We start from the raw sequence: 288358 nt of genomic DNA, 5'->3' as shown, positions 1-288358 counted from the left end.
CATGGCTCCTATGTTCTTATCAAGAGAGGACTGGATAAATATATGGAGCAGAGGTCCATCAGTTGCTATTAGCCACAGCACATTGATGGAACTCTGTCTGAAGGAGTGATGCTCTGTATTCTTGGTGCTGGGGGGGGGGAGTGGGAGGGATTATAGTGCCCTGGCCCCACTGATAGCACCTGGGGTTTTTTTGCCACTGTGTGACACAGAGTGTTGAACTGGATGGGCCATTGGCCTGATCCAACATGGCTTATATTATGAGTTATGTTTACTACCACCACCCCATTTGTTGCTTGAATTGAGCAAACTAGCACACACATTTCATGAATTGAGGTTTCTTTGGATTCATGGAACAAGACTTGTAAGAGGACTAGAACACACTCCCATGGAAAGAAAGAGGGAGGTGTTCCTCAATTAAGAAAATCTAATCCCTGCTCACTGGAAGGTCTACCCCTTCTCATCTTCAAACACAGCTTTACGATCATTAAGGTTTGCTTCATGAGCACAAAGGCTAGAAACCTTTCTTTTCTCACAAGGAAGCGAAAGAACTACACAGATTTGTTGTCCAACTGATGGCATTCAAAGCTCTTGACCACGTGCTGTGTGTGCATGCATGATATACTCTATCTGTATATTCTATTTTCCAAACAAAACACACCCTACTGTTAAAAATGGAACATTAAAGCAATTTCTACTAGTTTTTGTGGACACTTCACAAGACTGTGAGCTCGAATTATAAAAATGGTGTAGTGGTAAGAATTTGTTGTTGAGTTGCTTGGAATGCCCTCAGGTTCATATTTCCAAGACATCCAGGGGCACTGTTTTACACATATACTGTGGAAAGGTGCAGGTTGGGACAGAATGCATGTTGCCTTTTGCCTAGTGTGCACAGCCTCCTTGGCTGTTACTGTTTTAGTACAGCACCCATACAAATCATGTGGGTTCTGCACTCTGGAAGTATTCACTGCGCTCTTGCTACTCTTCTCTATGTAGGCAACCCATAATACTACTCAAGCTGTAGGACAGAAGTCTTATCACCAGTTCCCATCTCAATACAGAGTTTTTATGTTGTCTACAGTTTGTGATATACAAAGTAAAGTCAAGTACAATATAGTCTACAACACATAAATACAGTATATCTCAATTCCTCATTGGGATATGGCAAAGTCATCATGAGGTAATTTTTGAACATGGCCTGATACCAGAGACTTCTGTTTTTCACATTATGCACTTGGATTGACAGTAGTCCAATAACAACTAATAGTTCTCACCATGAAAAGATGCATGAATATATTCAACCTGAATTACCTTCACCATATTAGTGTATAAAAATACAAAACAAAAGCAGGTATGAATAGCAATGTTTTTTCAAGTGCATTAATAGGCTTCAAGGAAGTTATGTTGTTGACAAGTGCATAGTTTTATTATATATAAAATCATTTTTTCCAAGTTTCAGGGAGTTTAATGCAATACAGTGCCACTAGACTGCATACACTGGAGCCACATGGGATATAAAAATGGATGTGTATACTGTGGGAACTATCCCGATTACATTACCTAGTGTTTCGAACAGAATATATACATTCTTTTTGTCACATAGTCAGAGAAAGGTGACATTGAAACAACTTTTAAACTGTTGTTTAATCAGAAATTTACAACTAGCAAAGGCACATTAGAGAACACATTTTAAGCAAAGTTGTAAAGAGCAAGCCTAAATATGTCATTGGAACAAATCCATTTGTCATTAATGTTCTTGAGAACAAACATCTGGTGGAATCCCATCACTGGATCATCATCCACCTACAATGAGAGGAGGGGAAAAGTAAACTTAGTCCATGAATTAACATGTTCAAAACAAACCCCCTATACATGTTCAGTTACACTAGAAGCATTACTTTCAGAAGGATAGTGTAAGGTTCTGCCAGTTCTCATAATAAAAAGGTTTATTGGAATCATATACAGACCATAGCCTTGTGCTATAGACAGCCAAAGTCAGGAATAACTAAAGCAATATGGTTACACAAAAGTATGCACAAAAATCTTCCATCCTACCCAACACTTGTTCCCACAAAAGTTGGTACCTCGAGTTATTCAGAGCATCAAGGTCAATGACCGAGTCCTCCTACTCCATTGCCAGAGCAACAGCGATAGCTAGCTAGTGATGTCTAAAATGCCATCAACTACAACACATGGTTTCTTCCTCTCCCTCCTGCACGTCTTAGCAGTTAAATAGATGTGTCTTCGAGCAGTTATAGGAAACGAAAGTTACAGAGTTCAAAATAAGCAATGTTATCAGTGCACCCTCTGAGTTAGCGTGAACTAGCTCACAGATTTTTATTTTCCAGCTCACATTTTGTCTTAGCTCAAGAAGGATGACCCCAGAGCACACTAATTTATGCAGTAGCTCACAATTTTAATGCTAGTAGCTCACAAAGTAGAATTGTATGCTCCTTCCATACAACATTGGATTAATGCAGTCTCAAGTGCAATAACAATAATTTGCATCTGGATTTCCCGGTCTGAAACAGGAAAGTCCATTTGCAAATTATCACTCTAGGGCGTTGAGAGTCCATTATTCAATGATGTTTGAAATCAGCCTCAGTTTATTGTAGCAAATGAGAAATCAAATGGTACCTTTAAGATCAACCAAGTCATGGTTGGTCTTAAAGGTGCCACTTGATTTCAACTTTACCCATTGTCTGAAGTGCAGGGAAACAGTTCAGATCCAGCTGCCTGGGGTTCAGATTAAAAACTAATTAGGAGCTTGACTGAGAAGATGAGACTTGGTTCATGAGGCATAACAAGAAAATAAAGCAGCAATGGTAGTAGTCAAGAAAGTCTTAAAAAGAGGCTATGATGCAGTCACCTGAATTCTTTAAATGTGTTACCTGAGACAGTTATGAGTGCCAAGGAGGAGTTATGCTATTTATATGTCTTTAGTAGGGCAGTAAAAAAATTTATGCCTGCTATTTATCAAAGAGACTTGTTTTCATTAAGCATCTTTCATGACTGTATGAGTAAATGCATGTATAAGTAAATAGAAGAAATCGACTACTTTTTAAATTAATTGTGCTATGTTGTCTACTGTGGTATTATTAACTTTTAAACAAGGGAACCATGATAGGAGGAATCTCATTTCTCTGCCTAATCCTGGCAGTGCCTGCAACCTCTTCCCTTTCCTTCTATCCCTCCCACCTTTCTTTTCCTGTTCACCTCCCCTTTCTTCAGGTTTCCCTTTTTACTCCTCTCCCTTCTTTCCAGGGCTTTTTTCATAGCAGGAACTCCTTTGCATATTAGCCCCCCCCTCCCAATGTAGTAAATTCTCCTGGCACTTACTGTAGGTCCTGAACTAAGAGCCCTGTAAGCTCTTGGAGGACAGGCTACATCAGGGGTGTGTGGCCTAATATGCAAAGGAGTTCCTGCTACAAAAAAAGCCCTGCTTCTTTCTATATTTGACCTTTTTAGCCCCCCCCCCCCAGGAACTCCATGGCACAGAGTGGTAAGCTGCAGTACTGCAGTCCAAGCTCTGCTTACGAGTCACGACCTGAGTTCGATCCTGGCGGAAGTTGGATTCAGTTAGCCGGCTCAAGGTAGACTCAGCGTTCCATCCTTCCGAGGTCAGTAAAATGCGTACCTGGTTTGCTGGGGGTAAAGTGTAGATGACCGGGGAAGGCAATGGCAAACCACCCCATAACAAAAAGTCTGCCAAGAAAACGTCATGATGTGACTCGGTACTTGCATAGGGGACCACCTTTTCCTTCAGCCCCTCCATTCCCTGCACTGATACTACTTGAGGCTTGGAATCCTCAGCAATGTTTTTGAAGGTTCCTTAGCAACTTTCAAAAGTCTCACAATATAGTACTGTAAGATCTCACTGGCCATCCAGCTCTTAAAGCTACAGACACTGCTTCTGTTATTTGGGGGAGGTTTGACCTTCCAATATTACTTTTCAGATTTTTCTTGCAAATTTGAGGCTTTCCTCAGATTTGCAGGAACTCCCCTTCCCTTCTGTTCTCTGGCCCCACCGTGTGAATGTTTTGATCAGATAATGATGATCTGCAAAAGACTCAGGTACTATATAAACAAAGAATCCGCAAAACAGAACCTGTGATGTCAAGGCATTAAGAGTCTGCTAGTATTTAAGAGCCACAAGAATACTTTTGTTATTTCCAGGACAAAAAGGCTTTGTGTATTATACTAACCAAAGATACAATTCTCTGTTCTTACCTTCAACTGACCGACAACCATACTAAGGATACAATTATCAGGAGTTGGCTGATGATCCTGGGAGGTTATATTGTGCTGAATTTTTTGGAAAGGAAGCCTCTGTTTAAAGAAGAAAAACTGTGTTAAGCTTCTTCAGCAGATAACACAGTTTCCTGGCATTCTGTACAAAAGGGAGAGAAGATAGCATAGTGGCTACAGAGTCAGACTAGGATCCTGGAGAACCAGGTCTGAATCTCCACTCTGTCACAGAAGCTTGTTTGGGTACCTTGGGTCCATCACTCTCTCAACCTAACCCTACCTCACATGGTTGCTGCAGTGAGGGTAATGTGGAGGAGGGGGAAATGATGTAATAAGTTGCTTTGGGTCACCACAAGGGTGGAAAGTGGGGTATGAACTTTTTAAAATGAAAAAGTCCACCCAATAGAGTTTTCTATCACTTTCCCAGAGATTATGTTTCTAATTTAAAAAAAAAAAACACATTAAAAACAGACCGCAAGGAGAACTAGGTAATGTATTGAAAACTAACAATATAACAGCAAATTCTAAATGGTCAAATACCATCAGTTTTTCCATAATGGCTGTTTTTCCTTGGAATTGCTGGCCTTCCCATGATAAGCAAGAAGCATCTGTCTTTAAAGAGAGAAAGAAAAATGTCAGTAATATATTTTTAAAAGACTGTAGTAAAATGCAAATGAATAAGCCCAAGCTCAATACCTAGGCAGGATACCTTCACAGTGAACCCTTCCCATATGACCTCTACTTAGCATCTCATTACTTCTTGTATCCCAGCAGCAAGGAAAGATGCAGTCTATAGAGCCAGTGTAGTGTAGCTAGTAGTTAGTGTGTGTTGTGACTAGGATCAGTGACACTCAGGTTTGAATTCCCACTTTGCCATGGAATCTTGCAAGGTGACCTTGGACCAGTCACACATTCTCATTCTAACCTACCTCAAAGGGTTGTTGTGAAGATAAAACGGAAAAAGAAAAGGAGAATGATGCAAGCAGTTTTGAATACCCATTGGGGAGAAAGGCAGGACATAAAAGTAGTAAATGAATAAACAACATGGCATGAAAGTAAGGGGGGAAGGGCATCATAAAAACACATGTTATTTATACCTGAATGTTCAGGAAAAGCAATTTCAGATAATTCTCAGAGCAGTCACCAACCCAAACAATTAAAAAAAAAGAATTTGAACTTGCAAAGGAAAACAATAGCTTAATGAGGTTGGAGTAGCACAGCTGCCTGAAATATATCCTAACTTTTGAAACTTTGGCAAAAATAAATGTGTCAAGTCAACAGCTGATTTACTACAGCAATAAGGAAATTGCAGTTTAAAACAAAGATATACTGATACTTACATAAAAGGCACCTAGTTGTTCCCTGCTGGTATCAAACTGCTGATAATACAACTGTATAAAACTTGTTCCAATTTGCTCCCAAATAGGTCTTTCAGCCATTTTATACACCTGCAAAGAAAACAAAACTTCATGGAGTTTTTGCTACACAAAAATGTGAATACAGTGGCAAAACCAGACAATTACTACATCACCCATACTGAAGCAAAATCTACTCAGCTTATGTTAGTACAGCCCCACTAAAACAGGAGAACATATATAGGACTTTTAAAAAAATGATTATTTTACACAAGAAAAATAATTGGTTCAACAAAACAAAACAAACCATCTGATAACCTCATATCAAATATAAAAATAATGTCATTATATAAATATCCCAACCAAAAGAGACACACAAACACAGAAAGTGTATAAACCTAACAAGGGACAAAAATTAGTTAAAGGGGGGGGGGAGAAGGGAGTGAGGGGGAAGTGCTTCCATTTAGTTGGCTATATTTTTACATAATTTTAAACTTATCCCATTTCTGGAAAAATAGTATCCTCTGATATAACTATTCAATGCCTAAGTCAAATTTTCATTTAAGGGCCTCTCTCCATCCAATTAGAAGCAATTTTCAATTCAGCTATATTCTGGAAATTATTCTAAATTATCTTTAAATCATCTTTCTTTTGTCTCCGCTTTCATTTGTTAATTTTTCAAGTGACACTATATTCTTTAATTTAACTCGTCACCTATCCAAGGAAATCCCTTAACATTATCCCAACATTGGGCAATAAAGTATCTCCGCTGAAACTAAAAGAAAATTGACAAGTGTTTCTTGTTTACATTGAGAATTTTCATTGATAAATAAGTTAAGTCAGGGGTGTCCAACTCATTTGTTTTGGGGGCCAGATCTGACATAAATGAGACCTTGTCGGGCTGGGCCATGAGTGTCATAAAATGTAATGCCAGGTAGCAGAGATATAAACTTGAGAAAAGACATAAACACAATTAAAAATTAAAAAAACAACAACCCTAAAATAAAACATGCTTTCAGTATATAGGATTTGACATGAATGAGCATGAACTCAGTAACTTAACTGTGGTGTAGCAGTTGAAGAGTCAGGCTAAGATATAGATGTCCCAGAACTGATCCCTGCTCTGCCATGGAAGCTTTCTCAATGACCTTGGACCAGTCACACATTCCCAGCCTAAATTACCTCATATGGTTGTTGCAACAAGCCTGTAGCCATGGTGGGGCCATGCCCCCGACTTTCCTTCCACATCCCACAACTTCTCTTTACTGAAAATTATATTTTTACACCAATTTTTAAAGCCCTTTAAAATTTTAAATCCGTTTTAATTGCGGCGTGCCAGCTGGCGCCCTGCCCTGCCAGCTGCCAAGTGGTATAAACCCAAAACAACTGCGCCAAAAATACCAAAACACTTGATTCAAAATTAGAAAATTATCACATTATATGAAAGTGCATAAACATCCAGAAATTCTTACAAACATTACACAGGGGTGTCAAACATGTGGCTCGGGGTCCAAATCAGGCCCACGAGCAAATCTGCTTCCTTCTCCCTCTCTCTTGCTTCCTTCAGTTATCAGAGACTGTTAAATAAAATATTGCAAGAGTGATAATCTTTTAAGCATGCTTTATCTGAAGCATTTTTTTTTTAAAAAACCCTTTCATTAAAAAAAAACTTTATAAAGTTTATGTCTCCACTACCTGGCATTACATTTTATGACACACATGGCCCGGCCCAACAAGGTCTCATTTATGTCAGATCTGGCCCCCAAAACAAATGAGTTCGATACCCCTGCATTACAAGAATAAAAACAGACAGTCCTATGTTGAGGGTCCCATACAGAATATGTCAATTTCACTGGGCGACTCCGAAGAAATTCACAAATCTTCACGGGTATATTCACTTCGAAATTATATACAAAGCTGAGTCCATCCACAGATATCGGCTTCAAAGGAAAGTTCACCTTCATGAGATCACCGGCTTGACACCACGTTTGGCTGATTCTTCAGAGTCACCCAGTGAAATTGACATGTTCTGTATGGGACTCAACATAGGACTGTCTATTTTTATTCTTGTAATGTTTGTAAGAATTTCTGGATGTTTATGCACTTTCATATAATATGATAATTTTCTAATTTTGAATCAAGTGTTTGGTATTTTTGGCGCAGTTGTTTTGGGTTTATATTCAATACTGTGCCGCCACTGTTTCTATCCATCAGCTGCCAAGTGGTGGCGCTGCTGTACCTTGAGGTCCCTTTAGTTCAGCTAAGCCTCCCAAGCCATCTATGTCGTTCGTTCGAAGCAAGTCTCTCTGTGACCCCCACACACTCAAGGACTTGAGTAGCCATAAGCTGGGGGCCTGGGTCACTAGGTGATGATGCAGGCGGGAGCTAAGAGGAGAGAATTGCTCTCCCCTCCCAGTTTCCAAGCAGCTGTCAAACACCAACTCCTGCAGAGACTCCCGAGGGCTGCCTTCCATCTGGCCTTTCAAAACTTGGTTGGACAATCTGGGACCAAAGAGCAGCTGTGACCTGATAGAGTTGAAAAGGGCGACTCAGCAAGCAGATGGAAACACAATAAATTGCTGGTCCTTGCCTTCAGCCTCCAAGTGAGATAGGTGGTGAAATTTCCTTGTCCCAGTTTTAACTCTTTGCATTCCTTGAAACAAACTACAAATTATGTTAGTCAACAGTTCCTGATATCTATCTGGGATATCCCCTCACCTGTAGTGGCATTAGACCCTGTTGAAGTTGATGGAGAAGAGCACATGCCCTGGCCACAGGGGGTGGGTGGGAGCTGCCTTGGTGCTTCTGCTGCCTCATGCCAGAGGCGGCTGCTGGAGAAAGTCTCCCTCGAGTCTTCTAGACTGAGTGAGCTATTTTATTATTGTATTTTTTAATTTTGTGATGTCATGCCCTCACCAAATTACCTCCTGTCCCATACCTTGGTATTTCCCTGTACCATGCCTCTTCACTTGTAGCCTCTTCCAGGGTTGCAGGAGAGAGCCTGAGAGAACACCTGGGCAAAACTCTTCGGTTGCTATCCAGAAATGATACAACAAAGTTCCATTTGTGCCTCCTCCCCATCTTCTATCACTGCTTGAGGAAGGAGGTCCAACTATGCATGATTGAAAGACCACGAGTGGGGATGGGGGGTGGCAACAATGCACAGTGCTAAGGGAATGCAGCATTCAGTATTCTTTAGAATGAAGACGCATATAAGCCCTGCTGTGCAGGGGAGAGCAGACTATAAATCAAAGATATCAATAAATATGTATGGCTTTTCTTCACTCAATGAATTTGTCCTTCTCACCTACTCAACTGCTGACTTACCAAGGTATGATTTTCCACTGATAAACGCTACAGTCCTTGTTTCACAGAATTCAGTCTAAGCTGTCTCCACCATCCTAACCAAGAGTGCTCCCTAGAATCCTCCCACATGTCACAAAGCACTCCGGGGCTCAGAAACCAGTTCCTGCAAGATGATCTTTCCAGAAACTTTAGTGGAATCTAGAGTGCCCTGTTTACACACACCCACCCCCCCCCCATGTATTTGTCAAATTTGAATCTAATAGCAGAAACATCGAAAGTTAACAACACAAACTGATAATTATGCTTTTAAAATTATTATCTGCTGGGTCCAATTATTATCTGCTGAGATACTCTACTCCTGTCACACGGGCAAAACATAAACGTTCAGTCATGTATTCTAATCAGCCATGGAATAAAAGTCAGAAGGCCCTAAATTAGGCAGTCAGTCTTATCAATATTCGGTCCCCTGCGGAAAAGACATGTGTAAGCCTTGTGCACACTTGCTCCATCCAGTTCAATACGATCTATTTCTGAGTTAATACATTGGATCGCTCTGCACAAGTTACCTCAAGATGAGGCAGAAATCGCTTGAGCAAATTAAGTGGGACATTCCAAGTGGCTCACAAAGCCATGCCTGGTGAGGAAAGCCACTCTCTCTCTCTCTTTTGCATTTATTTGCAAGGTGAATTCCTGACTTGCCTAAAGCACCATAATAAACTTGAGAGCTGAAGGAGCCATAAACTTGGTTCCTGTATACAATACAAACCCAACACGAGCTGATTCTAAAATTGCTCCATTCGATACTCTACTCCTGTCACCCTGGGCAAAACATAAAAATGAGCCCATATGGGGAAGGGCGGAATATAAATCCGCTAAATAAATAAAATTTCAGGCATATTTAAATCGGCGATGGAATAAAAGCGCCGACGGCAACCCACAACTGAAAACATGCCTGCAGCCGGGCCTGACCCAATGCGTTGTTAACTGGAAGCAAGTCCTACTCTGCTCGACGCGACAAGCAAAGCCACGAATGTTTCAGCGCCGAGGTTTCATTTCCAAGCAAGGCTGCGCCTCCTATGCAGGCTCCATTCTGAGTTAAACATGCCGATGTGGCCGGGCTGTTCTATCAGCCAACTACTGTTGTAATGGATTCTGCAAACTTCATCAACCCAGGAGATTAGTACGAGCTCAACGATGGGCTGATCCGAGCTTTTCACAGTCGGGGGCAACGGACTGCTTCGCCACGTGCAAGCAACCAGGAAACGGACTGCTCTCCGCCCCAGGGTCTTGCACGCGCAATTGCTCACTTCTCTTTCCCCTTAGTTCACAAAGCCCGTCTGCAGCGCTCCCAAGACCCCTTTTGCAGGCGCCGATTCCGATACAAACTAGAGGAACGGCCAGGAAACCGCTTCGCAGCAGAAGGAAAAGCAAAAAAGAAAGTGGGAGCCACGCCTGGGAAGATGCAGCCCCCGAGCCACACAGCAGGCCACTTGCTCCTCTTTAGAGGCCGCACCCCCTACTCAATCCCGTCCACCTTCCCCTCATCTCCTCCCACCATCACGAATTTTAGCTCCCAGGTCACACCCACCCGACTCATTAGCACCAGCGCGGATCTCTTCCCAAAATGACTCCCTTCCACTCTCTCGCCTGCAGCCTCCGAAAAAGAAAAGGACAGCTAAGAAAACGCCGTTTCGGATTTCCGGACAGAGGGAAGAAACGAAAAGCAGATGGAAATATAGACTCTACAGAAGCAGACACTTCTGGAAAATAATAATATGCGATTTTAAACGTGCGCGACTACCTCTCTCCGGGTGTTTCCAGTGAGAACCAGTCGACGTTCAGTCGGCGGGGGGGAGGGAAGGATGCCCCTCACGAAAACAATAGCAACTTCTAAATTTGGCGCCACTCGGTGTCCCGAGCGAAACTTTTCCACTCCCCCAGCGGCTAATCCCGCAGACACGCGGGCACTGCGCCGTATGACCGGCAGGTGGCGCCCAGACTACGCAGATACGTCAGACCTTCTCCAGCCAATAGCAACCAGAGCGCAATCTTCTCGTATGGATTTCGGTTCTCGCTGCTGGGAGGTTTGAAGGACGCTTGAAAGCTGGTTCAGCTTGAGGTGACGGGTTGCTTTGCTGCCGGGGCTGGACTCAATTATGCAACGCTGGCTATGCTGAATGTGGCCCATATTTGTCCCGAGGACATTGGATCAATTGGGAACCCTCAACAAACTAGAGATGAGTTCCTCTTAGGGTCGCCAGCAGCAGGTTAATTAATTCCTGGAGATTTGGGGATGGAAAGGTGAGGTTTGGGGAGGGAAGCAGCCTCAGGAAAGTATAATGCTGCAGACTCCACATTCCAAAGTGGCTATTTTCTCTGACATCTTAAGAGCAATTGTAATTTCAGGTGATCTGCAGCCCTCACCTGGAGGCTGGTAATTCCCATGAAGGAAATCTTCCCTTAATATTTTCTAGCCTGAGTTTGCTTTCCTTGATGTACAGCACAGCAGCACCTACATCGTCTATGGATTTATAGCCAGCAATAACAGTATTCCATTGATCTTCCCCATTCCACTAGGATTGGGGGAGGATGACCAGGACCGGTGCGTGGGAGTAGGCAAAGTAGGCAGTCGCCTAGGGTGCCCCCTCCCAGACGCATGACTCTGGCTCCTGACCACTGTCACCTTGTCTTCTCCCATCACCAAGCTACCCTCAACAAAGCCAAGCCACCCCCCTCTCCCCAATGTGCGACTTGGGTCTCCCACCTCATCCTATCCCACCGCCCTCTTTCCTGGTGTGGCCAGCAAGCACTTATTGTCACAGGTTTTTTTATAACATATCACATTTTAAAAAAAAAAAATAAACTAAAAATCAGTAAATTAAAAATGTGAAGTTTCAAGTTTGGCGCTCTTCATTTTCCCTATATTTTATCATAAAGGGGGGGGGGCACTAGTGGGTGATTCGCCTAGGGCACCAGAAAGCCTAGCACCGGCCCTGAGGATGACTTATGCGTTATCCTCTTAATTATAAAATTCTATCAACTTCTGAATCAACTAAGGGCTGGTAGATGTGAGAATCTGCAACGTTAGTTTGGTATGAAGTGACTTTTGCTTTCCTTTGTGTAAGCAGAAGCTGCATGTCAGAAATGGCCCCATGTGCAAGCATGCGTATTCATGCTCTTTTTCCTGATTTTCATTTATTCCACTAAGTCTCAAACTGGGGCTGGAATGGATGCAAGATTCTAGGAGACCAGCATGTTCAAGGGAAGGATAAGACCTCACCGTAGGCAGAGAAGATACTTGCAGCTGCAGCACAGATTTGGTATTGCAGCCATGAAAGCCAGACATACTATTGATGTTATAGCAGGGCAGACTATAAGCCTACTAAATAAATAAATAAATGAAGTTTGTCAGGGTCATCAAATTGTGCTCCAAGAAGCTAACTCTGCAGATAAATTAATTTTATTCACAATGTTGTGAATAACAGAATACCCATCCTTGTGTGTTCTGCAGTTTATGCTCTAGTTCAGTTTTTAAAATTTTCTATTAAGGACAGCTTTAATTCAATTCTTGTTTCACTCTAACTGTGCTTTCTTTTATATGTTTGCTGTTGTTCCATAATAAATTATAAGCACACTTTAAAAAGCAATGAAATGAACTTTAACGCAATTCTGCTGTAATCTGATGAGGTTTCTTTATGCCATTAGCTCATTGTACTTGGCTATCCTCAGCAAGAGCTGCTTCTTACACAAGGCAACAGCAGCAGAACTGTCCGAACAGACCCTGTCACACACACCTTTTTGCTGGAATAATTCTGTATAGCTGAAAAGGGAACAGTCTCTCTCCTACAGCCCTTGGATCTTCATGCTCACAGATTCTGTTTTTCTGTTCTCCTACTCTTTTGTGTAGTATAGCAGATGGGTTTTCCCACAGCAGTGCCCAAAGCAGCTGCTCTCCCAGTTCCCTCTTTCCACCAGTACTGGGGAAGCCTTATACACCATCATATGCTGTCCTACTGGTGTATGACAGGGCACAAAATCATGCCCCCACCTCTGTTAATTCATACAGGTTCAGTGTTTAAATTTTTCTTGCAACACTAGCTGTTTTTCAAAAGCAATTCCTGAATCACTATTTCTATATGTACCATCTATTTCCCTACTACGTATAACAAGAGTCTGCATTCCCAAAATTGAAAAAGGCTTAAATCCTTTAACAGCTTGGGGGACACATGGTATCTGAACTGAGCCACTGTTTTTCCAAAATCACTTAAGTTTTGTGTTTCTACCATCTCCCTCCAGTTCATTTTCTATTTCCTGTAACTGATAATCAAGTTCTTTTTCTTGGCGGAATTCATCTTCACTGTCCCAATAATCTTCATTGTATTTGTCCATTAAATATTTCTCAGGTGTGAGATCATCAGAGGCTTTCTTGGCTTTCTTCCTTCGCAATTTCTTTTGCTTCTGTATCTCAGCCAGTTGCTTCTGCTGCTGCTCTGACAGTCCAATCCCTTCTATTTCCTTGTCCTTTCTCATTTTTTTGTATTCAAGTATCTGCTTATTTAATTCTTCATGATCAATTCCAAACATATTAGAAAGCATAGTAGGATCTGTGGTGTCCAGAGATACATCAGTCTTCACAGATCCTTGTTTGCTGCAAGAAAGATACAAAAGTCTGATAAACTACAGTATAACATGTTTTATACTCTGCAAATAAACAGCAAACTGCATTCAGGCTCTGCTAAACATATCTGCACCTGGAAGAAGTGTTCCCTCTAAGCTGAGTTAGCGTGCACTAACTCACATATTTTTAGCCTCCAGCTCACACATTTTTGTCTTAGCTCAGGAAGGACGACCCCAGAGCATACCAATTTATGCAGTAGCTCACAACTTCAATGCCAGTAGCTCACAACTTTAATGCCCGTAGCTTACAAAGTAGAATTTTTGCTCACAAGACTCTGCAGCTTAGAGGAAACACTGCTGGAAGTCATGGTGACTTCTGGTGATTGACCCCTACTGGGGGTCTGGAAGATATTCAGAGAGGTGGCTGAATAAAGCATGCCCCTGTCTCATGACTTCTGGTATTCCAAGGAGGTCTCCCATCCAAACACTTACGAAAGTCGACCCTGCTTAGCTTCTGAGATCAGGCTTGCCTGGGCTATCCAGGTCAGGGTATCTCTGGACTTTTCTTTATGATATTTGCACTTTGTATAATCTTATGTACTTCCTGAATTTCACGGCCATGCTGTTTACAACTTTTTTCATCACACCCTGCATAAATATGTGGATCTAACAAAAACCCAGTGCATAACTATGACAAAGTGGTCTTCAGTCCATGAAGGTTATACTAGAATAAATACTTATTAATTTTTTGAGATAATAACTCTTTATTTTTGCTTCAACAGACCAAGGCCAGGCCCCTGGAACTGAAACCTATTTGCTCATGGCATCTGAATAGAGGCAGTTCACTGTCCAGACAAACATCCAAAGGCATTAAAAATGTATAGTTACCAAGACACAACCCTCAAAGCTTTTAGTCAAATCACTGTTTTATGATACTCCAGTGCTTTTAATGAGACAAGCTACAACTCATAAAAACATTTTCTGGAATAAATTCAGTTAGCCTTTAAGGAGTTACTGGACTCCTGTTTAATAGTATGAAACAGGGTTTATTAGGCAAGCATATTTTAAAGCAAATGTTTACTAAGACCTCTTTAAAAAATGAAACAGGAGAGGATGCAATTCATAAGTACACTTCCAAATATTTTAAACTTGTTTTTGCCAACAAAGACATTTGTACTGAATCTGAATTTTTAAAAAAATCTACCTAAAATCATTGTGATCCAATTCATTTTCTTCTTCTGCAGGCCCAAAATCTGCAATTGCCAATAACCGCTCAACCTGCAATAAAGTCAACACAAAGTTTAGATGCCCAGAAATATAGCCATTTTGATAAAATCTAGATGGGAACACACATTCCCAGTCCCCCTGGCTTTGGGCACGTTGCCTTCATATGCAAATTACCAATTCCATAAATAGTGGGTCTAAAAACATTTTATGTGCTCAATTGATTTGGAATAGTCTCAATGACACGAGTCAGCTAAGGAATCTTTACTCTCCCTCTGAGATTAAAAAACCTAAAGACACATTTACTTGGAAGTGAACAAACACACCCATGAAATAGCATAAAGGCACCTAAAATTTGCCTTTACTTGGCTGAATGGCCAATACCTTTTAAATCAATAAATCACCTTAGTAAACCACCAATACTTTTTCCAATGGTATTTTCTCCAATGTTTCTAAGGGGCCATTTGGTTAGCAACTGGAGATCCAGATGTGTCTCAGTCTCTTCAGGATTATTAACTATCAACTCTATTCTGTTTCTCAGAAAAGGCAAGACTGGCCAGGATCCAAGGATCCTAGACCTTGCACAAGTGCAGAAAGTCTTTTTTGCGTGTGCCTGGAGAAAGAAGTGCTTACTAAGCAGAAGGTCCCAGGTTCAATCCCCAGCATCTCCAACTAAAAAGGGTCCAGGCAAATAGGAATGAAAAACCTCAGCTTGAGAGCCTGGAGAGCCACTGCCAGTCTGAGTAGACAATACTGACTTTGATGGACCCAGCGTCTGATTCAGTATAAGGCAGCTTCATATGCTCATATGATTGTTCCAATGGCCTGCCTCATGCCTATCATTTCTGAAGGCTGAAGGCTATCCTACTTTGGTGGAGTGCTTTCAGGATGGGAGAGCTAAAGAGACATTCCCTCCTCTCTCCTCCATCTCATCCAGGGTAATCTACCCTGGAGACTTACCAAGCGCTGCATTACAGGAATAATGGTTTTTTTCATGTTGTTATGAACGTATCTCCAGTGCTTTTAACAGTTAATCCATTAGATTCAGTTCTGCTAAGTGAAGAATCTTGTTCTACTGAAAGACTCTTCATTTAAAGAACTTACTGAGTCCAACCCAGTGTTTACATTCTTTCTTCCTTACCTCTTGTACTGCAGCATCCACTTTGTCTCTGACAAATATTATTGGAGGAACATTTCCTATGACCCGATTTGAAATCAACAAGTGTCTGCAAAACAAAAAATAGTGTTCAAAATACGATCTTTAAATCAGCTGAAATGTTAGTTAACAATGACCAAAATGGAAACAAAAAGATGAAGAAAGCTTCCCTTTTTTCAAAAGGAGCAAAACACACTTCAGCTAAGTCATCTGCTGAACTACTGATGTTTCTGAAAGCGCAAGATGGACCCATTCTGATCTTGATCTGTGCCCCGCCCCATTCCATGGGGCCCTATCAGCCAATGGAAGAGGTACAGCACAAGTGGGCTTCTGACACAGGGAACAAGCCACTCTCTTCCTATTCATTCTACACAGCAGCTTTGGTCCTCTTAAGTCTCAATCAAGTAGCAACAAAGAAAAGGGAGAAGGTATGCAAAAGACAAGAGCGATCTTTTTATTGTGTAATAGTCAGCGCTTATAGATCTGAAGGCTTCTGTTAACTGTGGCCAAGCTGCAAGTTCCGACAGGTTAGTTGTAGCCTGTTTGGACTGGCAGTCTTGACCAGCTGATATAGAATGCTCTTATCTGGTCGCTGCAGAGCACCAGAAGGACAGAGGCCTCCGTGACTTCAAGCTGGGGCTGTCAAGGTTTGCTTCAGCAGGGATGGACTTTCTTCCTTGAGCCTCCGGGTGAAGAAGTCAGCTTGTGGGATTATCCCAGAGAAGGAAGCCAGCAAGCAACTAATGTTTTAGAGGCTTAGCCTCTACCCAACTTAAGTATATTGTTATTATTTCTGTGCTATTGTGATGTGAGGGTGATTTCTGCTTTGCATATGCTCTCTGTTACTGGAAGACTAAATAAATGCAAATAAAGGTGTTTTTTCCTGTTGTGTCAGGAGTGTTTGCTGAAGGTCTATTTAAATCCACAAAGCAAACCCAGAAGCTAAAGGGCCTCAATAAAGGACCAGAACACAGTGAGACCATAGGAGCTCCAGGTGGCTGTGGGTTCAGCACCAGAGAATGAGAGTGGGGGGTGGTTCCTAGTCCAGACAGTATGAAAAAATGAATTTCTATGGCACTGTAACAGTGAGCAGACTTGCTTCTGGAAATGTGCATATACTGTCTGCAGGTGTGGGGGAAAGAAGCTGTATATGCAAAAATACACACTATCTTCTATCTGGGTGATCCAGCAAGCAGATATATTCCTTGTTCCAGTTCTCAAGCCTTTAGAAACTTGATATCAATGGCCTCCAGAGAATATATGAAGCTGCCCTATAGAGAACTGGAGCACTAGTCCAATGAGTCATGTACAGTCTCCCTTGACTGGGAGCACCCTTCCAGCACCTAGGGAAGAGAAAGTATTTCCTAATCACCGCTGCCTGCTTAAACTAGAAGGGATTGAACCTGGGACCTTCTGCATGCAAAGCAAGTTCTCTTCCACTGACTCACAGTCTTTCCCTTAACTTTACTGGGTAATAGTATGTTAGTACCTTATATGTGGAGCACACTGCCGGAGAACCTTATCAATATGGTCATCCTGTTCTATATTACCAGTAGTCCTCCAATATATACGACACGTTGAAAAACGAGGTGCAAGGGATCCCTAAAAAATTCAAAATACCTGTTACAAATACATATTTTATGGTAAAGAAATCAGTTTTGAAGGACCAAGAGAACAATCCTATTCTAGGTTATAAACAGGGAAGCGAAGGAGTGAATATCACCACCATTGCCTAGAAAGACAATGTTGGGGGGGGAAGGGCAGGAGTTAAATTTTACTAATACGTGAAACGATTATAAACAAAAAAACCCAACTAGATTAAAAGACAGCTATAATACAACAAAAAGCAGAGGCAGTATTATTTGAGAGGGCATCCATGACACAGGTGCAGTTCACAAAATTTTAGGCCCAGCCTAGTTCCATTGACATCAACAGAATCTAACCTCTTTGCACTTTAATATAATTACCCTCGATTCCAGCAGGAGTTAAGTAAACTAAAAATTGTTTAGGATTAAGTGTCACGGAGGCATTTTTAACTAGAAAAAAATGAAGTCCAGAACACGTTAAAGTTTCTTACATTAAAAATTATTCTCTCATCACAGAGCAATCCACCTAATGATTTTGACACTTCAAACAATAAAAAAAATTAAAATATTCTTAGAGCAAAAGAAAATTGAATCCTTCTATGTAGCTGTAAGTAACCAGATTGAGAACTAAACTAAACATGCAAGAAAAAAATTTCCACTTCAATAATACTAACTCAGCGGCTGTTTGACATACCACCTGTGGCTCTTCTGAGAAGTGTTCCCCAATGTGGCACCTGCCCCATGTTCCAGGAAAAGAGGGTAGGGCTTGTGGTTGGCAAATGGCTGTAGCCACCATTGGAGGGACTGAAGGAGAGGTAAACTGCTAGCCTTCTGGAGCTATGGGCTTTGTGCCTGGCATGGAAATAAAGGGCCCATTCACTTCAGGAACCCTCTACCCTTCTCTGCACTCTCATCCTGGCAGCTGCCAGGACTGCCACAAGCTGGCCAAACGGAAGAGAAAGAGAGTAAAGCTCCTCCACCATGGCAGTCACCTAAGAAAAAGCTGACCACAGTGGGGTGGTGTTGATTTTATTCCCCTTTCTCCAACACCAGTCTGCTCTCCTCCAAGGGCCTTGGCGATCTCAGTCTCTTGTCTGAGCTACTGTGCCTCATGCAGAGAAGGAAGTCCTTTCCTCCCCATGCCACACATACAAGAGCTGGCTAAGGTTCAACAGTGGTGGAGAAAGACAACCCTACACACTCAGAGGTACTCTGGTTATTTTTTAAAAGATTACAGTTATCCAGGGCTTTTTGTAGAAAAGTCCAGCAGGAACTCATTTTCATATTAGGCCACACCCCCTGACATCACCATTGTTTAGCATAGGGCTTTTTAAAGAAAAAGCCCAGCAGAGATCATTTGCATATTAGGCCACACCCCCTGCTGCCAAGCCAGTTGGAACTGCGATCCTGTGCATTCCTGCTCAAAAAAAGCCCTGCAGTTATCTATTTAATATCAATAGTTATATCTTATACATATTTGGTAGGTGGCGCACAGGACAAACAGTGGCCATATGGCTCTTTAGGCTGATGGCAACAGCAATTGTGGCTCTCCATGCACCAATGTTCTAAATAAAACCCAATTCAAGGGGGAAGGAACCATAAGATACATTCAAGACATGTTTCATGGCCAAAAGGATAACTTCTGTCATATGTGCCCATTCCCTTCAGTGGCTCAGACTGCAGAACTGAAGTTCAGGGTTTAAATGAAAGCTCATATAGGTGTGGACATGCATCTAAGTTAACAATTTTCCATGCAGAAACCTTTAAAAGAAGTGTTTGGACTCCTTGAAACATAGGCTCAAGGAAAATCTGCAATCAATCACTTCTAATGATTCTCTGAGTAACCCAAAGGTGGTTGTTTTGTTTTTTAAAAACTTACGTAGGGATATGCATACCAGTAATTTTTTTATTTTGCCACTAGAGAGTTCAAACTGCAGTCTTGAATTTCACATTGTATATATGAAAATCACATGTTTGTGAACTCTTGGGACCCTTTTAAATCCAACTATTTTCCCCCCTACTGGACTGCTTTTCCATTACAACACCCAAAAGGCAAAGCATTTGAGTAACAGGTCTCAGAACTGAAGATAAAATCATGATACTGTGTTTGCTATGCCTCTCATGGGAAATCTACAAGCTGTACAGACACCCCCCACCTCCGGTGAGCTCAGAGCTGCCTGAAGGACTGGGATTTAAGTATTCAAAGCCATCCAAGTGTTAAAACTTATCTAAAATGACTGGAACAATACCTTTTGTACTTACTTTAGACACTTCTACATTGAGATTGTAAAGTTCTTCACCAGCTTCACAAGTATTCAGAATATCTCTCACAGCTCTAAACAACAGAACATCTAGAGTTCTTTTGCGTATGCTGTCTTCTTTTCTATCTTTTGATGCAGGAAGCTTTAAAGCACTGTTCCAATTGGATGGCTTATTTACCTTTAAAAACAAAACAGACTGCAAAGGGGAAGAACACTGCACATAGCCACAGCCAACTTCTAAAGATAGTTCAGGACATATAAAAATGATGGCGCTGTTGCTCAGAAAAGGGCTTATTAAAGTTGTGGTCCTAAGTAAACTCCACCATGATGTAAGTGGCATTCACTTTTATTTCTTATGATGTTTTTTCGTAATGGGACTGTGAAGGATATGCATTAAAGCACTGGTCTTCAACCTTTCCAAATCAGAGCAGTGAGAACATGACATTGAGAGTCATGTGACTGAAGAAGGGAAGCCAGGGTCTGTTGACAACCAAACAGAGCATGCAAGACACAAAATACAAGCCAAGAACTGAGAAGTGTACTGTACTGAGGAAAAAGCAAACTGTCAAAGCCATGGAGATCTCCATCACTGAAGGAGATCTCCATCTTGTTTCCTGCCACTCTTCTCATAACACGAGCAAAAAGAAGTTGAAACCCTAGCACCCTGACTCGCTATTAACCGTACTAGATGTTCCTTCCAGAAGGCAGGAAAAAAACACATGGAAGCTCTAGAGGGGCTATGAACCCAGCAGCTGAGGCTCCATGACCTACTTGAGGGTCCTGCCCCATAAACTGAAGACCACTAATTTAAAGAATAGAGACAGCTTGCAGCCATGACAGGTTGTTTTAAAATTTAAAACTCTTGCCTGTTCTTACCAGATGGGATCCCAGTGCAGGGCTATCATACCAAAACTTAGTCCTGTTGAAGAAAAAAAAAATCTATATTACTACTATGTGTGTATAAATAAAAAAATAAATAAAATAACTGTTAACGTTATGCATTTCAGAGTTGTCACAGCATGCTTGATATAATGCCCTTTCCATTAGTAAATAACAAAGTGTTCATGTTCCAGTGAGGCCACTTCAAAAATGTATCAACAGGCTACAGCTATACTTGAGTGTTAAGTGTAAAAAATAATTGACTAGTTCCACAAATTTGGGTAGAAAACTGAGCCTTAGCCGATCGAAAAACTGTTCTACTTTCCCGATCCATGTTTTATCTTGGAATATTCTGAGGAAGCTATGATAATTTAGTTTAAAAGAATTCTCCCCTGGGGTATAATTTAAACAAATGCATACATGAAATATTTTCATATCTGAGGAAGTGAACTGAGGCTCGCAAAAGCTAATATTGATAATGCAGTAAGATTACTTTGGATTACAAAATAGGGGTTTATTCTAGGTAAAAGAATTCAGAGCCACTCACGTTAGCCCTAAAGCAGAATAAAACAGGAAAAAAGTGGTCAGATGTCTCGACATTATTTAAATCAATTTCCAATATCAACCCAGATTAAAAACAGAATTCCCATTGACTGGCCTTCTAAGGGAACAGATCTTCCACAAAGAGAGGAGCTAGGATTGCCAGCTCCAGATTGGGAAATATCTGGAGATTTTGGGGGTGGAGCCTGGGGAGGGCTGGATTAGGGGAGGGACTTAAATGGGGTAGAATGCCATAGAGTCCACCCCCATTGTGGTCATTTTCTCCAGGTAAACTGATCTGGAGGTTAGTTGTAAACCCAGGAGATCTCCAGCCACCACCTGGAGGCTGACAACACCAATAAGTATTTTAAAGAGCTACCCAGGAAAAAAAAATCTTGGTCACCACAATGCCTGCCACAAACTTGTTAAGCAATTAGAGGAAGACTGCCAGGCAGGCAGCCTGGGATTGCAGCTCTCGGGTGGGTAAAACCAGGAGTCGTTTTGTAGAAAAACAGATGGTGGGGCTCATTGGCATAACTTATTACCATATACCACCACCCCCCCCAGCCAAAAGCAACCCGATGCAAGAAAAGAGAGCCCTGGGCGAGCGAGATCTGTTTGGGCTGCAAAGAGATCAAGGCAGCCCAAGCAAGCTTCGCTCACCTGGGGCTCTCCTTGCCCACCCCCCACCCCCCGTCAAAAGGCCAGCAAGCCGTCTGCTACCCAAAATCATAAGTGAGGAAAGGATGGTGTGGGCTTCTCTAGGGGTTAATAAGGGCTGCTGGAGGCGTGGCAAAGCTCCTGATGACTGGCTAGCTGTCCGCTCTCCTGATCCAGGGATTGTTATGCAGCTGCACCTCCTATTCAATGGACGAGGTAGGTGGGGAGGAAGAGGGGGAACCCTCAGAAAGGTTCAGGAGCTGTGCTCCTGTGAGCTCCTGCTGAATTCAAGACTTGCGGCAGTCTCCAACCCCTTCTCTTTCTCCAAGCCTTCCGGGCCCACTTACTTCTTTTTGTAGAGTAACTTCTTCAGCATGTTCCTGGAGCCGCAGAGAGGAGCGGAGTAGTGCAGAGCCCGGCAGCCCAGGAGAAAAAGGCCTCCATCGTCGCCGCTGGAAGCGGGATTCTGCCGCCGTCGCCACCCTGTAGCAGCCGTTACCATTTCGTGCGTCGCTCGGCCTCTAGCGGCAACGGCCGCGGCTGCTGAACCGCCTCCAACGCGCCACATTGGAGCGAAGAAGCCCGAACACTCCGAGCTGTAGACCGCCGGCCCGACCCTCGTTCCGCCCCGCCAGGCCTCCCTAAGTCGCAAGCGTGGAAAGCAGGAACTGCACAGCGCCCCTAGTGGGCGCCAGATGCACGTCACGCAATTGAGCCTTTGCCTTAGGTTCAAAGCTTCTGGGCTGGATGCAAAAAAGAGACTTTAAGGTCAAGGCCTGGAAATTGAATTATGTCCTTTAAAAAACTTCTGCATGATGAAGAGTGCTGAAGATCTCAAAAGCTTGCACATTCTTTGTGTGCTCCTCGTTGGTCTTAATAAAAGCTATTCTGTGGCTTTCATTTTTCCTTTGAGCGCCACTTGTGAGCTGTTGTCCACCAATCTGCTCATCTTTCTCCAAGTCAATTATCACTATTTTAGAGTTGCCAGGTCTTCCCTAGCCACCAGCAGGAGGTGGGGGTGACTCAGTAGGTTGCCAGCTGTAGCTGAGAAAATCCTGGAGATTTGGGGGGTGGAGTGTGGCAAGGACAGGGACCTCAGTGGGGTACAGTGCTATGGAGTCCACCCTCCAAAACATCTGCTTTCTCCAGGGGAACTGATCTCTGTAGTATAGCGATGATGAGCTATAATTCTGGGAATACACTCTCAGACTATACAGTCATCAGACCACAGCTAGAGCTGCAATGATCTACAGGACAGTAGATGATCTAACTGACAATTGACAGCTGGCAGTCCTCCAGATTGCATCAGCTAGAATGATGTAAGGGGGAAGAGCACTAAGCTGATTGGATAATTAACTGTGCTGAACTGTATAAATGTAATGTATCCCAGTGCTACGTGTGGTGGATGGATGGTGGTTGTATATGTGGAGCACTTTGTTAGTCTGTGTAAATATCTGTAAATAAATATAACATATACGGTAGTTTGCCTAACAGCAGCTGTGTGCAGACTTTATTCCTTCGAGTCTCAAGAGACCACACACTAAACGCCAACATCCACTGGTCCCTCCTATACCCTATCATGTTTATTCAAAAATCTTCCACAGAGTTCAGTGGAGCCAGTTCCCCATAAAAAATATCAACAAGGGCTAAAATCCTACGTACTCAGCTAGGAAATATATATACACCCAGGGCTTTATTTGTAGAAAAAGCCCAGCAGGAACTCATCTGCATATTAGGCCACGCCCCTTGATGTCACTTGTTTCATACAGGGCTTTTTTGTTTAAAAAAAGCCAGCAGAAACTCATTTGCATTTTAGGCCACACCCCCTGATGCCAGTGGGAACTGCGTTCCTGCTCAAAAAAAGCCCTGTATATACCTCACTGAACTCAGTGTGTTTTGTTTTTCAAAAAACATACATAGGACAGTGCTACTACTCTTCAGTTGGCCCACAGAAAACTCATGTTTTGTAGAGTTTATTAGAGACCACCAAAGAGCAATTTCTCCTCTTACTGTGATGGCAAAAGCTGCCCTGTGCCTTCTATGTAACTCTTAAAACCCAAAGAGAGCAGGGCTTTTCTTCTGGGAGAACATGGTGGAATGGAGTTCCGGAACCTCTTGGTGGAATCAAAATCCCCAAAAAATGTTTACAAGTTCATGGGGGCACCTGTGTGTTTCTCCTTCATTTCCCTTTTGAGAGTTCCAGCACCTCTTTTTCCAGAAAAAAAAAGCCCTGAAAGAGAGTATAGGACCCTAAAATCTTGCAGGTATGCTCTCTTTGCACATGCGCATATTTTTAGAGATCCATAATCTCACTCCTGCAGTTAAAAGTTGGGACCCATGAACAGGTCCAAAAAAGCTGGAAAAGTGCGACAATTTCCAGCCACCTGAAATGCAGGGAAAGGAAAAACCAATCCCCATTACCTCCATTAGTCCCCCAAAATCTGTTCCTCAGAGTTGACCAGAATGCTAAATCTAAAGTCTGTTCTTTCCCCAGACTTTGGCATTTTGTCAGTATCCCCAGTGGATGAGATAACCCATGGCAGTGAAGGCAAGCTCTGCCCCTCCTCTCAGGGCTGGCCCTAGACTGTCTGGCACCCTGGGCAAGGCTAACTTCTGGCGCTCCCCTGCACTGATAACATCACTGAGTCACATGGGGGGCACCCAATTCAGTGCCCCTAGAAGGCTGGTGCCCTAGGCGATTGCCTGGTTTGCCTAGCGGCAGAGCCAGCCCTGCCTCCTCCGCATTGTGTTGCCAGGAATCACAACCTTTGGCTCTCATATGTCTCGTCTTTCTAAAAGAATAAAGGGTGTATCTGGCTTTTGGTATTTCAATATTTCTTAAGACAGAACTTGTGTGCACATTTACATGGGAGTATGTTCATTTTATTTATTAAAACATTTGTACCATGCATGCACACACACACCCACAAACATCAACAGGGTAGAGCTCAATGAAACTTCTTATTCAACATGTAAGACTGGACAACAGGCTACTATATTTCTGATTTTTTTTTTTCTCCAGCATCCTCAAACCCTCAATTTCAGCTTTCATTTTAGGAGTACACTTCTGCCTATTGTTGGTGCAGAAAATACAGCTGTGGATGGAGACTGTTAAATTCAAGCCACTAAAATGGGTCCCGTTTGCCAACACCTCTTCTGGCACCCAAGTGTTTATAGGAAGTGAGCGGGGCTAGCTACAGATTTTGACTAGCGAGGCTTCTGATTGGCTGTGCAGATTTTTTAAAAGATGTTGCTTTAGCAGCAGCTGCTACCACAGTACAAGGATCTGCACTGTGTTATTAAAGTTAAGCTGTGGCAAACATTTTGTGGCTGGCTCCACCTCCTGTGGCAGCCATTTTGTTGCTGTGCCCACTGTGCCATGTCAGAATTCCAGATGTGCCTGCAGGCTCAAAGAGGACCTCTGCACTAAAATATTACCATATTTTTGTTTCTTGTACTAGCAAATGCAGTACTGTGCTGTCGAAGTATAACGTTTTGTACCTGAGAAAAATGCATTACTCTCCACAGAGAGTAATCGCATGCCTTACAGTGGTATATACCGTGTGGAACATAATGACACAAATATCTTCATGAGGCTTGCATTGATAACAGTGAATTCTATGAAACCACTAATTGCCATTTTAAAGAATTATGTTCTGTTTTGTAAAGAACTTGCATTTTGAAGGATGCAAAAATAAAGGAAGTATGGTTTATTTTCTTATTTAATACACCAGAGAACTAAAGATCAAAGGTAGCTTTTTTCAATTAAAATTGGGGAGACAAGGCATAGAATGACTACATGAGGTTGGCACCCATCAGAAATATTAACGTGTGGAAAAGGGGGCAATTCTGCCCTCCCGTGGCAGCCCTCCAGCTCTTGGGACTGCTGTGGGAAGGGAAGTCATGCTTCCATGCCCAAAATTCAGATGACATCCTTCCCACAGAACTGCTGTTTTACCAGCAAGAGATGCAACTGTTTTTACCCATGTACTTCATTAGTGATTGGAAGACCATTTACACCATTCAGAATGCTTTCTACCATGCTCATCATCATCAGCTGGCGGGATTTTACAGTTGCACTTCCAATGTGAGGTGTTATTATGACGTTCTTCAACTTTAACAAAGGATGGTCTCTGGAGGGGGAAAATGGCAGATATGTAAGTAACATTTTAGTAGACTAACTCTTAATATTTAAAAATCTTACAAAAATGAAATGAGATTAATATAAGTTTTAATGACTGGTTGTTTCAAAGTTGTATTGTTTGTCTCAAGATACTTTGCATCCCTGCAAAATCTGAGAAGTTTTTTTCCCAGGATTCTTTAGGGATAATTGTGGGAGGACAGGAAGCTGTGCATTCTCCACCTGGAGTCTGCTCTCCTTCACCTGCACCTCCACCTGCTCTCCTTCATTGGCACTACTACAAATAACGCTCTTCTAAAGAATCAGTTTGATCGTGTGTGCAGAATTGGATTGGCTTAGTAAGGACCAACTGCAGTAATTGAGCTCCAGTTGAGGTCACTACCGCAAGTCTGCTGGCAACTGTTTTTAAAATGGCCAATTCAGATGTGGTCTATAGTATTCCCTTCACTTACACATGCATCATGCCTACAGTGAGATCCAAGCCTTAAAATGAGTTTTGAAATACATGTATCTCCGTGTGTGTTGTGAGCCAAGTGTTGGCAAGTCACATATTGCGTTTTTATTTATTTATTCATTTGTATCCTGTTGCCATAGAGTCCATCTTCCCAAGTGGCCATTTTCTCTAGGTGAACTGATTTCTGTCACCGAGAGATCAGTGGTAATAGAAGGAAATCTCCAGCCACCACCTGGAGGCTGGCAACCCTAACAGCACTTACACCAAGGGAATGGCATTTCTTTTGCAGGCGGGGCCATTTCTTGCCTTTCTCCTCCCACTGCAGAGACTGCCTTTCTCCCTCCCCCATGCTCTCTATGAGGATCCCTTCATTCCCAGGAGCAGAATCGGGGTGAGGTGGGGGTCCCACTGGGCTGTACTGGGAGGGGAATGCAGGGAAGTTCCATTCCAGAAGAAAGAAGCATTAGAGAACATTTGAGATAGATAATATCCCAAACAGAGTGATTTATGCCACAAACAAAGTAACTTGAGCCAGAAGTACACATAAAACTATTGATTCTGAATGCTGGTTAAGCATTTCGTGTTTAATTGTTTTTACCTTGGCAATGGCTCGGGATAGGTCACATCCAAAGCTGCAGCCTTAATAACTCCATTTTTGAGTGCCTCCACCAAGGCATCTTGATCAACCACCTGACCTAAATTCAAAGCAGAGTAAGTTTGTTGAACCATAACATTGACTTAATGAGTAACAGCATGCTAGAGAACAAGGATTTTAAAATTCCAGCAGTTGAGGGGTTTTTTCCAGCTGGAACAAGAATTTAATATTTAGTCCACCTAGCTTTGCCACACCTACATGGGATGCATGTAGCTGAGCAACTGTGAACGATTTGCTAAAAGTGGCATATTTTCTTTCCACTAGCATTTTGCAACTCAACCTGTGTGCATTGTGGGTTCCCAACTCCATGTGTGTTCTCCAGGATGAATTGATTCAGGATTAAATGTAAGCAAGATGAGTACCTTCAAATCAGAATCAGTAACAAAGCAACAGAGAGGAGATGCATTGAGATGTTTCTTGGCTCCCTGTGGCAATATTGGCCCAGGCTAGTAACTTGTAACTCAGTCCCTTGTGTGCTGTTTCAAGTGTTGTTGTAAATTCTCTTTGTTCTCCCAGATGGATGTAAATTAACTTTATAGGAGAACTAAATCACTGACTCCCTGATCAGTGTGAGCCAATCAAGAATATGATCCAAAAGATGATTCTCTGCCCTCCCATCTGAGGTGTGTAATTTTGTCAGATCACTTTAATATTCCAAGGTGCAACGTTTTTAGCCTGGGAACAGTGGAAGAGTGATAAGCATTTGACATGAAACTCTCCCCAGTGCTTTTATCATGCTTGAATGGTATAAGAGTTGCCTTGAATTGGTCTTAGGGTTGCCAGGTCTGACTCAGGAAATATCTGGGGACTTTGGGGGTGGAACCAGGAGCAAGGTTGTGTTAAGCTCGACTGAACTCTGAAGGGAGTTCTGGCCATCACATTTAAAGGGACTGTGCTCCTTTTAAATGTCTTCCTTCCATAGAAAATAATGGAGAATGGGGGGGCTCCTTCTTTTGGGGCTTAGAGAATTGGACCCCCTGGTCCAATCTTTTTGAAACTTGGGAGACTTTTTTGAGGAGAGGCACCAGCAGCTATGCCAAAAATTTGGTGCCTTTCACGTTACAAGGGCACCAGCACGACCTTGTTGCTATCTTGGACTGCTGGCTGCATATCAAGAAATATTGGACTGATTTGACATCAGTTATCAAGTTCCAATTCAGTTGGATTTTCCTAATAAGAGTTGGCATTGAGTTGCATGGAAGAAATGGAACTGGTTTCCTGGTGAATATGTTCCTTGTATTTTGTAAGAGACTGATTGAATTCACTGTTCCAAATTGTGTTTATATAACATATTGCATTCATTGTTTGCTAAAAATTTTTGTACTGTTTTGTTCTTATTGAGGCTGGTTTTCACGGAAGCGTTGTGCTTTGGATTCCCCTGTCCCCAGCTGGGGATTGGCAACCCTAATTGGTCTCAGCTAGCCAGAGCTCATCCTGTCTCAGGGTTGGCCCTGATTAGCAGTTTGATGGAGTGACTACCAAGAAAGTCCAGGGTTGTTACCCAGAAACAGGTAATGGGAAACCATCCCTGTTTGTCTCTTGCTTTGAAACGGGGTCACTGTAAGTTGATTGCTTTCTGACCACACTTTCTACCATCATATTACAGCAGAATAGTAGCAAATACTGCAGAGACTCAGAGCACTGTAGACCTTTGCAGGGAGCTTCAGAACACTGTAGACCTTTGCAAAAGATAATTAAACTTTTTTTTCCCTTTGCACAGTTTCTTTGCTAGCCTCAGTCCACTACCAGCAGTGTTCTAAACCTGTCACTTATAGGGAGGACATGGGCATTCATTCCTGCTGTAGGGATGCAGACATGTATTCAAGTACTGGTGAAGGGGAACACACAGCCTTTTAAATACTGGGGAAGGAGAAGAGGAAATGGGGGGGGGGGGAGAAAATATTCTGTCCTTCCTCAAAGCGTTCAGACCTGTTTAGGAATACTGTCCACCAAGGTAGAGTTGTTTCAGTTTTCACATTTCCAAAAACTATTTTGCATAAAAATTCTTTGTTATCACCAGAAATTATTTTTCAAGGCTCATTACAATGAAGAAGCTCCCCTTATGATAAGGAACAAGACATTTTTGCTATACCTCTGCAGATGTTGATGAGTGTAGCAGTGGGTTTCATGAGCTCTAGCTCCTTCTTCCCAATCAAGTTGCGCGTTTGGGGTGTTAGAGCCACAGTCAGCATCACAAAGTCAGACTGCTGGAGCAAGTCTTCCTTCTTTTGACAATAAACAGCACCAACAGCCTGTTCTTCGTCCACCGGTCTACACAAAAACCAAATACAGCTCTAATTAGCTTGTCAGTTAATTAATTGGTATACTGAAAAAATGTCATTTGCTGAAGAGCTTTTCATTCCTTGAGAATCTCTTATCTTTGAAAACACTTTGTGACATGTATGCCTATGACCTGAATATTCAATGTGACTCAGACAAGTTACAAGGAGGAGACCAATATTTCCTTTAAGTTGTGCATCTGAACAGCTGTTGATTAACATAGGAAGCCCTGTTCAACAGCAGTTTGGAGCCACACTGCCCATTTTAAGACTCCAGTCTGGAGTTTTGCACTGCCCATTTTAAGATTACGAAGCAACTGAAAAACCGGTTTTTCAATTGCTTAATGCTAAGACCCCTTTGGTGTGTTGCATTTTAAGATTACAGCAGTTATATTCAGCTCAGGATGTCAACTGCTCTGCACAATAGGGAGGAAAGAAATTAGAGGAAACATGGGAGGTGACCGGATCCAAACCACAGTCATCTGCCAAAACGTTATGCCAACTATAGATTTTAGAAATTGACAACAGACCATCAGTTCATTGTGAGGGTTAGAACAATGCAAAGGAGATGTGGAACAAGAACATTCTATGTGTTATCTTGCTCTCACTGCATTGTTTTCTACTTATACATACCATCTTCTGCCTTGAGTAACATACCATGTCTAATATGTATTTTGTGTTCCAGATTTCTGTAATCTTAGTCCTATTACCTTGCTTATTAGATGTCTCACACCCTACTAATTGCATTGACTTACACTGTGTAATCTGCCTTGAGTCTCAGTGAGAAAGGTGGACTGTAATGCAAATAAACAAATATAGATTTGAAGCCTACATATACAGAAATGAGCAATTATTGAACTTAATGAAGTAATACAAGCTATGAGTATAAATTGGTTACATATTTACAAATCTGATCAAATAAATGTTTACCTCTGGTTCCTATTATGGTAAAGAATTTTCATTTCAAAAGCTCTGGCCCTCTGGGCTATTTTGTACCCAATATGTCCCATTCCAATGATGCCCAGAGTTGCACCATTGATTTCATCACCCAACCAGTCAGCATTAAAATATTTGGTCTCAGGAGAAACTGCAATATAATAACCTAAAAATAAAAATACACAAAAGTGAGAAACAGTTGGTAGTATTTTTGGAGACAGCAGATCTCCAAAGGTCTGGTATGCAATCCACACTTCAAAAAAATCAGTATACAGAATTGCTTTATGTTATATGGAACTGATCTGCATTCTCAAGTAACAAGATCCTAAGGATTACAGTAGCATATTAAGTTAAGGGTACACCAGTTTCTGTGCTATTCTGCTTTTCCACTAGAGGCTATGCTGGGCATCATGGGACCTATATGGACAACAGCTGTGTGGGATGAGAACAGCAGTAAGAAAGGAAATTAGCTGAATGAAAGCTGGCTATATTCAGCTGGCTATCACAGAACCAAGGCTTTTTTTAGCAGGAATGCACAGGAATGCCGTTCCGGCTGGCTTGGCATCAGGGGGTGTGACCTAATATGCAAATAAGTTTCTGCTGGGCTTTTTCTACTAAAAAGCCTTGTGTGAGATAATGGTGATGTCAAGAAGTGTGGCCTGATATGCAAATGAGTTCCTGATGGGCTTTTTCTACAAAAAAAGCCCTGCACAGAACACACCATTGTGTTCCTTATTAGTGCTGGAACTGTCTATCAAGCTTGTGGCCAGAACTTCCAGCACAAATATTTTAAAATCAGGGTATCAATCCCTTTTCATGAAACTTCCAGTTGGAGAAAGTTATCACACTCTTCAGTCAACACTTGCACTTCTTCCTCCTATGGACACTAGGCTGTTGCAATGCAACAGATGACAATCTGTACTGTACTGTAAACACTGTAACTGGAGTAAAACAGGATTACCAAGATGGCTTCCAGTGAAACCCAAGCCAGTTATACAAATATGATCAATAGTATGAGCCACATCTGCCTTTAGGATTTGTATGTATGTGGCATCCAGGCACATGATCGCTTCCTTTTTCTAGGCAAGGTCATGAGGTAGTTACAGAACTTGTGTATGAGAAAGTTACTTCTCCAAACAGACTTCAAAATCCAAGAGACTATAATGGTGCCTTGGGTGCTTTTAAAGACTAGGATATGACAAGGTGACTCCAGAAATTCTGTTTTCTGATCACTGTGTGATTCTTTTTTAAAACCATAGAAATAGATGCACAATAGATTATTACTATGGTTTAACATCTCCACAGGCATTAATTATGATTTTCCTGAAATCAATTTTTTCACCTTCCTCCTTCTGTTTCAGCTCAAAATAACACACACACCCCCAAAAAACCCCACTGTTCCTGGAGGCTAGGGGCCTTCCAGGAACAAAAGGGGTGGGGGACATGGGGCTACAGCGAGGAGGAGGTAAGATGGAATGATTTCACCTAGTGGAAATCATTCCATCTGTGGAAACACTGCATTGGACCCAAGATACGAAACTATGTATTTTGAAAGGAAAGCCATCCAAATGGGACACTCAGTCTTACCTTCCACAATCCTCCTAGCAGACGCCATCAGTAAAGCCATCCCGAGATCAGCTGTAGGACTGGCAACTGCAAATGGGGTGTTTGCCACTTTAACTTTGAAGCTGGAGATCAGTTTCAAGTCCAGGTGATCCACTCCAACACCAGAGTTTGCAATCACCTTTAAGTTGGGCAAACTTTGCAGGAGCTCTCTGGTAGCTTCTGGTTTTTTAAACCACAGATATATCGCTTGGATTTTTTGACTGAGATCTTTCTGATTTTCAAGAAATTCCTGCATGGTGATAAGCTTAAGGTGTTTCTCTAGGAACTCGACATGATCTTCATAGACTCCATCCCTGCCTCCTATTACACTGATTAGTGTATATGGACAGTCTTGCTTTGCCATGGTCTATAAAACACAAAACTATATACAAAATTGTAAACTTTGGTTTGCTAATGTTGAAATATTGTTTGTTTCAAGGCAGAAATATATTTAACCATACAGTCTTGTAAACAGCATTTTGAAAAAAGAAAATAACATTATTAAACAGTATTATGGAACATTTTTATTTTGTTTTTAAAATTTATAGACTACCCTTCCCTGAAGGGCTCAGGGTGGTGCACATCAGGTTAAAATACAATAAATTAATTTACGAGTACAATCAGCAGCAGGCAGAAAATTGTGCTTTATTCCCTCCCTCCCTTCTGGCACATCAGGGGGCCAGTCATGGAGAAGGCAAAGGGAGAGCCACAGTGTGTAGACTGTTGCTGTCCTCAACTGTAGGCCTGGCAGAGAATCTCTTATTTTATACACGCTGTGGAACTGAACTAGGTCCTGCAGGGCACAGAAATCACCAGGTAGAGAGTTCCACCAGGCTGGGGCCTTGTTTGAGGACAGCCGGATGTATTTTGGGTTAGGGACCACCAGTAATTTTTTCTCTTCTGGGCATAAAGCTCTTCGGGGAACACACTGGGAAAGGCAGTCCTGCAAGTACACTGGTCCTAGACTGTTAAAGGCCTTAAAAGTCAGCACCAAAACCTTGAAACAGATCCAGTACTTGACTAGGAGCCAGTGCAACTGGTGAAGCACAAGCTGTATGTACCCACACCACTGCGTTTAGGACAAGCTGAGATTTTTGGATCAGCTTCAGGGGTAGCCCTACACAGAATGAGTTACAGTAATCCAGCCTTGAGGTGACTTGCTTGGATCACTGTGGCGAGGTAGGGGGCTAGCTGCCTGACCTGGCACGGTTGGAAAAATGCCAGCCTGGCAACATTAGCTACATGGGCCTCCACAGTTAAGAATGGATCCAGGAGCACACCCAAATTTGTAACTGTCTATGCTGGTATTAGCGGCACACTGTCAAGAGCTGGGAGTTGGAACCTCAGATCACCCCTCCCCTCACGTCCTAAAGGAGAAGAGCATCTGGGAGCATTGTTGCAGAAAGGGAAGGTTTTTAACCCTTTTCCTTTGGACTGTTTTCTGCTTAAAATGGCCATTGCAAGCTGCTTTTGTTGACTTTCAGCAGGAAAAAAGTTTAACAACTTCCTCTTCTCCTCTGGCAGTTTTCCCACTCATATTATGATTCCAGAGGCTGCAGTTTTGTAAAAAAAATAAAAATAGCAAAGTGTTGATTGAAAGGATCAAGAAACTCTAACATATTGTTTACCTTTACTCATGGTCATTATCAGGATAGTAACTTTCTACAATTTGAAGAGGCCCCATTCCAGACTGCCAAATGCACATCTGTTCAGAGGGTAGTCCTGTTTCCATTATTACGATTCACGACTGACAGCGTGACTTTAAGGCTGGCTGCTGTCCTATTCAAAGTAGTAAATTTCATGGAAATCGATGAAACCCACCAAAATCATCAACGGGTAGGTGTACATCTTATTTCAGCTGGCTGTGAGGCGTTTCCATTTCTCCTAAGGCGACATGCTAAGATTATTGTGTATTCGAACTTTGGAGAAAAGCAAACAAGACCCTCCTACAAAAAAGCTTCTACGGAATGTTAACTGCAGAACAATAGGCCAGCCGAAGCACTCGGCAAACTCCACATATACCTGACCCCGTCTTACTCTGCTAACCAGAATACTTTTTGTATTTGTTGTTGTTCAGTCGCACAGTCGAGTCCGACTCTTTGCGACTCCATGGACAAAGTCACGTCATACTTTTTGTATTTAGGTATGTATTAATATCTTAAATGTATTAATAATTAATACATTCCTACAAGTAGAAAATAATTAATACATTCCTACAAGTAGAAAAACAGTAGAAACAGGAGATCTCCGTTGCTATAAAATATTAAATGCAACACATTTAGCGGTAAAATAAAGCAGATTCCATAGTACAGCAAACTTGAATAACAGCGCCCTCCCTTACTAGTTTAAATCCTATTGGCTGAAATTAGTCGTTCGTCAGTGAGAGAGGAAGGGAATGAGGGTCAATTCTCAACATTTTCTAGAGCGTAAATCCCACTGAATTAAAGCAGTTTAGCGTTGCAGAGTTTCTCTCTGACGATAGTTTTTAGTCAAGGGATCCCTGGGTAGCTAAGCAGTAGCCGAAGAAGATTCAACCCCAAAGACAAATCTAAGCAGTCTTTTGAATGAGAAACTTCGCAGCGGGACGCAACAACACGATACCTCTTCTCTCCCCCCCCCCACCCCGCCCCTAAGAAATAAAACTACCTGATTGAACCGAACCGTTTCGGATGCTGCCAAAAGCAATGAGGAATTTGCTCTGAGACCTTTTCGACTCCTCCGACTTGCTTCCGACGCTCAGACGGGGAAAATGAAATGCAGCGATTAAATCCTACGCTTACTGCGGTTACCGGAAGGCTTTAAGCAGGGAGAACTTTGTGCCTTAGTTGTAAAGCCAAATGGGTCACCTTCCAACTTGCAGGACGTGAGGAAAGGTAGTCTGAAATTTATTCCTGCCTGCAGGCTGCTGAAGTTGGTTCCTCCTGTGTATTTTTAGTTTCTCTTTCCTTATTCTCCAATTCAGCCACAGATACTGATGATGCAAACAGTTCTATATCGCCCCGCACCACCACCACCCCCCCACAGCAAACCTTCAGAATTGCCAAAGGGGGGACTGGGAGTTTATGGAGCTAGGCAGATTATCTGATGCGTTTTCATATGACATCTGAAACAGCTGGAAGGAACCGCAAGGATCATCTAGTCCAGGGGAGGCCAAACTGTAACTCAGAAGCCACATGTGGCTGTTCTCTTTCACACATATTGTGTGGCTCTTGAAGCCCCCGCTGCCCTGTCAGCCAGGCATTTGGAGAAGGCATTTCTCTCTTGAAATCACTTCTCCAAGCCAAGCTAGCCAGTGGCTTGGAGGAGACATTTAAAGTTGCTTTCTTTCCACCTCTTCCACCCATCTATTTGCCTGCCTGCCTCCCTTCCATCCTTCTGGCTTTCAAACATCTTGCATTCATGTCTCAAACATCTGAGGTTTATTCTATATGGCTCTTACATTAAGCATGTTTGGCCACCCCTGATCTAGTCCAACCCCCTGCATGTCCCAGGAAATTCACAACTACCCCATGTACTCCCCCAATGACTCCTGGTCTAGGCCCAGAGGAAGGCAAAAAACTTCCCAGAATCCCTGAGTGAATCTGTCCTGGAGGGAAATTCCTTCCTGACCCCAAAGTGGTGATCAGCATTACCCTGGGCATGTAAGAAAAAGTCATAACAGCCAAGCACTGGCTTATTCCTTCTTGCCCTCCTCAGGGCCGTAGCCAGGATTTCGAATTTGGTGAGGCACACAGACATAATTTTTGTTGGGGGGGGTGTGTGTGCAGGGGGCTGCCAATAAACTCCACAGCAAAAAACAAACCAACAATGTCCCCCTACATACCATAGAAAGGGGCCAATCAAAATGAACACCCTCCTGAGGGAACATCCTACACCACTAATGTTGTATTTACTCCTGGAAAAATGGCTGCTTTCTTGTACAGCTGTTCAGCCTTGGAAAATGAAAGCAATCCTTCTCTTAGATAGGAGTGGAGTGGATAAAAAACAAAAATAAAAGTATTTCATTGTCCTCCCCCCCACTTCAAAAAAGGGAGAAATGAAAAAAAGGAAATGAAATGTTTCTTTGAAATGATTTGCAAGCTAGAGTCTTATTGGAAAAAGGGAACTTGCAACAGAAGTGATGTCTAAACCAAAGCTGAATTTGATTGATTATCCCAACTGAGGGAGGGGGAAGGGTTGCTCCTTGATGTGTTTTTCAGCTACTCTCTAACTTTGCATCAACTGCCAAACAGCCTGACCTAGTGGGAGGAGCAGTGGCCACAATGACTCAAATGCAGGTAGGATGCAGAGCCGCAGCACCGCCACATGTCAGGACAAGTGTGGCAACATCCCACACTTGTTTCCTCTTTCACGCACTGGACTCTCCATCTACCTAGGCCCCCCTGTTCGAGAGGGATCTGCCATGGGCCACAAAGGGCTTTTGTCTCCTTCCCTATACCCTGCCTCTTGGCAATTGGCTGAAACGACAGTCCAGGCCCTGCAGGTGGTGCTGGCCGTGTGAGGCTTGAAGGGAGCAATAGGGGACTGTGCTTGGGGCCAAGAACTTTGCATTGAAGGTGAAATGGTGGGGCCGGGACCAGGGCCAGCCCTGTCACTAAGCAAACTAGGTAATTACCTAGGGTGCTGGCCTTCTGGGGGCACAGAATTGGGACCCCCATGTGACTTGGTGAATCAGTGCGGGGGGGGGGGGGCACCAGAAATTAGCCTTGCCTGGGGTGCCAGACAGTTTAGGGCCAGCCCTGGCCAGGACCCCGGGGCTCCACTCTAGCTACAGGCCTGGCCCTCCTTCTCGTGATGTTTAGCCAAAAACATTAGATTGGCTCTAAGTAGTGTGAAGAAGCCAGAAAGGTGATCTTTGGCAAGAGGTCTGTCATGGCTAACCCTGCTGCAAACTGGGAGCCTGACTCAGGTGACTTAAGCAGCGGTGGAAATTGGCTGTGCAGTTCCGATGCAGAGACTCAACCTGGTATAAATCTGTGTAGGATACCACTGAAAGGCAATGGGTGAAAAATGACAGGGTTTCTCTTGGGAGAGAGAGGTACCAGAATATTTGTTATCTGAAAATCCTAATTCCGTGTAAACCTCCACTGCTTCCGGTAAACACAGTACAAGCCACATAAACAGAGCTAGATCAAGATGGGTAGAAAAGAGCAAGAGTTCAGGACCTTAAAGACTAAAACAATTGTGGCAGGGTATCAGCTTTTGTGAGTTACAACTCACTTCTTCAAGAAGTGAACAATGACTCACAAAAGCTCATTCCCTGCTACAAATTTTGTTAGTCTTTGAGCTGCTACTGGACTCTTACTCTTTTCTGCTTCTTCTAGAAAATGTGGGTTTGCCAGCCATCTGTGATTTTTGTTAATTCTGTTTCAGGAGCTATGTCTTTGATAATCAAGAAAAGGAAGGGAATTTTCTGTGAAGACTTTCATTGTCAACTTAATTTTTGAAATTATGGTGCTAGGAGAGAGAGGCTTCTGGAAGTAGCCAAGAGGAAATACGATTCACCTTACAGTACAGAAAATAAAGTAATTGATTAAGTCATTTGTTTTTCACCACAGACAAAAGATGGAAACTCTGTCTGAATATGTCATGATGAAAAACACCAACAAAACAAACACAGACAATGAGGGTGCCCTTTGTTGATATTTAAGGTCATTGTAGGGCGTAAGGGCAAAAGTGGTTTCTGAGGTAGGTTAGAGACAAACTGCAATAGTCCTAATCCTGTACTAAAAGTGTCCAAAATGCATATCAGCATACATGGATATCTTTGCGTCTCTGTGTCTTCTCCAGTCCTGCTCCTTGAGGCAGGAATATAGCTTTTATTTTATTCTATGAAGACCTACATACATTGATGGCTGTCCAAATACGATCAAATAATAAACAGAAAATCATTAAAGCTACTGAGAGTTTGACCTGACTCGGATAGCCCAGGCAAGCTCGATCTCATCAGAAGCTAAGCAGCGTCAACTCTGGCAAGTACTTGGATGGGGGAAGACCTCCTTGGAATACCAGCAGTCAGGAGGACGGAGGCAGGCTTTATTCAGCCACCTCCCTGAATGTCTTCTAGGCCCCCAACAGGGATCGGTCACAGAGGTTGCCATGACTTCCAGGTGCACACATGCACATATTTAAAAAAAAAAAACCCAAAAAGCTACTGTTTTATAGGTTGAACTTGAAACTATCATCTTGAATGATGCTAAGAAAATAACGGAAAGCCACTGCTGTATATGCTGGAGCTTGTATGATGTCATGTATTGGGTGCAGAGATAGACCACCATGTAGTATGCTAGTTGAAGTATCTGTACAGTTCTCAAGAACAACCCTACATAAAAAAAATGTTACAATATTTATCTAACTATGAGATTACAAAGACCTCAGTTATGGTTGTTGGGACTTCATCAGCAAGAGCCGTGAAGAGGAACAGTGGAACTCAGGAAAGATAAATCTATTACTACAGGCTGGTTTCCCAGGTGCAGCTGTAGCTACAGAAGTATGCCAAAGGATTCAAAGATTACTCAGCATAGCAATTTGTTGGGAAAGAAATAATAACTTTGTTTCAGAACACTCCCTTTTGCGGTATGTTTGGTTTTAAAAAGGCAATTACACATCTTATTCCTGGTACTTTTACACTTCTGTTTCAATTCCATATTTTATTTTTATTTTATTAGATTTATAACCTGTCCTCCCCTTAACAGGCTCAGGGTGGCATAATATGGCATAATAAGATTCAGGCAACAGCGTCTATGTAGTGTGAGGATATTCTCTGGTATTTTATCTACCTTGAATCTTCCCCAAGTGAAAATTGGTATATTTCTTCCACAGGGTGTTACATCCTGGAAATGGTTGATATAACACATACAAAGTTTATTAAATGAACATGAAAAAGTTTGGTTAGATATGTAAAAGCTGATAGTGAATATGTCAACACTAACAGATGACACTGATACCCTTCATCATTTTGATACTATTATGTGAAAATTATGAAACACACAGGTATATTTTCAAGTCCGTAGGTTTAAAATGTATGGAAGTGATCCATTAATTTGAAATCCTTTTTTTTAAAAACATAACTTTGGAATCCTAGTCAAATAAACTTTAATGATGTTCACCCAGCATGAGAAAAAACATGTGTATTGATGTATACCTGACATCAGCTTGGTCACAAATTATGCTAAAGCAGCAACTTAGAAGCAATGCAACTATTCAACCATAAAAAGTTTGTTTATATCTATTTATTTGCTTATTTATACCCTGCCTTTCTCTGCAGGGGGGACTCAAAGCAGGTTTTTTTCTCTCCTCCATTTTATCCTCACAACACTCTTCTGAGGTAGGTTAGGCTGAGAGAGTGAGATTGTCCCAAAGTCACCTTGCAGGCTTTCATAGCAGAGTGGGGATTGGAACCTGAGGCTTCCAGATCCCAGTTTAACATTCTAACCACAAGACCACATTAACTCTCTGGTTTCTGTCTATTCAGCAGCAATTAGATGTTTCAGAATGTTATTTAGTAAGAAGCTGTTATTTGGAAAGTCAGGAGGACAAGTCTGTGTGGCCTTAAGAACATAAGAGAAGCCATGTTGAATCAGGCCAGTGGCCCATCCAGTCCAACACTCTGTGTCACACAGTGGCAAAAAAAAATTATACACACACACACACACACACATATACACACTGTGGCTAATAGCCACTGATGGACCTCTGCTCCATATTTTTATCTAACCCCCTCTTGAAGCTGTCTATGCTTGTAGCCGCCACCACCTCCTGTGGTAGTGAATTCCACACGTTAATCACCCTTGGGGTGAAGGAAGTACTTCCTTTTATCCGTTTTAACCTGACTGCTCAGCAATTTCCTCAAATGCCCACAAGTTCTTGTATTGTGAGAAAGGGAGAAAAGTACTTCTTTCTCTACTTTCTCCATCCCATGCATTATCTTGTAAACCTCTATCATGTCACCCTGCAGTCGACGTTTCTCCAAGCTAAAGAGCCCCAAGCATTTTAACCTTTCTTCATAGGGAAAGTGTTCCAAACCTTTAATCATTCTAGTTGCCCTTTTCTGGACTTTTTCCAATGCTATAATATCCTTTTTGAGGTGCGGTGACCAGAATTGCACACAGTATTCCAAATGAGACCACACCATCGATTTATACAGGGGCATTATGATACTGGCTGATCTGTTTTCAATTCCCTTCCTAATAATTCCCAGCATGGCGTTGGCCTTTTTTATTGCAATCGCGCACTGTCTTGACATTTTCAGTGAGTTATCTATCATGACCCCAAGATCTCTCTCTCGATCAGTCTCTGCCAGTTCACACCCCATCAACTTGTATTTGTAGCTGGGATTCTTGGCCCCAAAGTGCATTACTTTGCACTTGGCCACATTGAACGTCATCTGCCATGTTGACGCCCACTCACCCAGCCTCAACAGATCCCTTTGGAGTGCCTCACAATCCTCTCTGGTTTTCACCACCCTGAACAATTTAGTGGCATCTGCAAACTTGGCTACTTCACTGCTCACTCCCAACTCCAAATCATTTATGAACAAGTTAAAAGAGCATGGGACCCAGTATTGAGCCCTGCGGCACTCCACTGCTTACCATCCTCCACTGCGAAGACTGCCCATTTATACTCACTCTCTGCTTCCTATTAATTAGCCATTTTTTGATCCACAAGAGTACCTGTCCTTTTACTCCATGACTCTCGAGCTTTCTAAGGAGCCTTTGATGAGGAACTTTATCAAAAGCTTTCTGGAAGTCAAGGTAAACAACATCTATTGGGTCTCCTTTGTCCACATGTTTGTTCACCTGCTCAAAGAAATGCAACAGGTTAGTGAGGCAAGATCTTCCCTTACAGAACCCATGCTGAGTCTTCCTCAATAACCCGTGTTCATCAATGTGCCTACTCATTCTGTCCTTGATAATGGTTTCTACCAACTTTCCCGGTATTGAAGTCAGACTGACTGGCCTGTAATTTCCCGGATCTCCTCTGGAACCCTTTTTAAAGATGGGGATGACATTTGCTACCTTCCAGTCCTCAGGAACAGAGAGAGATTTCAATGAAAGATTACATATTTTTGTCAGGAGATCCACAAGTTCAACTTTGAGTTCTTTCAGAACTCTTGGATGTATGCCATCTGGACCTGGTGACTTATTAGTTTTTAATTCGTCTATCAGTTATAGGATTCTTGTCACCTCAATCTGACTCAAGTCTTTCAACACCCCTTCCAAAATTAGTGGTTCTGGAGCGGGCAAACACTTCTCGTCTTCCACAGTGAAGACAGAGGCAAAAAATGCATTCAGCTTCTCAGCCATTTCCCTACCCTCCTTCAGTAATCCTTTTACTCCTTGGTCATCCAAGGGCCCCACTGCCTCCCTGGCTGGTTTCCTGCTTCTAATATATTTGTTGGTCTTTATGTTTTTTGCAATATGCTCCTCATAGTCCCTTTTTGCCTGCCTGATCACAGTCTTGCATTTGATTTGCCACAGCCTGTGTTCCCTTTATTAATCTCACTTGGACTAGCTTTCTACCGCTTAAAGGAGTCCTTCTTACCTTTTACAGCTTCCATTACTTTGTTTGTTAACCATGCAGGCCTTTTCTTATACCTGTTTGTGCCTTTCCTAACTTGTGGTATATATTTTATCTGAGCTTCTAGGATTGTAGTTTTAAATGGCCTCCAAGCTTCCCCAAGGGTTTTGACTGTATTTACCTTTCCTTTCAGTTTCCTCTTCACATGCCTCCTCATCTCAGATAATTTACCCCTTTTAAAGTTAAACGTGGTTGTGCTGGTCTTTTGGGGCAACTCTCTACACAAATGGTGAAATCAATAACATTATGGTCACTGCTCCCAAGTGGTGCGATCACTTTTACATCTCTCACTAAGTCTTGGGCATTACTTAGGACCAAATCCAGGATCGCCCCACCCCTGGTAGGTTCTGAGACCATCTGCTCCATAGCACAGTCACTGAGAGCATCAAGAAACTCAATCTCTTTCTCTCGACCAGAACACATATTGATCCAATCAATCTGCGGGTAGTTAAAATCACGTATTATGACACAGTTTTTATGTTTAGCCGCTATCTTTAATCCTTCCATCATATTAAAATAGTCCTCTATCTTTTGATTTGGTGGGCGATAATAAACTCCCATAGTTAAATTTCCTTTTGAACCCTCTATTTCAACCAAAAGCATTTCTAGAAGGGAATCTAATTCTCTGACCTCAGTCTTACTGGACCATATACCCACACTGACATACAGAGCCACCCCACCTCCAACCCTTCCCTCCCTATCCTTCCGATATAACTTATATCCAGGAATCACCGTGTCCCACTGATTCTCCTCATTCCACCAAGTTTCTGAAATTCCCACAATGTCTATGTTTTCTCCCAACACTAAACATTCCAACTCACCAATTTTACTTCGAACACTTCTTGCATTTGCATACAAACATCTATAATTTTCCAGGCAAGCTAGGCCCTCAACCCTCCTCCTGCCGCCCCGAGACTTTGGCAGACAGTCCATAATGCCCTTTAAATGCACACCTTTCCACCTTGCTATGGGATCCTGTTGATGCAGAGGCAAGTGCTTGTAGTGGTGTTTGGGGAAATATGGAAAAGAGATCAGTCTTTACTGAGTACACCAATGGCTAAAACAAAAACAAACAAACAAAAACAAGAAGGGAAAGTAGATGTCCAAAATGCAATTCAATTAGTTACAGTCCAGGGGTGCAATGCAAAACAATAAAACAATGCTGAGTGAAAGTAATTCATTAGATATGTCCAGTCTAAGTAAGGTGTCCTCAAAAGGGGGGATAAAGGAGAAGGAGCAACAGAGAAGAGGGAACATACTGCCATGAAGACTGAAAAAGGGGTCAGGCTGATCAGATCAACTGGGGAAGGATGGAAGGAGAAAGGGCCAAAGGGCTGCATAATGAAGCTTTGGAAGGAACAGAGGAAGAGAGAGAGAAGCAAGGGAAGAAAGAAACAATCAGAGGCAATATGGGGGAAATGGGCATAGTGTGAGAATGCCAAGGGAGAGGAGAGAAAGTATTAAATACTGGCGCAGTGGTAGTGAATCAGCATCCTTTATTAGTGGTTGAGCAAATACAAGACAAAGCAGCAGGGTAAACTGCCCTGCTTAAATAGCACTCTGCCCCTCCTTCTCCCGACACCATTGGTGCATTCAAATCTAATATCTTCATGCAATAGGTAACCCAACACATAATCCCACTTCTGATTGGTTAGTCTTTGGATCCCAGCTTCTATTGTTCTCCTCGCTTGAAGCTCTGTCAGTCTCCAGAGGAACAGGTCCAGGCATGTAGCAGATGCCTTCAGCTCAATACATAACAGAAAGGTTCTTCTATTGCTTGATCCTGAAATATGAGTGCTGTCAAGAATCATGGTGGTCGAAGGATGGTTGTGACATGAAGCTGAACTTAAACTGAATCTAAAGGTTGAGCTAAAAAGGGGGATTGTTTTATGTCCAACATCCATGTGCTTTTCCACCAGTTGCAGGAATGAGATTATAGTGATACTTGAGCTTCTTCAAGGGAAATCTTCAGGGGGCAAGTGATAAAGGTACTCTGCTGATTGAGAATTTGATTACTTTACTGTTTGGAGGGGGGTGCACAGCTGACTTCTGGTGATCCATGGGGTTTTCAAGGCAGGAGGAGTTCAAAGGTGGCTTGCCATTGCCTGTGACTTCCTTGGTGGTCACCCTTCCAAGTACCGACCAGAGCCAACCCTGATCACGATAGCCTGGTCTGTGTTATCTGGGACACTCCTTGCGGAGGTTATGGTCCCGTAAAGTCATTATTTCGTTTTGGCAATCCCATGGAGGCACAAGACAGGTCTGAAGGGGAGTGAGAGTTTCCCATGGGGACCTGCCTGTTTCATCAGGAGATGTTTTTTACTTATTGTACCTAATGGCTCTTCATTCCCACCTTGATTTCTTGGTGTTATCCACAGTGGAGTCTGCCTACACCTCTGGCTGCATAGGCCTCAGGGAATGTAAGGGTTTTGAGTTTAAACTCCGATTGCAGCAAAGAGTATTTGACAGAAAGGAATGAACAACATGCAGAAGGCTTTGGTCTAGAACTGACAGGGCCTATAATAATAATAATAATAATAATAATAATAATAATAATAATAATAATAATAATAATAATAATAATAATAATAATATTTTATTTATATCCCGCCCTCCCCGCCGAAGCAGGCTGAGGGCGGCTAACAACATCGATCCATACAATAATTATACAACAGGTTTTAAAATCACATTCACTTAAAAGCATTCCAATTAAAATTAACATTCCTAGTGCTACTCTGTTAGGTGTAAATACTATGGCGGAATCACTTAAGGCAAATTATCAGTCGTTCAGTTAGGTAAAGGCCATCCCAAAAAGGAAGGTCTTGCAGGCCTTGCGGAATTATTCGAGGCTCCGCAGGGCCCGCACTTCTTCCGGGAGCTGGTTCCATAGGTGCGGAGCTGCAATGGAGAAGGCTCGTGTACGGGTGTTCTTTAATTTTGCCTCCTTCAGCCCGGGGATAGTCAGCTGGTTCTTCCCAGCTGACCTCAGTGCTTTCTGGGGTTCATATGGGGAGAGACGGTCCTTCAGGTAGGCAGGTCTTCGACCATATAGGGCTTTAAAGGTAATAACCAGCACTTTGTAACGAACCCGGTATATAACTGGCCGCCAGTGCAGTCCGCGCAGCCCTGGCTGTATGTGCTCCCATTTCAGGAGCCCTAATAACAGCCTAGCTGTTCTGCACCAGCTGCAGCTTCCGGGTTCGGGACAGAGGCAGCCCCATGCAGAGGGCATTACAGTAATCCAATCTTGAGGTGACCGTTGCATGGATCACTGTTGATTGCCTAGGGCCAATCAATATTCAAAGTGACTCTACAACTCTGACAACAGCTTAATTCAATGGGAGAGGATGATTACTTATTGTTATATTGAATGCCCTTACACATGCTTAGTCAGGAAATACTTCACTAGTCATTGGGAGTCCATGGAGAGCAGCCAGTATATTTTCTACCACTTCCTCAGTCATCATATGAGTGGTTTTGTGTGTTCTGGAACCAAGATGAGGGGTTAAAATAACATTCCTTAATTTTAATAATGGGTGATCTCTGAAAAGAAGAGAGTAAAAAGACAAGTGGTTAAGACAGATAGGTCAATTCATCCTAACAAATACAGCATTCAGTTCAAAAGAAGTAGGTAGGGCTCTCTACCATACAAAAGAAGCCCCAGTCCTTGGCTTTAAGTGTCCACAGATTTGCCCACGCTGAGAATTACGGTAAATATATTTATGATTATCAGTTTCATTCCCTCTTACAGCAACATACCGCAGCCAAAATGGCAATTAAAGAGCAACAAGTGCACCCTTGACATTTCAGTTTAGTTAATTCAAATTGGCTCCCACTAGCCAATTAAAGTGGGAGGGGGGAAGGAGTACTCCATGAATTCATCCCATACACCAGGATAGGTGAGTGGCTGCCTGTCAAGTATGAAATGGCATTCGTCCTTTCTTCTCTGGCCCTGGCTGTCAGTTTGAAACCAGGTGCTGTTCTTCTGTGATGTCACATAACACAGCCGCTGGTATGCTAAAACACTGAGACAGGGAGGGGAAAGGCTGCTCCCCATGGACTCCAAGTAGCTAGCAAAATGTTCCTTGATCAAACAGGCTGCAGGGCATCAAGCAGACTGCTGCTGTGTAACCAGACAACAGATTCGAATCCTGGCTAAGGAAATTGTAAAGTCATGCCTGTAGCTGTCTGCTGCTGTTGTCTTCCCAACCACGGCACTCAGATTTCTCCCTGGTTGTGCACTGTTGTTGTTTTTTGAAGCAGATAAATTGTGTGTACACATTGTCAGTGCAATACGCTGTAATTAATGGGTGTCAGCAGAGTTGCCATGGGTGCTGTGGGAGTAGCCGTTGGCATCATCTCTTTGTTTCTGAGAACTGGTAGGACGGAGGCTATATTACACAAGCTTAGCTGTGGTGAAGCTGTTGCATACTAGAACCACAGGATTGCTCTGCAGATTGATAAGATTGAACCTTGCAGACTTAACCTTCATTTAACAGCACTACACAGTATTTATTCCCTTTGGGTTTTGGTCTGGAATAGAAGCATGTTGTTTCCTTTTGCAAGCTATGATAGAAGGCTGGGGTGCCAGGCTCTGCTTTTATCTCTTATGCTCTTCTGCATTTTTACACAGTGCTAGTTGACATTTAAATATTTAACCCTCTGAAAAACAGACGTTTACCTGGGCAGTGGTTCAGGATAAGTGACATCCAAAGCCGCACCCTTAATAACATCAGTCTGAAGAGCTTCCACGAGTGCATCTTGGTCTACAACTGACCCTGTGCAGCAGTCACCAAGTAAAAAGACATTTAATACAAATTAGTATACATTTAATATAATAGCCAATGTAGAGCTAGTGTGGATGCTGCTTAAGGCATATATAAACTATCGGAATCATTATATCCTATGATGCCTGCAGTGCTTTTCTTCCCACAATCATTGCAGCTTGTACAATGAAGACTGTCCAAGGACTCTCTGGAGAACTCTCCTAAAATCATCACATCTTATATATTTGGTCCCTTAGCTGTTAAATGCACAGTGCATTAAAATAATCCTGATGTGATGCCCAACAAATGAATTCAGTTTGCCAGACTCTGTCATCATCAACAAATACTAGAAAATTAACCTCCCTTGAACACAGGCATGGTTACAATTACAAATAGCCTTATGTTGCATTATTATTTTGTATGACCACCATCCTAGAGTAAGCCCTCTATCAACTTCTCAATTTCATCCTGTCCTTTAACCCATCTGAACTGGGGGTTGTATTTTCATCAGTTCATCCTATAACTTTTGGGCTTCTCAGCACAGAAACTTGCTTTCAAACAATGCTTGCTTAATTAGATATTGCAATGAAATCTGGTCTATAACGATTGGTTAATAGTATCTGTGTCTATTCTCAATGACACTCTGGAAGTAATATTTAATCTGTTGTAAAAGATAATCCTGCTAGTTCATCAGATATTAAGAGTTTCTCCAGTAATTTTAAATCTAAGCATCCCTGTAACAACAGGATAATATAAATGTACGTATTAATGTTACTGGTTTTCAATTCATATTACATTGATCAGCTTGTATGAAACCTATGGAGTAATCTGTGCTTCAAGCATATTTTTAAAGCAGCTATTTCATTGCATACCTCTAGAGATATTTATGAGAGTAGCTGTTGGTTTCATTAATTCCAGCTCCCTTTTCCCAATCAGTTTGTATGTCTGAGGGGTTAAATTGACAGCAAGCATCACAAAGTCAGACTGCTGGAGCAAATCTTTTATCTTTCCACAATAGCAGGCACTCACAGCCAGTTCTTCATCTTCTTTCCTGGCAGAAAATAGCCATTATGTCCTCTTTGACAAGTACTTACTTATAGGAAAACTAGATTTTTGTTACAGCTGGCTACTTCATATGATCCCAGCTGTTGTGATCATTATCTGAGAACCTGTTCAAACAAGACACTTTAACAAGTGTCCTCTTATACCTGGATAGTGAATTGTAGGTTGCTGTTTGATTGATTGACTAGGTCATCTTTTAGAAATTTCTGTTCTGAAAAATCCAAAGTAGAGAGACATGCAGTGCAAGTGTAACTCTGGCAGCTCTTTTTCTATGAAATGACCCCTGCCTATCTATAACATCTTTCTATATCTGAGGAAGAATAGAGAGTTAGATCTGGTGCCAAAGGTCATCCACCTAGGCAAATTTCTACCATTTTTTTAAATGACTAAGATAGTGCTTAGCTTTCATCCTCCCTTTACAATTTTTTTTCTTCTTCAGTTCAGCAAACAGTTTAGCAAACAATCCTTTAACTATCCCCCCTTCCTTGTGTGATTTGAGTCCTTGTGTGCTGCTGTTCCCCCACACATTGCATCAGAGGCAATATGACCTAATCCTGGGCAACAGTTTTGTATCCTGATTCAACAGATATCTGTCACAGGGAAATGGATATAGTCTTATTCATGGGTGATTTTAATCTTGTTTGCAGTGCAATTCAAAAATCATTCTAAATTAAGGTAGCCTACAATTGGAACACACTTTTATTTCTTTATAAATAGCACAAAACAAAAAATCCAGTCGCTTAGATAAAGCAATACTATCCAAATTAACAGAATGTTCCAATAGTATTTTAAAAGTGCAGGTGCTGAAAATGGAAACTACACGAAAATGCCTTTTCCTTCCACTCTCTGGCCATCAACTTTGGTCCAAACGTGTGGTTACATCTAGCATTTGATCACCACAGGGATTTGTAGCTGTACAGCAGCTGTGAGTTCACATCTGTCATATGGCTTCAAGTCCCTCTGTGTACTGACCCATGGTAGAGAAACAGCGTGACACCAAGATTTTCACTATGTTCTGCTAGACGTTTCAGAAGAGTAAACCATATACGTTTATCATTTTCTGCATCAGGTGTGTGTTTTTTGTAACATTTACTTCTGTCCTGGCATAAATATTGTTTAGAATACTACAGTGAGAATGGAGTTAATCACAACAAAAGTAAAGTTGGGAATTGCTAATTCAGAAGGAGATGGGTCTTAAAAACTGAGATGTCTCCTGGTCCAACCAACTCTCCTGCCTGGAAGGTTGCCATGACGTCATCATATAATGAAAAGAGGATTAGTTGAAATGCTGGGAAAGCTCCTCAGCCACTTGCTAAACTGTAACATGCACTCCCTTTCCCAGAGATCCCTGCTCAAGAATAACAATATGGTTGTGTGCCAGGCCCTAATAATCTTTTGGGATCCACTTTTTTAATATGGTTAGCTAACATCACCATCAAGTACAATCATCTAGGCTCCCTTCAGTATATTTAACAAAGAGATCACATCACCTGAAAAACAGCAGTTGGGTTTGTTAATGCCTGAAATCAGTCCATTTAGTTACACACACATTCCTTTTCCAAAAGGAACAGAAGTGAGGGGATTAGAAAAAAGCACTTTGTATGGGTCAACAAGTATCTTTACCTTCTGTTCCTGTTGTGATAAAGAATGTTCATTTCAAATGCTCTGGCCCTCAGAGCAATTTTGTAGCCAATGCTGCCCATTCCAATGATACCCAGAGTAGCCCCAGTGACTTCGTCTCCTAACATGTTACAAGGGAAATACTCAGTGTCTGGGGAAGTAGCCACCTGGCAACCTATGTGGCAAAGAAATAAAGTGGGGGGTGGGGGGAGAGAGACAGTTATAGAAAGACAAGGTTGTAATAAAAGGGATTGCAATGTATGTTTATGTCTGCAGTGTTTCAATCTTTAATATCTTTCCTTGGATTTTCATCCATGGAAATCAATGGGATTTGTTTCCAAGGCAATCCGTACATTTCAGATAAATATATTAGAATTACAATATTTAGAAGAATATTTCTCTTCTCTCAAAATTTGTACCCAATGTAAGAAATAGGTACAAATGGGTAGAACGGCTTTCCATTCTCCAGGAAGACCTGGGTAGCTACAATTGTGTTATTATTAAGACAGGAACTTTAAAACCCATATTAGCAGCTAAACTGAAATAATTACTTAGAATATTACTTCCTGTTTGGTGTAGTGGTTAAGTGTGCCGACTCTTATCTGGGAGAACCAGGTATGATTTCCCATTCCTCCACTTGCACCTGCTGGAATGGCCTTGGGTCAACCACAGCTCTCATAGGAGTTGTCCTTGAAAGAATAGCTTCTGGGAAAGCTCTCTCAGCCCCACCCACCTCACAGGGTGGGGGAAGGAGATAAAGGAGATTGTAAACTGCTCTGAGACTCTATTCAAAGAGAAGAGTGGGGTATAAATCTTCTCCTTCTGTTCAAGCAGCAAAATTCTTTCACAGCTCAGCCTTCAATACATGGCACAATTGGCTGTGTCTGAGATCTAGGGTGATTCCGCATTTGCCGTTTGCCTTCCTTTTGCTCCAGGGTTGTTCCATGCAGGCCTGATTTCCTGATTCCGCACTAGAGGATTTCTCCTGGATTCAATTCCCAATCTGTTCCGTGTGGTTTGATTCCGCAGTACGGTTGCTCCCGGAGTTTCCACCATAATCGGAGCAATTTCCCTCTCCCCTCCCTCCTCACTCATTCATGCCCCTCCCTCCTCACACATCCATGTAGTTCTACATTTGCAACTGTACCTCATGAAGGATTCAGTGGAAGAGAACAAATGGTGGTCTCCAAAGCCAAATCTGTAACATGGGGTGGAAATGCAGACACTCTCAAGCTCTTTGTGGAGTGTTGAGCAATGACACAAAGTATCAAGATAAACCCATTCATCTTTGAAAATTGGCTTCATGGGGAGTAGGAAGGGGCCATAAAGATTAGGAAACGCTAATACATTCAAGAGAAACAGGAAACGATGCCAAAGAAGAGACTGTCTTCTAAAGAAGCACTCATTTGAACTTGGGATACAATGGCAAACAGTCTGTAATTGTTTGACAGGAATTAATCCTGTTCAAAGGGGGGAGTTACTTCCGTTTGGTACAGGTTTCAAGGAGAAATATCCTTGTAAATATGTAAACAGTTAACCATTCATTATGTATAGTTTTCATCTTTGTTATCCTCTTTTTTCTAGGATAGGATGGAGGCTGTCTGGGACTTTTTGGTATGAGAGCTCCTGTTGAGAAGAGGATGGTGTTACCAGCTTGAGGAGCATAATAAACATATTGCAGCAGACTTTTCCAATAGACAAATGAGTGCCTGACCTCTTAATAAAAAACATCAATATTTCTTGATGTCTGGCTATCTCTCCAAATGTACAGTTCAGACTGCTGGCACTGGTAGACGAGGAAAGAAATAAGTCGCTAGTCTGGAAGAATTCTGGAGGACCCAAGAGATTTGCTTTTTTGTGTGTGTGTGTGTGCGCAGGGAGGAAGCAGTATTAGTGGTTGCTGCAGTTGCCTATTTGGGTCTATTGTGCTCCACTTTCATATTTGTAAATAAACCAGTATTCCAAAGACTCATTCAGAGGAAACTAAAGGTGCTTTCATGTGAATAGTTTGCTCTGCCTTGGTTTCTTTACAACAGCACTGTTTTCAGAAGCATCCACATGATGTCATCCTGAAAGTCTAAGTGCACTTATTGGGGTAAGCTCCACAGACTATAGCGGAACTTATGTGAACACACAAAGGAAAAGGCTATAAGCTCTAAGGGGCTCCCACTAGGTTTCTCAAAACTTGGCAAATGTTTAGGAATTTGAACCTTTTTGCCATATGGACATCTTTGGCTTAGAACTATTAAATAAAACATTGGTGTGTTTTATAAACAATCTTAGGCTCAAGCGATTAGCTATTACTATTGTGAAACTAACTCTTTGCAAATGAGAGCAATAAGTGAAAGTTTATACAATATGAAAAAACAATGTGTTATCCTGTTCATGACAATCGTTGAAGGAACGGTAATTGGATTGGAATGGAATACTGAAGAAATAGGCACAGCATAAGAAATGTTACCTTCAATGAGTCTTCTAGCAGCTGCCAGCAGCAGTGCCACCCCAGTGTCTGCGGTGCTGCTGCAGACAGCATGGGGTGTATTGGCCACCCTGACTCCAAATCCTGCGATCAGCTTCAGATCCAGATGGTCCACTCCTACCCCTGAACTTGCCACCACTTTTAAATGAGGTAGGCTCTTCAAAAGTTCTTGATCGATGACTGGTCTGTGCCACCACACATAAATTGCTTCAACTGTTACACCAAGATAGGCTTTGTTTTCAAGAAACTCCTTCATGGTGAGAAGGCGAAAGTGTTTCTTCAGAAATGGCAGATGTGCCTCTAAGACTCCAATCATTCCTCCCACTTCGTTTACTAGCAGCACAGGCAGCTCTGGCTCTTCCATGATCTGCAACAAAAGACAGCTCTTTTGTTCAACAACAGTCTAAAAGCATTAAAGAACTTCTCGGTAAATATCACCCCCCCCTTCATTGTGACCAGCAACACTCTGCCTTCCCAACAAATATATAAAATACTTATTAAGAAGATGGAGGGTTGGGGCCACCCAGCTTTTTCATTCAGTCACACTCAATTTGCCTCCTTACTCCAGCCCTCATTCCCCATGGCTTTTGTCTGTGCAGACTCTGCAATCTACAGTATAGCTTTTGAGTGGTCTGGGACCCTTCCCTCATTACAGCAGTGAAACAGCTAGTTGCATCCAATGCCTCTTCTCCAAAGGGGCCTTTTAAAATGCAAAGCTTCTCCTTGAGTTGTAGAACAGCACTTTGAAGTTGAGATCCTTATCATTCCTGCTGATCATCTAGATTCTAAATTTCAAGAAGCATGGAAAATTAACAGCAGATCACCAAATGTGTAGACAATCCATTGAACAATGATCCCTCATAAGAAAATTGTAAGGTTAGTGCTGAACTTTGAACATTGGCTTATCTGGTTACTTTTTAAACCTTTTTGCTTGCCAGGAATTAAATTAAAATCAAAGTATACTGAAGTTCAGTTTAGTTCATTGGGACAGCAGTAGGTATATGCTTATTCCACTGAGACCAGACAGAATGTAAGCTTTATTATATGAACATATATGAACATATGAAGCTGCCTTATACTGAATCAGATCCTCGGTCCATCAAAGTCAGTATTATCTATTCAGACTGGCATCGGTTCTCCAGGGTTTCAAAGTGAGGTTTTTCACACCTACTTGCTTGGACCTTTTTTAGTTGGAGATGCTGGGGATTGAACCTGGGACCTTCTGCTTACCAAGCAGATGTTCTACCAATGAGCCACTGTCCCTCCCTTAAGTGATCAACTTAGGCTGAGTGACTGATGCCCATTTGTTCAATGGAAAATACCAGCATCCCTGTGTTTTTGCTAAAGCCTAGCCCTCTGGAAAATGAAAATAAATCTGACAGAATTAACTGCATTGTGTACCTCTACCTGAAATTAGCATCAGCATTCGCTGATAATAAAATCATGTGAATGCCTTCTATATAAACTTTATTTGCTCATAGCCTTTACTCACAATCTGTAGTACTAATGCTGCAGTTCTGTAAACAAGCATTATGTTTGGAATTTTTAAAAGATCTGCCTTCCTTTCCTTCACTCTAGAGTTGTCTGTTCCAGGATGGGAAATTCCTGGAGATGTGGGGCTGGAGCCAAGGGAAGGGAAGGACTTCATCCAGAACTAATGCCGTAGGTTCTACCCTCCAAAGCGACCACTGGCTCCAGGGAAAGCGATCTCTGTCACTCTGAAATCAGCTGTAACACTGGGAAATCTCCAGGCTCCACATGGAGGTTACCAACCTTATCTCCTTGCTGCTTCTGCCCAAACACTTTTTAAATTGTATCATGAATGTTTCAGCTTTTAACTTGATATGAGAATTCTGAGATTATGATTGGTCAGCAGTGGTCAGCAACCTGTTTACAATAAAAATCAGAAACTGTGGTCCTAATCTAGGAAACCCAAGCAGCAAACCCCTTTGATTGTGCTCTTGTTTGAAGACAGCATTAGCATCCGACATGAACAATGCTTCAGGGATAGATGTCAGCCATTGATTTCACATTTATGAAGAGTGATGTCTAAAATGATGTAACCTCCCTGCACTCTTCAGAAGAATAAATTTAAATCTGTTAATCAATCTAAATTCTGTTAAGCAGGATACTCAATATCCAGTCACAGCTTTTGATGCATGTATGGGATTATTTGAATACCAATATAGAACTCCACTTTAAAGCCACATGCTATTTTTGGTACAGCTAAAAGCAACAATTATATTCTCAGCTACTGCACATTCTTTGTTTTACAGACAGCATGCATACACATTATTTTGCAGAGATCAAGTGCTGGAATTATAGCTTTTTACATACAATATTTAAACAAGGGATAGACTCAGGAGTCGGAGTTAAGCATCTTGCATATAACATTTTATGTTTAAACCAAAATACACACTTGAAGACAGCTTTGCTTCAAGCAGGCATGATCTTCAACATCAGACCTGCTTCATTCATGCTTACATCCACAGGTGCAGAGAATGCCACCCTCTTTGTAATGAGACAAGACAGCAGTGCACACGCTAGTCTTGAGATCAATTAATATTGAGTGTTCTCCAGTGAGGCTTGCTTTGGTCCCGTTAAATACCCTTTTCTTAGGAACTATTAATTCTAGTTAATCACGTACAGGATGAATGTAGTACTGTCATTTCCTGTTGATTCTGATTTGTGTTTTCTAGAGAAAGTTTAGGTTCTGTAAAACAGGCAGTAGTCCTAAAAACACTTTTCTGGGATTAAGACTAGTTGAAAAAAATTGGGATTTACTTCTGAAAGGACGTGTTCAGGATTGTATGTTCTTTAGCCTATTAGATAACATTACAGAGAGAGAGAGAGAGTTTATTTTTTTTACACCAAGGTAGAGTTGTTCTAAGCAGTTCTCACTAAAACAGTTAAACAGGCCTATAGCAACTAGGGGAGAAGACTGCAGCTTTTATACTGCTGAGCAATTCCACCGGAAGACCACCAACAGATAAATAGAAGGTCTAATACAATCTGAGCCTCCTATGCTTTAAGATTCTGTATCGCACCAATATTTTGTTTTAAATTGTAAATTGTTTATGTCTTATCATTTTATACCTGAAATTGAGATGTTGGTTTTATTATGATTGTTAGCTGCCCTGAGTCCATTTGGAATGGGCGGGATATAAATCGAAAGTAAATAAATAAATAAAAATAACCACACTATGGCTAACACTGTTGTTACTATTAAGACCTCAAACAACTAAGAGTTGGAGTACTTGAAGAACTGTCTCTTTCTGTACTGCCCAGGCCACTAGTTAAGCTCCTTTGCAGTATCCCTGCTCTCTGTGCTCTTGCTTACAAAGATGTGGTGGATGGCAACATAGGCATTTGCAGTGCTGACATCCCCTTTGGAATGCTCTCCTCCTTGAGGCTCACTTAGCATCTACCTTGCTGCCCTTTAAGCACCAAGCCAAAACATTTATTTACTTGACTTATACCCTGACTTCCTCCCCAGCAGGGGCCCAAACCAGTTTACATTGATCTCCTATCTTTTGTTTAATCCTCATAACAAGTGAGGTAGGTTAGGCCGAGGGAGTGTGATTGGACTCAGGTCACTCAGTGAACTTCCATGGTAGAGCAGGGCTTTTAACCCGTGTCTTCCAGATCTTAGTCTGGCACAGGAACCACTATGCTACACTGATTCCTGTCTAGCCTGAGGACTGCTGTATGAATACCATTTTAGGCTGTTGACTGTTTTGTGCCACTTTTATGCCCTGTCTTGTTCATTATTGATAATTGTTGTGCTATTTTTTATTTTATTGCTTTTATTTTATGAGCTACCTCAAACAGGTGTCTGGACAGATAATGTATACATTTTCTAAAAACAAACATATAAGAATAATTAAAGGTGACCTGCTGGGGGCTATGCAGATTAGTAAGGAACACAGTCATATATATGTGCTAGCAGAGACTCCATATTCCTAAGAAGTGGAACTTTCTTCTATTGCACTGTTGCTATTACATTTCCACATGGTCATATTTATTATTACCTTAAATTTCTATCCTGCCCTCTCCGCAAGCAGACTCAGGGCAACTAACAGTCAGGGACTATAACACTCCATTCTTTTCCCATCTACACTGGCTCCCAGTTTGCTTCCAAGTCATTTCAAAGTGCTGGTATTGACCTTTAAAGCCCTGTATAGCTTCCAACAGCATACCTGAAGGACTGCCTACATCCATATGAACCCACCTGTCCACTCATTTTCTGAGGCTCTGCTTCAGGTACCCTACTCACCTGAGGCTAGATGTGAGGCAACCTGAGAAAGGGCCTTCTTGGTTGTGGCACCAAAATTGGAACTGGCTCCCCAGGAAGATTTGTCTGTTTCCTTCTATCACTGTCATTTCACCTGTTTTGTTTTGTTTGGCCATGGTTGTGTTTATGAGTGTGTTTATATGTTTTATTGGACAGTTTCATCATTTTGTATGTACTTTATTTTAAATGTTGCTTTGATGTTGAAATGTTTCCATGGTCACTGCCTTGGGGACACTATTTGGGTGAAGACAGAATAGAAATGTTTTAAATAAATAATACTCTGATAAGTGAGGGACAAACAATAAGTCCACACATCCCATTAAAAAGATTTTTACTCTTTTCTCAGCTACTGTTGCTGGGTTGGTGCAACAGTAAATAGCTCCTCTGCTGATCTCATCACCCCTTGGAATAAGGACTATCTTTATTTGGAGAGATTGGTGGGCTGAAGTGCTCATCGCCTTGTTTTTCTGTATAGAAGGACAATGCTTTCCAAATTCTGTATTCAACAAGATAAGGTTCCCCCTCCCGCTTTATACCAAAGTACGGCAATGAAAGACACACTATTTCCTTTGTGATATCATTTATTCAGAATAAAAGAATGATCAAGAGCTTGTTATATTTTAACTTGACAATGGTTCAGGATCTGTCATATTTAGGTATAAACTTTGGGAGTGCTGAGGTGCTAGGGCTGCCAAGTTCCTGCCAGGGGCGGGGTATCCCCTGGTTTAACGGGCCCCAACTCGCCTGCAGGAAGGAGGCTCCCTATGAGGTGCTCAAGCACGCGCGCACACACACGGATTTGGCGGCGGGGGCGGTGCTGACCCAACTTTCCCCGGGGCAACCTGTATTGACAAACTCAGTTACAACGGATCACAGTAGAAGTTATTGACAGTGACTCAGATACAATGGATCACAGTAGAAGCACAGGACTGCCCACCCTTCCAATTTTGTTTAACCCCATTCTTGAACAGCTATCAAGCTCTGTTACTTCCATGCCCCCCTTTCATTCAGAGGCTATTTTGAACGAATCCAAAACAACAACGAAATCCGTGTTACCTATATTATTGCATCAAGTGAAACATAATTGTGTCAACTTTTGAGTTCGCGAGAACTTAGCTAACCCGGATGCTACAAAAATAAAATAAAATACAAACATAGAAACAGAAAGGACCATGAGACCTGGCACCAATACTGTTCCCATCGCTGTTCTCGATGGGAAGGAAAGGAAGGGCGACAGATCAGACCCGATTACGCGCTCTGGTTCCGTGTAGATCGGACTACGCTGTGAAAAGAGAAGTTATTATAGCAAGAAGAAATGTCACGAATAATCCGGGGTGAGAGACGTCTACACAATGTCTAGGGGCTAATTGACTTCTTCGTAGCGCTACTTTGAACTCCATGCATTTTGGACGCAGAAAGACGCCCCTCAACAGCTATGCGGCCGTTTCGTCACCCCTTCCCTTTTTATTTAACGGACCAGTCCTGAGTCTAACTTTTTTGTGTGGACTACCAACGAACATCTCGCCTTCCTCTCGGGCTCTTGAACGTTCCGGAAATGCCCTAAACCGGGACGGTCCAATGAGCTGCACTTCCTCCTATGACGCTACTGTGCGCCACTACTGCGGCTTTCTCCCCGCCAACCCGCCGTCGTCTATTTTCTTGAGCCGCGAGCGCCCACGTGGTTGTAGGGCTGTTTCTGAGGGCCGTTTTAACGTATATTGTTGGCCTTTGGTAAGTGGTTGGGATTTTTCCGGGGGGCGGGAGAGAAAGAAGAAAGTTCCTGAAAGGGTTTTTAGCCTGGACAGGTAGAAAACAGTGAGGCTTGGGGTTGCCAGGTCTGTGTGAAAAACACCTGGAGACTTTGGGGGTGGCGGGTTTTTTTGGAGGGGAGGGTCCTCAGCGTGGTACAGTGCTATAGAGTCCACCCTTAGAAGCGGCCATTTTCTCCAGTTGTCAGTGGCGCTGATCTCCGCCAGCTGGAGATCAGTTGTAAAAACTGGAGATCTCCAGGCCCTATCTGGAGGCTGGCAAGCTGTGTCGGGGTGGGGAGGGCAGTGGCCTGGGGTAAGGGAGGAAAATGGATTCCTTGTAGAGGGCAGATGAGGAAGGGGGGAGTAGAAAGGTATATGCAGTGGATGGTTTAGGTCACCTCCAGAATCTGCAAGCTTTCGTCTTTGCACCTGAACTGGCTTGCACAATTTTATTCTGTGTAATCAGTCTCGAGTCTCAGCGAGAAAAGTGGAGTATAAGTAAAAGTAAATAATAAAATATAAATGAAATAGGGTGAGGGAGCATGCATTGAAATTTTGTGAATAATCCATATCATCCAGCTGCTCAACACTGCTCAGTCAAGTGGACGTATTGCAAAGGCTACAGCGTTTCCACTTACATAAGAACTGTTTTGCTACCAGACGTCTGCTGTCAGATCTGACTCTGTTCACTTTGGGATTCCAAAGTTGTGGGAATCACACAACAGTCAACTTGAATACATGACATTTGAACCAGAAGCTTTTGATATATAGTTCAGTCTTCTGACTACTGCAACTTACTATGCCGCTCTGGAGGAAAGGTCTCCCAGTTTGGAAACTGTGATAGGCGGGTGATCTTGAGCTTTGGCCTTTGGGTCTTCCATGTGTTTTTCCTTCTTTGGTGAAAAGTTTTTGAATGCCTTTGGGTGTTTGGTTAAACTGTATGTCCATGAACTTGGTTTATTGCTGGGCTTTCTTGTATTCTCATTTAGAGTTTGATGAAGAAAATCCTGGTTTAAAACTAGCTTTATATGTTGTTAGCTGCTCCCACCAAGGTTTAATACAGTTTTAGAATGTGAGGAAGGGGACTAATTCAGTTAAGTGGCTACATTTGTGTGTCACAAGAGTAACTGGGGTTAAGTTTAAAAATGTTGTTCCTTTATTATGTTTCCTGTCAAAAGGGAGGAGGAAGAAGTGAGATGCCTGTGTGAACCAGACACAGGCATCTCACCAGACAACAAGCTAGATGTGAGCACATATGGGCTTAATGTCCACTTGATGTGATGCCTAGATACAGCCGTACATGTCACACAGTGTAGTCTTTCTTAAATCATCTATGTTTCTACTGTTCTTCATCCTTATTTCTGAAGGTTTTGTAATAGCATGGCATAAGTAGTATTGTCTTTGTACATGAATCTGAGAAGTGAAGCAATCTGCCATAGCAGAAATTACAAAGTGTCTTGTAGCAACTAAAAACAAATCTTTATTTTTGTGATGAAACTTTAGTCACAATAAATTGTATTAATATTCTGAAAGAGTAAACGGTTTTTCTTCATAAATAGTATTAATAACCCTTGACATGTGATTTATGGATGTAGTGATGATAAAAGAAAGGTGTGGCACGCATAAACCAAGACTAGAATGGGGATAGGTTTTCCTTTCAGGTGCCTGCTAAAAGTGCATAAAAACATAAAAGCTTACACTTTGAATAAAACTTCGTTGGTCTTAAAGGTGCCACTGGATTCCTACGTTGTCATATTGCTTCAGACCAACATGGCTGCCCACCTGGATCATTCATCTGTATAGTTACTCTTTCAGTTTGTGTCAACTGTAGGTGAAGTGATTGCTCTATATTGGGGATTGAAAATAGGAAATGAAATGATGGTTGGGGTGCAGATATAAGCGATAAAAGAGTTTTGGGGTGGTAAACTCTCCAGTATCCCAAAGTGATTTGAAATATGAACTCTAGGAAAGTCTGGCCTGGTCTTTAGGACAAGCAGCAGACAAAGGGGTTCCTGAGCTTGTCAGGGGATAAACAGGAAATGGGTTTGGGTTTAAAAAAATAAACAGTACTAGTCAAGAAAAGGAGTATATATTTGATTATATTTATTAATAGGTATTTAATGCACAGATATTATGCTAACATTACCCACAACAAACAATTCTAAGTTCATAAAGCTTCTTGCCTGACAAGATGTACAAGCAAGATGTAGTTATTTATATGAAATAAAATACAAATTGAATGAATTCTTTCCTTGATTTTTGTTAAGAATTATCCAGATTATGAATATGCATGTTCTATCCTTTTACAGGTCTTGAATAAGTTTTGAAAATGTCTTATATGCTTCCTCATTTACACAATGGCTGGCAAGTAGATCAGGCCATTCTTTCAGAAGAAGACCGTGTGGTGGTGATTCGCTTTGGGCATGACTGGGATCCTACTTGTATGAAAATGGATGAAGTTTTGTATAGTATTGCTGAAAAGGTACATTGTTCTACTAATATTGATAAACTTTTAAAATGTTGTTTGAATAAAATACAACGGCACACAAACCCAGCACACAAACATGAAGGTAGGTTTCACTTGTTAGTTATTCTGTTTACATGCATAAGAAGATTCTATTGTGATGTATGCAAGAAATTTTTACTTAGAATATTTTTGAGGTAAGAATTGGACAACATTTCAGGCACAAGATACTTTCTTTATACCTCAAGGACTCCCAGAAACATAAGGCAATTCAGTTACAACTTATATGGCCATTAACTGCTGTGGTATGTGTAAATTATACGTGTTCTGAATGAAAAAATAATATATTGCTCTTATGTATCCAAAGCATGGGATTTAATCATTTACATAGGCTTTTAATACAGCAGAAGCCAGAAAAGCTAATCTGAAAACATTGGGGAAAAAATTTAAAGTTTGTAGATTTTGTTAGTAACTATGATTTAAATTAACCTTTATACATTGAGCTGAAATACAATAAAACAAATTGTTGTTGACTAATTCTGCTGACACAATGCATCCATTTTCTGATCGAGCACTCTTCTAACTTGTTCAGGTGGGTAGCTGTGTTGCTCTGAAGCAACAGAATAAAGTTTGTCCAGTGGCACCTTCAAGATGACTGAAGTTTTATTCTGGGTGTAAGCTTTTGTTTGCATGCACACGAATATGCCAGAATCAATATCTGTTCTAGCTAGAACAGAGCTTACAAGCTTCCCTAATAGATAAAAGTGGATTTACTAGTAGAGGATTATACTAGAAAGTAAGTAAAATAAGGCGAAATTCATTGTTATGCCCTCCATATCATATTGGTGTCTGATTTATGGCTTTTGAGCTTGTGTAGTTATTGTTGCTTTTAGTGACCCCTTTTTGTTTTCTCTGAATTTTTTGTAGACTAGTGGTTTTCTAACTTTCCGTAATACCTTAACTGCTGAGAGTCCTTTCCTTGGATACTGTGGCAGCCCTGCATTGCTGCAGAATGGTCTGGACACATTTTATGAATTGATCTTCAATCAATCAAGTTTATTACGGTCAGAAGACCAGCAAGGAATTGATCTTCTCCTTGAGGGTCTTCTGATATATTTGGAACTCTTGGAACACAGTTTGAAAACCACTGAAATGAAAAGAGAGGATTCATTTGCAGGTATAATACTAGTATGGTCAGTGAAGAAAGGCATGGCATTATTTTCAAAGTAGCTGATATATTAAAGTTGAAGTCTTGTGCCTAGTTTGGAATCTGTATTAAATAATAAATGGGAAGATAGTACAGTGTGGATCAATTTAGTAATGCTGAGATTCGATAGTATGCAAGTGACTTTCATTATCTGTTCAGTGGCTAGGTTCAGATCAGAGAGTCATGGTAATATAACCAGGGAAAGACTGTAGTGTTAGGTACTGTCATTAAGTGAAGGATGTATTGCCTGCCCATTACTTGGTATCAGTAAAGCCACAGCACAAATAAAATGCAGAGAGGGGCCACATCTCAAGGCTCCATTCCATTTCTGCATGTGAAGAGGGGGACAGGCATTTTCACTCATTCCCTTTTCTCACAGCAGCCCTCCCACTTCAACCTCCATTATGTTTTGGAGGGTCCACTGGCCCACAGGACTCAACATTGGGGGAAAACATGATTACAGTGCGGGGAGAGGGGAAATGACTTTCTATGCGGGGCAGTTTCACCTGGGGAGTATTTTACTGAGTTTTTAAGTAACCTGTTAGTAACATCAGAATATTTTATAAAATCCATGAAACAAAACAATCAACTGACAAATTAAAAAGTGGCTAAAACTGTCTATTTTTATTACCACAAAGTATCAGAAAACAAAAAAATACATTCCAAGATGTAAATGAGCCAACTATATTACATCAAAGCAGTGGTGAAATTAAATATAATAATTAAACAGGCAGCTGCCTGCCACTAACTATGAAAAGCTTGTCAAATGGGATAGTTATCTCCTACTGTCCAAAGGACAATAAAAAGGGCACCATTATAACATAACACAGGAAAGAATTCTGTAACTAGCATACATACAGAGAAAAGGCCTGGTCTTTGGTAGCTACCCGTTTTACTTCCAATAGTGAGGGCAACCTAAAAAGGGCATTTCTGAACATCTCTAAAGCCAGGCCATTAATATTAATATAGGAGGTAATCCTTAAGATTACTCTGGTCCTAGACAATTTAGATTTTCAAAACTAGTGCTTCAAATTACGCCTGAAAACAAATTGAAAGCCAGTTAGATATTTAAGTATAAGTGAGAGATGCTTGCTGTGGTGAATCTGGTTTGAAAATCTGGCTGCTGGATAACTGTAACAAGGCCCATCTCTTTAGAAAGCATGTGTTAATCTGAAATGTTGCCTTTTTGAGCTATACGAGAGAATGTGATTAGTTAAACTTTAAATACATTGGGGTAAATACAGTTGAAATCTAATAGCTATTAAGTATTCTGGCACTTCAAAAGAGGTTATCACTTTGTTTAAGATGTGGGGAAAATCCGTAAACATTGCTTTTGTACTATTTTCTTGCCAGTTAAAGGACAGAGTGTTCTTGGAAATTCTGTTGTAGGTAGTTGGCAGACATATTGGCACATAATGAGGGGAAAAAGAGCAATATAACTTTCTATTTAAACATCTCCCTCTGCAGAAATAGCAGATTAAAGAGGGTGATCGTTCGTCATCCTCTTGCTTACGAGTCCAGTTGGGATTTCGCTGCCATATAAAGAGTGAGTAAACAGTTCCCATTGTACCATGTATTCATAGTAGAAAGTCATACAGATCTGTTGTCATGCTAGTTGGAAAACACAATAGACCTGAAACATTAAAGTCGCCAGTTTCCATACTGGTAATATTTTAGCCAATAAAAATTGCAGCTCTTTCCTCTACTGTAAGTGGTGTTTTTTCTCTGATACAGTATTGGCATCCTGAGCTGTAAAGGCAACAAAATTTGAAGCAAGCTTGACATTTTGTTCAGTTCACCAAGAAATATTTGCCAATATGTGCATCTAAAGGGAAGCTATGGTGTGTTTTCATGTTGCACTGATTCACTTACATTCATGTATTCTATCAGCAAAATATGGCCCCATCTGAGGGTACTTAAATCCAGAGGCTGGAGTGGTAGATAAGGTGGGTCTTCCAACAAACCTGAAAAATGTAGGGTACCTGTAGCTTTAATAAAAAGATGCCTTCAGTGGCTGTTGCTAGGCAACCGCAACAGTTTGGCCAGCTTTCCAGGTTTGGTGTCTGTTTGACTTTTGTCAGTAAAAGATCTGGGGGAGCAGGGCCCTCTCTGGTGCTGTTTTGGCTTTTGAGGGAGTACTCATTGGGGCTAGCTGCCATCAGGCAACTTGATACTTCTTGAACTGCATGACTTACTCAGGCTTGGCTGTTTACTACTGTTCAGCAGCAGCCACCCGACAAAAGACAGTGAGGTGTAGTAGTTAGTGTTTCATATTGGGACCTCAAATCCATTTTCTGCTGTGGAAAATTACTGGATGACCTCAGGCCAGTTACACACTCTCAGCCTAACCTACCCTACACTGTTGTGAGGATAAAATAGAGGAGATGAGAATAATGTCAGCTGCACTAGGTCTTCACTGTGGAGAAAGGCAGGCTATAAATGAAGAACATAAGATGCGGTACAGATAAAAGGTAGATTGGTGGGTGTGAAGGAGAGAGGGAAGGAAGGAAAGGTGAGGATTTGAGAGATGCTGGGATGGATAAAGGGGAAATAGTGTAGGGAGGGAATGCACGGCAAAGTGAGATGCCATTTGAAGGTCCCCCACAACGCAAATAGGCCCATTTCAGCTGACATCATTCAACTGGGTCATAGTTCTCCTGAGGAGAGGCTGCCAGGGGAAGGAAAGCTGAAGGGGGAGATAAAGACTGCTGGGAGGAAAGGACAAGAAGGAAGCAGGAAAAGGGGAAAGACTATGGGAGCTTTCAGAAAAGGGAATAAAGATGTAGTGAGAGAGAGAAAAATGAGATGCCCCCCACAAATCCTTGTGGGTCCCTGACTTGTTTTAATATTTCCTGCATTAGAAATTCCTTTGAGTTACGTATCTATCTCTCCTTTGACTCTTCATTTAAAAAAAAAAAACAGTTTTTGATTTCTTAGATGTGAGGATGATCCTAAAAGCTGGTATAGTCAGGAATCTTGGTATTTTTAGATGTCCATTGTCAAAATGCAGATTAGTTATTTAAAATGGGGAAACTGTTCTCTCCCACCACCACTTGGTACATTACCTCTTATGATACGCTGTTATGATACACTACCATTTCAATAATGGTAATAGTAACACAAGAGTAGATATTTTAGTAGATCTTCAGAATCCTTGTGAAGACCTATAGATGGTATTTCATGGACTGCACATTCAAAGCAAATACTTATAAAATGCATATAATTTGATCGACTTAGGGTATATTTGAGTGCAGGCCTTGACAAATTTCCTTCGGCTTTATAAGCCACCTCAAAAACTTAGGAGCTAGACTTCTTTTTCAGGCTTTTAAATATTTTAATAACAGTTTATTGCTACCACAAAACCTAGTTATAAACTCTGTCTTTTTAAAAAAAGCTATAACAAAAGTGTTGTAGTGTAGAAATAAATTGGGGTAATACTGGTTGTCATCACAACAAAAAGCTAATCTCTATCCCTCACCTAAATGAGTTTTGTACTTCTACTGAGAATCACTAAGAGGCACTTAAAATAAATGACTTCTAAAAATATTAGCACCAAAATAAAGTTTCTGGGTCCCTGGGATTTGTCAGGCCCTGTAATGTTTGTTTGGACCTTTATATCTAGAGCAATTAGTCAAGCTAATAAAACATGTTTTGCAACGTATTTTCTAAGAAATGTTTACATTCTGTGAATGCTACATTAAGAGTGAACTTTTGAAATTGGAATATTGGAAGTTAATTGTACCTATAAACTTAACAATACATCTTGCTTTTCTTCCCCATCTTCATATATGCATGAATAATCACTTAGTAGTAACATGTTCTTTTACAGTATAGTGTGTTCTTGAGAAATTATGTCCCAAGATTGCACTGAGCTTTGCAGTTGTAATATGATCTGTTGCACTGTAGATATAGGTCAGTGCAAGACACTGCTTGCTCAGCAGAACAGGCTATCTCTAGTAGAAATATTTGCTGTTGCAGAATTGTGCAAAGCTGTAGCATCATGCAGAAAAGGGCAATGTAAGGGATGAGCAGATGGCTTACCTAATTGGTTGCACGTGCCTCCAACAGGTTACTGAAGAAATCTAGCTGTCTAGTCTCAAGCATTTAGCAAGGGTGGCTCAGCATGATGTCAACATGGGGGGGGTCTAATTTGGTAACACTGTGCTATCTTGGGACTACTTAAAAAGAGTTGCACAGGGTTGAAAATTAAATTCTGATGACCACTGGGAGATATAGAAATGGATATTGGATAAAATTTCATTTTAGATGTCATGGTCTAGAAAATGGATCCTGTGTTAACGTATCACTTCTCTCTTTTTTTAAATTAAATGCTGTGTTCATATGTCTTTGTAAGCTTACAATGCTTGACCATGAATGCTTAGTTTCAATACACTGGTCTAAATATTTTTCTCAATAGGTGAAAAATTTTGCTGTTATTTATCTTGTGGATATCACAGAAGTACCAGATTTCAACAAGATGTATGAACTTTATGATCCCTGTACGGTCATGTTTTTCTTCAGGTATATTTTATTCCTACACTTCACTATAACATATATGTTCTCCATTGATAAGCTGTGCAAACATTATTACACAATAACATTTCTATTATTGTACTATACAGGATTTGACTGTAATCAGAATTGGATTCTTTACTCATGCCAGCCATTCTGTTAAGAAGCTGCAGTCCTTAAAACAAAGAGTAACCCTCTGGGCCATTTGTGATATTACAAACAACTTGCATCACTAGTTCAGGAGTTGATGGCTTTTCTGAAAAGCCTTGTTTTTAGTGAGGAAAATCAATGAGTCCACTGAGTTGAACTACAGGAGTTGGGCAACTGGATCCAGTCAGCTGGCTTAAGCTGCAGCAGTGTTACAGCTGAAGTTGTTGTAGGAGGCAAAACTAGTTGGCAGTGCCTTACCAGTGTACCTCTAGCTGTTCTCTTGCTTTCACTTTTGTGTCTGCTTTTTTTGTCCTGCGGGCCAAAAATAGTCATAAAAGATGCTATACAGGAGATTTTAGGAGGAATCATTCCTCTCCCTGAATGTAAAGTCTTTTGTTAAGTACAGCTGTTTCTGGGCAGCAACCAGAGTTAATACAGTGGTCCTGGGATTGGACTGTCTCTTCATGCAAAGAATATGGTGTTAGGAGCCACTGCCTTGGAGCTATAGCTCCTAGAATGGGTTGGAAAGCTATCAAAATTGCCATGTCAGAAATAAATACATGCATATTATTGCCTTTTTTTCCAAAGCTTTATTCAGGCTTTAGACTTTTCAGATTAAATGTTATGCGTAAGAAATTTGAAATGGCAGTATTTGCTAGTTATTTTTGTATTTGGGTGTGGAATTATATGGACAAATAAGAACATAAGAACATAAGAGAAGCCATGTTAGATCAGGCCAATGGCCCATCCAGTCCAACATTCTGTGTCACACAGCGGCCAAATATATATATATATATATATACATACACACACACACTGTGGCTAATAGCCACTGATGGACCTCTGCTCCATATTTTTATCTAACCCCTTCTTGAAGGTGGCTATGCTTGTGGACGCCACCACCTCCTGTGGCAGTGAATTCTACATGTTAATCACCCTTTGGGTGAAGAAGTACTTCCTTTTATCCGTTTTAACCTGTCTGCTCAGCAATTTCATCGAATGCCCACGAGTTCTTGTATTGTGAGAAAGGGAGAAAAGTACTTCTTTCTCTACTTTCTCCATCCCATGCATTATCTTGTAAACTTCTATCATGTCACCCCTCAGTCGACGTTTCTCCAAGCTAAAGAGCCCTAAGCGTTTCAACCTTTCTTCATAGGGAAGGTGTTCCAGCCCTTTAATCATTTTAGTTGCCCTTTTCTGAACTTTCTCCAATGCTATAATATCCTTTTTGAGGTGCGGCGACCAGAACTGCACACAGTACTCCAAATGAGACCGCACCATCGATTTATACAGAGGCATTATGATACTGGCTGATTTGTTTTCAATTCCCTTCCTAATAATTCCCAGCATGGCGTTGGCCTTTTTTATTGCAAACGCACACTGTCTTGACATTTTCAGTGAATTATCTACCATGACCCCAAGATCTCTCTCTTGGTCTGTCTCTGCCAGTTCACACCCCATCAACTTGTATTTGTAGCTGGGATTCTTGGCCCCAATATGCATTACTTTGCACTTGGCCACATTGAACCGCATCTGCCACGTTGACGCCCACTCACCCAGCCTCAACAGATCCCTTTGGAGTTCCTCACAATCCTCTTTGGTTCTCACCACCCTGAACAATTTAGTGTCATCCGCAAATTTGGCCACTTCACTGCTCACTCCCAACTCTAAATCATTTATGAACAAGTTAAAGAGGATGGGACCCAGTACCGAGCCCTGCGGCACCCCACTGCTTACCGTCCTCCACTGCGAAGACTGCCCATTTATACTCACTCTCTGCTTCCTATTACTCAGCCAGTTTTTGATCCACAAGAGGACCTGTCCTTTTACTCCATGACTCTCAAGCTTTCTAAGGAGCCTTTGATGAGGAACTTTATCAAAAGCTTTCTGGAAGTCAAGGTAAACAACATCTATCGGGTCTCCTTTGTCCACATGTTTGTTCACCCCCTCAAAGAAATGTAACAGGTTAGTGAGGCAAGATCTTCCCTTGCAGAACCCATGCTGAGTCTTCCTCAATAACCCGTGTTCATCAATGTGCCTACTCATTCTGTCCTTGATAATGGTTTCTACCAACTTTCCCGGTATTGAAGTCAGACTGACTGGCCTGTAATTTCCCGGATCTCCTCTGGAACCCTTTTTAAAGATGGGGGTGAAATTTGCTACCTTCCAGTCCTCAGGAACGGAGGCAGATTTCAATGAAAGATTACAGATTTTTGTTAGAAGATCCACAAGTTCAACTTTGAGTTCTTTCAGAACTCTCGGATGTATGCCATCCGGACCCGGTGACTTATTAGTTTTTAATTTGTCTATTAGTTGTAGGACCTCCTCTTTTGTCACCTCAATCTGACTCAGGTCTTTCAACACCCCTTCCAATATTAGTGGTTCTGGGGCGGGCAAACACTTCTCCGTCTTCCACGGTGAAGACGGAGGCAAAAAATGCATTCAGCTTCTCAGCCATTTCCCCATCCTCCTTCAGTAATCCTTTTACCCCATGGTCATCCAAGGGCCCCACTGCTTCCCTGGCTGGTTTCCTACTTCTAATATATTTGAAGAAATTTTTATTGTTGGTCTTTATGTTTTTTGCAATATGCTCCTCATAGTCCCTTTTTGCCTGCCTGATCACAGTCTTGCATTTGATTTGCCACTGCCTGTGTTCCCTTTCATTAATCTCACTTGGACTGGTTTTCCACTGCTTAAAGGAGTCCTTCTTACCTTTTACAGCTTCCATTACTTTGTTTGTTAACCATGCTGGCCTCTTCTTATACCTGTTTGTGCCTTTCCTAACTTGTGGTATGTATTTTATCTGAGCTTCTAGGATTATAGTTTTAAATAGTCTCCAAGCTTCCCCAAGGGTTTTGACCGTATTTACCTTTCCTTTCAGTTTCCTCCTCACATGCCTCCTCATCTCAGAGAATTTACCCCTTTTAAAGTTAAATGTGGTTGTGGCGGTCTTTTTGGGCAACTCCCTATTTATACAAATGGTGAAATCAATAACATTATGGTCACTGTTCCCAAGCGGCGCAATCACTTTTACGTCTCTCACCAAGTCTTGGGCATTACTTAGGACCAGATCCAGGATCACCCCACCCCTGGTAGGTTCTGAGACCATCTGCTCCATAGCACAGTCATTGAGAGCATCAAGAAACTCAATCTCTTTCTCTCGACCAGAACACATATTGACCCAATCAATCTGCGGGTAGTTAAAATCACCTATTACGACACAGTTTTTACGTGTAGCCGCTATCTTTAATCCCTCCATCATATTATAATCGTCCTCTCTCTTTTGATTTGGTGGGCGATAACAAACTCCCATAGTTAAATTTCCTTTTGGGCCCTCTATTTCAACCCAAAGCATTTCTAAAAGGGAATCTAATTCTCTGACCTCAGTCTTACTGGACCGTATATCCTCTCTGACGTACAGAGCCACCCCACCTCCAACCCTTCCCTCCCTATCCTTCCGATATAACTTATATCCAGGAATCACCGTGTCCCACTGATTCTCCTCATTCCACCAAGTTTCTGAAATTCCCACAATGTCTATGTTTTCTCCCAACACTAAACATTCCAATTCACCAATTTTACTTCGGACACTTCTAGCATTTGCATACAAACATTTATAATTTCCCAAGCAAGCTAGGCCCGCCACCTCTCTCCTGCCGCCTCGAGACTCTAGCAGACAGTCCATACTGTTTGTCACCATCACAGTGGACAACTCTGATCCGTTACTCGGTAGAAAAATAGAAGCCAACCCTTCATCTCTTTGAGACGAGTCCTCCCGAACCAGAGACATTCCATCTCCTGTCGGCTTTCCCCCAAGATTTAGTTTAAAAACTGCTCTGCCACCTTTTTGATTTTAAGCGCCAGCAGCCTGGTTCCATCCGGAGACAAGTGGAGACCGTCTCTTTTGTACAGCTCCGGCTTGTTCCAGAAAGCATCCCAGTGCCTAACAAACTTAAACCCTTCCTCCTTACACCATCGTCTCATCCACACATTGAGACTTCTAATTTGCGCCTGTCTCTCCTGCCCTGCACGTGGAACAGGTAGCACTTCCGAGAAGGCCACCTTGGAGGTCCTGGCCTTAAGTCTCCCACCTAGCAGCCTAAATTTCTCCTCCAGGACCTCACGACTGCATTTCCCCACATCGTTGGTGCCAACATGCACCATGACCACAGGCTCCTCCCCAGCACTGTCTATCAGCCTATCTACTACACGCGTAATGTCCGCTACCTTCGCACCAGGCAGGCAAGTCACCATACGGTCAATACGCGGTTTCGCCACCCAGCTGTCTACTTGCCTAAGGATCGAATCACCAACTACCAAGACCCCCCCTCTCCCCCTGCCCAGGGATGGTTCCTTGGCGCGAAAGGATACCCGCTCACCAACCGAAGAAGAGGTCCCTTCTGAGGGCGCATTCCCCTTATCCTCAGCAAGGTGCCCTGTTCCCTCTAGACCCTCACGCTCTCTGGCAGCAACGGGGCTGCCACATTCAGAGTGGGGCTCATCTAATACGCCCCCAAGAGTCTTCCCCAATTGCCTAACTGACCGTCTCTGCTTCTCCAGGGCAGTCACCTCGGCCTCAAGGGTACGAACTCGTTCCCTGAGGACCAGGAGCTCCTTGCATCGAGCACACACCCAAGACTTCTGTCCTGTGGGCAGATAGTCATACATGTGACACTCAGTGCAAAACACTGGAAAGCCCCCACCCCCCTGCTGGCATTCTACCTTCATGATATATATATTAAATATACAGTCCTCTTTAAATGCTGTTGTTTACGTGGCTCCCCTTCTGGAAGGTCAACTTACCTTATTGGGAGAACAAGGAAATCAGGGATCTGGGTTCCTGGTCCTTAGGAAGCCCCCAGGCAAAGAGCCCTTTAGCTCTCGCCCTTCGGCTCGCGCCAAAGGCTCGCGCCTTTGGCAAGGCGCAGCTTAAAATGCAAAGAGGGTGGAGCAGACCACTCCTAAGCAATCATCAACAATTACTCTCAATCAATCAATCAATCACTTTCACCTTTAGCCCACTCACCCAAACGTACAGCAGTTCCCCAGCTATCACAACTCAGCCTTTTCAGCAGTCACCCAAGCCTCAGAATGAAGTCTTTCAAAATGCAGAAATTCTTAGCAACTTCTCCAGCTGTCTCAGCTTATCAGAGCTGCTCTGCTCTGTTCTGTTCCTCTCAGGCCTCTCTGAGATGTGCTCAGCCTTTGGCAAGGCGCAGCTTAAAATGCAAAGAGGGTGGAGCAGACCACTCCTAAGCAATCATCAACAATTACTCTCAATCAATCAATCAATCACTTTCACCTTTAGCCCACTCACCCAAAATATTAGAACAGTTTTCTGTATGATATATGAATTATTAGTAGCTGTATCTTTGCGATGATGTTCAAAATTTGAAACCAGAATATTAAAATAAACCCCCAAGGTTATAATTTTGGCTTAAACTTTAAACTGAAGCTTTATAATGCTCAGTGGTGTACAGTGGTGATAAGTGGAGAGGGACATGGACACAGATACTAGTTACATAAAATACTTAACTTCATAAAGAAGTAGAACATGCACTGATGTATTTCTCCTTTTTTCTTTTCTTAAAGAAACAAACACATAATGATTGATTTAGGGACAGGCAACAACAACAAAATTAACTGGGCAATGGAAGACAAGCAAGAGATGATCGACATCATAGAAACTGTTTATAGAGGTGCTCGTAAAGGTAGAGGTCTCGTCGTATCACCCAAAGACTACTCAACCAAATATAGATATTAATGCTTTAGATTTTTATAGAATCAATGTTTGTATATAATGTCGTTGTGTGTTTAAATCTTTTCATTGTGAATATATTTGAACAAATATTTTTATGGCACAAGTGATGCCGTTAGCTGTTTTATTTCAGAAATAAACTATCATGTTCACACTTTTACATGTAAAGGGTTTTATATCTCATTTTTCCTCCCAGAACATTACAGGTAATTTTATTCACTGTAGATAACATGAACTGTGGTGAGCTGAGACATAAATAACATGCCAATAGCATGTATGAATAGAATTTTTTTAAAAAATCCTCAATATTCCTAGTTAATGTGGCCTCATTTGTGGATATGTAAATCCATGTACTAAAGAAAAATGAGATCTTTCCACAAACCTGTGATGACAACCAGGTTTATAGAAAGATCCTAAAAGTTAGAAACAAACTGTGTGTGTGTGTGTGAAATGTGTCCTTCCACATGGCTATTCTAGAGAAAGCCAACTCAGCAAACAGAGATGGGTGATAGGGCTACTCAAAAATGGAACCTATTTCAATGGAGTAAACAGGAAAGGATGATGGAATAATGCAATGGCGTCCCTGACTGGAATGCAGTGCAAAGCAGTTGGCATGTTAAGGTAGGCCAGTCTTTGTTGTGGGGCTGGCAACTTAAAAGACAAGGAAACAGAAAGGAGGACATCTAAGGAGGGAGATCTTGCTGTCAGGAGAACTAGTATAGAAGGATTGATGAAGATTGACAGATGGTTGGGTAGAAGCCATCTATAGAACTCAAGAGGGCTCAGGGAACCTTTCTTACTGATCTTGGTTCCTCTTGGGGCGAATGGGGAAGATTCACTCTTAGCTACATCTTGGAGTTTTTGTCATTAGTCCAGACTTTTGGACCCTGCCAGTCATTGGTAGGCTGTACAGTGGATTCTGATTGGTGTAGCAAGATCAGGGTACCTCAGCTGCCTTACACTGACAATTTTAGTCTGCAATAAGCTGGTGTAACTGACCAGGGGTGTTAGAATATGAATGAAAAGTGCACCTTGGGTCAGAAGTTCTTGGATGAGTGCATTTCCCATACTCCTAATATAAAAAATCTGAAGTTTTCCGGTTCCACTTAGGTTGAAGATTCAGACTGTGGTGCACTTATAGTTGCTATAAGTGAGGGGCACTTGGATCCCCTAATATTCTGTATAGGGGAACATGTACTGTGTTTCTTTCCCCCTTTCATGGTGCCTTCATGTTGATTACATTGTTGCTCTGCAGGATATGTTTCATGTTAGTGTTCCATTTTGCACAGTCGGGGGTAATTTCGATCCAGTCTTTCCCCATGTTCTCACATAGTCTACTCTTGATAGAATTGGTGCTGCATGTGAACAGTCTGGGGAAAGAGCAGATTATGTTGTGATTCAAGGTGGGAAGGGTGTAGTGTACACCACAACTGCAACATTCAATCTGCAAAGCAGCGCTGTACCTGAAATGGAAGCAATGTGGAGGAGGTAGGGTATAATTACCCTAGATTCCAGTGGACTCCACCCTGCTCTTGGTTGGGCACAGTGACTGCAGAATTAGTCTGTTAAATGTTGCTCAATATGTTTAGTAGCAAGTCACACTGACTTAAAAAAAACCCCTTAATACCAGTATGTTGAGATGTGCTGAAAGAGCTTAAGATGTTTTGATTCCTTCGCATCATTCCTTGTAAGGTACAAATATTCTGTTGGTTTAGTTTCTGTATTTTATTTCTCTCTACGCCTCTGAAAATCAATGCAGTCTTCAGTTGGTAACAGAATTTGAATCACAATACTGTGCCCTAATTATATCTATTTTATTCTCTATGTCAGTGTTTCCCATTTGCAGGGTCATGACCCGGTACTGGGCCATGGAAGCCTACCGGTTCACAAGAAAAACCAAAGCTAGCCCCGCCTCCAGCAAAGCTAGCCCCACCCCATCTCTGTGTTGTGGAGAGAGGAGCTGGACTGCCTCTTCTTCCTTCTCCCCCACTCCCAGTGTTTGAGAGAAAAGCTAGCATCCACTGGCACTTTAGACCCATGAAGTGTTCTTCAAGGTATGAGCTTTCATGTGCCTTGCAGTTTGTTCTTTTGGAGAGATTTCCCTGGGAGGCCTGGGCGGCAAAGAAGGGTGTGTATGTTTTTTTTCAGCCTAGAGGGGCGGGGAGAGGGCATTCCAGTAGCTATTTTTTTTACCAAACGACCCCTGGGCAGAATTTTTGCTGGCTGGGGTCATCTGATGGTGAGGAACACTTTTTTTTCTTTGCCCCCCCCCCCCCTTTTTCACTTCAAGTGATGCTCTGTCTGTATTCTTGGTGCTGGGAGGGAGGGAAGCAACAGTAGGAGGGCTTCTAGTGCCCTGGCCCCACTGGTGGACATTCTGGTGCTTTTGGGGCATTGTATGAGAGAATTTTGAATAGTCCACTGGCCTGATCCAACATGGCTCCTCTTATGTTTATGTTTTCTCTTTCCATGTCTTTCTTTTCCTTTCCTTTCCTTTCCTTCCATTTCATTCTTTTCCTTTCTTTCTTTCCTTCCATTTTTACTGGATGAAACTTTTCTGTTCATCATACTGTTGCTGCAGACCTAGGAGCTCTGCCAATGAAAAGTTGGCACCCCCAGTTGTAGCCAGGTGGCCTTCTATGAGATTTCTGTGTGATATATCTCAACAGCACTGGAAGAGATGGTACTATGCACTTGGCACCATTTTACTGGTCCTGCTTTTAACAGCTGTCTTGACCCCAAAATTAAACTCCTCCTGTAGATATTAAAAAGGATGAAAGTAGTTCACTGGCTAAATATCTGCACAACAGGTTGTTTTTAAAGGCATGGGAAACACAGCCAGTAAAAAACTGCAAGTCCCTCATAAATATCCTTTTTGGGGTAACTGCAGAAAAGCTTATATGAACTTCATATAACTTGAAATCAATTCATTAATTGCAATACAATTCTCTGCTACCTTTCACAGCAATTTTCCCATGTTTAAACCAAATAAAAGTATGAAAAATAGCTGTCGAAATATTTTCTTGAAACCAAGCAAGCTTGGTTGTAGCTTGAGGCAGGGTTCCAGTAGTAGCAGCTGAAGGAAGGGCCTACTAGATGTGTCAGCATATTTTGAGGTAGAGCAGCTGCCAGGGCCCAGTTTGGGTGGTACACAGTGCTGGCTTTCTTGATGGCAATGGCAACAGCACTCCCAATTGCATACACTGGCCAGTGCTGTTGAGGAAGGGATGTGTAGGTGGTGCAGGCAATTGAACATGGACATTAGGAGTGCTTGCAAGCTGGAGAAGAATACACAAACAGATAGGTGCATGCAGGTGTGGGGGTGAAAAGAGGACCGCCCACTTTCCACCCCCATTTTGGCTCAGCATGAGTTTCAGAGAGATTTTTCTGAAAATGAATTTACTTCCGAAGAAGAGGCAGGTTTGGGGGAGTGCCCTGGAAGTGACATCACAGGAAAAGGTGGAGTTTTGGTTCAGTGTGCCCCGGAAGTGACATCACTTGGTCCTTGATACCACAGGAAATGACATAATTCCTGTCTCCCGGCTCCACCCCCAAAGTCTCCTGGCTCCACACCCAAAATTTTAGTGGGCCATGAAGGAGAAGTGTAAAAATAACCTGGCCATGAGAAAGAAAAGTTTGGGAAACCCTGCTCTATATCCTTTTAAAGAATTGCATCATTAATATAAGTTTTAAAGCAGTTGCTTTTTGAAATAACTGAGAAGTTATAACTGCTTTTTTTCAAGTTAATATTACAATTTTTTTTGATTTAGTCCTCCTTTAGTACCATGTTAAATTCAGATAATTAGTTCAACACTTTCCCCAAAGATTCTAACCTGGCTTCATATCTTTGCTAAGTTTGTTCTGGCTCTTTGAGAAATAGTTCAGTACCTGTAAGCACAATGTCATTTAAAAAAAAATGTCTTTCACAAGAAGGGTTTAATGAAGCACTCTATTGAACTGCCAATTGACTAAAGAAACCAAATAAGCACACCTTCCTGAGATATTTAAAAAGTAATTTAGGATTCTGTATTATCATACAGAAGCACAGTTTAGTTCCTGTAATTCTAAAAACCAGCTGCTTTTCATTTTATGAAGTCACAGTAGTACATAGAATCATAGAGTTGGAAGGGACCTCCAGGGTCATCTAGTCCAACCCCCTGCACAATGCAGGAAACTCACAAACACCTCCCTCTAAATTCACAGGATCTTCATTGCTGTCAGATGGCCATCTAGCCTCTGTTTCAAAACCTCCAAAGAAGGAGAGCCCATCACCTCCCAAGAAAACCTGTTCCACTGAGGAATCGCTCTAACAGTCAGGAAGTTCTTCCTAATGTTGAGCCAGAAACTCTTTTGATTTAATTTCAACCCACTGGTTCTGGTCCTACCTTCCGGGGCTACAAAAAACAATTCCACACCATCCTCTATATGACAGCCCTTCAAGTACTTGAAGATGGTGATCATATCACCTCTCAGCCGCCTCCTCTTCAGGCTAAACATCCCCAGCTCCTTCAACCTTTCCTCATAGGACTTGGTCTCCAGACCCCTCACCACCTTTGTTGCCCTCCTCTGGACCCGTTCCAGCTTGTCCATATCCTTCTTAAAATGTGGCGCCCAAAACTGAACACAATACTCCAGGTGAGGTCTTACCAGAGCAGAATAAAGCGATACCATCACATCATGTGATCTAGACACTATACTTCTTTTGATACAGCCCAAAATTGCATCTGCCTTTTTAGCCACTGCATCACATTGTTGACTCATGTTCAGCGTATGATCCACTAAGACTCCTAGATCCTTTTCGCACATACTACTGCTAAGACAAGTCTCCCCCATCCTATAACCATGCATTGGATTTTTCCTACCTAAATGCAGAACTTTATATTTATCCCTGTTAAAATTCATTTTATTGATTTTTAGCCCAGTTTTCCAGCCTGTCAAGGTCATCCTGTTTCTGTCTTCTACTGTGTTTCTAATCCCTCCCAATTTAATATCAGCAAATTTAATAAGCATTCCCTCTTTTATATGCTAATATGTACAGTATTATTAGCATAATAAAAGGTTGGTTACAAATTATCATATTTACCTTATTCTTATGCAGTTCTGTTTCTCTTCTGTCATTTCTATTACCTGCTTTTTTTAAAAGCAGGGGGTACATCTTTTGACATGAAACAAACCTCTTATTACTTGCGCTTTAGTAAATGCATCCATGAAGTTTTGTGGCAGAAACAACCAATGGTGTCTTAAGAATTGCACCATTTGTGTGCTGTGGGACAGGGTTCAGAACACACAACTTAATACAGGAATTATATTAGCTAATTAGTAGCTAATAAACTACTGTGGAAAGCCTAAAGGAGTGCAAACTTTTCTGTGGCTTAGTAATGAAGAACTTGCTTTGCATACCGAAGGTCCCAGGTTCAGTCCCTAACAGCTCCAATTAAAATAATTGGGTACGCAATGATGTGAAAGACTGAGCTCCCCAAAAGCTGCTGCCAGTCAGAGTAGACAGCAGAGTGTGATAAATCAATGGTTTTACTTGGCACAAGGCAGCTTAATGTGCTCATGCTGTGCTGATGGATAAAATACTATAGAAACAGCAAACGAACAAGGATTGTAAGTTTATTCACACTATAATTAAAGAGTCTGCTTGGAATTGAAACCTAGTTTTAAATCTTGAGAAAACTTGTTGGAATAAGAATTTTTCCTTTAGTGCAAGAATAACCTCTGCAGATGTTCATAGCTTTTTCTACTGCAGCTACTACTGTGTACAAAGGTAGCTTATTCATCACAGACAGTTTTAAAAATAAAATTGACTGTATTAAATTCTGTATAATTGAAGAAGCTATTTACAGACTGCAAGTTTGAATAGTACATGATTTTTTCCCGTCGTCTTGATGTCTTCAGGGCTGTGCCAAAACAGTAATGGAACTGAATTAATATTGGGAAAGAAAAACCAAGTACCACTTCAGCATCTACATATGTTTTCATAGGGCATACTTTAACATTCAGTTGAATGATAGTACAAATAGGAAAAACAGAGCCACATTTTCATTAATAAGCATGCTGTCCTTGCTCTACAAACAGGCCAGCTTGTCTTTCAGTCAGTCATATACTAACTGATGGCTTTTATATTCTCAATGGGGCAGGAGCTTTTGTACACAACATCATTTATTTATTTTATAATCTGCCCTTCTCACTGATAAGTGTACATCAATATGATCAACAGGATGGGATGTCCAGTAAATAAATGGGGTTTGGGTTGAATACACCCCTCATTATACTCATTTGGAATGACTTCCAGATAAGCATGCAAATAATTGCATTGCATATCCAGAATGTAGTATGTATTGCAGGTTTACATTTCTTCAAACTGCAGATTATAAGCTTCTACTTCATGTCCTGAAGTTTCTTCCCTTCCTCTTTTTTTTCTTAAGAGTTCTGAGGAGCTTGCAAGCTTGCTCAGTTATATAATATTTTGGTACATGCTAATAAAAAGAACTGACTGGCTTCAGTGGGCTATGCTATTAGTTTTATACTAAAAAATACAATGCCATGGAAAGGTCAGGAAGCTTTCCCTCCTCTTCCTCAACTGGCCTTTATTCTAGTGCTCCTAATATTTTTATCTAAATATAAAGATTATTTCTGTATTTAATTGAATACAAGATTTTTAAACTTTTCAGGAGCTTTTAAAAAGAAATAATCACCTTAAATTTGGATACAAATATGCTGCAATTGCAGAGAGACAAATGGGCATTCAGCTTGGTCTCACAGGCTGGAAATGCTACTGATGCACTTTTCTTAATGTTTTCTGGCTTGGCCAGGAAACGCAGAGAGAGAGAAAGGCCAGTCTCCTTTAGCTGGGGAAGATGCTTTCTGACTCTGAATCAACTGGGCCAGTAGAATTGCCAAGGCAATCCTGGCTGCTGTTGGCAAGAGAGCCCTCCAAAGCTTGGGTTGGAAGGCTGGGAAGATACACACTGGTTGGAGGACACCTTTGCCTCACTCTTGGGGGTGTCATTTTAAGTTCAACATTATCTGTTTCTATGTATTGCATCTTTTAAAGGGAGTGCTCTTATATTTTGGGTCATCTTCCTTTTGAGTAACTATAATAGCAACAATTTTTACAAAGCAAGATTCTTACCCTTAGTTCTTCACTGGCATTTTCTACACCAGCTTGTGCCAAGAGTCCATTAACGTGTTTTTCAAGATCATCTATACGCTCACCCATGTCTTCCAGTAAAAGGTTAAAGAGCATTATAGTATTCTATGTCTTTATAAAATAAATATAATAATGTAAAAAGGGGAAGAGGTCTGTTGCTTTCATCAGGAATGTTCTAATTCTCAATGTTTTCATGTAAACTGACGATTCAGCAATCATAAATTGACTTGTACTGAAAAAAAATGGGCTGGATTGCTCATTTCAAATAATTAAAATAGTATAAAATGATAGTTTACTAGATCCTCTTAAGAAGCAAGTCAAGTGTGTGATCTGAAATAACAGTGTTGCACAGAAGGTATATTGTTACCAACTTGTATTTCCTTAATGTTGCAAAATAATATTTAACTTGAGACACCAATTTTCAGTACTGTGGAACTGATGAAGTAGAATTTTAATACAGTTATATTTATGTCTAAACTTCTCCCAAGTACTTTTCAGGACCTCATCAATTATATGCGGAGAGCATACAAACTATTTATTTCATGTGTAAGTAAATGTTCTTAGCGATTATGTACCACTTTGACATAGACGTGGCTGCAGGGCTTTATTTGTAACAGGAACTCCTTTGCATATTACGCTACACATCCCTAATGTAGCCAATTCTCCTGGAGCTTACAGTAGGCCCTGTACTAAGAGCCCTGTAAGCTCTTGAAGGATTGGCTACTGAGGTGTGTGGACTAATATGCAAAGGAGTTCCTGCTACAAAAAAAGCCCTGTGTGGCTGTAATATGTAACATTTAGTCATGAGATTGTAAGATGCCTTAAGAAATCTTCAGACTTGAGGTACATTGTTCATCAGTTTTTTGCTGCATCATATTAGTAGAACACATGAGCTTTGCATACTTTATTGCTATTTGTTTTTAAAATTAGCATGACTTTGCCTAAGTGGATGATTATGTATAAGACCTTTCAGAATGGATACTTTTTAAATGATTATGGTAATTATTAGTCAAATGTTCTTTACAAATGGCTTAACTGTAATTAACACTGCAAGATTTGCACTACTCTGTTGTACAGAGATAACTGAAAAGGATATTTCGTAGCGCTAATTTGTCAGCCAACACTTGAACATTATCATGCACCTGCTGTAGTAGATTTTCTGCCTGGAAAAAAATTGAAAGATTATTAGCAAATGATATCATTATGTTGGGAAAAAAATCCATCAATTTGTTGTAATAATAAAATGGCATATAGAAGTGCATGTACTTTGTTTCATCACACTGGAACAAGTAGTTTTTCTAATGCTGGTTATAGGAAGCTATTTTCTTCATAGCAAATAATACACAGTTGTAGAGTTTTGTTTCAAACTGTAATATATGAAGGGAAGCAGAAACTCCAGACTACCTAAGAATAAAACACTTTTATTTTCCAAAAATACCCAAAGTCGCAAAACATTTGGAGAAATGACATATCTAGCACTAGACTGAGAAAGTCTTCACAGGTATGTCCTTCACAAGTAGCTGGTATATCACCTCTTGATAACTTTTATGGGGATATTGAGCAGCCTAACATGTTTTGTACAATCAAATTTTGCCAAGTTGTAAATGATCAGTTTGCATATAGTTGGATGCCAAATGAACATCTATAATGTGCTAAATGATATATATCTTAAAAAACAAACAAACCTTAAATGTATTGTCCATAATCCACTTACGTCTTGAGTTGGGTGTGCTTCTTTTAAGAGATTTTGAAAATGATGGGTACACAAACTATTTTGACATGTTAAGGTATAATTTCAAGATAACCATAAAACTTAAGGATAGACAAATTACCTCCATAGCACTACCAGCAGTAACTCTCAAGAGATGAAATTTTGTAAGTATTATTCATTGTTATTATGCAAAATTAACGAATTGCCTCATGCAAAAATTTGGAACACTGAAATTGATTTATTTAAAATATTTACGGGGGTCATGTTCAAATTTCCAAACATTTTTATTATAATGTACACACTTTTACAAATTAAAACTTTTTAACATCACTGGAGTATGTTTAGTCTTCATGTTAAGATAAGTAGAATTCATATGAGAACAACTGCAGCAAAAAAAAAAATCCCTTGTATGTGTGCCATTTTTTATGATCTATTCATAATCCTTAAAAGGGAAGAAATTAAATGGTTGTAATAATGAAATAATGTTGGAGATTAATAAACACAAACTATTTTAGAACACATTCTTATCTGATGCTCTTTGTAATTTATTGTAAGAAGACTTATAGGAATTAGAAGTAGACTGCCTTATTTGACTAGCATCCAGCAAGAAACCAGCTGTTTGTTGTTGTTTTTTTGGTGAATGGTGCAAAGCTGAAGAAGGCAAAACAACTAGCATCCTGTTAAATGTAATGGAATATTTCTGAGGGACAACTGTTAAGAGGGAGGGGAGAGACTCGTTTTTAAGGAAGCTCCCCACCCTTTGCCCTCAGCCACCTGAAAGGCAAACATGCAGGTTCATCACTGCTCAGCACTCTAGTTTTTGCCTAGTGGGACCAGTGTTCCCTCAAAACTGAGTTAGCATGAGCTAGCTCACACATTTTTAGCTTCCAGCTCACACATTTTTGCCTTGGTTCAGGAAGGATGACCCCAGAGCACACTAATATATGCAGTAGCTCACAACTTTAATGCCAGGCAGTGGCTCACAAAGTAGAATTTTTGCTCACAAGACTCTACAGCTTAGAGGGAACATTGGGTGGGACTCGTTAAAGCTCCAGAGCCCGACAGGCAAACAAACGTAAGCTTTTCCTCCATCCTTAGATGTGTTCATCTTTCCACTCAGAAAGCTGTTAGGTCCACCACGTCTTATTTGCAGCCCGGTGCGCAAACGGCGTTGTTCGCTTTTTAACAGGCGAGCGGCTGGCTGCGGCCACTGAAGCCTCTACTCCCCCCGGCTCAGGAATTTCGGCCGCGCCACTGCTTTGTGAATCGCCCCCTCGATGCACGCGCCCTCCGCGAAGCGCAAACCAGGCAGCGCAGGGGGTAGCGCCCGTCAGCCTCCCCGCACTCACAAACTGAGAGAGGTCCCTGGCGCTTTGGGGGTCGTTGTCCGCCATCTCCCGCCCGCCTGCTGCTCTTCAGCACAGCGCCCGGCCGCCCGCTCCAGTGTTTTCCCTCTGCCAACTGGCGCCGCCCCAAACGGCAACGTGACCTCCTTCCTTCCGTGCCGCCTTCCAGCGGCGCCAAGAGCATAGGTGACAAGGGAAGCCCCGCCTATGGCGGCAGGAGGGACGTCCCAGCAGCACAGGCGCCTGCAGTGCCAGGCCGGGTGACGCCCTCTTCCGCTGGGGAGGGGCTTGTGGCGGGCGAGGCGCTCTCGCTTGCTCGCTCTCTTCCCTCGCGAGTCGTGTCAAGTAGCCTGACAGACTGGTCTGCTGCCAGCTCTGAGCAGAAAAACTGGGTAGGATCTCCCCACGTGCGTTAAGCGAAATTTCGAAGTAACATCGTGAGAGTTTCGTTTGTGCCTCGGATTCGACCCGGGCATCTGCCTTCCAAGAGAGGAACCCTGCCGACGTACCATTAAATAAAAAAGGAGCCATGATTCGGCTGCGGAATGCATTTCCAGCAGCATTGAGCAACACTGTAGGAAAGTGCTCAGCTGTTCGAGTTGTCAGCTCTGGGCTGGAAAGTATCTTCAGTTTTTTAGCCTCCGGTTCACATATTTTTGTCTTAGCTCAGGAAGGATGGCCCCAGAGCAAACTAACTGATGCTGTAGCCAATTTGCTCACTCACAACTTTAATGTCAGTAGCTCACAAAGTGGAATTTTTGTTCACAAGACTCCGCAGCATTGCTTGAAGGACATCTGGAGATATAAGAGGTGGGATGGGCATTTCACCCTGTTCTCCAGAGCAGTATCAGGGGTAGGGATGGACATGAACATTTTTGTGGTTTGGTTTGTGATTCATGACTGAACCATGAACTTATACAATTGGAAGGTTGGTTTGCAAACCAAATTGTTTTGTATGGGTTCATTACCCTTGCTGCTTTCTGTGGGGAGCAGAAAGGGTTTTAAATGGCTTTGAGCTGAACCCAATAAACCCCCTTTAAATAGCGGAACCGCCCAGAGGTGAGCAGTTTAAAGGGACTTTATTGGGCAGCAAGCCCAGGACTGGCTGCCAAATATTCCCCTTTAAACAGCTAAGCAGCATAGAGCAGTTTAAACTTTAAAGGGTATTCAACCAGATTGATATCTTACCACATGGCTCTACAGAATCCTTAAGACCAGGGGTCCCCAACCGTTGGACCATGGACCAGTACCAGTCTGTGGTCTGTTAGTAACCAGGCCACAGAGTGAGGCAGAGCAACCCCACCACCCCTTTTGCTGAAAGAGGCAGCTTGGCCTTGCTCCGAAGCACCACCTCTTTCACCTGCCAGGTCCCAGGTGGGCAGAAGGGGCATCGCAGCAGCGAACTTCACCTACCCACATTTAAAGACCCACATATGGGGCAGGGACAAAGCAGTGGAGCAGCCTGGGGTGGCAAAAACCCCAGCATACCCCCCCACCGGTCCGTGGAAGAATTGTCTTCCATGAAACTGGTCCCTGATGCCAAAAAAGTTGGGGCCCACTGCTCAAGACAGTTCACAACATAATAGCAACCTTACTGTAAAATGAATCCCTTTCCACCAGTTGGGAGCCCCAACTGCTCAGCTGTTTTGGAGGCTTTCTGCTTTGGCCAGGAACTGGCATAAACCTCATGAACTGCCTTAAAAATTCGTAGAAGTCCATGAAGGTAGACCCATCATGGATGTTGGCTCCTAATCCACAAACAGGGCAACATTCATCACGAATTTTGGTTCGTGGTTCGGTTGGTGCCCATCCCTAATCAGGGGCCTTATATTAACCAACACTAAAATAAGGGACATCCTAGAGCTGTAGGAGGACATCTAATGTGATGGCGATCAGGACTAGGACTCCTGCAAGGAGTCTGTGCTATTATTCAGTGAAATTTTAAAATAACTTTTTTTTGAATTGCTGGATTCCATGTGGTATCTCAAAGTTCTCTCATTTACAAAAGCAGTTTGCTATTTATCCTGGGGAGGGGTGTTGCTATTCAAGGAAAAATGGTTTAAAGTATGTAGCTAGTTTCACAGGTTTTGGGATGCTGGCCATCATGTTTGGAAGTTCAGGACATTGTATTCTGTGGTGCTGTCATTCCCTAATAAGGCACTGTTAAAAATAAGACATGCCTGGCAACCATACTGAAGACACACACAGTTTGTCTCTCAAATGTTCCTAGTCACTCTTGAGCACACAGATGGCTTCCACGCCTTGAGGAAAATATGCCAGAGAGGCTGGCAGACAAGTTATACCAGTGCTGTACACAGTAGCCACCTTTCTTTGAACTTTCTGGGAGCAATCTAAAAGTCATTTTGGATAATCAGAAGTTTGGGTAAACAGAGGTGATATTTACCTTGGGCTGTATGTGTGCATTTATAACGGAGGAACATTGTGGAATAGGATTCTCAAGTTATTCATTATTGATTTTTTTATAAGTATGGTCCTTATAGTAATCTTCACAATTGTTTTAGATTTGTCATTCATCAACAGCGTTTCAGTTATTATAGTTAGAGAGCTAAGAAAAGAATTACTTTCCCAAACTGGTCAATAAAATTAATGTCCAGATTCCAATTTTCTTCATAATAATATTATTATTTTAAATGTATTATGCTTAGTAGACTAGTATGCTAAGGGCTGTACCCAGAAGTGATAAAATCCCCTATCCAAATGGCTTTTCCCATATATTGGAAAGGGAAGAGGTCAAGGATTGGCAAATGAGTTGTGAGAGAATGAGGGATGACATCTGATGACAACTTTTTAGAAATTTCCATTTAGCCAAGCAGGCCTCATTTTGGGCAGGATCTCACAGGAGCAGAGCTCAGGAACCTCTAAATTTTATTGTGCTCTTTCTTTCTTCCACCCTCCCTAAATACTTGCTTCTGGGCTCCATTGTTCAACCCCCCTGTGAGAATTTGGCTGAACCCTTAAGATCTGACAAACTTTTAAATATTTTTCCTCACAAAAATGGGGAAATAGCCAAAGCATATAAAGCAGACAGATGGAAATCGTCCTCATGCCACTGTGGTCACATAGGAGAAAGTAATTTTAAAAGTGTGATGAGGATAAGGTTATGAATATTATAATTCAAGATGCATTTTAAGGTAGATGCTAAGCTGATATAATTGAGTACACCCTGCAATGATGTCAGGGGTGTGTGGCATATACAAATGAGGCATGCAAATAAATTGTGCTAATGAGCTCCGGCCCCTCTTTTTCTATGAAATAACTCCTGCCAAGAGTTTAAATTTTTAAACTTGTGCTGTTGACCATGTGCAGTGCCACTGATGCTAGCTGAAGAAAGCAGGACATTGCCAGAGGAGTTCTGGTTTCATGCTGTACTATTAATCTCACAGCTGCCTTACCATGGGTGCTGGAGTTCATGCAAGAAGTTCCCTTGCTGTTCAGATATGCCTTGAGAAATGGAGACAAGAAGAAGAAGATAGTGGCTGAAGTCTGATTCCAAGGTAGGCAACAGGGAGATCTTCAGTCTTTGACAGCTGTTTAGATTGATTCATTATACTTGGGCTGATATATAAGCAAGTGTGATAGAACAAGATACTTGATAAATGTCAAATGAGATACATGACCTCTGTGTTGTTTGTTACTTAGATTAACATGTAAAGCTATTTATAGAACAAACTTTCTTCTGATGTTTCTCAGATCCAGTGACAGTAGTCTACTTTATAATTTGAAATAGAAAAAAAAGTGCTGTATTCTAATCAGACTATATCAGATAATGTTGAAATACAATACATGCCACTTTCTGGATCATGTTCAGCTGTTTGGTGTTAGTTTGTTATTAACCTACCTGCATTAGTAAGGAACATATTGCTTATTTAATACTCACAAACTAGGTTTCATCTCTGACAGATACAGCATTGTGTAGTGTTACTGAGGAATGAAGGATACTTTCTGATACCGATACTTTCACAGAGTTAAAGTGATATAATCTGTTCAGGACAAGAAGTTTCAAAAACAGAATTAATTTTTGAAATTGGAATGCCATGCTATGGGAGCAACACAAGTGTACTCTGTGGAGTTTACTGCCAGGAAAGTATTATTAAGATTGCACTGTTCATGTTCTTTCCAACATACATACATACATGGCTTTTTTGAGCAGGAATGCACAGGAATGCAGTTCCAGCTGGGTTGGTGTCAGAGGATGTGGCCTAATCCTGCTAGGCTTTTTCTACAAAAAATGCCCTGCATACATACAACAGACTCCAAGTTTACAGATTAATGTCTGATGTCTGATGTGTAAATGCTGATGTCTGTCAACCGTCAAATTAAAGCTTAAGCAGAGGAAAGGAGGAAAAAGGAGATCCAAGAGTGTCTGAGGATTTAATTTCAAATATTTTGACCTCTAGGTATTTAAAATAGAGTTGAATTTACCCTAAATTGTTTTGCAGACATATTGCCTAGGTGTATTTATATATCTATATCTTTCTCAGTTTTATTGTCCTTATCTTTTGCCAGAAAAGTATTATGCAAGGCAGAAGATAAATGCTTAAACATAGGATTACATTGTTTGGCAAGTTTAGGCCAATCCTTATCCTGTTCTCCCTCTACCATTTCCTTTTGCTCCCCAGTTCTGTGATGCAACAGTGTTGTGTAATGCTGTGCTGATGCATCATTTGATGAAAATTATTCTCAGTTTCAAGTTGTGCTAATAAATAATATAGTGGGACCTGCTGAGAGAGCTTTTACAGCAGCTGCCCTTTCAAAGACAACTCCTGTGAGAGCTATGGCTGACCCAAGACCATTCCAGCAGCTGCAAGTGAAGGAGTGGGGAATCAATAGGGATATTGGCTGTATATCTCATTACATATGCTTTACCCATTTTCACTATATTTTATTGTATTCCTTTTTCCTATGGCAAACTAGAATTATGTTAGGTGGACAAGAACATCACTATCCAATGCAACCAAAGTCCCTGTTTGAGTGTGTCAATACAGCTAAAAGAGAAATACATTGGATTTTAATCTAAGGGACTGCAAAATCCCGAAGGTGCTGAATTTCTTGCTGCTCAGAAAAGGCGCCAGCCTTTTGGAAGGAATAAAAGTGAGCTCGCTGGGCAGGACATAGATCTTGTGGTTGGTTTTGTCGGTCTGCCGTGAAACCGCTGTGAAAGCAACGTCACCCCAGAGTCGGAAACGACTGGTGCTTGCACAGGGGACCTTTCCTTTCCTTGTCAGTGAAACGATAGTATGTTCATTGTTCTTCTTCGATTGCTGGTGATGATTTCGGTGGTAGTTTTAAAAGTATTTGGAAAGCATCTCGTAGCACAAGAGATTACTCTGCAGGATACTTCTTCGGCATTTTCCTTACCATCTTCTTGTCCCTGGAAGGGACGCGCCCCACCGTTGCGGACGAGACATCGGCGCAAACGTGTCCCCGCCCTTTATAAAGAATGCAGAGAACCTTGCGCCTTTTCTCCTTTTCCCTCGAGTCCTTCGCCTCCAGCGCCGCCGTCTCGCTAGGACCCAGAGGAAGAAGAACCAGGAAGAGGGCGGTTCTTTCCATTGACGGAGGCGCTTCTGGCTAGCGTGATGTCACAGAGGCAGTGCTGCTCCTCTCGCTCCTGGATGCTGCTGCTGCTGCTGCTTCTTATTGTCACCAATCGCTCGGGAAGAGAGAGAGAGGCGACAGGGCGGCTTGTCGTGGTGGGAGCAGCAGCCCGAGAAGGCAGCGCGGCTGCAGCAAGGAGCGTCTGGGGCGGCGACGTCGTCGGCCGTGGCCGCTGCAGCCGGCGGGAAGGAGAGATGCGGCGGTCTCGGTTGAAGGAGGGCCCCTCCGGTTGGTAACTCTTGCTGAGAAGCGGCAGCAGGAGCCAAGGTGAGCAGAGGAGGGTGGCGGCTGCTGCTGCTGCCAGAAGTCACGCCCCAAACCACATTTTTCCTGTTTAGGTGGCTGGGTTTAGATTCCCCCCGCCCCCAATTCCTGTCCTCCTGGTGCTGGCTTTGCTTTTCCTCTGGGGCAGGACTAGAGGAAGGAAGGCAGTTTGGTGGAGTTTGCTAGGAGGGGTGTGTGAAGGCACCGGGGAGAGGACTGCTTGCTTGGAGCCTGGACTACAAAGGACAGTGGACAGTGAAGGCACTCACTTTCTGTAGGAGGAGGAGGAGGAAGAAGGGGGAACGCCTTGAATTGCGTTGACCTGACCGTTGCTAGTGTACACAAGTTCTGCTTTGTCCTCTCGAAGTGGGACGGCTCCCCAGTGTGGGAGTCTCCATCACTTCCTTTTCCAGCAGCTCAAAGTTAAGCTTGTGTTCAGCGGTATATATGAAAGAACAGTGAGGGGCTATCACAACAGTAGAATCTTGAAGAACTGCAGTCGTAGACATTCTTTGCAGCCCTTTTTCAGAGCAGACAGTTTAAAAAGGAAATCTCACTTTCTCTTTCTCACAGGCACCATTTCTTCCTTATGGCAGTCTTTTCTCTCTCCCCCCCTCCTCTTTGCTTGCTTTTCCATTCTTAAATCTGCCAAGCAATTAGAACCTTTGTAAAATGTTTGCATGCAGTCTCCTTCAGTTGCTTACCCAACTGCTGGAGTAGATTGGTATTTGATTTACATTTATCACTTTTTGGTTGGAAGTCAGTGGCCTCACTGGAATTTCTCCTCACATGAAGGATCTTGCAGATAGTTTCACATGTTGGTCATGACACAGTCCTCTCTGAAACACCTTCAGAAGTGGAATGGCCTCAGGGGTGTCAGCTCACAGACTAAAAATACTGTTGACAAGTTTCACTCATCAGAAATTGTCTAATGTTATTTTCATCCTGGAAAAGGTGGTTGCGTTCTCTGGATTTTCAGAGCTTGCATGAAGCTCTGCAACTCAGTTTTCCAAGACTGATTATCTACTTGAAGCAGCCATAATCCCATTCCCGGTGGAAGCAGGTCAATATCAAAAAATCAATTTCTGTGAAACACCATCTTGTTTTACTACTGTTGATTAACAGTCATCCTCATAAGTGAAATTGCACCCTTTTAAGTCAATAGATTTGGAAGACAGTGACCCCAGTCAGTTATCCTGACCCTGAAAATGGACACATGTTTGTAAATAGCACCATACAGCTCTTGTTCATTACATTGTTATGGGAGTATAGCATTCTTTGTTATATTTGAGAAATTCTGGAACCAGTAGTCTATTGAATGAACTCTTTATTTCCTGATTGACATGGGGCTGTTATGTTTTTGTAATGTGCAAAGACAACTTTGCCTCAGGGTGATAAACTTTCACAGTCTTAAACTCAATCAGGTTCCCAAGTCAAACAATAACATGGTAGATCTGGCACACAGTGAGGCTGGACTTAACTCTGGCTCATTTTTCTAGGTGCCTTGTAATATGACTAACTTGTGATGAGATCACTTTGTATTCTCTGGCTCAAGCACTTCCACGTGAGCCTCTGCTATTGTGAGTTTTCCCTCTCTTTTTTTTGTTAGGGTTATGTGAAGAATACACACATGCCGTGAGAAGATTGATACAAATAAAATTCACCCAGCCTGAGGAAGAAGTAAAAAGGAGATCCATTTCTAGCAGCCTCCCCAATGTTGAGGGACTTTCTCCTGCCCATCATGGAGGCAGATGGCTGGGAGTGGCTGGTGGCTCCAGTTCAGCAGCTGATATCCTGGGGTGCATCAGCAGCCATGATATTTGGAGGTGTGGTGCCCTACATCCCTCAGTATCGGGATATTAAAAGGACACAGAATGCAGAGGGCTTCTCAACCTACGTGTGCTTAGTGTTACTAGTTGCAAACATTTTAAGGATCCTTTTTTGGTAAGTTGACTGGCTTTTTTAAAAAATAGGAATGTTTTTCTTCATTTTAGCTTTTGTGGAACATAAACATGATGATAACCAGGGCTTTTTTGTTGCAGGAACTTCTTTGTATATTAGGCCATACCCCCCTGATGTAGCCAATCCTCCATGAGCTTGCAGTAGGCCCTGTAAGAAGAGCCCTGTAAGCTGTTGGGGGATTGGCTACAACAGGGATGTGTGGCCTAATATGCAAAGGAGTTCCTGCTACTAAAAAGGCCTTATGATACTGTGAATGAAATATGCTTATGATGCTGTGCAGAATTCATCTCTAGTATGAACAAGGAAAAGTGATTTGGGCAGCTGCATTTTGTTTATTATGAGTTTCTGTGTTTGTCTTTAAAGATACACAGAACATATTTCATATGAAACTTGAGTGAGGATGCTTTGGACAAGCTGAGACAGTGGGAAAATATCTTCTTTTTTTGTTCTCTAAAACTGTGGTATTACATGAAGTTATACTGAGGCTATTGTATCAGAAAACTTGTGTGGCCTTGAGCTGTTGGAAAGGCAAATATAAGCCTGAATAAAAACTATTTTGCTAAACAGGTTTTGAAGTTAGCTGTGGAGCCCATTACAACAATGGTGTCAAAGAATTTTGGAAAATGAAACCATAATAATAATAATAAAGAATGAGAGTGAGAGAAAAGAGATTGAATTTATACCCAGATCTTCACTTGGCATCTCAGTGGCTTACGATCTCCATTCCCTTCTGTTCCCCACAACAGACACCCTGTGAGGAAGGTGGGCTGAGCGAGCTCTCTGCAGGGCTGGCTTTAAGGTGTCTTGCGCCCGAGCCAAGGCCCTGCCCCATCTTCCCGTGCCTGTCCCCTTCCTCCTCCCACCCTCACCCCCAGCAAGGGCGAGTGCAGCAGCGTGGCTCCTGCACTTCAGAGCATGCACACCGCCTGGCTGCCATTGTTCAGTCTCCCCTCCAGAAGACTTGAGCAATGGCAGCGGGGTGGTGTGCATGCTCTGAGGCACAGGGGGTGGGAGGGTACTCATCACCCTGTTAGGGCTGCCTAATGGATGGGCCAGCCCTGGCTCTCTCAGACTGCTCTTTGAGAGGAACAGCTCTGAGAGTTATGACTGACCCAAGGTGCAGGTGCACCAGCAGGTGCAGGTGGAGGAGAGAGGAATCAAACCTGGTTCTCCCAGATGAGAGTTAACCACTATACCAAACTGGCTCTGCCTGCACCAAACCAAATAAGGAAGTTCTAGTACCCTGCAAAGCATATTCCATGCTTGAAATTAGTGAGCATGAAAGCATAAGGAGGGAACATATGAACATATGAAGCTGCCTTATACTGAATCAGACCCTCGGTCCATCAAAGTCAATCTTGTCTACTCACACTGGCAGCGGCTCTCCAGGGTTACAAGCTGAGGTTTTTCACGCCTACTTGCCTAGACCTTTTTTAGTTGGAGATGCCGGGGATTGAACCTGGGACCTTCTGCTTACCAAGCAGATGCTCTACCACTGAGCCACCATCCCTCCTTTTAGGGGGTGTTTCAAATAATGTTGGTTTTTACATGGAAGAGACATAAAATGTGTAGATTTCATCTTAATGCCTCCATCGAAGTTAGATCATAATTTCTTCCATCTGTGATCAACTTGGGCTTCTTGGAATGTCTGCAGGAAAAAATATTGTGTATGTATGAGCCCAACGTCGTAACTACAAGTGAGTATTTGTGTCAGTTCCTGCATAAAGACGCATTCTTTGTAGGGCATTTTGATATGAGCAGCCTTCATTAAATACCTGCTTTTTGCAGTAACTTTATGAATGATCACAATCCCACATTACCAGTAGAACAGGATCCCTGCCTGACAGTACACTGACAGCTGCACTCTGACTTTCAGTAGTGGAACAATTAACAGGAAAAAAAAATCATAGGATGTGTCTGTTTTGGTTTCCAGTCCAAACATTAATTATATTACCATTAAAACAAAACGAAATTTCTAGAAGATTAAAGGATGTTACACCTCCTTGCTATCAAAATGAGCTGTGCTAGCCTGGTTTTCTCTCATCAGTTTCTTGACAGGTGGATTGTTCATCAGAACACACATGTAAGTGTTCTCAGGATGAGGATCTAAGAAAACTTTTGCTAATAGCTCTTTGTTTTATATTGCTTTGCACTCTGTTCCTAAAAGCCTTGCTTTAGTGCACTTTGGTTGTGGCTGGTGTCCATAGAATGTGGAATTTCTGGCACATGTTGGAAGGCTGAACTTGTAAAGAACACAGTACATTTCTGTGGCTGTCCTCTTACAGCTCATTTACCCAGCCTTATTATAGAAACCCCTTAGTGCAGTCATTGTGTGACTCAAGGTGATCCTAACAACTACCATTACTTTAAGGATTGTGACTTGACACTTTTCTGCTGTTCTTAGCACAGGAAGTAGTCTCAGTTATGCATAGTAGTGTCCATGCACTACTACATTTACAGCATGCATTACTAATTGTGGCCAGCCCCATACAACACATTGTGCCTCTGCGCTCCTCTCTCTCTCTCACTCTGGCCCTTTCTTATGGATAGATCACACAGAGTTAGGCGAATCTTTACATTCAATTTGGGAAGCCAGGAGACCATGTATCCTAGTATTTTTGTCTCTATGCTTGTTTTCATTGTCTGCATCCAAACCTGACCTCCCAAGTCAGTAGATATGGATACCATCTCCTAAGGAAACACTAGTCCCTTTCACACTCTTTATCTCCTTTTAACCAAAATGCAGCAGGAAAATGTTCTTGTACACTGCTAACAAGTGGTTATCTTATATCAATGTATCTCAGCACTGAATGGAGACACAGTATTTTTTTTTTGTATTTTTAAAATGTGTATGTGTGTGTGTCTGCACCTGGAAGTCATGGCAACATCTGGTGATTGACCCTTACTGGGGGCCTGGAGGATATTCAGAGAGGTGGCTGAATAAAGCCTGCAAGTGCAAAGTAATGCACATTGGGGCCAAAAATCCTAACTATAAATGCAAGTTGATGGGGTTTGAACTGGTGGAGACTGACCAAGAGAAAGATCTTGGGGTCGTGATTGATAACTCACTGAAAATGTTGAGACAGTGTGCGACTGCAATAAAAAAGGTCAGCACCATGCTGGGAATTATTAGGAAGGGAATTGAAAACAAATCAGCCAGTATCATAATGCCCCTGTATAAATTGATGCTGCGGCCTCATTTGGAATACTGTGTTTACAATTCTGGTCACCGCACCTCAAAAAAGATATTATAGCATTGGAACAAGTGCAGAAAAGGGCAGCTAGAATGATTAAAGGGTTAGAACACTTTCCCTGTGAAGAAAGGTTAAAACACTTGGGGCTCTTTAGCTTGGAGAAACATTGACTGAGGGGGTGACATAATAGAGGTTTATAAGATTATGCATGGGATAGAGAAGGTAGAGAAAGAAGTACTTTTCTCCCTTTCTCACAATACGAGAACTCGTGGACATTCAATTAAATTGCTGAGCAGTCAAGTTAGAACTGATAGTACTTCTTCACCCAAAGGGTGATTAACACATGGAATTCACTGCCGCAGGAGGTGGCGGTGGCTGCAAGTATTCAAGAGGGGATTGGATAAACATATGGAGCAGAGGTCCATCAGTGGCTATTAGCCACAGCATATTGTTGGAACTCTCTGTCTGGGGCAGTGATGCTCTTGGTGCCTTTATGTGCCTGCAAACATTTGCATGAAAAGTTACAGCTCCTTAGATATCTGACGTGTCAGCATGGTATATATTTTAAATCTGAAAATACTTTACATTATAGTTAAAGAGTTTCACTATAATGTAGGCAGGGTCAGTGCATGGGAGTCGGCGAACTAGGTGATTGCCTTTGATGCCAGCTTACAGCAAGGGTGGGGGTGGGTGCCCCCTCCCTGCTCACGTCATCCCTGAGCCTCATTTTTTCTTGGCTCTGAGGGATCGGAGGAGCTCCCCACAAGAGGAGCCCTTCATGCAAATGGGGCCTGATTTGGGCCGGCGCTGGGGGCCCTCACCCACTGGAGGGCAGGGCCTTGCCTGGGGCAGCAAAAACCCCAGCGCTGGCCCTGAATGTAGGTAAACCCGCTCCCCCCCCAGGTCCAGTTATTGCTTAAGATGTGTAGCTTGGTTTTAAAGCTGTATTAACATTTGCCATTTTAACCACTGGTATTTAATGGTATTTGTTGTGTTGTTTGCTGAAGAAAAAGAGCCCCATGGTGCAGAGTGGTAGAGCTGCAGTACTGCAACCCGTGTTCTCTTCTCACAACCTGAGTTCAATCCTGGCAGAAGCTGGGTTCAAGTAGCCAGCTCAAGGTTGACCCCACCTTCCATCATTCCAAAGTTGGTAAAATGAGTACCCAGCTTGCTGGGCGTAAGGTGTAGATGACTGGGAAAGGCAATGGCAAACTACCCCATTAAAAAAGTCTGCCGTGAAAACGTTGTGATGTGATATCACCCCAGAGTCAGAAATGTCTGGTGCTTGCACAGGGGACTACCTCTACCTCTCTTGCTGAAGAAAACTTCTATGCTATACTCATGTATGTTCTTTATACTTAGAAATTTTATCTAGTTCTTACCCTCATGCTAAAAATGTGTTAGCCACAAACCTAGGCTTGCCAGATGTCAGGTCCGGGTGGGATTTCCCCTGATTTTGCAGGCTCCTCCCCACACCTAGCTGGTGGGGGAAGCCCCCCAAAGCCATGATGTACCTTTAAATCTTGGCAGAACATTTTAGAAGAAGCTTGCAAGTTCATGTGTTTTGGAATGTGTGTGCACCTTTAAATCTCAGCAGGATGAAAGCTGCATAGGAGGAGGCAAGCAGGCAGAGCGATGTGGTTCTTCACATCACAGAGCGATGTGTGTGAGCAAGGAAGAGAGCACAGTCCCTCTGTTTGTTTTGCATTTGTTTCAGAAGTTGTGTGTGGCCAAACTTGCTGAATGTTTAGAGCCACATAGAATAAATGTCAGATGTTTGAGAGCTGCAGGACATGAACATCAGATGCTTGAGGGAGGGAGGAAGGCAGGCAGGCAGGCAGGCGGTTTAGGAGCTGAGTCACTGCATGACACTAAGAGGTGCTGGGAAGGGGTCAGGGGGACCGTGCCAGTGCTGAGCTGGTCCTGGGAAGGGGCTGGAGGTAGGTAGCATGGAGGAAGGAGATGGCTTAAAATTGATTTCATTTCCAATGCAGCACTATTGCGATAAGGAAAAAGAAAACTTAAAGGAACAAGGAAGTGATGGGAATTAGGGGAGGGATGGTGGCTCAGTGGTAGAGCATCTGCTTGGGAAGCAGAAGGTCCCAGGTTCAATCCCTGGCATCTCCCAAAAAGGGTCCAGGCAAATAGGTGTGGAAAACCTCAGCTTGAGACCCTGGAGAGCCGCTGCCAGTCTGAGAAGACAATACTGACTTTGATGGACCAAAGGTCTGATTCAGTATAAGGCAGCTTCATATGTTCATATGAATGTAGTAATTATACAAACAAATAACATTGGCTAGAAAGAAACCCATCCAAGAAATCATTGAATGAGAGACGTTTGCTGATGGAACACTGGAACATGAATCACTCTTTCCAGAGAGCAAGTCCCACTGATATGAATGATGCTTACTGCAGAATATCAGCATTCTTAGGATGCTGTAAGGCTGCAGTCCTAGGTCAGTAACGTGCTGCCATTTTCTCTTGCCAGGTAATAGACCTCACAGGTAGCAGTGAGAAATATGGTGCTATATTAAATACAGTGTTTATCTTCTAGCTTACTGAAGTATAGCAATAGTTCAGCAATGTTCTTGAGCGGTAAGGGTTTTTGTAGAAGAGTATGCATTATTTGTGGACTTACTGTAAGCAGTTTCTGTACATATCAGCCAGAGGTATCCTTGAGGCAGGTGGAGGTGGGTGGGAGGAATCAAGTTGCCGATTCTTATCAAGCCAATGTGGTGATTGCTCAGCAGCAATACTATTTTAGTCTTCCTCCTGACGTAAGCTTAAAAAAATGAAATGGTGGAGGGTGCTAGTTTATCCAGTGTTAATAACACTGCTGTAGTCTGATTCAGATGGGTAGCCACATTGGTTAAAAGTTTTAGTCCAGTGGCACCTTTAAGACCAACAAAGTAGTCTGTTTTTAAACACTAATATCACAACACATGTTAAAATATACTGCTCAATTGCAATTGAACATAGTCAGAAGTAGGCCTTTTGACCCTGGTGACTCTCACTCCTGTGGTCAGGAATATGCACAGAATTGTTCACATATTTATGTGTGAATCAGTGGAAATTCTTCATATGTTCTCTGTCTGGAATTACTTTAATGTTTGCTCAGTTTGCTTCTTTGAATTTTGATGTATTTATTCAGAGAGCTCAAGCTGGTGTACATGGGAGTTGTCTTATTTCCTTATCAGAGCATCCTATTTTATGTGGTATAGTGGCTAGATCTGAACATTTGGCTGTAGATGAGAGGAAACCAGATTTTAAAAATCCATGTGCTCCTCTAACAATGTGCATTGGGCGAGTCATAGACTCTGGGCCTAACTTACTGCACATGATTGCTGTCAGAATGAAATGCTCTTTTGATTGCTGTGAAGGAAGGACAAGTTACAAATATAATTTGACAAGCCATTTAACTAACTGCATATGCATTTGTCAGAAGTGAACGTAAACTTGCTAAAGGGTCATTGCACACGTATCCTCTGTTAGTGATAAGTTCCTGCAAAATCTGATCCATTGCTAGAAGCTCTTGTATTGTTCCTGCCCCACCCCGCCCACAGCATAGGAAGGGGACACGTGTGTAACCCCCAGGAGCTAGCCGATTTAGCCCAGGAGGAATTGAGTGAGTGCATAGAGGTTTGCAACAGAGACAGCTTGTTTACTGGGGAGTTAGATAAAATTTTCTGGGCTCTTATCAACTTGTAGCAGTCCAATTTAAGCAGAGCGTGTCAGAACTTGGAAACTGTAGGGTTGGCCATGGTTAGTACTTGGATGGGAGACCACTAAGGAAGAACTGGGGTTGTTACATGGAAGACAATAATGTCGGACTGCTTCTGCTGATCGCTTGCCTGGAACACCACATAATTGGAGTCACCATGAGTTGATTGTGACTTGATGGCACATTCTTCTTCTTCTATCTCCTTGTATACAAGAAGTTAATTGCTAAAGAGGGAGGGATATTTAGCATGGCTGTTACTCTTATTGGGATCATATTGTAGGGTTGCATTTTTCAAGCCGAATCCTGGTTTCTGTGACCTCCAGTCTGTTTCTCTTTGAAAGAGAACTGAATTGGAAGAAATCTAGCACTTGGTGGATCAGAAAAATTGCATTCTGCTCCCCCCAGAGTTGTGCCAATTAATAAGGAAAAGGAAAGGTCCCCTGTGCAAGCACCAGTCGTTTCTGACTCTGGGGTGACGTTGCTGTCACGACGTTTTCACGGCAGACTTTTTACGGGGTGGTTTGCCATTGCCTTCACCAGTCATCTACACTTCTTCCCAGTAAGCTGGGTACTCATTTTACCAACCTCAGAAGGATGGAAGTCTGAGTCAACCTCGAGCCAGCTACCTGAAAGCCCAGGTACCGCCGGGGATTGGACTCAGGTCATGAGCAGAGTTTAGGATTGCAGTACTGCAGCTTTAATACTCTGCCACAGGGCTCATGTGCCAAGTAATAACCAGTTGCTTAATTGAATTTTAAAAGTCTGTTGCAAGTTTCAGTTCTCTGTTATACCTCTTGTGCTAGCAATATAATTTTTGTATTGTATGTTGGAGGGTCTTGACTTAAAGAAATTTCATTTAACTTACATAATAATATATAATAATAATATAATAATAATTTTTTATTTCTATCCCGCCCTCCCCGCCGAAGCAGGCTCAGGGCGGCTGACAGCATAAAACACACATTACATCAGTTGCAATTATAAAACACGGTTAAAACAATTACAAAATATTAAAATTCACATAATAATATGGCGTTATAACAGATTTCAATAAATTTCAGCAGTAAAAACATTTAAAGAGTAAAAGCATTTCTAGCAGCATATCTAGTTTTGTCGTAGTTTTCCACTAATTTTCGCTAGTTGAAGGCCATCCTGAAAAGGTGGGTCTTACAGGCCCTACGGAATCCCTCTAAACATCGTATGGCCCTCACCTCCTCAGGAAGTTGGTTCCACAGTAGTGGAGCAGTAATAGAGAAGGCCCGATCCCGGGTGGCTTTCAGTCTGGCCTCCCTTGGCCCAGGGATATTCAGCTGGTTTTTCCCAGATGACCTCAGTGCCCTCTGGGGCTCATATGGGGAGAGACGGTCCCTTAGGTAGGTAGGTCCCCGGCCATATAGGGCTTTAAAGGTAATAACCAGCACCTTGTAGCGAACTCGGTATGCCACCGGCAACCAGTGCAGTCCGCAGTGCAGGCCTTGCAAGGTTCCTGTTTAGCCTCATGGAACTCACCTAGGCAGAGATATGCTTGCTTCTACATAGCAGCGCTAATGTATGCAGGATCTGGGTCACATCCTGACGCCTGGTAAATTGCAAGTGTTTGAAAGAGGCCGCCCAAGAGGAATTGCTATTTTGCTCATTAAGAGCTTCTTCTAGGTCAGGGCTGAAAATGAAAGTTAAAGTGCTGCAGAATAAATTATGTTGAAAAGAACAAAGCCTCTCTGGAGGCTTAATATTCTTAAAAAGGGGGACAAATAACATTTAGGGATGAGAGGAAGGAGCATGGGAAAGCGGAAAGGAGTACGAGAAGCAGAGAGCTCTGAGCTTAACATAACAAGAGCCCTGCTGGATCAGACCAAGAGGTCCATCTAGTCCCGAATCATAGTAATTTTAACTCTGTTGTTGTTGATGATGTTTCATTTAGGTGTTGTCAACATGTGGTCCATCTAGTCCAGCATCCTGTCTCACTCAGTGGCCAACCAGTTCTTCTGGAGGGCCAACAACAGGGCATGGAGGCTGAGACCTTCCCTTGATGTTGCATCCTGGCTCTGGAATTCTTATGGCCAAAGAAACATTTTCAGGTCACCTTTAATATAAAAGATGCTATGATTTTTGAAGACCTGCTGCAGGACCTATTCATTCATGATGTCTTCTGATGGCCACTTTCATGTCTTGGAGATTGATTGTGTGAGGAACTGAGATAATTTGTTGGTGTTGTGGATGACATGGTCAGCTAAGAAGATGCATACGGATAAGCAGGCTTCTCTTTGTATGCATATTGCTTACTGGATCAGAAAATGCAGGCATAAATTGGATAATGATCAGTGCACGCATCCCAAGTGCCAATGCTGATCATACGCACTTTTCTTTTTTTGCTTTTAAAAGCTTTTGTTCTGTTTAAATGTGCCAGAACATGAATGGAGGTGCATAATTAATAAGGTGTAAATACTGATGTAACAAACACCAATTTGAGCAGGTTTCGGAGGATGGTGGAAGACAGGAGGGCCTGGCGTGGCTTTGTCCATGGGGTCGCAAAGAGTCGGACTCGACTGTGCGACTGAACAACAGCAACAAAAATACTTTACATGCAACCTGACCTAGATTGGCATGTGTGTGAATGTTTGCACAGTGATCCTGGATGTTCCTAATTTAGTTGTACACCCACTTATGTAAATGTAAGGAGTGGCTCCAAAGTTGCAATTGTGTGTCTGGAAGTCCTTTCGCTCATGTATGGAGGGGGCATTGCCAGTTTTCTTTCCTGAGCCTGAGCTGTAGCCAGCTGTGCTGTATCACACGCTGTTCTGGAAGATCTCCAAACTTTCTATTAGAGTGTTCCCAGAAGTTGCACTAGTAGATGCTGAGAGTGAGAAATAATGTTGAGTACTTTGGCACTAATAGTTTCATTCTCTAGAGTGACTTTAAAGAGGTTGAGAGAAGCTACGATCAAGGAGGGGGAATCCATGAGGCTGCCTGTGTGTGCTTCTACTTGTACAAATGGTCTTTGAATTCAAGGCATTGTTGTTTTAGGCGTATGGTAGAGGCTGCAGTACTGCAGTCTGAACTCTCTGCTCACGACCTGAGTTCGATCCTGGTGGAAGCTGGTTTCAGGTAGCTGGCTCAGGTTGACTCAGCCTTCCATCCTTCCGAGGTCGGTGAAATGAGTACCCAGCTTGCCGAGGGGAAAGTGTAATGACTGTGGGAGGCAATGGCAAACCAACCCTTAAAAAGTCTGCCGTGAAAACATTGTGAAAGTGACATCACCCCAGAGTCGGAAGCGACTGCTGCTTGCACAGGGGACTACCTTTTTTTTTTTTGAGGCCTTTTGCATTTGCATTAGACTTTGGTGTACTGAAAACTGTATTCTGCATTCATGTGCCTTCTAACTGCTCATAGTGTAGCAAGGCAAATTTTTATTCAGTGTTCTTAAAATATTTTGCTACTAGGGTTCCCAGTGTGGTGCTGTGGGTGCTCTGGCACTGCTGATATCTTTCCTGGTGCCTGGAAAGGCGAAATTATTTTATAGTCAATATCTGTGGCTTAAGGCAGAGATATAAATCAGAGGCTTCATTTGAAATATCTTGCTGCCTTGGTCAGTTACAATTCCTTTGAATAATGGTTCAATTGTATACCTTTCTTTCCTGGTCAGTTTTTTAAAAAAATATGCAGTCTGGAGCCAATAGATTTACCAATGCTGATTTCTTCATACTTACTACTCCTCTGCATGTCACACCTAGTCCAATCATGCCTGCTATTGTAATTTGGCATCTGAAATCACTCCACTTTCCAATATATAGGACAAATGGACTCACATTCTAGTGAGCAAATCCTGCCTCAAATTTTGTTAGTCCTTAAGGTGCTACTGGACTCTTGCTCTTTTGTTGTGTTTGGTAGCATTTCAGAGTGATTTAAGAATATACACAAGGTGTCATTAGATGCAGGTAATTGTGTAGTTTTCTGGAGAAAAATTAGAATTTTCCTGACCCTAGAGTGAGTACGGTAATCTTTCCAGGTGCTAAAAAGGACTGCTGGTGGCAGGAGTGGGGGATTCACATTTGTATTTTAAACCCAGCTGGCATGCTTTATAACTCAATACAGAAAAGCAGTTGTGTCCATCTTAATATTGAAAGATACTATCATGCTGCTGCATTGAGCCACCTAGAGGTCTAATAAAGGCAACACGAATTATATGTAAATTCACTCTTTCCCAATAGCATGATGTTTGCTTCAACATATCTCCTTCTGTTCTAACACAAACAATATACATTGCATGTACCAATCCTTTAGGTGGCTCAGTGCTTACCATGAGAGTATGAAAACATCCTTGTCTTTCCTGATGCTAAAAGATATTATCATGCTGCCCTGTTGAGTCATCTGGAGAATAATAACATTAATAATAATGTAGATCATATGTAAAGCCTCCCTTTTCCAATACATGTATTTCAAAGGTATAAGTAGTTTTTGTGTTCTAATATTAATAACTTAATATTAAAAATACTGTCATCCTGCCATGTTGAAATAAACATGCCTGTACCTTTTAGGTACATAAGGTATTTGTGAAGAAGTGAATTTATGTTAGAGCCATGCATTGGCAGTTGACCAAGTTTAAATTTAGGGCAAGTTCTTAGCAGCAGTTCCGTAATCTAAACTTGCTTGTTTAGTAATCTTTCTGAGATTATTAACTAGAAACAAGGCCTCCAACCTACTGGAATAAATGAAAAAGGGATTAAGGTACCCATATTCCAGATGAAATTTCAGCATAGTTTTAGCAGTATACCAGCATTAACATTAACAAACCATAGTTTAGGGGTGCGTTACAACAAAACATGATCTGTTGCAAACAGAAAGTCTTAAGTTTCTTAGTTACATGCAAGGAGAAAGAGAGGAACATATGAGCTGCCACAATATCATATTAGAAGAATGGGAGAGACTTTGCAAGTTCAGTGTTAAATTAACTAGGTCAGTAACGTTTAAAGAAAATTTGTATAAGATGTTTTATAGATGGTATTTGACTCCACAGAAATTGTGTAAGATTTATACTAATATGTCTAACAAATGTTGGAAATGCACTAAACAGGTTGGTTCTTTCTATCATATGTGGTGGACATGTGAGATGGTGAAGGGTTATTGGAAAATGATACATGAAATACTACAGAAGATTATGAAGACACAGATTCAATTCAAACCAGAACTATTTTTATTGAATATATTTCATATTCCAAAGCAATGAGACACTTGTTGGCACATTTCAACACAGCAGCCAGGATTCTCTTGGTGCAGAGATGGAAATCTCAGGAAATTCCCACGAGGGTGGACTTGGTGGGAAAAATTTTGGAAACAGCAGAGCTGGACTTTCTATCCCAGCTGTTGGCTGGGAGATCTAAGGAAGAAGCAAGAAAATGCTGGATGAAATTCTATACCTGGTTAGATACTCAAGACTCTTAAGATTCTCTGGTGTGAACTTATTTCTCCCTTTTTTCTTGTATTTTATATTACAAAATTGCCTTTACTGGAATTGTCAAAACCAATAGATAACTCAGTCAAAAGATTTATAATATAAAATTTTAAAATGCTGATGATGTTTAGCTTAGAGATAATAATATGGGACAATTTATGTAAAGAAAGTATTGCAGATGTAGGCTTGTATTTTTTTTAAAGTATTCGTATGCAGAATAAGGTTAAAATGTATAGTGCTATCTATGTATTGTGCTCTCTATACCCTCTATTCCATACACCTATTTTTTTCTGAAACTAATAAAACGGAACATATGAGCCTGAGAAATGCAGCTACTGTGGGCTAATCTAATGAGAAGGTTTTAGAAAACTCAGTCCCAGTTGTATCTTGCTCCTTCAAGATTGAGTAATTTATATGCACTAAGAGACATGTAGTATGTTGGAGGTATTGAAGAGTGGGAGCTGATCTGATTAATGTTTTTTGGAAATGCCCTGAGATGATCATATATTGAGGATCAGTTTTAGGATGTATCAGAGACTTGACTGTTTTTTGATAAACCATTTAATCTACTTATCTTATTTGGATGTTTAAAAGGTGTGTGTAGTAGGCTTGGAGCTGGTTATGCATATATTTTGGCAACAGCTGGAATGGCTTAATTTTTAATTAAAAAAAAATCAATTTAAAATTAATCTACCAGAATGGCTGTTTAGAGTATGGGAGTTCATCTCAGTTATCTTAGTGAAGCAATGTATAAATTAGAGAGGGTGGAAAAATGGATATTTTGCTAGAAAATAGGCAATATAGCTAATGTTGGAGAATGACAAGACAACATTAAGTAATATTTTGTTAAAATAAGTATCACCAGTAATTATAGTGATTGGTGCATTTTATGGTTTGATTATACTTTTAATTTTTTTGTTTTAAATTGCAATTAATTTAAAAAGTGGTGAGGGAATTGTCTAATCTCTGTATTGAGACTGAACTAATGGAAAAACCCACTCTGAGGAAAGGGGCTGATTATAATAGAGGTCACTAATTTCAGGGTCTCACAGAACTTGAACTGTAAATATGAATAAATATTTCCTTAATTCAGGTATTTATTGTGTTTCTGGGTTTCTTTTACAAGTCTGTTCTGCAAAAAGGGAAGAGATCTCCCTCTAGTGGTTTCAGAGACCTGCATTGAATTGTTTTCTGAACGTGGTATAAAATACATTTGCAAAGTATCTCATTTTGTTTTGGTTTTAAATAAGACATCCCAGTATTTATTTTTGTCAGTTCATGAAGTCACCTGCATCAGATAAGGCTGGAAATACCCTCCTCCTCGGATAATCTTAGCCTAAATCTGTTTCTATCCAGTAAATATGATTCAGCCATACATGTTGCTTTGCCAAAAATTATCTTGCTGTAGTACTCTTCCACTGTACACTTCTCTTAATGAAGTCTGTGCATTTACTGAGGTGGGAGGTGATATTTGGCTTGGTACCAAGTGCTCATTCCTAATGAGGGAAAGTAGTTGGAATTAGATCAAATATGAAAGTGTATAAATCCGGCCTTAGAACAGTGGACTGGAGGCCTTCCCCCCAGTGGTTTTGCCTGGAGAAGTCATGATGTTTCATATGAAGAGTGTGTATTAGTGGTTCTGAGGAAGCCAGCTTCAAGAGAGGACTGGATAAACATATGGAGCAGAGGTCCATCAGTGGCTATTAGCTACAGCATATTGTTGGAACTCTCTGTCTGGGGCAAGTGATGCTTTGTATTCTTGGTGCTTGGGAGGGGCAACTTCTAGTGTCCTGGCCCCACTGATGGACCTCCTGATGGCACCTGGTTTTTGTTTTGGCCACTGTGTGACACAGAGTGTTGGAATGGATGAGCCTTTGGCCTGATCCAGCATGGCTTCTCTTATGTTCTTATGTGCTGAAATGATCTTATTTTGTTGTCTTCTCTTTCAAGAAGCAACACTGAAATTTTGTATCACAACTTGTGGTCAGTGGTGAAACTTCATCAGAATAATATTGATTGGCATAATAATGATCTTTATTTGTATAAGATGGAAAGCAGTATTTTAAGGAAAATAAATAATGAGTTTTATAATCTTTATTGGTTATGCAGGTTTTTTTTTGGGGGGGGGGGTTGTTTTGGCATGTTACGTTATGACAAACTATGTACTATATGGTTATGGATTTAAAGACTTAACTATTTATGCTTAAATTGGCAGAGGTCCTTGGGGTATAATTCAATATCGAGACTCCCTTTTTTGTCTTCTAGGTTTGGGAGGCATTTTGAATCTCCTCTGCTGTTGCAGAGCATTATAATGATAATTACAATGCTGCTGATGCTGAAACTATGCACTGAAGTACGTGTGACAAATGAGCTGAATATAAAACGGCGGTCCTTCTCAGGTTGGTTTAAGTCAGATCTTCTCTTTTTTTCTCTCCTGTAGTTTCAGCTTGTCTTCTTTTGCTAAAGTTACATCTTGGCACACAGTGCACATTTTGTCTTGACAATAAAATATAAACACCTGACAGAAATGGCTTTTATTTTTATATTTCCCCCCTGTGTTGTTACAATTAAATATTTGTTAGATATTATTATGCCAAAGGTCTGATATTAGGGTTGCCAGCTTTGGGTTGGGAAATACCTAGAGATTTTCGGGCTGGAGCTTGAGGAGTGTGGTGCTTGGGGAGGGGGAGGTACATCAGTGGGGTAAAATGCCATAGAGTCCACCTTCCAAAGTGGCTGTTTTCTCCAGGTGATCTGATGTTGGTTGGCTGGTGATAATTGTAATAGTGGGAGATCTCTAGATGCCACCTGGAGGTTGGCGACCCTGCCTGGTATAATTGCTGAGTTGACTGACATTTCCTTCTCCCCTTCAAAGCCTGTGAAGGAAGGGTCATATTATACAGGTCCCAGCTCTTAGGATATTCACATGCTTCTAGTTATCATGTTATATTTGCTACCATAGATCCAATGTATACATTACAGAAATCATGTGGAAACCCCTTGAAATAGCCTTGGTGTGCTGGCTGCTCCACCCACTAGGCACATTAGGAAAGTCTGGCTGTGGTGTTTAGCTTCCTGTGCAGTTTGGGTGATCCATAAGGTGAGCTTCTCGACATCAAGAAGAGCAGCCATCATGCTGAAGTTATTCCATGTCACTTCTGTGGGGTGATCACATCAGGTAGACTGATTTTCAGTGGAAGAAGCTGGAGCTCTGTTTTACTGCTGCATACAGTATACAATACATACAACACAATACATATGTTTTGAAAATACATAAATTTGTTAATCTTTGCAATACATACATTTTACAATACATATTTTTGTAAATCTTCTCTCTAATCTAATAAACTAAATACAAATTACATTTATATTAAGCAAAAGCCTTGATCCTGAATTGTCCTTAGATGTATTTGAGCCTTTCATTGTGTTTTTTTTCTTTTGATAAGATTACTTTCTGCATGTCTTTATATATGCTTAACACTCACCCCTTTCAAATTTGGCAATATGTTTGGATTTTGTCAGTTTCTTTTCTGTAGCAGACAAAGCAGAAAACAGGATTAAGCCTCAAAACTGATCCAGGTAATCATTAAACAGAACAAATAGTGAGATGATCTCTTCTTGGGGGGGGGGGGGATTGTGAGAGAGCATGTTGCTGAAATGAAAGAGGTTAGATTTCTTGTCTTGGAAGAAGACCTGCATTTGGCATTTCCATTTTATTTAATACATTCTCTATCTGGCAGCAGTTTGGAATTCACTCCTCTCTTGGCTTTCTGGATGGATTTTGGTGCTCCCCTTTTTCTGTTTGACTTTTCTGTGGTGGGTAAGATTCCTTATAATAGAATATATTGTCTATGTTGCATCACTTGCTACTCTGGAGCATCTCTTTACATTTTGTTCTCTATTCTTAAGATGCTTCCACAAGTCTACATTTCCCATATTCTGTTGCAGGCAATTAGCCACAGTGGCTATTGGGAAAGGATACATGTATAAAGCACCCTTATAGCCCCAGCTTAATAGAAGAGAAGCCATTTCAAAAGCAACAAAACAATATCCCTGTTGAACATGTGTTCCTTATTGAACACGTGAGCATATGCTGAATCAGATCATTGGTCCATCGGGTTCAGTATTTATTTTATTCCATTTGTATCCCGCCCTCCTCGCCTAGGTGGGCTCAGGGCAGTTGACATAGACATGCATATGCATGAGTAAACACAGTAATACATTAAAACCATAGTCCATAGAATGATATAAAAACATAAAATACATGAAACATTTCAGTGCTATTGTCTGCTCAGACTGACAGCGGCTCTCCCAAGGTCTCATTTGGAGGTTTTTCACATCACCTACTATCTGATTTTTTTACCTGGAGATGCCAGGGATTGCACTTTGGACTTTCTGCATACCAAGCAGATGATCTGCCCCTGAGCCATAGGCCTTACCCAGGAAATATGGGAAAAGGGCAGCACCAAAATCAATCCAGAAAGCTAATGAAGGGTTGAATCTGAAACTGCTGCCAGATAGAGAACTTGTTAAACTCTTCCTGCTTTAGAGGGATTAATTTTGTGAGCATCCCCCCCCCCCCCACCTCTGATTTGAAGACTCTGCTGATTGACAGTGTAAAAAATCCATACCTCAAAGATACTTAATTTGTGTAATGTACATTTCTGCCAGTTCATGATACTGGAACAGGATAAACTGGGCTTCTGAAATTTCACTTTCTAGCTTAAAAAGTAGACAGATCTCGCCCACTCTCTCCAGTTCTTCATGAGGAAATAAGTTCCCCCCTTTTCATTATTATGCACCCTCCCCCCAATATTCTTTTAGAAACTGTGGTTTCTGAATGTCAGTGCAAGTCTTCTGTTGTGATTGTTTCACTGAACATTAGCTGGGTTTTGGTTTTGGAATCAGTGTATTTTGTGTTCCTTTTATTGCATTAATTGAACATATGAAGCTGCCTTATACTGAATCAGACCCTTGGTCCATCAAAGTCAGTATTGTCTTCTCAGACTGGCAGCGGCTCTCCAGGGTCTCAAGCTGAGGTTTTTCACACCTATTTGCCTGGACCCTTTTTTGGAGATGCCAGGGATTGAACCTGGGACCTTCTGCTTCCCAAGCAGATGCTCTGCCACTGAGCCACCGTCCCTCCACTGAGCCACCAACCTAGGGGTTGAGAAGTTATAGAAGAAGTGAGATCTGCGGCAATCAGCACACTTTTGGATAGGTATATGAACATTGATTCATCACAGTGCAACAGGGCCATTACATTTACTGGAAGGGTCTTTCTGTACTCACAGATTGCATCTCCAGGGATGATGTGAGAGAATTCTGTATTGGTATTAAAATTCCATTAGATGCGTTTGGGTTCAGTGCAAATGAGAAAAAACATCCCTTTGAAATCAATCTAATGAATCCCATCACCACTGAAGTGATCCGTCTAAGATAATCATTCTGTGGAATTCTTCCCCCTTTATACAAAACAATGGGTGTTTTTACATTCAGTTTGATCCAGAGTTTTAGAGTCTTCAAATCGCCTGCCACTGTTCTGCTTTAATTATTTTCCTTTTACATTTAAGCGTTTCAATTTGTGGGAGGGTGGGGTTTCTTGATCAGAGGGCAGCCGGAATACCAGTGCTTAGTTAAATGTATACAATTGCTTGGAAATCGTGTCAACGCTGCAAAAACAATACAAATTTAAATCACTAGATGAGGCAAGCAAATGATATGTAAAAATTTCAAGTGCTGTCAGTTCTCATGCAAATTACTGCACCTTGTGGTGGCTTTTGGAGGAGTCTTTTAAAACGCAGGAAAACTTTTACAATACAAGTTTAAAATGCCCATAGAGAAAAGACCAGACCAAAACTAGTCTAGAGAAAAACACTTTTGTGGCGGTGTCAAAACCCATCTCACTGAAACAAATGTAAATGCCTCAGGAAGCAACGATGCGAAACAGTTATGAGAATGTTATGTAATGTAAAAGATGAGTTTACAATGCAGAGATAGAGAGTCGCAAACAGCCAGTGTAAAAACACCCTTTGTCTTGAGGGAGAAGGACAGTAGTAAGAAATTATCTTCCGATGTCTAGATCTGCTTTTGTCTAGATTGGTCTGTCAGCCTGTTTGAATTAGTTTATTTTTAAAAATCTGTCTAAAATCTTAATTTGTGTTTCCTCCGACTCTCCAGTATTTATACCTACAGATATAGTATTTTATTAATTTATTTATTTTTCGTATTTATATCCCGCCCTCCCCGCCAAAGCAGGCTCAGGGCAGCTAACAACAAATGTATGTAGATATGTATGTAGATTTCCCACCCCCCATTTTAATAAGTTAGTTACTATTTTAAATACTGACTTGTTTCAGGGTCTCTGTAAAGTCTGGAAACTCAGAAATGATAAAATTGTTTACAGTCTCATGTCAATGCCACCGCTCCTTTGACTTGTATGAGATACAGATGATCTGATTGCAGTAAAGAAAACAGCGTCTGCAAGAGGCTTTCCTTCCATCTTTCCTCTATTAAATTTGTACCAAAATCCCATAAATGTTTTTTTTTTTAATTTTGCTAACAGAACACAGGCTAGAAGGGGGAAGTCAATTTCTTTCAAATGTCATCCATCCATAAAAGTCTCTGACAAGTACCCAGCCATTGAAGCTTTGTAAATGCAAATAGCCCTCCTGACAAAAAATGAAATGACCAGTTCATATCCTGGCTGGAATTTTACACCCAGAAGGTAACAGAGACTTGGGATGCAGGAGGCTAGAAAGAATCTTCCTGGTGACCCCAGAGAGGAGATTTGACCCATAGAAGGGGTAGACAGACAGAGGAGGTAAAATTCCTTTGTATAAAGGAGGAAGGGCTCCATCTTGATGGCAGCCATTGCCATATGGATGGCTGCTTGGACAATGACTCCAAGGCAGTGGGCAACGTTTAGCCCTTTGCCTTGGCGTCTCCAATGACTGGCTTGGAGAAGTGATTTAAAGAGAGAAATGCCTTCTCCAAGGTGGCCACTGGGGTGGTGGGAGCTTTGAGAGCCACACTATATAATAGAACCGCATGTGGCTCCCAAGCCACAGTTTGGCCATCCCTGAGCTAGGACTTGCATGGAATTGAGGGACAAGGGATTGCATAGTTTCACCTTTCTTTTGTATCCCTTGCTCAATCTGTTGTTTTGCAGAGTATGTATGTAGATTTCCCATCCCCCCCTTTTAATAAGTTATTTGTTATTTTAAATACTGACAGTTGTTCTTTGTACCACATAGACCTCCACCATCCAGACATGCTGCTCAGAACTGGTACCAGGGGAAGGGAGGTGGTTGGTTGCTAGATTGCTTATTCTCCAGGAGTGTGTAAGTGTAGTAATCTGTTCCCTTGTTAATCAGTTGCTGTGAGGCCTTTAATCAGCTCCATGGAAGAGAGACTAGGGGCGTTTTCGCACTGACCTTAATCGGCAGCGACGCCCCTCTTCAGCGCGCAGGATCTGCCCGGATTTCGCACCAATTGCCGCGGAGCACCCGGAAGAGCTGGAAAGTCCCACGGCTTTTGCGGCGCAAATGTAAACCGCCAAAAACCAGTTTCCATTTGCGCCGCAAAAGCCGTGGGACTTTCCGGCTCTTCCGGGTGCTCCGCGGCAATTGGTGCGAAATCCGGGCAGATCCTGCGCGCTGAAGAGGGGCGTCGCTGCCAATTAAGGTCAGTGCGAAAACGCCCTAGGAGTGCTGAGCTGACCCTCTCTGCAGGTGATTCCCCAATTGGTGGCAGTGTGTACCCAAGAAGAAGCATGAGATAACCACTTTAAGTGTTGGGATACTGGTGTGTCACTGGACGGTGACACAGGTACTGAGAGGGCTGAAATGGAATGGGACTGCAGGTCAGTGGGGCCATTCTGCCACACTCATCAGGGCAATGAATCACAGTCCACAAACATTATTGTCAGGACAAGTATAGGAATGGCAAAATGGGAGATCACCCTAAAGGTTATCTCTGACATTGAAGTGGTGCTGGGGGTGGAGGGGAACATAGTAGGGCTGTTCTATGTGAGAATGGTGCTCTGCCATCTGCAGGAGCCTTTCCAAGCAGGAAACAGGAGATCGCACCACACGGGCTTCTAGAGCAATGTCTGTTTCCTGGTGGGAGCATATGGACCAAATGTATATAGTTATTATTGAGGACTCTTGGCAGATGCTCTAATGCTGACCTTAGTACTTGTCCTGACATTAAATTATGAGGAAAGAGTACAACCCATTTCCCCCCTCAAATGAGCTGAAATAACATGGAAACTGGTATATAATTCTACACATCACTGGTAGAAATTAAAGAAATTATTTACACTGGTAGAGATGTTTGCTGGGTGCCATTGGTGGTCACAAATATGTCGCTGGCTTGTCTGCCTAGTGTTGCAGAAGACAGGGAGAATTCTGTTGTTTTGTGCTGGGCAAAAGAAGCAGACCCTACCCTTCTCCTACGTTCTTGCACGTGCTCAAAGATCTTGTTGGATGGAAGTGGTTTATTTCTAACTTCATGCTTAGCTTGAGAGATACTTTGAGACAAAGAGATTATCAATGCTTTTAAGTGATCTTGCTGACTGGCACAAACTGTCTTCTCCTATATCAAATAATTTGTACATGTCAGCCAAGGCCAGTAAAAATTTTATGGCCCTGAGAGGGCCTGAAGATAAAAACTGAAATGTAGATCATATGAGGAGAAACTGATTTTAACCACTCTAACAATTACTTTAAGGATTATGTGCATATCAAACTGTGTCACACTTAAAGGAGTTCAAAATATTTCACGTAGGCTGTACTGTTCCTATTGTCTCTTCACAGTCTATGTGGTTGCTTGTCCAAGGATTTATAACCTTGTAGGTCTGGAGTATAGATCCACCTGGATTAGGAATACTTCCCCTGCCATTTTTTGGAGCACTGTTACATCATTTGTGGTTTTAAAAAGATACCTTAAATTTACAGAAGAGGAATGAAAAATAAGCTTGCAGCATCTGAAGAAGCTGAAATCCAGGTATGCCAAGTCCTGGATGGTATGACATATCCTGAAAATAAACAGGCTGTTCCTTGCAATGAGTGTTTCTGGGTGTGGCCCATGTAAATAATTGGATTGTGGGCTTTCCAAGGGGAAGTCTGCTTTGTTAATATGATGGCTTTCACATTGTACATGGCCACTTCTTGGATAGCAAGCGTGATGGCATTTTGCTTCACTGTGGTTAGGTCTCTCAAATTGCTGTATCTTATTCATGAAACTTTCACAATGAAAACTTCTTTCAAAATTTCTTCTTAGTGAGGCAAGTGAAAACTAAACAACCTAATCTAAATGCATTAAAATTTGTGGAAGAATCTTGTTCATTAGATCATTTTAATTTTTTCCTGGTATTTTCAAAGGTTTTAAGACTACATATACTGACTCCATTACCCTTACATCTGGTCTCAAAGAGAGAATTCCAAGAGAATGCTGGTTAGCGCAGGAACTAAAAAAAGCTTTTGGCATGACTACTCACAATGTATGCTAACATTAACCTGTCAATATAGTCCATTAAAAGATCTGCTGCTGTATGGAGTCCAATGAGCCTGTTTTGTCTTTCCTTTCTCTTCACTTTTTGAACATAGCTGCAGATAGTAAGGATGAAGAAATCAAAACACCTCCAAAGAGATCCTTTCTGGGTATGTACTTTACCAACCCATGATGCATGAAGCTGCCGTTTGGAACACTACCCATTCTTCTCATCTTTGGCATTTTTAAAAACTCATATTATTTTGCCGTGTTAGAAATGAATGCATGGTTGTCATTTCTACTAAAACGATGCCTGTGCTAAGTTTTTCCTAACACCAACCTCTTATTTTCAGTTAAGTTTTACCACTGACTGAGGAAAAAGATGCATTCTTTTTATTCCTCAAGCGACTTTTCATTCTTTTACAGGCTTTAGTCTTTTAGAACTCCACTTGCAGTTCCTTGGCTGAATATGAAATGATTCTTAGGATGGCACTCAGTCTTAAATACCATCTGCATACTCCCTTTCATGCCTCTGCTAGTGAGCCGTAGACTGATTATCTTGGAGTCAGAAACCTAGATGCTATCTGAAACTGTGAAAGTGGGAAAGATGGATCTTCTCTAACTCACTTAAATTAGGATACATTTCCTTTGCCAGGGGATTTCTGAAGGAACAGCTTCCAAGCTGTTGAATGGAACCTAAATCTGTGATAACAGATTGCTACACCTTCTTTTCAAATGAGCATGCTTAGTTCATATGCCACTTCTGTGGTGTGTGTGATGCTGCTATAAAAAAAGAAAACCCTAAATGCTTTTGGTCAGCTATGTTCCTTTTTATTGATTTATTTATCAAATTTATATCTTGCTTCCTCTCCCCTGAATTGGAATCAGGGTGGCTAACAGCATTTAAAATACACCAATAAAAACAAGTGCACAATCAATAATCTTTAAAATGTAAAACAGTTAAAAATCTTTCCCCATTAAAATCTATTCACTATCAAGCAGGGTAGGATGCATGGATGGTGAAGACACATTGAAGTACATGCTAGAGGCTAGTGGATCACAATCACCCAAAGGATGCTTTAAAAACATCATTCTTGCATGCCCTGTGGAATTTAGGGAGGTTTCGCAAGGCACGCACCTCTTTGGGCAGCTAGTTCCACAGGATAGGGGCCACTAATGAACAGGCCCTCACCCTTGTTGACACAAGGTGGGCAGTTCATGGACCAGGGACCTTCAATAAATTCTGAGATGAAGACTGGAGAAGACAGGGAGGATCATGCTGGGAGAGGTGGTCCTGAAAGTATGAGAGTTCCACTGCATTTTTGCAATGAAAATGTAACCAAACTATGTATCTCATGGGTCAGCCAGATCACAAGGTTACTTCTCATGCTAGCACCACCAACTATGATGAATTTCATGGGATGAAAACGTGACCAATGAGAATTGGCATGGGTAAATGTTGCTGTGATTTGGAGTTACAGGAGGCAGGTATGGATTTTTATCTTATATCCTCACCATAGAAGTAATGGATGAACTAGGCCTAGGAGTGTGTTGGAATCTATAATAAGAGCTGAATTAGCCAACAGAGAATGGATTAGAATGGAAATAATTTATTTAGCATGCTTCAAAGTATTTTTGCTTTCCTTAGGGCCTCATTTGGTTTTTCTAGCTTGTGACCCAGACAGTATATAATAGAATTCTGATGTGACAGAGTACTCTACCATTTCCAATAGCCAATGGGAAAATGGAGTCAGATTTTAAGTGTTCCCTTATATAAAAAGTCTCTGTAAATAAAGATACACACAAAAAAGCAGATTAGGGAGACAGGTCCTAACCTAGCTGAACCCTTTACATACTGTTGTATTTTTAAAATAGGGAATTATGAAAATAAGGGAATTTTGAAAACTGTAATCCTTCCCCTTCAGTCTGAAGTGGTACAGTCCATTCTAATTCTTCACACTAATGATATAATGATATTTAGAATAAGTTTACAAGTTCCCACAATCAGAGCTATTGTAATACTTTGAATGTGTGACTATTGCTACTATTATTATCATTGCCATCTTTGATGAATATGTCGTTAACTCAGGCTGTCACTGAACAATAAGAGACATCAACATCTTGAAGCTTGGCTATCACTGTGGTTAGCAGTCACCATTCCTTAAGAAAGTTGCACTTACATGGCCTTCACTGCAGAATGTATTAAAATGCATTTTACCCGTCTTTTGTTTTAGAATTAGAGGACATTTTTCCATTGGGCACATTTGTTTAATTTTTCTGTTTAAAGCATAATTTCCCATTCAGGGTTCCCACCCCCAGGTCCCAGCGAAGGTTCCCCTGCTTTTGAGGACTTCGATTTGCTGCTGACCAGCTGGCTGATCTGCTGGCTGGCAGAGGAAACCCTACTCCTAAACTGGGACATCACTGCATGATGTCCCCAATGCAATGACGTCACTCAGAAGTGACATCATTGTGTCATAGATGTTGAGGGGTGACACTCTAGCTTTGGGGGAGACTCTATGGTTTTGAAGGCAAAGATCCCGGAAAGGACCCGGGAGCATCTTTTCTCATTGCATCTTTTTTCAGAAAAACTTTTTTTTTTTTTGCTAAATCACTACACCAGTTTTTTCTGCTTGCTGATTGCATTATTGTTTTGTAATAGTTTTCACAAGCTTAATGTACAAAAATCTACTAACCTAAAGAATGTAAACCAAGTTGAGATTGTTCAACTTTATTTTTACATTCTTGCTGCTTGTCATATCTGTGGTGCATGGCTAATAACTGTCCTGTATTAACATCTTCAAGATTAGAAGGATTTTTCATTTGGGTACTTAAAGGGAATTCTAAGTAAACAAAACTAAATCTGTTAGTAGTGTATTCATTCTTTACATTATATATTTCTCAGTAGTTACTGATAGTTTATGGCACACATACAGAAGCTAATTATCTGTATGCAATATAAATGGACTTTTTTGGAAATTCAATTAGATTAGATTGCAAAACAGATATAAACATGGACTTTTCTGTGTCATGAAAAACATTCTGATTTTTTTTAAAAAGACTGTGTCAATGGATATGTAATGTGGGGTTATATATATATAATGTCTGTGAGTGTATAAATTGCTGTACCTAATGCTGAAACAACCAATCCCTATGCCAATCAACAAAGCAACAAAACCAGGCCATTTGCAGATAAGGTAGGGTTCTTTGCCTACTTAGGTGACTCCTCAGATGTATAGAAGAATATTACTTTGTAAATTAACTAAACCTTTTCTCCAGAAAATAATGACCTAATGAGGACTATGTACAAGAGGTATGGAAATGCTGAGAGCAAACTGAAGGGAGGGGGATTCAAATTCCTCAGGTGTATAAAATTCCCAAAGTGGAAATTTGGGGTGGGACGGGACTGGGATTGCAATATTATTTTCCTCCCTCCTACACTTTCCCACAAGATCCCAGCCTGTCTGTGTGGAAAAGTATGCCAGCTTGTGTAGACATAATTTTAAGGCACTTATTGGGGTCACTCTAACTTGGTTCTGCAGTTTTAATGTATGTGTGCAAAGTGAAGAATAATATAAAAAATAAGTGCTTAGGGAAAACATGTTCCCATAGTCAGCTAAATTTCACTCCTTACAAATAGACACAAAAGAGCAACAGTTTTTGTTTCATTCAATGAGTTCTCAACCTGGCCACTTGGAGCAGAACTGTAGAGTATCAAGGTGAAGAAGAGCATTGTCAGTTGGGACTGCAAGCTGAAATGTGATAACCAGGGAAGCCACTGGTGGTGATAGAGAATTATTATCAGCTGTGACAGAAAAAAACACACTACAGTTAGTTTCAGCAGTAGATATCTAATTAATGTTTTAAAAAATGGAAGACCGAAGAGGACATTATAGGCTCCAGCATCACTAATATGAGGATACCCACCATCTGATTCTTGGGTGCCACTTCCCCCTTTAGTTACTTGAAACTTATACAAGCCCCTGAGTGAGCTTTGTAGATTAGGGTTTGTTTCAGGTGTAGTTTGGGGATGGTTCCCATAGAGTTTAAAGCTCCAGTCAAGGCAGGTTCAGATAATATAGTAGACCACAGAGGCATATATTAGAATGACTGTTATTTAGCTTTTATATGAATAGAACTACAGTGAACCTGGTAGATGGCAGCAGGTACCGAAGCTGTTGAATTAGAATCTGAGCCACTTCTTATGCTTTCTCGACTCCATCTTGAGCATATTTGTCCGCAATCCAGCAAACCACTTAATGCCATTGATGGCTTCCATCACATTAAGAGAAAGCTTTTATCTGGCACTTCCCCCCCCCCCCCTTTAAAGCTGACTGTCCAGAATTCGTACGCTAATGGATGTATAACTTTTTATTTTTCATATGGAAATGAATTTGCATTGGCCTTCAGTTGCAGAAATAGTGAATAAACTTTATTTTAAGTATACTTTGTTCCAGTTAAGGCTTCCTGTTATTTTTTTACAGAGCTGTTCAACAGTTCCTTTTAAAAGCTGATGAACTTTTTTTGATTGTAATCAGTTGTTTAATCGATCTCAATGCAAGGGGGTATTTGAGAGACATTTCCTTTTAAATAGCAAGTTTGTAATGTTTTTTGACATTCATCCTAAAAAGTGTCATTCCTTGAGTCACGAGACAAATGTTCACATTGCTGCCAGCACACAGGTTAACCATATTATATCTAATTCTGAATGTGGCATCTAGAGTGTGGCTCAAAAAACCCACACAGTGGGCCAGGTACGAACAGGCATGGTCTTCCTGCAAACCTGAGGATACCTAGAACAAAAACTTTTTTTTACATTGAAAAGGCTTAAAACTCTCCAAATGAAGAACACCAGTGGAGATCTCAGGGGAACTTGGAAGATCATGGGTGGCATTCCTGGGTGGCTTAGAAACCTGGACTCTACAGTATGAAAAACAGAAAAGTGACAAGGCTTGGCAAGGAAATGGAGGGAAAGCAGAGATGGGAGCAGTAGAGCAATTGAGGTCAGACATTCTTTCATTCCCAGGCAAATATTGCAGATCCCTGCTTGTTTGTCACAGTATGTATTCAAATGCAAGACTAGTTTCTTTCGATAACAACCACATCAGCTCCAAAGAGGGTTGTCTTAGATTAGCCCACAAGTTACAGTTATGTCCAATGCTAAAACACATTTTGTGTATAACATTGAGGGGGGGGGGGTGTTGTTGTTTTGCAGTCAGGGTCATCTCCAGGTAATACTTTCAGCAATAGTTATCTGTTGGGGATTAGCATCAGAGGTGAGTTAAAAACTTACCTTGATAGCTAAGGACTCATCATACTACACCTGAAACCAACCCAATTGTATTTGGCATGAGCATGCTCAGCATTACCTGTTCTCTCCTCCCCCCCCTCCACCATTGATGTGTCACTGCACACTGTTCAGGGTAGAGCAGTTCAAACATGACTGACTTAATATGAATCACAAGAATGGGCAAAAGGTTTTTGGTGGTAGCCCTTCCATTCCCTGGGGGGGGGGAGGGGGCAGAAATCTGTTATGGTGAGCTTTTGTAATAGGACAGTTTTCCATTTACAGCATGGGGTTATCTGAGGAACTGCTCGTACTAGTTACTGCCAATTTGGCGGTTCTAGACCTGAAGTATTAATTTAGGGAAGGCTGCTGTCTGAGTGGTGGCTGAATCTGTTGTTTTAACTTCATTGCTACATTTGTGTTCTTAGGTCTTACTCATTTTTAACTGGTGACTTTAAAAAAGATTGCCTCATCTTGCTGCAGAGGGGAATCTAGTCCTTGCTCATGCGTGTGCTACAAGTTATACATATGGATGCATGCTTTAAATCAGGGTGTCAAATTCATTTGTTATGATGGCTGAATCTGACATAAATGAGACTTTGTCGGGCCAGGCCATGTGTGTCATAAAGTGTAATACCAGGTAGCAGAGATATAAATTTTATAAAGGACACAGACAAACACAGTTAATTTTGTGACTACACCGTACCAAACATAGGCAATAGAAGGAAGAGCAGCTTGGCTCAGTAGCTCTGCTGTGCGATTGAGAGATCCTGGCAAAGCAAGCTCTTCCTCCCCAATGGAGAACCTCAGCCAATTGGAAAAATAGAGGCTTTGCTCTGTAGCTCCTGTGCGATTGAGCAATCCTGGCAAAGCAAGCTGTGATGCAGAAGGAAGCAAGAGAGAAGGAGAAGGAAATGGACAGCAGTCAGTTGCTTGGGGGCCTGATAGGAGCCCTCTGGGGGCCTGGTTTGGCCCCCAGGCCACATGTTTGACACCCCTGCTTTAAATGGTAAGTATGTGTTTTAAAAAGCAAGACACCCCTCCCCCATAAGCATAAGAAAAACCTCAGCCAGGTGAATCCTCTATCACTTTTTGATGGTCGAAAGTCCACTTTCCTTGCACTTCTCTGTTTCATCTGCTGAAATGGTCAGCTAGATCTGCATGTTAATTTAGTTATTGTTTCATGTAAATTAATGAATATTGTACTATTTCTTTCCTACCTATTCCTCCTGTCTATAAAAGATGGGGATTCTGCACTAAGGGAGGCTGGCATCCCTATCACGAAAACTACAGGCAAATCTTTAATGTGGAAGCTGCATTGTTACAGGTCATGCTTTTACTATAGAGAAGGACCACAAATGTTCTGTAGTGAGCAAGGCTGGGCCTCTTTGGATTTTGGTTTGTTTCTTTGTGTTTCACATTTGAAAGATGGCAATACTTCAGTGGTCAGAGCCAAGGAACAATCACCTCTCTAGTATTAGTGTTGCCAACTCCAGGCTGAGACATTCCTGGAGGTTTGGGAGTAGAGCCTGGGAGGGGAGGGACCATGGCAAGGTATAATGCCATACAGTCCAGCCTCCAAAGTTGTCATTTTCTCTGTGGGAACTGATCTCTGTAGTGTAGAGATGAGCTGTAATTCTGGGAGATCTCTAGGCCTCACTTGAAGGTTGGCAACCCTGTCTAGTATGCATTCTGCATGCCACCATCCTGATCTGGGACTAAACTGTAGTCATGGAGAGCTGTCAAGTGGAGCTTTTAATAAACTGCACCACCTTGTATCCTCTCTCAAGAGTTCTCATGTACATGTGGAATAGTTCCATACATTCATTATGTTAACTGCCAAAATATGTGAGATGGCCAATGTTTCCTCTAAGCTGCAGTCTTGTGAGCAAAAATTTTACTTTGTGAGCTACTGGCATTCAAGTTGTGAGCTACTACATAAATTAGTGTGCTCTGGGGTCATCCTTCCTGAGCTAAGACAAAAATGTGTGAGCTGGAGGCAAAAAAAATCTGGAGCTAGTTCACACTAACTCAGTTTAGAAGGAACTGAGGTGATGGTCATTAGTTTGAAATGGGGATTAGCAGGGCTTTTTTTGAGCAGGAACACAGTTCCGGCTGCCTTGGTGTCAGGGTGTGTGGCCTAATATGCAAACGAGTTCCTGCTGGCCTTTTTCTACGAAGGGTTGTTTCAAGGATAAAACGGGGCAAAGAAAACCATGTTGATTTTTTGTGTTCTTTGAATGATGGGTAGGTTAAAAATGTATTAGTTGGAGCCTGCTGACCACTGTTGGAAATAGACTGCTGAACTTGGATAAAATTTTGGCTAATTCACAAGGTCTGGTTTTTGTTTGTTTGCAGTCTGGAACCAGACAAGTCACTAGTTCTGCATGTATTATCTATGTACTATGGTGCAAAGACCCTCATTTCAAAAGGTTAGGTGTTTTTTTTTTTAAAGAAGCGTTAATTATGGGTAATGTAATTTTTTGGTCTGAGAACGAAATATCTTGAATTAAAAAGCATGTTTGCTATCAGTATTTTTAAACAGCTAAAAATGCAGTTGCGCTCTCTACCCACTTGAGGGTGCTGATCAGTTTTGAAACTATAGTTGTCGAAACAATTTCAAAGTGTGAGAAAAAAGACAAATATCCTTGTAGGATTTGCTCCCACTTCTGTGCAAATATGCACGCGAGCGTGCGCGCACACACACACAATGAGGGAGAGACTGAACGAATGAAAACTTCTTTGCTAATCCTGACTCTCCAAAGTGATGGTGATGGAAAGTGACATCAAGTCACAGCTGACTTGTAGCAACCCCACAGGGTTTTCAAGACAAGAGAAGTTCAGAGGTGGTTTGCCATTGCCTGCCTCCGCATCTCAATCCTGGTATTCCTTAGAGGTCTCCCATCCAAGTACTAGCCAGAGCCGAATCTGCTTAGCTTCCGAGATCTGAAGACATCAGGCTAGCCTGGGCTACCCAGGCCAGGGAACCCTCCAAATTAGATAGGTCTTACAGCAAGGGTGGCCAGACTTCCTTAACACAAGAGCCACATAGAATAAACATCAGAAGGTTGAGAGTGGCAAGACGTGAACATCATGTGTTTGAGAGCCGCAAGACAGGAAGGCATGCAGACAGGCTGGCAAATAGAGGGGAAGGATGAAGTGGAGGTAGAAAGAAAGCAACTTTAATTGTATTCTCCAGGCTGCCAGCTGGCTTGGCTTGGAGAAGTGATTTAAAGAGAGAATGCCTTTTCCAAGTGAGCCGATGGAGTGATAGGAGCTTCAAGAACGACACAATATGTGTGAAAGAGCCACATGAGCCTGCTTCGGCGGGGAGGCCGGGATATAAATAAAATTTATTATTATTATTATTATTATTATTATTATTATTATTATTATTATTATTATTATTATTATTATTATTATTATTATTATTATTATTATTATTATTATTACATGTGGTTCCTGAGCTGCTCTTTGGCCACCCCTGTCTTATGGGAAGATTCTGTCTAGGGCAGTGATGCTCTGTATTCTTGGTGCTTAGGGGGCAACAGTGGGAGGGCTTCTGGCGTTCTGGCCCCGCAGGTGGGCCAACTGATAGCATCTGGGTTAGGCCACTGGCCTGATCCCACATGCCTTCTCTTATGTTCTTATGAATAAGCATTGTATATTTGTTATGAAAGAATCCTAAATTACTCCAGGTTTTACCTCCACATTGAAGAGGACTAGTTGGTAGCTTGCATTGTATCCTGCAGTATAATCTAGATTCATGCAAAATTTGCCTTCACATTGAATCATTTTTTATATTGTTAAACACATGTGAGTATGCAAGTGAATCTTTAAAACTCTTTAAGAAGCTGATAAAGATGAGGCCGACTCTTGGGAAGAGTTCAACAATTACAATTTCTCCCCTTACCCCCTCCCCTTTTACTACTGTTTTGTATTGGAGTGTTAGTATATTCGTGGTGCTCATAGCTTTAGCCTGTGGTGAGGAAGCAGTTTTTCCATTTACAAAAACCATTTGGAAGCAAAGCTCAGTTTGGGACAGGACCCTGTGATATTTATTGTGGACTCTGAACTACTAAGAGTCTGTAAAAGCGTTTGAAAATCAGCTTGTGGAACCTGCTTAGAAGAACAAGAGACAAAAAGATCCTGGCAAGTCCTACAGAGAGGTGTCAAACATGCAGCCCCGGAGCCAAATAAGGCCCTTGTAGGGCTCCTATCAGGCCCCCGAGCAATTGGCTGTCATCTGCTTCCTTTTCCCTCTCTCTTGCTTCCTTCTGCATAACAGCTTGCTTTGCAAGGCTTGCTCAGTTGCACAGGAGCTACAGAGCAAGGTCTCTCTTCCTTCTGTTGGCTGAGGCTCCTCCCTCTCCTGGCCCCCTGGGGAAGGAAGGAAAGAGCCAGAGCTCCCTTTGCCCAGTTCCCTGGATCCCAAGGGAGAAATACAAAGAAAGCACCTTTAAGAGTGCTAATGTTAAGCATGTTTTAAGTTTTTTTCCCCAAAAAATCTTTAATTGCATTAATCGTTGTCCTTTATAAAGTTTATATTTCTGCTACCTAATCTTAAATAGGTACACATAAAGTCCGGCCCAACAAAGTCTCATTTATGTCAGATCCAGCCCTCATAACAAATGAGTTTGACACCCCTTTCTACAGTGTTAAAGATTTGTAATGGTTATATAACCATCCCCACCAGTGGGTGGCGCCATTGCACATCTGAGTGCTTGATCTGCTTCTGTTATAGGTTCTAGTTGTTCTGTGTTCTGATCATTTAACTGAAATTACTGTTTTTAAGATCCATGCTGGAGACCACTTGGAAGCCTTTTAATTAAAGTTTGTTCCCTTGCAAGTATGTTACAACTGGTGGCAGCCACTTCAGGGTAGTAAAAAAAGGACTTATTGCCTGAGAAGAAATTTACTGCTTAATCAGAAGGGCCTGGAATCAGCAAGAACCTGGCTGGCACTGAGCTTTTGGTCTCTGGGAATGAGGGGAGGGATCAGAGAGCAGCACTCTGCTGGGCAGTGTGTTTTGCAGGAGATGCCAAGGTATTTGACGGGCAGCTTCCCTGTGCTGAACATGGTTCCTACAAGCAGCTCAGAAAGCACTTAAAAGAGTGGCCTTGTCCTTCTGAAATGCAGAAAGCAACGGCAAGCAAGGAGGAGGGGAACCTCTGCATTTTTATTTGTCTGCTCTGAGAAGACTATTTGACAGAGCTTTCCATATGCATCCCAGTTCAAGTGACAATTAAAGTGAAGCCCAGCCAAATGTGGAGCTTGCAATGCAGAGAGGGGCTCAACCAAATGCAATGCTGAGAGGGGCTTATGTCCAGTGGCAGGCGGTGGAAGGAATCCTGTGTGAAAAGCCAGTTTACAAATGGATTAGCAGAGGAGCTTCATCGCCTGCTTGTTGCCATTTTATGCTGTGCTCAGAGCACAAAGTGTGGAAGCAGAAACAAGCATTTCTTCAGCAGTAAATTCTAGTGGCTCTGTCATGACACCAGCAGCCTTCCTGGGCCCACTTGCACGGTGGTGGCTGGGTGGTCAGAAGAGGCCCACTTGCAAGCAGTTTGCAAGCCGTCTTGGAGGAATTGTCCAAGCAGAGGAAAGTTGCACCAAGGAAACAAATAGTTGCTGAAGCAGGAGGGGCCACTGTCAACAGCTATAAGAACAGTCCTGGAGAAGACCAAGCCAGGTACCTGCTGCTATGTGAATGGGAACAGATATCGCTGAGAAGTTTAAAGCTCCGGACTCAATTTACTTTTATTGGTCATTCTACTGTGATCTGTTCTGTATGCAGAACATTGTACTATTGAGCCTGGGCTCTCTATTCTCTTCCCAGTGAAGCAGGTAAAGCTCTCACGCAGGCTGCGACTGGAAAGCCTCAGTGAGCTGCCTTTAAATCTTTTGTTCACCCTGCGGGTATTCCAGACCTCCCATGTGCAAAGTCTGACAATAAACACTAAGCAATTTCTACACTTCCTTGCTTTTGTAGTCTTGGCTGAACAAAGCTCATGTATTTTTGGCAATTATTCTTCTAGGTCACTTGCTGTGGAACATGCCATAATGAAACAACATGCAACTCAATATTCAGAGAGTTGTACCTAATTAAAATCCTATGCACAGTAGACATATGTCTTGTGCATAAATCTTTCTAATAATAAATACATCTGTGGTGGTTCCTTCTCCCCACCCTGAAGCAAAAGCTGTGTGTGTAACAGGCATAACAAATTGGTGCATGATTCATAAAAAAGTCTTGTTTTTATTTCGTCAGTGAAATTCTCTCATTCCTTTTTTTAAAAGGTTGCTTACCATTTATAGCTATTGTGCTTTGCTTTTCAACCTCTTTTAATGGGTGACGGTTATGAATTAGATTGTCAGAATAGGTCTTGTTGCTCCGACCTGGATAGCCCAGGCTAGCCCAGTCTTGACAGATCTCGGAAGCAAAGCAAGGTCAGCCCCAACGCAGAGGCAGGCAATGGCAAACCACCTCTAAACACCTCTTGCCTAGAAAACACCATGGGGTCACCGAAAGTTGGCTGCAACTTAATGGTAAAGAAAAAAATTGTTGATTATTAGACGGTCAGTAAAACAAGCAAAAGAGGGGGCCTTTCAAAAATTGGGGTGGCCAAACTTGCTTGATGTAAGAGCCACGTGGAATAAATGTCAGATGTTTGAGAGCTGCAAGACTGCAAGACATCAGTTGAGAGCTGCAAGACATCAGATGTTTGAGAGAAGGAAGGGAGGAAGGATGGATGGGGGAGAAAGGAGAGAGAGAGAGGTGGAAAGAAAGCAACTTTAAATGCATTCTCTAAGATGCTGGCTGGCTTGGAAGAGTGATTTAAAGAGAGAAGTGCCTTTACCTAGCTGGCCAACGGGGCAGTGGGGGCTTCAAGAGCTGCACAATTTGTGTGAAATAGCCACATGTGGTTCCTGAGCTGCAGTTTGGCCAACCTTGTTTCAAAACATATGCTGGCTTATTTTACTGAGAAAGAGTAAGTGATTTTCTCACATTTGGAAGTGTTGCCAGGGCTTAATTTGAAGCAAAATTTGTCCGAGGCACAAGCTGGAGAACTGTTGATTTTTAATAAACAAATAAAACCCTAATGGAACTCATCCATGGTTCTACTAGCAGGAGCTCAGATTTAAAGTTTAGAGGTCTAGGAGGTGAGCACCAGAAGGACGAACCAGGCTCCCTGTCTCTAGGAGGATAGTCTTGCATATCTTTCACCTTGAATAAGATCTCCAAGGTCAATTTTAGAGGGCTGGTAATGGACTCCAGGAGACGGATTAATCGTGGTTGCAATTTGTTTATTACTAGAAAGTATTAATAGGAGTCTGTAGAGGTCTAGCAGAAGTCTTGTCTGTCTGTACATGGACAAAGGTTTGACATGTATAAATAGCCAGAAGACTGTGAGACCTAGAGTGCTAGAGCTTATAGTAAGAAGAAGACTGCAGATTTATACCCCACCCTTCTCTCTGAATCAGAGACTCAGAGCGGCTTACAATCTCCTCTATCTCCCCCCCCCATAACAGACATCCTGTGAGGTGGGTGGGGCTGATAGGGCTCTCACAGTAGCTGCCCTATCAAGGACAGCTCTACAAGAGCTATGGCTAACCCAAGGCCATTCCAGCAGCTGTAAGTGGAGGAGTGGGGAATCAAACCCGGTTCTCCCAGATAACGCCCCCTGCAAGCTCCCTCTGTAGAAATCATTGTGCATGTGCACCAAAAGTGGTATCATTGCACAGGCTGGGTGAACGGGGGGACATGGGAGTGATGGGCGGCACACAAGAGTGCTGCTGTGCCACCGCTTTCCTCTGCAGTACTATTTTAGCGCTGTTTTAGCGGTGCCTGGCCGCTTTTGGGTTGAAAACAGCTGAGTGGTGCCTTCCCATTGCACTGATGGCTGCCTTAAGGACTCTGCGGATCCATGCTGAGAAGCTCATTTCCAGGTGGGTGGGGTCCCGATTCAGATTGGAACCATGGTGTGTGGAGGGAGGAGGACCTTCGGCCTCTCCTGCTGCATCGTTTCTTTTGACCTGAGCTACTGTATGCTCTGCTGTACTTAAATGTACTTACAATGACATGCAGGAGTGGAATTCTAGCAGGAGCCTCTTTGCATATTAGGCCACACACCCTTGATGTAGCCAATCCTCCAAGAACTTACAAGGCTCTTTTTTGTAAGCTCTTGGAGGCTTGGCTATATCAGGGGTGTGTGGCCTAATATAAAAAAGGAGCTCCTGCTAGAATTCCACCCCTGGTGACATGTAAGGTTCCCTAACAGGACAAATGGGTTCCTGAAGCCATCTGAGGTCAGGAAAATGTTGTATGTGGGGAGAAGTTTAAACCCTGCTTGCCATCGCCTCGATCTGAATCAGGCCCCCACATCCGTGGGAGCTGAGTGACAGTCCATGAAACATCCACATGGACTTTGTAATTTGTGAATCTGCCCTAAGAATGCATGTTTAACTGTATCCTAGAGCCTTCTGTGATTTGAACAAAAAAAGGGATGTGCCTGTGAACACATTTGCATTCTCTTTCCTTCGTTCCCATGTTCCACAGGCCTCACATCGACCTGGGAGTAAGGATGGGACTTCCAGAACAGGGCTTTTGGTTTCCAGGAGGATCTGGATGCAGGAGATGGGTTGGGTTTTTTTTAATGAGAACTCAGTCCCACAAGAAAACAAAAACTTTCCAGTTTTGCCTGCTACCAGAAAGTGTTTGTCGATGTGCAGTTGGGAAAAGTGCTATCCATTGGAGCTTATAGGGGTTTATGGCAATCTGTGTAAAAATATGTGAAGCATCTAATTTTTGTTTGCAATTTATTAGGGAGCACAAAGTTCTTTCCTCCTTCTGCAATATTAATTATGCTGTCATACAGCCCTCCTTCTTTCCCCAATCTAGCCCTTCTAATACACTCTTCCCTGCTACCCAATTATTTTACTGCTGACAGTGATAAGTATAGTGCCAGCACTGTCTTAACCTTGAAAACTCTTCAATAGTGCGAAGCTACTCCCTCCCATTCTCAGAATTTTAAAGGCATCAGATAAATATGAGTTCAGTTCTGGAGTAAAAACATACTTTCTGAGCAGTCTGACTTTCTAAGGCAGTGTTCTTATTTTGCATAAGGCAGAGACTGATGTGCAGAATTGTAATCTGGGAATTCCTAATTGCTGTGGTTATCTAATAAGGTGTTTCTAAAATACACGTCCTTACCAAGCATCACCTTGATGGTTTTCATTGCTTTGTATATTGTATCCCTGGGATTGTGTATCAAGCCACAATGAAAGGTTGAACTAACCACCTGCTTGCAGCCTAAATCCATGTATTTGGGAGGGTGTAATTCTCGGTAGGATTGTACCATTGGAGGCTCATTTTAGATGCATGATGGTGAACAACAAAAGATGTCCTTAATTCATTGTACCTGATGCGCCATCCTTCTCAGGGTCCTTAGGGTTTGATCTGAGGTCATTTGGTGCCCCTGCTTACTCCATTTCTCCCTTTGTACTGTATAAAAAAGATAGCATTGGATGAAATAAGCACAGTCATTCTAACTTGCCCATGTTACATATTTGGTAATCAGGTCGTTTTGCGTTTGTCCATTTTGGCTGGTTTTATGAAACCAAAGTGGTGCAAAATATTAGTTTTTGCATTGCATTCCTTGAGACCAATTCATCAAACCGTGAGTAACATTAATTAGCTTTAGCATTATTTTTTAATCCGGTGGTTTATTTTAATATTTTAATTTGGAATAAAAATGGCAATTCTCTTGTTGATTTGAACAAATTGATTCAGATTATCCATTCAGTTGTTCTGGACTGGTCCACCAAACCTGTAGCTAAGCTAATGGAGAATAGTGTTGTGAATCTGTCTGTTGCCACCACTTGGCACAGCTGGAAGCCACAGAATATTGTTCTAGAAGTGGCCCACAGAGGCTGGAGTACATAAAAGAGAGACACTGAAGTGGGAAAACTATTTTCAAGAGGGGTTTTTTGGGGGCTAGCATCTGTTTTGTATTTAGTCCTGGCAGTTGCATAAGAAATTTTTTGATATAGAAAGCATTAAGAAAATCAAATGGATAAGTAAGGAATGGTATGTTTGTCAAAGAAGGCCTGTAAGGAAAATTACTTTGATGAGAAAGTAAAGTTAAAATTTTAAAAAGAGAATTTTACATTGTAGAATTCAATTCCAGTAGATGCAGTCATGGCCGCAAACATAGATGGTTTAAAAAACAGAGTAGATGATTGATGCAGGACGGGTCCATCGATGACTAAGGCCAAGCTGAAAACCAGTGCTAGGAGGCAACATCTGGCAGAAGCCTTGGCCCCCCTGCCCTGTTAGTTGGTCCTCCAGGGCAACTGATTGGAGACAACTGAAACTGTGTGCTGGATTTATTATGAACCACTGGTCTGTTCCAGCTGGGCTCTTGTTATGACCTTCAGATGAACCTTCTATGCAGGAGTGTCAAATATGCAGCGCAGGGGCTGAATCAGGCCCCCAAGCAACTGTCATCTGCTTCCTTCTTCCTCTCTCTTGCTCCCTTTTGCATAACAGCTTGCTTTTTAAAGGTTTGCTCAATTGCACAGGAGCTACAGAGCAAAACCTCTGTTTTCTCAATTGGCTGAGGGTCCTCCCTTGGGGAGAAAGAGGGGAAGGCAGAGCCTGTTTTTCCAGGCGCTCTCAATTGCACAGCAGAGCTGCTGAGCCAAACCTCTCTTCCTTTCCCATCCTGGTCCCTTGGGGAAGGAAGGGCGGAAGGAAAGAGCCAGAGCTTCCTTTCACCAGTTACAAAGTTACAAAGAAAACACCTTTAATACCAACAAATGCTAACATTTTAAACTTTTTTAAAGGTGGTTTTTAAAAATATATATATAAATGTGTTTGTCTGTGTCCTTTATAAAGTTTATATCTCTGCTCCCTGATCTTAAGTAGGTATACCCATGGCTTGGCCTGACATGGCCCAGCCCAACTAGGTCTCATTTATATCAGATCTGGCCCTCATAAAAATGAGTTTGACGCCCTGCCCTATGCCATATAGAGGTTGTTCAGTGTGAAGGAACAAGATTGTGGGTTCTAACCAATGGGAAATTTTCTATTAACGGAAATGAAGTTGGTATAATCAATTCCCCCTTCCCTCTGCAGACCTCCAGCTCTCCCTTCATGCTGTTAGTGGGGTCTCTGTCCCCCAAGAGCCAGGGATCAGAAGAGCCAGGACATTTGGGGCTGCAGTGGGGGTGGGGGAGACAAGGAAGGTCTGCTCCATTGCTGGAAATCCTTTTAGTCACTAAGAGACCATGCATAAATATAATATTTGCATGGGCCTACATGTGGTTGATTCCTAGGATACATGTGGTACATCTATCATATGTTTTGGTTCATTGTATATAAATCCGATGCAGTTATGTGCTATGGAAACATTATGCCTGCAAGTGATGCTTGGATGCATTCAACTTTCCTAACAGGAAATTTTAGTCTTGCTTCACCATCGAGACAGGGTGATTGAACTGCTGGAGAGGGAAAAGAATAAGAAACATGCTAAAGTAAGTTCAGATCTACGAAAAGTTTCTAGGACTAAAATTCTGTTTTCTCTAAAAGGAGTGAAAACCAGCTTCTCAGCCATTTATCATGTATGAAGACACTTGGGATAGGATTTCAGAGCCAATGAGTTTTCTTCCTTTTTTAAAAAATACATAGAGCTCGTTATGTGTGCTTTCCTCTTTTTTTATTAATGCAGCTTCCTTTTTTTGGGGGGGGGAAATAAAAGTACACAGTTGCCTCATTATTGGATGAGCATTGCCATCACAGACCACTTGGCAACAATTAAGCTGGTCCTTCACCAGAGCCCTCAAGCCTTGTTTCTATTACAAGCACACAGAGTCTACCGTGGTGCTCTCTGAAATATCATTAGAGCATCTAGCCAGCTGAACTGGACTCTTATAGGGTGGGGAGTTCCATTACGGCCATTCTATAAAAGTTAATGTCCATCTGCATAGAGCTTCAAAGGGGAAACGAATTGAAACTGCTTTTATTTTTAATGAGCTGGCTGAAAACCCTTTCAGGTATGTGTGATGTGGTTCTGTAGTGCAGCTTTCTGATCTGTTCAGAAAATAAGACATTCTGAATGATGCTTTTTCACTGCATCAACAGCTATTAGCAACTAAACATTAGGATTTCTACCAAAACCACAGAGAGTTTTTCCAGCTGTCCTTGGGATTAAATTTCACACCATTTCCATACTTATCTTAGTAAACAAATAAACAAACAAAACTCCAATTTTGGTACTGAATTTGCTCCTTTCCTACATGTTTCTGTTTAAGGGAAGGAAAGGGAGGTGACAAGTCATTTCTTCCCACCTGCCAGAGCATCAACAACTAGCCTAATCCTGTACCCTTCCCAGTCTGACCAGGATCACCCATTTTATTTATTTATTTATTTAGAATTTATATCCCGCCCTTCCCACGAATGGCTCAGGGCGGCCATTTTATACCTTAACTTTAACAGTTTTATACCTTAACTGCCTAGATCTGGTGGGAAGCAATTTGCAGGGGCTTCTCCAGAGGGATTCAAACAGCCACATGTGGGGGTTGCAGGAAAGAAAGCCTATAGGCATCTATGTAAACAAACCTCAGATTTTCCAATTATTTTATACAATCAAATATCCTCATAGAATCATACAATACCAAAAGTGCAAATATAAGACACACCCGTATACGAAGTTTATATACTTATAGCAATAGTCTAATTCTTTGGAATAAAAATCCTTGTTCCTTAAAGCTGGGACTCCGAGACACGGTGCAATGAGCCATCAAGGTGGAGTCCTGTGCTCCAAATCTTCTTGTAGCCAGTGTAGAGATAACAAGCAGCAAGGCAAAAGAACGCAACAGGGATGCGCTTGATGCCCTGCTTCACAATAGGCTTCTACTAGCTGCATATACAAAAGGTTAAAATTCACTAGCACATAGATAAGTAAACAATTTTAAATTTACGAGCACGTCAGGCATTCCTATACATACCTTCAAAACATTTTTACAACTTATGTGGGAGACCAACGCTCCAACTATTCTGCAGACGAAGACGGCTTCGAATAACAAAATCCACTGCACTTATAAATTACAGGTGTAATCAATCAAATGCTCTCTTAAAGTATATACAGCGGTATTTCCCACAGATCACAATACAAAGTTTATAAGATTACAAAAAGCAGGACAAATCCCAATCGCTGTTCAATCCATTGGGAACCAAGGAGTTTATTTTTAAAATCCATCGCATTTCCTGCTTCAAAAGCCACTTATGCATATCCACTTTCCCATAAAGCCAAACGGGAAATTTTAAGAACACAAAAAATTTAGGAACATTTGGATCATGATGTAAATCATGAAAATGTTCTGAAAGAGGAGCTTCAGGCACAAAATTCTTCACACGGGACCTATGTTCCAAGACGTGGGTATGTACCGCCCATCTGGTGCTCCCACAATATATTTTTGGACATGGACACACAATTATATAAATCCAACCTTTAGTTGAACATGTTGTTGTATCTTTTAATTTAACTCTAAAACCTGAACTTGGATGTTGAAACTCTCTGAGTTCCAAAGATAAAGGGCAAGTGGAGCACGTCCCGCATTTATGGTGCCCCCCCCCACCACGTAAGTAGGAAAGGGCATTTTCTTAAAGTCAGATCTCACCAAAGTATTGGATACGTTTTTTGTCCTGCGGTATCCTATTTTTGGAAAATTACTACACCCAGGTAAGTCTTTTACCAAGGACCAAAAATTTTTAAGAGTGTTTTGGATAGAATACGAAAGTGGAGAAAACTGAAATGCACAGGTCAGTTTATCTTTAACCCTTGAGTTTGCCTCCTCCTGGCCATCTTAAATTTTTTGTGTTGGAAAAATTTTCCGTTTGGCTTTATGGGAAAGTGGATATGCATAAGTGGCTTTTGAAGCAGGAAATGTGATGGATTTTTAGATTAAACTCCTTGGTTCCCAATGGATTGAACAGCGATTGAGATTTGTCGTGCTTTTTGTAATCTTATAAACTTTGTATTGTGATCTGTAGGAAATACCGCTGTAGATACTTTAAGAGAGCATTTGATTGATTACACCTGTAGGTTATAAGTGCAGTGGATTTTGTTATTCAAAGCCGTCTTTGTCTGCAGAATAGTTGGAGCGTTGGTCTCCCACATAAGTTGTAAAAATGTTTTGAAGGTATGTATAGGAATGCCTGAAGTGTTTGTAAATTTAAAATTGTTTGCTTATCTATGTGCTAGTGAATTTTAACCTTTTGTATATGCAGCTAGTAGAAGTATGTGAAACAGGGCATCAAGCGCATCCCTGTTGCGTTCTTTTGCCTTGCTGCTTGTTATCTCTACACTGGCTACAAGAAGATTTGGAGCACAGGACTCATTGCACCGTGTCTCGGAGTCATGGCTCATTGCACCGTGTCATGGAGTCCCAGCTTTAAGGAACAAGGATTTTTATTCCAAAGAAATAGACTATTGCTATAAGTATATGGACTTTGTGTATGGGTGTGTCTTATATTTGCATTTTTGGTATTGTATGATTCTATGAGGATATTTGATTGTATAAAATAATTGGCAAATCTGGGGTTTGTTTACGTAGATGCCTACGGGCTTTCTTTCCTGTTTCCATTACTACATTACTCTTGGTTTGCTACATGTGGCGGCTGCAGCAGAATCACAACAAGAAGAAGACAGCCATTTTAACAGCATTATGGGCCCTGAGCAAAGCAGTGTACTGGGCCCCTACAACAACTACTCACAGATTAGTATGGGGCCCCTATGCTTGTGGGGCTCACGGGCAAGTGCCCATCAGGCCCATGCGTTAAGACAGCCCTGGAAAAAGAGGAAGAAGGAAGGCATGAAGAAACTGCATTGAGCACCCAGAGACGAGGTTAATACGAACCTACAGCAACATGTTTTATTTATATTCTGACATATTTTGTTGAAAGCTGGTTTGATTATCTGCAAGGAAAAGAGGGTAAAACAGTCTAAATAAGCACATCCTCTTTAAAATTCTTAGGACAGATGGTTTAGTTTTTGGTTAGCTGCTGTACTACATCGTTCTTCCTTTTGTTCAGAAAAAAACTTCCACTTATTTTGCTTCATGTATATGGTACCTTTCACTCCAATGGAGATCCACAGTGGCCTGCATTGTTCTCCTCGCCTCCATTTTTCTCTCATAATAACCCTGTGAGGTAGGGTAGGCTGAGAGTGCATGACTGGCCCAAGGTCATCTAGTGAACCTAAGTCTCTCAGATGATAGTTTGACACTCTGGTCAGTATCCCACCCAGGCTCTCTATGTTGTGCACCCAGGAATGAAGATGTGAGGAGAACAGCAATTAGTTAGGTTACAACCTCAGGAATCTTCCTTTAAATTAAATGATGATCATTTACGGAGAAGACCACATTGTTTTATTATGTGTTTGGGGTTTTTTTAAACTGTGCTTTTCAATATTTTATAATTTTAAAATTTAGAACTTAATGTAATTAAGGTATTGGAGTGACCTACATAACACTTTAACCGAGCCAGTTTGGTGTAGTGGTAAAGTGTGTGGTCTCTTATCTGGGAGAACAGGGTTTGATTCCCCACTCCTCCACTTGTAGCTGCTGGAATGGCCTCGGGTCAGCCATAGCTTGTCGCAGAGCTGTCCTTGAAAGGGCAGCATCCATAAGAGCTCTCTCAGCCCCACCAATCTCGCATGGTGTCTGTTGTGGGGGAGGACAGTAAAGGAGATTGTAAGCTGCTCTGAGATTCAGAGTAAGACTGGGGTATAAATCCAATATGTTCTTAAATTCAGAATCCTTGTTTGGGTACACCTGCATTATACATGCCAATCCAGCCTTGGATACCACCTAGAATTTCTGCAGTTTCAAGGAGGGGCAATTGTGCTGATACCAGCAGAGGGTCTCTGATCCTCCTTCATTCTGTTTCCCTGCTCCATCCCTATTCACCAGAAACAGCATGGAGAGTGGTGGGCTGCTGGGAAGGAGGAATCATCAAAAGTGCCTCCATCCTTGTACCTGCTAAGTTTCTTGATGGGACCTTATCCTTAAATCATACAAACATTTTTGCAAAAGAGTATAGATATAGAACTGAACATTAGTAGGCAGTAGTCCCAAATCAAATGAAGTTAATACTTTTAAAGGAGAGTGGGTATTCTGCATTGCTTTGGAAACAGCATCTCACAGGATTGTTCTGTCCTTTTAATACTTTTATTTATAACTTTGCTAGGCATTTGGAACTAATTATTTGACCATACAGCGTGACTTATTTAGAATTGTTTTGCAGAACATCTGAAGTCTATTATATATGATAATATCAGACATTTGTTTAGCCATCTGAGGGGAAGGGTTATAAAATTAGGGAGCTGTGGCAGAATTTTTTTTGGAGAAAATGACATTTATTGGGAGGAGGGGTAGAGTTTGTGCCCTGAATGGAACAAAAAATTCATTAAGTACCAAAATAGGCTTCTGTTTTTAGAAAATACAGCTGTTTAATTGCACAGTTGACTATTCATTTGATCATTTGTAGCATGACTTCGAAAATACTGCATTTGGGGGGGGGGGGGTTGCCTCCTTACCCTGGTATTAAATTAAACTATGCTCACATTGTGAATATGCATCTTATTGCAAAGCTGATTCTTTAGTTTATCCTTCAAAAGCACAGATCGGAACATGTCTTTAACAATTCACAAGTTAGGAATAATGAGTGTTCCTAAAAGATGATTTGATGAAGTTACTGAAAAATGATTTGATGAAGAACTGGGCAGAAGTCATGAGTGTCCATTTGGTGCAAGGAGCTCCTGGTTCTGAGGGAACTAGTTTGCACTCTGTTAGGCACATGGAATTGGGGAATTGTTAGATGTGTCCCATTCTGAGAATGGCATCCTTGTCGCTGTCAGGAAGCATGGGGGTCAAGGGGAAATGGTATCATGTTGATGAAAGAAGGAATGTTCCCTCAAAAGGAGACCCCTTCTACAATTGGTAAGCAGGCATCCTTTTGCATGATGGAACCATACTGAGGGAGGGAGGCTAGCTTTTGGTAGTGGGTGATTAGATCCTTAAGCATGCAGATAGATAGCAAACCTGTGTACTGGACACATGGTGACTTGGCTGCCTGGTACAAAGTAGCAGACATTATGCAAGGTACAGATCAGGGGTGTCGAACTCATTTGTGACTTGCCTGCCTGGTACAAAGGTAGCAGACATTATGCAAGATCTAGATCAGGGGTGTCAAACTCATTTGTTATGAGGGCTAGATCTGACATAAAGGAGAGCTTGTTGGGCCGGGCCATGTCTGGTTGGGCCAGGCCATGTCTGGCTGGGCCATGTGTGTACCTATTTAAGATTAGGTAGCAGAGAACACAGACAAACACAACTATGCATTTTTTAAAAACTTAAAACATGCTTAAAATGTTAGCACTCATTGGTCTTAAAGATGCTTTCTTTGTGTTTCTCCCATGGGATCAAGGGACCTGGTCAAAGGAAGCTCTGACTTTTTCCTTCCTTCCCCAGGGACTTGGTGGGGGAGGAGCCGCAGTCAATAGAAGGAAGAGAGTCTTCATTCAGCAGCTCCGCTGTGTGACTGAGAGAGCCTGGCAAGGCAAGCTATTCCTCAACAAGGGAGGAGCCTCATCCGATGGTGAAAATAGAGGCTTTGTTCTGTAGCTCTTGTGTAATTGAACAAGCCTTGCAAAGCAAGCTGCTATGCAAAAGGAAGCAAGAGAGAGGGAGAAGGAAGCAGATGGCAGCCAGTTGCTCGGGGACCTAATTGGAGCCCTCTGTGGGCCTGATTCAGCCCCCAAACTGCATGTTTGACACCCCTGGTCTAGATAGGCTGTTAGACAGTGCTGGGGAAAAGCTAGTGGTCATGGTATGTGTTGGCACCAACAATATGGGGAAATGTGGCTGTGTGGTCCTGGTGCTAAAATTTAGGCTCCCAGGCTGAAGACTTAAGGCCAGCAGGACCTCCAACGTAGCCTTCTCAGAAGTGCTGTCTGTTCACATGCAGGGTCAGCTAGGCAGGCACAAATTAGGAGTCTCGACGTGTGGGTGAGAAGATGGTGTAGGGAGGAAGAGTCAAAGTTAGTTAGGCACTGGGATGCTTTTTGGAACAAGAAGGAGCTGTACAAAGGCGGCAGAGCAGTTTTTAAACTAAAGCTTGGGGAAAGCTTGGGGAGATGAAATGTCTCTGGTTCAGGATGGCTCATCTCAAAGAGATGAAGAAGTAGCTGTTACCATTCTACAGGGAAATGGATTAGGGCTGGCTACTGACAGGGTGACCAACTATATTGATTGCCTGGCAAGGTCTAGAGGCCACAGGAGGAAGGTTGCAGGCCTAACATGTCTGGGAAATTATAGATGTTTATATACAAATACTAGAAGTGTCCGAGGTAAAAATGGGGGAACTGGAATGTTTAAGTGTCAGAGGAGAACATAGACATTGTGGGCATTTCAGAAACTTGGTGGGATGAGCATAGTCAGTGGGATACAGTGATTCCTGAATATAAATTATATCAGAAGGATAGGAAGGAAAGGGTCAGAGGTGGAGTGGCTCTGTATGTCAGAGCTCGTGTACAGTGCAGTAAAGACTGAGAATATAAGAGAAATAGATTCACTTACAGAAATGCTATGGGTGGAAATAGTGTGCTCAAAGAGAAGTTTAACTCTTGGAGTTCATTATCACTCACCAGATCAAAGGTTAGAAGATGATTTAAATAATAGCAAAAGAATTGAGGAAAGCAGCTAGATGAAATAACTGTTTTGTAATACGTTATTTTAACTTATCAACACATTGATTGGGTCAATATATGCTCAAGTCAGGCAAAAGAGATTGGGTGTCTACATTTTGTCAGTGACTATGATGGAACACAGTGTCTGGGGCAGTGCTGCACTGTATTCTTAGTGCTTGAGGGGCACCAGTGGGAGAGCTTCTGGAGTTCTGGCCCTGCTTGTGGACCTCCTAATGTCACCTGGTTTTTTGCCACTGTATGACACCAGAGTGTTTGACTGGATGGACCATTCGCCTGATCCCACATGGCTTCTGTTATGCTCTTAATAACCTTGTGAATCAGCCTTGAGGTTTTAGATTCAGTATTGTTGGCTATATTTTATGCTGCATGCCTTCAGCTTGCGGTTTTTATTTCGATTCTCTGTTTCTTGCATTTTCTTTAAAACAGACAGCTATCTTTGGTTTGTTTTAAGCAGCTTTTGGATGTATGTTGTCCTTTCCATATGTCTCATTCTCCTGCCTTACAACATACCATGACTATATGTTCAGTTTTATATACCACGAAATGTTTGTTTATTTTTTTACCACTGCTGTTACTCATTGTTTTTGCTAATTGACACAAGCTGTATAATGCTGTGCTTTCAACTTACCATAACTGAGGTTTTTATAGTAGATTCCTCAGATTTTGATTTGGCAAAACTATCAGTTTTATTCTTTAAAAACGTTGTCTTTCAGATTTTGACTTGATCTATTTCTGGCACTGGAGCAAGTTTACAGATTATGTGCAGTGTGTTCTGGCTTTCACTGGAGTAACAGGATATGTCACTTACCTTTCTCTCGACTCGATTATCTTTGTGGAAACATTGGGCTTCCTTGCTGTATTCACCGAAGCCATGATGGGCTTCCCACAGCTCTACCGTAACTATCAGAACAGGTCGACTGAAGGAATGAGGTAAGATCCTACATCTGTAACTAAACTGTCTCAGTTAAGATTTTGGCTATATTCATTCATTTTATTGTTTTTCTTTTCTTCAAAATGATCCAAGAATTATTCTGATTAAAACCGGGAATTGCACCAAAGGTAGAACCCACCTTTTGTAAATTAATGGTTCAATAAAAATTTGGTGTCCTGCTTTATTGACAGGACTAGCATATTATCAGAGAATCTGAAGGAGTAATAAAAAAGACTGATGACTGTAATAAACAGTGGATGCTGTTTGTTTATTACATTCTGGAATAAGAAAATAAATGATAAGATTTACCCACTTGCCTTTCATGATTTGTTGTTTTGTGTGGTGGTAAGGAGCATGGACTCTAATCTGAGAGAACCAGGTTTGATTCCCCACTCCTCTACTTGCATCTGCTGATGTGACCTTGAGTCAGTCGCAAGTTCTCTCTGAGCTGTTCTCTCAGGGTCCATTCCACCTACTTCTCAACTCCATCTACTGCACAGGGTGTCTGTTGTGGGGAGGGGAAGGAAAAAGGAAATTTTAAGCAGAGTAAAGGGTGGGATATAAATCCAATCTCCTCCTCCTTTCTTCATCTTTCTTCTTCTGCATCTTCTTATTCATCCTCCCTCCTTTATTTTCTTTTTCTTGTATATGACTTTTACTTTTGTTTGGCTATATATAAGCATATTTTCCCATTTTTCTCTGTGTATAATTATAACGATACATTTGTTTTTTAAAAAGAATGAGGGAAGCCGGTGTGTGGGATCCTTGACATGCAATAGCAGAAGAGATGTTTTATTTAATGCAGTTATTATATTTGTGCAAGATATTGTGTAAGAGCTACTGTATGATTAAGCACTGGTTTTCCAGTTTTGATCACTGTTGCGGTGCACAGAAATCAAGAAGTAAAAACCCCAGTTTGGGGGTGCAATATGAGTTGATCAAAGAGAGTCATTATTGAGGGTTTTTGTTTTTTGTCTTGCACAAGCCGAAATGCAAATACGGTCAATCAGTCTTTGTTATTACAGTCATAGACTAGCACAGAACCCTATACAACCTTACAAGGTAGCAAAGAATTTTTAAATGTGTTACAATAGATGACTAAAAAGGTAATTAATAGTTTATACAATATAATGGATTATTGACTTGGGATCTCCATTTGGAAAAGATAGACAGCCAGAACAACTGTATATCTAACACTATGTGGAGCTAGTTTGGTGTAGTGGTGAAGTGTGCTGACTCTTATCTGGGAGAACCGGGTTTGATTCCCCACTCCTCTGCTTGCACCTGCTAGCATGGTCTTGGGTCAGCCATAGCTCTGGCAGAGGTTGTCTTTGAAAGGGCAGCTGCTGTGAGAGCCCTCTCCAGCCCCACCCACCTCAAAGGGTGTCTGTGGTGGGGGAGGAAGATAAAGGAGATAGTGAGCCGCTCTGAGACTCTTCGGAGTGGAGGGCGGGATATAAATCCAATATCTTCTTCTTCTTCTTCTTCTAAAAAGGTTGGTGAATTCTCCATCACATTGCTGCTCAATGTCTACCACCCTTTTGCTTTAGGGTTGTTTTTGCTTGGTCATACCCCATTTTTAAAACCAAATAGGAAGAGAAACTGTATGTTCACCAGTTTATTGATTACTGCCTTTAACCGAAAAGACTGGAAGCTGTCATTTGGGATCACGGGAGTCAGATTTTAGGATTATAATTTAACTCTAACCATAGATTGATAGAGGCTAGATATACCCTCGCTGATGTTGTCTCAGTGTGCAACTGCAATAAAAAAGGCAAATGCTGTGCTGGGAATTATTAGGAAGGGGATTGAAAACAAATCAGCCAGTATCATAGTACCCCTGTATAAATCTGTGGTGCAGCCTTATTTGGAATACTGTGTACAGTTCTTGCTACTGCACCTTAAAAGGATAGCATTGAAAAGGCGCAGAAAAGGGCAACTAAAATTAAGGGGCTGGAATGCCTTCCCTACAAAGAAAGGTTAAAGGTTAAAGAGGTTAAAGAAAGGTTAAAGAGCTCTTTAGCTTGGCAAAATAATGATTGAGGGGTAACATGATAGAGGTTTACAAAATTATGCATGGGATAGAGAAGGCAGAGAAAGAAGTCCTTTTCTCCCTTTCTCACAATACAGGAACGCATGGGAATTCAATGAAATTAATTAGTTTTAGGTTTAGAACAGATTTTAAAAAGTGCTCTTGTTTTAAAACAATTTTATTTAGTAACATATGGTAACAATATCTATTTCTTACATCATTAATAACTTCTTTTTATCTATCCCATATATTACTTTCTAACCACCCCTCCCCCTGTTACTTGACCCCCACCGGTGTTATTTACTTAAAATACTAATATTTAAAGGTACCCTTAACTAATAAAAACAAAGATTAATATTCTTCTTCCTTCTAAGACTTAATCATTATCACAAATTGTCCAATGTACTTTTATTTTCCACTCTTTTTCTACATATCTTCTAAACTTTTTTCACTCCATCTTAAAAACTTCTTAGTCATAGTCTCTTAAAATTCTTGTTAATTTGTCCATTTCACTCCATGTCATAATTTTTACAATCCAATCCCATTTCTCTGGTATTTTTTATTGCTTCCACAACTGCGCATACAATGTCCTAGCAGCTGAAAGCAAGTACCAAATTATAGTTCTACCTTCTTTTGGAAATTTTTCCATTTGTAATCCCAACAGAAAAGTCTCTGCAACCTTCTTAAATTCGTATCCCAAGATCCTAGAAATTTCTTGTTGAATCACCTGCCAATACTTTTTTGCTCTTTCACAAGTCCACCAAATATGGTAGAAAGAACCTTCATGTTTTTTACATTTCCAACATGTATCTGGCATCTTATTGTTCATCTTTGCCAACTTTTTAGGAATTATATACCATCTGTACATCATTTTAAAACAGTTCTCTTTAATACTATGACACGTCAAAAGCTTTATAGAATTCTTCGACAAGTATTCCCAAGTTTCCATCTGTATTTCTTTATTTACATTAATTACTCACTTAATCATTTGAGATTTTACTACTTCATCTTCCGTAGACCATTTTAAGAATAATTTATATAATTTTGAAATTAATTTTTCATTGTCTCCAAGCAGAACTTTTTCCATTTGTTTGCTCTTTTCTTATTTCTTCAGTTTTAATAACATTTTCCACCAAGCTCTTTATTTGTTGCATTTAGAACCAATCATATTTATTATTAAGCTCTTCAGCAGTTTTCAATTCTATTTTGCCACTTTGTATTTTTAATAGTTGATTATATGACAACCACTTTTCTTCACCCGTCTCAGCTGTTATTTTTATTACTTCTGCTGGCATGATCCATAACGGTTTTCTCTCATCCCCATATTTCTTATATTTCATCCATGTATTTAGCAAATTGTTTCTTACATAATGGTGAGAAGAAAAACCATCCATCTTTTTTTCCGCATAGTACATATAAGCGTGCCAGCCAAATTTATTTCCATGACCTTCCAACGCTAAAAGTTTTTTGTTTAACAGCGTCACCCATTCTTTTATACACACTAAACAAACTGCTTCATGATATAGTTTTAAATCTGGTAATTGGAATCCTCCTCTCTCTTCTGCATCTGTTAAAATTTTCATTTTGATCCTTGATTTCTTCCCAGCCCACACAAACTCTGAAATTTTCCTTTGCCATTTATTAAATTGTTTACTGTCTTTCACAATCGGAATAGTTTGAAACAAATACATTATTCTTGGCAGAATATTCATCGTAATTGCAGCTATTCTGCCAAGCAATGACAAATTAAGTTTATTCCATTTTATCATATCTTCATCCATTTTACGCCATAGCTTCTCATAATTGTTTTTAAACAAATCAATATTCTTCATTGTTATCTCTACACCCAAATATTTTACCTTAGAGGTAACTTCACATCCCGTTATCTTCTGCGGTTCCTTTTGTTTGCTTACTTGCATATTTTTACATAGAAGTTTTGATTTTTCTTTATTAATATAAAGTCCCACTAGTTCTCCATATTCTTGTATTTTAACTAACAACAAAGGTGTTACTTGTATGGGATTTTCATTTATAAACATTATATCATCTGCAAATGCCCTATATTTGTAAGTAAATCCTTTTACTTTTAATCCTTCTATTTCTTTGTCTTCTTGGATTTGCATCAGTAAGATTTCAAGAGTCATTATAAACAACAGTGAGGAAAGCAGACAGCCTTGTCTTGTACCTTTGCTAATTGTCATATCTTCTGTAAGATCTGCATTTAAACATAGCCTTACACGTTGTTCAGTATATATTGCTTTTATCATCCTTATAAAGTTTCCCCCCAACTCCATTTTCTTCATTACTGCAAACATAAAGTCCCAGTTTAAATTATCAAATGCTTTCTCTGCATCCACAAAGAATAATGCAACTTCCTTTTCTGGATGCCTTTCATAATATTCCACGATATTTACAACAGTTCTAATATTGCCTCTTATTTGCCTTTTGGGAAGAAACCCCGCTTGATCCTCCTTTGTAAAATTTATCAAATGATGTTTAAGCTGTTCTGCCAATATTCTTGTATATATTATATAATCATTGTTTAATAGTGAAATTGGTCTATAATTTTTTACATTTGTGACATCTCTATCTTCTTTTGGAATCAACAAAATAACAGCTTCCTTCCATGTATTTGGTATTTTCCCTTTTATTCTTATAATGTTCATCAATTTCTGAAGTTTCGGTATTAATTCCTCTTTGAGGATTTTATAAAATTTAGCTGTGTATCCATCTGGCTCAGGTGCATTTCCGTTTTTCATTGCATTAATCGCTGCTCAATTTCTATTTTTTCAATTGGATAATTCAAAACTTTTTTCATATTTTCTGTTAAGGGTGCTATTTTAATATTTTGTAAATACGTTTCCATTTTTTCTTTCTTTATTTTAACACTCTTAAATAATTTGGCATAGTACTTAAAGAATTCTCTTTTTATTCCTTCCTGATCTACCAACTCTCTTCCATCAACCACAATTTTATTAATAATTTTACTTTCTTTTTTTCAGTTGCCAGGCCAAATACTTTCCAGGTTTATTTGCACCCTCAAAAGATTTCTGCTGTAATCTTTTCAGATTCCATTCCAGTTCTTTATTTAACAAATGTCTCATTTGTGTTTGTAATATTGTAATCTCCCTCATAATTTTCTTTTTCCCTGGCCTTTTTCTCAGTTCCCCTTCTTTTTTCTTTATTTCATTTTGAATGTCCAACATCTGTTTTTCTTTTGCCCTCTTGTCTTTATTATTCAATGTAATCAATGTTCCTCTCATTACTGCTTTATAAGCATCCCAGACCATCTGAAATTCTATATCTTCTTTGTTGTTTATTTGGAAAAAAACCTTTAATTTCCTTTTCTAGAGATGTCACTATTTCTTTATTCTGTAGTAAATCTTCATTTAATCTCCATCTTCTCGACTTTTTGGACAATTTTGTAATCCACATTATTGGGTTATAATCAGCCCCTATTTTAGGTAAAATCTCTATTTTCTTTGTTATAAGGCCTAAATCCTTAGTGCCCCACAACATGTCAATTCTGGAAAAAGTATTATGTCTTGCTGAAAAGAAGGTATAGTCCCGTACTTCAGGGTTAAATTTTCTCCATATATCTTTCAGGTTTTCTTGTTCGACCAATTCAAAAAAAGACTTTGGCAATTTTTCTTCCTTATTATTTTTTCCCCCAGACCTATCCAGTGTATTCTGGATTGTTCCATCAAAATCCCCCATTATCAAAACTTGATCATATGTCACTTCATCAAATTGTTGTATAATGTCTTTTTAAAAAGCATCCTTTGCTCCATTTGGTGCATACAGTCCCAATAACAACTTTTTTTTGCATTTAATATTATTTCTACTGCTACAAATCTTCCATTTTTATCTTTAAACACTAATTTCGGCTCCAATTCTTGTTTAATATAAAAAAATCACTCCCCTTTTCTTCTGTTCAGCCAATGAATGAAATTCTAGTCCCAATTGCTTATTCCATAAAAATTCATAATCCTTTTGTTTGATATGTTTTTCTTGTAAACAAATTATATTACAATTTTGCTTTTTAATCCAATGAAACGTTGCCTTTCTTTTTTGTGGTGAATTTAGTCCATTTACATTCCAATATACTAATTTGTAATCCATCATGGTGCAAATTCTTTATGTTCTTCACAAAATCTACGCAGTTCCTGTGTATTTGTAATTGTAATTCTTTTTCCATGAAGTTCAAAGCTCAAACCTTCAGGTATTATCCATCTATACCTCATTTCATTGTCTCGTAATTTTTCTGTCAATTTCTTGAATGCTGTTCTGTTACTTATCACTTGTCTTGGCAACTCCTTCATGATTCTTACTCTGCTGCCTCCGACTATCAATGTCTTTTCAAAGTTTTTATTCATGATCTTTCCCACAATTTCTTTTGTCATATATCTTATAACCACATCTCTTGGTAGATTATTTTTTTTGGCATAAAGTGAGTTCACTCTATACATATAGTCATACATATTTCTAGTCCCTTCAGGATCTTCCTCCAAAAATTCCACAATTATTTTTATTATATATTCTTTCAAATCAGTTTCTTCATCCTCAGGTAGTCCTCTCAGATGTATCTGGGCCTCCATCAATTTGCAGTCATGAATTGCCACTTTTTCTTCTATTTTTAACAAGGTGGAATCATGTACTTTCACTCTCCCTTTCATCTCTTGCACTTTCTTTGATGTTACCACAGTCTCTTTTCTGAGATCTTCTATATCTTTTTTTTAGCTCTTCAACATCTTTTCTAATTTCTTTTTTGGAAGTAGTTATCATCTCCTTCATCCCTTTCATTATCCTGGCTTCCATCATATCTAATTGGTCCTGCATTTTCTCCAATGAAGCAGTCCTTGCTTGTGGTCTGACATGTAAAAACACCAAAAATTTTGACCTCACCAAATTAAATTTCAACTATCAGGTTTAAAAGAGTGAAGCTTGCTTTCTTCAATAAGCCTAATTTCGCTGTCCTCAGAGCCTCCTGGGCTCAGATATTAATTTTTAAAGTTTTTATTTTCTTCAATGTGGCGATCGTGACTTTCTGCCTCACTTTAAAAATGTTTTTTTCTCTCTCTAGAGGCTTCTAAAATAGTTATTAACAATAATGTCCAATAGCATTTACCTTATAAACGTCACCTCTGTCGGCTCCCCAATTTTTAATGTCCCGAACACTTTACAAATTTTATTTAAACTTTAGCCTCCTTGCAATGGCCGCCGATGTTTTTCTATAATATTATAGTCCTAGAGTAGGCTGGCTGCTTCGATGATTTCCCTTTTCCATCCAATGCTTCCTGCTTTACTTGCCACCAAATCCCGTTTTCGCTGGTAGAGAGATCTCACGATACTTGACGTATTTCCTGTGTTGGCTGTGGGAGCTGCAATTCTATGACGATGGGGCTTTTTCTTAAAAACCGCAAGTAGACAAAAAAATAAATTCCTTTCCACTTTTTAGTACTGTCCTTTAAATTTACAAAGTCCAAATTTCGCCCCTTCTCCTTCCATGCTTTCTAGATTTCAATTTCCCACCTTCTGATTTTATTTTGTTTAACTTTAATTAGTCCCGTAATGAAAGCTAGCAATCTGTACCTTTTCTGTAGTTATCGAGATCAACACCGGACTTGTGTAGATTTAGATGTTTAGCAGTATCAAAGAAGATTAGGATCCTGTCGAGCTTATGTCAAATAAATGACTCTGGAAACTTCTGCAGATGATGAAAATGCAACTCGTCTCCAGAGACCCCTCAAAGGAGCCCCCCCTTTGAGGCCAAGATAAATCTCCTCAAAGTTTCCTGTGCATATCTTGGACTGATCTCTGACTGAGAAAAGTAGGCAGTAGGCATTAAATTGCCTTCCACTACCCCGAACAGAAGTTTCAGCCTGCTCCCCTTCTGAGAAGCAGTTCAGCTCGGCATTTTCCAACCCCGGAAGTCCAAAAAGTGCTCTTAATCCAAAGAGTAATTAATACGTGGAATTCACTGCTGCTGGAAGTAGTGGCAGCCACAAGCATAGAAAGAGGGGATTGGATAAACATATGAAGCAGAGTGGCTATACACTGTATAGATGGAATACCGTGTCTGAGGTGGTGATGCTCTGTGGTGATTCTCTGTATTCTTGGTGCTTAGGGGGGCAACAGTGGTAGGGCTTCTGGAGTTCTGGTCCCACGGGTAGACCACCTTATGTTACTTGGGTTTTGGCCATTGTGTGATACACTGTTGGACTGGATGGGCCATTGGCCTGATCCCACGTGACTTCTCTTATGTTCTTATGACTTAGTGCAAGGGTTACTTGTGATGATATTTTGTGTTTCCATCTGCACAAGAGGTTTTCCATGGGATCTGACTCAGCGTTTCTATTGTGGGAGTTTAACTGTTGCTGTGAAAGTTAGAGAAGCTGGAGAAAACCAAGCAAAACATCATATGGTAATGGGATTATAGGTGCATGAGTAATTTGAAAAGGATTTTCTGAGCTAGGAAGTATGTTAACTACTCAGCTTTGTACATTAGATTCTGTACCAGAGTTTGTTAGATGCAAAAGTCAGTATCTTGAGGATTTTATCTTGGGTTTTAAAAAACAGCACAGTAGTCTTTAACTTTGTTGAGCCTGAGGACACTTGTAGAATTCTGAGACAGGGTAACGGATGTCTCCACAGAATGGCTGCCGTGGAGGTGGGGCCAGTCAAAAATGGCCGCAAAGCTCCAAGCCAAATGCCCTTTTGCACTGGAGACAATTGCTTCCAAATGGCTACTCCCTGCAGACATCAACAAGATGTCTCTGGGTTCTTTTTAAGAAGAGCTGGAAGGCTGAGTGCAACTTTCGTCATTCAGTTTTTCAGTTTGCCCTGGAAGTTCACTGTCCCTCTCCATGGTTAACATAAATGGAATCAATTAAGCAAAATAAGCACGTATGCTTACTTTGCATAATTTATATAAGTTGCAAATTCCGTAGTGTGTGAGAGGGTGGGGGAGGCAGAATCAGTTATCAGGTTGAGTTTTTTGTCACTGTGGCTTTCAACAATTGGAAGCATGATGAATTTTGTAAGACGATCATCCAGCCTCCAGTTAAATATAAATTATCAGGAGTCACGGATGGAGGCTGCTGAAAGGACTTTTTGAATTTTCCTGTTCACCCTGGACACTGATTAATCATGCCTCAGATATGGCTTCTGTCCTTGATGTCATCAGAAATGCTGTCAAATGAGGAACTTCAAGATGCATGGCACTGCGCATCTCCCTTTCAAAGTTGTGTTCTCTCTCTAAATCTTCCAGCCTGGCAAACCACCTCCCAAACTATATTAGTAGGACAGCATTCCCTTGACATTCTTTTAAAAAAAATTACCTAGTGATCCCATTACATACACAAGAGCCATTCAAACTTTGCTGGTCTCCTTTGTGGAAAGTGCATCTTTGCAGGAAAAGGCATTTAAATATTGTGCAGGCGATGGCAAAAGGTGATTGTATGCTTCTGTTTTAGGGTTGCCAATCCCCAGCTGGGGACAGGGGATCCCCTGGTTTGGAGGCCCCCCCACTTCAGGGTTATCAGAAGGGGGGGGGGCAGAAAATGTCTGCTGGGCACTCCATTATACTCTATGGAGTCCAATTCCCATAGCGTATAATGGATAATTGATTGGTGGGTAACTGGGGCTCAGAGCTCCCCTGTTTTTTTTTTAGGTAGGGGAACCAAATTTGCAGCCTAGCATCCAGTGCTTCTCCTCAAAATACCCCTCAGGTTTCAAAAACATTGGACCAGGGGGTCCAGTTCTATAAGCCCCTAAAGAAGATGCCCCTATCTTAAATTATTTCACAATGGAGGGAAGGCATTTAAAATGCATGCAGTCCCTTAAATGTGATTGCCATAACTCCCTTTGGAGTTCAGTCATGGTTGTCACACCCTTGCTCCTGGCTCCACCCCCATAGTCTCCTGGCTCCACCCCCAAAGTCCCCAGATATTTCTTGAGTCAAATCTGGCAACCCAAGTTTTGCTGCTTGCACATACCATGTATATGTCCTAATAAGCTGCATTCGATTGCAGTATTGTATGCCTACCAAGAGGCATATACAGCACATTCCAAACACTATCATGTTGAGTTTGGATGACTCTTAATGGAGTTGCTTGGGCTGTTTCTAACATGGCACATTTCTTCCATGGAATGTCTCTTCAGTGTACAGAAAAAGCATGCACACAATGTGTAGACAGTGAAGCATGCTTTTTTGTATACTGAAGAGTTTTCCAGGTACGTGGAATGTGTTGTGTTTGAAACAGCCCAGGTCAACTCCATGAAAGAAAGACTCACATGGTGTTTGGCATGTGCTTTGTGTACTCTTAGTAGACCTAGGAATTTGCTTTGCTGTTGCTTTTTTAAATAGAAAACTTTTCTGATTGAAATGTTCTCTTTTCTTGCTAGACTTCATTTTACTTAATTAAATTTCTTTTCCAGTGCGAGAGAATTTTTTTAAAGTAACCATTTGGGCTGTCTGCCCTCCCTCCTCCAAAGTCATGTCTTTTTATAATTTGGTAGTCCCCTTAGTTCTGAGTGAATTCTGTTTCCCTTGAAATATTTATTTTGCATCTACTCTGGCATCTGGGAGAAAAAGGGTTTTATACAGCCAGCACTTAGTTCTGTTGTTACTGTTCCCTGCTTTGCCTTTCATTTCCAGTGCCTTTATTATATCATTTGATAACTCACTACTGTGGAGCCTTATGTTTTCTTTTTCTTCACAACACTGTTGGGACCCAAGTTAACACCCTCTCGTTTATCCATATGTGGCGTTTCATAAAAAGCAGCCCAGTACACACAATGGCAGCTTGGTTTCCTTATGCAACAAAACAATACACAGCAGAAACTTTTTCATCTCTGTAAAGTATGGCAGTTGAAGAACATTACAACCAAACAACTCTGCTTTGGGAAAATGTTGGTAGTAGCTGGCTCTGTGAATGTAGGGTGACTGCCAGAAGGAACAGTCATTTTTATTTTGGCTTTACATTTATTCAACATGGGCCCTTCTCATCAGCACAATGGGCCTTGCATTTGGGCACATGCCTCATTGAACTAGTTTGTTTGTTTTTGAAGCATTTTCATGCTGCCCTTTCTCCAGGGGACTCAGGGCAGAGTACATGGCTCTTCCTTCCTCCACTTTATGCTCACAACAACTCTGTAAGGTAGGTCAGGCTGAAAGGAAGTGACTGGGCAAAGGTCACCCTGTCGATTAGGTCAGAAAATGCCGGAGGCATAATTTTCTCTTCTCTGGCTAGACTGAATGCTAGAAGTCCTGTGAACTGACATTCATTTTCTCAGCATAACAGAAGCTGCAGTGTTGCTATACAACTTACAGGACCATGAATGTTTGAGACCCAAACTGCATGGTTTACACAAACACGAAATAGTAGCACAGTTGTCTTTTGTAGAAAAGGAGGTACTGGTTCTGGTGAATGTGATTGGGAATACAGAAGCCCTAGGAGTGCAGAAGCACTCCTTTTCCCATCCACCACTTTGAAGCTCCAAATCCTATTCCCAAATGGCTTCTCCAACCCTCTCTCACTCATCCCTTTGAAATCCTGCAGGGAGGAGACACTTGAGGGGGTGAATTGGAGTGGGGAAACTGACCGAGAAAGAGGAGTCTCCACCCACCCAGGCACCACTTCTCTGCTTGCAGTCACCTCCACTAGGAGCAGCTTTTCCAGAACTAAAATGCTATTGAATTGCCATTACACACACTTGCGTATGATGAGTCATGTAGGCCTCGGTATGGATTCCTGTCACCATCAGCAAAATTTCCTTCACTCTCTTCATCATATTCCCTGATCATCCTTCCTTTCTTTCATTTATTCTTCAGCCACTAGCTTCTTCTCTCCTGTAATCCCATGGTGATTTCAGTTAGACAAGCTGACTGTTTTTTTAAAAAAAGATATGAAGGATGTCTACAAATCGTTGCTAGCCACTTAAAGAAAAATTGAATTCTCATATTCAAAGACAAGTGTACTTCTTGATGACCACCTGGCAGGGAGATATACAGCAGAGGATGTCTGTGTATGTCATATCTGGCTGCGTGTGATCCTCAGTGGTTCCTATCTGGTCACTCTTGCAAACAGTGCACTGAAGTAGATGGTGCTGTGGTCTGATTTCAAGGCAATTTCTTTCAAGGAATAGGCACAGCAGCAGAAGAGTAGGTTTGTATACCTGGCTTCCCTCTGCCTTAAGGAGTCCCAAAGTGGCTTCTGATCTCCTTTCCTTCCTCTCCTCAAGGCAGGCACCTTGTGAAGTAGGTGAGGCTGAGAAAGTTGAGAGAGGACTGTGACTGTCCCAAGGTCACCTAGCAGGCTTCATGTGGAGAATCTGCCACTTTTAACCACTACATCACAGCAGGCATTTGGTTAGCATGACTATTTTGCTCAGGAAGAATAATGTAACCAGTTCAATTCCCCCCCCCCCCATATTTACATTTCATTGTGTTTTGTAGCAGAGTTTTAATCTGCAGAGGCTCATTGAACATCCAGACCCTTTCCATCTTGTCAATTCATAGTAATCTGGGGCTCTGTTCTGTGCAGAAGACGCTACACAGCAAGAAAGAAATCCAGGCAGTGCAAGTCCAGATTTATTAATGACCATTCTAATCTTGCCTTCCAAGTACAAGAGCTCCCAAAATAGCTCATTAACAATGTCTACTAAGGAGAGAATTAATTTCTGCTCAGTTCAGGAAAGTTCAGTCTCTGCTATTTATAAATGAGTATTTTAATAGTAGCTAATTGTTTCACAAAAGGGAATTCAGTTTATGATTAATGATTAGACGATGTTTAATATCTTTTACATCATATGATTTAAAAAATCCAAGAAGTAAATGCATCACTTCAGAGCTGTGGGATGTTAGCATAATGAAAGAGCATGACTTCGAAGGAAAGGATGGCACGTGCTTCCTAGCACTGTGTCAGGCAACAGCAGGCTTCAGAACTGGATGAGTATCCTGGAGTTAAGGAATACAATCAAAAGAATGAGACCCTTGAATATAAAAAGGTAAAGGTGCAAGCACCAGCCATTTCTGACTCTGGGGTGATGTTGCTTTCACAACGTTTTCACGGCAGACTTTTTATGGGTTGGTTTGCCATTGCCTTCCCCAGGCATCTACACTTTCCCCTCAGCAATCCGGGTACTCATTTTACCGACCTCGGAAGGATGGAAGGCTGAGTCAACCTCGAGCTGGTTACCTGAATATACACACACACAAAACCTTTACTGGCATGACAGCACAGAACCAAATGGATTACAATAGAATCTATGGAAGCATAGTTGAGGAGTTTTGCTACAAATTCAATGATTTCACACTTATTTGAGGCTAAAAGTAAGAGGGTCTTATGGTTGGCCCTTGAATATTAAACTGAAATGATTCTGTGATATTCACAGTTGACAATCAAATACTCAGAAGGCCTGAGAATGAATATCCAAGTCTCAACCTCACTCCAAGGGAAACCAACAGTTTATCTAATAGGGAGGTTAAACGAACCAGAAGCTTTCTCAGACATATTAGCACCAAGCAAGTGTTGGGCCAAATTGAAGAACTGCATTTCTGACATTCTTGCCAAACAATAGAAGTCCTTGGACTATGAGACCAGATTTCAGCTTTTCCTCATAGCTCCTAGACTTCAGACAGCCTGGTGTTTCTATTAGCTTTTCAACCCCATTCTGGCTTTTACCTCTTGAGAAATGTGCTTACTTGCTTCTCCCTCTCTCTTGACATCACATGATTCTCCATCCCTACAATGAGATCACTGGAGAAGGTTCTACTAAATATCTCCTTTTTTTCTATTTAAAGGTTTTATCAGGACTCTCTCTGTAAGTGTAACCATATTTAGAGCTGTGGTTTTGAGGGCTATGGTTCTTGCATGGTGGGGCCTTTGGCCTAGTAACTGAATTAGAAATACAGTACCACTCAAGCTATTTAACCTGCTACTTTAAAGGATTTCTTTTCAATTATATGTTAGAGTTGCCAGCCTCCAGATGTTAGCTGGAGATCTCCTGCTATTACAGTTGATCTCCAGAGGATAGAGATCAGTTCACCTGGAGAAAATGGCCACTGTGGAAGATGGACTCTATGGCATTATGCTCCATTGAAGTCCCTCCCCTGTCCAAACACTGTCTTCCTCAGGCTCCCCCCCCCCCAAAAAAAAACATCTCCAGGTATGTCCCAACCCAGAGCTGGCAACCCTATCGTATGTACAAGGAACATAGTGATAAAAATAAACAAGAGTCTTGTGGCACATTTAAGACTAATGCACATTTATTCTAGTGTAAGCTTTTGTGGAAGATGAAAAAGTTGTAAAGTTGATAAAAAGCAGCTACCGTTAGCTGATAGGATTCTGTATTTAAAGCAATGGATAAACAGCTATATGTATTCCCCCTAAATCTAGTTTGATTGGATCAAACTTTCTTCTTGTCAAAGAACTAAATAACTGTATTTAAAATCATATTCTATTTCTTACACTGAGGTGAGAGACATATTTTGTGAGTCCATTGTCGTTTTCTGAAGTCTTTTGTGTTTTTGGTGGTCTCTTGTATGCCAGCACAGACTCATCTGACATTCTGAGATTACTGCTAATTTATATTGGAGGATTTGAGCATAGAAATGGGTCCATTGAGAAATACTTTATCTGTTGTTTAAAAAGTCAAATCTTGTACACCACAAAGGTTAATGCAAGCCGATGGACTTCCATTATTTTTTTGTTCCTCACTTCAGGCCTGTGCTTCTAAAGAAGAATTACAAAAGGCCCACTTAATCACTAAATGCTGTAATGGTGCTGATGAATGGATCGTGGTTATGAATTAGGTGCACAGGCAGAAGCTGATGAGTCATGGGGAAAGAGAGCTTTTAATGCTTCTTGGCAGTACTTGCAGGAAAATTGGGTGGCTGAAACGTCTGCTTTTGTTGTTTATCCGGTCAGCATAAAATGAGAGAAAAATTGAAAATGTCAACCGTTTTAGAATAGTTTCTTTTCTTCAACTCTCTGCTAGAAAATTATCTTTCGAAAGAGGACTGAATGCCATAGACTTTCAGTAGGAATCCTTGTGCCCTTTTCAATCATACTTCTGGGAAGAGACGAGGGTCTGCTTTTCAGCAAGAAGAAATTATGTATGCTTTTGAAAGTTCTTCTGCACTATAACTCCGTTTTTATTTCTTTCATCATCAGCCTGGAATACCACTGTGACTGTTTAAAACTTAGCTTTTAAATTTTGTTAAATACTAAGGTCAAAATGGGCTTGAATTAATTTCAGTGGGGTTTATACAGGAACTACCTCCTGAGAAGGCTTTTAACTTCTTCTCACAACTTGGATGCAACCACATGTGATCTGGATCTCTCCCTTTATTTACATACTATATTTTTTATCCTGCTCGTTTTCCAGTGAGCTCAGGGCAGCATATAGAGGCTCACCCCATTAACCATCACTAAAACTCTATAAATAAGGCTTAGCTGGGAAAGAGTCAGCAGCCAAAGGTCATCCAATGAACATGGCTGATTGGAAGCATGTACTTCAACAGCCTAATCCAGGGGTGTCAAATGTGTGATCTGTGGGTCTCTCAAGCCCCCAGAGGGCTCCTATCAGTACCATGAGCAACTCATTGTTGTCTGCTTCCTTCTCCCTCTCTCTTACTTCCTTCTGCATCAGAGCTTGCTTTGCCAGGCTTGCTCAATCGCACAGAAGCTACAGAGCAAAGCCTCTGTTTTCTCCATTGGCTGAGGCTCCTCCCTTGGGGAGGAAGGGGCGAGGGGAAGGAGAACAGTTTTTAAAAAATCTTTGTGTTTGTTTGTGTTCTTTATAAAGTTTATATCTCTGCTACCTGGACTTACATTTTTACAGCCTGACCAGGTCTCATGTATGTAGGGTTGCCAAGTCCAATTCAAGAAATATCTGGGGACTTTGGGGGTGGAGCCAGGAGACATCAGGGCAGAGCCAGGAACAAGGGAGTGACAAGCATAATTGAACTCCAAGGGAGTTCTGGCCATCACATTTAAAGGGACTGCACACCTTTTTAAATGTCTTCCTTCCATAGGAAATAATGAAGGATAGGGGCACCTTCTTTTGGGGCTCATAGAATTGGACCCCATGGTCCAATCGTTTTGAAACTTGGGGGATACTTTGGGAAGAGTCACTAGATACTATACTGAAAATTTGGTGCCTCTACCTCAAAAAACAGCGCCCCCAGAGCCCCCGAAACCTCCAGATCAATTCCCCATTGTACCCTATGAGAATCGATCTCCACATAGGGAATAATGAAGTGCTCAGCAGACTCTCCCCCCCATTTCTGGCGACTCTGAAGGGGGATTGGCCTCTCTACTCACAAGTTGCTGCCAACTTCTTCAAAGTAACACAGACACCCCATCCCAAGAGGAAGCCTTTCAATCAGCGACTGAAGCCTCTGGAGGTAGAAATGCACATGGACCTCTGGGGCGGAGTTCCCCCCCCTCCGCTGGCCAGACTCCCCGAGGAGACGCCACCCAGCCGGAGAGGACCCAAGGACTACGAGTCCCAGCATGTACCTCACGAAGGGAGGCCGGACTGGAGCAAATAGCAGGCCGACGGTGGGTGGGTCTTTGTGACTGGGAGGAAGGGAGAAGCCTGAAGCCTGCGAGGGAGGCAGGCAGGGAAAGAGACACGGTGCCGTTCCCCCCCCCCCTGGATTTTTGAAGAACGGGGGAGGAGGCTGCTAATCCAGGGGTCCCCCGGCAGGGCGGGGGAGGGGCGGGTTGGGAAGCCTACATGTATGTCAGATCCATCCCTCATTACAAATGAGTTAGACACCTCTGGTCTAATCAATATACCATAATGGGTTTTTTAGGTGAGTGGGTGTTCTCAGAGCCTCCCCCCCACTTTGGTTCAGACCAATGGAAGAGGATATTTAATTTCCCCCCACTTGCACCATTTCCCTGATGCCAATCACACATTAAAGTTCCTGTATAGGTTAATCTGACTCAACAAAAATGCTAGTGAAAACTGAAATATCAGTTTGTCTAGAGATCATGGCAAGGGCCAAATAGATGCAAAGAATTATTTGGCAAATGATAGTTCTGCTATATCACCTCCGAATCCCTGAAGACTTACATGTGCATAGCCTTCTTTGTTTCTGAGCAGTCCCCGCTCACAAAAAGCACCTAATACTCTTGTCTGCAGAAAATCACCACTTGATCAAATTTTCCAGGTTTGAGATTTTCTATCACAGATTCTTGTCAAAAATGGATGTGCCACAACATCTGATTGTTTTGATGCCCAACCTATACTCTGGAGAAGAGGCTACTATTATGATAGAACTTGGAGAAACAAAATAGTTTCCAATTGACAAATGTGATGTACAAGGATGTGTTTTATCTCCCTATCAGTTCAGTCTAAATGCAGAACATATAACAAAAACTGGATTAGATGTAGATGACGGTGGAGTGAAAATCAATGGAGGGAACTTTAACAGTTTGGAATATGCTGATGAAACTACATCACTGGCAAAAAAAACAGTGAAGACCTGAAATGATTCCTGATGAAGGTCAAAGCAGAAAGGCCAAAGGTGGATTACAGCTGAACATCAAGAAGACAAAAGTGATGACTATTAAGAAATCAGTGATGGTGGAAAATGCCATCAAGTTGCAGCTGACCTATGGTAACTCCATAGGGTTTTTAAGGCAAGAAACATTCAGAGATGGTTTGCCATTGCCTGCCTCTGTATCGTGGCACAGGTATTCTTTGGTAGCCTCCCATCCAAACATTAACCAGGGCCAACCCTGCTTAGCTTCTAAGAGTTGATGAAGTTGGGCTAGCCTGTGCTATCCAGTTCAGGGCACTGAGGAAATACACGGAATGTTAAGGTTGACAATGAATAAATTGTTATAAGATTTTCTATTCCTTGGCTCAGTCATCAACCAAAAGAGAGACTGCTGCAACCAAGAAATGAAATTTGAGACGGGGAAGGGCAGCTATAAAGGTGCTAGAAAAGATCCTTAAGTGGAAGGATGTGTCACTGGCGACCAGGGCTTTTTTTGTAGCAGGAACTCCTTTGCATACTAGGCCGCACACCCCTGGTGTAGCCAATCTTCCAAGAGTTTACAGGGCCTACATATGCAAAGGAGTTCCTGCTACAAAAAAAGCTCTGCCAGTGACCAAGATCAAGATAATTCATATAATATTATTCCCTGTTACTATGGGTGTGAAAGTTGAACAATAAAGAAAAGCGGATAGGAAGAACGTTGATTCATATGAAATGTAGTGTTGGGGAAAGTATTATGGGTACCATTGACCATCAGGAAGATAAGTGGGTTCTAGATCAAATCTAGCCTGAACTCTTCCTAGAAGCTAAAATGACCAAACGGAAGCTATTATACTTTGGTCACATTGTGGGAAGACAAGAGTCTCTGGAAAAGATAATAACGCTAGGAGAAGTCAAAGGCAGCAGGAAAAGACAGATTGACTCAGTCAAGAAAGCCACTGCTTACTTTCAATGACAGCAGTGGAAGAACCTAAAAAGAATAGCAGAGAGCTGTGTGAGTTATATAGATATGCTGTGTGAGTTATAGATATCTTTCATGTTTATCTTAGTGTGCAAAAACCTTTCTCATGCTGAAGGATGTGTTTGGAGTATGAAAATTAACTCCTCTTAACAAGATTTTCACTGGCAGTTGTACAAAACTCTTGCATTTTAAGACAATTGGTTGAGACCACAGAGAGTTATGCTAACAGATCATTACTACATATTTGTATTTACAAGGGGGTATGTAGCTTCCATAGTACCTGCAATAATCAAAATCTTCCCAATATTTAAATAGCACAGGCAGATCATTGAGCTAGTTTAATAAGACAAAGATATAAATCACTGGCATGATCTCAGCTAAATTGAATGAAGGGTTTAAATATTTTATTACTACTATAAATTCATATTTTCCAGAGGGGATTGCAGGAAAAAGGATTAAAGAAATTTATATTAATAATAGTGAGTTCTATTATGACCCTCAGCCTGCAAAAATTACTCCCCAAAGCCATAATAATCTCTCTTATTAACTTGTTTGTCGAATTCCAAACAGACACAGAACATTATTGGGCTTGGTTTTTCTGAGTTCCTCCTCTGAGTGTTAAAAAATAAAAAAGGGGAAATATGGGGATTTATGCGTACTGTTGCTTAGAAATTGGGGGACCACAAATGTTGCCAGGATGTCCTTTGTCATGGATCTTCTTCATGAACAACAGTACAGCTTCCCCACATGCAATTGTGTGGAGCAGGACTTTTTTTGTAGCAGGAACTCCTTTGCAAGTTTGCATATTAGGCCACACATCCCTGATGTAGCCAGTCCTCCAAGAGCTTACAGGGGTCTTAGTACAGGGCCTACTATAAGGTCCAGGAGAACTGGCTACATCAGAGATGAATGGCCTTATATGCAAAGGAGTTCCTGCTACAAAAAAAAAGGCTCTGGTGTGAAGTTGTAAGTGTATAACTCAGAATCTCCATTCAGGAAATCTGTAGATTGCCAAAATTTCCTTGATACCTGCTCATGGATAAAAATGAATGCTATTACAGAATCTCCACTTGGAGATTGGCAACCGTTTGTATTGTCCATGTGGTAGTGCTGTGTTGTGCAACTACCACCTCCACTTGAGTGTGTCCCAGCAATGGCCCTGGGTGAGAGACCACCCATGATTCATTAACCAGTCCAGAAAACAAATGGTAAAAGAAAATCATCTTGGATTATCAGCTATTCTGCAACCTTAAGGCCTGCTTATCAAATCATGGGGTGCCTTTTTCTTCCATTAGTGGCTCATGGAAGCAACTCTGACATGAACTATTAAAATGAGAGATCTGCTGACAAGGTTCAAAGTCTGTCCAAACACACAGCTTTAGGCACAGTGAAGTCAATGAGTGTAGTGGAGAACAGGCATAAAGATGCTGGCCCTGGCCCTGTCTACACATCATCACTAGTTTATGAACACAGTCTACACACACAGATAGCATATGCATGTAGGCTCTGTCTCTGTGATCAGGAATGTTTGAAAATGCAGCATTCTGTCACAAAAGGAGAACCTTTGCATATACAATCCATGTACATGAGCCAGCAATCATGCGTATGCAGATGTGGGACTAGCACAATGACCACTCCCCCTGTACACACCCCTAGATTTTAATATATGTAGTGACATGCATAGAGAGCTTGAGTGTGCACTATATACAAGAGTTCATAAAGGTGTTTCTTGCTCTCACCCCCACGGCCCCCCTCCTATGGCCCCTCTGTGGCCCCCTCCCCCTTTGACTCTTCGCTATGGGGCTGCCAACAGCCCCGTGAGGTAGGTAAGGCTGAGAGTGCGTGATTGCCCCATAGTCACCCAGAAAGCTTCCATGGCAGAGTGAGGATTTGAACCTGGATCTTCCAGCTCTTAGTCCAACATGCTGACCACCACACCACACTGGTTCTGTCTGAGGCAATGTTAACATCCTAACGAATCCTGGCCCCAAGGGGAGCAGAGTACATTCTTGCACTTTCAGCAAGGGGATAAACAGAAGAGGTCTGAGAAAGCCTAATTCAAATAGACATCAGAAAGGCTGGATCCTGTTGGTTTGGACTGGAGGCCCTGCTGGGGAGGAAGAGAGAGGCAAGACCTCTGGCAGAGCAGAAATGTTTAGCTCTAGCTGGTCTCTTTGCTTTGCAAAGATCAGGAATGGGGAGCTAAAGCAATGAAGAAATGCCTGAAAATTCTTTTCTGGAACTAAGACAATGGCAGGAGGAGAGGTTTGAGACCAGAAGATGTGGTCCAGTGAATGGTATTTTTGCTGCAGTGTGGAAACAGGGAGGTGCAGAGATTTCACTAGCCAAAAGGGAATTTGATTATTAAAAGAAATAATCTGGCATTCTTCATGGATGCCCTGGGCCATCCACCCTGCCAGCCCTTCCCTGTGGGAATCTGCTGGGTAGGAATGCCCTTTCTGGTCCCCAGATCTCACAAGCATAGCAAGAACAAAGCGGGAAAAATTGTTTAAAGTTTGAGTCTGGCTTGGGGGGGAATGAGGAACTAAAAATAACAGTGCATGAGAACAGGGACTTTGTTCTCCTATTCAGCACAGGTAAGCAGGACTTGTAAGTTCCTGGTCTTGTCACCCTTCACAGTCTGAAATGAAGATAAAAGATTCCCAACCATTTTTCTGATGATTGCGCAAGTGCCCCAATAAAGCTGGCTCACAATGACTCTACAGTGTCCCTAATGCTTTTCTAAGCAGCTTCCTCTGTATTTGTTTGTGGAGAGTAATGCTCCATCCCTTGAAAATGAAATCCAAGCAGAGGTTATTCTCTTCTGGGACAGCTTATCAGCCTACTAGCAACATATTAGCGGCTTACTCTAAAATGTGGGTTCTGAATGGACACACTGCCAAAACCAAGACCCTGCATGACACTTGGGAGTTGATCCATAATAGCATCTATTCTATGTGAATACTTTGTACACATTCTGTAAGAACAGAATCAGGGGTGTGGCTAATGAGGATCAGCATAGGCTTGCCAACCTCCAGGTGGCACCTGAAGATCTTCTGTTATTACAATTGCTCTTCAGGTGACTCTGGAGACAACTGGCTGCTTTGGAGAGTGAACTCTGACATTATACCCTGCTGAAGCCCCTCCCCAAACCCTGCCCTCCTTATGCTCCACTCCCCAAATCGCCAGAAATTTCCCAACCCCAAGGATCAGTGAGAGGGACTAAATTTGGAAATGCCAAGGGCACATTTAGTTAAAGACCATCTACCTTTCCCCTCATACTTTGTGACCTATAGAGAGATGCCCTCATGCACTTAGATCGTGGACACATATACATGTGTGCTTTTTGCGATATGAAGCGGCCCTTGCTTTTTTAAGGCTGGGCTGTGACTGGCACATTCCAAGATGATTCTTCTTTCTCTGAAACCATCATATCTTACTATTGAAGGATGTTCTTCTCTGCCCCCTACATTGCAACAAACTATTTGGATTACGTTATCCATTCACTTGGGGATATAGTTTCTGCTTCGTGCCAAAGTTCCCAGAATAGCCACTGGAGCTCTTCCTTCCCAATTCTAGTTAACTAGCTTTTTTTCCTATATAGATGAGGGCTGTGCATACTGCCAGCTCTTGAGGTTGTCAGCGCTGCAGTAATGCCGTAGAGATTACTACAAAATGACATAAGACATTCCTTCCTAAGGTTGTGCACGGAGGCATGCTGGAATGAGTTTTAAATTTAGAACTCCTAATGGCTGACCAACATTTACACTCTCAGCTTCTGAAGAGGCATTAAGGCCAGCATATTATGAAAGTCCAGGTTTTTATGTGCAAGATGGAACACATCTGATTGGAAAGGTTTGTAAACTGCCCATGCTTTGAACTGTACTCCTTTAGCAAAAATGCTACTGGGAGACTTGGAAGTGGATTGCATTGGCGCCAAGATGCCAGTCATAATTCTTTGTTGCAGTTAAATTGCCAGTGGTGTCTTGGGTTTTGTTCCTTTATATTTTCCTCTGCCTTGGCTGGGCAACCATTGGGAGTAATGGGAACGGGGGGGGGGGGGGGTGCCATCAACAGATAGCATTACATCACTCCTGGGGGAAACCTGGAAGTGACGGCAGTAAATCATAGAATATCTGACAGTTTCTAGAGCAGACTGACATCACTTGTGGGTTTTCCATGGAAATGACAAATGCTATTTTTTAAACATTCCCCCTCCTGTTGACCACAGTAGCAGGAAACAGGAGGTGGTGGTGGGGATTTCCACTCCTGGCCTGGTGGGAACCTAGCAGCCCAGCTACTGCCTCAGTCATCCTAGATACATGCTTGGCTTGAAGACTTCCAGTGAAGGAGATCCCAAAGCACTTTAATCTGTTTGATACAAGATGTATTATGTGCATATGATCCAGAGGAGTTAGCCGTGTTAGTCTGTTGCTGCGAAACAGTAAGGAATCCAGCAGCGCCTTTAAGACTGAGAGATTTTATTGTGGCATAAGCTTTTGAGAAACACAGCTCTCCTTGTCGGAATAAACCATTAAGACTGACAAATTTTATTGTGGCATAACCTTTTGAAAAACACAGCTTTCCTTGTCAGAATCTGACGGAGAGAGTTGTGATTCTTGAAAGGTTATGCTACAATAAAATTTGTTAGTCTTAAAGGTGCTACTGGACTCTTGACTATTATGTGCAAATGGAGAGAGATTTCCCATTAAATAAACGGGGAGCTATGCTAAGCAGGTTTTCTCAAAATTAAGTCCCATTTTATTCAGCAGGGCTCATTCCCAGGAAAATGTTCTTAAGATTGCAGCCTTTATTTGGCTATGAGTAAGTTTGTGAACTTTTCCATAGCAGCATTTTATTTCATACTTAACTAGGTGATTACATATCTGCGTTAAGAAAACTCTTACATACTATGCTAGTGATTTTTCTTTCTAGACAACGAGATCAAGCTGGTGCAGTCTTATGAGTCAGTATTGTAAAAGTTCCACTTCACAGGTAATTGAATTTGGGTGCACATACCTGCATACAGTGTTCTTACTTGAATTTGGTTGTTTTGCTTGCAGTTGCAGTGGACTAGTCCTAGAGCACAAGGTGGCTGCAAACTCATATCACATCATGGGGAGGGGGTGCAGCCTAGTAGAAAAGCCTCTGCTTTGCATGCAGAAAGTCTCGGGTGTAATCTCCAGTTTAAAAGGACCAAGCAGTAGTAGGTGATGTGAAAGATCTGAACCTGAGACCCTGGAAAGTTGCTGCCAGTCTGAGTAGATAATACTGACCTTGATGGACCAATAGCTTGACTCAATAAAAGGCAGCTTCACGAGTGTTCATCTGTGTTCATGTAATAAGAAAGACCTTTTAATATTTTGATATCTAGTAACTGCACAGGGAATGAACGTAGTGCTCGTCTGTGGCTTATGGCAAGGATGTAATTACAACCAGAGAAGTGGCTCAAACCACTGCAACTTGAAAAATTATGTAATTGTGCAAATCTTGACTGTCTTTTCTCCTGTCCTTATAAGTATTTGTGTATTTTTTTTAACTTTAAATAGGGAGTAACTACGTAGCAAACATCTTGAACAAACAGAAAAACTCAAGTAGTAGGTGATTTGAAAGTTCCAAGAGCAAGAGGGTAAAAGGAAAACTTGTTCTAGAAAAGGGCAAAGCAGCATAAACAGTTGAACCACAGATAGATGACACTAATAAAAGGGGAAATTCCACTGGGAATTTTAAGATTCAGTAAGTGTTTATAGTGGAGAGTACAAAACCGAACATTTTTACTCAGTGAGCTATATCACACAATACAGTAATGACCCATCTGAGGGTCTGTTGGGGATGGGGTGGATGGAAGTTCTGGAGATGGTATGTTTGTAAGCCCATATTTCCATAGCTTGTACTGCAGAAACAATTTTATGTTTATCTCATGGCAATAAGCCTGCAATTGAGGATAAAGGCATTTTGTCTATATTCTGGGCTCACCAACCAGACCCAAAGGAGCTTCTTTGCCTTTTAGTGATTATATTTTCAAAAGTTTTTTTTTTTTTTAGCTATAATGTTTTTTGGTCCAGCAGCATAAATAGAGGAGAGTAACCATAATTTTTGTTGTTGAGAAACTAAAGGCAATCTGAGCATTTGACAGAAGCCCCTGACCTTTAGCAGACCAGGCATGTATACTAATTCAGATGTCCTGATGCTATAAAGACTGTTGAGAAAATGGCCACCACAAATAATTGACAGTCCTTTTCAGTTGACACTGCTGCCTGCATTTGTCAGATGGATTGAGTAATATGCAATAACTTAATCTTTCAGTCAAGTATCTGTCTTCTACCTGGCATTGCATCCTTCCCTCTCACGACCAGCAAAAGACTATGCCCACTCCAAATTAGTTGGGTACTCTAACGGATGGTCTCCATTTTGCTTAGGTGCAGAATGGTCCTCTGGCAGAGGCACAGAATAATAGTTTACATCAGGCCTTTTTTTTTGTAGAAAAGGCCCAGCAGAGAACTCATTTGCATATTAGACCACACCCCCTGACATCACCATTGTTTCACTCAGGGCTTTTTTTAAAAAGAAAAAGCCCAGCAGGAGATCATTTGCATGTTAGGCCATACACCCCTGACACCAAGCCAGCTGGAACTGCATTCCTGCTAAAAAAGAAAAGCGCTGGTTTACATATATCAGTAAACCATGGCTTAGAGCCACGTGAAGGAACAGTTTCAGAGTTATCAGTTGCTTCCATTTTAGCCTCAAGCCACCGTAGTTTGCCATTATGTCTGAGATGGCAAGCAGTAATTTGCATCCCATCTGTATCTAGATTCCAAAACACAGTTTGAATCTGGTGTGCAATCCTAGACTGGCAGGGTGACAGTGAAGAAAGTGGAGAAAAGGGAGTGTGTGTACACAGATCTGGCCCTGTTTGAACAGGCTACAGTTTGGCATTACATCTGAACCATCCTTGATATGTATTTCTACCTGCTGTTAAAGATGCCTGTTTTGATACAGGAACATGGTTCAAGTCGAATTAGACATTAAAAGTTGCAACTTGGCATTGGAACGAATGTTTCCATTTATATTGCTGTTCACCTTTTGGGTAAGCACGTCACAGCAATCTGCTTTGACTCTATTCTTGTGAATGGCCTCTCCTCATGAACTTTTCCCCTTGTGGTTGTTCTTGCAGCACTTTAAGTCCACACTTGAGTCCACTCGTTTCACATTGAAATATTTTAGTTTGGCTAAATAAAACAATGACAACATTGGGTAACTGATATAGTGGAACAGAATGTAGGAGGTTACTGGAGCATCAGCCAGGGTCAAGTTCCCTGAGCAATGCGGTAACGATCACGAATGCTGTGCTGCAGATCGTTCTTTGTGAAGTCTTCTTTGCACAAGCTGGAAAATGAAATCAAACAGCAGAATGTATTTCGTAGTTCTCTTAGAAAGAACAGGGACATTTTTTTTACGTGACTACTTGAAAGAATAACCTTGTTGTAAAGCTTTAGTATAAGACTGGGTACTGGGGGGAAATTAATTTTATTCTTCATGCTAAGCCTGATCCAAAGCTAGTGATGTAGTACCCCTATTCTTACATAATGCATTTCCTGCAAAAGGGGTAATTTTTCTGCTGGTTTTGACTTTTTAAAAAGAATTGTAATCCCCTGCTCCCAACATAGAAATGTTCAAAGATTTTTATTTTTAAGGAGGTTTTAAAAAGTGCATAAAGCAAGTAGACCTTGCTGTGAAGGAAAGTTCAGCCTTGCTGGTGTTCATGACTTAAGAGTACACTTTCAAGTGGTACAATTGGAAGTAAACATATGAACATATATGAACATATGAAGCTGCCTTCTACTGAATCAGACCCTTGGTCCATCAAAGTCAGTATTGTCTACTCAGACTGGCAGCGGCTCTCCAGGGTCTCAAGCGGAGGTTTTTCATGCCTATTTGCCTGGACCCTTTTTAGTTGGAAATGCCGGGGATTGAACCTGGAACCTTCTGCTTCCCAAGCAGATGCTCTACCACTGAGCCACTGATGCTCCCCTAAAGAAGTAACTGTAAATGAAAAGGTAACAAAATGATGTGGGAGTGCGGAAATGGTATTGCTAGTTGTGCATGTATAACATAAGGATGCCCATGAAACTCACACCAGACTGCACCAGCAATTTATCTATTAAAATATTTTATTTATCATTGAACTACCCCATAAGCAGGCTCAGAGCAGGTTGCAATAAATAATGAATACATAATCCAGCTTCTAAAACTTCAGCCCAAGCATTAAAGAATAAACATAAATAAATAGCAGTAATAACAATTATGATGGCAGCAACAGTTGTACCGTATCTGATTGCTCCCGTGTAGGTACCCTGCATATGTGTGGATGGATGACAGTGCTGATGGGACAGAAGAGGACAAAATAGATTGCACATAGCAGCAAGCAAGCAGTGCAGGGAGGGAGAGGCCAAAACTATTAGATCTCTGCCAGCTCAGAGGTCTGGCAGAACACCTTCATTTTTCAGGCCCTGGGGAACTGCATGAAGTCCCACGGGGCTTGAATCTCAGCAAGGAGAGTTCTCCACCAGGTTAGTGCCAGAGCTGAAAAGGTTCTGGCTCTGTTTGAGGCTAGGTGGACATCCTTGGGGCTAGGGACCACCAGCAGATCTTGGTCCACTGACCACAATGCTCTTCTGGGATATACCAGGAGGGACGGTCTTGAAGGTACATTGGTCTCACACCACATGGGGCCTTCAAGGTCAAAACCAAAACCTTGAACTTGATCTGGTACTCAACTGGAAGCTAGTATAGCTGGTGGAGCACCAAATGCATGCACAATCTTAATGGTGCTCCAGTCAGAATATATGCTGCTGCATTCTGGACCAGCTGAAGTTTCTGGATCAGACCCAAGGGTAGTCCTGTGTAGAGTGAGTTGCAGTAGTTCTGCCTGGAGATGACCATTACATGTGTCACTGTGGCTAGGTCAGGGGGGAAGAGATAGGGAGCCAGTTACCTGATCTGGTGAAGATGGAAGAATGCCGATCTGGTGACATTTGTGATTTGGGCCTCCATAGATTACGAGGCATCCAGTGTTACATTCAAACTCTTCACTGTTGGCACTGCTGTGATTCAAGCAGCTTACAATAAAACCAGAATAGACAAAACCACCCATACATTCTAAAAATAATGCTTAAACTTAATAAGGACATTTATATGGTAGTTAGCAGCAAACCAAATAACAGAAAGCTTGAAAACAGTATAATAGCCAGATGGCCAGAGGGGGGAACCCAGAAGAATGATATGTCCAAAATTTGAAAGAGGAGAAACCAGGAAGACGGAGAGGAAATATGATAAACTTGGAGTGCTCCAGTGGAGAAGGCTGTGTCCTGGAACCCTCTGAGGTTTTTTATTCAAGGCCAAGTAAGGCTTCAGAAGTGAAAAGCAACACTGAATTGTTCCTGGAAACTAATAGGGAGCCAGCAAAGATCTTTCAGAATGGACCAGACATGTTCCCAATGCCCCACTCTAAGTCAGCAGTCTTACCACTCTGGTCAGGATCAACTGCAGTTATCACATAGTCTGCAATCACAATTATTGCTGTAGGCATTGCTTGCAGAAGGGATATGTACGGGACACACAAAGAGAGACACACACGCTGCTCATTTGGAAAATGTTGTGTTGAATGCTTAGAAAAAATGATCACCGTGCAATAAAGTGTTCTCATGGAAGGCAAATGTCAGGATTCCCTTTGACAATTGCGAATTTATTTGCCAACACCCCCCTCCCCCATGATCTCTGTAGAAGCCTTAAATGAGTATCAATTATTTCTTGGTTAGGTCTAGACAATCTTAGCATGTTAGAGCCTTCTTTAGGAATCACAGGTGTAAAAGTCACTTGTAATGTCAGTTGCATTTTCTTTCTTCCGCTTGCAGGTAACAACATGCAAAGTACAAGAAAGAAAATGTGTTTCCTTGTTTGATGTGCTATTTCTTATCAGTATTTGAATACTCTGGATATCTTTCACTGTCTTTTCAAAATACTTGACTCAGAGTCTAATCTAAAGTGAGAGGTGTGAAGGGTTTTTTTTTTGTCCCCTGAGCACTGATTGCCATAGCATCGAAAATATTCATCCTGTCATCTTTTCAATTTACATGTAATTACTGCTGGAAAATCCTTTATTTCTGGTAAATGCAGTTTTATGCATTGCATAACTGGAACATTGTATTTGCATACCATTGTTTAAACTAGCATTTTGGAAAGCTCAGCTAGAAGAAAGGCACTTGCATTAGGGAGGCGTGTTGTCACTAGATACCATGGTAGTGAATTACATCGCTGGGAAGTGCTATTTTTGTTGCTTCAGCCGCTGGCAATAATATCTTTTTCGGAGCAGCTCTTGCTTCCTTTGTTACCTCTGGCATATGTGTTGTTGAAAAACCTTACGTTCTTCTTGCCCCTCAACCAGCCATGTTTCAGCATGGCTCACCACACTTCCAATCCCTGTCTAGCACACTTTGTTTGTTTTCCTTGCAGCTAGGAAGCTGTTCACAGTTTCCTAATTGTGGCTCCCTTAAGTGACCCAGAAGGTCTGGGCCAGGGGAGCCCATTGGAGATGTGCAGCAAAATGTATTCATTCTACAATGCAAAAATGAGATTCTATGGGGAAAGAGTCCCTGCAGTCTTAGGATTTATTATATTAAGAGCATTTAGGTTAAGGTTGATAGCACTGCATTGGGAACTACCTGGAGATTTTAGGGGTGGGGCCTGAGGATGGTGGGGTGTGGGTATGAAAGGGACTTCAGTCTCAGTGGCTGGTTACAGATGGGCTGTTTAAGCTGCCCCGGGGACAGCAGGCAAGTGCCCCCCCCAAAAGCGTGTCTACATGCGCACATCTGCCTGCCATCCCCGTCCTGCCCCCGACTCACCAGGAGCTAGCTTAAAAAGGCGCCACTTTCAAAGTGATGTCTTTTTGCTGGGGTGGCTCTGAGGTGCCTCCCTGGCTGTCTGGACATCCGGGAAGCACCTAGAAAATATCCGGGGAGCCGTGGATGTGTAAGCACTCTAGATGTTCCCCAGGGAGCCAATGGTCCATTCCTCTTCCACGGGCTCTCAGGATACTCTTGGGCACTCCTTTTCCGGCCGGCTCACTTCCAGGTTGGCTTGATGCTGCCCTAAGTTGGCCATCTGTTAGCAGCCATAGAGTCCACCTTCCAAAGCGATCATTTTTTTACAGGCGAACTGATCTCTATTACCTGGAGATCTGAGATTTCCAGCCACCACCTAGAGGATGGGAACCCTAACAGGTCGTTATGTAAGTGTTATTGGATTTAAGTAGTTTGGTATACAATGTTTGCTCTGTGTTTTTACATGAAATCTTTCATCTTTGGTAGGGCTGTCATTCAGTCATTCATTTGTACCTTTCCAACTGCCAGTAGCCCCCAAGAGTTAATGCCTGCCTTGGTATTGACCACACAGAAGATTTTTCATTCTCTGTAATAAAACTTACTCTAGTGGGGTTGCCCTGTTCATTTGTGGAAGTTAAAACAAAAGGAGCGCTCTTAAAGACCTAGCAAATTTAATGTAGCATAAGCTTTTGTAAGCATGGGCGCACACATTTGACAAAGTGGGCTTAACATCATGAAAGCTGAAGCTGAAATAAATGGGTGTTAGTCTTTAATGTGCTAGGAGACTCTTCTAAATTTTCTTTAATTAATCTTTACATTCTGTGATTTCCAAGTTCTGCAAACAATGATCCCTTTTTAGAATCTAAAGAAGCCTGACACTTCTATTGTGCAACGTTATTTGTTTTCCTCAATTTGTAGCCTGCTCTCCCTGAAACCGCTTCCCCAAAACATTGTAATGATGATGGTTTTGTATCATGTCAAAAATTCCCCTGTTGAGATTTTCCATCAACACAGCCTTATTTTATGTTCTTTGTACATCACCCAGGGAGTCAGATGCTTGGTAGCGAAGATGTGACTTAGAAATGGTGGACATGATTTTTCAAAGTTAGCTGGGATCAAAGTTAGCTTTGACTGGGATCGCAGAGTCTCCTTAGCATATTTCCTGCTTGTTTAAAAATGCCTCCTGTATCTTTCACGGAACAGTTATGTTGTTGTGTATCTCTTCCCCTTTTCCTGAACTGAGAGGGAAATTGTTCCTGCAGAACAGCTGCTCAGAATGGGAAAAATAACCTTTGCGTAATGAAATCCTCCTTATCTGGCCATGAATTTGCTTCCTTCCTTCCAGGCAGATTGTGTGCTACTTCTCGCTTCCTGTCTCTCTGGGGGTTTTATCCCCTCAAAAATAAGATTAATTCTGAGCAGCCATCGGACTTCACAGAAGGTGATCCTTGATTCAGTACACAGAAGATTTCTCCTCCTTTTCCCATATGCAATTTTTAAATGATTGGACAGGAAAAAGGACCGTGTGAGGGCAAACTGAGAGAGATATGTACATCTGTACAGAAATGATTGAAGAGACTTAATTTTGGTGCTTTCGGCATTTCCCTCAGTTGTGTATTTGTTATAGAAAAAAAAATCTGTGACTTCAGTGACCAGGCTTGTCCCATGCTAATGAATAACTATTACCCAACCATCTGTGGACTTTCTGGAATAGGGCTTTCCCATTTTGCCCTCCCACTGCAGTCATTGAGCTCCATCAGTTTTTGTTTCTGGGAGTCTGCAGACCCTCAGGAACAGCACCAGGGCATAGTGGGGCTCTGCAGTTGGAGGTGGGAATCAGAAATCGCTGCTCCATTTGCCAAAGATTTGCCATTAAGTCTTTGGATGTGTGTGCCTTAGATAAAAAATCAGGTATCTTTACAATCTGCATGAAGCTCTGGATTGGCTGCTATGCTCTTCAGCCATGATTGTGAGCAACTTTACAAAGGATTAAGTCCCAATGAACTCCTTGGCTCTTTTTCTGCTTAGTAACCAAGCTTTAGGATTGTGCTGCCCTCTGTCTCTCTTTGCTGACCAGAATATAAACTAGCAACCTTTAGTTTCTGTCTCTGCTTCCCTTTTTTCTGTCATGCTGGTTAGATGATGGTTGGGCCTTATTTTGTCGCATTTATGCAATTATAGCTGTCTCTCCATACACATCGCATAATCTCTATTTAGCTTATTACAACAGACTCCAGAGCTTTTACTGGGTGCTCCTTATTCCATTAAAAAGGCCATCCATTTATAATACAGTAAGAGCTGTTTCAAGCACTTACAAAATGGCAGTGTTTTTTAAACTGTGGAGACCGTACTAATGAAAACATCTGTTTGCTTTTACATTATAAATTCTGTCTTGGACTCTGTTCACTTTATTCTCACACATAAATTGGGAGGAAAACCAGAATAATAATGTGCTCTAGAGATCACAAAGAAGAACTAAAATAGGAGATTTAATGAAGATTGCACCATATTGTCTTCCTTTAAATGCATTGTAACCTGAACAGTTAGAGGCACCTATCTTATTTCTGTGTATGCATGATCCTATTGTCTGGTGGCTTGGTACTGGCTGTACACCAACACAAAGAATGGTATTGGGGCTGAGCAAGAAGGCCCGAGGTAAAATTAACAGCTTGGTGATGCCATGCCTTCCTGAAGGCAGACCGACCATAATGATGCTCTTTGCGCATCTTCTGGGAGGCCTTTCCACAGGGTTGGGTCAGCAACAAACAGCAAGCAACAACCAGCACTTTGGTTTGTGTCGAGAGCATTGGTATAATATTACATTAGGAGGTTATAAAGGTTTAATGATGAGCTTTTTTCCCTTACAGGCAATGGCATTCATTTGACTGGATAGACACAGTACAACAGTTCTTTTGTTACATAAATGGATTTATTTTCAGTTTTCCATTTCTTCTCCTCTTAAAAAAGGTTTTCCTTTCTCCCTCCCTTTTAGTGTAAAGATGGTACTGATGTGGACCAGTGGCGACACTTTCAAGACTGTATACTTCCTTCTCAATCAAGCTCCTTTCCAGTTCTCCATTTGTGGTCTTCTCCAGGTCTTTGTGGATATCGCCATCCTAATGCAGGTTTATTTGTTCAGCTGCTACCCCCAGAAGCCAACTTCACACCAAATACATCCAGCCAGTACAAAAGCACTTTAAAGCTCAAGGTGGAGACATCAATAAGTCACCTGTGTTTGGAACCAGTCTTGCAGTTTCAGCTCTGAAATACTGCATTCCTGATGGGCTGGAAGAAGAAGAAGAATATTATTGCACGGAAAGAGTATCATATCTGGCATTACTTCTAATGATTGGTGTTCCTTGGGTTGTGTGCTCATTGGAATGGATTTTTCTCTTTGGGGCTCCAGTGAGGGGTGTCCTTTTTTGTATCTGTGTACATATGTCTTAATCACCTATATCTATATGTGTGTGCATGTATGTATGCACACAAGCATACTTGCAAAGGCTGGATATTAGTGTTTTCAGTGCTATTTAACAAGAAAAGTTCAGCTATAAGAATCAGAGAATATTTTGTTTGAACCTTTTATCTATTTATATAAAATATCTATAGGGATAGAACTTTTGGAATATCTGTTAAATATTTTGGATACAATTGATGAAGGCAATGTATTAATCAAAAGCATAAATACAAAACTTTTTTTAAATGGTGGGTGCAACTGATCAAAGATGGATGAGGTGGGGAGAGATTGGGGTGGTGGGGTGGTGAATGACATAAATAATCCTATTTTATCAGTTATAAACATATTGATAAGCACATACACATGTACACTGCTGGACCAGTGTGACCAGGAGATAGTTCACAGTAGCTGGATTTGGAAAATATAAATTAGATGTTCACTTGGTGATGGAAGAAAGGAGGGAAGGAAGAAGTCTAACACCACTTGGTAGAGGTCTTGTTTCTGAAATAGCTGCTGTTGTTAGAGGGTTGAGGGAGAAATTTCTAGCAAATGATGGCATTGTTAAAAGTAGTGTTGATGTCAGGAACTGTATGAAAGTGGTAAAGAGGGAAAGAAACACAATTTGTAGCTTAGGCCTTATGTACACTCCATGTACCAGTATATTTATATCAGATTAAAAAACAACGAAATTGCATAGATATGGTTCCTCAGTATAGGCACAATGAAATAACAGAGAGGCACTGGCAGCACTGAGAGTATGTCAATATATGTGCATCTCAAACTATGGGAAACTACCTGGTTTTCCTCCGTTTTGAAAAAGAGAGAGTAGAACAGCTAGAAGGTGTCCATTCTGAGGAATCTGTGTATAGAGCAGGCCTCTTCTTTTAACTGAACCTTGACATTCTTTGTATTATTTAATGCCAAATCAGGTCATTTTGTATTCTGTGGACAAAACTGTTGCAGTAGGCAATTACTGGAGTGGAAAATTATGTACCTATATTTCAATAGTCTTTCATGTTACCAATTTTTTTTTGGGGGGGGGGGAGATCCATGAGCACTCCTTGAAAAGGTGAGACTGAAGAAGCAGCTGGGGACTGCATACGATTTGCATGTGGTGCATATGTGGGAAAGGGTGTGTGTGTGCGTGTGTGTGTAAAGCATGCCTGCCAATTTCAGACTTTTGCATGTCGTTTTCTGCGACTTTGGACTTGAAAACTCAAGAACTGCAGTTTTGTTTAATTTTGAGGCTCTCTGGCTAGCTGCCAAGAGGAGCTTGCTTTGACATGAGATGGGAGATGACTGTGTAGTTGTGTTCCTCTTCAGGAAGTGTTCCATCCTCTTAAAATGCATCTGCGGTAGCCCAGAAAAGTACATTCTTCACTGTCATAGAAATTCTGCTACAGGATGGCAATTTAGGTCAGCAGTAGATTTGTTAAACAGTTGCTTTTATTATTTGTCACTTTGTGCACCTGCACCTCTGATCTACAAAAAAGAACTATCCTCAGATGGACCTCCTCTCCTGGCTGACGCATTTGGCTGTACCAAATTCCTCTCTCTGCCAAAGAGACAGCAACACTTCATTGTTGCAGTGCAATGAAAATCTATCAGGAGTTTTTTTTGTTTTGAAGGAATTGTTTGCCTTCTATGCTTAGTACATTTGCTTTTCAAATGTTCCATTTGTCATGTACAGAAAAACCTCAAACCAGCTGGGATTTGTGAAATCCTTCATGCCCGAGGGGCAAATATTGCCAGTATGGCGGCTGGATAAAAAGGTGATCCACCTGTCTTACCGCAAAGAGTGGACTTTTCCCACCCTGCAGCAGCAAGTAATGGTTCTTCTCCTGCCTGTAACTGGCAAATAAACCAAATCTCAGGAAAGCTGCTTTATTGAGAGCTTGGTATGAAGCATTATGGTTGACCTTTGACTTTGTACTATTGGTTGGCGCCTTTGCTTATTTCCTTATGCCTGAAGTGACCTTACCAAGCTGATGTTGTCTGGCATGGCAGAATATGAATGTTCCATTGCTTTCCTTTTCACAAATGTTCTGGCTGTAGGAACATCTGGGCATTTGTCTTCTAAATTATAAGCTTCCACCATGGTTCTGTTTCCCTGGTATGCTGCTGTAATGAGGACTGTATTTCTGCAAGATTTCTTATAATAGCTTGGAATGCTGGGCTTTATTTTTTTATGAGATGACCTCCCCTCCACCATTGTTCTTTGAAAACAGGGTGAAGAATTAAGTTAGTAAATGTATGTGTTTGCTTAGCCTGTGAAAGTGCACATCTTTGATGCTTCTTTGTGTAAAAAAGTATTATTAAAGGTAAAATAAATAGTATTCCGTCTTCCCCTTTCCCTTCCTTCTTCTAGGATGTTGTGTACAGGTTCTTACATGCTGTTGATTATCCAGAATGCAAGCAGTATGGATATATTTCCTTCACAGAAAAGCTGCCAATGCCGGATGAAAAGACAGTAGATTTGTGACTAAAGGTACTTTTAACTTGTGGCATTTAAAAAGTTGGAGCATATGACAGTGAACTTCATTCTAGACCACAAATTATTAAGAGGAAGAGCCAAATACCTCTTTTAAGATATATGCCATAGATCACATCTTGACCAACATCACTGAACTCCAGTAAGATCACAGCTATCTAAGGTGCCTTTAGAATATTCTCACAATCAGGTGGGCAGTTTTATATCCATCTCCTGTACAGCAGGGAGAATGTGGGGGTAACCCAACTTTGTGACTAGGTCTGACTGCAAAGTCTTTCTTACAGAGTTAGCATCCCCATTAGATGTTGATTCAGTGGGAAAGACCCATACAGTTAGCTCTTGTTTGTCATTTAAATATTCTCCCACCCAGGTGGCGTTGCTCTTGGATAAGTAGTCCCTGTGTTGCTGGAAGAATATCTAAAGGGCACCTCAGCAACTAGAGAACAGATCCCTTTTAAAGTTAAAGTTTTTTATGTGTAAAAGAAATCTGTATAACAATGATCATCGCAGTTTAGATATCAAGAAACTTAAATGCATCTCTGTTGAATGTATGTATATTTTGATGATGGTCACATGCTGTTTATCAGTTGCAGTGATTTTTTTTTTAAAAAATAAATGGATCATTATGCACATCTTTCATTACTTGCTTTGTTCTTTCATTGTAAGATGGGAAGAAAATATACTTGGGTGGAGATTGAAAGGATTTTACATCAGGGGTGTGGGACAAGGAGCGTAGTGTATGTGTAAAGCATGCCTGCCAATTTCAGGCTTTTGCATGTCTTTTTCTTTGACACTGGGCTTCGTGAATTTTAATATAATTTAATTAATTCAGTTTTCCAATTTATACCCTGCCCTATCCCGCAGGCGGGCTCAGGGCGGCTTACAACAATTAAAAACATTAAAATGAATTATTTCAAAAACATCATAACCACAAATATGTTGATCAGATTTGAGAGCAGCAATCCATACAACAACAAACCATACAACATCGTGTAGGCTGGAAGCTTTCAACACAAAACTGTGGGGATCAGTGTGTATATATATGTATGTGTGTGTGGTGTGTACAAACACCTGCATAGTTACATATAGACAAACAAGAATTTACTCTAAAGTTTCTAGGAAAGTAGCTCTTTAAATGTTAGGCCTCAATTTATGGCAGTATTAGAGAGGTAAAACAGAATCTTTGCATCTTAAATGGCATCATGCCCCTGCCCCCTTGCACTATCTCATTCTGCTCAGAACATCAGAGTTATTACTTAATCATTTACACAGCACTTTTAAAATCTGGTATTTTAAATGTGTTTTTTCCATATGGATAACTGAAGCCAAGTTGTTTGGCCAAGGCACTGTGTATAGAATCGTGGCAAAGCAATGGTTTGAACAAAGGTCAAAAATCTCTTCATTGAACCACATCAGCTCTCAAGTTAATTCCAATAAATAATTTGCTGTCATTTGGTAAAAATAGCTCTGTAACTGTGGGGAGGAAGTTGGTTCTTCATTACTCACTTCTGAATTTCCCTGGTCAACATCTGGATCTTGATCCAGAGAAAGCTATGTCATATTTAAGGCTTCTTGAAATCAGTAGGCCTGACTATCTCAGAACTCAGGTCACAGAACAAAAGAAAAAGGCATATAAAATTATTTCACTTAGTTCAGCTGGGAAAAGCTTGAAGATGTTTTGATTTTAACAGCTTCCACCAGCCTCTTGAAGTAAAATAAATATGTGAGAATGCTACTGCAGTAAAAAGGAGGGGGGAAAGCTTATACTGTGCTGCACAGGCTAAATCTCTGGCAATTCAAGCCTGGTTTTAATCTGCATTTGCACTGAAGGACTAGAATCCCTCTATAGTCCCTAGCAAATTTATTTGTTGCTAAGGTCTAGAATCTGAGCCAGTCCCAGACTCTGTATGATAATTTGCTCTCCAAAAAGCTGATAATCTAAAGATTCAAAAGGTTCAATGCAAAATCAGCTTGTAACCAGCCTGGCCTGTTGTTTAATTTCCCTTGACTTTTACCAAGTGACAGCGTATTGCCTTTAATCCAGCCAACAATTTTTTGGGGTGTAAAACAGGAAAATGACATTTCATTTATCTAGGATAGCAAATGCAACCGAGACAGTTCTTTTTGTGCTACTGCCATTATCTAATGCTCCCACTGGCATAGTAGTAAATGGATTAAAGCAGCAGCTGCTGCTTTTTACTGTGAAAATTACAATATTTTATTAGATTTCTCCAGCAGCAAGAGCCTTGTGGAAGCATAAAAACAAGGCCTAAAGTTACTTGAAAGATGAAAAGGTGGATGACTATTTTTCCAAAGCTAAAAGCAAGGAAAGATTGTTGCTCCAAGAAATAATTATATCCTGAGTGAATTTCAAGAGGAGACAGCATTTATAATGACATATACAGATGGATGGTCAAAGTTAATGTTTCACAAATGTGTTTGAAAGATACAAGAAGCTGTAGGTAGTGTCAACAGAAATATTATCACTTTCTCTGGAAGTGTCCAGATGGTGCTTCCATATTGACCAGTAAATTCACAAGAGCACCGGAAATGAAAATGGGGGTGGAAGTATTTGATTTGCACCAGAGTTGGGCACCAAGGAGGTTGTTTAACCATCAGGACACTGTTTGCCTGATCTGATCATGCTAGCTGAGGCTGCGGAGAGCTCTGCAAGATACTTATGTAGTTTGTTGGTGACTCAGAACACTGATTCTGTACAAAATATATCTAAAGCCTACTGTCGAAGAGGATGAGAATAAAATGACATGGAATAATCTGTCTATAACTTCTTATATTGAGCCTAGGGTTTTCAACTCTGACGGTAAATTCCTGGAGAATCTGGAGTGCAGTGGCCTGGGGAGGGAGCTCAGTAAGGATGTGATGCTACAGAGTTGTCCTCCAGCTGTCATTTCCTTAAGGGTAACTTATCTCTTTTAGTCTGGAGATCAACTGTAGTACAGGGAGAACTGCAGGGCTGGTAACTCAAATTGTGCCTATCATGAGTGTCAGCTCAGTCTAATCACATGAACCAATAATCCCAGACAAATCAGAAAAATACACCATGAAACACAATGTCAATGTATATTGACAACTAACAAATTTTGCTAATATTCAAAGAATGAAATTACAACAGGCATTAAAGCTCCATATGTGATATAAAGAAAAATCCTTTTTAGCAATCAACATTTAAAAATCCACTATGTGGTCTTGCCAATTTTCTAATTCAGCTACTTGCACTTGAAGAAGAATATTCAATACAAGAATCCTGCAGATTCCTTCTAGGTGAAGATGGCTGGCAACTGATGGGGTTGACTGTTAAAAGGATTCTCTTTATATTGCATATAGGATTACATCTAGTGGTATAGTGGACTTTTAATTTCTGTTGTAATTTCATTCTTTGAATATTAGCAGGATTTGTTATACCGTACATTGACGTTGTGTTTCACAGTATATATTTTTCTGATTTGTTTGTCAATCCACCATGGTCCCCTGTCTATTTCCAATAACCTCAGAGCCAGGAATAGGTATGCTGTACTGATGTATTGAGGCTCCATAAGAGTTTTAGTAGACTTCATCAGATACTGCACAGTATGAAGTGACCAGTAGAATAAACAACTAGGTTTTAAAAAAATATACATATTAAGTATCTTGTGTAGATTTCAAATTGTTGCCGACAGAGGTTACTTCTAAAATCATACATTAAAGAGAACTTTTTCAGCCAAAGACTGTCTTTCACAGAACATTGAGAGATCATGTAAATCACAGGGCATGGTTTGAAGGCTGTCTCTGGTCAGAATACACATGCTCTCTAGACATATGTCTAGATGAATGTGGCTGCTTTCTCCAACTGAAGTCTTCTGCCACACTAGCAGTGAAATCCTAGTCAGAGTTACAACCATCTAAGTTAATTGAAGACAAACAAGGAAACAAGTGCCTTCCTATTATTCCTCAATTAGGAAACTGTAGGCTTTGGGTTTCACACTGGCAAGAAGAAATCCTAGGCAACTCCTACACTTGGGAGAAATGGGAGAAGTGTCACTACAAATTTGGAAAGAATACTGAAACCCAGTAATGATGAAGCCAGGAATGAGGTTTATTAAACACCAAACTAGACTTGATGATGTCCTTGTGGTTGCCATGAGGACATTGCCCCCATCATTTTGAAGTGATTTAAAAATGCTATGAAGGCCTGATCCTGATTGGGTGCCCAGCACAGTGTTCTTGCTTCCCCTCCACCCCTGTGCCTTATCACATGCCAAAACAGCTGTGGGGTGGCCATTTTGGTAGTTGCTGAGGTAGGGGTGGGAAGAGACATGAACCTTAGCCCATCATGCTGTTGCATAGCATTTTAAAATCACTTTAAAATGCCATCGTATTTAGTTTTGCCTCAAAGAGAACTGTACAATCTTAGGACAGCGGAATTAGCAATAACAGTATCAAGTGTCCACTGTCTACTGGAGAACAACTTATTTCCACTGAAGCAGAGCAGAGAAGAGGAGGGAGAGGGGAAAGAGAAGACTGATGAAATGTTATAGCGACTGACCTTGAAGTCCAAAGAGGTCCAGCATCGAGGCGGCAGAGACAGCAGATAATTCAGAGGGCAAAGAAAAGGGCCACTTAGGGTGATTACAGACAGGTGGTTTAAGCCACCCTGGGGACAGGAGGCAGGTGGACCAAAAAAACTCATCCACACGTGCATGTCTGCCTCCTGTCCTGACTGTAGCACGCTGGGGCCAGATTGAAGCCACCTTTGTAAGTGGTGCCTAAATTCTGAGGTGGCTCTGAGACACTTCCTGGCCATCTGGAAGGCTGAGAAGCACCCAAGGAGCAGCTGGGAGGCACACAAGTGCTCTGGAAGCTCTCTGGGGCACACGCAGACCATCCCTGTTCTGGGGGGCGGGCCATGTGCCATCTGGAGGTTGCCCCTTTTCTGGCTGGCTCTCTCTGGGGCAGCTTCATGCCGCCCTGAGCCGCCCATCTGTAATCACCCTTCTTGTGAATGCAATAATTCATAAGGAAAAGGTAGCCTTGGAACAGGCACAATTCACACTGTTAGGAAGAATTCTGATTCCCAGTTCTAACACAAAAATGGGAGTGGCTTGGGATCTGAAGGAGGTGGTGGTAAGGGGTAGGCATTTCAGGATTGGTGGTGGTTCATTAATATAAATTACTAAAAATGCAATTGTCTAGAAAGTGATTGTAAAACTGGGGGGGACGGAGGTTGGTAGTAGTCAAACCTGAGTGAAGGTAGGAAGCTGAATGCAGGTAGCATAAATCCCGGACAAATTAATTGTATATGGTATAGTGAAAGAATTTGTTGTGGCAAAATGTTCACTGCTGAGATCTGGTGTTCCTTGATTTAATTACCTACTTTTCTCGGGGATGCCTTCTCCCCCAGGATTATCCAGAAGCTGATTGTGCATTTCCAGCTAGCAGGACTGAACTGTGTCTGGCTTGTTTGTGACGGTCAGAGATGTGTTTACCAGCTCTAATTTTTTCAAAATGCAACAAAGTAGGTCTCTAAGATGGATGGGATGGGGAGAAATGGAGGCAGTACAGTAACAGCTCTTGTATTCTATTGGTACTAAGCAGGTTTGTGTCTGGTCAGTGAACTGGGTGGGAGATCTCCTGGGACACCCACGTACTCTTTCCTTGAGTTTCTTGATGGAAGAAAGGAAGTTTATAAATGTAATAAATTAATAAATGCTGTCCTTACACATTAAGCTAAAGCAGCTACCACTCAGCAGACAAAGCAGAGATGAGAAATGGCCTGCGGTGGTGCTAGGCATGATACAGAACTGCCTTAAATCAGTAAAACAAGAAACGAGATTCAGGTTTTATGTCTTAAGAATTTTATTGTTAATTTTATGTTCAAACGTTTGGAACAAGTAATAAGGAGAAAGCAGCAATTGTAAGCCATGTTCAAAAGGATCAATTGCTGGACAGAAGCAAATTAATTATTTTTTAAATAAAGTCAGTATTTTGGCAGCTAAGCCCCCAAACTTTGATTTAAGAGTGCTGCTTTTAAAAAATATGCTCTGAATTTAAAGTTGTTCCCTCATAACCTTCCTGGCCATTAGAAGATAAGCTGTATAACAGCCTTCTGCTCCACTAGAATCCTCTTTTTGCCAGGGTGATGGTGTTTTTTTTGCTCAGATATGAAGCACCCCCCTTCCCGCTCCTCTTGCCCACTGCAGCTGATCTTCTGATGCTCCCATGGATTCCATGGGGAAGCCCCTCCTGGTTTCTTTGACTTTAATATCTGGTTCTTGCTCCCAGCAGAACAGAATCTGTGTGAAGACTTTGGTCTACATCAGTAGAGAAACATCACTTGTTGCATAAACCAAAAGGATCAAGGAAGCAAAGGTAACTTTTGCTTCTTCTCCTCTGAGCAACTTTTTACTGTCCAAAGTTCAGCTTCAGTATCTTCTCCCTGCCTCAGAGTCAGGTGATGTTGCAGCATCAATGGTTCTTCCGGTTCCCTCTACATTATGTAACATCCTAAGCAGCTCAGCATTTCTTTTTTTTGAGCACAGAAGCAGCTGAAACTTCCCTACTTGCTGGCCATAACCTCCCCACCTATGGGCTACCGCCTTTGCTTGTTGCAGGAGAGACCCAATTTTGCCTTCTGGTTCTGGGTCAAGGTAGGGTGTTCTAACTCCTCCAGCCAGCCACTAAGCTCCCTTAGAGAGGTTCTCTTTCTTTTGGAAAATTTTGGGCATGGGATACCGCAGGATACCAGACATACAGAAGTAAAACATTTTAAAACAGAATGGACATTCAGATCTGAGCAAAGGAAGACACTGTATAGGTCTACCACCCAATTTAGGAAAAGCTTGTTGTAGTATAAATATGTATATTAATTAAGTAATGCCTAAAGAGCTAGAGCACCTGTCAGCAGGCTGCCAAAATAGTATAGTTTTTCCCCCCTTTTATTAAACAGGAAATCAATAAAGCAGAGAGGTAAAATCGAAATGGATTTGCTGGTCACTCCCCTGTAACATACCCTTGTTAATATAAATGCATCCTTCACCCTTTCTGTGCACAGTTCATGAGGGTGTGCAACAAGATGGATCCATCAGTGGTGCACAGTACGAGAAGAAGTATTTTTGTGCAATCTGCTCTTTGATCCAAATTTGCAGTCAATACATGTACTTCACCCTGAATTTGAGCCCATTAGTAAAAAATAAAAATCTGCTTTAGCAATGTTATTATTTTTCACTACATCTGTACAGTAGAAACTTGTCATGAACTGCTGCCTTTTAAAAAAGACCAAGCAGCAACATTTTTGTGCTGAAGTGTCTCTGGTGTTCTAAGAAAGATAAAACTGAATTTGTCCTCGGCATCATTTTAAGTAACATGTTTGGCTTTCATTTTGGCACTGCTCCAGAGGCAGGTCTCTCTCCTTCACTATGGTTCAATACCCTGAATATCCTTGCCCAGTTTTTCAATACTGTTGCTGCAAGATTTTGATTTCGTTAAAGTCAGTAACTCTTTGTTCCCTGTTCTGTATCAGTATGAAGCATCTCTTCATTAGTCCCTTGTGGACACGGGGCATCTTCTCCCTGAGCGCTGTCATCAGTAGGGATTTCTTCTACCTGATGAAACTGTCGTGTAGCAGCTCGCTGCTGCTGTTCTTTAAGCTCTGTGTATGAGCGGGAAAAAGTGTGAAAGATGGAAGTGACAGGGAAAGCCATAAGCAAAATGCCACTCAAGATACTGCTCAGGGCTACCACTTGTCCTGGAATGCTGCGAGGCACCATGTCACCATAACCAACAGTTGTCATGGATATTACAGCCCACCAATAACTACTAGGAACACTCGTGAATTCATGCTTGGCTCCCATTTCACTCTCCGCTAGGAAAACTAATGGGGAAAAAAGTGCCATAGCAACACAAAGGAAAAGGAGGAGGAGTCCAAATTCCCGTGTGCAGCGGCGCACAGTAAGTCCCAGGGTCTGCAGCCCCAAGGAATGCCGTGCCAACCGCATGACATACAGGATACGTAGGGCTCGCAAAAATCGGAGGACGAGTCCCACTCTCTCCAGGTATTTGTTGCCAACTCCGCCTCCCCCAGGCTTGCTGCTGTTTTTGGTAGAGGCCATATCCACAAACAGAGAGATGTAAAAAGGCAAGATGGCCAAAATGTCTATGATGTTGAGTGGGGTCTTCAAGAAGGCGCACTTGCTCTCTGCCTGGATGGAGCGTAAGACGAACTCAAAGGAAAACCAGGCCACACAGACCGTCTCCAACACAAAGATGTCATGGCACTTCTTGGAACATTCACCCTGAGGGGAAGGCAGAACAAACATTTAGCAAGATAGCAAAAGTATTCTTTAGTGCATGATGCCACAAGTAATTTGCTCTGAATTAAATCCATAATTAGAAACCCAAACAGAAACAGGTGCTGTTGCATCTCAGAGGCCAAATAGTACGACAAGAGCCTCCTTCTTCAGAGGCTATTTTGTCTGCTTTGTGTCCCACATTCTCTGAGCTGAATTTGGGGACAACGCTTTAATCTTAGAGAAACTCTACAAAATAGAAGATGTTCAGACAGTCCTTAGTGTCAATGAATCACTAGCCTCTTCCATGTTAGTATAGCAGCTGTTTCTACAGGACAGGTCAAAATCCCACTTGCCAAAGCACCTTAAAACACAATTAAAAACAATAATCTTATAGTATTGTGTATGGTATAGCCAGGAGCTCCCAGGATTGTCTGGCAGCCTTACGCTCTAGCTCTGTTTGGTGTTATGCAATGAGCTAGGCTTATTTGGCCTGTGCCTTGGAGTGATGCTGTAAGAATTAGGCAACATTATTCACACAGAATTTCTGGAGAAGTTGGCTTATGAAAAGAGCACTTATTTGTGAAACGTGATTCACCAGCTAGCAAACACATAAAGGACAAGGATATTTCAACCTTTAAACTGGATTTAGTGGATGAGGACTCCATTTAGATGCCATTATATGAATTTCTGGATATTCTATTAATCAAGGAGTTTCAGGAGCCCTTCCCTTTGGTGGACTCTTCATCTGTGATTGGATGGTATCTTTGTATGATAAGCTGATTGATCGTGTGTGTTTGTAATTATTATGATTTATGGTATCTAGAAGAACAAAATAATTCTTTTTTGTACAGTCTTATTGGTTATAACACAGTTGTTTTTTGTACTACTTATTTTGGGGAGGGGGATGGAAGAGCTGTGACTTCAAGTGGAGGAGGGCAGAATCGAACCTGGTTCTCTACATTAGAATCCATAGCTCTTTACCACTATACCATGCTGGCTCCCCAATCTAAAAATATATATTAAGCTTCACTTCAACATTAGGGGCTTGAAACCCACACACAGACTGAGAGCACCCAACCATCTGGAATGGATTGCAAACAGAAAAACTATTTTTGTATGAAAAGCAAACAAAGCCACTCTAATAAACAATTGGTTCCCTTCTGTATCTAAATATCTATTTTTAAATGCCTCACTTTCAATGGAAGCCCAATCACATAGGTTGCCAGATGAGCATTTTACCATCTTCAGCAGGTGAGGCAACTGGTTCCCTACCTCTCTCCCTGTGACTTAGCCACAGTGGTCCAGATCAATATCTACTGGTGGACCTCAGCCCAAAGGAGACTCGCTTAGCCTTGACTAGAGCCTGATGGGACACTCTTCCAAATGAGATCAGGGCCCTTTGGGACTCATTGCAGTTCCACAGGGGCTGTAAAATGGAGATGTTCTGCAAGGCCTATGGTTGAGGTGGTGGAGATCCAACTATACTAGCCTCCCATACCCGCCCTTGCTTTTTTGCCACTTGCCCAGTATTTGTTATCATCTATGGGCACACATACTGAAGGTTCTTTGGGAACACTTGTTAACTTGTGTCTGAGTACGATCTGGTATTATCTGATATTATAGGTTTTTAATATTGTGTAGATTATGTTTTACCTGTTTTAAATTTACTGTATATAACTACTGTTATAACCCACCCTTGAGCCCTGCAGTGCAGGGAAGGGCAGGCTAGAAATTTTATGATATAAATAATAAGTAAATAAAAAGTAATCAGATGTTTTTCTTAAGATAGATAGATAGATAGATAGATAGATAGATAGATAGATAGATAGATAGATAGATAGATAGATAGATAAATTTATTGTCATTGTTCTCAAGAAAATGAGAGCAACGAAATGAGGTACTCTTCCACAAACATACCAACACATCAACACCCACAAAAGGACATATACATAGACCATTTAAATGCATCTAAAAACACATAACCATTCATAACCCTGCATTTAGCTTAACCACGGCTCTTGGATAGAAGCTGCCCTTGAATCTATTTGTCTTTGCCTTCAACACTCTATATCGCCTACCTGATGGTAAAATCTCAAATAGCAAGTGGCCCGGATGTGAAGGGTCCCTTAAGATCATTTGTATCTTCCTTCTACATCCCTTATCATACAGATCCACCAATGAGGGGAGAGAACATCCACAAATCTTCTGTGCTCTCACCATCACTCTTTGGAGCACCCTTCTCTCTGCTTCCGTGCAGCTCCCAAACCACACGCAGAGGCAATAAGATAAAATGCTCTCAATGGAACTACGATAAAAGGCAACCAGCAGACTCCCTGACAGTTGTTGTGATCTTAAGAGTCTTAAATAGTATAGTCGTTGCTGGGCCTGTTTCTCTAGAGCTAAAGTATTTGCTCCCCATGTTAGATCCTGTTTCATAGGCCGTTTTCGCACTTAGCGTTTGCTCCCCTTTTTCCGCGGCGCAATTATGTCCAGAGCATTTTTCTCGTTTTCCCACTAGTGACTCTTTGCGGCGTCGCCTTCCCTGAAGCCCCGGCTCAAATCGTTTTCCCACTGGCATCGGCTTGAGTCCGATGCCCTGTCAATCATTTTTTTTTTAAGCGCAAGTCTGGTCGCGTAATGACGTACTAACGTACTAACGTAACATCGAGCTGCTGCCTCCCCTTCATTTCTTGGACAAACCGCATCACGTGTGCTGCTGCTGCTTATGGATTGGCTGCAGCTGTAGAATCCTCCACAGCCCTTTATGTATTAACGGAAGCATTCACAGTGGAGAATCCTAGCACTAGATTCCCCCCCCCAAATTCTGAAGCACTAGATCCCCCCCCCCAAATTTCCTCCGCTCTCTTTCCCCTCCCCGGCTGGCGCTTGCAACGGGGACCTGACTGATTCCTGCTGCCAGAGCTCCCCCCCCCGCTCCATTCTCTCCTTCCCCTTCTGTGGCGCGTGTGAGGAGCTCGGTCGCGTCTACTTTCTAACCGAGCAGAATGTAGCCAGGGAGAAGAATGCAGGACTCCAACTTCCCATTTTATACATGGCGATTTTGTGCAGGTCCAGAAATCCTGGTGGCACAGCTGAGGGAGGCATTCCCTTCTTAAAACACACACACATGGACGCTGTGGCCCGCACCGGCACTACATTCCCCCCCCCCCCAGCAATGGTCGTTTTCGCATTATCGAGATAACGCAACAGCGGAATAACGCAACTAAAGTCAATAATAAAAAAAAATTCTAACGAAACCAATTGAAGTGCCAATTGAGGCTATTCCAGGAGGGTTTTTTTTTTTCTATTTGTTAATTTCGAAATATCGCTATTACGCAAAACTGTGAAGTTTAAAAAAAAAAAATGGCCGTGCCGGCACTTTGGGGAAGCGCCGCGAAATGCTGATGATTGGCCAAGCGGGTGGATGGGGTGGGAGGACGGAAAGGGAGAGGGTGACGCCCCCAAAGCAGTCGATCCGGCGTGGATGGATTTCGCACAGGAAACTCCGCTGAGTGGATCCGGAGTGGATCCGGAGGTTTTCGGAAACTCCGGCAACTTGCTGAAAAACATACTCCGGCGTAAAATCCCTGAAGCGCCGGAGCAAAGCGCAGCGCCGGAGCAACATGTGCGAAATCCAAGAGAAGATCCGGAGGTAAATGGGGCGCTACGCCGGAGCAAACGCTAGTGGGAAAACGGCCATAGTAATTCCCAAAAACTTCCATTCTGTCACCTGTTCTACCATAACCCCATCAATAAACAATGGCTGAATGTCCAGACTACTCTTCCTATAATCCACTATAATTTCCTTCGTCTTATTTACATTAAAAATAAAATTATTTGCCTTACTCCAGAGGGACAGCTGATGAACTTCCCTCCTATACGCAGACTCATCATTCTCAGAGATGAGCCCCACTAACGTTGTATCATCTGCATACTTAATGATTTTATTGCTCAGACTACTAGAAACACAATCAGACGTGTAAATAGTGAAAAGAAATGGACTCAAGACACATCCCTGGGGAGTGCCAGTGTTTAAGATCTTCACGGAAGAAGGATATCCGTCCATTTTAACCCTTTGTGAACGACCTGATAAAAAGTTCAAAATCCACTCACATATAAGCCTCTAAGGATAGAGAATTGTTTTAATGAGTGATTATCAGTTCCTTAATGGAGGACGGCAATTTTATTGGTTTTTTTCTCTTACAGCTGCAAACTCACCTCAGAACTTACACTAGTGAGCAACACTGAAAAATGACCTTTTCCCCCCTTTATCCCCTGTACCAAATACAGCCGCAACTAATGGTTTCCTTTCTGGTATTAAACGCCTTGTGAATGTTAACCAACTCTAGCAAGCAAACAGTGGCTTCATTTAAATGTGAGGTGCTCATTGAAAGCACTCAACCTTTGCACTCGCACAGCAGCTCATTTAAATTGGGCTGCTAACCATGCAAAACAGCCATGTGCACAGCCTAACTGCTTTACAGGGGGGTAGTCAGTTTAAATAAGATACTGTGTGGGTCCAAAGACCCATGGGTGAGTGCTTTTAAAAGCAGTTTCAGGACAGTAGCTGTGTTGATCTGCAGGAAAAGAGCAAGATTCAAGTCTACCAGCACCTCAGAGACTAACAAGATTTTGGGGCTGCAAGTTTTCCAGAGTAAAAACTCTGAAGGCGCTTTGACTCTTGAATAGAGTTGCCTGGTCTGTGTTGGAAAATACCTGGAGACTTGGGGGGGTGGATCCAGAAGAGTGTGGGGTTTGGGGAAGGCAGGGGCCTCAGCAGGGCTTTTTTTGAACAGAAACGCACAGGAACGCAGTTCCAGCTGTCTTTGTGTCAGGGGTGTGGCTTGATATGCAGATTATTTCCTGCTGGGCTTTTTCTACATGTGAAACAGTGGTGATGTCAGCAGGTAGGGTCAAATATGCAAATGAGTTCCTGCTGGGCTTTTTCTACAAAAAAGCCCCGTCTACCCTTCAAAGCAGCAATTTTTTCCAGGGGGGCTGATCTCTGACAGCTGGAGAGAGTTGTAAAAGTGAGAGATTTCCAGGCCCCACCCGGAGGCTGCTAACCCTACTCTTGAAAACTTACTACACCCCTCGCCAATGCTGTTTGCCTCTGAGGTGTTACTGGACTTGAATCAAGCTCTGCTTTTAATGTGTGCATCACCCTTCAATCAGGCCACAGCACAGGACAGATGCAAGCATGAGTTGTTTGCCTGAACGTATTTTATGAAATACTGTTCTGGCTCTGGAGGAAGGAAAACTAGCTTGTGTTCGTGACATAAGGAAATCAGACTGAACAAGAGTCCATATGCTGTGTTCATGTGATTAAATTCCTTATCCAGTGGTGAGATAAAATAACTTCTGTTTGCTTGGGAATCTTTAAACTAATAAAATAATGCTGGATACACCAGGATGGATCCAAGCCTATCCTAACACTCCACTGAGAAGAGTTTGTTCATTTTATACCCCACACCTTTCCTTTTGGTTCAGTCTAAGAAGGTGCCCTCCAAATTAAGTGGTTCTTTCATTAGAGAAAAAGCCAGAAGTTGGTGAAAGGCTCCTTAGGCTGGAAAAACACTACTTGGAGGCTGGTTGGGCCCACGGCACAGGATTACACTAAGGTGTAATCTCCAAGTGTTCCCCGTATAAAAGAACAGGGGCTATTGTAGTCTGCTCTCATAATTCCCCTGAAGAAATTGGATCTTATTAATTAAGCAAGCACTCATATCTTAGTCTAGGGGTCCCCAGTAGGGGGCCATGGTGCTGATAGAGTTCTTAGCAGTCCCCAAGTGAGAGCCAGTGTGGTGTGTAGTGGTTAAGACTGTGGGTCTAGGATCTGGAGGATTCAGGTTCAAATTCCCACTCATGCCATGGAAAGTTGCTGGGTGACCTTGGGCTAGCTATACTCTCTCAGCCCAACCTACATCGCAGGATTGTTGTGAGGATAAAATGGAGGACAAGGGGATGATGTAAGCCACTTTGGGTCCTCTTTGGGGAGAAAGCCAGCGTATAAGTGATTTAATTTTTTTTGTTTAAATAGAGACTGAGCATGGCCAGGTGTGGCTTTTTCCCAGCAGGGTTTCTGATAAATCACAGGGGATTTGATTGTCTGTACAAACTTTGAGCCGGAATGCAGTTCCAGCGGGCTTGGCAACAGAGGGTGTGGCCTAATATGCAAATGAGCCTCTGATGGGTTTTTTCTACAAAAAAGCCCTATGCTAAACAATGGTGATGTCAGGTGGTGTGGCCTAATATGAAAATGAGTTCCTGCTGGGCTTTTTCTACAAAAAAGGCTCTGGGTGAAAGAATAGGTTATATATCTGTGTTGTGGAATTCACCCCCTTTGGGAATTTTTGTAATGTGTACAAAATGTATCTTTGGAAAATAGGAAGAGACTTTTCACATTTGGATTTATAAATGCTTTATTTGGATACATGGTGGTGGTGATTTTGGTCTGTAATATATTGTGTTGCCACTTTGTTTGTTACTCAGCAGCCATTGAGCAGGGCACACTCCTTGAATCCCTAAGCCCAAGATCTGTTAAAGAGACCACCCCCACACATACTCAGGAAAATGGGAATGCAGGCTGGATATCTGAGAATAGCTCTAAGACCCATGCTGATACTGCCCAGCTCCCACCAACACTTCTATACACAACCTTTTTTGTAGAAAAAGCCCAGCAGGAAATCATTTGCGTATTAAGCCACACCCCCTGATATCACCATTGTTTCACAAAGGGCTTTTTAAAAGAAAAGGCCAGCAGGAACTCATTTCCATATCAGGTCACACCCCCTCACACCAAGCCAGCCGGAACTGCGTTCCTGTGTGTTCCTGCTAAAAAAAAAAAAAAAAGCCCTGTTTCTATAGCTGTACCCAACCCCATAGGGCATCCTTAATGCCATGCATCCAAATAGCCATCCCTCAATGAGACAGGTGGATGACATCAGTCCCAAATGGAGCTGCCAGTTGATGCAAAATTCCAGATGGCAGATCCTACAGCCCCCATGGCCTCCACACACTTTCTCAGCCTGTTGGTCATCTTTCTCCTCACCATGTCTACCCTCTCTGGGCAAAGGGCCCCACACCAAGAGTGCCACTCAAACTAAGTGGACCAAGAACACAGTCACAACTAGGAGCTCCTTTCTCAACATCTGCAGGTCTGCCTTGGCCTGGTGCGCCACATCAATGCCACTTTCACCAAGTTGGATCGCTAGAGTGCTTGACTGCTGGTAATGATACAAGCAACACCTAACTGTGGGTAAGAGGGTGCCCAGCCTCATAGCCTGTGCAGCAAAGCAAAGTGGTGGTGGTGGTGAGCACAAGCTGCTTGGTAAAAACCCACTTGGCAAAAGAAGGCAAGCCACGGCAGGGGGGCACCTTAAGTTACCCTATCAGCTACCCACACCCCTTAGCTGTCTCCAGCTTCTGGGATGGGCATCAGGCTAGGGCAGGATCAAGCTTCCTTTCCTTGTTGTGCCCCCCCCCCCCCTTTCTGGTAAGAGTTGCTGCAGCTGCCATTGCCCTCTTTGCCCTCCCTCCACCCTCACTGCGGGGCTGCAAACAAGACCAGGCCCCGGCTTCTCAGGTCTCACTAACTTTTGCCCATGCTACCAAAGAAATGTAATTTCTTCAACTGCAGAAAAATATATGATTCTAAAGAGTCCTTTGAAAGGCACATTTTATCCTATCCTAAGTTTAGTTTCATTTCAGGTCTGTTAAGGAAAGATAATAAAAGAGCATTTCAGTTAGGAATGAAATTCCTTTCTGCTCAATTAAGTGAGTATCTTCTGAGGAGTAGCTTTGGATTTATATCCCTTTGCCTTACATTCCAATTATATTTTATATTAAAAACTTGTGTCCTCTTGAGTTGCTTGCCCTGAATCTTACCTAAAGCCAGAAGTTTCTACTTGTATTTGCTGAAAAGATTACAGGATAGAAGCTGGAACTGACCTGTTGTCTGTTTATTATCAAACTTTGCTTTTAGGTGGGAACCAGGTTTACTCAAATAAGTTATATTGTTGTGAAACCTGCCATAGGGGCTATATTGGGCTGTTTCTTGGAAAACCACAGAAGTGAGAAGCTGCTATTGATGCAGAATTAGTCAACTTTTGATGTGTTTTAATTTAAATATGATTGGGTGTAAATGTCTTTTGCTCAAGAACATTCTGTTCTTTCTTATTTGTGTATACATCCTTTCATAAAACAGGGATCCTGGAAACTATGAGAAGACTGAGGTTGGGAGAATGTGCCATTCTTTAGCAAAATATTTCACTGCAATTTACAGTTTTGCTGTAATAATGACCTCCCTTTCAGAAACTACAGCATAGCCAAGAAAGACACAGGGAAAATAGGGAAGGGAAGGGAGGAGCAAAGCTGGTGTCATTTGAGTCCATGCCTAGCATTTGGCTTTCTTTTTGTTTTTGCTACTACACATGGCAAGCATCTTGCATGGGACTAATCTGTTCCCTTTTCAGATTGTTGGAGAAAAAACTTTGACTCAGATATTTTTAAAAAGTCAGTATTGAATCCTCAGTACTTCATTTAACCAATTACAATTATGGGAAAAGATGTTTCAGCAATAGTGTGGAAAACGACTTATTCAAGCAGAACATGGCTTTGGGGGGGGGGGAAGTTAAGACAAATTCATAGAGATTGAGTCTGTCAAATGCGATTGCTCATCACAACTAAGAGCAGGACCTCCATGTTCATAGAACATAAATTTTTGATACAGGAAGCTAGGCAAACAACAGGAGATGATTCTGTCACCTTATGCCTACTTTGTAAATTTTCCAGGGTCATGTAGCTGGGTACTATGAGAGACAGAACACTATTAAATAGACCCTGATCTGATCCACCAGGATAATTTTTATATTCTTAACATAACCAATATTCTACTTTCCTATCCTTCCCTACCATTAGAAGCTCACTGAATCACAAAGCTTGAGCAGCGCAGAAGACACTTTTTTTTTTTAAGCAAGGGCTAAAAGAATTGAGAAAAATTTTGCAAATGCTAGAGTGTTCTTAGGATCCTTATCACTGAGCAAAAAAAACAGGGGAGAGGACAACTGGTGAAGAAAGGCTTAATCCCCCATAATCTCAAGGTTTTGGCCCACAGAATTAATAACATCTGTGTCTTAGCCCAGTTATGGAGGAAGGTAAAGGAGATTGTGAGTCACTCTGAGACTCTTTGGAGTGGAGGGCAGGATATAAATCCAGTATCTTCATGTTCTTCATCTTCTACATATAAGATGTTTTGTGTCACCATCCTGGTATTTTAATTAATTTTATCTGATGTTTTAATGATGTACTTTACTGGGCCCTGAGCCCATTTGTAGGAAGGGTGAGTTATAAATTGATGATGATGATAATGATGACAATGATAAAAATGAAAAGACCCAAAAGAAAATGCTGTAGGATGGTGAGGAGCTAGTATCTATGGGAACCTTAAGAGTGGTCTTGTGGGAACCAGAGTTCAAGTGATGGGTAAAGAAGATGGTTGCACCAGTAATTGTGTGCTCTGTAGATCCAGGTGGGTAGCCATGTTGGTCTGAAGCAGTAGAACGAATTTTGAGTCCAGTCTGTGCTCCATAGTTTGGTCTGATTCTATTGATGCTTCAGAGTCAATTTTAATTTCTGCTCTCAGGTGTCCTGTCAACATTCACATTACCATTTGAACTTCTGGTGACATGGCCTGAAGATAGGCTGACTGAAAATGGTGGCTACTACATGCCAAGAGAGCCATGAGAATGGGCCCTTGCTGAGATTGTATTGAGCTCTAGTAAAGAAGTCTGGATCCTAAGCAACAGGATCAGAGTTGCACTAGAAGGCAACTTCCCTGCATCTCCTCTCTTCCTATAACTTTCTTTGGACCCAAAAGTCATGGTCCTTTGGGGGTGTTGGCCCAAAGGAACTGTGTGAGGGGCAAGCTGGAAGTCAGCAGGAGAGGGAAACTGGCACAATCACCTTCCCCTCCTCCAAATGGCAAAGCCATTCTGTCAAAGGGGTTGTTGCTTCTGCACCAGCTGAGGGTCATCATAGGATCCAAGTCAATGTCTTTTGGAAATAGCAGGAAATTGCGAAGACGCTATGCCCAATTATTGAGACCAGCATTGTCAAAGTACAGCATTATTAAGATCGTTTTCTTTCACATATCACTAATTAAATGCACAAATATAAGTGGGTCAGGGAGAGGTGAGCATCATACATTTCATGAACATATGAAGTAGCGTTTCTTTTCACAAAATAATGAGCCAACTCTTCATTATTTTTAAGCTCTCTCTTATACATAAGGTAAATGGTGACTTTCATTCAGAATTTTCAAAAAGTATTGATTTTTCCCCAATAGATAAATGTATGTCTCAACAGATAAAAGCAAGAAACCTAACTGGCTAAACATCTTTAATCAGCTGAAAGCCCTAATTTATCTATATCCCATTAGAGAAAAGAGACAGGCTCTGTGGATGAGCAAAAATATTACTAATAGGCATAGATGAAAGCTTAATGAGGCACTACACCTCAGAGCTCTGCAAGAAACTATATTCAGATTTTCTGGGGAGAGGGGGGAGCTGTTCTAAAATCTAAAAGCAAACACCAAAAATCATGCATGCGCAGAGTATTTCTGGACAAAACAATTCATTTCACTCCTCTATTGTGCTGGGGAGGTGGAATGGAGTTTTTGTATATAGTTTGTTTGCCCTAGGATGGCTACTGTTGTCCTGCTTCTCCATAGCATCATGGTGTTTTCATGGACTTCCTGGGTTTCCCTAATATGTTGTTAGGCTGCGATCACACACACTAAATAATGCATTTTCAATCCATTTTCAGTGCACTTTTCAACTGGATTTTGCCAGTTCACACAGTAAAATCCAGTTGGAAAGTGGACTGAAAGTGCATTATTTAGTGTGTGTGATTGCAGCCTAATCTTTGGTAAATTTGTTTTACTGTGATGTTCTGGGAAAAATCAAAGCAAAGCTGAGATGGCTGCTGTGTGGTTGGGAAGTCCAAATTTTCCTAGTCTCACATACATCAGCTTTTTGAGGCATTCTTTATTTAAACCAGCAATTGATATAATGGTATATCAGTACATCAGTTATCCAAAAAGCCCTTCCCACCCCGACAACGGCTATTGGATGGCCAGCACAAGAAATGAGGCACGGAAAATAAGGAGAAACCCTAGAAAACCACTGTCATGTTCAAAGATCTTTGTCACATTGCTCTGCTATGCTGTATTAAGGAAGGGCACAGGCAAAGGCAGAAGCCTTTAGAGCAGGGGTCCCCAACCACAGGGCTGTGGACCGGTACCAGGCAGTGGCCTGCTAGCAACTGGGCCGTGGACTCTGGAGCGAGGTAGAGCAGCCTCAGACTAAAGAGGCGGCACGGCCTTGCTCCATGGCTGCTGCCTTGCAGGGGAGGCAGCCTCAGAGCAAGATCACACTGCCTCTTTCATCCTCCAGGTTCCAGGCTGGCAGAAGGGGCAGTGCTGCTGTGACCTTAGCCTACCCCTCATTTATAGACCTCCACCAATCAGCTGATTGGCAGGGGTCTTTAAATAAGAGGGGGAGGCAAAAACAGCCCCAGTCTCCCCCCCCCCCCCATTTAAAGACCCCCATGGGGGACAGGGATGTAGTGTGGATGGGGGGGGGCAGCCTAGGGTGGCAAAACCCCCAGCACCACCTTCCCCACCGGCCTGTGGAAAAATTGTCTTCCACAAAACTGGTCCCTGGTGCGAAAAAGATCGGGGGCCCCTGCTTTAAAGGACATTGCTGCAGACTCAGCAGCCAAGTGAATTCTCAGCCAGTGAGGAGAAGCACAAGGCATCGGGGAGCTGAGGAGAATGAGGCAGGGAGCTCTATTACCTATAAACCCCAGCCACACCCACCCTCAAAGTAAATCCAGTAGTGGTTGTGGAAGAGCAGAGTGATTATGATGACTGAATAATCCACTTAACAATTTCCCACGAAGTAACATTATTCGGAAAAATCCACTGAGCCTGCATTGATGGACACTAGAATTATTGTCTTCCTTTTTACGCGGATCTTTAAAAAGCAGGTTTCACGCTGCCATATTTTTTTGCTACACAGGCTTAATGGCTCTGTCCCAAGTGGAGGAAAGGTGCCCAGTCTGACATGCTGCTTTCCTCACTACTAGAGGATCAGTGTACAAATGTGACAGATGTATCTGTGCATGTGCTCACACCAAAGAACAGGCAAAACCCAGTGGGTACGTGTTACTGAACATAATGGCTTGGATGCCACAGAGAGTTTCCACTCATGGAAGGATTTGTGAGCCCTCATGGTATAGTAGTACTGTATTGCTGGAAAAAGGTATCTTCTAGGGTCCTGTAGAGTATGGTACTGGACTTAAGCTGTGGGAGATCCAGGTTCCAATTCCTCACTGTGGCATAGAAACTCACTGGGTAACTTTGAGCCACTAGTTGATATTTCCTGAAAAAACTTATCCTTCATACGTACCTTCAAATTATCTTTAAGACCTGCCAGTTCATCATTTGGCTTCTTAATCTCTTCCATGGAGGCTTCAGTTAACAAAGCCATTAACTCCATGAAGCATTTATTTAAAATAGCAAACCATTTACGTAGTTTTAAAACATTCATTTTGAAGATGTTTTCCTGGGCCGTTCTCGCTCTGCAAGTCCTACAATATTCTTGAAGGGCTCCCGCCTGCATGTGAGACTATTCTCATTTTTTTTAAAAAAAGATTTAAATGTTATATTTATCCCAAAATATCTGAATAATCACTGGTCTTAATGGAATTAAGTATCTGGAGAAAATATAAATGTTTAAATCTTTTAAAAGTGAGCAGGCTCACATGCAGGGACCCTTCAAGAATGCTGTAGGAATTGCAGAATCCTCGAAGGTCCAGAAGTAAGAAAGGATCTAGGGATGTTCCCTCAAAATGGATGAGAAACACTCAGGGGTAACTTTCCCTGTAGACACTGAAGTGTTTGCCAGCATTGTCTGAAGATAATTCTTTAGAAATCTTTGTGTGTACTAGGAAATATTACATCAAAAGCTTCATGAATTGTAGCACTAGAAGAGTAATTCATGCAGTACAATATCCATGGTAGGTATGACTGCCAGACCAGTGAGAATGAGAATTGTGGGACATAAAAACGGGTAAGACTTCACCACCACTAATGAAGCGCTTCTCTGCTGTGAAACATGCTGAGAAGGAGCTCAAATTGTGGATAATGGAGAAAGTATCAGCCTCAGGATTTCAGCTTCCCCAAGAACTCTCAAGACGAGAGAGCCATTTTGGATTTTTACTCTGAAGGATCCTATGGGTCTGAATGAGCGATTGGATGGTGGTATTCTGATATCTTTATAGTCCTAAATTTAGGTTTTTGTGTTAGCCCTTATATTATAAAAAAACATAACTGTTTCTAGTTTTTGCTGTGGGGTATACGCCTTTAATTTACTTGGTTTGGTTTCAATGAACTGAACAATAATTTTACTTAAAAATACCCCTTTACTTAAAAATACAGAATTGCTAAATGTGCAAGCCCAGGTGTCATGGCTACTGTCGAGATACAAATGATCGTGTCACCCTCTCAGAGGCAAAATTCATAGGCACAATAATAAAATATACGAGAAATAATTTTTTGTTCTAACATCTACTTAAGGCAATAGCTGTATGAGCAGCACTAGATAGCTAGAATTTACTCGGTCTGGTGGTTACCTACAGCTAATACAGGTGTTCCTGTAGAGATCATTAAGAGTAATTACCAACACACAGCTGCGTTAGTGTTTTTGCTGAACTTGGGGTTTGGAAAGAAAGGCCTTTTAGAGCCATACATTTCCCCATGTATCTGTATATATGTTTAAGTTTGATTTTTTAATCAATTTTATTGGATTATGTATTAATTTTTTGCAGGATATTATATAGAGTGGTCTGGTGGTTGTTGTTTATTCACCCTTTCTCTTGTTGAGGCAACTTGGTTCATTATATATAATGCTTCCAGGATGAGGTTAATAATTGATTTCATTTGCTTATTATTTCAAGTTTGGAAATATATACATAATGTATTTAATTCCCTCCCCCCATCTATCTTTTAGGTTTTCATATGTCATACAGGCCACCTGTGGCCCTTTGTTTATTATGCGTTCATTGTGATGTTTTATCCCTGTGTGTTGCTATATATTTTACGACCAGTTAGGAAGATGACTGTCAAAATACACCTGGTATTTTTTTATGTTTTATAAATAAGTTGGTATTTTGTATTTACTTAAACATGTACACTATTGTTATTATTTCTGCTTTTGAAATGCACATAAGTTTTGTTTGCTTTGGATGATGAATCCATAAGGTCAGGAATAATGTTCACAATCTTTTTACACTACACTTCAAATGTATTTTTATATGGTATTGTTTCTCTGCTTTTTGCTTTTTCTTGGTCATTCCTGTTTTGTCCAATTGAATTTGGGCCATTTACACTCTTTCTGCTAAGTGCATCTCACAGGGATTGTTGTGAGGCTAAAATGGAGACAGAGAGAATGATTTTGCAAGCCCCTTTGAGTCCTCAACTGGGGTGAAAAGCAGGGTATAAATTTCTAAATAATAAATTTCCATTAGCAAGGGCAGGACTTTGGACTGACAGAAATGCCTCCAGTGCTGGAAATGGTCCATGGGATCCAAGCCAATATATCCTCTCTGAAATGTTACACCTTAGTATTTGCGTACTGATGACAGTTATTGTGGACTATACTTTTTCCATATTTTTGTTACAGTCTTAAAGCCATTTTCTCAGCAAAATCTCACATTTCTTGTACAATGACCATGTTTAATCCTGCTTATGATTTAAGCCATTTGATGTTCTCCATTTGAACAGAAGCTCAAGAGCAAACAACATAAAGGATGGATGCAACAACAAAGAATGCTCTTAATCCATTCTGAATAAACCACTGGGTCCTGCAAAGCACTGATCTTGGGAGCACATTGACACAAAAATTGGCTAATGTTCCAATATTTTCCCTCTCAGTAAGTACAATGAGAGGTTTTGCAGAAATACAACAGCTTCTGATCCCTCTCAAACTAGGCATGACGTGATGCAGACATATGTCCACTGCACAATCTGCTTCTGATATGTACAAAAAGTCTGACAATATTTGTATTCCTCTTTCTGATTGTGCTTGCTGGTAGTAGTAAAAAAATCTTTCCTGCTCTCAGCAGCTTGATGTTTTGATTGCTAAAAATGGTTTTATTGCTTTTTATTGTTGGAGTGGGTTTTTTCCATTGTATTAGTTGCTTTGAATCTTGGAAATGTAGGGAAAATGTTTAAATAAAAATATAAATACTACAGATATTGTCACTTTTGTTGTTGGTTACCAATGCTTCTTTTCTCTCCCCTAACCAGATACTAGTGTGGATCCTATGGAATGTTTCCACTGAAAGAAGGATTTCTGCTTGACTTTCTCACTTCCCCCTTCTTTTTGCAGCCCCAAATGCCCAGTGAAATGCTGTTTCTGGGGTTCCCATCCCTCAGGAGCTACATTTTGGGCTGTAGCAGGAGGGGGAGCTGAGAACATAATGAACCATAGGTGAAAATCCATCTGCAAAAAATGCTTTGTGAGAACTACCCCACTGTCTGGAAGGTAAGAATGAGGAAGGGAAATGCTTCATGGTCAGTTGCTGAACAATTGCCAGATGTATTCTTTTGCTGTTTGTGCATAGTTGACATGTGCTGTTTATTAGGTCCACATAAGTAGCCATGTCGGTCTCAAGCAACAGAACAGAGAGAGAGTCCAGTCGCACCTTTAAGACCAACTAAGTTTTATTAAAGGTGTAAGCTTTCACATGCAGGCACACTTTGTCAGACAATGAAATGGAATACAGTGAACAGTACTACATATAGGCAGTGGGCAGTAAGTTAGCACTGTTTTGCATGCTAACACACTACCATGAAATTGAACTCTCACTCTGTTCATGTTCTGTTTTTTACCATTCTTCCCCCCACCCCGCTCCTTTTCAGTGAAAAGTTCTAGTGGATATATGGTACTTCAATTGATGGAAACGGTTCCAAGCAGAATAGAGAGTAAGTATTACTGTTAACTACTAGCGCAGGTCAAGCTGCATGGCATGTGAGTTGAAAGTGAACCTGTATTTCAGTGAAAGAGCAAACAAAGTGTACTATATGAAATGAATACTGTTTTCCCAGGGAACGGGCTGTAACTTAATACCAGCAATAAAGTCAGATATGTGCCTGCCTGCAGCTCTCAGAAGATAAGCGCAAGATTGGGTTGCAACATCATGGCCTGGGGAATGTTCTTCTTACTCTTCTCTTTAAATCAGCCTGCTGAATAGTTCTAGTGATCTCAAAAGCTTGCACAATGTTTTGTGTCTATTTGGTTAGTCTTACAAAAAGATATGAAGCCGATTTTGTCATTGTTTTGGGATTTTGTGTCTCCATCAGGAAGAAAAGGCCTGGCACACCGTAGATGTCCACATCTGGATACACCAGACTGCCAGTTAGAGGCAATCAGATTTTTTTTGTTTCTTTGTAGCATTTCATAGAATCATAGAGTTGGAAGGGACCTCCAGGGTCATCTAGTCCAACCCCCTGCACAATGCAGGAAACTCACAAACACCTCCCCCTAAATCCAAAGGATCAGCATTGCTGTCAGATGGCCATCTAGCCTCTCTTTAAAAACCTCCAAGGAAGGCGAGCCCACCATCTCCCAAGGAAGCCTGTTCCACTGAGGAACTGCTCTATTTTCACTACTCCATAAAGGGAAGGAAGCTGTACAAAGCATATTAAATGGGGAGAGGAAGGCTTCAGAAAGCACTTTGATACATTCTATCAGAAGGGCAGCTATTTGACACCACTGCTTCCATCAAAGAAAATTTTGTAAAGCAGCTACGGGCATTTCCATCAACATTTGTTAGGCGTTATAAGATTGACTCAGTTGCCTTAGTTGATGTGTCCTTTCAGTGTACGCAGCTGCAGGAGGTGCTGCAGCACTTTTTGATTGGCAGCCAGTGCACCTAAGATGGGAATACTATTTTTAGACATCCCATTAAACATCTCCTTTTCCTCTGGATGAAAATGGAACATTTGACTACTATGAGGAGATCGTCACAGCTGTCAACCAAGGACTGTTGTGTTTTCTACCATTTAAATCTTAGTTCTACACTTACCTGCTTCCTGCAAACATCTGCACATAGTTAAACTGATTATGCCTCTGGTATGGAAATGTAATTTGTTCCAGATTTTCAATGAATTCTTTTCCACTGTAGTTAGTTATGTGTTCCATCAGTCTTCAAACTTCCTGAGAAGGAGGAGGAGGTTCTCCTCCTGATAGTCCCAGAAAGTTGCTCTTAATCCTAACAGGATCTTGTCAGATCTTGGAAGTTAAGAAGGGTTGACTGTGGTTAGTACTTGGTTAGAAGACCTCCTTGTAATACCCAGTCTGGAGGACTGGGCAGGATTTATTCAGCCATCTGAATACCCTCCAGAGCTTGACATGACTTCCAGGTGCATACACACACACACACACACACACACACAAACCTAAAATATACAAAAATACAAAAAAAAGTCTTCCTCTGACCAATGAAAAAACTGAATGTAAAAGAACCCAAACATGTAATTCACCATAAAAGAAAAGGGATGAGAGTCCAACGTATGTTAAAATTAGAGTCAGAATGCTTCATGGCCTAAGGCTGTCTGGCCTCTCCACTAAATATTCAATTTTACCTAGAAGCAAACTCCACTGACATCAATGGCACTGTATAAATGCCTCCAGGTCTGTGCCTTTAATGTTTGTTCAGAATCCTTACATAGACCATGACCCTAAGTAAACTTATTTATTAATAGTTCCACTGGCATCAGTAAGTACCCTGAGAATGGAATCACTGGGTTTCTATAAAGTCAATAAATTAAAGCTAGTCCATTCAAAAGAGCTTTTATTTACTATGGTTTTTCTAAGAAAGAGGATAAAATATATTGCAATGCACTCTCAATAAGATGTTCATTCATAAAAGTATTTAATAGCAGGCTAGGGCACTTATATTAATAGTGCTGAATATAATGTGATATAGCACATCTGTTATTCAAAGACCATAAGAGCAATAGAGTCCAAGATCACCTCTCCCCTTAGGCTAGAATATGCCAAAGGTAATCAGCATTGTTTCTTGTATGCATCACTTTTTCATTAAAACTAAATAAGTAGTTCATTCCAAAAATAGCAGGAGGTGATCACCTAATTACAGCCCAATATTGTAAGACTCACAGGAGGTGAATCATTTGCAGTTGGCTGCTTTTGCATCCTAAAAGGATTCTCTGAACTCTTCATTTAGTTACACTGGGACATAGATGTGTGTGTATTAACTTAATATGCATTAAAGTAATTTTTACACTCAAATAGTGATTCCAGCATAATGGCTTCAGGGGTGGATGTATTTTACACACACACACACTATATATATATATATACACACACACACTATATATATATATTGTGTGTAAAATACACCCACCCCTTAAGCCATATATATATATATATATATATATATATATATATATATATATATATATATATATATATATATATATATATATATATATATATATATATCCATTATACTGGAATTACTATTTGAGTGTAAAATTTAAGTTAATGCTGTGCTTGTTTTGCAAAATAATGCTTTTAGATTCCCCAGGTTAAAGCTTATATTCAGCTCTTATTTTTGCTTCTGTAAAAGACAGGAAAGAGAAAAAATGGGAGAATTATAATGTGTAAATTAAAACAAACAAAAAGGTCCAACAATATGAAGCACTCTATATGAATTATGAAGATAAATTTCAGCATAACTCTTTCTTCTCCATTGTTATCTCTGACTCATGACTACTGAACCACAGATTACATTTTCCCTAATTGCAACAGTTCTTCACTTTATAGAATGGAGTAGAATAACAGCAAAGACTCTCCCTTTCTTAGCTTTGCACAGAAGTAACCAAAGTCCAGGAAGGTGATTTTTTTATAAAGTTAGTTTAAAAAATGAGAATGGTGGGTTGCATTTATCTATTAAACTTATATTCCACCCTACTCTGCAAGTGGGCCCAGGGCAGCTCATAGCATATAAAAACAATAAACAAAATTAAAAAAAAAACAGATTTAAAACAGTCAAACAAGGTGACAATTAAAACAACAACTCCAAGGCAATCCATAATGCCTCCTGCAGATGTTAGTCAGATAATAAATTACAATGAGCAAAAGGCCGATACGTTTGAATGTCCGCTGCCTTAACTAAAGGCCCAGCGAAACAGCTCTGTTTTATAGGCCGTATGGAATGGTAGTAGGGTTGCCAAGTCCAATTCAAGAAATATCTGGGGACTTTGGGGTGGAGCCAGGAGACTTTGGGGGTGGAGCCAGGAGACATTAGGGGTGGAGCCAAGATCAAGGCTGTGACACGCATAATTGAACTCTAAAGGGAGTTCTGGCCATCACATTTAAAGGGACAGCACACCTTTTCAATGCCTTCCTTCCATAGGAAATAATGAAGGATAGGGGCACCTTCTTTTGGGGCTCATAGAATTGGACCCCCTGGTCCAATCTTTTTGAAACTTGGGGGGTATTTTGGGGAGAGGCACTAGATGCTATACTGAAAATTTGGTGCCTCTACCCCAAAAAACAGCTCCCCCCCAGAGCCCCAGATACCCGCAGATCAATTCTCCATGATTTTCTATGGGGATAAATCTCCATAGGGAATAACAGAGTTCCCAGCAGACATTTCCCTCCCCTCCCCCCGCTTTCTGACGACCCTGAAGCGGGGGGAGGGCTTCCAAACCGGGAGATCCCCTGCCCCCACCTGGGGATTGGCAACCCTAAATGGTAGTAAGTCCCGCAGGGCCCTTACCTCAGGTGGAAGCATGTTCCACCAGGCTGGGGTCAGGGCAGAAAAGGCTAAGTGGACATCTTTTGGGGCAAGAACTACCAGTAGATGTTGATCTGCAGAGCACAAAGCTCTCAGAGAAGCATACAGGGAGAGATGGTCTTGTAGTTATGTTGGTCCCTGGCTGCATAGGGCTTTAAAGGTCAGTACCATAACCTTGAACCAGATCTGATACTCAATTGGCAGCCAGTGCAGTTGGCGTAGCACCTGAATGAGCGCCTGCACAGACATCAGTGCTTTATGCACACATAACACTTTCTTTGTATGGCCAACAGACCAGTGGTGTAGATTTTTCTCTTAAGTTGGGATAAGAACTTAGAAGTAAAAAAGTGGTGCATATCAAATGCTGAGTTTCTTCTGTAAATGTTTCACATTTAACTTTAAAATACTTCCTGTTTATTCTCCCTTAATTTTTACTCTTATTGAAAAAGTGCAATCAAAGCCAACGGATTAAACCCCCTGATGACACTAGTGAATGAAGAAGATAAACTAATTCAAGTCATAAACAGAGAGGAAACTGTTTAATTTGATATCTGCCTTCAGTACCAAAGCTATTATTTCACGTTTGCTGGAAGCAAGCCATTCTTATTCACCCAAGGGAAGCAGGCAGGTTGTTACAGGCTGCTTTACAAGCACTGAAATTTCCCTTACATTCTCTTCAATTTGTCTCCTAGTATTTATCTTTACTATTTAGTGCCTCCCGTGGGCCTGAAATGCCAGAAGGATCCATACTCCTACCTGCTCACACTGATAAAGCACAGTGGGTGCTAGCTGATGGCTGTTGCTGCCCTGGACCACTGATTCTGCCACCAGCTGTGCACTTACAGCAATCCAAATTCTAATAGTCAAATCAATGCAGCGGGGCAGCAGAATAGCAGAGCATAGGATCTGGCTACATGTAACAACATCCTGCATATTCCTTGTACATGGAATATCATTATGAATGTTATAGTTTCATAATGAATTATCTAATTGCATTAAGATACGTCACTATAGCAGCATCCTAAGAGTTTCAGTCGTCTAAATCCACCAACGTCAATGGATTTAGAGTGCTGTAATTCTATTTGGATTGCACTTTTAGTCATATTAGTTTTGTTATGCCCATAAAGATTGTTGTTGTTAATCAGTATCGACCCTTCCCTCACAAAGATATACGGAAAAAGGTATATCTCTGAGAGGGAACCACTAAAGACTTACTTTAAAAAATTAAGTTAGGGATTCAGAGAACTTGCTTAAACAATCATCATAACACTACAGCAATATATCCATATTTTAGAACCTTAAAAAATGACACAGAAATCACTCATGGGGGGAGGGGGAGTGGTTAACGATGATGACAATCCAATCAGTGAAAGTGGGCTGGAGGTTGGTGGGACCAAAGAAATAGGTAGAAACATTAAACACTAGGAGAAAACTGGCTTAAAATCAGCTTCCAGAAAAAGATCAGGGTAAAAGTAGTCAAAGAAAGAAAGAAAGAAAGAAGAAAGAAAGAAAGAAAGAAAGAAAGAAAGAAGAAGAAGGAAGGAAGAAAGAAAGAAAGAAAGAAAGGAAGGAAGGAAGGAAGGAAGGAAGGAAGGAAGGAAGGAAGGAAGGAAGGAAGGAAGGAAGGAAGGAAGGAAGGAAGGAAGGAAGAAGGAGAGAGACGAGGGAAAGAATGACAGAGACAGAGAAAGATGGCCAGAAAGAAAGACAGAAAGACAGCCAGAAAGAAAGAAAGAGAGAGAAAAAGAGAGAAAGATGGAAAGACAGGAGAAAAGACTGACTGACAGAAAGGGTGTGTGTGGAAAATAATGCAAATAGGGTTGCCTTCCAGCTCCCTTCCAGACGTTTGAAATTGACCTGGGATGGGGAGGGAGGGAGGAGGAGGGGGGACAACTAGGCATTTGCCTCCCCCCTCCCCCATGTCGCACCAAGTTTGCCACCCCTCCTCCTCCCTCCCTTCCCCACCCAGGTCAATTTCAATGTCCGGAAGGGAGTTGCTCGACCCGCCCCCCTCCCATCACCTGATCCTTGGGGGAAACTGCGCTGAGCTCACTCAGCCCGGGCAGGCCAAGTGGCAGCAGGGAACCAGCCCTGTCCTGAAAGGCTCTGCTGCTGCAGCCAGTAGAGCTGAAGCCCCCCATCACTGCCGCCCCCCCCCCCCCCGTGGAATCAGAGGGACACCGCAAGGAGGCTCGGGAAGCTTTGGCTTGGGAAGCTTCGGCAGGGCTGGGCTGCTTTGAATTGTGCTGAAGGAAGTGAGGGAGGGGCAAAACTCCTCCTCCTCCAGCCTGCTTTTCCAACAATGTCAAAGTGGGTAGGGCCTCTGAGCTTCCTCTGATCACGCGGGTGGAGGAGGAGGAGGGGGGAAGGAGCACAGCGCTGGGAAAAGGAAGGAAGGGGACAGGCGGTGGCAGCAGCCGAGCCTCATCGTGCTTTGGGGGGGCATGACTGAATGGCTTGTTGCCGGGCTGCAAGGGCAGGGGGCGGTGGCAGTGTGGGGGGGAGGGTTGTCAGAAGGGAGGGAGTGGTGGCCCGGTTGCAAACAGGCCCTGGACCGGGACCGGGACTGGTCCCCATTCCGGGGTTTGGGAACCCCTGCTATAGAGTTTGAAAAAAAGTATTGTTTGAAGGTGATGGTTCACCTTTCCTGTCAAGTGACTGCTGGTGTGAAAAATTAAACAGCCTTCTGCTTACATAAAAATGATGAACCCTCAAACTCACAGTTAAGAGGCGTTTTTAAGAAGATCTATCTGATCTTAAGTTCTGTCATCTTAATTTATCTTCAGATGCTGTCAGTTTAGTAATAAGGGTTTAAAGTAAAGATCTACAATGCTCAGGCAAAATTCTCATAGGCTATGGAGAGTGATACTATTATTTTAATAAGAAGTTACTGAGAAATTGAACACAGTTGTGAACTCAATCCTGTTACCTGGAAATGAGAAACATGCACATAGTTTTTAGTAGTCACTAGGCACAGCACGTGCCCTCAATTTATTAGGTCACATGTGTTTCCACTCTCCTAAGAGTTTCCTAATATTTTGGGAGTGTGCTTTGGTCCTACTGCAAATACCTACTCATTCAAAGTCAGACTTTGTCTATAAATGTGTCTTCTTATTACTAATAATACTAGCACTTAAGTACTTTACTGCAAAAAACAGAAATGATGGTCAAAATAAGATGTGACCCATTAAAATACGCAATCTTATTATGAAAATCTGAATATACTTAAAATAAGGAACTATTTTGTAAAGAAATGAAATTTATGGAATCTAAAAGTTAAAAATGCCTTAGTTTTCTACAAGCAAAATTACAACTATATCAAATACCTGACAAATATGTAGACTGATGCATTCTGTACTATCCAGTAAACTACTTGTGGGTATATGTGTCTCAGTGGTTTAAGGGAGAGGTGAAAAAGTGAATCACAAGAGAAAAATCAAATCCAATGTACAACAGAGTGCACACAACCCCTAAGAGGCCACGAAAGCCCTGCATATTCCTCTCATGAAGAATAGGTGCAGAAATGCATCTTGGATTTAAAAGCTGTATGTGTCTATAACACACTCACTGTCTTTAGAAGCATTTTATTCATTCTGAAAGAACATATTTCACAGGCATTGTTTTTTCCAGCAGTCTCCAAACTTTCCAATTTTTCCAAGAGAAAACTAGGAGGGGGAGGTCTCAGGTGGAAAAAATGTTATTTTTCTGTGGTTCTCCCCCCCCCCCAAACCTTCACATTTTTGCTGCAAAGTGACACTCTTTTCTTTACATCAATTAAATCTACACTATAAAGTGATGCTGATTTAACTGTAATTAATCACCAACACACCCTGAATATTATACATCATGAAGGGTACAAGGTGTCATGAAATGATACTTAATCTCAGTTATCTGTGTAAAAGCTTACAACTTTACAAAATAAATGTTAGGTTTGTGCCTTGGGAATTCTCAGAAAGAGGTTAACGTAAAACCACTTTCCCACAAGTTTTTCAATCTAGCTTTCACTCTGTCTTGCAAACAGGTTATTTTAATAGGTGTAGTCCAGTGAACCAAAGACCTTGCCTGAGGGAGATACTGCAAAATACATTTTTAATAAGTTTGGTTCAGGCTATTTTTAAAGTCTTAGGATCCTAATTAAGCTCAGTACTGCTGAGTGGGGGAGGGGCTCCTGACACCCCCCCAATTTCCCAAACCAGAACAATTCCGGTGGAGAGTTATGTGCATAACTTTGGAGCTGCCCTGAGGTTACAGTCTTCAGCCAAATCAGGCCCCTGCAGCCTTTATAAACAATGCTCCTTAGCAGAGAAAGCAAGTTGGGTCTAGGGAACCAAGATCCAACTCATTAAAAATATGTGTAGTTTGACTCTGAAACTGCCAAGTTGCACATAATTTACTGACATCAACAAGAAATTTAGCTGGTATTTTTTCACTAGGTAGGATGAGGGAGGTCTAGTGGACTTCGTAGGACAATCTCTGCCATTCTTGGAGTGATGAAGAATAAAAAGATTTGGGAATCCTTTTGGAGGAAAGAGTCAGACCTCAAAGTGAATGAGACCAACAAAATGGCAGAAGAACAGAACCTGAACAGAAACCTATCATGCTTAAAATTATTCTGCCTCCTTCTTGATTCACCATAAGTCTTAGACTCAGAGTGAGAGGGTGTATGTATTACTGATTTTATTTTCCTTTGCTCTGATGTTGTTAGTCAGCTGTTGTTCAGTTGCATATTTTTCCATTTTTGTAAACCAGTGACTACTTATACAAGTACACTGATATTTTTTCTTTTTTCCTGAAACTGTTATTATGATGCTTAGTCTGCACCCACACAAAAGCCTTCCTTGGTTCACGTTTACCATGATACAAAAAGAAGGCAGGGAGATGCTTGCTTGAATCTGAATTTGCAAGGTGTCCCCTATATCTACGGTGGTGTGGAAGTAAAAGGGTAATTCTTACTTTGAAGACACGTATCTTAAGAGACAAAGAGTGTCTTAATTCCAGGTTAGTAGACAAGCACACCTCCAACTCTTAGCTTGCTCATAGCAACAAAAATGGAATTGCACTGCTAAAACCATGAGTGGTAGGATGAGAAGCCTGGAGGATTTGTTTTGCTGCACAAAGAATTTTGGAAAAATATCTTGACATCTTCCTAATAGTACCTATTTCCCATTAACTACATGGATTTTCCTAAAGCAAACTGCAGTATAAATATCTTTATTAAGAGTATCTACAAAAAAAGAGGGAACAGAAGGGAGACTACACAAAAGTAGTAACCCAATAACAATATATCACTGAAAAGTATTAACACACACACACACACACACATATAAAATCCTATATGTTCAAAGACAATATAATGTTCCATAACTATGCCTCCTGTGTGAGAAATGTTGAGAAATAATGTTCCATAACTATGCCTCCTGTGTGTTCCTGTGCATTCCAGCAGAATGCCAGCTAATTTTTGGTATATTCACAGAGCTTCTAATTTCATTCAGAAGGTATACCAAGACCATTCTAATATGTAATTTCTTATTCAATCTGATACTTTCAGAGATAGGGATTTGTTAATTTTTAGAAGATGCTCAGAAGGCTCTAGAGAAACAAGGCATGTTTATAATTTGAGAAATTAGTGTCATCTGATGACATGGCATCTGTGATCTAACCTTAATTTATTTGGCTCACACTGCAGTCTTGTTTATAGATGCAAAATTTAAGTCTCAATGATTTCAGTGATGCTTACTCCCAAGTAAGAATGCACAGGACCGCACCCTAAACCTAGAGAACTCCAGTTTCCCAAAGGGCATTCTATTTTCAAAAAGTTTTTTTTTTCAAGAAGGCTTTAACGGCATACACATCCTAACAACATAAACATATGTGAGTGGAATTTTTTTCCTGAATACCCAATACACTCACACTTCATTTCAATTGATTTCCTCCCTCAAAAATCAGAAGACTAATGAAAAGGCAAAGCAAGGAGGAGAATCAAATGCAACTAAACAAATTAGGACAAGTAAAATGTATACCACAAAATAGAGAGAACTCAAAAATGCATCAATTTGTGGTACTGTGGTTTGAAATTTCTGTAAATAATGCCAAATATGTGCAAATAAGGCACTCTTAGACACATATAAATAGTTCTGACATGGAGGCAAACAGCAAGGAATCCTGACACGCTTTTTTGAAATAGTGATGTATCAGGCTTGTCAAACACATCCCAGCTTGCATTTGCCAGTAGTTTCCATGGATGAACAGGATTCCTGCCTATGGAATGAAACTTCTTCACCACCACCATCCCGCTGGAAGTCAAGCTGCCCTAGGGAGGTTTGAGGGGGCAGGGACATGTAAAATCACGTGGCTCAGATAGCATGTCACTTCCAGTGCAAACCCAAAAACGATGCTATTGAGTTAGGGCAACAATGTAGGAATCAACTGAAAATCTAAGCTGCTGCCCCTTAAATGCTCTTTCTGAGGAACTGGGAACCCCCAGGAACAGCAGGAGGGGAGCAGCTAGAGGTTTGCAGCTGGAGAGAGAAAATCTTCCAACAAATCCAAGGCCTTCCTTAGCTACCAAAAGCAAAAGAAGCAGCAATAGTTAGTGAAGTTGCTATAGTAAATAGATGACTGAACTGAAAGCAAGCTTAAAAAACAAAACTATGATAAAAGAAAGAAAAGAACTGAGACAATGGCCAGTATATAGAATACTGTGTGAGATCCATCAGAACTAAATTAGTACCTCTATAATGACATTTACTTTAATGTGAAAGAAACAGAAGCCAACGCATTCATCAGGGACAGTCAGAACATAAAGAAAAGATGAAGTGTCAACCTCCCCAACTTTCTCATGCAATTTTTCAGCAACAGACTGAACTGGTGGTAATGGGAAAAAAATGGGGGGGTTTGTATGTATTAGATACAGAGTTAAGTAAAATTTGCTTTCAACTCTTATGTACTTACCCGATCTTCTTCTGCTCTGAGATCTGGCATGGTACTAATACAGAGACTAACTGCAGTGATGGCAACAAATGATACAGATATAAAAGCAAAGATCTTTCCTGGGATCCCCGAATGAGGATTCTCCACCATATCCCTGAGCCTTCTCATGCACAAACTCAAACGGCTGCTGTCCTCGAAGGCACACTGTGGTTCTTCATTAACTATCAGCTCCCCTTCGAACAATGCGGCCTCAGCCATCTCCTCCTCTTTCTGTCGCAGTCTTCTCTTGCAGCACCACTCCAAATGTTCTTCTTCTATCCCCCAGTAAATCAATTCATCTTGGAAAGACAGAGCACACATTTCCCTGAGGAGTCTTAGCTTCCCGGCTGTTAAAAAAGTCATGATGGTCCTGAAGGCACAAGGATTGCGGTCGAAGAAAAACTCATTGCAACTGACATCATAATCATCACAGATGTCCATGATTTCATCATAGTTGCTGCAAAATTTCAGTTTTCCAAGCCTGGTTAAGGGACAATTGTCCAGTGTGGTCCAGGGAATCTTGTACTTGATGCCACCTACATTGATAATCACATATCTTGTTTGATCCTCTCGATGGGCTAAGCAACACAAGTCTTCCCTAGGATGCAGAAGTCTTGCTTTTTTGTAGAATAATCCTTTCTTGGGTTGCACTTCGCAAAATGTGTCCAAGTTGTTGTAAGAGTACGAGGTGAACTCGGGATCTGCATTCCCAGGGAGAAGTGCCATTTCCTGATACATCTGTTACATTCATGGGGGTGCCCAGCCTAATCAAGGAAATAGAAGATTCTTGCTTTCCGAGGGATTTGAAAGACCAGCCTAAAAAAGGGATAGAACAAGAGTGTTAGAATTTTTTATAAAGGCAAAATAAAACTCTTCTTCATTTGCTGACTCACTTCAATTTTTGTTTCTCTTTTGAGACTCTTCCCACTTTGCTATTGTCTCCCACTTCTCCTGCAGGAAAGGAGCAGGATTACAGACTTCTCCATCTTCTGCAAATACAGCTCAGTGTAACCAAAAAAAGGCCATGGTGTATTATTTGTAACAGAGCTTAACGCTCATCAGCATGGGAAGGTCTCTCAAGATGTTATCCATAAGAAACAGAAACTCTGATACAGCTGACAAAGTTTAGGATTTGGGAAATACTTTGTTTCCTTTCCTCATATATACACTTTCTTCATCTCTTCATATATGCCAAGGACAGGAGTTAGATCAGTTACTCCTAACAATTTAATGGACTTTTATTCTTCTTTGGGAGGGAGGTATTTCTTTTGTGTGTGTGTACATGCCTGGAAGTCATGGCTGCCTTCTGGCGACCCCTAGTGGGGATGGGAAGCAAAGCCATTCAGAGAGGTAGTTTATTATTGCCTGCCCTGGCCTCCCAACTGCTGGTATTTAGGAAGGTCTTCCATGCAAGTATTTGCTATGTTAGGCCCTGCTTAGCTTCCAAGATCTCACTTGCCTGGGCTGTCCAGGTCAAAGAGACTTTTATTCTTCTGATATATAGTAACTTAGTTAAGAGGAGGCACATTAAATTTTGGAGTATTACCAGATATCTGTGTACCTTGGTATTAATACAGGGACTGGTATAATAATCAAACTATAGGTTGGAAGTTCTCATTCCAGCTGTTTGCATATCTTATTTTACACCACACCTTTACATTGTAAGCCATACTACATACAGATAGATTTGATACAGGAACCATGCTATTAGAGACGGCAATGGATGTTTCCCTCTCCAGCAATTAGCAGCAGATCCACCCCTGTGCTGTATATGTTTGAAATGCTGGGCACATCTCATTATTGTAACCCAAGTTTGCCCAATGAAGATGTTGTAAAGGCTGAAAGTTTGTTTGCCATTTCAATTTACAATGTATTAATATACACAAGCAAAAACTGATCATCCTCCCAACCTAGAAATAGTAGTTATAATATAAGCTTTAAAGCAGAAATGTTTTCCGTTTCAGTGTTCTTGTGCGATGACCTGGAAGGGAGCTGGCTCTCAGGTTGGGTGCAGGGTGAAAAAGAACGCTCCAAAATTTGTGGCAGGAAGGGATTGCTGCCACCAGCTGGAGGAATTTCCTTTAATCAAACCCCGACTATACCGGTCTTCTTGGGGCAGAACCTTGGACAGTGGTCCCTGAGCACTCAGGTGAGAAAAAGAGGAGGAACATCTGGGAGGGAACTCCCTTCCTTACTTTTTATGGTAGCTTGAATGACCATAAGCATTTGCTAAGCTCAAAAGGAAAAAAAAGAAAGAAACCCTATCTGTTATGAAGGGGAAAAGGATGAAGGGGTAATGGTTGGATTAGGTGCACATACAATCTGTAAGTCAACTAGAACCACAAAAGCAAAAGGTGAGGAAAAATAAAAGCATACAACACATGAGCAAGGAAGATTGTAACTGATTTCTCACTAGGCTTGTTCCAGTCTGGGAGCCCTCCCTCACCCCCGCGTACTTCTGATTTCACACAAGCTGCTGCGGGGCTGCGATTTGCCCCACCTCTTTCCCGTGGCAAGCAAGATCCTCCGAAAATCAGTTTCCACTTGCTGTGGGAAAGAGGCGGGGCAAGTCGCAGTCCCATGGCAGCTTGTACAAAATTAAACAGAAGCACCGGGGAAGAAGGGCTCCCAGACTGGAACAAGCCTAGTGAGAAATCACTCACAGTCACCAGTCATAGCTGTACCAGCCTCCATCACAGTATAATATTTTGGTTATTTGCTCAGCCAAGAACCTGAGGGAAGGACTGGGAGCCCTTTTTAACTTAAATGGCACTTGAAACATTTTTATATTCCAAATTGACAAATTATTTTATTAATATAGAGGGGAACGGTCAGGTGAAACCAGAGTTAAAATTCTGAGGTAAACCATAGAGCAACAAATATATTTTGGCAAATATTGGAGTTCTTTTGTGCACAGTGACAGATTCATGGCAACCTACACATCTGTTTCTGCTTTTACAGTAGTCTGGCTTGTAGAAATTAACCAGGTGAAACTTTTGCCCATCCCTTTATTTCCATCCCAGAAGAAAACTTTACTTGCTTAGTTTGCATGTGTAATGCCATTATTTAGGATGTCAGCCAATGAAGAAGCCAGCAACCCCTACAAAGATCTCTGCATGCTCACCTGCTCAGAAGGAGTTTCAAAGTTTGAGAAATATACTCTAGAGCAGAGGTGGCCAAACTTGCTTAACATAAGAGCCACACAGAATAAACATCAGATGTTTGAGAGCTGCAAGACATGAACATCAGATTTTTGAAGGGAGGGAGGGAGGTTGGGAGGGAGGGAGGAAAGCAAATAGATGGGAGGAGGGGGAAGGGGGACAGAGGTGAAAAGAAAGCAACTTTAACCTTCAATGCTGGCTTGGCTTGGAGAAGTGATTTAAAGAGAGAAATGCCTTCTCCAAACTGGCTGAAGGGGCAGTGGGGCTTTGAGAGCCACGCAATGTGCATGAAAGAGCCACATGTGGCTCCCAAGCCACAGTTTGGCCACTCCTGGTCTAGGGACTATTCAAAGCTAGAAGAATAAAGATAAAGATAAGACTTTGGAGCAACGCATGACTGAGGGTTTGTACTGTGGATTTATGGTCCAGTACAACATAGCACCCTGCTTGATTGCGTTTTGCAATTTAACCTGTTCAAATCCATTTGAAAAGGCGACGTGTTGCAACAGCACTTGGAATAATTAGTTGTGGTAGAATCAAAGGCTAACTACTAATTTACATAACAAGTAAGAACAAGTCGCCAATGAGTTTCTGCAAAATATCAGGAGGACAGAGGTCAAAAGAACCTGCTTTGGCTGGACATTTCCAGACAAGAAACTTGCTGTTGCAGAGAGAAGAGGAACTCTGTTCTAACTATTACATCAGGGTATTAGAAAACAGCACAGCATATTCTCCAGGGACCCTTGAAATAGGAAACTGACTGAGCAACTGATGTGTTTAGAAACAAATCTTCAGGTTCAAGAATTAATCAAGACCTTTCATCTCACAAGGACTGATTATTCACATTTCCCATATAAATTACAAGGCTTTACTATGGAGGGGTCCATGCCCTCTATGATGAACATTGCTGTTTTCGGAGCTACATAACTTTTTGTCAAGTTGCCTGCCACCCACAACTTGAAATGCCATCACATACATGAAAATGTCAGGATTTTTTTTTAATTAATTAACAACCATTTTACAAATGACAGGATTTTTTCCCCTTCCAAGCATATATTTTCATGCTGCAAAGGATAAGGTATTGCTCACAAAACATACATTTTTCTGCAGAGCTTGCTACACATATTAAAATCACTGTCAGTTCTTAACACCCCGCTTCATGCCTGCCAAGGTTTTTATTCGCATGCCATCAAATGGTGTGTTTTTTAAAACCCTATTACTACTGGAAAAAAATAATCTGGGCTTTCTATTTCTCTGAGCAAAAATCAGCCAAGCATATTCTTTTGAACAGATGCTGTTGAGAGATATGCTGTACCTGATGTCTAATACATGATCTTTTTTTAAAAAGATGGATTCAGAGGAATCTATATCCATTCAGCCACTGTAGCCCAGCTAATCTCAAACTGCACAATCTAAAAATCTCTCAATAGTTCTAAAGTACATTTTTTCTCCCTGTTTATAAATGTGTAATCAAATTTGTATAAAGAAGATGACTAAGTCAAAAGACGGAAGATACAGAGACAGAGGTCCAGATACAGCCAGTTTTTGTCCTCTCCTTACTACAGCTCCCTTCCCATATAATCTTTAGCCAACCTCTTTAGGTGCTCAAAGGGGACAGCCTCCTCACTTTTTCACCAGTAGAACCCATAGGCTGTTCCATCCAAACAAATGCAGAAGAAACACTTTAACACAATGCTTAAGTATGTTCAGCTTATCCTTGCAAATTACAGTTTATCCTTGTGTTTAAAAAAAGATCTGTGATTACATGTAACTACACTGTATTGTCTGTTAATCAAATGGAGGGAGGTGCACAGGGATGGTATTTTAAAAAATCCATCTCTTTCAAAGCTTTAAATTTGCTTTTCCTATTTTGTCAAAGTTTGTGCACTTTTTAATTTTCTTCAGAAACTCGTCTTACCTAGTACAGCCCTCTTGACCGCTATCTAACTACTGTTTTGGAGCTGTTTATGATTTCAATAATCTGTAGTACAAGAGGGAACCTGCAAGGACTTCCAGGAGGCATCTCATATTCCCCTCCCCCACTATTTCCTCTTCTCCTGTCCTGAAAGAGATTTCTTATTGAGGGGTGAGTGCATATTTCTGGAAAGGGAAGGAATGTGCCTTTCACAGTTGTGTGGTTCCATGTAATTCTTTGTATATTTTTATCCATGCTTGCCCTTTAGACTTGCCCTTTAGTGAAGTAAACCTACCTGACAAGGGGCTCCATCCTTGAAATGTGCAGATATCCAGAAATCGTGTTGTACTTTGCCCAGGGCTTTTTTTGTAGCAGGAACTCATTTGCATATTAGGCCATACACCCTGATGTAGCCAATCCTCCTGGAGTTTACAGTAGACCTTGAACTAAGAGCCCTGTAAGCTCTTGCAGGATTGGCTACATCAGGAGTGTGTGGCCTAATATACAAATGAGTTCCTACTACAAAAATAGCCCTGATTTTGCCTATATGATTTGTACTTTGTCTATATGACTTGAGAATGGAAACTTGAACCACAAGGAAAGCTGCATGCTAATTCTTTAAGAATTTTGCCATTTGGAATATAGAACATACTTTACCAGCATAACACTTACAGAGGAGTCTGTTTAGTATTTGGGACTTTTGTATTACTTACCTGTTCTTATTTATCATGTATTATTTATACAGTATTCTTTTGAATATATTTATATGCACAATTTATGTGTAGTGTCTTTCAGGACACAGTTACATTTGTTTTAGAAGGAAGGTCTTTTTCTGTGTTCTCCTATTTTCATATCCAGATCATTCTCTTCTCAGACATTCACCAACCTACCTTTTATTTGCCTCCCGTCTTCAGCTATTTTATTTATTTACTTCATTTATATCCCATCTTTTTCTCCTGTCTTCTTTTATACATACAAAACCCCCCTGTGAGGTAGTTTAGGCTGAAAGTACATGATTGGCCCAAATCACCCAGTGAGCTTCCACAGCCACATGGGGATTTGAACCTTACATCTGTCCCTCCTGGAGAAAATGGATGCTTTTGTGGGTGGAATCCATGGTATTATATTCAGCAGAAGCTTCTTCCCTATCCAAACCTGCCTCCACCAGACTCTACCACAAAATATCCAGAAATCTCCCAACATGGAACTGGCAACCAACAAATCTTCCCTCAAAGGTCAAAACAGCCCTGGAAAAGGCCCTGCCCTCTCCCACTACCTTTTACTCCCAGAACCAAGCCTGGAGTGCTGTGGTTGCATAGCAACAGCCACTGAGGGAATCTGTTGTTTAAAGCCACAGGCAGTTTTTATGGTTTGGGGGCTTTTAAAACCATCCCAATGTTTGTTTGCTTAGATTTCACATTTTTCTGCAAACCTGGAGCATTTTTCAGATTTGCAGAAAGACCTGTCTTGCCCATTCACAGCTCCAGTTACCAGATTTACGTATCCTCAGTTTTGGATGACTTTGCTATCAGAATATAAAAGTAGGCAGGGGTGCAAATCTTGTGGGTAAGGGGAATCCTATCTCCCCTCCCATTGGCATCCAGTGTGACTCAGAGACGGGGCAGTGTCTAGGAGCTGCTCTGAGCCTGAAGCAACTCCTGGTACCTACTGCCACCAGGTTCTGCCACCAGGCTCCTGGGTTCCACCTCTGCCAGACTCTGCTGGAAGGCTCCAGGGCTCCACCACAGCAGCAGCTGTTTCCCACCCCCCCCCCCCCTCTGGCTTCCCAATGGTAACTGCACTGGGGAGAATTTAAACCCCCTGATGATTTTTTTTTCAACTTTTCAGATTTTTCTGCAAACCTGGGGGATTCCCCAAGTTTGCAAAAAATATGTTTTGGGTAAGTATGGCCCTGATCCACAGATTCAGATATGCACAGATGGGGACCACACTTGGGAAATAGGTATATAGATGATAATGATTACTTAGAATCTACAGTATTACATAGAACAAATTTTATGCCCAACCCTCCTGAATCAATCTTGAGTTCCTAATTCCATCCTTCAGTTGCCTTTTTAACTGATCTTGTTTTTCAGAAGTTCCCTCTTCTGAAATTAAATGAGACTGAATTCCACTTTCCCCAGGCTCTACCCCAAAATCTCCAGGAATTTCCTAAGTCAGAGCTGGCAACCATAGTTGCAGCCCACATCCTATTAAAGTATGAGGCTGATTAAACTGTGATTAAACTGAAACTCTCTCAAGGATCTTTTGCAAATTACAGCATAGAATTATCATGCATTCCTGCTGGTGCCATTTGTCTAAAATTTGACAAGAATATAAAATAAATTGCCTCCCAACCCCACCTCCAAAGAATATGCTCTGTATACCAAACTTTAACTGGAAGCTGAAGCCCTCTGCATAAATTGCAATCAATACAATACTTACATAAAAATAAAAGAATAAAACTTCAACTACTACATGGGAGAGGGTTTCTCCTGTATTGCAAAGGTCAACAAGTTTTGTTTAAACAGGCTCTAATTGTATTAATATTAACCATGTTTGTACTTTCGATAAATACTATTCGTGCTATCTAGCAGGATTTGGTACAGTAACTGAAAAATCAATGAGACATCTGTGCATACTGAGAGGGGTGGTGGGAGGGAGAGAGAGGGAGGAACTGAGAGAAGTAGGGGGAGAGGGGAAGAAGCAAAGGTGGGGGGAATGGGACAGCCGATCATGAAAGTTTCTTATGAGTCTTCACTTATTTATTAAAATGTTCAGTAAATTTTTTTCAACTGGCTCACAACGCTAAAAAACACATCATCCTCATACAAAGTTACACAACTAGTGCAGTAGCCACAAAGTCTGAATGTGTGAAATTCAGTTAAAAATCCCCATCCAGGGGAGGGGAATATGCCAACTCCCCCATTTTTTCACTAAGCACATGTCGCTTGTTTTAATAATGCACAAAAGCATTGTTACTTAAGCAAAATAAAAGTGAGCTTAATCATTACATATAATTTATGTATAATCTTAAATTCAAGGTTATAGGCTAGTACAGGCTAACCTGAACTCATCAGCTCTTGGAAGCTAAGCAGGGTTGGCACTGACCAATATTTGGATAGGAGACTGCCAAATATCATGATGCGGACGCAGGTTATGGCAAACCACCTCTGAACATCTCTTGCCTTGAAAAGTTCATGAGGGGTCACCATAAGTCAGCTGCAATGTGATGGCAAAAAAAAAAAGTTATAGAACTGGTAATAAGAAACTGAATCTTTAAAAGCTTACTATATGCTTTCACATAGTTCAAGAGGAAACATTATACATGAGAAATACATTTAATTTTATATTTTCTGTGTCTGCTTTCTAAACTCAGCAGCATGCTCATAACTATCATGCTGTCTTCAAGGAATGCAAAGAATATAAAGCAAGAAGGCTCCCAGAGGACCATGCCTAGTAGAACAGAATATCAAGCTGAGACATCTGGAAGCTCTGCACAAGTCCCTCTGGAATAAAATGCAAGTTGCAGACCACTAGCGCTTGCAGGATCATAACTTTTTACATGGATACAGTTGCATACCTAGCCTATTTGGTGCTGGGGCAGATAATTTTTTTTTTAACATTTCCTCTCTGTTTTACTATTGTTGCCTTCAAGTCACAGCTGATTTATGGTGACTCGTTAGGGTTTTCAAGGCAAGTCAGGTCACGGCTAGGCTGCAAGTAATGGGGGGGGGGAGGCATTTTTGCAAGCCCAGAAGAATCAGTATAGTGTACAGAGTACCCAGCAGTACCAGTGAAATCACAGAATGTCCAGCAGAACCCAGTGTCATTGTGACAATGCCAGCAGATGCCAAGCACAGAATCACAGTCCAAGGGATGGGTGGGGGGTTGGAAGTAGGGGCGTGCATTCGGTTCGGCCGAACTGCATAGACCATCGAATCACCCCTGATTCGGAAGTAAACCGCACCGTATACTTCCGATTCCATTTTCAGGCCATTAAATGGGAGCCGTATATGGCTCCCCGTATAGATATTCAAAAGTATACGGAAGTCAATGGAAAAGGTGGGAAAGGAGTTTCTGCAGCCTCAGGGGAGCTGCTTGCTTCCTTTTCTGCCTTTGGAAGCCTTTTCCCGCCTCTCCCATAGCCTCCCTGGGATCAGGTAGGGAGGGGAAGGGGGAGAGGTGCCCCAGTAGCCTATCCAAAGCATGCATTTGCAAAATGCATTGCAAATGCATGCTTTGAAGGGTTTTTGTGTAGCTGATGGCTGGGCTAATCCCTCAGCCATCGGCTACATTGTTGTTCTTTTGTTTACTTGGGTATCAAAGTAAGCAGTGTTCTCTGGCCAATCACAGAGCAGTGCTATTTTTTGAAACTGCTCTGTGTAGGGTCAGAGTCTGCCTGGCTGGACTCCATTCCATTGCTGTTGTGTTTTGTGTTGGTGTGTGAGAGAGATTGTGCTGCGCTGCCCTTGGCCTCAGCTGCTGCTGCTCTCTCTCAGCCTTTCCTGACCTGCCTTGAGAAGAGAAGATGTCTAAGGTAAGACAGTCTTGGGGCTCTTGTTTTTATTTTAGTTTGTAAAAGGACTTTTTAAGACTCAAAGTCCCTTTACTTATCCAGATTTGGGTGGGTGAGTACTGGGTAGCTTATTTGGGGTTAGGGGGTTCTGCTGGGGATGGGGGCCTGGGGTGGGGTGGTTGCCAATTTGCCCGTATCTTACTTTAGTGAGGGGACTTTTAAAAGTGCAGTGTCCTTTTACTTTTCTTGATTTGGGTGGCTTGGATTTCTTGGAGTTAGAATGAAGGGGTTTTTTTTGGGGGGGAGGGGTTGGTAAAGTTCCTGTATTGTTAAAAGTTTAAGTTTTTTACTGTTTTAAAAGGATTCTGTGTTTGATTTGTTGCTGCTGTTGTTCCTTTTCTCTTCTGGTTCTTGGGGGAGTGCTGTTTGGTCTAGGGTTTTGTGTGGCAGTGACGTTGGCAACTGGGTTTATATTGGTTCCAGGCCTGCAGGGTTCATAGAGTAAATAGAGGGATGTAGTGCATTTGGGTCCTATAGAGATTATCTGGTGTGAAGTTAGGTTTGGCTTTGGGTGCCCCAGGAATTGGACCCCCTGGTCCAATTTTTTTTTTTTGCCCTGTGGGTTTTGTGTGGGATAGCGCCCTGAAGCTGCACATCATTGGTGGCAATGGGCCTTTTGGGGAGCCCAAAGACAGGGACCCCCTGGCCCAATCTTTTTGGGATTTGGGTGTTTTATAGGGGTGAGTTCCCTGTGGGTTCCCTGCAGTTTTTGGGGCTCTCCCTCAAACCCCCTGCCCCCAGTAGCCTCTAATTATGCCCTACGTTGCCACTGATTTCAATAGCCCTCTTTTCCACACATTTCTCATTCATTTCTGTCTTCCTTCTCTTAATTTTTCCATGTTCCCCCCTTATTTCAAGACCTTCTTCTCCCTATCCTACTTGGTAACAGAATGTATTTAAGAGTAATATAGTAGCCAACTGAGTTTGCTGGGCACTGTACATTGTGCTGGTTCTGCTGGGTTTCTAACACCCCCCCCCCCACACACACTTACACTATGATTCTGTGGTTGATTATCAGCTGGCATTGCCACAATGACACTAGGTTTGCTGGGGCACTGTACATTGCACTGGTTCTATTGGGCTTCCAACTAGGGGTGTGCAAAAAAAACAACAACCCGGAATTACACGGATTTGGAAATACATGGGGCCAGAAAGATACGGAATACCGTGTATTTCCTATTACCGTACTCGGAATAGCCGCATATACGGTAGATGTGCGGCTATTTCCGAATATACGGCCCCATTATACCCTATGGCCATTAAGATCAATGGCAAAACGCCTGGAGGGGAGAGCCCCCAAATTTGCAGGGAACCTGCAAGGGACTCTCCCCTACAAACCCTCCAAGTCCCAAAAAGACTGGGCCAGGGGGTCCCATTCCAACATTGCAGGCATGATGATGTCACTTCTGTGTGACATCATCATGTTGGGGAAGTTGCTGCATGATGTTGCTGTTTGGGGATGGGTTTTGGATTCCCTTGATAGTCAGTGGCAGGCAGAAGACCCCAAAATTGGATGGAAAGCAAAGGTCTGGGAACCCTAATCTTGCTGCAACACCCTAATTACTGCTTAGCAAGATCTGGCTGAGCTGAGGAAAGGAAGAAAGGCTAGACTATTGGAGAAAATGACCTGCAGGCTGGCAATTACTGTAGCAGCTATCAGCATGCTTGCTTGGTTAGATGATCTGTTAAGTAAATTTCCTTCAGTCTTGGAGAACAGGGAAGTCTAGCCAATCCTAGAATGGTTTTTTTGCCATGATCAGACTTCCCTGCACCCCTAGTAGCTGCAGCCAAAGATGCATTTTAATAATAAGAGTAAAGAGGTTCGACTGAATGCAGTATGGGTATACTTCTACACATACCCACACAGTGGTGTACTGAGGCTGGGTCAAGTAGTGTGGTCTGCCCCTGGCACAGCTTGAGGGAGGCCCTTGAAGGGGGCCCCTGAAGCCAGCGTTGTGCTGCATCCAGCTGAACAAACTAATTAAATGACACAGGACATTACTAGGTGCCAGAATTCATTGAATACAAAATCATATTTGACAAGACAAAATTTGTTCTTGGTCAGGCTAGGCTTGACAAAAGATATACATATATATGCATTTACTAAAACAAAACCTGTTAAAACAAGAGCATATTCTTCAGCACAATATTTTGCTACCTTTATAGTAATTTTGTTACAGCAATCAGTCAGAAGCAGGCAGATGATTCTTGTTTGTTTCTGTCACTGAAAATTTTTCTGCCCTTATGACTTAATACTGTAATTTATGGGATTTTCTTTCTATTTTAAACAGTGACTTTTCCCGCTATATTGTGGTATCACACACCAGTGATAAAGTGCACTCTATAATCACTCACTTCCCAAGTAATTCATGTAATTAGATATCCTGCACTGCAGCATACTGTCAGTTAGCACACAGTGAAATAAAAACAATCTCCCACCCCAAACATCTCCAATAGAATTATTTCTACTGGAGTCTGAGTTAGATACTTGAAATAACATCTTTATAATGAAGAATAGTTTCCATTTACCAATGGCTCTGTGCACTAGAAGGCAATTAAAACCTAGCATCAAGTTTTGAGCCTATGATGTGCCTCCAATTCTCAGAGACCCAACAAAAATATTCAGATTTTAATTTTGCAGCAGCTGCTTCTATCTATAATATGATGAGTAAACAGAGTTGCATTTACCTATAACTGCTGCAAATTGACATCTTCTGTGCAGACACACATCAAGACTGCGCTTGCACAGTATGCCTGTGGGACATTTTCTTTCTAGCTCAAAAACTCCAAAGAGGAGCATCCCACCCTTCTTTTGGAACTGACGCATGGGTAGGATTCCCACCCATGCATCACATGCTCTGTTGGCAGGTGTCCCCTGCCCTCAGTTCCTGCTAAACTGCCAACAAGCCTCCATCAATGGCACAATAGGCCTGCGAGAACTCACAGCGGGGAAGGATGGAAGGAATGTGGGCCTGCACAGAAGAAACAGATGAACAGCAGTTTCAGGTAAGATCAAATATGTTTTAATCTTCTGTCTTCGTGTGCAGGATCACATTGGGACCATTAGCGAGCTACTCACCAGAGGAGGTGGGGGTGAGTCTGTCACTGGAACACAGTCTATAGAGCAGCCTTGCTCAAATCTGCTATTTTCCATGCCTGAAGCGTAGTGCAATTAATATTAAGAAGGGTGCAATTAAGACAACTGAGCCAGTATTAACATCCACTACATATTGCATAATCACAAGAAATTCCTAATTTAAATTGTCATGATGATTCTTAAGCAATTAAAATGAAGAATTTCTTGTGTTTATACAATATGCAATGGATGTTAATACTGCTTTAGTTGTCTTAATATTAATTAATATTAATTGCACTCTGTACATGCTCTGTGAAATTTTGTTAATATGTGTTAACTGCTTTTGAAATGATGTATTAAATATATTTTTGTATTTATATTATTGTGGTAGATTCCCCTGACAAAGCTGCACATGAAACATGTAGGGGTTATAGAGTCTTTAAAATTCCTTCCTTTGCACAATTTGTCTTTTCATCTTCATTTTTTTCATTTTCTACAAGCAAAAGTCTAAATAAACCATAATTTGAGAGAGAGCTGCAAATTGCAGAATGCTATGCAACCTTAGCATACACATTTTAATTTTTGCAATCTGAAAGCTCTCTCTCTCTCTCAGCATAGGGACCCAGTGCCAGACATGGCAAAAGCCACCATCATTTCCTGATGTGCTTAGCATGGCATAATTATTGGGGGGGGGGGAGGCTTTCTGAATGAAGGCACAACAAAGGAAAAGGCTGGTGATGGTCTCTTAGTTTCTATGTTGCAGTTTGGGGGGCCCAGACCTTTTCCACCCTGCAGGAACTTTTGACACAGTAATAGCAAATGCAACTACAAAATGCCAGGCAGGAAGGTTATGCTTAACTCTGATAAGTATAGGGTTGCCAAGTCCAATTCAAGAAATATCTGGGGACTTTGGGGGTGGAGCCAGGAGACATTAGGGGTGGAGCCAAGATCAAGGCTGTGACAAGCATAATTGAACTCCAAAGGGAGTTCTGCCCATCACATTTAAAGGGACGGCACACCTTTTCAATTCCTTCCTTCCATAGGAAATAATGAAGGATAGGGACACCTTCTTTAGGGGCTCATAGAATTGGACCCCCTGGTCCAATCTTTTTGAAACTTGGGGGGTATTTTGGGGAGGGGCACTAGGTGCTATACTGAAAATTTGGTGCCTCTACCCCAAAGAACAGCCCCCCCAGAGCTCCAGATACCCGCAGATCAATTCTCCATGATTTTCTATGGGAATAAATCTCCATAGGGAATAATAGAGTTCCCAGCAGACATTTCCCTCCCCTCCCCCCACTTTCTGACAACCCTGAAGCGGGGGGAGGGTCTCCAAACCAGGGGATCCCCTGCCCCCACCTGGGGATTGGCAACCCTAGATAAGTAGGTCCTCAAGATTTCAGGAAGAAGTTCTGCTTTTTAAAATTAACATATTGTTGGAAATATTGTGTTGCATACACATAAAAGTTTATATATTGAGCTAAGAAATCTGTATCTGGCAGTGTCTGTTTTTATTTTGCAGGTATCTAATTATTCCCCTGGCTACCCCTTTACATGAGCTGTTCTCTCAGGTGCACAGCCGTTTTTAACCTGCACTCAGAACAACAGGTTAGTGGTCAAAAAATGGTGAGAGCTCCTTTCACATGTGTACAGCAAGACAGAGACTCTGCCCAGATTCCAGTAGGAACATAAGCAATTTTAGAAAAGTGAACAAAAACTGACACACACAAACTTCAGTTAGGTGCATTAGCAATTTTAGCCACACAACCCAATTGTGTTCAGTAAGAATTGAGTCCCACTTTGTTTTTAGAATATCACTCTGCTGTTTGCACAGGTAAAGTACCATTAGCATTAGAGTACAAACATAAAAAATCCCAAGAAAGCTCACCTGGTTCCACACACATTCCAAACGCACTTGGTGGCTACTGGCCGTAAGGAAAGATGCCAACATGCACTATTGTCCTCATGTATGCCAGTGTTAAAGGACCCCTAATATAGTTCATTCATTGGTAAACCTGAATTACTTCCTGTTCATTTATTATTCACTTCTTCCACTTAAACAAAAGTAATAGAAAACAGATTGTCAGTTGTTTCCTGCTGCACAAGATGTACCTGAGCAAACTTTATCTGTATCCTGAATAAGATCTAGATTGTGAAAGCCAGGTCTCAGATTCAGTGGGAGCTCAGAGGAGAGTAGCTCCTGAACCTTTCTGAGAGTTCTGCCTCCTTGTCCATTGAATAGTAGGTGCAGCTGCATAACAATCCCTGGATGAGCTCTATCAGTTTTTCTACAAAACGACCCCTGATGAGAGCAATCCTAAACAGATCTCTGCAAAATTCAAGTTTATTCAGTGGGGCTTACTCCCAGTAAAGTGTTCTTTGGCACTTGAGAAAGTTGACTTAAGAGTGTCATTCAGACACTGAAAATTAACCCATATGTCAATCACTTGCTACTAAACCTATGTGCATCATGATATATTTGAAGTGGCTAGTCAAGTGAGAATACACTCCTTTATCATAAATAAAGGAAATGCGGCAGCAAAGAAACAGCATTCATCTTCAATGGCTGAAAGACGCTGAGCTATATAATATTATTAATTTCATGCCCCATAGCCACAAGAGTTACAGTTTCCAAAAAATTACAAGTTCAGCAGTATTCTAAAACTACTTTTCCATCTCAGTTCTCATCTCCTAATCTTGGTATTTCTTTCACCAAACAGCTCACATCATGTTCCTTTCAATTAAAGCAGCCCCTATAATAATATTTAGTTTTGCCATTAAGGCATAGCCTCCGGCTTCAGCCCTATTGATCTCAACTAGCTTTACGGACTGGTTTCCTATAAATTAAATGCAAACTGTTTTAGTGCTGGATCCCATAGCACTTTGGAAAGTGGCTTAATATTATTAGCCTCATGTTCCATAATTTGTATGTCTCAAAAGATCTCTAGCTCAAATGCACTAATTTTGCAAACAAGACAGTGTTACTTTCTCCAGCATCAGTCTCTGCAAACTCATTGCAAGGTCAAATTGGAATCAATACCAGCACTAACAACTTGGCATGCCAAGTGCTTCCTTACTGTTCACAATGAACATCCTCAGTTACACATGAATAATTATTTTTAGTGGAGTTGCAGGCATATAACTGGGGGAATAATTTTGCAAAATTGAACTGGCAATGTAATCAGAAAGTACTATTGCACCCCTCAACAGCAATACTTTTTGAGGACAAAAACTTCTCCTTAATAAATTTTACATACTGCAAATATTCTATATACTGCAAATTATACTTTTCTTTGGTAAGTTTCTAGGTTACATCCCCAATTCAAATGGGGACTGCAGAAAATTGGGTGAAGTGGCCTAAACCCCCCATCTGGTATTTTCCTGACTGAAATGGTCCAGGGGAAACATTGGGTTTGCCCCACTGGGAAAACTTAACGTGTACAGAAGAACGACACATTATGTTTCCACAACAGGGTGTATAGTGGCTCTCTAAATTCATTCCAGGTCAGAAAAATGATGCAGAGAAGAAGGTTTAAGCCCTCTCTCCGCGTGCACTACCGTCCTAGTCAGGGCATTTTTTGAGCAGGAACACACAAGAACACAGTTCCAGCTGGCTTGGTGTTGGGGGAGTGGCCTAATATGCAAATGAGTTCCTGCTGGGCTTTTTCTACAAAAAAATCCCTGGTCTTGGTCCAAACCAGGTCCACATGTGCCAAGGAAGCATAGAACTCCCAGGCCATGAGTGCTGAACCCACCTGGGGATGGACCCAGAAAACATTTAATAGCTATGGCCAAACTACAAAGTTGATTGTTTAAAGAGTTGGATTTCCCTGACCCAACTTGGGTTCCCCACAGCCACACAGCAGCAACAAGGAAAGAAAGAAAGAAAGAAAGAAAGAAAGAAAGAAAGAAAGAAAGAAAGAAAGAAAGAAAGAAAGAAAGAAAGAAAGAAAGAAAGAAAGAAAGAAAGACGGACGGACGCAAAGGGGCCAGCGGGGCAGAAGGACTCTTGCCTTCCCCCCAAGCCATTTTTACACACTGAAACCACACTCACAGAATAACCCATGTAGAGCAGCAAAAATGGGGAAATAATTCCCCTAGTGCAGTTTTGGTGTGGACTAGAGGGAAGGCAGGAGCCCACCTCCTGTGGTATTCTGACACCCTTGAGATTCCCCTTTATTTTAAAAAAAGCCATTCCCTAAGCTGCTGTGCAGCTGCAGGGTCCTGAGCTGGGCCCAGGGAACCCAGAACCAACTTATTAAAAAAAAATCAAATGTGTAGTTCGGCCCTTAATTAGGTGCCAGACTTCACCTGGAACCCTCTCAAAAGACCCCTTTCTAGCAGCCATATTGGATTCTATAAACTTTAAGAGGACAATCAAGCCGATAAAAGGGGAGAGATGCTAGATAAGAAACTGAGACCAAGGAAATAAAAATTGTAATAATTCAGATGTTATTTTTCAGTTGGCAGTAGACTCCTAGGTATTTCGATCTGCAGTGTACTAAGCACTGCTTCCTGTACCTGAGAAGTCCTGTCCCACCATCAAGAAACCACTGACTGATTTAAGAATTATCTTTTTTGAGCCAGATGCCATTGTCCTGACCTCTCTTAAGGACAAGACTGGGTCTGCTCCTTATGGATGATAAGAAATCAATTATTGTTCCTATGAACTGGAGTCTCCTTTATTTTATTTACTTTATAATTTGCCTTTCTCAGTACAATTCAAGGCAGATTACAGGATATTCTTATGATCCCTACCTCCCACCTGGCAGGCAGACAACTCAAAGCTTTTCAAACTTTCATACTTAGCTGGGTCAAGTTCCCATACATATTTGCAAAAGAGGGAGCCCGACTCACAAAGGCTCAGTTTGTTCTTGCACACTAAACATACCTCTAAACGTTTCTAGCACACTTTGATTTTACACACCTGACTATAACATCGAACAGTATACACTCTAGTGCTTTAACGCCTTCAAAAAAACTCTACTATCCATTATAGATTATGTTAACAGGATTATATTCTAAACTATAAAGTGAATATTACTTCTGTAAATGAAAATTTTAGCACATTACAGGAAACTTGTTAAACATACAAACATTAAACTGACTTGTAAAGAACTGCAGAAGCTCCTTTTCTGAACAAGAGCAGCACACATTTATTAGTTATTGCTTAATAGCCTTCACAGTGATTCAATCTGTTCTTCTGATGACTATTATAATACCATAATATCACCTACAATTTTTCTGCCTATGTTCAGTTAGCAGCTATTCCACCCACACTGCATTGTGGTACGACTGAGCAATTTTGAGGAAACAATGTACATTAACATTACATTCCCCTCCTCCTTAAGCATTGGTCCAAATACATTACCTTCTCTTACATTACAGTGGGTTTTACAGAGGTCCTTGCCCTTTGAAGCGCTTACTTATTCATGTCATTAGAGGAAGACAGCCCATACCTACAAACAGGGAACAACATGCACATTAGAAGGCTGTGTGAACCGTGCTGGGTTTGTGGCTCACCCAGAATAAGGCTGGTACACAGAAATCCAGCAGTGCTATTCTAAGCAGAATTACATCCTTCAAAGCTTGTTGACTTACAAGCATGTAAAACCTGCTTAGGATGGTGCTGCAAGTGGATCAATGCATATGTTTCAGCATGCACCACCCCATTGCTGTATATAGCCTCCATCTCCTCCTTTTTGTTCCCATTATAACATGTCTTTTTCTTTGCATGAATTGCTACCTTGGGATAAAGGGTATTAAAACCCTCAGCTTCCTTTGAACTAGATATACTGTGAACTTGATTGTGACAGTGCATTTCTCATAAAAATTCTTCCAGCACAACTATGCAAGTTAGCAGTGCCTTATGAATAATAACTTTAAAAGGTTTTATAAAGAATTTTATAAATTGACACTGATTTATATTTGTATCCTTTTTATTTTACATGAAACCTCCCAAATATTGTGATATATACAACACTGGAAGCAAAAACTAAAAAATCTAATGTAGTCAGACAGAATAACATCAGAGTGCTGCCGGATCAGATCAGTGGCCCATCTAGTCCAGTATCTTGTCTGACACAGTGGCCAACTCTGGGCTCTGGAGTGCTAACAACAGGGTACAGTGACCGCGGCATTCCCTTCATGTTGCCTCCTGAAGAAAACTGCATAGTGTAAAAAAAATGAGTGAAAGAAAAGGTTTGTTTTGCTTTATTTTAAAGAACACTGGAATAGTTGCTGAAATAAATGCTTTATCATATAACATGCAGAATTTTGAGTTATGTTAAAGATGCTGAAAACAAGTTGCTCCTAACAGAAGAGAAAAGCTGGTGTCTCAAAAAGCATTCTGAATTTTCACTCAGATGCTTGGACTACAATTGTGCGCAAAAATCTGAACTCTTACCCATACAAAAAGTGTACTTCTTGAATCTATTGTAGGGAATGAAAAAGACTGTCCAGTTCCATCTGAAAGCCCCTACTCTCCAGCTTTCAAAACCCTCTGATGAGGCCAAAAAGAGGAGGGGAAAACAGCATCCTGACATCCCCACCATCATTTTTGGATCCTGATCATCTGGTTATTCCCACCCAAAGAATATCTGTATTACATTTTGACTGTCATGCATATGGATTTCTGATTCCTGTCAGCTGCTTTAGAGTCAAATTTTGGCTGAAAGAAAGATTAAAAATATAATAAATCAATGTCTCTTTTAAATCTGATCAGATTTTTCTCTCTGCATATTTGTAGTCAAGGCTAGGATTCTCTTGGGAGGAAACTAATGGATTGATTAGTGCCTCCTCCACAAAGCATTTCAGGAAAAGAATTCCGACTCTTTTCTCCAAATCACAAGGGCCAAATACTTTAAAGTGTTTAAGTACTTGCTAAAGAAATGCATATTTTTACCTTACCATTTGAGCAATTTGATTTTAGAAAAAAAACTTCTTCATATAGCCTATTTATTTTGCAGTAGCACACATGCGGACTAGAGTACATCTATTCAAATATGCAATTAGAAAACAGAAATAATTACAAATGTATGTTATTTTTACAACTGGAGAAACACACCTCTGTACTACTAATCAAATCCTCTGAAACTTAACAAGTGTACAGGAGACACATTGGACAAAATAAAAAAATCTGTGTGTATACTGATTTCTACAAATCTATGTTAAGTCTCTTTGTGAGTTCCTCTGGGTTTATGTGCTGTCTCTTCTAAGCAGATTTGCTTTAGATTGATGTGGCTCAGCCAAGGAAGGCATACAGGCAATAACAAGGTTATTGAACAAATGAAAGGAACAAATAAGGCCTGTTAAATGGGTTGTTATTTGTTTATAGTACCTTCTATGTTCGAATTAAGTGTAAGTGACTAATGTGCAATGCTAGCTACTTCCTGACACTGCCAACTTGAGGACTGTGAGCTATTTGGAATTTCTTGGAAACAGAAACTAACTTCACGCTTGCCAAGTTATTAGTACATCAAAACAATTGCCCCATTTCAAAGGAAAAGATGCTGTAATGTCACCGCCATGCTTGAGAGGAGACAGATGGAACATAAGGCAGGGTCTCATTTAGTTACTCTCAGCATTTCACAATTGAGGATACATCTGGCCATCAATTCCAGTTTTGACATATTTATTTCCTTCACTACGTTTTCCCCTGGAATTAATCCCAAATAAATGGTAACCATATAAACTAAGATTATTATTCCTATTTTGTCCTTGGATCTGTTAAACATCTTCAATGTGCTGTATGATAATTTACTGTTCACCCTCTACCTATATGTATGGACTGGTAACTTCCATTTCCTAGTATCTGAAGAAGTGTGCATGCATCCAAAAGCTTATACCTTGAATAAAAGTTTGTTGTGGTGCCACTGGACTCAGACTTTGTTCTGCTGCTTCGGACCAACACAGCTATTCACATAAATCTATCAAAACATCCCACTGGGGTCATCTACCTTGCGTGTGTTCTTGGGAAGAGAGATGAGTGCGGGAACTTAAAGGGCGAGAAATAATCTGCAGAACTGATACTCTGTTACTGCATTGCATTTCCGGGTTTTATCAGATAGTCTTCCCCTACATTTTGTTGAAATACATTTATAATTTAATACTGATGGGGAAAGCATGAAGACTGCCTTCAGGTAAAGAGCAACACTGAATGGTTCCAAAGCACAATGCTATACTTTGTAATTCACCTTGGGTTGCTGCAAGAAAGGTACACTATAAATATAGAAAATAAATAAACGCCTGTCTATTATTCAAACAAGTTGTAATTTGAAGTAAAACAAATCCAATTAATGGCTATTAGTGTGTGTATTACCATAAAAGAGTTCTTCTCAAGGGAGTTATTTTACTCTTTAAAAAGGGCAGAACATTTCTAATAATGGAAAGCCATAAGAATGGTCCACTGACAGCAAGAAAGGGCAGCAAATGAATGAATTTAGAAATGAGTTAAGATTACCAACCCCATGGTTGGCAACCAGAGAGGCTGGCTACTGAGCCATCAGGGTCAGGAAGCCTTGCCTCCTTGAAATATGACACCTGGCTATGGGCTGTCATTTAATGACTGTTCAAGAAGCCTTTAAAGGTAAAAAGGTAGTCCCCTGTGCAGTGATTATTCCCTAAGCAGAGGTTAGGTGATAGTACCCATGTGAGAACTGGGCACCAGCTTAGAGTGATCAGCTCCTAGGTTCATAGTGAGGGGGTGTTAGTGTAGTGGAAAATGATTAATAGGCCCACATATGCGTTCACTTTAGTTTTATTATATTACTTCTAGTATATTAGTGGTTAAAGTGCTTCTTAGGAAACCAGCAGTCAGTGAAACAATAAGGGTTAGAGTGATGAGAGACTCATGCTCTTATAAGGTTATGCTCTAGCAGTGAGCCACTTCTATGCCACCCATTAGGTCTGATTAGAGCCATCTAGCAATGTTCTTTTGGAGAGGTAAATTGTTCCCATTTTGGCCCCCAAGAGCAAACTATAGAATTTTCAACCTCTAACAATAGTTGTGAACAGTTTGCAAAGCACTCCACAGATAAAAATAAAGTATATATCTGAATCATCTTGGGCTTGTAATTTGCTGATAAAATTAAAGTTTCTGAGATTTCTGGCAATCATGTTCATATAGGTATTTCCAAGTTACTGAACATGACGAAATACCAAGAGCATGTTCTTGTTTGCTATTGTAGCATCAGCGGAATTGTATCAAGCAAAATTTTCAACAGTGTTTGAGGCTTGTTATTTTATTTTTGTTTTTAGTTGAGGGCATTTAAACTATTATTGTAAGCTGCCTTGAACCAGGAGGAAACATGGGGTACATTTAATAAATTTAGATCTGTGGATTCCAATTTGGGAATTAGCTGTGAATATTTTGCTACATATTTCCAGGAATATTTTGGCATCTCAAAGGTATAAAAAAAAACCCTGTAAAAAATCCTGAATATATAAAGGAATTACCAGGTAGATCCAAAAAACAGCACAAAGGCTGGAACAGATTTCTCCCATCTCTCAGCTGTTTGTTGGGCTTCTATTACAGTCCCTTTAAAGTTTAAAATGACTGCAGAAGACAGTCATCAGTTATGCTACTGGGGAGCAGCTCCACATCAGCACAGCTTTGGGTGTGCATTTTTCCCTCCAGTTTTTTTTTCTTCTGGGATCTATTGGACCCCCCCAAAATTCAGGATTTCTGCACAAAAATCCCAAAATGAAAAAAAGGTTACTGCAAATTTAAAATGTTAAGAATCTTAACTTACAGAGGGAAGGGAAACCAAGATCCCCTAACACTACATCATGAGAACCTGACTGCCATTTTGAGAGCTGCTTAGCAACCCCATAGTCAAAGCCAGCATGAGCAGCTGGAAGGCACCAATGCCAGGCATATCATCTTAAGGAAGTACTGCTACTTGAAAACAAAGCAATGATGGTAGAGGCAGCATGGGGAAAGCGAGGAAGCAGCAGGGCACTGCCAAGTGAGCCAGGCAGGGGGAGGACTGTGAATGAGTGGGCAGGCAGAGACAGCGGCTGGAGAAGCAGTAGGAAAGTGAGGAGGAGGTGGTGCGGAAGACAACAGAGATGCAACTGCTAGGTGAGCCAGGCAGGAAGATAAGGTGGAGGAGATGAAAAGTAAGAGAAAGCAGGAGGGAGTGCAAGAAAGAGAAAGCAGAGGTAAGCAAATGAGGGAAAGGAATGTGATACCCCCATGAAAGTCTTGTAGGTCCCTGCTTTTATAAATATATGACAGCAACTTTCCACCTTTGGATTTACCAGTCAGTCTGATTCTTATGTTAAAGACATATAAGATCAACATAAATTTTCAACTTTGACGGATCTCAACAACAGTCAGAGAAGCAACAACTCAGCAACTTCAAAGCTAAATTTCTCAAAGTAGGAAAATGGGGCAGTACAGATGGTTACTAGAATAAGCTCCAGCCTGGTCTTCACTACATTTGTTTTTAAATCTTTTTTAGAAAGAATCAGAAAGATTTGCAGGTAGGATAGTAGCTCAGTGGTAGAGCCAGTTTGGTGTAGTGGTTAAGTGTGTGAACTCTTATCTGGGAAAACCGGGTTTGATTCCCCACTCCTCCACTTGCACCTGCTGGAATGGCCTTGGCAGAGCTCTGACAGAGGTTGTCCTTAAAAGAGCAGCTGCTGTGAAAGCCCTCTCAGCCCCACCCACCTCACAGGGTGTCTGTTGTGGGGGGAGAAGATATGGGAGATTATAAACCGCTCTGAGTCTCTGATTCAGAGAGAAGGGAGGGGTATAAATCTGCAATTCTTCTTCTTCTTGGAATGTAGACGATTCCATGTTCAATTGCTGGCAAGGATCAGGTATTATGGCAGAATTCCATCTTAGAGCCCGGAGAACTGCATACAGAGTACTTGTATACCAACCTTAACAGAGTGATGGTCAGACTTAGTATAAGGCAATTTTATACATTCAAGCAGGATCAACCTCCTGAGTGAGAACATTTTTTTCCAGGGAGGTCCATTCCACAAATAGCTTAAGCCACTTCTTCCTTTCTGCATCCTGACTTTTTTTTTTTTGGATTAAGCTTTAATTTGTGGAGGCACAAAACAATTGCCCTTTATTGGGTTTATGATCACAACATTTCAGAAAAACCCTACTTGCTCTATGAATTTTCTAACAGCAAGACACAACTGCTATGGAATTTTGCAATCCCCTTGCAGCTAGTAACAATGAAGTAACACATACTTTGCAGTCAGATTTTGTCCTAGCTGAATATAGCATTCACTGTTCTTGTATCCCCTCAAGGAAATCTTTTTAATAATTTTTGAAATATCTAAGTACACAAATCCCATTAAAATGTACAAGAAAGTGAGTTTTAACTTCCAAGATGCATATTTTTCATAATAATGTAGCAGAACTAGATAGCCTTCAAGAGAGTTTTCTTTAAAATACACATTTAAAATGTTTAAACAAATAAGACCGAATAACAGACCTAATTTTTACTTAAATGTTTTGACAGAATATACCAAATATGTATGCTATGGGATGTAAATAAGCATGCTACATCCAATCCTATATAAATATATTAAAATTATTCACTGTACTTATTGACATCATAAAGCCCATGGAGTTTTAAATAATTCACAACTATGAAACTGGATAAGTTATTCTTTCTGAAAATATTTATTAAAGTTAAAAAGCCTAAACCACTGTGATATGATATGCAAAGCTGCTAGCAAGTGGCTATCAGAGAAAGAAATAAAAAGGGTATATTTCTGCTGGTGACAGGGCACATGAGACTGACAGATATTCTAAAAATTTTATCAGAAAAGACTGAAATTGAGAGTATGTGTAATATTAAGCATATTATGTAGTATTTAGTAGAAACTGAGTTTATTATGCAGTGTGTGTCTGTAAATGTCTGTGGGGAAGCACATTCCACAATGTTCAATGGTGCTTACTCCTAGGGTAACTGTGTATCAGATTATACCTTAGGTAGCTTTCATTTCTGCTTTGAATTCTTAAACAATGCTATGTCAAATATTACCATGATTTTTCAGCCACAATGCTTGTATGACTTTAAATGTCCTGATGTTTTTGACAGTTAACAGTTGTTTACTATTTTCTCAAGCTAACATTCTAGCTGAAGTGAGCAGTGACTCACAAGAGCTCATACTCTGCCACAAAGTCTTTAAGGTGCTACTGAACTCTCACTCCTTTCCACTAACATAATTTGCAAGCTGTGCCGTTAGGTTTCTTTTTTCCCCTTCCATCTGTTAGAAATGGAGAGGGGGATCTCTCCAAGTCAAATAATGTGTTGGTTTCAGACTGTGCAAAATTCACTAAGGCTGTTTTCCCACTGAGCTTACCTCGGAGCAACGTCCCTCTTCACCACGCAGCATCTGCGCGGATTTCCCACCAACTGCTCCAAGGAACCAGGAAGTTCCCGACCTTTTGCGTCGCAAATGTAAACCGCCAAAAACCAGTTTACATTTGCGACACAAAAGCCGCGGGACTTTGCGGCTCTTCCGGGTTCTGCGGAGCAGTTGGTGCGAAATCCGCACAGACGCTGCGCGGTGAAGAGGGACATCGCTCCGGAATAAGGTCAGTGGGAAAATGCCCTAAGTGCTGGGAGGAGGGAGTTAATTTGAAGAAAGGCAGCCAGTGAGCTGGGAGGGGAGAGACGGAGATGTGTTAACTGGAAAATATGGAACCCTAAATGTATTTATAAATAGTTAGCCATCAACTTCCAGTTATTAAACAATATAATCCAATCCAAGTGTTGTAATTCCTAATCAAGGTTTTTTTGAAAGAAAATAAAATCCCAGACAGGCACAGAGAAATCTAATCTTTTTTAAAAAAACTTTTCAGAATAAGCCAAAATAATTTCTTTTAAATTCTCCTTTCCCCTTAACCCACTACATACCTTTTCTGACCCCTTCCTTTTAATGCGTGTATGAGAGAGAGACAGAGAGATCATGTCTCAAAGTAACAAGTGGAACAGGGTGATCTCAATGTAAACTGTGCTTGTCAGAAGAAGCCCCCTTCCCTCTGAAGAAGTGTGAATGCATATGAAAACTTATACCTGGAATAAAACTTTGTTGGACTTAAAGGTGACACTGGACTCAAACTTTGTTCTCTCCCTCCCCCCCCCCCAAAGGAGAAAAGGGGGAGCCTTCATCCAATGGAAGCAAACAAGGCTTGGTTTTGAGTATCTCCCTGCAATTGAGGGAGCCGAGGAAAAGCAAGCTGGCAATGTGGCAGCAGTCCCAGAGAAGGAAGCAGGAAAGAGTAATTGAGGGAGCTGGGCAAAAGCAAGCTGCAATGAAGTGGCAGTAGCATCCCTGGAGAAGGAAGAAGACAGCCAGTTGCTCACGCACTGGATATGAGCCTTGCAGGGACCAGTTCTGGTCCACAAGCTATATGTTTGACACCCCTTGATTAGAGGATCATGACAAAGGCAGAACCCTCTCGGTTCAAAAATATATTTTAGATTTGAGTATTCCGTATGTCTGCACTATATACAGGAATTATCATTAACTAATGCTGCTGACAGTTTACCTAACGCTACCTAAATATATTTACACTACCTACACAGAATTATTCACGAAGACATTCTTACAAACTATAATAAAATAGATCAGCTCAGGAGGTGGCTTCAAAAGGGAATAATTTTTTCCTACATTGACTGCTTTATTGTGAAGGAAAGCCCCTGATAATTAATTAATATCCCCAATAACCATAATATTTGTCATATTGAGTAAAAATATGCTTTGTCTTCAAACAGTTAGAAACTGACTTTACCGGCCAATGGGTGTGAACTCCAGCTGTAAGATTAGATAAGGGAACAGCCTCCTACAGGCGACTTGCTGTATAGAGAATTTCGTCATGGAAATTTACTAGAAGGAGTTCTGTGAAGGCGGGATCTTTGAAATCAGATAAGCCTGGGTGCCTGCCTGCTTGTTTTCTGTGTGAATAAAATGGTCTGTATGTAGAATGATTGGAACTCAGTCATCTTGGGGGCCCATGTCCGACTGGGTTCTGCTTATGGTACCATAAAGTAAACCTCGCGTCAAACCAGTAAGTCTGTGCGGACCTCGTTATTTCTCTGCTTCAATTGCTTTATATAACAATTAAATCCCAGGCTTGTTTTATTACCTTGGACAACAATAATTTAATTCCTAGACTAAAAATCCCACTGTTAGATTGAATTGTTTTTATAAGGGATAAATGTTACCTACATTGATTGTTTCATTGCTTTAGACACATTTTTGCTTGCTTGCGTAGTTTTTCCAGTTTGTCAAGCCCAGTCCCTCCACAATATTCTGTTTTAAGAATCTTTGCTGTTAAGACTGAGTTTTATAATATTTTATACTCTGCTCACTGACTGACTACAGTGTTTCTCATACCTATAATCTGCCCAGCCCCACTGCATTATTCTGTTTATGAGGAGTCTCTGCTGTGAGAATCAGATGTTTTATCATACTTTGTAATGTGCTTGTTGATTTCCTTTTACTGTACTTGAGTCCTTGTGAGAATGGCAAACTATAAACAAATCAAAGAATAACAAGACATTTTGTGTGAAAATATCTTAGCCAAAACCATTTCACTGATTCTGGAAGGGGGGGGGGAATCACAAGAGATTTTTCAGTGTTCTCCAAATGCCCAGTTTCTCCATTGGAAAACTGAAAGTAAGTTGTGAGGAAAACCATGCTTGGGATTATTCCCCCTGATCTTTCCCCATGTCCTCACATTACCAAGCACATGGAAGATTACAATACACAGCTGGTAGTAGGCTATATTCAGCATGATGGAAGTATGATTTGAAGGCCTAATTTATTACTTTCAAGTACACAATTAGGTAATTTAACAAACAGTAGACTGAGTTTGTTTTTCATTGATCAGAATGAAAAACTTGCTTACAGGCAGTCTGATAAAGAGTATTCAAAGAACCATTGCTTATCCACATAACTTGTCCAGCCAGAAACATTTGACAACTCAGAAAGATAGAAGCTATACAGATTTGTAATGGCAGGTTTCAAAAAAACCACACATTACCTATTCTCAGAGGCCTGCCCTGAGTGTGCTGATCAGAGAGAAAACTTTCAGATAAGCTGTTCATGCAAAAAAAAAAAAAAAAGTACTTCAGAGAGGAGAAAGCCTGATTTTAAAGCAAGGTCTCTGTGAGGTTGACAGCTGCTAACACAGATGTCAGTGGGAATTCTTCAGGCGCTAGTTACATTGGTAGTATGCTCTTTGTGTGCTGTGAGCCATTTCACCTAAGTCCATGGGCCATTTGCTGAATATTGCAGGGTTATCCAGTGTGCGCATGAAGTATGTATCAGATTATCTTGGCTTTCATCTGGGGGAGGACTGATTTTTTTATTTGTAGCCTGCCAAATTCCAAAAACTCAGCAGGACATAACTTGAATGAAATGAGAAATGGGAAAAAGTTATCAATATACGGATAGTGCAAGACTCCTTATGTCTGCACAGTCATGACTCCATTTACACATCAAGAACAGGAGAGTTACAGTATAGATCCTGTCAGGAACACAGTGAATACAGATGACAAGCAGTTGACCAGCACCACTCCTTCAATTTTTCCAACAAGGAATGAATGTAACCATTCAAGAACAATTCCATGAACATTTTGCAATTTGCAATTAAAGGCATCAGAGGTTACTCAAAGTCTACAGATGGAACAGAATGCAATTTCTCAAATCTGTCTTCAAACAATTATAAATGCATTTAATGTCACATGGTGCTCAAGCTGTAATCAATTTATTAGCTTTTAAAATGCCACATTCTCTTTGTTGTTTTTGCTGCTACAAACTAATATGATCCCTTTTCTGAAATTAAAAAACAACAACAACAAAACCTGTTGACCAGACTGTTGACATAAGATGTATCTCAGTGCCATGCTGGACCAAAAACCAGAGCAGTGTGGTTTCAGAAAGCTGATGGAATCCAAGAATAATCAACAACCAGAAGGGAAAGCTGGAGATGACAGTTGCTGGCAAGTATAGGGCTGCCTTTTTTTTTTTAAGCAGAGCTGAAGAATTGCAAATTTAGAGCTGTCTGGCATTCTTAATGAGGTATTAATTCCAGCCACCAAAAAAGTAAGTCTCCATCAAAAGACATACCCGTAAGAGAATTCTGGTTAAAACAAATACAGGGATGGTGAAAATAATTCATATAAACAAAACTAGACTGATGTGCATTCAGACTTGCATTTTAAGTTGGAACTCTCAACACAAACCAAACATAAGTGGTTTTTGTCTGCATCATAAATAGAAATTTCATTTCCACAGACTTTGATTCAACTTCAGGACTGATATTGATGAGTTTTATTAGGTCATTCAGCAACTAGAACAACTCAGCCCTACAAGACACTACAGACATATTGGTAGCCAAGGAGAAAGATTACTTTGCTCTTGTTCACTTCCATGGCACAGTCTTTTAAAAATGATTTATGGAGTATGTGGCCAGCTTCAGAACAAGCTGAGAACTACTAGCGCTCAGTTCTCTTCCTTCCTGCTTCATCTGGCTCTGTAAACCAGGAGGAATGTTCTAGCAAAGCAGTGCAAAAGGATAGGATATCTGTATCAGGGCCAAACTAGGCAAGCTAGCTGGAGATACATGATCAGACCTTTTCCCAAAAAAATGTTAAAAGAGATAATGGAACTGGAAAGGTGGCAAATCAGACTGGGGTACAGCAATATGGAAAGGAAGATTTAGCACCTTTCCTATGATTTTTCCTGATTTAAATCACAGAGAATCACACAGTCACAGCAAAGCTCTGAAGAACATGGCGAAACATAGTTTTTGTATGGTTTCATAAGTTGAGAGTAATTCTAACTGGACCACCCCATTGATACAAAAAGACATGCGCCAGTTCTTTAAAAGGTGTCATAACTATGGGTGGGATCAAACAAACTGCAGCAGTCTCTCAGCTTTAAAAAAAGCCGATCCTGTTAGAGCTGCACCATGGTGATCGGATGGCACTCACCTGGTGGCTGAGGCAGGCATGGACTGCACATATGCAGTGCAAAGCATTTACACTGCTCCTGCATGTGCATGACCCACCCGGGCTGATCACATGGCTTGAAATGCACCATGGAGTTGCAGGAAGCACTGTTTACTCTGTTCCCAGGCTATCCTACGGTGAGGTAAGGATGAGTGGGCCATAGGGAAAATGTGTGTGTGATCGCGCACATTAAATCTGGGGGTGGGGCAGTAGCTATGGCAGGCCAAAAAGCTCATCTGGTTGCAACCTATGACAACATCATCCTCTTAATTATGTACTCTCTAAAACCCGAGAACAAAGTTAAAGTCCAGTGCCACCTTTTAGACCAACGAAGTTTTATTCAAGGTGTGAGCTTTCATGGACAAGCACACTTCCTTGGGACATATTAGAATGGAGGTTAATAGTTTATATATATAGACAGCCATCTCTACATAGGTGAATAGAAAATTAGCGTAGGACTTAATGAAAATGTTTTGACACTTGCAAAGGCCAAATAGCAATAACAAGCTAAGTTCATAAGGTCACCATATGTTTTGATTTAATTGGGTGGGGACAGTGAAGCAATAAATATGTCTAAAAAGGAGACAGATGTGTAAAAGTGTCCTTCTCTATGTTGTTTAAGACTGTAGTTATTTCAGTAATACAGATTACCCTCTCAAGGGAAAAAATTCTCACAGGTCTTTGCCATGAATTGCTTACACAAGCCAGTAGGATGGAACAACATAGCAATTCTATATAAACAACATTTCCTGCAAAAGCTTTGTTAACCAGAATTCATGGGGAACAGGGATTGCCCATTAACCAATCATGCTGCCATGTGCCCAAATCACTATTTTGGCACCCATCTGAATCACTCAACTGGCAAGCCAACTTTGGGTCCTCACTCTAAAAATTAAAATTGTTAAATACACGAAGAGGGAGGAGGACCATTGGGGGAAAAACTCTGTACCCACTGTTAGAAGATGAGAGAGGGAAGCAGAGAAATCTCCCTGGGAAGGGAATTCCAGAGTTTTTGCATCAGGGCTAGGAAGACCTTTTTGTGAGTTGTCACCCATCTAATTTCAGATGGCAGAAGTACCCAAACCAGGGTCTCCAAAGATGACCAGTGAGGTTGGGTAGGTTCACATGCGAGTAGGCCATTCTTAAGGTATGCTGGCTCCAAGCTGTATAGGGCTCTAAAGGCCGATACCAGTACCCTCAACCGAGCACACAGGCAAACTGGGAGCCAATCTAGATGGAGCAAGACTGGAGTGGAATGGTCCATGTGAGCACTCCAATGCACTCCACGGGGTGGAGACGGTCCTGGTCGCCTTGGTGGATGACCTCCAGCGGCAACTGGATCGAGGCGGTGTGGCAGTGCTGATGCTACTAGATCTGTCGGCTGCATTTGATACGGTCGATCATCGGCTGCTGCTCCACCGCCTCGCCGACATAGGGGTTAGGGGGTCGGCCTTTCAATGGCTTTCCTCCTTCCTCATGGGTCGGGGATAAAGGGTGGCGATCGGGAGTGAACGATCCCAGGGGCGCACACTAGATTGTGGGGTGCCTCAGGGAGCAGTTCTCTCCCCGATGTTATTTAACATCTATATGCGCCCCCTTGCCCAGATTGCCCGGAGGTTTGGGCTGGGTTGCCATCAATATGCTGATGACACCCAGCTCTGTCTGCTAATGGACGGCCGGCCCGCCCCTGCCCCGGGGAACCTGGACCAGGCTTTACAGGCTGTTGCAACGTGGCTTAGACTGAGTGGGCTGAAGCTGAATCCAGCGAAGACAGAGGTTCTCTGTGTGGGTCGCGGCGCCCTGGGGAAGGAAATATCTCTCCCAGCCTTTGACGGTGCCCCGCTGAAGGCGGCGCAACGGGTAAAGAGCTTGGGTGTTCTTCTGGAGCCTTCATTATCAATGGAGGCCCAGATAGCAGCCGCTGCCAAGTCTGCATTTTTCCATCTGAGGCGGGCGAGACAGTTGGCCCCTTTCCTAGAGCGTCGGGACCTAGCAACGGTGATCCACGCGACGGTCACCTCGACTGGACTACTGTAATGCCCTCTACATGGGGCTGCCTCTGTGCCAGACCCGGAGGCTGCAGCTAGTGCAGAATGCGGCGGCCAGGCTGTTGCTTGGTCTCCCAAGATGGGAGCATATACGGCCGGGGCTGCGCGAACTGCACTGGCTGCCGATTATATACCGGGTCCAGTACAAAGTGCTGGTCATTACCTTTAAAGCCCTATATGGCCAAGGACCGACCTACCTGAGGGACCGTCTCTCCCCGTATGAGCCCCAGAGAGCACTGAGGTCAGTAGGAAAAAACAGATTGACTATCCCTGGGCCAAAAGAAGTTAAACTCCGGAATACCCGCACACGGGCCTTTTCGACCGCGGCCCCATACCTTTGGAATCAGCTCCCAGAGGAGGTGCGGGCCCTGCGGAACCCTGATCAGTTCTGCAGGGCCTGCAAGACTACCCTCTTCAAGTTGGCGCTGATGAATGGCTGAATTATAAGTGTATAACATGCCAAAATGGCCCGGTTCAGGGATCTGCTATTATTATGCTAACTGACAGCGATAGTTATCAACAACAATGTTACCACCAGATTTATTTATTGTCAGATTGTTAATTAAGTATTGATTGGTTTTAATGTTTTAATGCTAACTCGATGTTTTATTACTGTACTGTTTGCTTTTGAGTTGTTAGCCGCCCTGAGCCTGCTTCGGCGGGGGAGGGCGGGATACAAATAAAATCTATCTATCTATCTATCTATCTATCTATCTATCTATCTATCTATCTATCTATCTATCTATCTATCTATCTATCTATCTATCTATCTATCTATCTACCTACCTACCTACCTACCTACCTACCTACCTACCATGGGGAAAAAGCAGTCCCTCAAAGTCTCCCATAGTAAGCAATTCTTGTCCTAACTCTCTCACACTCAACAACTAATTCTTCTCTCTTCCTGCTGCAAAGTGAAAACTGCTGTCAGGTTGTTGTGTGTGTGTGTGTGTACACACACACACACACACACAATCTGCTTCCATGGGGCAGAATAGGAGTTCTGTGGTTGGCTACCAGAGCTGCCAATCAAGCTATGGACAACTCCTAAGGGTGTTTCTAGGACTCTTCACAAGTCCACCCCCAGCATTGTCTAGGAATTGATTGAATCGGCACCAGGTTATCCGGCCAACAAACTGCTCTTAAAAACCACATGAACCTACATGGAAAAATGGCAGTTTGGTGCTGATTCAGGAACAGCATGACCAAATGAACTGAATCAAAACAAACCACAAACCAGTCTAGTTTGAGTGAAAATTCAGTTTGTTTTGCAGTTCATGCCCATCTCTATCCATTACTAATCAGTCAATGGCAAAACCTGCAGTCATTTTAAGGAAGAAGAGCCAGTCATTCCGGAAGAACCCTCAAACTAAGGATTGCTCAAACACCTGGAGGTTCAACTCTTGTTCTGCTTGCTGGTCACAAGCTGGCATCTTTTCATCAAGCAGGTTGGCTGTTCACAATCAGTTTAAACCTATTTGGTGGGCTATTTTCTACAAATTCCAACTGCACAGTACAATCAGCAGTATTTCATCTATATGTGTTCTCTTGCAGCTTGATGCAAGTTCTATTCACCCCCCCCCCCCCCACCTTCCCATCCAGACTGTAAGCATTATTGGGCACCAGTTGGTAGCCAGCTCTTAAAGAGTGAGAAAGGTATTGATAATAGTGTTTTTTTGTTTTTTTGAAGTCTTAACACTTGGAATTCATCTAATTCCACAAAACCAAGGTTATTTTACACATGTGCATTTTCACACCTCCTTATGGGAGCAATTCTCTCTCCCCCCCTTTTAATTACCTATATAGGACCCTAAGGGAGAACTGATTTCACTTACTGCTCTCAACTCAAATGGTTGAATTTTTGGGTAGACACAAAGGCATTTATTTGCAAAGCAAAAGGAAATGATGCTCCAGCACCATAGCTACTGCTCAGCTGCAAAGGTATTTTGGCACCCCCTCAAGTAAGATGGCAGAAGACAATCAGATCTGGGGCTCAGTTCATGAATGGTCATGGCTGTTGAAAATGGTACATTCACCTGCACAACACTTGTCATGAAGACTGCGACACCTCTAAACCAAACCAGATCCTTTAGTACACTACATCAGGAAACTACTGAAATTACTGAGACCCCTAAATTACAGAATATGGCTTATGTTTATATTGAACAAAACAAGAGGAATCTGGTCTTGTCATGTAAGGATCACAAATTACAGCTCATTGTATAAAAGGGTATCTATTAGCCATAGTAGATTATTATTTCTGCATTAGGATGTCATGATAGATTCAGGTGGATAGCTGTGCTGGTCTAAAGCAGCAGAACAAAGATTGAGTCCAGCAGCACTTTTAAGACCAACAAAATTTTATTCTGAGTATAAGCACTGATGTACATGCCCACTTCTTCAGATACATTGAAACAGAAGTCACCAAACATTACATATCGGTAGAGGGTGGGGAGGGTGTTGCCAGGAAGGACTAATTAGAGTCAAGAGGCATAAGTAATTGAGCAACAAATACTGCTAAAATTGGATTAAGGCAACTGGTAAAACCTGTGAATAGCTGATAAGCAATTAAAAAGATGCAATCTAAGGCAGACTTGGCAAATTTTCTTTGGCTCCAGGACCCAGTCCAAAACTTTAAGCAAATGTATTGCAACTGGAAGAAACCTTTATCCTGACCCCACAAAAGAGAAAGGAAGCTGCATCTCTGCACTGCACATTTATTAATGAGGTCATAAATTTAGAGTGATCTATAGAAGCATTTCTTCCAGTTGATACTTTTTGTTTAAACTATAGTAATAAACTGATGGCCTGAAATGATGTCATTCTAGGCAGACTGAGAAGAATATACTGACCTTCCAGACAAATCCAAAGTCCTAATCTCGAAACGTAGTGTATAAGCATATGAAAGTTAAGGGTGGGGCATATGCACCTATGTGCAAGAAAAGCATCACTAACTCATGACATTATTGCATACAGCCAGGCTCTATACTACAGCTGCATCTATTCCATTCCTACAGACAGAAATTCTCATTTGAAGGATCTACAACAAACCTTTTTGGAACTAAAATATCCATCAGATGAAGTCAAGAAACAGATTAACAAAGAAGAAGAAGAGTTGGTTTTTATACCCCTCTCTTCTCTACCCAAGAGCCCCGCGGCGCAGAGTGGTAATGCTGCAGTACTGCAATCGGAGCCCTCTGCTCACGACCTGAGTTCGATCCCAGAGGAAGCTGGTCCAGGTTGACTCAGCCTTCCATCCTTCTGAGGTCGGTAAAATGAGTACGCAGCTTGCTGGGGGGAAAGTGTAGATGACTGGGGAAGGCAATAGCAAACCACCCCGTGAAAACGATGTGAAAGCAACGTCACCCCAGAGTCAGAAACGACTGGTGCTTGCACAGGGGACTACCTTTACCTTTTACTTCTCTACCCAAAAGAGTCTCAGAGTGTCTTACAATTGCCTTCCCTACCTCTCCTCACAAAAGACACCCTGTGAGGTAGGTGGGGCTGAGAGAGTTCTGAGAGAACTGTGACTGACCCAAGGTCACTCAGCTGGCTTCATGCGGAAGAGTGGGGAATCAAACCTTAAGGACCAAGTTAGTTTTTCAGCCTTAGAGTTGTCAAACTCCAGGTGGTTGGTTAGATACTTTCTGGGATTACTGCTGATCTCCAGGTAATAGACATCACTTCACCTGGAGAAAATGGCCACTTTGGAAGGTGGATTCTATGGCACTGAAGTCCTCTCCTCCCCAAACTTTACACTCCGTAGGCTACGCCCCCCCCAAATCTCCCAAGCCGATATTTCCCAACCCAGAACAGGACACTATATGCAAGACAAAATGAAAACTGAAGTTAGAAAACAAACTCTACAATAAACATAAGAAAGTGTATCATTTGGACAGGAACACTTTCATATAGTCACAATAGGTAGGGCAACCAATGTACATGGACAGCACATTTATAACATTGAAAACACTAAACTCTGCTAAACACATTAAATCATAATAAAGTATTTAATAGTTTAATCTTAGGAATTATTATCTAACTAGCAGTAAAGCCTGTTTTAGGAAGAAATACAACAGGCCTGAAGAAAAATATTTGGAGGGGGGGCGTTAATGAATGTGTAGGTGGCAGGCAGGAAGGAAGATAGACAAACAGAATGAAAGAGAAAGAAAGAGAGACAGAGAAAGAACAGTAGGAAAAAGATGGGGAAAAGAGGTCTCCCTCAGAGGTCAGTGGCTGTCTGGTGGGGTTCTCGCCTGATGGGGCTGGCAGTGGGCGGGGGAGAGCAGAATTAGCCAATGGCATGCCAGAGACAGAGTGCGAGCCAATCCTGTATAGCCCACATCCAAGCAATGAAAATCCTCAATATGCCACTATAATAGGGCTTTTATTTATTACTGATGCTATAAATAATCTTACATTAAAAGTATTATACATTTTGAGTGAGTAAATTACAGGGGGTGGGGGTTGTGTTCCCCCACTGAAAAACTGAAAACAAAATTATCTTGGAAAAAAGCAGGAAATTTCCACCCCCTCTGATTTTTTCTGGCTTTTACACTTATAGTCACATAACCTAATCCGAAAATCTTCACAGTTTATTTTTTATTTAAAGCAGTGTTTCCCAAAGTAGGCGCTATTGCCCCCTGGGGGGGCGCTGGAACAATCCAGGGGGGTGGTAGTAGCCTTGGGTGCAATTGGGGGGCAGTGAATAAAAATAAGAGGGTGGTGAAAGCATAAAGGAAGAAGAGAAGAGGGTGGGAGGTGTCAAGACATCACGTTTTTGGGTCCAGAATTTCTAATTTAGAGAAAAATTCAAATAAACAAAAATAGAGGGTTCCTTTTTGTCTGCTATTTAGTGCAAATTCATCCAATTAGACTAGTAATGAGGACCAGAACTCTGTCCAATTAAAATATAAGAAGGATGCAGTTTATTTACAAGACAGAATAAAAAATAGAAGTGTACAGACAAACAAGAAACAAAAAATCTTACTAGTTTATCCTAGCCAATACTTGTTACAGCTAGCAGCTTCTCAAGATTGCTTGCAGTTTCTCTCAACAATACAGTTTAAATCAGGACAGTGGAACCACTGAGGCAATTGCACAAACCTCTCTGAAGAGTTCCAACCTGTGGCTTTCTCCTCACAAAGTTTTCTGCAGAGCGTCAAACTTCTTATAGTCCTCTCGTTACCAGTTGATTGCTTCTGTTGATTTCAGCCAACTACAGTGCCCCAGACACAATGTCTTCTGCAGGACCAGCGCTTGAGAGTAGGCAGGGTAGGCGACCACCTAGGGTGCCACCCTGCCAGGGGGCGCTACTGGGTGTCCCCTTACTCCCCTTTCCCACGTGGCATGACCGTGCCAGCCAGCAGACAAGCCGAGAGCCCTGGGTGGTTTTCTTCGCAGGGCAAACGTTGCCTTTTCTTCACAGGGCAAATGTTGCCTGCACTTGAAGGCTTCCAAGGAAGCCTCTGAAGAGCGCCCCATTTTACTGTTGCCTGCTGCTTTCGTGTTAAAAGTGGCTGACTTTTAACACGAAAAAGTTTTGATATTTTACTAATCCACATATCCCTGACTGTCTGTCAAAGTGCTAGAATTGTGCAACCAATCATTGGTACAAAACAAGCAATTTAGCTGGGCCCATCTAGATCTTCTCCTGTCAAATACCTGTCAAACTAGATGACCTCCTGTCAGTTGGAACTGAAATTTCAAAAATTCTGTGAATGCGAATGTTATTATAGTTGATTTTATAAAATAATTTTAGAATTTCACACTTAAAAGTGTCTTTACAACATCTTTGTTTACTCTGTGTGCAAATATGTCACTGCATCTTTTAGTCCACTTCTTGAGAATAGATTTCCAGGGGGGTGCTGAGTAATTTTTTTTCTGAAAAGGGGGCGCTAGGCCAAATAAGTTTGAGAACCTCTGATTTAAAAGTAAAAGTAGTCCCCGTGCAAGCACCAGTCGTTTCTGACTAGAGACATCGCATCACAATGTTTTCACAGCAGACTTTTTTATGGGGTGGTTTGCCATTTTCAGGCTTTTCAGGCTTTCACACTTGTAGCTACTGCTACCACATAACCTAATCCTAAAATCTTCACAGGTTATTTTTTATTTAAAGGTAAAGGTAGTCCCCTGTGCAAGCACCAGTCGTTTCCGACCCTGGAGTGATGTCGCATCACAATGTTTTCACGGCAGACATTTTAATGGGGTGGTTTGCTATTGCCTTCCCCAGTCATTTTCCGACTCTGGGGTGACGTTGCTTTCACAATGTTTTCATGGCAGACTTTTTACGGGGTGGTTTGCCATTGCCTTCCCCAGTGATCTCTACACTTTCCCCCCAGCAAGCTGGGTACTCATTTTACCGACCTCAGAAGGATGGAAGGTTGAGTCAACCTCGAGCTGGCTACCTGAACCCAGCTTCCACTGGGATTGAATTCAGGTCGTGAGCAGAGCTTGGACTGCAATACTGCAGCTTACCACTCTGTGCCACGGGGCTCTTCTATTTTATTTATCTATTTAGTTAGTTAGTTCTAATTATTTTATTTAAACCTCACTTTTCTTTCAAATTAGGATCTAAAGCAATTTATCACAATTCTCCTTTCTTTCACCTTATCCTTACAACAAGCGCCTTGTGAGCTGGTTTAACTAAGAGACTGACAGGCCTACTAGTCACCCCCCCCCCCCCCGCAAGAAGGCTTCAATGACAAAACTGAGATTTGAACTCAAATGCCCTAAGTTCTAGTATAATCTAACCACAATGTCACAATGGTTCTTATAATTTTATTAAAACTATGAAAAAGTGTTGCAGTAAATAATGAGGGGTAAGTCTAATGGCCATCATTACAACAAAAATCTAATCTCTTATCCTAACTTAACTTCTAATTTTTTCATAAATTAGTGTTAATAAAAGTTTCATTTAATCATTAGAAATGGTGTATGTAGCAACTAGCTAAAAAGACCTGGCTGGGACTTACCCCATTACTGCTTTGTGGTCTCTGGGGGGAGTATTGGTGGGTGATCTGTGGACCATGTGGCCACGGTGGGTTCAGTGTCTGGGGGCAGCAGCAGGGCATCCCCAAGTGTGTTGGGCAGTGCTGCAGGCAGTCCTGTTGGCTTTGCCTGCCCATCCCTCCCCTATTTAGGTGAGTTGCCACCTGGATCTCAGCCCTGATCATTGTGCGTTTGCTCTCACCTGGATCAGCTTGGAATTCTTCCCCTCAATGTAGTCAACTGGCTGACTTGTTCAAGGCTGCAGCCAGGGCTTCAGCTGAGTGCTTTGGGCAATCGAGTCGCAGCCTCCTTCCTCAGACAGCCCAAACTGTGGGGTGGCTGGCAGTGATTTAGAACTACCAAAACACCCCTAAATCACACCTTCTCCTTGAAAAATGAGATAATTGCCTTGTTGGATCAGAACAAGGGCCCATCTAGTTCAATATTCTGCCTCTAGCAGAGACCAATCATTTGGGCCAACATTAGAAGGCCAACTTTGTTGGATAATATGATGATGATGAGAGTGTGCAACTGGCTCAAGGTCACCCAGCAAACCACCATGGCATGAGTGGGAATTTGAACCTGGACTTCCCATATCATAGTCCAACACTTTAATCACTACATTATGTTCGATATCTTAAGTTTCTTGTTAATCATAACCTTTCAGAAACTCCTCATACTTTCAGTATGTTTAAATACCTACGCTGAACAGAAATGAAGCTGGGAACACACCAACCAACCCCTACAACACCTGAACACATACATGCTTTTTTCAAACACCATTTGCAGTGCAAACTTGTAGATTCCTGAATATCTTTGCAAGTTTGCCTAATAATTAGCCATTGTACATAGCCATGCTAAGATAGAGACTAGAAGTGCTGGACAAGTCCTCCAGTCTCTGTACAGGCAACACACTCATGAAATTGAACCCATTCTAAATTGTCTCCCAAACACCATCTGTTCAGTCTCACTGTGCTGACTTTAATGTGTATTTCTTGTTCTCTACTCTTTGTCTAACAAGGGATCGGAAGCAGCCGGTGCATGGCAGTATAGTGCATCAGCACTTCTCTGAAACAACTGCCTTGTTCCTCACCATCTGAGCTTTCCTTAGAAATAATTAAGTCTCTAGATGCTACTACTGTGGAGAAAACTTCGGAAATATAAAGCAAATATAAATGTATGCAGCAATTTTTGTATAAAACTTACAGAGCCTTAGATAATTTAATATACTCAGTGTAGCCCGACAGATATATTCTACAATTTTTCTTGGAGAGGGGTTATCTCAAAAGCCATTCAGCAGTAAGAAAGTCATACAAATACAATAGGTAGAACTTTAAAAGTAGAATATGGAAGAACATCTGTTCGTTTCCCCTCCAATGCAAACGCACACATTATATATAAACCAGTGCTCAGGAACAACACCAAATACTTTGTACTTGGATTTCTGGGACATCCCTTGAGATGCAAGATATCCCCACTGGAGGACCAGATCATCAATAAATCTGATAGTGAACATGGCCCCATCGATAAAAACATACATTTGTGGAGTTGCAGATAAAAGATCTGTGGCCTTGCACATAAAAGATTTTTCAGCACACTTGTCCCCACCCAGGTTTGCAGAATATACTGAAAGGTTTTTAAAAATTAAGCAGGGTTAAAATCTCCCCAAAACAGACAGGAATTGGTAGCACAGAGAACATGCCTCCATTGGCCTATCAAGAGTCATCAATGCATGTGAATGGGAGAAAGAAGGAAGGCACTGTTGCCTCTGTTGGTCCCCACTGATGGGCATGCAGAGGGGCAAGGAGGGGAACAGCTGAAGATGGATGGCAAAGGAGTAGGAGGATGAGCAGAGTAGAAGGGGAGGCAGACTGCCAAGTGGCCTGAGTAGTAGGGAGGATGTGGGCAGAGTAGTCAGGTAGCAGTAGGGAGAACAGGAACAGTGATGAAGAGGGAGATGAGGAGGAGGCCAGAATGGCAGGGAAAGGGACAGGAAAGTAGAGTGAGTGAGTGGGGATTCCCCCCACCATGAGTCTCACAGGTCCCCCCACACACACACGTGTGTGTGTGCGTTTGTGTATTTCTCAACCAACCAATAATTCACAAGTGACAGAATCTTCAAGTTGTGCTGCTTACGGTGGATAAAATAGATTATTTTTTTCAAAGAGAGCACTGGAATTTTTAACATTTAAATTAGATTTTCATTTTCATTATAATTTTAAAAATTACAGCTTACACTAAAAATAACCTAGTGTAAAATATAGAAGTGTAACTTGAAGGGTCAGGGCAGACTATGCAGATTTACACCTTTCTAAATACATTGAAGTCAGTGGATTCAGAAGGGTGTAACTCTGTCTAGGATGTCACTGTTACTCTTTTAAAATTAAATTCAGGATTCTGCCTGATAGCCAAGTCTTGCTTCTGGAAAGTTCTGAGCATTTCATATACAAGTAAAGAATCTGGTTTAGTGTCCTCCCATGAGTATGCAGTGAGACAAACAAATCCTTAAGCTCACAGTTGCGCCTCACAGCAGATATAAGTTCTGTAGTGAAGAAATGACATAAGAATTGAACAACCAGTGGTTCTGGATCATAAATCTGAATAGTATAATTGCTCTATTTAGGGCCAAACTAGACCTGTTGATGCTGCCATGATTGTAAAGGGACTTCAAAATGTTGGGGCTGTTTTGACACTTGAAAAGGCATGTGAGGATGGGAGAAGAGCACTGTAACTTGCAGCACTGCAGATTGGGCCCTCACAGCATTTTTAAATCTCTTTAAAAAGGCAGCAGTGTCCATAGCAGATCTGTGAATGCTGTTGTATCTAGCCTGTCCCTTAGTTGAAATCAGATGCATTCTGTTTAAAATAATCAATTAACATGCATGCTTATTCAGGAAATGCGTAGGAAGTTTGAAATTTCTTAAAATAAAATTTGCTTAGTTATTTAAATCAATTGTTTTAATCTCTTTGATTTGCATCTATCCACCTGGCACTTCCCCCCCCCACCCCAATATCTGTGTATTGCAGGTGGCAGCAACAACAAGATCAAGGCAGACTGAATGATATGAATCAAGCTACAAAAAAGGTAACTTTTTAAAGGGTAGATTCCAATTTAACATACAAATGCCAAACTGAGACCAGAGCTGGACACTGCCTGTGTAATTTTCAACACAGCATTTCTTAATTTTCAAAGCAGTACATCAACAGAACATGAGCTAGTATAGGGGTCATCAACTTTTTATAATTAAAGAATGAAAATATGTCAAAATTCAGAGTAAGTGGTACAAGAAAACTCATTTGCATCACTAAAAATATGCATTGACTTTATTAATTGATATGTTAATTAAGAACATTTAATATTTCTGGGGACCCAAACTGTTGCCAAGTCTTTCATTAATTATTATTATTATATAAATAATAATAATAATAATAATAATAATAATAATAATAATAATAATAATAATTATTAAGATGTGGCATACATGAGGTCTCATACCTTAACTTTAAGATTTCACTTATCTTTTTATAGAGCCATGTTTGGTACTGCACTAAGTTTCAAATGGCTCTAGAGTCATAGTCCTAAACTACTGGGTGTTTCTTATATCGTTGTTCAGTCGCACAGTCAGGTCCAACTCTTTGCAACCCAATGGACAAAGTCACACCAGGCCCTCCTGTCTTCTACCATCATCCGAAGTCTGCTCAAATTTGCGTTAGTTACATTAGTAATGCTGTCCAGCCATCTCATCTTTTGTCGTTCCCTTTTTCTTTTGCCTTCTGTCTTTCCCAGCATCAGGATCTTCTCCAGTGAGTGCTCCTTTCTCATTTGGTGGCCAAAGTATTTGAGCTTCAGCTTCAGCATCTGACCTTCGAGAGAACAGTCTGGGTTGATTTCACTTAGGACTGACTGATTTGATCTTCTTGCAGTCCAAGGGACTCTTGGACTGCAAGAAGATTCTTTTCCAGCACCACAGCTCAAGAGCATCTATTCTTCTGTGCAGAACCACAGACAAAAACCTCACAGAAAAAATTACAATAATTGCACAAAAGCTTTATGGAAAGCTTTTAAAAATTCACACAACATATTCATATTCTTGATACTTTTCAAAGCTCTGAAATAGGAAAGGAAAATGTTAGTTACTTACTTTTCAAGTCTGATTTCACAGCATGGGATGGGCTGCCTAATTCTTGGTGATGAATCTTCTCAGATCAAAATTTCAAAAGCACTGCATGCTGAACAATCCAGTTCACAACCTGCTATTTGCTGTAAATCGTTCTAACTTGAATGGGTAATATGTGGCTGAAACAGCCTTAAAATTGTACTTTAAAATAATGAGAGGGCCTCAGTCAACATTCTGAGTAGTAAATTCCAATGCATACAACCTTTCAACCATGTTCACTACCTAGTCATCTATCTAATCCTGGTCCAGCATGGAAGCTCTTTTGCTAATTTTTCTTTCTCACTCCCTCATTAATACATCAACAATACAATATAATGAAGTTTTCAATCTTCTAGAAGGATCTCACTATATTCACTTGTTATTTATACTAGGCTTTTAAACTTTTTATATGAGTAATTCAAATGTACAAACGTATAATAAGCTACCACATTAGTTAGAACGTACAGTCAGCTTTAAAATATATTCTTACGCTTTTTAGTGCACATTAATGGTTACAAGTGAGAGGTAAAGCTATTTTAAGTTCCACTCATGAAAAGTCTGTTTGTCATTAAGCATAAAACTTGCATTCCCCAAGGCAGGTGGAATTGTCTGACAAGGTCAATTGTGCATTAAGAACAGCCTGAGAGAACACTGAAATATGAAATAAGCCTTGAATTACATGATTTTTAAGAGGGGAGGGGAGGGCTTCTTTCTAAGTAGGGCAAAGGGTTGCTTTGTTGGCATTCACTACCTCTGCAAGAATTCAAAGCGCTCAACACGCAATCCATCACCGCAGTGCAGCAAAGCAAGGATGAGCCTTTTAATTTTTAATGTAATTAAAATAAATAAATAAAAATTGCTTCTACAAGTTACTTAGAAATGCTACTGGGCAAGGAAGGCAAAGTTGTGTCACTGATTTAAAATGATGGCCTAGGCAGTATCCCTGATACTCCCACAACTACATACTCTGCAGCCCTCTGAAACACAGCAAGGAACTTATAGGGGGAAACACTGCAATTTCTCAGCCACTCATTGTTGGGAAAACTCCATCCACATATCTCACTATTGCTCACTGGAGCAGTACCATCTGAAATGTGCTTGGAAACATAACAATTCTCCCCCCAAAATACAGGCAGACACCCACACACACTTCATCTTGAAACCAGGAATCAAAATTCAACTGGAATTGGAATCTGACTCTGAGATGCAATTTGAATTACTTGCTGTCTAAAGTTTGTTTCCCACAGAAGATTTCCATATGCAGAGCATGTCTTTGCCTCCCCACTCCCACTACAGCCCAAAATGTCCCCTTGAAATGCTGTTTTTTGGGGGGCCAGGGACACCAAGAAACATCATGGGGAAATCAAGAGTCCCACAGGAGGGGGGAATCAGCAAAAAAAAAAAAAAATGCTGCCAGTCCATCTGTGGAAATAGTCTCTGACATCCAAAGCCACACTGTCCATATTTAGAAGATATATGATATATATAAAAAAGTAACTACTCTTGTCCCTGTCACCTACTCCCTGACCTTAGTTGTATTCCTTGCCTCACGTTATTCCTACTTCACTGCAAACTGGCTGTTAAGTTTTAGAAAACAGTACAAAGCATTCTTGTTTTATTAGGGCTTTGCAAGATTGAAATAAGTTAGTTTACTGCTGTGATTTTTTTAAGAAATTGGCATTCTGTTGTTAGTGTATACCATTTTATCCTTTATTATATCCAAATGGTTTTGTAAGATGTTTTTGATTTTGAAAAAGGCAAAGCTTTTGGGTTTTTTATGATTATCCTTGATACACAATGTATTGAGGATATTCTGTCTCAAGGCATAATGAATGTCATGTTAATCACCTGAAGTAAACAGACATGAAAAAAACACATTGGTTTTAAGAGCAAAATGCCTGAATAACAATTGCTTTCCCACACATTCTGAATGTGTCATTTTTGTCAAAATTTTCACTAATGCTGTTGTCCTTTATGAACATTCTCATATGCATTCTTATATACGTTATTCTGATATTTAGTATAAAAAAAAAAGAACCAGAAATGAATGGCCAGTGTAGTGCCAGCAAAACATAAAGCTACCTGAGAGAACTTGGATTCATATGCCTGTTCAGTCATTAGGTTCACTTTGCAGCGGCGGACTGGCCAGGGTGTCAGCTTGCCCAATGGCAAGTGGGCCCTGTAGGCCCCTTAAACGTTAGGCAATATACTAAAAATGTTAATGACCTTTTAGTAGCTTGAAAATATAATAGAAGTTTCAGTATTATTACTGCAATGCAACTAAAATTTACATTGTATAGGGTTGCCAGCCTCCAAGTGGGGCCAGGGGATCTCCCGCTGTTAAAGCTGATCTCCAGCTGGCAGAGATCAGCTCCCCTGGGGGAAATGCAATCTGTATTTACCTTTAGTATCTACTGTATAATGCCAGTGATATATACAATATATGTATACGGTAATTACTAAAATACATATATTTATTCTGCAAAGGTTTTAATTGTACCTTTTTTCCACGGATATATTTTTTGAAAATTTTACTTATTTCTTACAAAAATTAAATGATAACCTTATACTTGTGGGTGGGCCCCCTATGTCTCCTTGCAACCAATATTTTTAGACCCATTTCGCCACTGTCACTGTGATTTTGGACAAGTCTGTATTTCTTAACCTAACCTACTGCTCTGATAAGTTGGGGGTGACAATAACATTGGGGAAAACCAAACATAACATCCTGCACATCTTGAAACAATGTGGGGAAAAATAAATAATGGACCACTACTTTCCCCCTAATGGATCTACAACTGTAAGAACATCCTTGCCCATATGCACCATTTATGCAGCTATTCAACTTTTTTCATGTATGATGACATTTTTCGTCCTATATCACAGAATGAGAATTATCCTTTTGTGAGATTTCATACACTACTAGTAAAGTGTGCCAAACCAACAAAGAAAAAGTAACAGAGATGCCTGTGGAAAGACAATTTTATCAGAGACTCCTCAACAAATGTTGTATAAAAACTCATAAATGGAGAGACTACCTTACTGGAGAAAGTAATCAATTAAGTTTCTTCCTGTGGCTAATCTCATTTCTGGAAGTGATGAGAAGCACAATTCAGTCACACCACATCAAATTAAGTATATGTCAAAATAATTAAAACAGACAAACTTCAAGGCTACTTTTTAACAATATGTATCCCACTTGGGCACTCACTTGTGTGGTGGCAGCTGCCATGCAAGGAGCTGTTTCGTGAGATGCTGCACCGGTACATAACACCAAGTTTTAAAACTCCTTTAAATTTACAAGGACTTGGAATAGACAGCAGCGATGCGTTCTCTACATGCTATTTACAGCAACTTTATTGCAACTAAAGCACAACAAAAACAACTTTTCCAGTCTGAATAAGACAAAACTGAAATAAGTTCATTCTGAATGTAAAACAAGCAGCTCCCGTTCATGCTTTCAGTTCTTAGCATTACAAACCAAGAACTGAAACAAATGGTACAAATCCTGCTTATCAGTAAAATTTTCAAATGAGAGCTTCACACCAATCATCAAGAGAGCTTTACTACAAGCAGCAGATCCCTGAGAGAGATGGATTCTGAAATTAAAATGTTACTCACATTGCATGCTACAGTGTCTACTGTAAATGCTATAAATAATGTGTGCAGCACTTTGGCATCTTCTTATTAATATATCCATTTCTTGCAGGAAGGGGGGAATACTGATGGCATAAAAGGTAAGACTCGCTGATTTCTTATGGATTCCGTAAAATAGAAGGCTTATTCAAAAGGACCACTGAGTTTGTCGTTTCAAATAAATGTACAAGAACAAATGCAAAAAGGCAGATTCACTTAGAAGAAAAGCAAAATTAAGTACTATACTGATCAAGCCAAAAGTATCTGGAACCTAAAACAGTGACTATTAATTATAATTTATACTCATAATGTTCTCTTTAAAAGCAAAACCCAACATTTGCTCATAGTTAAGAAGCCTCCAATAACATTTTTTTCCTGAACTCTGAGGTTCATTATACTCATGAATGTTATTTTAAAATATTTACTTACTCCGATTCCAAGGAAATATTGGAGCAACCATACTGGAGTCACCTTCCAAAACACTTAAACTAGATCAATTTTTCAGGTTGGCAGCCATTGGTATCACTAATTTATGCTGAGGCAAAAAGAGGGAATTAGAAACTGGCTCCTGGTTGCTCTGTTTTGCAGAAACCATCAGTAAACTGAGTCCAAATTCAGGGCCACTGTGCCCCACACAACAGATTATAGTCTGAGAGAGCAATCTAAAACAGGTCTACCCAGAATATAAGATTCTGGACCAAATGAGATCTGAACTTTTCGTACAAAAAGGAAAAGTAAGCTTTATCTCTATTTATCGGATCCTCAATTATTAATGGAGGGGAAGGGCAACTGTAACACAGATGATGTGCTCCCAAAATTATCTGCTCCTGTCTAATGGAAGTTAGTGGAGAGTATGAGGGGGATATTCGCTATCTGATTAAATGTGATGTGCGCAATTAAGTTGATGCAGACTGTGAGCCAACACCGATCTCAGCCCAGCCAGTAGCGGGGGGGGGGGGGGGGTCTGTCTAAGAAGCAGAGAAAGTTCCTATCAACCTCTTACCAGCGGTGCACACAAGACCCCACCCAGTTGCCCGAACCCGCCAACTCACAATCCATACAAGAAAAAGCAATGGAGCTCCTTGAGCCCCTTCATACTCTCTACGTTTTTAGATGCTGATCAGCTCGCTGCAAACAAGGGGACCACACAGACAAGCAGGAAAAGATTCTGGGGCAATATCTTTAACTGGTAGAGGCTCTCCTATGCACCCCGCCTCGCGTGTAAGATCCAGTGATCCCAGGAGTTCTTACATGCGAGTAAACGGCACAGGTTTGAGGGTTGCTAATCACCGGACTTTCACTGCAACGGCAGAGGACGAGGGGACCGTCGGAACCGGACTTCACCAGCAGTGCCCACCCAAACTTCCCGCCCCGCCAGTTACTCGCCTCCAGTTTCCAAGCAGCACTTCTCCGGCTCCGCACGCGAGCCTTTGAAAACGCCTTTGATTTCCGAGACCGGCGAGTGGCTCGAACTAGCCGAGCCGTCTGCCAGGTGGGAGTTTTCCTTTTGCCCCGCGAAAAGAAGAACGCGCTCGGGCGATGCGGCTCGCTGTCCCTCCTTCAAGGCTCCCTCGAACTGCATATAAAAACCCCAGCAAGCCAGCGACACGCTCGCTCGGCTGCGCGCTGCAGGTGCTCCCCCCGTCTCCTTACAATCATAAGTCCCGGCACTAGCCGCGGGGCTCCAAGACAGCAGCGAAGAGAGGGGGCGGGGGAGGAGAATAACACCGCCCAGCCTCGCCTCAAGCACCGCCTCCAGCGCACACCCCTCGCCTCGAAAGCCCCACCAGCGAAGCTGCAAGGAATCGCACCGCAGGGGTCTCCTGCCCACTTTTTTTCCCCTGGCGGCTGACGACGGCACAGACTTTCTAGCTTGAGCTCGTGGCTCTCAAGCGCCCCGGATCTGCGCGCGCCTCAGGGCTACAGCGAGGGTGGGAAACTTGCTGCTTGTTCGCTCCCGCCGCTTCCGCGTGATCTGGAGAGGCTGACCCTGTGGGGGGACAGCGCGGCAGAGCCCTCCTTGGCTTAGCGTTGAACTGGGAGCGGCGGTGCCTACAGAAATAAATAAAGAACTCCGACAAAAGGACGACTTTCCCGCAGTGGCTTTTCTAACTTTTGTAACATGTTGCCTTCATCCTGAAGAGGATGCTATTGATTTTTTTAAAAAATGTGTTTTGATTATTTAAGCCGGGCATAGAACATTTTGGAAGTAGCCTCTAAGTTTTCCTGAAGAACTGGGTTTTTTTTCTCTGTCAAGTAGGGTTGTCAACTCCCGGTTGGGAAATGCCTAGAGATTTAAGGGATGGAGCCTGAGAAATGCAGGGTTTGGAGAAGGGAGGGGCTTCTCTTTGGCCATGGATGATGCCATACAGTCCACCCTCCAAAGCAGCCGTTTTCTCCAGGAGAAGTTCCTGGAACTGATCCTGGTTGTCTGGAGATCAATTGTAATAGCTGGAGATCTCCAGGTGCTGCCTGGAGGCTGGCAACCCTAGCAGGCTTGTATTGATCTGTGTATGCCTCCAATCATTGCTTGCCTTCTGGCACAATGCCCCTCCTCTTTTAAAAACTCGATTATTCTGTTGTTTTTGTTGGGTGGAGCCAGGAGGGTATTGCCCAGCTAATGGAGATTGTCTGAATAAACAATTTTATTAGTAACATATGGTAGTAGAACTATAACTACAACTTATAAAAAGCTTAATATATATTAAGAAAAAGACCATCATTCTACCCCACATCTTACTTTCTCCCACCCCTCCCCCAATTATTTGACCCCCGCCAGTGTTATTTTCTTTAAAAAAACAGATATTAAAGGTACCCTTAACTATCAAGAAAAAAAACGAAACAAAAAAGAAACATAGGGAAGAAGAACCCCCTTCAAGAATTGTATTGTTATCTTAAAAATCTTAATCCTCAAAAATTGTCCAATGTCCTTTTATTTTCCACTCTTTCTCTACATATCTTCTGAATTTCTTCCACTCTTGGTTAAAAAGTTCTAAATCACAGTCTCTTAATTTTCTTGTTAATTTGTCCATTTCACTCCATGACATAACTTTCATAATCCAGTCCCATTTTTCTGGTATTTTTTCTTGCTTCCACAACTGCGCATACAATGTCCTAGCAGCTGAGAGCAAGTACCATATTAAAGTTCTATCTTCTTTTGGAAATTTTTCCATTTGTAATCCCAGCAGAAAAGTCTCTGCCTCTTTGTTGAATTCATATCCCAGGATCTTAGATATCTCTTGTTGAATCATTTGCCAAAACATTTTAGCTCTTTCACAAGTCCACCACATATGGTAGAAAGAACCTTCATGCTTTTTACATTTCCAGCACCTATCTGGCATCTTATTGTTCATCTTTGCTAATTTTTTTGGAGTCATATACCATCTATACATCATCTTAAAACAGTTCTCTTTAATACTATGACATGTTGCGAGTTTCATGGAATTTTTCCACAGATATTCCCAAGATTCCATCTTTATTTCTTTATTTACATTAATTGCCCATTTTATCATTTGAGATTTCACTACTTCATCTTCTGTAGCCCATTGTAAAAGTAATTTGTACACTTTTGAAATTAATTTCTCATTATCTCCAAGCAGAACTCTTTCCATTTCTGTTTGTTCTTTCCTTATTCCTTCAGCTTTGATATCATTCTCCATCAAACTTTTTATTTGTTGCATTTGAAACCAATCATATTTATAGTTTAGTTCTTCTGCAGTTTTCAATTCTATTTTCCCGCTTTGTATTTTTAGTAACTGGTTGTATGATAGTTGTTTTTCCTTGACTGTTTTGGCCGTTAACTTTATCACTTCAGCCGGCACTATCCATAAAGGTCTCCTCTCATCACCATATTTCTTGTACTTTATCCACACATTTAATAAGCTACTCCTTATATAATGGTGAGAGAAAAGACCGTCCATCTTCTTTTTTCCATAGTACAAATATGCATGCCAGCCGAATTTTTTTCCATGGCCTTCTAACATTAGAAGTTTTTTATTTAATAACGTTATCCATTCTTTTAACCATACTAAACAAATTGCTTCATGATACAGTTTCAAATCTGATAATTGGAATCCACCTCTCTCTTTCGCATCTATCAGGACTTTCATTTTAATTCTAGGTTTCCTCCCGGCCCACACGAATTCCGAAATTTTTCTTCGCCATTTATCAAATTGCTTAGCATCTTTCACAATGGGGATGGTTTGAAACAGATACATAATCCTTGGTAAAATATTCATTTTTACTGCAGCTATTCTACCCAACAGTGACAAATTGAGCTTGTTCCACTTTAGCATATCTTCTTCTATTTTACGCCATAGCTTTTCATAATTGTTCTTAAACAAATCAATATTTTTCATTGTTATCTCTACCCCTAGGTATTTTACCCCCAGCTAATGGAGATTGGATTGGCTGGACAGGGTTTTAAAAGATGCTACAGCAACAACTGCCACAATGGCACAAGGCCCTTCACTGCATTACTGTGTGTGTATGCAAGAAGATATGTTTAAAAATACGTTCATTTTAAAAGACATCTGTGGTTGCTATGGAGAGGGAAAGAGAGAACTCTGAGGCCACAATCCATTGCATGAAATAATGCCCGCCACACCTCTCCTCTGGATTCCTGAAACCCCCAGCCTCCAACAATCATGAGAATGAGTGACATGAGTTTATGAGGAAGTTCCCATAGATTTCTTCTTCAAACCCTTGAATAATAATATTGGTATACTCATAATGTAAATTTAGTCCCCCTGCCATTAAATATTTGACTGGACAGACAAGACACAGGTGACTGCAAAACAATGTGTTTTATTTAACAAGATAGGTATTCAACTGAGTAAGTGTTATCTTCAGAATGCTATAACTTTAATGGGTAAAATGACTGAAGTATGACCTAACTTTTCCCCCAAGAGATCAATTTTTTTCTGTGTAGGCTGAATTAAACAAATCAGTGCTGAGAATCAGTTCTTGCTCCCCTTCCACATTAAATTTACCTGGGGTGAGCAGGTTAGGATCAAATATTTTCTAACTAGGCTGAATTAAATAAATCAATACCAAGGATCAATTATTTCTTCCATTCTCCATAAAATTTACCTTGGGTTAGGAGGTTTATGGGACCTGATTATCAAAATACAGGTTCCATCAAAGACGGAGGTTTTCCCCTTTCATAGTTTCTGGTTCTCAGAAACTGCCAAGGTAGATCTGGTACTTCCAACTTTTACCAGAGTGCTTATTTATCACTTAATTTTTTTATTCCCCAAGGTACACAAATCCTATCTAAAATCCAAATAAAAATCCTGGCTAAATGGGCACATTTGTCCAGAGCCAAAAATCCCTGACTGATTTGCATGTGCAAAAGGTATGTGGGACAGAGGCTGTAATAAGGACGGGGATCAGGGCTTTTTTTGAGCAGGAATGCACAGGAACGCAGTTCCGGCTATCTTGGTGCCAGGAGGTATGGCATAATATGCAAATGAGGTCCTGCTGTCCTTTTTATACAAAAAACCCCTATGTAAAACAATTGGTGATGTCAGGGGGTGTGACCTAATATGCAAATGAGTTCCTGCTGGTCTTTTTCTACAAAGAAGGCCCTGACAGGGATTATTTATTTATATAATAGAATCACAGAGTTGGAAGAAGCCGCCCAGGACATCTAGTCCAACCCTCTGCTCAATGCAGGATAAGCAGAGTATCCCTGACAAATGTTTGTCCAGCTGTTGCTTAAAGACTGCCAGTGTATCCCACCTTTGCACACCTTTCAACAATGCCCAAGATAGTGAAATAGTTGAGGATAAGTAAAAAAGCTGGCTGAATCCAACTGTCTCTCATACACAAAATAAGAGTTTGGTCAACTTTAAACTTCTGCTAATAAAAAACTGGGGGATTTAACTATAACATATCCAGTTAAACAGCTACATTTACAGTTTTAGACCCACCATCTTAGTATTCCAGATCCCTAGACTTCCAGATCCCTACCAAATAATCTGACACAGATTAATCTATCAGTATTTTATGATGTGCCCAACTGAGCTGCCAAATTGTATTGTTTATTTTTATTGGTTTTGCTGTTTTACTGTTTTAAAATGTTGTTATCCGCCCTGAGCCCGTCTGGGAAAGGGCAGAATATAAATTGTCTAAATTTTAAAAAATAATAAATAAACATCATGTGCAGAACTGAAATATATACAATTTAATAGTGGCATCAGAAATAATGATTTTGGAATCTAGGATTCTGAAGTATTTTTCCAGACACATCTTTATCTAGTAAATAGGTAGTGATTTGGATTTTTAAGCTAGGTCATTTCCCAGCAATGAATCACATTGTTGTTTTTAGAGCCTGTTGATACTCTGAGACATATTTTAATATATCTCCATTTTCCTTTATGAAGATTTCCACAAGAAAATAAGCTAAGCTTAAAATCCTAAAAATATTACTATTTCCCATATTTTACTGATAGTGTCTATATATCTTCAAAACCAGTACCATTTACAGTTTTTTGTATTTGTCCATGATAGTGTATATAAAGTTGGCATTTCGTTGTTTCACTATAGCAGTTCACCCGCTAAAGAGTGAGGCTATTTACAGGTTTAAGAATACTTTGTCTCTCAAACTGTGACACTGCTGCAGAGGCAGCACTTTCCTCCCATTTGAACATTTATTGGGGTTAAGGCTTTCAACTATTTTATTTCTGTGTTGTAGAAAACAAAATACAGCCTTGCTTTCCTAGCACCTAGTCCAATGTATCAACTTGTGGCTGAATTACCTAGTTTTAAAACAACTGATTTCATTAAAGTTGATAAAAACATATTAAAGGGAAGCTTGACCCTATCAAGTAACTACATATAATGTACCACATATAATGGTGGCAGGAAGACACAAATATTTCTATCATTCCCTCCCTTCAAGAAACAAAAAGATGCAAGATCATGGAACATCAAGGAGTTGATGGATCACAAAAATGACCAAGTGTATAATGGGACCATAATGATAGATATATCAAAAAGTTATAAACTTTCATTCTCCAAAGAAAATTAAACTTAAATAGTAACGTATTTCTCCTTTTGCATACTAAAATGTATTTATGTGGTATAATCCAGTGCTTAGTCCATTCTTTGGTCTTGTCAGCCACCAGCGAGCCTGCAGCAAACGTGGACTATTGCACCCTTCTTAAATCTTCGTTCGCGAAGCCAAGCCGAGAGAGAGAGAGTCCATTCTTATGAAGCAGTATACATTTGATATTGAAATGGCAGCATTCAGAAATCTGAGAAAAAACATTTTAATCTATCAGTACTGTTTTTATTCAATAAAGGACTTCAAAAGGAGACTCTAGTAAGAAATACTGACTTAGAAGTAATCAGTCATGCAGCAACTGACAATTGTCAACCAGGAGTTAAACAGACTTGGAGCCTTTGTTAGCACCTATTGGTGTTAAATTGCTTAGCATAAGCAGATTAATTGCACAATGCTCAGAAAAGTCTACACCAGAGGTGACAAACATGTGGTCCAGGGACCAAATCAGACCCTTCACCCTCTCTCTTGCTTCCTTCTGCATAGCAGCTTGCTATGCCAGGCTTGCTCAATTGCACAGGAGCTACAGAGCAAAACCTCTGTTTTCTCCATTGGCTGAGGAAGGGTAGGGAGGGAAAGTTTGCTTTGCCAGGCTCTCTCAATCACACAGCAGAACTACTAAGCCAAGCCTCTCTTCCTTCTGCTGGCTGAGGCTTCTCTCCCTCCTGGTCCCCTGGGGAAGGAAGGAAAGAGCCAAAGTTTCCTTTGCCCAGTTCCCTGGATCCCATGGGAGAAATACAAGGAAAGCACCTTTAAGACCAACAAGTGCTAATGTTATAATCATGTTTTAAGTTTTTTTAAAAAAATCTTTAATTGTGTTTGTCTGTGTCCTTTATAAAGTTTATATCTCTGCTACCTAATCTTAAATAGGGACACATGTGGCCCGGCCTAACATGGCCTGGCCCAACAAGGTCTCATTTATGTCAGATCCGGCCCTTATAACAAATGAGTTCGACACCCCTGGTCTACACTATTAGCTGTGGTAACCAAGGTCAACTTTATTATAAAGCTAGGTTAGAATTCTCAGTGTCCAGGGCAAAACTCACTACCCACTCAGTCTAGGCCATTGATGGGATGCAGAAGAGTCAGGTCTCCTCTGTCTGAGTATCCCTGTATTCTGAATGAGGTTATCCTGGCTTTGAGCCCTGATAAGTCCATTTATAAACTGCCTCAGCTCCTCCTTGCTTACTGATGCTCAAGTGTGGTGTGCCAAGGTATTTGGATCAAGGATGCTAGTAAGCAACTGTTGAGGAGTTTCTGTCCTAGTTCCATGAAGGCACCACCTAATAGCCTCAACTTCCTGGTGTAAGGAATTGCACCCTCAAGCCTCAGTGGATACCTCACGATGCTCACTTAGGTTTTATTCTTAGAACTTGAACAGCCTTTCTTGCTGGCAGGAGCTCCTCTGCATATTAGGCCACAACCCTCTGATGTAGCCAATCCTCCTGGAGCTTACAGTAGGCCCTGTACTAAGAGCCCTCTAAGCTGTTGGAGGTTTGGCTACATCAGGGGGTGTGGCCTAATATCCAGAGGAGCTCCTGCTAGAAAAAGAGCTCTGCGTGATATCATCAACAGATGAAATTGATACTTAGGGTGACTGACTTTCTAGGGCCTGGACAAGTCTATTCCAGTGTTCTTCAGAGCAGAGTTGGTTAAAATATACCCAGACTTTCAGCCAATAGGCCAGAAAGGCAAAAAATTCCTACTCAGTCACCCAACAGGTGGTGAACTTGTGTCCACTCTGAAACGTTGGGAGGGAGATTTTGTGTTTCTCTCCTCTGTAAAGTGTACTAACTGTGGAGGTGGGTAAATGGTCTTCCCTAAGACCAGCGAGATGTAGCTCTGTATTCTAAGAAACATTCTGTCAGAGGAGTACCATTTGTTTCATGATATATATTACTTTTATTTTCAGAGAGTCTTATCTTAAGAGGTCTACTCGTCTTACCAGTATACATTTTCCCTCATCCTTATCAAGTCACATGTACCATATGATCACTACTGCATACAGTGACTTCTTTAAGATAATATTGTTTACTGTCAACAGAATTAAAACAGCAATGCTCACAAAGAAAGTAACCCAAAGGAGGGCTGTATCCTGGTAGAACAGATTGTGGTAGATGTTGTTGTGTACTAAGAGATCTTTTAACCGAGTGAGTTTTTTAATAAGCAACAATAGGTCTTTTATTGCACATTGGAATATCATTCAATATGTTCCAATTCTTGAAAATGTACTTTTCCAAGGCTGCATGTATAGAATTTAGACTGCATACAAGCTTTCCAATGTCACTTTTTTCTTACCCATTAGAATCTCAGTTCTATCTTTAGCACTGGCCTTGATAAGAGATGTTTGCAGAATTTACCATGGATACCCTTTGTCTGCCAATTTTTTCTGCAATACTGATGCTTCCCTTGAAAAAGTCTTGTAATATTGTACAATTTATCCTAATTCTGAGAAACTGACCAAAAGGTACATTATTCTCACATGTGGTGGAAAGTGGCTGTCATATCTGAGGAGGAAATTTGTAAAATAACAAACTTGTAAAAAATTGTTTATTGTCACCGAAAAACATAATGTCTAAAAAGTTGATTTATTTTTTATTTACATGTAATTCAAATTTTAAATTAATATTTCTATTGTCAAGCCAGTTATTGAATGTTCATAATTGATCTAAAGTTCCCTTCCATAATACAAACATGTCATTAGTATAACACCTCCATTTTATAATATAGCTCTAACCCTCAAAAGTGGACAATGGATGGGAACTCACTAGAGCAAGTGACCTTTAAATATCTTGGGAAAATCTTTCATAATTCTGGTTCCTGGTCAGCACATATTGAATATTTAAAGTGGAATTTTGAAAAGGTTGTGTTCAGCATTCTTAGATGTTATAGAACAAGGGGAGTCTGGTGCACCCCCCACTAGGAATCTTCAGAACAAAGGTCTATTATCACAGATACTATATGGAGCCACAATTTGGGGGTCTCGAAATTTATGACCGTTAGAAGTAATTCAAAATAAATTTGCTCACATGTTATTAGCAGATCCTAATTCAGCGACAGCAGTTAAAGTTAGATCAGAACTGGCTTTGCTTCCAATATTGTCCTCAGTCCATAAAGCAGCTATTAACCTGGTTGAAAATTCTGTTCAGGTTTTGTAAGTTCAGGTTTTTGGTTCCAAGTCAGTCCTGATACCTCCTACAATGTTAGTTATCCAGGGTGTAACATTGAAAAATAACTGTGTTGGTTATTTAATAAGACTGCAGGGATGGCCATTTTCTTTCAGGTTCACCGGGGTTGAATTTTGGGTAATACCAGATGGGCGTTTAAAGCAGCCTGGGGGACGGGAGGCAGGTGGACCAAAAAAGCGCGTCCACACATGCAGATTTGCCTGCTGTCCCTGTCCCGTCCTAGGCTTGCCAGGAGCCTGCTCAAAAAGGCACCACTTTCAAAGTGGTACCTTTTCACTGGGGCTGAGAGGCGCCCGGAGAGCTACGAACGGGATGTGAGAGTGTTCCAGATGCTCCCTGGGCGCCCAAGGTCTGCCCCTTTTCTGCGCACTGCCAAGAAGCTCTAGGGTGCTCCATTTCTGGCCAGCTCTCCTTGGGACGGCTTGAAGCCGACCCAAACCAACTGTCTGGTATCACCCTTCCAGTGGGATTTTCAGTCTATTGGACAACACCTGATAGTTGGATGTATAATACCAACCACTGTTGTGTCAATGTTACCACCTCAAAATATTTCAAAATGTCAGAACCTAAATCATAAATTTTTCCAGCCCCCCCCCCCCAGCTATTATTCTACATCTTTTTCAAGTATTCAGTATAATAACACTAAGTTTGTAGGCCTGTTCGCAAATGGTATTACAGCTGTTAAACAACCACTATTTTGTCTGTGGTCTCAAAGCATATAGAAGGCAAAAAACATCTGGAGAGCTACCGTTGGCCACCCCTGGTATAGAAGGTTCCCAAAGTGATTGTGTGGTTCTTGTTATTTGGCTTGGGTTCTTCTCCACATATCTGTACATAAGGCCCCATTCCCTGGAAACATTAAAAACTATTGCAACCCGGTTCAAGCTAAGGAATGGGTTGAGCAATATACTTCATTAACTGAAGCCCAAAGGTTAGAGGGAACTTTTTTCCTACACATGGAACTGCGCTTGTGGGGGCAGCAGTATTAAGGCTATGGTGGAAGTCTATGTGGTACAGAAAATCACCCCCAGCATCAAAAGAAAATTTTTACAAACATAGTTTAGCACAGCACCAGACTAAGCAAGGCATCCAAAAGAAATGGATAAAAATGCAAATCCTCTGTCCCTCTCTGTATACATGCCTTATGAGATGGTAAAACACAGGACAGGCACTTTAGCTTAGATGTTCTAGATCTCTACAACTCTGTGTCATCAATTAGTGCTGATCACCTTTGTGCAATCAACCTGGCACTCATATGCCTTTCCACATCTGTCAAGAGTTCTTTACGTTTTCTGCATTCTGCTCACTCGGGAGATCCAGGCAGAGTGGCAATCTGCCCTTTGTCCCATTTCCTTTGTGTGCTGCCAGAATGAGCATTCTTTGTCTCATGGTGCATCTTTTGCTGGCTCTGGATATAAATCCAGCTGTTGAGGCAGGCATTCCTCAGGTGCAGGGCCTGTCTCTTCTATTTCCCCATCTTCAAAGGAGCAGGTAGTTGACTAACTCACAACAAAGCTATTGCACAGAGTCCCTCTCCCATGCTTGGTCTCTGCCCAGAGGAGATTTTTTTTTAATGCACAGTGGAGGCTTTTGCTCAGTGCCAACCTCCCAGGAGAAAAGGCATTTCTTCACAATAAGCTTTTGTGCATTGTATGGTGTTCTTTGAGCAGTGCCTCACTGAACCCATGCATGTACATAAAACTGTGTAATTTGAAACTACAGCTTGCAATTGGGAATAAACTGCCTAACCTAAGTAGCCAATCATGCCACAAATTAATTTCTGATACACACCTCAGTTGTGTGACAAAACTGTTAATGCCCTCTGCTTCATTGAATCTGAGCTACTCAAACTGGTAATGTTCAAAAACACATTTTTTTTTCCTGGGCTCACAATCATTTTTAAAGGCTGTTAGGACTTCAGCCAGGGTTTTTCTGGCTGGATCTGCAAACACATTCTGCATATTATTGTGTATTTCCAAGACTTTATCACTGATGCAGTGCAGTAGGACTGTGATCTTCTATTCTGATTTATTTGTTTGGATACTGTGAGATAAAGACAAAGCTTCTGCTTCTTTCTCCTCCAGTTCTCTCCCAAATTGCTGGTCAAGCCCAACTCAGAGGCTTGAAAGCAGGGCTTTTTTTTTTAAAAAAAGAAAAAGCCCAACAGAAACTCTTATGCATATTAGGCCACACCTCTCACATCAAGCCAACTAGAACTGTGTTCCTGCTCAAGAAAGCCCAGTTTGAAAGGCTGCACATTACTGGATTGGACAGAAACCACAGGCCCTGGGAGAGTTGCTTCAGGAGGAGGCTGAAGTTGGCTTCTAGTTCCCAAATAAGGAATAAACAACGAACCGGGAACCAACTTCTGCCTCCTGAAATCCAGTCTCTTTTGCCAGAATAGATGATTCTAAGCGTTAATTAAGCCACTTATTTAAACAGCTTTATTGTGAAAGGGGCCTGTGCTGGCATTTCGGGATTCTGAACAAAGCACTGAAAATGATTTCCTTCCCATCTCTGAAGCTCCCTGATCCTAACAGCCCCTCTTCACATCTTGCCTTCCTGTTTCCCCCTAGCTGTATCTATACAGCTACAGCAGCTTACCATCCAAACATTTCTAAAGTCATTGACCGCCATCTAATTGCAATGCTTACTTTGGTCTGCATCTCAGGACATTTTCTCCTGCAGTGGAACAAAAGCCCTTTTGAGGGTTGTGTGCCTTCATCCTCTTCCAACTCTAGTGGGAAAAATGATGAAAGATCAGGCAACACCAATTCCCCCAGTACTTCAAAATAATACTTCTAAGTCACAGGACTCATTTTTGGCCTGGCCCACCCTCCCATATGCATTGAAGCCATGGAACCTTTGCTAGCACCATACCCTAATAAAGACATGGCCACCTTTTTGCATGACAGCTTTTCAATGGGTTTTTATATCCCTCTTTTTGATCCTCACTTATCTATTGAGTGTGAGAAACTGAAATTGGTTAGGCATCTCCTCAACCTTGTTAAAAATAAAGGTATGAAAGAATGTACAGAGGGAAGGGTGGCAAACTCCTCCTTCTTTCCCTAATCTTAGAATTTCTCCTCTGGGCGTGGGTCATGAGAGAAAGTCCCATGTGAGTTTAATTTGATTCATCAGCTTTCATACCCTAAAGGTTTATCAGTCAACAAAGCAATTCCTCCAGAGTTTTGCTCTGTAAGATAAGTGGCATTCAATCACATGGTTCGCTTGGTTAAATCTTGTGATCTAAGTACCCTTATGACCAAATACAAAATTCAGTCCACCATCTGCCTTCTCCCTTTCCACCCTCTGGATTTTTATTTGCTGGGCTTTAAGCTAAACAGTTTTTGGTACATTGACAAAGCCATGCCCATCAGTTGCTCAGTGACCTGCATTACTTTTGAAGTCTTTAGCACCTTCTTGGAATTTATCGTTAAGGGTTGTTCCAACAGTCCTAATGTAATTCATTATCTGGATGACTCCTACTTGTTTGCCCTGCTGGGTCCCCAGATTGTGCTTATTATCACCTGTCTACTTTTCAGAGCTTTGCTTCTGAACTAGGTGTATCCCTCACTCAAGAAAAAACAGAGAGCCCTACGACTCAGCTTACTTACCTGGGAATTCTGTTGGACTCCAATCTAAGCATCTCTCACCTTCCAGATGCTAAATTATCTTATCTCTAGTTTTTACTGCACAAAGTCATTAACTTTAAAAAACATACTGTCAAAGAGATTCAGTCCTTCCTGGGTCATCTCAATTTTGCATGCAAAGTAGTGTTGCCTTGCTGGACCTTCTGTGCACACTTAGGTTGTCCCACAGCAGGAGTATCTCCCCCTCAACACCACATAAGAATCATAGGAGAAGACCTGAATGCCTGGCTTCAGTTTTTGGGCAAATGTTATGAGGTTGTTATTTGGCAATCCCCCTTTTCTTTCAGTGATTCCCTGCAGGTTTTGGAGTATATACCTTGGGTTTGGGGGTATATTTTTCTGGTTGGTGGTGTGCTCAGCATTGACCTTCACACTGGCTAGGAACTGATAGCCTTAAAGTTCTCATATTCTTGGAGCTCTTCCCTATTGCTGTGGCTGTTATTTGGGGCAAACGGTTGTTTTTTTTTTTTTTAACAAATTGTATTTTGGTGTGACAATCAAGCTGTGCTTTGAGTCATTAATCACCAATCCTCTCGCTCTGAGTGGGTTATGTGTCTGGTCTGCAAATTTGTGCTTGCTTGCCTTTCCGGTAACATCTCTTTCTCAGCAAAACATGTTGCAGGTATTAATAATGACATAGTGGATGCCTTATTTTAGTTTCAGGACAAGAGGTACTGTAATCTTGCCCCCAATGCACTGCAGCACCTGAGCAGTTGTTGGATTAACACTGTAATCTTGGGAACATATGATATTGCAGGGAGTATTCCAGACTACTGCTCCTTCCACTGTAGGTCTTATCTCCATGCCTTTTCTGCATTTAGGACCTTTTTGTCATTCTCTGGCCTTGATTCTTCCCTTCACTTGGGACTATGGGTATACATCTTGTTATGTATTGTGTTGTACTGGGGTCTTGTTGCCTGAGCTTGAGACAGGCACTCCTTGCAAACCAGGATCCTGAAGCCTGGAAGAACTGGCCAATCAGGATGCTAGGCATGTAAAAACTTGTAACAAAGAGATATAAATGAAGGATTCTAGAGTGAGCCAGTAGGAGTAACTGTTGCCTGCTAGGGGTGAGTGGTTATCCATGACCAGAGTGTATATAATGAGTGAAGTGCCTGTGCTGTGTGTGACTGTTTGTTTTGTTGTTTGTTTGTAATAAAGTGTTCTTGGTTGATTCAGAGCTGGCTGAACTCACTTTACAATACATCTAAGCAGCTAATTCCTTTCACAGCAAAACTTGGGGGTTTTCAGACCCCTGTAGTACCTTCAGCACCAGGCATTCTACCGAGAGCCGGAAAAGGGCAACTCCTTTAGCACCTGATCCTCACAGACTGATCACAGTGAAATTACTGTGTGGCATCATACAGCAATTGCCTATGAAGTCACCTTTAAAGCAGCCTTCACATTGAAGCCTTTTTCAGGGATTTCTGCTACCCTGAGCTCTATGAGCCCTCACAAAGCAGTCTCTTTCATTTAAGGAATGTCATATTATGCCTGGCAAGCTTCAAATAATTTTACATCACTCCAAGACTGACCAACCAGGGAGAGGCTGCTAATGGCTCCTCCCTTTCCAGATTCCAGCTTGCCTGCATCCTGCAAAGTGCATCATGGCCCTGGGTATTTCTCCTGAAATCTTCGGCACCCTTTTGTCTTTTCATATAGGTGCTGCTGCCAATATCAGGTTTCCATCCAGTAAGATTCAGGCCATCAGGACTTCCGGAGTTTGGCAACTCAAGCTTGGTGGGGTCTGTGGAGCTCGTCTTCAGTGGCCCCCTGAACCGGGCAGTAGGAGGGGTGCCACAGCTGTGGCATCTCGAGGGGAACCCTGGGGAGGTTTCCTGACAGCAAGGAACTTTACAGGAGCCAGGGAAACAACGGCGGCTGGTCCCTGTTCCTCCTGTCTGCTCCGATGCTCCACTGCTACGGTTGCCATGATGGTAGCAAGAGGTAAATACCCGACTGCTTTCTTCTCCTAACAAGCTTTTATTACATCATACTTCTACCTTAATCATTGAAATACTACCATGCAAGTAAGTCTTTTTTCTAATACTACCGACTAATGGATTTTCTACCACAACGCCAATTGGGATTGTTCAAAAAAAGGGGAAGAGGAGGATATCCCCCGCTTTCCCACAAGGGAGGCTTCAAAAAGACAAAGAACAAACTTAAGAACTCTCAATTATTGAAATTGGACTGAATATAGATATTCAAATGGATTTGGCTTACAATTAAATAAGCTATATTGAGAACATTATTACAATATGGTCTGAATAAAAGCTGGATATACCTTTAAGAGAAATTTGATGTTTAATCAGGACTGAAACGACTATAACTGGAATGTAGGACAAAAGCACACAGCTGGAGGAGATTTGGAAAGATAGACTATCTGGGGCTTTGAGTTACTTTTAAGCCTTGATTATTGGATTGAATTATACCGTGGAGAAGATGGCCTTGAATAGTGAAGCGATTGACAAAAAAGACGTTATGATTATTATATTCTCTTTAAAGCAGGAAATTGGTCTGCTAGCAGAGCTGATACAAAAGCAGATGGAACCTTTCGAAACACAAAACTTATTTTGAAACACAGTGTAACTGAAAATCTACATGAGCAAAGTGGTAAAGAGACCCCAGTGAAGTCTAATTAGTTGGGAGAAGTGGATAAAGATCCTTTGGGCAATATGTTAAAAGAAATAAAAATGGAGACAATATGCACAGGTATAAAGAAGAGGCGGAAATCAAGGTTGATTAAAGTTTCTACAGGAGGAAGTGGCGGCATGGTGGCTTTATAACTTTCAGTAAAACGGATGAATGTGCCAAGGGGAGAAGAGGCAGATTTCACCAAGAAGATCAAGACGTGGAAGTCTTTCAAGAAGAAAGGATTATAAACTGGTTTTTTTGAGCATAACTGGTTAATACTGAATTAATAAAAGGGAACTGACGTGTGACTTTGAAATGGCAAGCGAGAGTTTTAAAATCTGGAGGTTTCACTTCTGTTTGTTATTTACATCTATGGATCCTATATTTTTAAAAGATAAATAGAGCAATTTAATAGAGAGTGGATTATAGAGATTGTAAGATTTCTTCTCTAGGTAAAAATGAATAAGTATGGGAGATGAGGCTGTTATTGCCTATTAAACTTGTTCTTCCTAGAGTAATATGAAATAGGAGATATAGTCTCCAAAATTTTTTAAATGAGACAAACTATTAATTTGGGTCAATTTACAACAAGATAGACAACACAGGTATTTGAAATTTTAAAGATCTGCTCCTGATCTTTTTTAGCTTTAGAACCTGTTTATATTGAAATAGATAACATATTATGTTCTTGGTGTTTTTTTTCTTTCTCTTTCTTCTTCGCTGGAAGCAATTAAGTTAGTATTAAGGATAAATAAATTATATTCATCTTCTCTGCTTATGCTTATTGTCAACATTGTCAAAGTAACTAGTTAGTTCTTATCCCTAATATTGTTAAAATTAACCAGTGGGTTTTGTTTTGTGATAGGTTCCTTTGCTTTTCTCATTTGTATGTATCAAAGATGAATAGCTTAGATTTATATCATAAGCAATAGAATAGTAAAAAGTATATAGTCAAATAATAAAACTAGAATGTAATGGTTATATTGGGTTAAAATTCAAGACTTGCAGGTAGAATGAATTTGGTATTATGTTTTGAGGTAGAAATGTAACTGTTATATTTGCTGCTTTTCTCTGTCTTTTGTTTTTTTGTCTTGTCCCTTCCCTCTTCATTTTTTGCTTCTGTATACCTGCACTACTCCTTCCCTTTATACCTAAACTTAATAAAAATTTAAAATGTGAAAGATTCAGGCCATCAGCCCCTAGGACTCTGCTGTGTACCAAACTTACATTTGCCTACAGTTGATCTAATGTTCATTTATTTGATCTCAGTTTGGGCAGGTTGGTACAAATCTGTTTGGATCACAAGCCATAGAATTGTCTTCTGGGCAGAACAGCAAGCTTCTTCTGGTGGGGCAAGTCGCTGGGTCTTGGTGGTCAACTTCATATCACCTGGCTTGGTCAAAGAGGAATGTGCCAGGCTTCCCTTTTGATCATTGCAAAACAAGTTTTTAACCAAGGTCCACCTGGTGCCATGATAATACAGCTCAGAGAGAACAATGTACCTGCTCAGAAAGAATCTAAGTTACACCAAACAATGTCAGACCTTCAAATCCTCGCTGCTTGTTTGCTGCATTCCAAGCTATTTTGGTTTGAGCCAGTTGAATGTCAAGAGCGGAGAGGTGCCATCAACCCAGAGAAGGTCAATTTGTCCAGAATAAAAGTCTGCAAATGCATCAGGTACCTGAGGGAGTTCTGTTATTAAGCATACAGATATTTCTTTTCAGTAAACTGTATTGTCCAGGATGGACTGGGTTCATCTTTCTGAATGAGAGGTAGAGATTTGGCTTTTTAGAATCAGGGGTGGCTGGCTTTGCTGGTTGCAGGCTTAGGAGCTTTGGTGGGAGCAGGGGTCCCCCCCACTCTTGTGGCAGTTTGGGCATTGGATTGGATCCTTCTGGGGGAAATGGACCTGTGTGCACACCTCCCCCATTTGGGGACTCCTTTAAGGAGTCTTAGGGGTTGAGCCTCTATGCAGCATGCCCAACTTTGGGGCTGTTTGCAGGCTCACCACCAGGTGGCAAAGGGAACCACTTAGAGACAGCTGCCCTCATGGAAACCACAAAATTTGCCACTCCATGGTTTAGCCCCTCCCAGCAAGTGGGCTGGGTTTATCAGGTGGCAGGTAGGTCGCCCGATATTTTGATCTGTCTCCGTACTGCACCAATGCTCACTGTGATCAATAAAGTTGTGGTCTTTTTACTCCACAAAAGTATTGTCTGGGCATTCTTTCTCTGCCTGACCTCTCCACAATAAGCCCTGGGCTTGCAAACATATACAGCAGAGTTTAAGAATCTTGGATATCTCTACTGCACTGAAACTTTACATGTAACCCTGCAGACATTCACACTAAGGTTTAACAATTTTTTTCTTTACTTACATGGTGCTTCCAGTCTGGCTATTCTGTAAGAACAATTTCTAACACTAGTAAAATAAAATATTAAAGCACTGATGATCACTTTTTGGTACAAGTGACTGATGCATAGATTTCTAGCTCCAAATATGTAGCCTGAATTTGTTCAACGATCAGCCATTGTTTTGGGAAATCAATGCTCCTTCAAACCTCAAGCAGTTTTTAATTTTGCTTTTGTGGTTGAGAATTTGTCATGTGGGATGCATTCTTGATCCAACATACATTTGAAGTATCGTAGTGCATGCAGTTCTCAATAGTATGCACTCTTCTGCTGTTTTGATCAAAAATATTACCATAGGCTTAGGAATAATGTTTATTTGCCCAGAAGAGCTTTTTCATGATAAAGAGCTCCACTCAGTAAGGAGAATGGGATTTGTATACTAATCTTTTCTTCTGAATTGCGCCCTTTCTTGGTGCTTTAAAGTGAGTTGAGCTTTAATTGGATGTTACTATGATATTTGCTAGCAACAGAGTACAGAAAATTATACCATGTGGTGTCTCCTTTTATACAGATGTTTGCCTTATGTTTCATGACATGTATTAAATCTGAAGAAATTTCACAGTAGTTAATTGTATAAGATAAGTTTAAAATTGTTTAAAATAAAGGGTTTCTATTATATATAGAAATGTCTCCTATATATTGTTGCAAAAATTACTTTGTATGGGTGAAAGACCACAGATGTAAACAATGGTCAAAGTAGTAAGGTTGTAGATGTAATGCTTCTTATTATATGAATTAAAATATGTTAGATATAATTTAAACTTTGCATGGCCAGTGATCAAAATACATGGTTCGTTCATATTACAGATTTTAGATTTCTTGTGGTTTATTGTTGTAAGTAAGAAAAGTGTTGCAGGAGGTTGCAGAAAATGTAGATATGGTGACCTCACCCTCTTCTCTCCCTCACATGCAGGGTTTTTCCTCTGTTTTTTTCCTTCCTTCTTGGCTGAGCAGCCCCTTTATCCATTTTCTTATTTTCTGAAGGTTTATGACTGTTCCACCCTGTGACATTATTGTATTTTTATGCTGGCTTAGCCCAGAAACTTGGGGGAAGAGACAAGCTCACCCTCTTAACTTAAAATTCTGAAATGGCACAAAAGAAGCTTCATAATGTTCAGGACATTTTTTGAGCAGGAATGCACAGGAACGCAGTTCCAGCTGGCTTGGTGTAAGGGTGTGTGGCCTAATATGCAAATAATTTCTACTGGGCTTTTTCTTCAAAAAACACTCCATAAAACAATGGTAACATCAGGGGGTGTGGCCTAATATGCAAATGAATTTCTGCTGGGATTTATCTACCAAAAAAGCCCTGATAATGTTCAAAAATAAACAAAACATTTTATTCAACATAGAGGGGGGAAGGTAAGGTAAAATAAGGGGTAAAAACATCTGAGGTAAATTAATAAGAACTATGAGGTAACTTAATATTTTCACAAACTACAGTTCATATGTTTCCAGCAATTGAGAGTTTTAAACTTTTCACTCAGTCGTAGAATCTTTGATCTTGTCTGTTCCCTCAAGTTCTTCGGCAAAGCCAGCTTTGTTTCAAAGTTTCCTAAACACTCCAGTATATTTTCTTGAGTTTTACTGACTCTTCTGGTTTCAGAAGGCAGGGATACACTACCAAGCACCCAAATTTCTTATATGAGCACTCCATCCTTTAGAGTTATCTCACTTTTCAACTGGAATGGAAATTACTTCTCTAAACTAGAAGATGTGTCCCTTTTTCTGGCCTGAATGGGGGTCTTTAGTAATCTTCCCACTCCTCCTTGCCAACCTTCACTCAGTACTTCCCAGTTCTCAGTCTAGGCTTGCCAATCCCCAGGTCCCAGTGGGGGTTCTTCTCCTTTCCCAGGCTACTTCCTGCCCCCAGTCAGCTGGCCAGGGGGGGAAAGCCCCACCCCCAGAGGACCATGTGCCTTTGCACCTCCGGAGGCTTCAGTCTCCGATTGAAAGGCTTCCTCTTGGGATGGGGTGTCTGTGTTACTTTGAAGAAGTTGGCAGCAATTCATGAGTAGAGAGGCCAATCCCTTGCTTCAGTCGCCAGAAACAGGGGGAGGGGGGGAGAGGGAGGGAAACATCTGCTGAGCACATCATTATTCCCTATGTGGAGATCGATTCTCATAGGGTATAATGGGGAATTGATCTGGAGGTTTCAGGGGCTCTGGGGGAGCTGTGTTTTGAGGCAGAGGCACCAAATTTTCAGTATAGTATATAGTGCCTCCCCTCAAGGTACCCCCAAGTTTCAAAATGATTGGACCAGGGGGTCCAATTCTATGAGCCCCAAAAGAAGGTGCCCCTATCCTTCATTATTTCCTATGGAAGGAAGACATTTAAAAAGGTGTGCTGTCCCTTTAAATGTAATGGCCAGAATTCCCTTGGAGTTCAATTATGCTTGTCACACCCTTGTTCCTGGCTCCACCTCCAAAGTCTCCTGGCTCCATCCCAAAGTCCCTAGATATTTCTTGAATTGGACTTGGCAACCCTAACTCAGTCAGTGCTCAACTTAATTCTCTTCAGCAGTCAGTTCCCAGCTCTTTCTTCTGAACTAATGCTATCCAATGAAATCCATTTGAGTAGCCTGTCACTCAAAAGCTCTCTGGCTCTTTGAGGTATTAACCCTTTACAGTTTGTCACATTTTCTAAAAAAAAAAAATGTAATCAAGAATTTCAAAAACATTACAAAATTTCAGATATATTCTCAAGCAAAACCAAACCTTAAAAATTAACCAATTAAGAGTTAACATTAAGTTAAAATTACACAGTACTTATGAACTTTTAAAGTGCAATCACACCAGAATACAAATTTTGTAATGGTTTCCTGACCATCTAATTTCAAACAAATTATCAGAGTCCATATTTCTACCTTGTGTTGAGGAAACTGACTTATAATGCATAAGATTAGTTCAAATTTCCCAGAAAGTCTTTTTTTTACTGATTTGACTAGTTTCCCCTCTGATGTATTGCCACTGCTCTGAAGGCAGTTACAGGATATTTTGTTATGATCATTATAAATGTAGCCTGCTGCTCTTTTATATTTGGAAATGAAAAAGAGCTATTACAGAACAGAATAGAAAAATCCTGGATTTCTCCAGATGGGTATAAATGGAGCAGTTAGTTGTGATGTTAAATGAGGATCAAGTACAAGAAATATATTGTAGTTTTTGGTATCCTGCAGTTTGTTGATGATATAAAGCAATAATAGATTATTGTTGATTTTGCTTCTAGTAAATAATGTGTCCCCATGTTTTACTGTCTGCCTGTGTACTTTGAAATAGATCTTATGCTAAAATCAGAAATAATATCAGGCTTTTGGATTTGGGAAGCAGATTAATGAGGTTTGAGATACTACGGTCTTGTAAAGAAAACCCTTAGAAGTCTTTAGGAGTAATGGTTTTATGTAGAGACGAGGTAGCTGATAAAGAACCATAAAAATTAAACTGTAAATTGAAGTTTGTTTAAGATACCTGAAATTTGGAGATAATTCCTCCCCCCAAGTATATCCATACAAGGATCGTAACCTTCTAGTTCTATGTCCTCTTGCCATTGTGATAATTTATAGTTAAATCTAATATACTTATTACCAGGAGTCGCTTTGTAGAAAAATAGGTGGTGGAGTTCATCCAAGGGTTGTTATGCGGCTGCACATACTATTCAATGGACAAGGAGGTGCACTTTCAGAAAGGTTCAGGAGCTGTGCTCCTGTGAGCTCCCACTGAATCCGAGGCCTGCTTACTACTGGGAAATCCAGCAATAGTTTCAAACATACCAAGGGAACCTGTATAAAAAAGAAAATACAGACATTGAATTTATTGCCAGCTCCTCAAACTATACAACACTTGCCTAGTTTGCCCTTACCAACTGCTGTGTTCTTCATGTTCCCTTGCTCCCTGCAAGTCTTTATTAAATGACCACTGCCTACATTAAATACAAAAGTGGTTAAAACAGAGCAAATAAGCAGTCACTAGCATTATGAATGGACAAAACAGAAACACAGATGTAACTACTATGTGAAAAAAAAGTGTTCCATCTGCATGAGCAGACTGAATTAATTTTGTTTTGTTTTTGCAATTCTCTCTCTTTAAAAGGGTTAAAAGTTGAAGCCTAGCTCAGGTTATTGAGATTCTGCATTTTCAATTTGACTAAAGGTACTCACATCTCCCCTTCACATTGTCATGGAACACATTCTAAAGGCTCCAGCCGCACACTTCAGGAATTAATCTGTCTGACTGTTCTAGCACAATCTTGAAATGTAATTTCCTTCTATTTTAGGACTACCTAAGAGAGTTGAATCTCTTAGATGCCATCCATTCTGTTAAAACTTCAAAACTGAAGTATATGTAAATAGACATTCTTTTTGAATTTCTTAATAATGGTGAAACTCTTACGGCAATAAGTAATACTTGAGTGTGAATGGCACTTAAAATTAAGCAAGACCCCTTTTTTCCCTTAAGGAGTACAACATTAACATTAAATCCATGACCAGTGCAAGCTTCCATTGTACATTTTCTAAAGAGAAAATAAAATGACATAATCATGCTAAAATTCCAAACAGCTGCACTTGGAATGTACCAATTAGTGTCAATTTGAAATAGCATCTATGCAAAAGACTCTAACTACAGATCCCAGAATGTTATAGCGACGGAATCTTTAGTATAATTGGTTTATCACATATACTGTCTGGGATATCATACCATATAGGCTACAACATTCTCAAAGTGAGTTTAGTGTACTGCATCTATTATGCATTAATCTTCGTGCTTCTTGGTTGTTGACAAGCACTAAGACTCTTCAGTTCTCACGTTTATCAGATAAGAACAAATTACTGGACTGGCCACACTAGAAGAATGTTATCTTTTTCTGCATGATGATAATCCATCTCTCAGTGGTTCCAGCAAATCCATAAAATATAACTGCTTGTGCATGACAGTAAGAAATAAATGTGCCACTATGAGTGGAGTAAAAATAGCTTGTTTTTCTATATATTTCACAGCTGTGAAGAAGTAGGAAGATTCAAGTTATGGTTCTTGCCCTTTCCTGTGTTTGCATTCATGCCTGCAACAGCAACACAAGTCGCCTGTTCTGGATGCTGAGTTGGGAGGAACAGAAACATTCTCACAGCTATTCCCAGGTCTTTTTTCGAGCAGGAATGCACAGGAATGCCAATCTGACAGGCTTTGTGTCAGGGGGTGTGGCTAATATGCAAATGAGTTCCTGCTGGGGTTTTTATACAAAAAGAAAAGCCCTGGCTATTCCCACTATAATTTTGTAAGCAAACCCTGAGCAAATGCTTAAAACCACTGTTCAATTTTTAAAGACATATATACTATTTCCTAACTCTAAATTAACCACCAAACTCAACAAAAACTTGTAATATGCTGTAACAAATTTTGTAATGAGTTTATAAAGTCGGAGACAGTAGATTTGTTTGGCACATCATTTACACATGTGTTGCTAAAAATAATCTGGAGTCTTGTGACTCCTTAAAACTGACAGATTTATTGGAGCACACACCACAGGGAAAGAAGAAAAATCAGTTGTTAATGCATGGTAAAAGACATGATGCACAAAATATATGCATATGTGTAAAATGCTGTCAAGTCACAGCCAACTCCAGGAAGGGGTTTTCAAAGTACCTGAGTACTTGAGAAGTGGTTGGCCATTGTCTTCTTCTACAGGGCCATCCTTGGTGGTTTCCCTTCCAAGTACCAACCTTGCGTAGCTTCTAGGCTTGCCAGCCCCCAGGTCCCAGTGAGGGTTCTCCTGTGTTTGCAGGCTCCTTCCCTCCCCCAGTCAATAGGCCGTTGGGGGGAAGCCCCACCCCAACAGCCTCCATGTGTCTTCAAACTTCAGAAGGCTTAAGAAGACACTGGGAACAGTTGCTTTTAGAAAGGTGTATGTGTGCCTTTAAGAGTCAGGCTGAATGGGGGCGAGGTGAACCTGCAGAACAAGGAGCCCATTGGAAAAGGAAGGAAAAAAGTATCCCAGAAGCTCCGTTTGCTTTCTAGTCCCTTAAGCCACTAAAATAGCAACCTCTGGTAAACTGGGTTGAGTATAGAGCAGTCAACAACACCCATGGTGAGTAAATTGCCTCAGTGAGACCACAAAGTGTATGCTTCCAAACTGTTTATTTTGGCCGCTGTGTGCATCTTTGTGTGTGTGTGAGAGAGAGTGGAAGTGCTGGGCAATGAGGAAATGAAGACTGTATTCAGGAGAACTGCATTGCTGTATTTTTAATTATTTATTTTAGGGAATGGGAAAGTCTCCTGGCTCCACCCCCAGTCTCCCACCCCCACCCCCAAAATCCCCAGGTATTTTCTGATTTAGACTTGGCAACCCTAAAACTGCTTGTGTTGTGGACTGTGTGTGTGCCTTTAAATCTCAGCATGAGGAAAGCTGCATGGACAGGGCAAGCAAGCAGAGCCACATGGCTCTTCCTGGTGAGTGTGTGAACCATGTGAGAAAGGGTGAGAAGCCAGTACTGTCCCTCTGTTTGTTTTCCATTGGTTTCAGAAGTTATGTGTATTGTAAATTGAGTTAACTAGAACCAGATTATGGAATGGAGGAAAATTCCACCCCCAAGGCTGCTCTCCTTTCATTTTCCTGTTAGTCTGAAGAAGTTGGTTGAAATACAGCAGATGGCTACATTCAGCAACCTCTGTAAGTAAATTGCCCCAACGAGATCACAAAACTTGCAAACTATTTGTTTTGGCTGCTTTGTGAGTGTGTGTTCACTTTCATTTAGTGGAAGTGCAGCTGCTGAGGGATGAGGAAATGAAGATTGTATTCAGGGGAACTGCACTGCTCAGGGCCAGATCTAGGGAGGGGCAGAGGGGGTTGCTTGCCCCAGGCGCAGATGGAGGGGGGCGCCAAATTGGATATGGAGTCCATTGTATTATATGGGACCATAAGATAGAATGGCCCAAAAGGGGATGCCATTTGTTAAATTTTGCCCCCCCCCTCAAAAATGTAGATCTGATCCTGGCACTGCTGGGGTTTTTTTTTTATTTATTTTAGGGAAAGGGAGAATCTCCAGGCTCCACCCCCAAAATCCCCAGATATTTTCTGAGTTGGATCTGGCAACCCTATTAGCTTCTGAGATCTGACGAGAACAGGCTATACCATGCTGCTTTCGCTCCCATAACAAAAGGCATGGAGTGTGACATTTCTATGCAAGATGTATAGTCTGTGACATTTCTATTCAAAAGTATACAAAATGCACACTGTAGTCATTCATAGTAGCTTTTATTGGTGAAATTCTGCTACCCTACAAGAGTGCCTTGAGGGGACAGCATTTGCTGGCAGCCTGTGGAGGAGAGTCAGGATCAGCACACCCATGCAAGCCAGCACAAACCATGAGGGACAGGAAGTGAAAGCACTGCTATGCCACTCTCCACCTCTGTAACCCTCCTCCAACAGAGCACCTACCTCCTGTAATATATGGAACCTGTCTCTTTAAGAATTAGGATTAGGTCCTAAGTGGAACGTCCTCTCTTCACATGAATGAGTGTGTCTTCTGGAATATACTAGTTAGACCTGGGTTATTGGTAGGTAGGACTCCAGGCCTTGTTAAGTCTAAGTTGTTCCTTGCCTTGTTGTTCTGCACATTAAAAAAGATTTTGACAACATCCTGTCTGCTACATCTCTCTGGCCTTAGGGCAGACCATTTACCCACCTCCACAGTGAGTACTCTTTATACAGCAGCCCAGCATCACAGAAGTGGGTCTACTCCTTCATCAAGCTTGATGCATTTCTGAGATGTAAAGGGCAAAAAGTATTGGACTTCGCAAAATGCAGCTGATAACCTGATGAAATCACACAAGGAAAAACTAGTAGATAAGGGAAAATAACTGGAGAGTATTTTCAAATTATTGGGAACAAACCCCAATTCAATTAATTAAACATGCTGATTAGTTTCTGGCTTTCCAAGGTCCAAATTCAAGGACTGATGTGATATTTAAGTCCATAATTAAGCTGCAGGTTTTGCTGTTGAAAACCCACTTTCCTCCCCAACTGAAAATGCTCCATAAAGGAGTGTAGATTTAGGTCAATGTTCTCCTTTGCTTCAATTCTTCAATTACCTCACCTCTTTTTACAATTAAAGTGCTTCATTGTTTCAAAAGGGCATATAAAAAAAACCCAAAGCAAAACCATAACATCAGCAAGAAGGTGAATGTCCTTCTGAAACAAATGTGCTAGATGTAGACAGTACTTGACATAAAATAGTTGCTTTGGTGAGACACATCCCACAGGGGAAGCCATTTTCCTTCTTCCAACTTCCATCTCTGTGTTGTTTAAAAAAAGCCAGGTGACATGTCATTCTGACATTTTGCTTAAGTGCAAAAATGTCCAAGTTTGGAAGTGGATGTAGAGAGGTGAGGGCCTAAAATGCTGTAATCAACTGAGTCAGATTGTTCAATCAAAGATATTTGGGCTGTGGCTGCATCAGCATTGTTTTCAGCCCAGTCCAATAGTTGCTTCTGTCTCTTGCAGATTCTAGTCAATTCTGCCTCTGTTCTTACTGCCAGTAATCACTCAAAGGATAGGTCTATCTAGCTGTTGTGCCTCTTGCATGCTCTATAGTAGTAGCTCGGCTTGGCAAGTTCCCTTCTGCTCTGCCATCTTATTATGAGTAGTGGGTGCTGGCCCAGACCTTTATCCCATGGCTAATTGATTGACAGGCACTTTGTAAACATTTTTATTAAATGGAAGGAGAAATCAGACAACCCAGATGCACCCATTAAGGGTTTTTTGGTTCTGTGCTTTAAACTCAGTTGTTGTAGTGTAGATAATAAGCTGTCCTACAGAAGAAAAAGAAGATATTGGATTTATATCCTGCCCTATACTCTGAATCTCAACGTTTCAGAGCGGTCACAACAACAACAACAACAACAACAACAATAATAATAATAATTTTTATTTATATCCCGCCCTCCCCGCCTAGGCAGGCTCAGGGCAGCTAACAACATTCAGATAAAACATTATACAATAAATACAGTGATTTTAAACGGCATTAAAAGTTATACAGTAGTTTAAAACAATCTCCTTTACTTCCCGCCCCACGCACACAACAGACACCCTGTGAGGTAGGTGGGGCTGAGAGAGCTCTTACAGCAGCTGCCATTTTAAGGACAACTCCTACGAGAGCTATGACTGACTCAAGGCCATTCCAGCAGGTGCAAGTGTTGGAGTGGGGAATCAAACCCGGTTCTCCCAGATAAGAGTCCGTGCACTTAACCACTACACCAAACTACAGAAGTGAAAGCCTCATCTTATTCTTGGTAAGTGGACAATGACAACTTGTTTTGCTCAGTTTGTTGGTTGTACTTATGTTTCAGGACAATAATGTATGGCATGCTAAACATGACCACTTCAGAAACCCTAATTTTTCTGTGTTACGCAGTTATACCAAATAAGCTCTTTACATAGCACAGCTTTGCTGCTACACTGAAGGAGAGAAGGGCGTTAGCACAGTGGCGCCAATGGCTGCTGGGGGACCAGTGAATGAGCAAGGATCAGGTCCAGCTCCCCACTGTGCCCTGTGCCCTGCCTGATGCAGTACAGTGCTAGCGCAGGAGCCCTGTTTGCTTCTGTGATGGGATGCGGCACCACAGAATCAATTAGAAGATAATCATCCATTTTTTGAGGGAGGTATTCCAAAATATCAAGTTTGTTCTTGGTTGATCTGGAAGTCTCCATTTATATGTTTGGTCCTTGGTTACCTATACATTCTGTGGACACTTTTTAAAATTCTTAATAGCATTTTAGTCAACAGAGGGACTCTCAGAATCTCCATCTTATGATGCCATTGGCAATATGTTTCCATGGATACAGATTTGACTAGAGAGACTGACTTATTGCAGAAAGTGACAGTAAAGATTGTTCAACTGGAGGGTAGTTCAGAAGGTGGTGCCAACATTTGGGTACAAAACTGTTCCACAAATATTTTGTACAAAATTCATACATATCCTCCCCAATTTCCCTTATCCTCCCCACCTAGTTTTTTTTTTTAAAAATAATTTACTTTATTTCATTGTTTGCTTGCTTGCTGGTTCTTTTCTTGTTTTGCTACCTATCGGTGAATAGAGAGGTGGAGTTAAGAAGGGGTCTATAAACAAACATGCTGGGGGTTGGGCAAGCAGAGACAGAGGAGTGATATTGATAAGAAAAATTGTTGTGCCATGAAAACAGTTGCTGTAAGCTCTGTTTAAAAACAATTGGGAATGATTTGGTCAGTCCCTGTTAGGCATGTTCATGAGCCTCAAAAATCCATCTCTTCATGTGAGGGAGGAAGTTTTGAGTAGAAAGAAAGGTTAGTGGTAGGCTAATCCCACATATGAATCTGCAGGATGGGGAAAGAAGGATGTGCAGAGACTAGTTATTGCCAAAAAGATTAAATTAAATGAATTAACCTTTCAAAGTACATTTGGAAACTGGCCTAGGGTTGCCAGCTCTGGGATAGGAAATATCTGGTCCTTTTTCACACAGTGGGCATACCACTGATTTCCACTGAGTAAAATTCTCAACCTGATGCTTTGCCTTTTGCTGTACCTGTTTTGCAGCCTGAGGAGGGCAGAGTTTGGGGAGGGAGGGGCTTCAATGAAGTATAGTGCTATGCCTAGTCCACCTTCTAAAATGGTCATTTTCTCTGCATGAACTGATCTCTCTCTCTTGGAGATGACTTGTAATAGCAGGAGATCTCCAGTCATTACTTGGAGGTTAAGCAACCAAAGAGAAATCATGGACAAAGTAGAGTCAGGAAAACTGTGATACCAGCCTCAAAAAGCAAACCAAGCAAACACAAATTGTGAATACTTTTAAATAATAATCTTGCAAGATTTGAGCTGCTGCCCCAGAGATTTGCAGGTGCCTAGAAGCGTTCTTGCCATGTCCTGAATGTTAAGCTTTGAGCTGGAAGAAGCATCTGTGAAACGGGGACAATGGAGTACTATCCTGTCCACCAAGGATTCATCACGCATAGCTGCACATTTAGATTCACGCCTAGCCACACTTTGAGAGGACATAGTAAAATCTGGATATTTATTTTTTGTGATTGATGTCACTGGCATATCTTTGGACTTCTTGTATGAAATAGGTTTCTGTCTCATTCACTGGAGTCCCCAATTTCTTTGTTAGTTCTATGTGGCTTGATTTATCACTGTATGCTATTTATATTACTGAATATTATTCAAATTTAAAAGTATTCAAAATCTATGTTGCTTTGCTTTGCTTTTTGAGGTTGGTATCACAGAACTGGTTTTCCTGACATTTCCTGGAGATTGGCAACCCTAACTTGAGGTGCAAATAAAAATAAATCAATATATGTAATGTGTCCTTCCCCCTAAAATTAACCATTTATAATTATTTCTAAAAGACAGGAGCATTGCTGAGTATCAAAAATGTATTAATATATAACAGATTGTTATTTTAATGGACATTCAGGTTGATTTAACTTGGTTCAGATTGTTGGTATCAGTGGATGGTCTGCTTCTTAAATACAGTCAGTTCTGAATTAGGCATAATGATTAAATCCTGACATATTATTTAGAGAGGGGATTTTCTTATTATGCATCCAAGTGAAAGATTTTATGGTGACCACTGAATTTTTTTCTTTAAAGACATAATGGTTGATTCATTGGTAACACAGAGAAAAAAAGGCAATGTAGAAAGGTAAGTGTTTTGTGAAAAACACTTTCCCTGTAGTTTAGAAACACTAATTGGCTAAAAGCTTTTTTCTTTGACCTTTATATGGTATAATCAAAGCTATTTAAAACCAATGCTTTACAATAAGAACCATTTAGCACTAGCAAACCATTTTCAGACAAATAGTAGGGCTTCATGCAAACATACAGGAACATAATCACATGGAGCTTATGAGATGTATTTTCAAAACCTTTCTGCTGTGAGTACATATCCAGCTCCTTATATGATCTGCAGAGCAGAGTTGTAGGGACAGAGAATCTTGGGAACATGTCTGCCAGATGGATGTGATCTGGGATGAGCTCCTGTTTCTGGATGTGGCCCACATGTGACCCTTCTGTGGCAAGAGCAAAAGGGCTCTTGGCTGTCAACCTGTGGTCCTGAGTTAGCTGTCCCAGTGCTAGCCCAGGAGGGGAAGTTATATTGTATTTTTCCTTCCTTTGTCTAAATTATTTTTAATGATTATAAGCCACCTTTGAGTCTACAGTGGGGAGACTAGTGGGGTAGAAATACTTAAGAGACCCAGTTTGGTGTAGTGGTTAAGTAAGTGGACTCTTATCTGGAAGAACCGGGTTTGATTCCCCACTCCTCCACTTGCACCTGCTGGAATGGCCTTGGGTAAGCCATTAGCTCTGGCAGAGGTTGTCCTTGAAAGGGCAGCTGCTGTGAGAGCCCTCTCAGCCCCACACACCTCACAGGGTGTCTGTTGTGGGGGGAGAAGATATAGGAGATTGTAAGCCACTCTGAGTGGTATAAATCTGCAATTCTTCTTAAACAAACTTGTTTTTAATGCCAAGACTTTGCATACCCAATGGTGAAAAGAAGCCTTTGAACATGTGTAGTGCAGAGTGGCTCCCCCTCTCCTCCCCCACTAACTAACTACAGGCAGATCTTCAAGAGAAGGCTTCCCACCCATGACAGAGGACAGAGAATGTTCAAGATATTGCCTGAAGCAATACGTACCTTTTTATTTAATAAGGGAACTTCAAATCAGCCTTATAACCTAGGTAGAAATAATAAAATAATGCAATAAAACCAGGGGAAACCAAAGGTTAATGCCAAGGATAAAAAGGTTAATGATTTTAGCAAATAATAACAATAATGGTTGTTGTAATTGTCACCATCATCCACAAATACAATCCAAATAGCAGCAGCTAAAAAGTATGAACCGTTAAAAACAGTTGAGAATTAATAGTGTGAGTTAAAGCAGCTGTTGTCACCAAATGTCTAGGAAAATAAAAAAAAAACTTCCTGTCAACTTTCGGTGGAGACTGGAGTTCTCCTGGAACTGCAACTGATTTCCAAATGACAAGGGCTCAGTTGCTGGAAGGAAATGGCAGCTTTGTAGAAGAAACTCTGTGGCATCACATCCCTGACAAGCTCTACTTTTCCCAAACTCTGCCCTTCCTAGGCATTTCTCCACAAAATCTTCAGGGATTTTCCAAGTTAGAGTTGGCAAGCCTATAGCACATGGCATCTAAAATGCAAAAGGAGGAGAGGAGGAGGAAGAGGTGCCTTATGTATGTATGGGGGGACATCCACAGATGAGGCAAAGATAGCCTTTTTCTGAATGCAGGACCTCTGATGATTTTATCAGCTGTTGGGCTAATACATAGGGGGAGGCACAGACCATTTAAAGCTTTAAAAGTAAAACCTGGACTTTGAGTTGTTTTCAGAAATGACTCTATGGATTTTTTAAAATACTGGCATACCTGTTAATTTCACAGCTGCTTCCTTATGTCAGCTGAAGTTTCTGCACTGTCTTTAAAAGTAGCCTAATGTAGAGTACATTGATGCAAGCTAATACAGATATGATCAGAGCATAGATCAGAGCATAAATTTTACTTTCCCAGGTAGGAATGTCAACCAGAGCTGGTGAAAGACACTGTATGCCCATAGACAAGAATGTATTTCATATGTGGGTATGGCACTAATTACTAGTTCAATTAATGTAATGGCTCCCAATCTTTTCTGAATGGTGACCAACAATTCCAAATTTACTTGGTATGGTGACCCATTCAACACTGGTCCAAGGTTTTTGAGCACCCTTGTCAAACTATGACTTTGGCATCCATCTAGTTCAAAATTCCATTTTCTACAGTGGCTAACCAGATGTTTTTGAGAAACCAACAAACATTGCAGAAAGGGCACAGCTGCCCCCAATATGAACTCAACCAAAAAAGTGAGAACATGGATAAACACGAAAACAGGAAAATAAAAAAAACCATGTGGCCAATCTCAAACCACAAACTACAATTAATAAGCAGTTATCATAAACCAAATGTATTCACAAAGCATACAAAAACTATCAAACCACAAAATTCATGAAAATAAGTTTATAGAAATTATCATATTGTCCAAGAGGGATGGGTAAATAACAAATAAGTCCACCAAGTATAAAGTTCATCAACAAATTCAAGAAAATTGGAGAACCCATTGTAGATAATCCACTGCCAAAGTTCTCCGTTCCCCTGGAGAACTGAGTAATTTAACTGCAGTATTTCTGCTTGGAGCCTTCCAACACAAAACTCCCAGTTTCAGCACCAGCAACAGGCAAGCTGGCCTTTACAATCAGCCTTGTTCTTCATAAGCTTTTCCCAGTTGGAATTGTCTTCCAGTACAATCAACAATTTCTTTCACAAACAGAAAGAAAGTGCCATAAATACTTCTCAAACTGTATCCTTACATCTGGTTCAGTAACTTCATAACTTTGAGAACTTTATCTTTGAGAACTGTTTTTTGTATTGGGCAAAGCATATGCAGCTTCATCTGCTGGGAGGTGGGGAAGGTGTTGTGATTTAATAGCTGATAAATGTTTGATTGTAATAGAAGAGTTAAAAGACACGGAGGGAAGATATGTTTCATTAAAAATAAGATCTCCAGAAGATAAAATCTTTACACTGGCTTCAGTCTGCGCACCAAGCAATATTTGGATGACTATCTTGACTGAGGCAATTCTGCTCTTAAAACATGACTGTGCTCATAGTGATATATATGCTGAATTTGTACATATTAGCACGAGTTATTTAAATTTTGATCAAATATACTGTGTTTTGATATCGTAGATTCTTTTGCCTGGAGTAACTTTGTGAATGGTTTAGTTTTTTTAAAAGGCCCATTTAGGCCATAAGGCCAACATCAGTTTAGGAATTTCATGGAGATCCTGACTGGACCCTGGGGAGGAGTGAGAGCCCAATAAGGATGAGAAGCCATATAGTCCCCCTTCCAAAGCTGCCATTTTCTCCAGGGGAACTGAACTTATGGCCTGGAGATCAGTTATAATTTTGGGAGAACACCAGGACCCACCTTGAGGTTGGCAACCGAACCTTATACTTTCCTTGTTTTATTGGAGGGGGGATTCTATTTTATTCTCATAACAATCACTGAGACAGGCCAGGCTGAGATATACCTTCTTGGATTGAAAAGGTATCTGAAGCTTTCTCAGCCTAGAGAAGAATTGCTCAAGGCAATGATTTCTCTAGTTTTGAAGAAGCTAAGCACTGGGTGGAAAGAAACACATCCCTGTTTCCTGTATTTGAACATATGAAGCTGCCTTATACTGAATCAGACCCCTCGGTCCATCAAAGTCAGTATTATCTACTCAGAGTGGCAGCGGCTCTCCAGGGTCCCAAGGCTGAGGTTTTTCATGCCTATTTGCCTGGACCCTTTTTAGTTGGAGATGCCAGGGATTGAACCTGCGACCTTCTGCTTATCAAGTAGATGCTCTACCACTGAGCCATCATCCCTCCCCATAGTCAGGGAGCAGTTCTAAGCAGGTCTAAGTCAGGGAGCAGTACTAAGCAGGTCTATGCAGAAGTAAGCCCCATTTTATTCAATGGGGCTTATTCCCAGGAAAGTATTTTTCAGATTGCAGCCTTACTCTCTGTACCTCAAAGGAAGGTTGGGATATTTTGTTCACACAAGGAGAGAAAGGGGAAGGCAGACTAAACGGACATGCACTGATTCAGTCCATCTGCTGCCTCCACACCACTTGGGACTGCACAATTTCCTGCTAATTTTAACAGCAAACCAGAGACTAGCAGGTTCAGTGCACATGGCAGAGTTGAATAAAGTAGCTTGAGCAAAATATTCAACCTAGTTCCTACCTGCCATAGAACAGATGGAGCATTTCCCCCCCAAACCTTCTGTCCCCATTCATTTCTCAAAATAAACATTCAAAACCCTACAAAATCTTGGCAGACTGCCA

At 41.3% G+C, this 288358-nt stretch overlaps 8 protein-coding genes across 15 annotated transcripts; 2 read left to right on the top strand and 6 right to left on the bottom strand.

The window, feature by feature from the left end:
* Positions 1-1399: 1399 nt before the first annotated feature.
* On the bottom strand, positions 1400-10903 carry LOC132575374 (nuclear transport factor 2-like). 4 transcript variants are annotated; one of them, XM_060244111.1, is made up of 6 exons: positions 9908-10445; positions 8539-8634; positions 5586-5693; positions 4786-4857; positions 4228-4326; positions 1400-1800 (listed from the first exon to the last, which is right to left on the bottom strand). In XM_060244111.1, exons 2-6 carry the CDS (start codon positions 8557-8559, stop codon positions 1687-1689), a joined length of 414 nt encoding a protein of 137 aa, XP_060100094.1. In that variant the 5' UTR covers positions 8560-8634; positions 9908-10445; the 3' UTR covers positions 1400-1686. The 4 variants fall into 4 exon arrangements, with proteins under 4 accessions (XP_060100094.1, XP_060100095.1, XP_060100097.1 ...); XM_060244112.1 differs by lacking the exon at positions 9908-10445 and adding an exon at positions 8928-9437 and having other exon boundaries at positions 8539-8822; XM_060244114.1 differs by lacking the exons at positions 8539-8634; positions 9908-10445 and adding an exon at positions 10708-10903.
* Positions 10904-12350: 1447 nt separating this feature from the next.
* Positions 12351-22563, bottom strand: RBFA (ribosome binding factor A). Its single transcript, XM_060244110.1, has 7 exons — positions 22177-22563; positions 20627-20669; positions 19752-19928; positions 17393-17505; positions 15889-15973; positions 14728-14801; positions 12351-13554 (listed from the first exon to the last, which is right to left on the bottom strand). Exons 1-7 carry the CDS (start codon positions 22395-22397, stop codon positions 13167-13169), a joined length of 1101 nt encoding a protein of 366 aa, XP_060100093.1. The 5' UTR covers positions 22398-22563; the 3' UTR covers positions 12351-13166.
* A 2943-nt stretch (positions 22564-25506) lies between these two features.
* On the bottom strand, positions 25507-34934 carry LOC132575372 (glyoxylate/hydroxypyruvate reductase B-like). 3 transcript variants are annotated; one of them, XM_060244108.1, is made up of 6 exons: positions 34546-34934; positions 31882-32281; positions 30289-30460; positions 29172-29350; positions 27023-27119; positions 25507-25962 (listed from the first exon to the last, which is right to left on the bottom strand). In XM_060244108.1, exons 2-6 carry the CDS (start codon positions 32261-32263, stop codon positions 25809-25811), a joined length of 984 nt encoding a protein of 327 aa, XP_060100091.1. In that variant the 5' UTR covers positions 32264-32281; positions 34546-34934; the 3' UTR covers positions 25507-25808. The 3 variants fall into 3 exon arrangements, with proteins under 3 accessions (XP_060100091.1, XP_060100090.1, XP_060100092.1); XM_060244107.1 differs by having other exon boundaries at positions 31882-32266; positions 34546-34773; XM_060244109.1 differs by lacking the exon at positions 34546-34934 and adding an exon at positions 34241-34524.
* Positions 34935-44793: 9859 nt separating this feature from the next.
* Positions 44794-51769, bottom strand: LOC132575371 (probable 2-ketogluconate reductase). Its single transcript, XM_060244106.1, has 5 exons — positions 51388-51769; positions 48930-49101; positions 47117-47295; positions 46160-46256; positions 44794-45021 (listed from the first exon to the last, which is right to left on the bottom strand). Exons 1-5 carry the CDS (start codon positions 51767-51769, stop codon positions 44865-44867), a joined length of 987 nt encoding a protein of 328 aa, XP_060100089.1. The 3' UTR covers positions 44794-44864.
* A 7974-nt stretch (positions 51770-59743) lies between these two features.
* TXNL4A (thioredoxin like 4A) lies at positions 59744-71709 on the top strand. 2 transcript variants are annotated; one of them, XM_060244105.1, is made up of 4 exons: positions 59759-59932; positions 62589-62666; positions 65540-65642; positions 71376-71709. In XM_060244105.1, the coding sequence occupies exons 3-4, from the start codon at positions 65599-65601 to the stop codon at positions 71545-71547; spliced, it is 216 nt and encodes a 71-aa protein (XP_060100088.1). In that variant the 5' UTR covers positions 59759-59932; positions 62589-62666; positions 65540-65598; the 3' UTR covers positions 71548-71709. The 2 variants fall into 2 exon arrangements, with proteins under 2 accessions (XP_060100087.1, XP_060100088.1); XM_060244104.1 differs by lacking the exon at positions 62589-62666 and having other exon boundaries at positions 59744-59932; positions 65539-65642.
* Positions 71710-77141: 5432 nt separating this feature from the next.
* HSBP1L1 (heat shock factor binding protein 1 like 1) lies at positions 77142-82097 on the bottom strand. Its single transcript, XM_060242988.1, has 4 exons — positions 81758-82097; positions 79794-79860; positions 78680-78774; positions 77142-77444 (listed from the first exon to the last, which is right to left on the bottom strand). The coding sequence occupies exons 1-4, from the start codon at positions 81800-81802 to the stop codon at positions 77439-77441; spliced, it is 213 nt and encodes a 70-aa protein (XP_060098971.1). The 5' UTR covers positions 81803-82097; the 3' UTR covers positions 77142-77438.
* A 5232-nt stretch (positions 82098-87329) lies between these two features.
* Positions 87330-172432, top strand: SLC66A2 (solute carrier family 66 member 2). Of its 2 annotated transcripts, XM_060244101.1 has the most exons (6): positions 87330-87640; positions 89247-89581; positions 104229-104362; positions 111575-111628; positions 136232-136448; positions 168838-172432. In XM_060244101.1, the coding sequence occupies exons 2-6, from the start codon at positions 89352-89354 to the stop codon at positions 169043-169045; spliced, it is 843 nt and encodes a 280-aa protein (XP_060100084.1). In that variant the 5' UTR covers positions 87330-87640; positions 89247-89351; the 3' UTR covers positions 169046-172432. The 2 variants fall into 2 exon arrangements, with proteins under 2 accessions (XP_060100084.1, XP_060100085.1); XM_060244102.1 differs by lacking the exons at positions 87330-87640; positions 111575-111628 and having other exon boundaries at positions 89267-89581.
* Positions 172433-179227: 6795 nt separating this feature from the next.
* On the bottom strand, positions 179228-207749 carry KCNG2 (potassium voltage-gated channel modifier subfamily G member 2). Its single transcript, XM_060244100.1, has 2 exons — positions 206920-207749; positions 179228-180081 (listed from the first exon to the last, which is right to left on the bottom strand). The coding sequence occupies exons 1-2, from the start codon at positions 207673-207675 to the stop codon at positions 179278-179280; spliced, it is 1560 nt and encodes a 519-aa protein (XP_060100083.1). The 5' UTR covers positions 207676-207749; the 3' UTR covers positions 179228-179277.
* Positions 207750-288358: the final 80609 nt, after the last annotated feature.

Source organism: Heteronotia binoei, chromosome 7 (assembly GCF_032191835.1).
Source record: "Heteronotia binoei isolate CCM8104 ecotype False Entrance Well chromosome 7, APGP_CSIRO_Hbin_v1, whole genome shotgun sequence".
Taxonomy (NCBI): domain Eukaryota; kingdom Metazoa; phylum Chordata; class Lepidosauria; order Squamata; family Gekkonidae; genus Heteronotia; species Heteronotia binoei.
Note: the sequence above shows the minus strand (reverse complement) of the source record. Positions and strands in the feature narration are given on the sequence as shown.

Coding starts and splice junctions, on each gene's coding strand:
- TXNL4A (XM_060244104.1), top strand. CDS start 59,780: ATGTCTTATATGCTTCCTCATTTACACAATGGCTGGCAAGTAGATCAG. Junction 59,933..65,538: donor TGTATAGTATTGCTGAAAAG/GTACATTGTTCT, acceptor TTTTCTCAATAG/GTGAAAAATTTTGCTGTTAT. Junction 65,643..71,375: donor ACGGTCATGTTTTTCTTCAG/GTATATTTTATT, acceptor CTTTTCTTAAAG/AAACAAACACATAATGATTG.
- KCNG2 (XM_060244100.1), bottom strand. CDS start 207,675: ATGTATCAGGAAATGGCACTTCTCCCTGGGAATGCAGATCCCGAGTTC. Junction 180,082..206,919: donor TCAGAGCAGAAGAAGATCGG/GTAAGTACATAA, acceptor CCTTCCCCTCAG/GGTGAATGTTCCAAGAAGTG.
- SLC66A2 (XM_060244101.1), top strand. CDS start 89,352: ATGTTGAGGGACTTTCTCCTGCCCATCATGGAGGCAGATGGCTGGGAG. Junction 89,582..104,228: donor ATTTTAAGGATCCTTTTTTG/GTAAGTTGACTG, acceptor TTTGTCTTCTAG/GTTTGGGAGGCATTTTGAAT. Junction 136,449..168,837: donor AGGTCGACTGAAGGAATGAG/GTAAGATCCTAC, acceptor CCTCCCTTTTAG/TGTAAAGATGGTACTGATGT.
- LOC132575374 (XM_060244111.1), bottom strand. CDS start 8,559: ATGGTACAGGGAAATACCAAG. Junction 5,694..8,538: donor TGGTACAGGGAAATACCAAG/GTATGGGACAGG, acceptor TTTTCTTTGCAG/GTGTATAAAATGGCTGAAAG. Junction 1,801..4,227: donor TGGTTGTCGGTCAGTTGAAG/GTAAGAACAGAG, acceptor CTCTCATTGTAG/GTGGATGATGATCCAGTGAT.
- HSBP1L1 (XM_060242988.1), bottom strand. CDS start 81,802: ATGGCGGACAACGACCCCCAAAGCGCCAGGGACCTCTCTCAGTTT. Junction 79,861..81,757: donor CCAGGGACCTCTCTCAGTTT/GTGAGTGCGGGG, acceptor ATTTTTTTCCAG/GCAGAAAATCTACTACAGCA. Junction 78,775..79,793: donor TGACAAATTAGCGCTACGAA/ATATCCTTTTCA, acceptor TTAACCTTTTAC/TGGAAGACATGGGTGAGCGT.
- LOC132575371 (XM_060244106.1), bottom strand. CDS start 51,769: ATGGAAGAGCCAGAGCTGCCTGTGCTGCTAGTAAACGAAGTGGGAGGA. Junction 49,102..51,387: donor TGCTAGAAGACTCATTGAAG/GTAACATTTCTT, acceptor TTTGCCACATAG/GTTGCCAGGTGGCTACTTCC. Junction 47,296..48,929: donor TATCACAACAGGAACAGAAG/GTAAAGATACTT, acceptor ATTTTCTGCCAG/GAAAGAAGATGAAGAACTGG.
- LOC132575372 (XM_060244108.1), bottom strand. CDS start 32,263: ATGGCAAAGCAAGACTGTCCATATACACTAATCAGTGTAATAGGAGGC. Junction 29,351..30,288: donor TACCATAATAGGAACCAGAG/GTAAACATTTAT, acceptor GTTTTTGTGTAG/ACCGGTGGACGAAGAACAGG. Junction 27,120..29,171: donor ACTCATCAACATCTGCAGAG/GTATAGCAAAAA, acceptor CTTTGAATTTAG/GTCAGGTGGTTGATCAAGAT.
- RBFA (XM_060244110.1), bottom strand. CDS start 22,397: ATGTGGCGCGTTGGAGGCGGTTCAGCAGCCGCGGCCGTTGCCGCTAGA. Junction 19,929..20,626: donor CTGCACTGGGATCCCATCTG/GTAAGAACAGGC, acceptor TTGTTTTTAAAG/GTAAATAAGCCATCCAATTG. Junction 13,555..14,727: donor TTGGATCACAATGATTTTAG/GTAGATTTTTTT, acceptor TCTTTCTTGCAG/CAAACAAGGATCTGTGAAGA.